The 277,721-nt window shown below is 39.5% G+C and overlaps 1 protein-coding gene and 1 non-coding gene across 4 annotated transcripts; both read left to right on the forward strand.

Moving 5' to 3' along the window:
- Nucleotides 1-3,203: 3,203 nt before the first annotated feature.
- On the forward strand, nucleotides 3,204-208,220 carry LDLRAD3 (low density lipoprotein receptor class A domain containing 3). 3 transcript variants are annotated; one of them, XM_067462730.1, is made up of 6 exons: nucleotides 3,204-3,359; nucleotides 65,941-66,087; nucleotides 98,064-98,189; nucleotides 110,714-110,845; nucleotides 202,062-202,410; nucleotides 205,542-208,220. In XM_067462730.1, exons 1-6 carry the CDS (start codon nucleotides 3,323-3,325, stop codon nucleotides 205,798-205,800), a joined length of 1,050 nt encoding a protein of 349 aa, XP_067318831.1. In that variant the 5' UTR covers nucleotides 3,204-3,322; the 3' UTR covers nucleotides 205,801-208,220. The 3 variants fall into 3 exon arrangements, with proteins under 3 accessions (XP_067318831.1, XP_060620708.2, XP_060620702.2); XM_060764725.2 differs by having other exon boundaries at nucleotides 3,205-3,359; nucleotides 110,711-110,845; XM_060764719.2 differs by having other exon boundaries at nucleotides 3,206-3,359; nucleotides 110,711-110,845; nucleotides 205,539-208,112.
- A 68,193-nt stretch (nucleotides 208,221-276,413) lies between these two features.
- Nucleotides 276,414-276,574, forward strand: LOC137095968 (U1 spliceosomal RNA). Its single transcript, XR_010909110.1, has one exon. It is a non-coding gene; the product is annotated as a U1 spliceosomal RNA (small nuclear RNA).
- Nucleotides 276,575-277,721: the final 1,147 nt, after the last annotated feature.

Genomic DNA, 277,721 nt, shown 5'->3' on the forward strand with positions numbered 1-277,721 from the left:
GCTGTCCGAGCCCAGGAAACATGGCATGGCAATGAAAACAGTTGGAGTCGTTTCCATTTCATAACTAACCCAACTATTTACATGGGCCCGAAGGGCATACTCCAACTTCTAGGCCAGAATTCAGAATATCCCCTAACTTTGGTTAACACGAGTCAAGGCCATGTTTGGGTCTCCACCACTTACTAGGAAGTCACCCTCCTGGGTCCCGTGAGCCTTATTTCCCAAGTCAGAACACATATACAGGGCATGCCTCCTCCTAATTGTATGCTTCCTTAACAATTTTTAATACTAGAGAAATTGTTTTATCATCCCCCCCCCCCAAATAAACACACACACTCATAACAAAATTTAAGATTGACTCAGCCTTCAAATAGCCACCATAGTGTCTATGTGCTTTGAAGTCACCTGTTGACAAACAGCAACCGCATGGACTTTCTAGGCTTTTCTTAGACAAGTAATACTCAGAGGTGGTTTGGTCACTGCCTTCCTCTACAGTACCATTTGTTGACTGTCTCTAATCCAGGTCCTAACCAGGGCTGACCTAACTAAGCTTCCAAGATCAGACAGCATTTGGTGTCATTGAGGTATGATGTTGTTTAAAAACTTTTTATATGTCTATCTTGATAGAATGGTCCTAGCTAGTATGATTGTGCTGACCTTTCTGTCCCCTAGAAATGCTATGTGCATGTTCACACACTTACAAGTCACCTGTCGCCTTATGGCAATCCCAATAATTTTCTATAGGGTCAACACTCAGAAGTGTTTTCATCAGTTTCTTCTCCTGAAAAAACAGCACCTGGTATTCACTCTTGGCCTCCCATCCAAGTATCAACTAGGGCTGACTCTCTTTTGCTCAAGAAACATTGGGGTTCCCCCCCCCCCCCGTAGAATCATAGAATCATAGAGTTGGAAGAGACCTCGTTGGACATCCAGTCCAACCCCTGCTAAGAAACAAGAAAACCACATTCAAAGCACCCCCCACAGATGGCCATCCAACTTCTGTTTAAAAGGCACCTCCACCACACTTCAGGGCATGAGTTCCACTGCTGAACAGCTCTCAGTTAGGAAGTTCTAACGTTCAGGTGGAATCTCCTTTCCTGTAGCTTGAAGCCATTGTTCCATGCCCCAGTCTCCAGGGCAGCAGAAAACAAGCCTGCTCTCTCCTCCCTATGTTTTCCCCTCACATATTTATACATGACCATCATGTGCTCATAACTGGACACGGTATTCTAGGTGTGGTATGACCAAGGCAGAATAGAGGGATAGCATGACTTCCCTGGATCTATGCTCCTATTTTTGCAGGCCAAAATTCCATTGGCTTTTTTAGCTGCCACATGACAGTGTTGGCTCATGTTTAACTTGTTGTCCACAAGGACTCCAATATCTTTTTCACATGTACTGCTGTTGAGTGATGCATCCCCCCATTCAGTGTCTTTGCATTTCATTTCTTCTGTCTAAGTGGAGTATCTTGCATTTGTCCTTGTTGAACTTCATTTTGTTAGTTTTGGCCCATCTCTCCGTTAGGATTGTTTTGAATTCTGCTCCTATCTTTTGAGGTATTGGCTATCCCTCTCAATTTGGTGTTGTCTGAAAACTTGATGATCATGCCTTCTAATCCTTCATCTAAGAGTAATTAATAATGACGTTGAACAGGACCGGGCCCAGGACGGAACCCTGTGGCACTCCACTTGCAGGATGTTTCAAATTTCACAATCAATAGCATTCTTGTTTTTAGAAATGACCCATGGCAGTCAGAATGGTGTCAAACTACATTAATTCTATGTATTGTCGAAGGCTTTCATGGCCGGAATCACTGGGTTGCTGTGTTTTCCGGGCTGTATAGCCATGCCACTGCGAAGACTAAGATCTTCTGGGGAAGCCCTGCTCTCCATCCCACCACTGTCACAGGGACATGTGGAGGGGACAAGAGAGAGGACCTTCTCGGTGATTTCCCCTCGGCTATGGAATTCCCTCCCTGGTGAGATTAGATGAGCCCCCTCCCTCCTGACCTTCAGAAAGATTGTAAAAACCTGGCTGTGGGACCAAGCCTTTGGGACAGTGCAATAAGGCAATAATAGGAAACCCATTTTGCTGATCGGTGCCAGCATGGTGTTTTGAGATGGTTTTGAACAATTGATTTAAAGTGCATATAACCTGATTTTAGTGTTTGTGTATATTTATGTCCCAGCATGGAATGCTTACCGTATATATGTTGTGCTCCGCCCTGAGCCCCTTTGGAATGAGAAGGGAAAAATATGTATGTTTCAAATAAATAAATGCCTCAGAAGCATTCTCTCCTGACGTTTCACCCAGCTCTATGGCAGGCACCCTCAGAGGTTGTGAGGTCTGTTGGAAACTAGGCAAGTGGAGTTTATATATCTGTGGAATGTCCAGGTGGGAGAAAGAACTGTCTGTTTAAGGCAGGTGTGAATATTGTAATTGACCACCTTGATTTGCAGCTTCAATGTAATTAATTCTATAGCATAGAGGCACCCTATGGCATTCACAAGAGGTTCTACCTTCCTTGTTGTTGTTGTTGATTTGTTTATTCGCTTCCAACTCTTCGTGACCTCATGGACCAGCCCACGCCAGAGCTCCTGTTAGCTGTCACCACCCCCAGCTCCTTCAGAGTCAATCCACTCACTTCAGGGATACCATCCATTCATCTTGGATGGTTGGTCCCTCTTCCTTTTCCCTTCCATTTTCCACAGCATCGTTGTCTTTTCTAAGCTTTCCTGTCTTCTCATGATGTGGCCAAAGTACTTCATCTTTGCCTCTAATATCCTACCTTCCTTGTAGGCCAGGCCAATGGGTGCATGTGCACTGTAGAATTGATGCAGCATGGCCCCGCTTTCACTGCCATGGCTCAATGCTCGGGAACCATGGGAAGGAACTGTGGCTTTTGCAAGCTCTTTAGCCAGAGAGAGCGGGTGCCTCACCAAACCACAACTCCAGCCGTGAGAAGCCCAGAGCAGTGAATGCTGCCCAACTGCGTGGGTGCCACAGTGGCATGAATTCCTTGCGAGGCCGTCATGGCTCCGGGTGGGTGCCGAGTTTCCAGGCCAGCCGGGCACCGGGGCAAAGCGGGGCGCCTCTGGGCAAGGCTGGGCGGGCGGGCGGGGCGTCCGGGAGCGGAGGGAGGCGGCGGAGGGCGGCGAGAGGGTCCGGCTCTCTGTCGGGCTGGGCGGGAGCTTTCCCCTGGCCCGCCCCCGCCTCCTCCTCCTCCCCTCGCGCCGCAGCCTGGGCCTGGGCCGGGCTCTGGGCGAAGAGGAGGAGGTGGCACTGGCGGCGCTGGGGAGAGCCCCCCAAGTTCCGAGGGGCCATGTGGCGGCTCCTCTGGCTGCTCCTGGGCTCGGCGGGTGAGTCGGGAGTGGGGGCGGGGGCGGGGAGGGAGGGGGAAGGGAAGAGCTCCCAGGAGGAAGCCCCTCCCACGCCAGGCCTCCCCCCCCCCCCCCCCTTTGAAGCCGAGGGCAGCCTGGAGGGAGCTTCCCCGCACGCCCCCCTTGGCTCCCCCTCAGCTGCAAGCCCTGGCCAGAAAGACTGTGTGGTGGCTTTGTGTGTGTGAGAGAGAGAGAGACCTGCCAGGCTGACTTCCAACCAAGCCCCTCCACACGAGGGACAACTTGGGAGGGCCTTTCCCTGCTACTTTTCCTATTGTTTGGACTTGTTTCTGAGCTGGAAGGACTTGTTGCCCTCATGAGGGAGGGAAGGAGGGCGGGCGGCTGGCTGGCTGGCTGGCTGGCTGGCTGACTGGCTGACTGACTTCGCGTGCTGCCCTCGCTCCGCATTAGCTTCGAGGGGCTGCGTGGCTTTCTCCTCCCTCCCTCTCTAGTTTCCTTCATAAGCAGAGGCTCCTCCTCTTCCCCGGTGGCCAATGATTCCCACGGGGAGCCTCTTTTCCCTGCGCCCTTTAGGACTCTTCGCCCTGCTCTTTTCGCAGCGTTATTATGCTTTGAATGCGACGTTCCTGCTTCTTGGCAGGGGTTGGACTGGATGGCTCACGAGGTCTCTTCCGACTCTAAGATTCTATGACTATTAGGTCTTGGAAAAGCGGTTCACAATTCGTTGTCAAAGGCTTTCATGGCCGGAATCACTGGGTTGCTGTGAGAATTCCAGACAAGAAACAATCAACTCCCAACAAAGGATTCCCCCGGGCAGGAAGCAGCCAAGCCTTAAAGCTGCAAATGCTAATCAAGGTGTCCAATTGCAACATTCACACTTGCCTCCAACAGACAAAGAGTTCTTTCTCCCACTCTGGACATTCCACAGATATATAAACCCCACTTGCCCTGTTTCCAATAGACTTCACAACCTGCCATAGATGTGGGTGAAACATCAGGAGAAAATGCTTCTGGAACATGGCCATACAGCCTGGAAAACTCACAGCAACCTGCTTCACAATCCCTGATGCTCCTCACTGCCTGACTGGAGTCCTCAGCTTGGACTAACTCTGGCTGCCTCTCCACTGTAAAATTAACGCACTTTTGACCCCACTTTAACCACCGTGGTGGCTTCATGCTATGGAATCATGGGAGCTGTAGTATTGAAAAGCACTGGCACTCTTTGCAGAGAAGGCAGAAACCTTTTGATTCAGGCAGGCTTTTACAGAAGAAAGTTTTCAAGTTCGAGAGTGCTGTGTGGTGTTTTATGCACTTTGAACCACTTTAATAGTTTTAATTATTTATTTTTAGATAGTTCGAAATTTAATTCCATTTTAATGTTTATAGTCTTTAGGGTTTAAATTGTATTGTTTTTACCACTGTTTGCCACTTTGTGTCTCTTTAAGAGAAAAAAGTGTGTAAATTGATATCGTAATAACATGGCTAGAGACCTTGTAAAGCTACAACTCCCAATATTCTATAGTGTTGAGGTTTAAGTGGTGTCAAGCCTGAATTCTGTCCTGAGCTAGAGGGATGATAGAGCCTGTGATAAACAGTGAGACAATATGAACATTGCTTTGAAACTGTCAATGTTGAACACTCTGAAAGCCTGGGTATCAGCTTCCTCCCAGGAAACTCAAATCAAGGAAAAGTTTCATGAGAACCCCCACTCTTCTTAATGTTCCCCCAACAAAAGCAAGAGTATCCCTTTGGGCTGCTAAACCAGGAAATCACAAATGGATGCCCCCCCCCCCCCCCTCCCGCCACAAGGGTCTGCCTCCAGGGACAAACCAAGAATCGGCAACTTGGAAGTCCCTGAACAGACTCAGAAGTGCAGTGGGCAGATCAAAAGACAACCTGGCAAAATTGAACTACTTAGAAGAATCCTCCACCTTATGCGACTGCGGAGCAGAATAAGCAACTCCGCATCTGTATGCTTGCTCACAATGCCCTGCCTCATGCACAGAGGAAGAATTGCTTAAAACTACAGACAATGCAGTTGCTGTTGCCCATTTTTGGTCTGGAGTTGTTTTGCCGCTTGTATACTTGTTTTATCTGTGTGATGCTTTTGACACGAAATAAATAAAACTGCAAGGTTCAATGCTGTGAATCATGGTAGTTTTCCAAAGTTAATAACCTTCTCTTCTAAAGAGTGTTACCAAATTAGAGTGCTCATAATTTCACAGCATTGAGGCATTTCAGTTACAGTGTCAAATTGCATTACATCTACAGTATAGTTGCACACTTACCAACTCATCACACTAGGTTTTTTTGGCCCCTTTTTTCTCTTCTGGACAGGGCCTCCCAAGAGCCATCAGACCGTGCTGGCTTGGTCCCACTCCATTCCTCCCGAAGTGACAAGGAAGCGTTGCAAGATGCTTCCTCAACCATGTTGGAGAAGTAAATGGGTTTTGGATAGCTCCAACAGAGCTACCTGCATTTTTGGTGCCTTTCTCCCATGTGATGGGAGAAACATAGCAATGCATGTTGCCGCCTTTTCTTCCATCTGATGTGGACAAGAACAGGGTGCCAATGTTCCTTGTCCCCATCTGATTAGTGAAAGAGGGAGGGTATGTGGAGTGCCCTATGCGCCTACCATTAGAGCAATGAGCACCACCCCCAGAGTTGGATGTGACTAGACTTAATGTCAGGGGATACCTTTACCTTATGAAAAGGTCCTTAGAAGTACTTTCAGCTATCATTTTGTGTCAGCATTTTTTATATTTTGCCTGATGTTAATCCGTTATTAAATGATATACACTTTTAGTGCTGTAGTTTTTTTTGGATGATGATGATATTTTTATGTATTACCCACCACTCCTCATAGGCCACTCTCCTCATAGGCCAAGGCAGGGTCCATCATAGTTAAAACACAGATACAATATAACATTATTAGCATGCATATATTAAAAAACACAGAACAAAGACCAACACCAATACTAATAAAATGTAATTTAGAGAATTGCAGGTGGAACTGTCAGGATTTTTAGTTATCCCACTGCTATGATATCAAATTTGGGGGTCTCTGCTTGTCCCGCTTCTGTCAACATCATTTATACGGACCTTGTGCATTTCTAGATTTCCAAGAAGTAACATTAATAATATATCCTAGAAGAACTGAGGAAAATGGTCCCCAAACTTATTTGTGAGTTGACCTGCAATTCAGTGATCCAAGTAACATCCAGTTATATCAGACTTATCATTATATCTCTTTTAAAGATCAGACAAAGTAGAGATAATGTATGGGATGTGCAAGAATTTGGAGAAGAGAAACAGCAGGAGCTAAATATGTACATGCAAAGCTATGTTTCTTAGGTAAAGGGTAAAGGTTTCCCCTGACATTAAGTCCAGTTGTGTCTCTGGTAGTTGGAGCTCATCTCCATTTCTAAGCTGAAGAGCCGGCATTGTCTGTAGACATCTCCAAGGTCATGTGGCCGGCATGAATGCATGGAGCGCCATTACCTTCCCCCTGAAGTGGTACCTGTTGATTTACTCACATTTGCATGTTTTTGAACTGCTAGGTTGGCAGTTTATTACTCTTCCCATGATCCTACTTACAAAACTTGGGACAGTAATTATTTCCCTAGGTTTCTTAGTCACTGAACCTTTCAGTTTTGTTTTTTCTTGTTGTGTGCCTTCAAGACATTTCAGACATATGGCAACCCTAAGGAGAATCTCTTGTGGGGTTTTCTTGTCAGAATTGGGCCATGGGGGTTTGCCCTTGCTTTTTTATGGGGCTGAACCTAGTGTAGTTTTAAGAAAAAATTACATGGAACCCACTCAGTTCCTAAAGTGTGTCTGTTTTTTAGTATACAGTATTCAAAGACATTATCTGTGTTAGGCTGAGTCAGTATAGCACTTTCACTAGGTCTAACTGGCAACTTCATTACAGCGTAATAACACCACACCACAATATTAGACATATTTTCTCTTGTTTGTCATCTAATCTGATATACAGTATGATTGCCATTAACCTTATCCAAGGAACCAATATATATTATTTCACTTACCAGCAGTTTCACTTATTCACTTAGGACCTGTTCTACAAGCTACGTCCTTTTTCCAATGTCGCTATCATTCATCCCATTAAAAATAATGGAATTTTCTTTTATCTGCAGTTTTACATATCCATGCGAAGTCTGGGAACGTATCCCCCATGATTGTGGGAATTATGCTGTATGCCATCCTTAGTCAATAATGCTCTCAAGGGTATTATACAATCACTTTTTATATTGTTTTTGCTTGGTGTTTGTAATAACATTGGACAGCTTTTTCTTTAGCTACAATATTCATTTCAGTACTGTTTAGTGCTCTTAAGAAACTCCAAGTCAGTTTGAGCTTAGATTTCTGAAGGATTTTGTTTTGTGTCATTCAAGCTCTTCTTTATTTCTCATTGATAAAAATGGAATATTTCCAGAATAAACCATAACTTTGTTGAAAAGAGCTTTTGTAACCAATAAAAAAAGAACCCTTATTTACTGGTTCTTTACTAATGCAAGTAAATAGAATTTGAAAGATTCCCAAGGCATGTTGAACAAATTATTAAAATCATGCCTTTTCAGTCTATTGCTTTGAGTCAAGAATGTTCATTTTTTTTAGATTCACCAAATCAGACATTTGGGGAGCACTTTCATCCAGATAATTTGGAAGACACAATATAACATTGCTTTAAAAAGTCCTTGTCAGCTGAAGATTGAAGTATATTGTGAAGCCTTTGGCCTAAATCCAATTGGTTGTCCAATTAAAATTTGACCCATTGACTTAATTGAAACTTGATAAGTCTTGTTGACTATATAGTTCTATTCAATTTGAGACTAAAAATTGGATTTAGGCATCTGAAACCAAAGAGAAATATGATTGCTGTGCTAAGAAAACCCTATGCTGTCAACAGGTGACTTGAAGGCATATTAAGGATTCAAAATATATAATCTATAGAGATAAGAATTCAACTGATAGCAAAATGTAAAGTTATGTCAACAACAAGTGCATTTCTTATTGACTATAAAAATACCAAAAACATAATTTCAAAACCCACAGAGTGGGAAGACAAACAAAAGTTCATCCTCTTTTGTACATCTTTCCACTTTTTTTTAATTGCTCGAGCATTTTACCAACTGAGAGATTTACATGTGGAATGGCAAACCCATGCAGCTATACTTCTGCTGTACAATATTTTACTAGTTTCCTTTGTGAACATGCTTAAACAAAAGTAAGGCGTAATACTAATGCCAGAGATAAAATCTCTTCATTCTCTTTGAATTTTCCATTTTTCATTGAAGCTCATTTGTCTCTTGTCTGAATTTTTTAATAATAAGCCTGTGTACTAGTGATACCTGACTAGAGTAGATTCTGGCAGAAGTTGCTATGAGTGAACAAAGAGCTTTGTTGCAGCAGCTTTGCGATTAAAAACACGATTGCGAATTCCATGAAGAGTTCTTTCATGTGCTACATCATATAAGGTGCTTTATTTCTAAACCCACAGATGTTAACTTTTGTAGGTTTGTTTTTTTTTTTTGGCAACTCTGAAATATTTGGTTTCAGCCATGCAGCCTGTTGTCATATGAGCAAAAATCAAAGTGGCACACATTCTTAATTCAAGTCGTTTTTATATTTTGAATATTTTCTTTTAGGGATGTGTTGTTCTTGGGGTTTTTTTCCTGAGTGAGTATAGCTTTCAACTCAAGAAACTTGAAAAGATCTATCATCTATCTATCTATCTATCTATCATCTATCCATCCATCCATCCATCCATCCATCCATCTATCTATCTAGAAATTTTACTCAAAACTTAACTGAAAAAACCTGGGTTAGTGTAATTACAGTACCTTAACTCTTATCAAAAATAGGAGGCATTCCCTTCTCTGAGTAGTTTAACAAAAGATGACAGCATAATCTGTCCTGAAAGAACCTAAAAGGAGCACTTTCTCCACTGCAATGCCACTTATGACCTTTTTGAATTTCTGGGTGAGAAAATGGTGGTAATGGTAATAGATGGCTGGCCCTTAAGGTGGTGCTGATGCTTACTTTACTCTGCAGAATGACCCTTGACTTATCCATGGGTCACATCAAAATCCATGATTTTGGCCCCAAAATCTGCCCTTGAGTTATACATGATGTCAACGTATTAATATATGGGTAAATTATCTTTTCCCGGTCTGGTACCTTTCACTTCCATAAATCCTATCCAGCATCTCCAGTAATCAGATAAACTTGGAATAGTTGTCTAGGCATTTGAAGACTATGTTAGGACTCTTGTCTTATTAGAGCTATTTAATATCAGAATTGTCAAACATTTAGAAGACAATGTCAGTATATTTTCACTTTCTCTTCCAAAAATATTGTGCAAACAATGTTTTCATAAACTGTATTGTGTTGCTTCTTGTTTTTGAATTGTGTTGCATCTTTAGATAATAAATATTGACAGCTCTCCTTTAGTTGGAGCTCAGAACTTCAAGCTCATCAAGGGCATACTGGAAAGTTCAGCAACTGTGATTCCTGTTGTAGAACAATGTTACAAAACTTGAAGGCAGGATACATTCATCCAGTTGTATCTGTATTGCACCAAGTATCTTAACTCAAAGAATGCATACTTTTTTCCAACATTTATTTTGCTGTATCTGTTACTACTGTACAAGCCTGAGTCTAGCAGCTTTCAAAAAGAAATCCATCAGGTGTGTCCTTGAAGTCATACTTTCTTTGCATCAGTTGTTTTCCTGCATGTCTTTATATATTCGTCATTACATTCTGAAATAGTATTTTCAGATCAAGTTAGATTTGAAAGTCCTTTTTGATGAATACTGCATTTCTGTCATGCAGGCTATTTGTAAATTCCCACATCTACTAATTGCATGGCAGCTCAGTTTAGTTTAAAGATTATTTCTTTCGACCCCCTCCCTCCATTGTAATTTGAAGTTTTTAACATAGATATTTAAATTCAGAGTTTTTTTAGACGATAGTTAATATTTACTGATTTCTCCTTTCAGCCTTCAATGACTCTGAAAATCTCATAGAATCATGGAGTTGGAATAGCCACAAGGGCCATTCAGTTCAACCTCCTGTCATACAGGAATACACAATCAAAGCATTCCCAAGAGCTTGCTACACATCCTCTTTAAAAACCTCCAGAGAAGGAGACTCTCCCACACCACTGTTGAATAGCTCGTACTGTCAAGGAAGTGCATACTAAAGTTTAGATGGAATTTCTTTTTCTGCAACTGGAGTCTATTGCTCTGAGTCCTAGTCTCCGGAGCAGCAGAAAACAAGCTTGTCTCTCCCTCAGTGTGGCATCTTTTACAATATTTAAACATGGCTTGAACAACCCTCCCAGTCTCTTTTTCTCCAAGCTAAACATACCCAGCTTCCTGAACCATTCATTATAGTTCTTGGCTTCCAAACCTTTGATCATTTTGGTCACCCTTCTCTGGACACATTCTAGCTTGTTGATATCCTTCTTGAATTGTGGTGCAGAGAAGTGGACACAGTATTCCAGGTGAGGTCTGACCAAAGCAGAATAGAAGCACTATGACTTCCCTAAGTGTCAACAGTGTCCCCCTTTTCATGTAGTCTAGAATTGCATAGATTTCTTTTAGCTGTCACATCAGTTTGTGGTTTACTAAGACTCCTAGATCCTTTTCACATGTACCATTTTCAAACCAGATATCACCCATTCTGTGTCTGTGCATTTCATTTCTTCTGACATGTTCCAGAGGAAACATAATGGCCATTTATAAATATGTGAGGGGAAATCATAGGGAGGAGGGAGCAAGTTTGTTTTCTGTTGCCATGGAGACTAGGATGTGAAACAATGGCATCAAACTACAGGAGAGGAGATTCCACCTGAACATTAGGAAGTACTTCCTAACTTGAGATCTGTTCAGCAGTGGAACGCTCTTCCCCCTTTGGAGGCTTTTAAATAGGCTGGACGGCCATCTGCTGGGGGTGCTCTGAATGCGGTTTTCATGTTTCTTGGCAAAGGGTTGGACTGGATGGCCCACAAGGTCTCTTCCAACTCAATCATTCTATGATTTTATGATATTGCTGGTATATTTAGAACAGCATGGGAAGTGTATCTGAAGGCTGCAGAGAGGAGGAAATAGAGTAATACTTCTTTTCCCTTTGAAGGAGCATCCACTGTGGGTCTCTACTACTGGGACAGATTCGCTTTCTGAATTAAAAGGGCTTTCCATTTATGTACAACAGATTTGCAGTCAAGTCACAATCAATGAAAGTCACTGCTGTGACCACAGAGAAGCCCCAAGTGCAAGACTTCATTAAAATGCATCCACTGTTAGGAAGTGTCATAAAATTATTAAGCAAGAAAAGCTTTTCAACTTTCTGAAGCAAGGAAAAACATCTCCTAAGTATCACTAAAGAATACTTTTTTTAGCTTCATTAACACTGCATGGTGTTCAGAGCCATCCCATTTCACATTAGCACCATTTGATATAATCTTATTGAAAATGCATATTAAGTCATTTTTCCCTTCCAGAGTCAAGTGACCACTAGTTATTTTTGAATCAATATCATAATGGTATTCTGAAGTTAAGCATAGAGCAGAATAATCAATAAAATTGCCTCCAGAATGCTTTTTTGAGAACGGAAATGTAAGAAGTGACTGGATTATACATTACGACTGCTAAGTATTTCTGTGCAATGACGTGCTGTGCTGTTGTGTGATGGTTAAATGCCATTTGATAGTTATTGTTTCAGAAATGGAGGGGTGGGCAGAAACTATATATTCTGTGATATTTTTATTTGCTTTACATACAACATGTTTGCCACATGGAGCTGTTGGTATGATTTGGTTTTAAAAGGTGTATACCTTAATTTTTAGGGATTTAATATCCAGCACTGGCTATTCAAACCATTAGCTTAACTCCTAATGTTTGTATTATGGTTTACAGAATATATAGAGCATCCTTAAGATTATAGGGCTGAAGTTACTTTGGAGAATGGGTGAATTCCTCACTTGCTAGTGATATGAATAAAAGTGGTACTAACATGCAATAAAAACAGAGCATAATCATCTCTACTGTAAGTGTCTGTTGATATATGGCTCTTATTTAAGAGCTCATTACTAATAAATATCTCTAGACAGTAGGAAGCACTAATTATCCTTATCTTTGAGATAAGGAGTCAAAAAAGGAAGATTCTGGGATTCAGAGCTATACCAGAGGGCATAAGTTGTGCAACTGTAAGTCGATAAGTGTTTTGCATCCACTCAGCTTATAATCTAAACATCTCACAGGGAGGCATTTAGTGAATAAGAGAATCGAGTTCTCTCATTTTGCTAATTTCAATTTTATAAAAGATTAGCAGGAGTATATTGTCGGCTACATTGTGATAATTATAATCCACTGGATTTGATGCTTGATAATTTAATGGATTAATACCGCACTCGAAAATCATGGTGTGCACAGAGGAACTGTCAAATATTTGATTTCATTAAAATACCCAGTTTTTCATAGCATGATTATAAAATTTTGAAAATCCCCACCCCCAAATATTTCAGGCTGACAAACTGGTTCTGCAAGATTTCTTTGATAATGGGCAGCACATGCTTGTCAACCCCAGCAACCTGTTCTCTTCAATATTCATGAGGAAGGAAATCCTTAGAGCTGGGAGTCTACCACATATCCAGCCTTTAGCCTCAAGGCAAGGTGGGTAACAAATATAATTTATTCTTATTTTGCAGAACCTTGCCCTAAAAAAGAATACAGTATTAGAGAATGACCAATATTGATGCAGTTTATTTAGGTTCAAGTACTTTTTTAGGACAGGTCTCACTACAACTTTTTTTCTGGGAGGATGGAACTCTGTCTTGCTGCAATGCGACATTCACTACACCAGTTTTCCATTCAGCTAGTCATCTTTTGGCCTATTTGATAAACCAGGAAGGGCTCGAATTGAGCACACACATGTTGGTTCTTACCTCTCCAAGTTTCCTGTATACATTTTCAGGCTTTAATTCCTAGGCTGGATTGTCAACCCATCAACTGAATATCTACTTACACTGCAATATTAAAATCAACTTTAGTAATTTAATGTAAAGAGCAGGTCCAACAAGCAACTGAACAAATATAACAGATTCAGCATTTACAATGGCCCCTATTAAATCAAGTTGGTGCATCTACATATCAGCTCAGGGCTGCAGGGCATGACCCAAAAATATCCTAAGACTCCTGAATCCATTTCATTTAACTCAATCTAATTTTATTTCCTGTGAATTCAGTTTTGCTAAAGTATAAATAATAATTGGCTGTTTCTTCTGTTTATTCAGTCCTCTAACAAGAGTTTAATCTTCCTTTTGACTAGATTTATTTGCTGCATTCAGGCCAGATGTACCTCTATGCCTCTCACAATTTCCACTCTGTTATTCATATCTACAGTTAAATGTCCAAGTGCAAAACAGTTGTGTCATAAGCTATTTTATTTCTTTTTCATGACTACACCTAGGAGTATTCCAGGTCAGAGCTGCTCTCTGTCTATTCATATAAATTGGACTTGATAGCAAACTTAGCATCTATCCTATTCTTAAGTAAGCCCTTTTTGGAATATAACTCATCAAAATATTAAGTTAGCATGGTCACTAGGATTTTTAGTAATGCTTTCAAGATTATTTTCTGAACCAGGAGCATACAGCTGAGTTTCCTTGCAGTCAGGGAAGAGAGGTTTCTAGTTTGTAGTCCAGAGACTGGAAATTTATTCCATTTAATCCTTGTCTCTCCTGAGGAATCTGTATAAGTACCAAGTAGCAACAGTAAGAACTGACCATGGAACTACAGACTGGTTCAAGATTGAGAAAGGCGTACAGCAAGGTTGTATACTCTCAACCAACCTATTCAACTTGCATGCAGAACACATCATGCAATGTGCGGGGCTTGACAAATGCAAGGCTGAGGTTAAAATTGCTGGAAGAAACATTAACAACCCTAGATATGCATAGAATACCACTTTGATGGCTGAAAACGAAAGGGAGCTGAGGTGCCTTCTAATCAAGGTGAAAGAAGAAAGCGCAACAGCTGGGTTGCAGCTAAACATTAAAAAAAACAAGATTATGGCAACAAGAATGATTGATAACTAGGAAATAGAGGGAGAAAACTTGGAGGCAGTGATAAACTTTGTATTTCTAGGTGCAAAGATTACTGCAGATGCAGACTGCAGCCAGGAAATAAGGAGACGCTTACTTCTTGGGAGGAGAGCAATGACAAATCTTGATAAAATAGTGAAGAGCAGAGACATCACACTGGCAACGAAGATCCACATAGTTAAAGCAATGGTATTCCCCATAGTCACCTATGGATGTGAGAGCTGGACCATAGGGAAGGCTGGCCGAAGGAAGATAGATGCTTTTGAACTGTGGTGTTGGAGGACAGTTCTGAGAGTGCCTTGGACCACCAGAAGATCCAACCAGTCCATACTGCAGGAAATAAAGCCCGACTGCTCTTTGGAGGGAAGGATAGTAGAGGCAAAGATGAAGTACTTTGGCCACATCATGAGAAGATAGGAAAGCTTAGAGAAGACAATGATGCTGGGGAAAATGGAAGGAAAAAGGAAGAGGGGCTGACCGAGGGCAAGATGGATGACTGGGTTGACCTTGAAGGAGCTGGGGGTGGTGACGGCTGACAGGGAGCTCTGGCATGGGCTGGTCCATGAGGTCACGAAGAGTCGGAAGCGACTGAACGAATGAACAACAATAACATTTAGCTGCTGTAATAATATATGTACCTCTTTCAGTAATTACTTTAGTTGTCAATAACATGTGTCCAGGAAAGACTGATCCATTGCATAAAGAAATATTAAGAAATGTTTGACACTGAAATACAGAATCATATCCTAAAAGTTTTTGAAAACTGCACAAGCTTTACCTGCAAAGACTGAGATTGAAAATTGGTTGGGGAAAGGTTTCACTGGCTCAGGTTTATCCTATACCAGCCTATTTCTTTACGAGTGAAATTCTAGATATAGTTAATTTTCTTTACAATAATTTGATGGAACTGTGTATCAGGATGTAGGGATGTAGACAGAATGGCTTCTAGGCTACTTATCTGTGGGCAATTGGCTGGTCACCCTTTTTGGATAATTATTTCTCCAATTTCTGAAATAATTGAAGGAAACATATTCCATGCCTTAATTAAATTTGCTTAAGAGCCTTTGGTCATGTATATTCCAGTTCTTTTTCAGAAACTTTCAGGATAGAATGTTATTATCTCCTCAGTGATTTGCCTTTTCATGGCCCAGTAAAATTAACTAATGTTATTATACATCCTGCCTTTTTGTAATTGGGGGCAAAGGAGATATATCCTTCTGCTCAGAAACAATGCAAACTGCAAAAGGTTCCTTCTAGGCAATTTGAAAGATTTATGAGGGAGAGCAGTATCAAAATGCTGTGGTCGAGAATAATGTCATGTGTCTTGATTTGCCTGTGAGTGGACTCCATACGGATCATCACAGAAACATGTGTCAGGTTCATGTATGCAGTAGATATCTTTCTCTCAGAGGATACGTTTAGTAGAGAAGATGTTGGCCTAGTGAAATCCCAATGAATCAGTAGTGTTGGCTTAAGTGTAGCTTAAGTGTTGGCTTAGCATTCAGCAATTGAGTCACTGGATCTTTTCCAGTTAGGATTAGCAACTACATTTAAGCCTTTGGAAGTGAACCAAAGAGGATTTTTTGAATTAATGGAAATAAAAAAGAAAGAATTCAAATGAAAAAGGTATTGCTGCCACCACCACCATCATCTAAATAATTTGTTGGGGTTTTTTTGTCCTTGAATGGTGCCTCAAAACTTGCTGCCATCTACGAGACATCCTCCTTCTTAATGGTGGAAACGATGCTCACCTAATCTTTCAGATGTCAGGTGCTAGAGCTTTGTAGAATTCGACTTCTGTTTTGGCTGATACATTTTCATTCAGGGAATAGATCTAAGTGCCAAATATTTTTCGAGGTCAGATTGATGCTTTGGGACAATAACTGAAGTATAGCTGCTGCAAATGTAAGACTTCTTTGCAACATCTATCTTCAGTTTGTTAAACAGGTAGTAGGGCATGTTACAAAGTCAGCGTATCTTTGCGTACATTTATTATACATACTAAAATGTGTGACTTGGAATATACAGCATGCTCATTTAGGAGTTAAAAGTGTCATTTTCTAACAGTTACAGACAAGGATTTTTAATGCAAAGCAGAATGAGTTTTGCAAGGTTTGTAGGTCCCTGGTTTGTCATCATTCAGTTCTTCTGTTTCATTGGTATCCTCTCTTCAGTGAACAAGTGGTTTGTTAATAGGCACTTAAAGCAATATGTTAAAGGTTGTTTAACAGTAGTTTCAGTTCAGCCTGAGAGATGTTCAGCTACTTTATATCAAAAGTTTAGTTACTAAATATTTTTTTAAAAGTAGAATGCTATTGGTCTTGGCAAAAAGTATATGAATACATATTTCTTTGATATATATTGTGTTGAAATAGGAGGGGAGATTTTACATAGTTTATGAGTGCTGTATCTCAGATTGCCTATTGACCTTTAACTTAAATAGACCATTGGAAGCTTTACAGACTAACATCATTGGTCATTAATAGAAACTGAATAGGCTATTTCTCTTACTCTTTGAAAAAACCCTGTACACTTTCTTCCATGCCTTACATACCCTTCTTGGGAAAGACCATTTATGATTGACACATGGCATGTTAAGAGAGATTCCTAAACATATTTCCATGTTAGGCTACTTAAGGTGTGAAAAAGAATATTTTTGCAATTTTAACACTTCCTGTAGGTATGTCATTTGTTTAATGAGTACTTCAGTACAAAAACTCTTGTAGGCTGCTCCACCAGAGCAAAAGTTATTAACAGAGTACTTCCTCAGATAGTCCAAATCTGTAGTATTCAAAAATGCAATTGCTTCTTCTTTTCCATTTGAAGTCAAATGGCAGTCAAACTACAGAAGAACTGTATCCAGTATGCTGATCTAAGTAATTCCTCCAGATAGTTTGGACTATTGCCTGGTCATTGAGCATGGTTGTTGGGACTGCTATCATATAGTTACTGTTACGTATTAATGGAGAATGATTCCCCACAATGTGTTGTAGAAGGCTTTCATGGCCAGAATCACTGGGTTGCTGTGAGTTTTCTAGATTGTATTAGCCATGTTCCAAAAGCATTATGTTCTCCATAATGTTCCAAACTGTTAAGTATATTCATTGTAAAGCTTATAGGAGCTTTGTAAGACACCATTGTTTTGTGGTTTCCTAGTTCACTGCTTCTTAAACTGTGGGTCTCAACTCGAAAGGAGGTCCCCTTAGCTCAATGTTGGGATTTTGAAAAATTTGGCAACAGTAGAAGGTTTCCGAATGTCACCTAGACATTTACAAGAATCTGTTACCAACAACATTCAGTGTTTACAGTGGACCTTGCAGAAAATGCTTCAGCTGTACTTCATAAAAAGGAAAATCGGCTTGTTTAGCAAGCCTTGCAAATGTTGATTCATTATCAGTAAATGTTTATTTTTATACCTGTTTTATAATGCCTCTTTTATATACTTATATATTGGCCCTCACTCAGGGTCAACCTAAGTCTGAAATGACTTGAAAGCACACAACAACAACAACAACAACAGCAATCCTATCTCATCAGCCAAAAGCAGGCCCACATTTACCATTGAAATACTAATAAGTATATATTTGTTACAATTGTTCTTTATTTTAATTATTGTATTGTTTTTAAGTGTTTTTTGCACTACAAATAACATATGTGCAGTGTGCATAGGAATTCATTCATTTTTTTCCAAATTATATTCCGGCCCTCCAATAGTGTGAGGGACTGTGACCTGGCCCTCTGTTTAAAAAGTTCAAGGACCCCTGATCTACATGGAGCATTATTTTGAAGGTGGGACAAATCAGCTTCATAGTGGCTGCATGGTGTTTCGGGTAATATGGGCCAAGGCCCCTTAACATGACTGTAAACTACATTAACATAAGCCTTGAGATATTCTGGAGCTTCCTTGAAGCTTCTGTGTTCATTCAAATTTTGGGCTGTTTCCTTTTCGGGAAATGGCTGTGGCTATTTACAATGCCATCTCACTTTTCCTGGACTAAGGCAGCCTGGGGTTTAAGGGATGTCACCTACCTTTCTCCATCATTCTGGCCTTTGTGGTACTCACTGGGCACAAAAATGGTAGTGTTCACTGCTCGGTGCGTCGAGTGACACTAGCCAGAGCAATGAGGCAATTCCCCCCCTCCCCCTTCTTCTCTCATGTAGCTTTGTTGCTCTGGCTATAATTTTTACAGGCACCAAGTCGTGATCATTGCCATTTTCATACCCGATGGGTATTGCAAAGCTCAGAATGACAGGACAAGATAAGGGTGATAGTCCAGTGCCACTGGGTCATGTGGCTGCCTTCCATCTGCCAGGTTGGCATGGGGACATACAGTGGAGACACCATCTAGGCCCTGAACTATGCTGAAGTATCCCACTCTGGTGAAGCATTCCTATTTCTGGCCCATGTCATGATTGGCAATAGAAGTTTTAAGCCGAAATAGGTTGATATAAAGCTGTTGACTTGCGCTCAGGATAAGAGGCATGAGAATGGTAATTAATCAGTACCCTAACAAGAATAAAAGCTATTTAATTATTAAAATCACTATGTGGGCACACTGATATATATATATATATATATATATATATATATATATATATATAAAGATTGGGCTAAATGTAGTCTAAACGAAATGCGGAAAACATTCAAAATTTAGTTAGGATACAAATGCACAAAACCTTTGAGCTGCAAATATTTAAAAATAAGTTGTATAATAATTTGGAATATATGAACAATGCAATTGAACCAGGCTATCATATTGTTTAAAAAGTTTCAAGTTTGTTTGGCCATTAGCAGTCTTGGTGTGGTGTGGCAGCTTGGTCACTAATAAATCATCCCAAAGCTTCTGAAACGGAGCCTAGGTATATCAGTCGACTGAACATTTCCACTGGGTCATAATTATCGCTAAGAAGTGCATAAAATACCCATAATTGCATTCATTGAGGGCTTGGTATATCTTTTTTTGTTTGTTTTTGTGAGGATCTTATTCCAAATATGTCTCCTTGGGGACATGACCACTGCATGCACTCGAGTATCAGTTGATCTGGGTATTATTTTTTTTACAACTGTGCTGACATGTGCAGCTGTACAGTCTTCTCTTGATTGAGTTTAAATACAAACTCATCAGGAAGCTGTGGAAAGCACTGGGACCTGTGTTGCATGCTATGAAAACAAATAAAGGGAAATATTTTTCTCTCAAAAATAGTTAGAGAGATAGAGTGCAGTCAGGCCCGTAGCCAGGATTTCATTTCGGGGGGGGGGGGGGGGCTAAAAAAAATTCGGGGGGGGGGGGTTCGGGTGGGGCTGAGTCTGAGTGAAAGAGGTTCTAGCCTAGCAAACCTTTTGTATCATTACCCCAATACCGCCATGCATATTGGATATATTGATTATGGTGATCAGATCATGATATGAATAAACATAACAGTTTAAATAATGCACCAGTAAGGCCTTTTCATGAACCACCATGAGAATTTCGGGGGGGGGGGGGGCTGAAGCCCCTCAAGCCCCCCCCCCCCCCCCCCCCCGGCTACATGCCTGAGTGTAGTAGTGCAAGACCTTGATGCGGAATGGATTAATGGTTTTGCTCTGCTGTAACAATAACAGATTTTCTTTCTCTTAGGGGCTAGCACTTTTTCCTTGGTACATGAGATTTAAATCCCACCACCCAAAGAAGTATGAATAGTTTGTGGAAGGATTGATATCTGCTGAGATGTGGTTCCAGGACCTACCATGGATACCAAAAGCTGTGGATACTCAAATCCTATTGTATACAGTGTTGTCGTGTATAAAATGACAAAGTCAAGGTCTGCCTCTTTTGGGTTTTTTAAAAATTCCATTTTTAAAAAATCAAGCTGTGATAGGTGTAATAATGAATTCATGATACATGAATATAGAGGACTGATTATATACATAAAACAAATTTAATCTCTTCATCCTGGAAATTTATGTAGAATGATTTGCTGTAATTACTGAATAAGAGACATTTTGTTCACTATTACAGTGAGCTTCACTTTTTTCCAGCTCTTTTCTTTTCAGAAAGGAAGAAGATTCTGTTTATCATCATTCCTGAGATTAAGTTGGTGGAAATCTTCTGTATGGTGGGAAGTTTTTGGGGGAAGTTTCAAAGGCTTAGGTGTCTTAGCTCTATTTAGTAGTCTAATACAGGGCTTCTTAAACTTTTTCCACTCACAACCCTTTTCTGACAATTAAATTTTCATGTGTATAAGGATGTAAAACAGGTATAAACATAAAAAAAATCTTATTATAAATCAGCATTTGCAAGGCTTGCTAAACTGATTGATTTTCCTTTTTGTGGAGTCCATCTGAAGCATTTTTTGCAGAGTCCACTGTAAACATTGCATGCTGTTGCTAATAGATTTGTGTAAATGGGTGGCATTCAGGAACCTTTTATTGATGCCAAATATTTTGTGACCTCAGCATTGAGCCAAGGGGACCTCATTTGTGGTCAGGACCTACAGTTTAAGAAGCAGGGTCTAATATAGATTGCTGACTGAACCGGAAGAGTTGGCTTCCTTATGTGCTGTAGTAATTAAAAATGAAATTAATGGGGAACAAGAAAAAGTATTTTAGCATTTTAGATGATCTTGCTTTATGAGCACCCTGTATTTAAAGGGGCCTTTACTGCATTAAATGTCTAGATCACCCGTCTAGCCATTTCTCCTCATTAAATTAGTTATGCATTTTACTTAAACTACAGAGCACGTTGTTTTTTCAGTGATAGGCATCCATGCAAATTATGATAGCATTCATAATCTAATCAGAACAAGTTTCCAGAAGATTCTTAATAGGACTGTTGAAAATCTGCCAAGGGAGTTTTTAAACTTTCTAGTAAATTTCTTTAATGGACACCCTGGCCTGTTAGTTCGTTAAGAGCCCTCAAGTTGGCCTCCAGGCACTTGCTTTCCAATTTCTAAACATTATTGGTGGAGAAGTATCTGCTTCATTGGATATTATTATGTAATTAGCTGAGTCAAACTATATGTGAAAATGGAAGAAGCAGCTTTGATCACTCTGACAGAACGTTAAAGTGCTAACTGAGGTTGAGCAGAGGGTTGCTTGCCCATATAATTTATTAATTGTTTTCTTGGCTGCGATCCTTAGTGTATTCTCAGGGGTGGGGTGGGGGGTGAGCCTGGCTTTCAGTCAGCATTCTGATTAGTGTAACACCTAATCTAACTTAATTTTTTTATCTGTGTAGTATTTTGGCTAGCTCCCATCATTGCCCTTTTTGTTTGCTATAAATAATAAGCCAATGCACAGCATATGGAAATATATTTCTTTGTCTCCACTTAGTATAAAATATTCTTAGAGTATTCATCAGCTATAGATGGGCTTCTTTTTTGTTCAGTAGACCTTGATGGACTCTATCATGCTGTGATGACAGCATCAAACATCCTAAAGTTATACTAAATTGGGTGTATAATGGTAAGCTTAAGAAAGTGGTGGAAGAACCAGTGCGCAATACTGGTCTAAGTGTGTTCAATTACAAGTCTGGAAACAAATGTTTGAATCCCCATCAGTCATCACATCTCCTTAGTTTTAACTGTGGCTGTCAGGTATATCATAGGAGAGCCAGCATAGTGTAGTGGTCTGTTGGATTGTAGCTTTGGAGTCCCTCCTCAGCCATGGAAACTTACTTTATTTAAGCCACACTCTCAGAACCTCTGACGGAAGGAAAGGGAAATCCCTGCCCTTGAACATTTCTTGCCAAGAAAACCTCATGATAGAATCAATTTTTGATAACTTGAAGTTACACAAAAATAGGAGAGTGGTGACATATAGACAACTCCAGCTGGTTTTAATACTGGGCCATGAAATCCTGAGGTCAGTCATGGACCAAGGTCAAGCAAGAAAGATCAGACATTTGATGCCAGATTCTGATGCTGGTTGTGGTACTTTTAAACAGATTAACATGATCTCTGTTGATACTAATTTTAGCATTGAAATGTTTGTTATTCTAACTTATACATTTGTGATTAAGGAACATATTTCCTGTTGATTTTACAAGTGCACAACAGGAATGCACATTAAAGTTAGAGCAGTTTGTATAAGGTAGATCTTCCTTATACATTTTTGTCTCCTATGCTGAGCCTCCTTCAGTTTTCAGATTACTGGCAATGACTTTTTTGAGGATGGTGTTACTTGTCTGATGGTCACATCTACCATGTATTTAACTTGTGTGAAGTTTGATTACTTAAGTGGCACATTCACTATTATTTTACTTGGCCCTGCAGGAAATAAAGTGATTTTGTGGAAGGGAGAGTCTTTTTAAGAAGCAAGCAAGATGCTTCCAACTGCGGTAGTTGCTCAGAATGACGTCTGTGTAGGTTAACTCACACACTAACTAGATGTATGAAAATATCTACACTTTGTTCTGCCAGGCTCAATCCTAACGTAATAGCATCTAACATAATGTGTGCCACTCCCTTAAGTTGTAGCAAAGATTTACTTACTTACTTACAACATTTCTACCCCGCCTTTCTCCACCTTAGAGGTGACTTGAGGCAGCTTATACTTAGGGAACTATTTGATGCTTTCAAAAGCAATATACAGTTAAAATAAACATTTAAATAGAATTATAAAATACCTTTAAACATTTAAAAATATAAAACAATGCCTTCACTGTTAACCACATTATCCAAGGTCATACTCTGAGCCATTTCAGCAGTCATTACAAATAAATCCATATTTATCTGTTGCACAAGATCTCCAAAGACTTGCTCAAAGAGCCACATTTTTACTTTCTTATGGAAGGTCAGGAGGGATGGGATGATCTAATATCCCTAGGGAGGGAATTCCACAGCTGAGGGCCACCACTGAGAAGGCCCTGTTTCTCCCCATCAGTCAGACTTGTGAAGGAGGTGGGGCCAAGAAGAGGACCTCCCCAGACTATCTTAAGCTCCAAGGTGCTTCATAGGGAGAGATCGGTCCGGACAGGTAACCTGAGCCGGAACTGTTTAGGGCTTTTGTAGGCTAAAGCCAGCACTTTGAACTGTACTCGGTAGCAGACTGGCAGCCAATGGAGCTCCTTGTACACTGCTCCAATGAGCTATCTGGCTGCCGCACATTGGACAATTTGAAGCTTCCGAACAGTCTTCAAAGGCAACCCCATGTAGAGTGTGTTGCAGTAGTCTCTAGGTAACCATAGCATGGACTACTGTGGCCAAGTCTGACTTCCCAAGAAGATCTTGAAAATGGGAATGCACCTGAACTTAATTGAAGTTACAGTCCAATATCTGGATGGTTGTAAGTTTTCCACTTCATTTTAAATGCATAGCTTCTGTATAGGAACACACAGAAGGGGAAAGGTTTACCTTAAAGGGAATAACTGCCAAGAAAATACAGTAGGAGTAAGTAGGCTCCACTTCTTTTATTTATTCATTTAATATCATCTTTTTGCCAAAAAAGATGTTCAAGGTAGATAGCATCCTAAATTAATAATAGTCCAGTTTTTTTACTTGCTTCTATTTATGGTTAGAGGCCAATTTTTACCTGTGCGGCAGGTTGCAGAATTGCACTTTCAGCTGAAAATGTGCCAGAAATGTAACCCAGAAGTTACAAGAAAGCATTTCCAGGTATTTGAGCTTCCAGCTATTATTGGCCAATTTTTTCAGCCTGTTTCTTTTATGTAAGTTTTGGAGGTGAGGGGTCTGGAGCATTTTGCTTTAACGCATAATGCTGTTCTTGGTGGCATTATGGCCATTATAGGTTATTTTTTCCCCTTTGAAGCACATTTTCAAAAGAAGAGCAGCCTGGAGGCCTTGTGCTCAGATGGGGCAGGAAAAAAAAGCTGAAGATTGTATACAAGCCTTATTTTCCCCACACTTTATTTATGGTGTTGTCTGAGGCTGAGACACATTATAGCAGCAGGAGGAGAATAGGGATAAATGGAAGCTGAGACCTCCTAATTGCAACCCACCTTTTACTATAGTTGTATCAGAATGCAGGAGCATAAATGCATACAAAATGAAATCAAGATAGATGTAATATAATGCTAAAAGGTAAAAAAAAATTACATAGCCAGAATATGATAACATTGTGTAACTTCAACAGTTTCCTTATAAATGCAGAGGGAATCTTAACAGTAAATTTGTGCACTCACACCAGTGATGATAACTGCAACTGATTTGTGAAGCTTATTACAGAATGAGATTTCATAGGCAGAGCATTTTCCTCTGCCAGCAAAATCAAGTGTAGGTTATTGTTACATGATTTTCGCATTCAATAGATAGTGTGACTTGCGTTTCTGTACTGTGTATCCCTCTCCAAAACCGTGTTCTTCAGAGGTTTTGGACTATTAATTCTCATGAACCCTAGCCAGCATGGCCAATGGTTGGGGATAATGAGAGTTGTCCCATCAGAGCTGCCTGTTTATGACTGCAGTTTTGGATAAAGCAGGAGACAAAAGTCTGATTTTTAAATGATCCAGATTATCTCGGGACAACTAAACTGTGCATTCGTTTTTCCTTAGCTGTGCTATAATACTGGAAGTCAGTTCTGCTAAAAGAAAAACATTATGGACCATTAGACATAGATACAAAAACTAATAATCTTTGTTTTATTCCATATATTCTTACTTTCTGCTTGAAAACATGCGTGGAGAAAATACAGTCAATGGGCCAAAGTTGCCAAACCAACTGTTGAAACCACCTATGAACCCCCTTCTCACATGTTTAAAAAGGGTCCCAACCTTTTTGGAGCTGAAATGCAACCCCAAATGATGATGAGAAGTGACATGACATCATTGCTGGAAAGCATCAGTATGACATGTGGATGTGAAAATTATTCCTTGGTCCCTGTGCAGTTGCCCACTTGTGCTCTAAAAATTGAGTCCCCATTTTTATTTGTTTGTGCTGATCCAGGAAATAAAAAGCTGGGCTCTCATGTCTAATGTGAGCTGTCTTAGAAGTCTGCTCAAAATAGCTTTGGATTATAACTTTAATGCATTTATTTTCATTACTTTTATATTCCGATTTTACTCAAAAAATGTAATTCAAGACTGCTATATATAATGTATAAGTTTTAAAAATTAAGGTACATAAAAAACAAGCATGAAAATTAAAACATGGGTTAGAAAAACAACGTAATAAGAACTTGGCAAAGAAATCTGGTTCGCAATGATAATCCTATTACTATGAATGCCAGTGGTTGCCACTCTACATTTGAAAGAATTGATGACAGGGCTTATCTTTTAAAACATCTGAGGAAGGTTAATTCTGAAATTTTGGCTAAGAGTGTGGATTTGCACAGTGGAAACAGATTATATCTGTTAGAACGGCCAATCAAAATCCTCCTGACCTCTTGAGAAAAAGGGCTATTTATGTACAACTATCATCATGACTGTAACTATGGCCATTTTCTATTGTGAAGGAAAATGCTTTACAAGTACATAGACTGTGCAAAGCTTTCTTCCTCCTCGTAATAAAAGAAGTAATCCGCTGGGCCAATCTTGGCAGTGCCCAAATGAAAATGGACACCCAGTATCAGCTCTGCTCTTATATTGGACTGTAGCAGGGAAGATAAAAGAAACAAACACGGATCCTCCATCATCAATGCTGTTCCCTTCCATCAAGCTGGGGCAGAGGAATACCAGAGAAGTGAGCACCAGTAAACATCTCTTCTGATGAGAATCCATCTTTTTCAGCCTTGCCCTCCATCAACTGTTACATAAAAGCTATTGTTTACTTCCATCAGGCTCTAGCAGAAGGAGATAGATAAGAAGGGCCACTCCATCAATTCACCTAATACATGAAGAGCTATTAGAAGCTGCTTTGCCTCAAATATTGGGAGAAAGGTGGAATATAAAATAAATAATAACTACGAGCTGTCCCCTGCCACGCGTTGCTGTGGCCTAGTCTCGTGAGCTGGAAAATAAAGTAATGGTTTCTAATCTATGTAATTTCTTTATGCTTGTAGGTAAACGATATTTCATCTTGGGTTGTTAGGTGTCTTGTGTCCAAATTTGGTGTCAATTCCCCCAGTGGTTTTTGAGTTCTGATGGTAGCACAAACGAACATTACATTTTTATTTATATAGATTGACCCTGATCCTTTCAGCTAGTAGAAGTACACAGCAGAGTTAAGAAGAATGGGGTAGAAATGTTGGAAATAAAAATAAATAATAAATGTAACTATTGGTGCGTGTACTGCTTTAATCCTCTCCCAATCTCCTTTTCTCTTAGATTGTATCTGTTACATTATAAACCTGAGGGAACACTTATCTTGATGATTTTTGTAAGCTGCTCTGGGAGGCTGCATTGGTTCACGAGCAGGGTAAAAGGCTTCCAGTAAATAAATGTAAATAAAATCATGACCTACAGCACCTTTGGGGATTTAAATTCTGGAAGCACTCACAGCCACATGAAAGTAAAAGATGAGTGGCTCAGGATCTTTGGCGGCTGCAACTTCCTAAACTTGATTGCATTGAGGACTAAACCACGTGAACTCATTCCAGGTCTGGGCGTGTACACGTGCAGCATATACAGACTTGTACTTGTAAAGCTCCAGAAGTAGGCTTTGAATGCACAAAGAAAACATGGGTAGAGATAAAAATCCTTGCACTTTCATATACTTTTGCAAATATATCTTGATTAGCTTAGCAGTTGCAACATAATTGACAAAACTGTTCAGCAGAAAAAAACAAACAGGTGATGGTTTTTTTAAAGGCACATGGCACCTGCACAATTACTTGAGTAGGGGTGCACATTGGCATGCAGTAATATCCGACCATCAAAGATGGGAAAAATCTGGTTTCTCTTGTTAATTTTATTCTACTGAGAAAATTGCTTCATGCACTGTGTAGAGCTGATCATTACAGCTGGCAGCATTTTAGCATCTGCTCTGTTTAAATGAAGGCAGTTTTGTTTGTGGGATTTATTTGTTGAAAAAGATGACTTACAGCCTGACTAGTTTCTAGACACTGTGCTTGTCACATACTGCATGTGCTGCTCTTTGCTATGCATTTGTGTGTGTGTTATCTTTTGATGCAGAAATTGCTGCCTCGTAACTGTATGAGCCATGGAGAGCTTATGCAATTTTTGCTGGAAGTTGTCTCAGTGAACGTTATCAGTCATACTGGGCCCACTCTATTTGGATTGGGAACTTCGCCTGCAGTGTCAGTACCAGAGTTTTTCATATTTGAACTAGGAGTCATGATTGGAATGGACAAGACCCTCTGCACCTTCATTGTTAGTAGCCATAAGCCATACACAGAGATACAAAATACCGAAGACATACAAAAACACAAATTAGCATAAAATACCATTTATATTCATCAAACAGAGTCATACCTGGGAATACTAAGCAATGTTTATAATAAAACTTCCCTTTCTAATACAAAAAGTGCATTAATTCCTCCTCCATATTAAAAAAAGATGCAAAAAGCTTGAAAGTAGAATAGATAGTCCTATTTATCTTTGTAAATGTTGTTTTTGGTGCCTAGGTGGTTTTTTTAGCAGCTAGAGTCAATTTTGCAACCTGAATGGTAATAAAAATACTGCTGCTTCCTAGCAATACACATGTCTATTCCAGGGGGCATCTTTTTGACAAAGAACAAAGGATGCAAGAAGGAAATTAGTGCCTTGGGGATTTATACATTGAGCAGCTTAATAAATAATGGAGAATATTCTCAATTTTACCAGGCTTGCAAAGCAAAACCTTTAGTGAAATGGGGTATTACTAAATCTCCTTTAAAAAAGAAAAGAAACAGGGCATATATTGGAGCTGTGAATAATTGTATTCAATGTATTGCTGTGGCAAACGTAAATTATTGTTCTAGATTCAGTGCTGTTTTGTGAGTAGAGTAAGACATTGGGCAATTGAGCATGAATATTACCATTTAGAATAAAGATGATTTCTTTCTTTAAATGACTGTTTTAGTCTAGTGCACAGCAAGTTTAAACTGCCTTAGTGTTAATTCCTTAGATATGGAAGGTAATTCAAGAGAATTTGCAAGGTTTGTGATGTGAGTTTCTATTTTATAAAATATTTATTGACAAAATAAATTTGTCGGTATATGGTGAGAGAAACATGGCCATTAATTTCTATGGAATGAAGTTATTTTTCATCCCTCAGGAGAAATGCAAGTGTACCTTATGGGACAGCTAACAATAATATAATAAAAGTATGCGGTGCCACTTATAAAGAAGAGAGGTTTTTTGAATGCCCCAGATTTCTGTAACATACATTAATTGTGGAACTATCATTTTCAAAAACATCTCCAGTGTTGGCATAAGCAGACTTTCATCTTGAAATGTAGAAAACTGCATCACAGATTGTAAGGAGAGAGGATTTCAGTCTGTCTGCAACTATATAAAAGGTGGAATTGAACCCAATATCAAAAGTTACCCCACTCTTCATTGGGTTTTTTATTCAGGGGTACCATGTGTAGATTTTCTCTTTCTAACTAAGGACCAGCAATTTGGTTTAGCATAATGATGATTTCTACAAAACTTAGTCAATTTACTTAAATAACCTTCTCAATCTCAGTGGAGATTGCAGGTGTATCATCAGTACAATTTATTTATTTATTTACTATATTTCTCTACTGCCATTCTCAGCCCGGGAGCGACTCATGGCAGTTACAGAATGGCACAATTCGATGCCCATAAAAATATAAAAATAGCTAAAACATTTAAACATAGATAAAAATTCACCACATAATAACATCAATAAAAAAAATCATAAAACATTAAATCCTCCACATTTCATTACCAAATCATTATCCAGTCACGTCATCCAGCCATTCTGAGACCAGAGTTTATCTGCTACACTGCATTTGGGAAAGCCTGCTCAAATAGCCAGGTTTTGACTCTTTTATGAAACGTTAGGAGGGTGGGGACCGATCTAATGTCCCTGGGGAGGGCATTCCACAGCCGAAGGGCCACCGCTGAGAAGGCCCTGTCTCTCGTCCCTGCCAGCCAAACCTGTGAAGATGGCAGGACTGAGAGCAGGACCTCCCCACATCTTATATTTATATTGAAACCATAAAGTTATTCCATGTTGCTGATATAGATGTAGGTAGGACCACCAGTGTTTGTGTGCATCCCATTTTGGTGTCATCTTTAGGCACAGAAATGAGTACACATGTGTAACTTTGGTCCTCTTGGTTAGCAGGCAGAAAGAAGCCTATCTCTATGTTGATCTGGGATGAATATGATGGACATTTGTTGTCACTTAATCTGGGATTCATTACATATCCTTATAGCACTTCAGATCCCAACTTCTACATTCTAGTTTCATCATGGGATATATAGATATGTCACAAGCCTGTATACAAGAAGAATAACCAATGGCTATAACTTGGGTTCAGTATCTGGTGGCACAATGGATTAAACTCTTGTGCCGACAAGACTGCTGACTGAAAGGTCAGCGGTTTGAATATGGGGAGAGCACGTTGAGCTCCCTCTCAGCTCCAGCTCCCCATGTGGGGACATGAGATAATCCTCCCACAAGGATGGTAAAACATCAAACGTCTGAGTGGCCCCTGGGCAATGTCCTTGGAGACAGCCAATTCTCTCACACCAGAAGCAACTTGCAGTTTCTCAAGTTGCTCCTGACATGAAAAAAGCATCCAGTTGAAATGAATGGAATGTGCAAAAATGCTGATGTAAATATTCTTGCTTAGTGTCCAGTTATGTCAGTGGTTTGAGCCCCCTATGTTCTATAAATGTTGAGTGAGACTTTGGGTTTTAATCATGCACTAGCATCAGAATGATAGCCAGAAGCCTGCTAATAACATTTCATGCAGTTACATCCCGAATACATTATTGCAACGCGCTCTACGTGGGGCTGCCTTTGAAGACAGTTCGGAAACTTCAGCTTGTCCAACGGGCGGCAGCCAGATTACTAACTAGGGGAACATACAGGGAGCATACCACCCTCCTGTTGTGCCAGCTCCACTGGCTGCCAGTCCATCTCTGAGCCCAATTCAAAGTGCTGGTTTTGACCTATAAAGCTCTATATGGTTCTGGCCCAGCTTACTTGTCCGAACGCATCCACCCCTACGTCCCATCTCATAATCTAAGATCATTCGGGGAGGCCCTGCTCTTGCTCCCTTCAATTGCGCAAATGCGTCTGGCGGGGACGAGAGACAGGGCCTTCTCAGCAGTGGCCCCTTGCCTAAGGAACACACTCCCAAATGAGGTAAGATCTGCTCCCTCCCTCCTGGTTTTTAGAAAGAAATTAAAATCATGGCTTTGGGATCAGGCCTTCGGACAGTAGATGTTTGTAGAGTTTAAAGGACATGGACTAGAATGACAATACGACTGGCAAGACTGTTTTTATTATTTATTGTTTTAATGATGGCTTATGTACTGTCTAATTATGATTTATGTTTAATTGTGGTTTTATTATTGTGTTTGTTATGGTTCGGCATCGCATCAGTGTCCAATGTATGGCACTGAAGTTTTGTCAGTTATGTGTAAACCGCTTTGAGTCCCCCTAGGGGTGAGAAAAGCGGTATAGAAATACTGTAAATAAATAATAATAAATAAATAAGAAGAAGGGTATTCAAAAGGGGTTTTGGGAGGGGAGGATTCTTCTAGATGAGATTTCCTAAATGGTCTTTAAAAATTAAACTCTTTTTAAAATAATGTATGACTCCCTAATCCACAGATTTGATACTCACATTTTCACTTATTTACACTCCAAAGAAATATTTTCCTATGAAGTGTTAGTGGGCTCTCTAGGTCTTCCAGTGTGATTTTATAATGTGCTTCCAGCCAATTGTAGACAAAATAGTGGGTTTGCTATTACAGTATACACAATTTCAGCTAACCGGGGTGGGTGGGCGGGTGGGCAGGGTGTTGATGGAACATGTCCTCTGTGAATACGGGGTCATATTCTACTCTTCTGATCTGACTTAGCAAGCTTTTCTGAGAACTGAATGATGTGGTCCACCACTGATGCTGAATGATGCTGAATGATGTGGTCCACCACTAAGCGGTTATTGTATTTGCTGGTAAGACCATTGACATCAGAAATTGAAAGTATAACACTTGGATAAAGCAACTGTCCATTTTTATCAGCGGATCACATTCTGAAGTCTTTATTGATGTCAAACACCCATAAAACTATGGGTTCAACCAATCCATATAATATGTTGTTTTTAGGCCATCTTCTCTGGAATTGATTCTATAAATGCTCTATAATCTAGAATTTTGCTTGGCTAACTTGGCATGATAACTTCTGGCAATTTATTTTTATTTTTATTTCCTGAAAGCTCAGGGATTAGAGGTAGGAGGATTTAATACTTCTCAGTGACAGCCTGTCAATAAGTCTTGCTTTGAGAGAACCCTTGAAAATACACCTTCCACCAATGAGAAAAGTTACACACACATTACAATATGTCTCTTGGAGTAGCATCCTCAAGTACACTTGCATAAATAGGCAACTCCAGTAGCAGTAACCCTGCTGATCATCATTGCTTCTGAAGAATTTTGAAGTCAGTGTATGAGAGAAGGACATTCAAGGAAAGAAGGGGAGAAATTACAATTAGTGATTCTTTTTAAATCCTTGCTGCTTGTAACTGTTTTGCTTCAGAGTTTGTTTGTGTAAGTGCCTGTTTTATGTATTTGGTCACACCCACAGAACTCCATTATCAACAAAGAAGTCACACCAGCATAAAATTGGTGGAACTAACAGATTCTGGTTTGAAAAAGTCCTCATATAATTGCTTGCTTAATTTCCATCCCAGTCATCAGAATTTCGGAGCTTTCATGCTGCTCTCTGTTTTCACTCTTTGTTCTGTAATGTTTATTTAGATAGGGTGTTGCTTGATTTTTATCTCCCAGTGCAGAGTTGCTTTCAGCATGTTCTTTTTTAAAGAAAGGAAAAGCATGTTTGATCCTGATTCATAACTGTTAGCAAAGGGTTTCTGCTGGCAGGGTGTCTCTTGTAAGCAGAATATATCTGCAGTAGAAGTTTGCTAGTGTCACTTCAATCCCTGTTGTCAATGTGGACCCTTACAGTTTGCTTAGTCTGTGCTTACTTGTGTAAACTTAAATCACTGCTCTCTTTTCTTAAGTTGTCCTCAAAAGAAGCAGAACAACAACAATAACAACATCAAAAAATAAAACTGAATATATTAATAACAATTTGCAAAGAAATTCAATGATGATTAAAACAATCCACCAGTAGAAAAGCTCAGAAGGCTAGGGGGATTTAATATGTGAGTTCTAGTTTGGAAAAAGCTTGTGACTCTTATAATAAGGGGATTTTCAAAGGCCATCTTTGGATAAATTACAGGACATCATAAATGAAGAAAGGGATAGGCAGATGAAAACCAATGAAGAACTTGTCCAGTGAAATTGTTCTGCTCTTCTGCCACATGGCCGTTATCTGTCAGGAGCAACTTGAGAAACTTCAAATTGCTTCTGGTGAGGAGATCTTCAGGTGTCTTATGGGAAATATCCCATAGAGCAGGGGTCCTCAAACTAAGGCCCAGGGGCCGGATACGGCCCTCCAAGGTCCTTTACCTGGCCCTCATTCAGGGTCAACCTAAGTCTGAAACGACTTGAAAGCACACAACAACAACAACAACAATCCTATCACATCAGCCAAAAGCAGGTCCACACTTCCCACTGAAATATTAATATTATTTATTTATTTATTTATTATTTATTATTTGCACTTGTTAACCGCCACTCTCAGCCCGAGGGCGACTCGTGGCGGTGTACAGAACATAGAAAAGACAACAATTTACAATAGATCAAGACATAACACAACATCTAAAAATCCGCTTCGTCTAGTTTGGGGTCGTAATCAGTCTCATAGTCATAGTCCATTCCGGTGGTCATTCCAACAAAGACATAGCACTTAGTTGAAGGCCTTTTCGAAGAGCCAGGTTTTCAGGCCCTTGCGGAAGGCCATGAGGGAAGGCGCCTGTCTGATTTCAGCAGGGAGGGAGTTCCATAGCCGGGGGGCCACCACCGAGAAGGCCCGCTCTCTCGTCTCTCAAGTTTATATTTGTTAAAATTGTTCATTTTATTGTTTTTAAGTGCTTTTTTGCATTACAAATAAGATATGTGTAGTGTGCATAGGAATTTATTCATGCTTTGTTCAAATTATAATCTTGCCTTCCAACAGTTTGCGGGATTGTGACCTGGCCCTCCGTTTAAAAAGTTTGAGGACCCCTGCCATAGAGGAAGGAGACAGATTAACTTGATTTTAGAACAGGGATTGCAACTACAGTCATTGGGATGTTTTGACATGAACTTTGTTTAACCTCCAATTCTTGCCCATGCTGGAGAGGGATAATGAGAATTGTAGGCTGGCATAGGAAAACTTCAGTTCTCCAGGTGTTTTGGATTGTTGGGTATTGTGGGAGTTGAAGTCTAAAACACCTGGAGGGCTGAAGTTTGCCTGTGCCTGGGCTAGGACTTTACCTTAAAGCATACTCTATGAAGACTTTCTCCTTCAAGTCTATCATTAGGTCTCTATCCTGAGAGAAAAGTGGGACATAACTAAATATAATAATCTTCACTACTGTCATCATATTTTCCTTCTGTCATAAGAAAAGAATCCCAGATGAGTAGGGGAAGCACAATGGTGAATATCACTTTAGACTGCCTTCACATCTGTCTTGTAGGAAGGATCCTATTGTCCTCTTTTATTGGTTTTATTGATGATTTTTGGTATTGTGAAGGGCCTCAAAATATTTTTATTCCGGAAGGCAGCATTATAATGAGGGGGCAGTGGAGAGTTGGTAATCTTGTGGTACTCAGGACCATTCTGGGCCAAGTAGGGGTTTTATACAAAAAGATTCAAACAATGAACTGTAAAACAAGCAGTATAGACATTTTAGGTCAGTATTAAGATGAACTCTGTTAAAAGTTTGTTAAAACTCTAGTTTTGTGTTTTGGATCAAATGAAGATTCTAATCTGTCATTGCTGGCATGCCTAAATACATTGGATGTTATAGTAATCCAGTATATTGAATACATAGGGCCCTTCCATACAGCCATATAACCCAGAATATTAAGGCAAAATAACCCACAATATCTGCTTTGAACTGGAATATCTGAGTCCACACTGCCATATATCCATTTTTCCCCCCAAGATGGCGACATGGAAGCAGCTATCCCGTTAACACCAGCAGGGCAGAAATTAGAATCTGCTGCAATCCTTGGCTTGCAGCCCACATTTTGCTGCAATTAAAATAGGAAACCTTCCCATTTCCTTCAAGGCATCTGAGAAACTAAAAAAGATCGGAAACCACGCTGCAAAACCTCACCATTGCTACTGCGGCCTACAATCGAGCTGCTCCTGGAAGGCCTTGACAACTGGTAGGCCTTGCTTCCCTCCGGGCCTTTCCATCGCCCGAGCTGGGTCCTTCAAGCCGTGGCTGTTTCCTGCCACCGTGCCTGCCTTGGGAGGGGGTGTGGGGACAAAGAATCCATCTGCTGCCTCTGCTGGGCCCCTTCGCCGATCGGGAAGGGGCCGAAGAGCTGCTGGGCCGAGCCACCGGGCCGCCATTGTTCCCCCTTGCTAGTCCGGGAGGGGTGAGTTTTTCCATCGGGCGGGCCCCATCGGGCTGAGATCATCCATCGGGCCCTACCATTAACCTGGGATGGTCTGCAGAGCCTGAGGGCCGCCTGGTCTGCGCAGCTGTTGTCCCCCCCGCCAGCTGGGAAGGAAGCGTGAGGAGCGCTGCCAGGCCCCATCACTCCCCCTTCCTGGGAACTTGCAGGCTGAATTGTTCCATCGGGCCCCCCTCTCTGTCATCTAAGAGGGGACCGAAGAGAGCCTGCCTGCCCCCCCCTTTGCCATCGGGAGAGGGCCGAAGAGTCGCCTGGTTGTGCTGCTGCTGTTCCCCCCCCCCCCCACGTCATTCGAGAGGGGGGCAGAAGGAACGCCAGCCATCAACTCCCCCTCGCCGGTCCGGGAGGGGTGAGCAACCGGGTCCCCCACCATCCTGGGAAACCGATCGCCTTTCCAGCGGGCCCCTCCTTGTTGGGAAGGGGTCGAAGAGCCCCGGCCTGCAGCTGCCCGCCCTTACCCCCTGCAGGGTGAGGAGGGCGGAAGAAACAGCAGCGTTCCATTATCATCGGATTGCCTTTTGGGAAGGGCTGAGGAGCCTTTTGGCCTCGCCTGCCAGGAAGCTCTGTTGTCATCTTGCCTCTTTTTCTTTTTTCCTCTTTTTTTGTTTTGACTTCTTCTTCTTTCCCTCTTTTCTGATTAGCTGTTGTAGTAGTTATAGTTGGCTGTATGTTGTGTTTGTTGTATGTGCTGGTTGTTGATTGTGACAGGAGGAGGAGAGAATAAATAGGAATACACATAGGAGATTGATAGCATAGGACAGGGTCAGATAGGCATTCAGTGTGAAGTGAGCACAAGAGTACATGAGACTGACTGTTTGAAGGCATAGGAAGGCATAGGAAGGTTTGTGGATGGTATAGGGTTGTGTATGTTGATGAGTGAGTGCGAAGGTCCGTGTGTGTTGATGAGAGAACCTGTGGAAGAATGTGGAGAGTATGTGAAGTGGAGGAGTGACTGGAGGAGTGGTTGTTGTGACACGAGTTGGTTGTGAGTTAGGGTTGGCAAGTGTAGAATGGAGTTGTAGTGTTGAGGGGTATCAGTGATAGGAATTTAACATAGAAATGGCTAAAACACAGCCTCATGTGAAAAACAATCTATCACACTTGTGCGATCTCTTGGGAGAATCTTTCAATCTTCTGTCGCTTCAATTTAAGACTCTGAATGATAAAATGGACCTCCTTTTTAGAGGACTTGCCCTTATTATCAGAACTCCAGTGCAATTCGATCTCCCAAGGGCAGACAATCTTTCATGTGCAGATTTGGCTGAGGACTTGTGTGTAAATGGAGAGGAAGGCTTGTTGGACCTTGGGTTGGAGGGAGGAAGGGAGGGAGGAAGGGACTATGGGAGGTCTGAGGGAAGGGGAGGGTTGTATGCATGGAAGTGAGAGCAATTTGGACTGGCGGAGGACATTCATGGACATTCAGAGGACAACTGTTAATTTAACAACAGACTCTATTGCTCAGCCAACCACAGCTTGTGGCCAGGAACAATATCTCCAAATGACAGACAAGTTTGCGGTTGAGGTTGCTGATTTAATGATCAATAGAGGCAGATGGACCTCTAGGAGGGCTGTTTGTGACTCTCTGGCCCAAATCCTATCAAAAAGACCATGGGATATAAGACTGAAAGCCATAACCTGGTTGCGGAGGGACTATCAGTCACTTGACCGCTCCTCTTGTCTTTTAATTACACCGGAAGACAATTTATGGCTCGGCGAGCTGCTGGCAATGCGATCCTGCCTAAAGAAATGGGGCATCTCCATCAGAAGGGTAGTTGTGGACCCTCATATCCGCCCCCTTGTTGACACAGTGGTACCTTCTCGCCTTGTTCCATCAGGTCCCTGTGAGAATTCCACAAATAGCTCCCCGGTTAGGGCCTCCCCTCCTGGTCTGTTTCAATTCGAAACCCCATCTGCTCCAATTGTCCCTACACAATCAGCCACACTTTCCCGCCCAATAACACTTCCCCTGTTCAGCCCACTCAGCTCCCTTGATGTCTCCCTTTCTAGTTTAACATCGGAAGCACCCCTACCAGAAATTCAAGGGAGACTATACTCCAGCCTTTCTTCTTCTGAAAGCTGACTAGCCACAGATTCCAACCATGTAGGGAGGGAAGGGGGACCGGAGGAGGGGGGCGCCATTCAGGTTGTGTGGGGGAGGAGATTTGCAGGTCACCAGCATCCCAGGGAGAAGCGCAACCCTGGAGAAGGTAGGAAATGGTAGGCCCCATGGCAGTCCCCTTGGTCTTAAGATCCTGCTGATTAATGCCAGATCTGTTAATGGTAAGACCGCTGCCATTCAGGACTTGATCCTGGATGGGGGGCGGATCTGGCTTGCATTACCGAGTCCTGGTTGGACGAGCTGCGGGGAGTAAATCTCACTCAGCTGTGCCCACCGGGCTTCGGAGTGCATCAGCAGGCCAGGCTGGGGGGGCAGGGAGGAGGGGTCGCAGTGGTCTATCGGCAATCCATCGCCGTGGTCAGATGCTCTGTTCCGCAAGCATCTGGGTTTGAGTGTGTCCACCTGAAGGTGGGGAACCGTGATAGCGTGGGGTTTCTGCTGGTGTACCGCCCTCCCCGTGACCCAGTATATTCCCTGACTGAGATAGCAGAGGTGGTCTCCAATTTGGCCTTGGTCTCCCAGCACCTGGTTGTGCTGGGAGACTTTAACATTCATGCTGAGACCTCCTTGACTGGTGCAGCTCAAGATTTCATGGCCGCCATGACGACCATGGGGCTATTACAAATTATATCTGGCCCTACCCATCAGGCTGGACACACACTCGACCTAGTTTTTGTGGGAGATGCCTGCTCGGCCCCCTGGCCTTTGATCTGTGGGGTCCCGCAAGGCTCTATTCTGTCTCCCATGCTCTTTAACATCTACATGAAACCGCTGGGAGAGGTCATCCGGAGTTTTGGAGCTAGGTGCCACCTCTATGCAGATGACACACAGCTCTACTACTCCTTTCCACCTAATTCCAAGGAGGCCTCTCGGGTGCTGGATGAGTGCCTGGCCGCTGTGTCTATCTGGATGAGGAGGAACAAGCTGAAGATCAATCCCGACAAGACAGAGGTCCTTCTGGTCGATCGTAAACCTGACCGGGGTATAGGGTGGCAACCTGTTCTGGACGGGGTTACACTCCCCCTGAAGTCACAGGTCCGCAGTTTGGGAGTCCTCTTGGATTCATCGTTTACGCTTGAGGCTCAGGCGTCGGCGGTGTCTGGGAGGGCTTTCGCACAACTGAGACTCGTGTGCCAACTGCGACCATATCTTGCGAAGGCGGATCTGGCCGGAGTGGTCCATGCCTTGGTCACCTCCAGATTGGATTACTGCAATGCGCTCTACGTGGGGCTGCCCTTGAAGACTATCAGCAGCCAGGATGCTAACTGGGGCCCCTTACAGAGAGAGGTCAACCCTCCTGTTCAAGGAGCTCCACTGGCTGCCATTTATTTTCCGAGCCCAATTCAAGGTGCAGGTGCTTACCTACAAAGCCCTGAACGGTTTGGGACCAGCCTACCTGCGTGACCGCATCTCCATCTACGAACCCACGCGTTCTCTTCGGTCATCTGGAGAGGCCCTGCTTGTGATCCCACCGGCGTCGCAAGCGCGCCTGGTGGGGACGCGGGACAGGGCCTTTTCCGTGGTGCCCCCCGACTCTGGAACACCCTCCCCAAAGACCTTAGACAGGCCCCTACATTGGCTGTCTTCAGAAAGAACTTGAAGACCTGGCTTTTCCGATGCGCCTTCCCAGATTAGGAAATCTCCACCACCAAGTCCCATAAGCACTTTATCAGAACCAATGATTGCTGCACATCGCACATCGCACTTGCCCTGGAAGCCCTATATACACCTCCTGTCACATCAGCACTTTTAATCTTGTACCCATTGCTCTGGCCCGGCCCAGTTTTATTGTGTTTGCTGTATTGTGCCTGTTGTTTATTTTGCTTTATTCTGTTTTTAATTGTTTGATTTGCTTAGATTGTATTGTTGTGTTGTGTGTTGAGGCCTCGGCCTGTGTAAGACGCATCGAATCCTTCAGGAGATGCTAGCGGGGTACAAATAAAGTTTAATAATAATAATAATAATAATAATAATAATATCCTAGTTCAAAGCAGATAATGCAGGATTTTATTCAACAGTGTGGAAGAGGCCCTATATTTAGAATGTATTTGTGAAGCATTAACATGATTTGGGAAAAAGCCATACCTGACTATAGCAGAAATGTGTGGATTGGACCTAAGGGGACATCCAAGCTTGCAAATCCCTTCCATTTTAGAGCAGAGTTTAACTATGGTATAACCATGGGATGCTTTTCTCAGCATCTTTTTTTGTAGAACTTCTCAACAAAAAAGTTACAATTTATCTGGAACAGTAGAAATGGAGTGAGATACAAATTGTTGCCATTGTATTTTTATTGTTGCTGGTACAGATTTATTTGGTGGAATGGTCCACATGTTCCATTCTTTACACTTTATGTTCTGTCATATACATACCGAGTGTTTGTGCACTTTATCTTAGCAGTCATCCAAACAATGTATTTGCTCAGCAGTTCTAAATTGTACTAGAGAACAGCATGATTTCTAGCTTTTGGGAGAAGATTGTTAGGAGAACCAGATAATTGTCAGTATAGTTCAACACTGCAGAGATCCATTGAGGTAATGGTGGATTTCTCAATAATATCAATGAAAGAATGCCCTGACATAGCTTCCATTCCATACTAGAAGTGCATCTACACTGTAGAATTAATCCAGTTTGAAAGCACTTTAATTGCCATGGTAAGAGCTGTTCAGCAGTGGAATATGCTGCCTCACAGTATGGTAGTCTCCTTCTCTGGAGGTTTTTGAGCAGAGGCAGAATGGCTATCTGTTAGGGGTGCTTTGATTGTATTTTCCTCCATGGATTGGATGACCTATGTGGTCTCTTCCAACTCTATGAATCAATGCTATGGAGACATGGGAGTTGTAGTTTTACAATTTCCTTTGCTTCCTTTGCCAAAGTGCTGGTGCCTGACTAAACTAAAAACCCCAGAATTCCATAACACTGAGCCATGACAGTTAAAGTGGTATCAAACTGCATTAATTCTACAGTGTAGATGCACTTTTAGTATGGAATGGAAGCTATATCAACTAGAAGTTAATTACTAAAACCCACATTGAGGTGATTTGCCACTTATAAACAAAACGTTAGCTACTAAATTGTCACATGATAGCAAAGTTACCTTTAAAATGCCACTTCCAGACTCAGACTCAGGTGTACAGAACTTTGGACCCATAATTATTAACAGTAGATTTACATTGGCTTTTCCAAAATGGTTCCCAAATTTGAATTAAACACAGCTACATTGGTAAGGTGCACTCTGATAAATATTTCCAGAGAATCACAAGAAGAATTGTAATCCTTCTGTTTGAAAACAAGGGAATAATAATAATAATAATAATAATAATAAAGTTCTGTTCCTGGTGTGAAAGTGTCAGTTCCTGTTTAATAGTGTAGTCCTGACATGGAAAGTAGTGGTCCTAGTCCACAAACTTTGTTTGTGTGTAACGAACTTCATGAAATGTGTAGAGGACAAAGTTTATCTTGCCAGGACAAAGTTTTCACCCTCTGGTCAACTGTCGTCATATTAAAACAACGAGGAATAGATATGTATGGCCCAGGAACAAAACTTGTACATATTTGCATCTGCACATTTAAAGTTTTTTTTTTTAAAAAAAGTCAAAATTTCTGGTGGCCATCTCGCGGTTTTTGACATCTCATAATGAAGCAGCAAGTCTGGACATCACAGGCAGAAATCCCAGGACCAACAGGTCTGTGTCTGGACCTGCTCTCAGGTCCTGAGTTTTTATGTCCCTGATTGAAAATCCATGATTTGGTGCTGTCTGGAAGCACCCTGGGACTTTCATGAGCTGTGCTGGAAGATAAGGCATTTATGGTGCTGCCATTCTTCTCTAGAGAAGGTACTTTTTAGTGCAGCAGGTCAAGAGTAACAAAATCCTTGTATTTAAAAAGTATTTCAGATTGTGAGTGTGTATGTATGAGTGATATGAGTAGCTTTGGTATGATTCCACTTTTCCATTATCTACACATGATGCACCTACATTTCATTGTGATGTTAAATCAGGAAAGGCATCAGCCGAAATGGTTAATGCAATGAGATGTTTTGCTTCATGTTAACTTCCTGAGTCAGGAATACCTGTGTAGATTATTCAAATCAATGAATATATAACTCTGTCTCCACTGCGTATTACAGAGTATATTGCAATGGAACAGAGGGAAATTAATTGCTTAAAAGAGGCTGGGAAGATTGTGGGAAAACCTATAATCATTTATCATTTTCTGCTGCACTTGTGATGGTTATAAATCTTAGGTTATACACAATATATTTATTTTTAAGCTGCACACATTCATCATTTCCTCCTTTAAAAACAAGTCTCTCTCAACAATGCAAGTACCCTGTAGTTTTCAGGTGATGGTATTCACTGTAGCTTTCCTGATGAATGCTGTTGCTTTAAATGGAAGGTGAAGACAGATGAAGGGTACGCTGCTAATGTAACGGACAACAGCACAGTTCAGTCCGTAGGAAAGAATGCTCCAGTTACATAGCCATTAATAGTTAAATTATTAATGCAGTGTCTCTGGTGGATGAAGATTTTTGACTGCTGGGTATCCTTTGACATTTGGCATGTTAATAGCTGGGATTATAGGAGGGGTACTGCATAAGGGAGACATGTAACATGAACAAAGGCTTAGATTCTGAGCTGGGCACGAGGCAGTCTTTGTTTCTAGAAAAATTGTTCTCTAATGCCTGATTGCAAAGAAATTGCAATTGAGATCAAAGTGGGACAGAGGTGGGTACTGAGATAGGACATCACATTTCTTTATATTGCTCACAAATCCTGTGCAGAACGTTTAATCAATCTTGAATTCGATAAGAAACACTTAGTTTAAAAAAAACTGAGAGTGCGGCTTTCTCAAAAAATGTGACATTGGTGGGCAATGATTTCTTTCTTCCTTGTGAATACTGAACAGCGTGGCATATTTTCCCTTGCTGTAACAATTAGTGCAACCATCTCGCTTAACTGATGTGACAGAGTGTCACAGAACATTAGCATTTACAGAGAGACGATCTTTGCCCATTGGGAGCTTAACTTAAGGCACAGGAAAGAGAAAGAATCAACTGCCTAGATAGATGGTTTTGTTCAAACACAAAGGCCTGGTTTGGATATCAAGATAAACAGTGATGCATTGTTACACGTTTAAGCCCTGGGCCTTTTTACCCCTTCTCCTTTCTCTGCCATGCTCGCAAGGAGGACGATTGGAAATTTTGTGTCCTATTGCAGTGCTGTGTTGTGTCTGAATTCTAAAGCATGGCTAATCTTAACAATAGCTTGCAGAAATAAACTGGCTTAATTAATTGTCCTTATAAGTTGTCATTATAGGAATTGTATGATGAGGCCTGCATTTCTGAATGTACAATTTGACTTCTGGCAGCTGTACCTACTGGAATGGTTAGACTAGATGCAAAGATTTGTAAGTCAGAAACAACACCTTGAATTAAGCTAGCAGACAAACTAGAAGCAACTGGTCTGTGAAATACACCAGACAGTAGACTGGCTTTTGTATTTTGTGTTTGATGTAGTTTTTCAATGCTTTTCAAGGGAAGTCCCAGATAGTGTCCACTGAGGTAATCTTGTTGTTGGTCACTCGTTCAGTCGCTTCCAACTCTTCGTGACCTCATGGACCAGCCCTCGCCAGAGCTCTCTGTTGGCCATCACCTCCCCCAGCTCCTTCAGGGTAAAGTCAGTTACTTCAAGGATACCATCCATCCATCTTGCCCTTGGTCAGCCCCTCCTCCTTTTTCCCTCCATTTTCCCCAGTATCAAGCTTTCCTTTCTTCTCATGATGTGGCCAAATTACTTCATCTTTGCCTCTACTATCCTTCCCTCCAATGAGCAGTTGGGCTTTATTTCCTGGAGGATGGACTGGTTGGATCTTCTCGCAGTCCAAGGCACTCTCAGAACTTTCCTCCAACACCACAGTTCAAAAGCATCTATCTTCCTTCGCTCAGCCTTCCCTAAGGTCCAGCTCTCACATCCATAGGTGACTACGGGGAAGACCATTGCTTTGACTATGCGGATCTTTGTTGGCAGTGTGATGTCTCTACTCCTCACTATTTTATTGAGATTGGACATTGCTCTCCTCCCAAGAAGTAAATGTATTCTGATTTCCTGGCTGCAGTCTGCATCTGCAGTAAACTTTGCACCTAGAAATACAAAGTCTGTCACTGCCTCCAAGTTTTCTCCCTCTATTTCCCAGTTATCAATCAGTCCGGTTGCCATAATATTGGGTTTTTTATGTTTAACTGCAACCCAGGTAATCTTATTGATGGGAAATTAAACAAAGGATCACTGGAATAATATCCCCTTTTCCTGGGAAGCACTGTAGGGGTACCTCATCTACTTGTCAAAACCAACATTTGGACTTCAACACTGGTCCTGGATCTAAGAGCCTATCCAAGCTGCAAATCTGATATTTTAGACATTTATCCAACACAAGCAATCACCTTGATTCAAAGCTGGATTTATTTTATTTATTTAAATATTTACCATATTTAAACTCCGCCCTTCTCAACCCCGAGGGGAACTCAAGGCGACTTACACATAACAACTATTCAATGTCTTAAACAACATACAATTAAAATAAACATTTAAATTAAGACTAAAAATTAATACACATTAAAACAGTTACAAACATTACATCCATTATTAAAACCACGCCACCCACAATCATAATTCGGGGCCATTCCAATAGTTATTGCACATATTCCATATCCTTCTGTTGCACTTCTCTGAAGGTCTGATCCCAAAACCACATTTTCACTCTCTTTATGAAGGCTAGGAGGGAAGGGATTGATCTAATGTAACTGGGGAGAGGGTTCCACAGCCGAGGGGCCACCACCAACAAGAACCTGTCTCTTGTCCCTACCACTTGTGACTGCATTTTCTGATAACCAACAAAATGTTTGCCTTATTTGAATTAAACCCAAATGTGTTCACCCACAGCCAATCCCTACACTAGATCCTGACTGTGATTTGGGACTTTTAAAATCATTTTGGCATCATTTGAGAAAGAGGGAAGTCGGGATAGTCAGCATAATGAAAAAAAAAACATACCCCAGATTTGGATGGCCTCTCTCAGCTCCTCCTTGCATATGTTATTTATTTCTCATGTCAGGGCAGCCAGTCAATTATATTACATTTCTAACAGAACAAAGCAAACAAACAGAGAAAATACAAAATGTGTGAGTTTGATAGTAGATTAAATGTCCTTTGACCAGTATCTGGCCACTTGGAGTGCTTCTGGTGTTGCTGCAAGGAGGTCCTCCATGGTGCATTGCAGCAGGTGGTCAGTGGTTTGCTCCTCTCCGCACTCGCATGTTGAGGATTCCACTTTGTAGCCCCATTTCTGAAGGTTGGCTCTGCATCTCGTGGTGACAGAGCGCAGTCTGTTCAGCGCCTTCCAAGTCGCCCAGTCTTCTGTGTGCCCAGGGGGGAGTTTCTCAATTGGTATCAGCCATTGGTTGAGGTTCTGGGTTTGAGCCTGCCACTTTTGGACTCTCGCTTGCTGTGGTGTTCCAGCGAGTGTCTCTGTAGATCTTAGAAAACTATTTCTAGATTTAAGTCGTTGATGTGCTGGCTGATACCCAAACAGGGGATGAGCTGGAAATGTCTCTGCCGTGGTCCTTTCACTATTGGCTGCTACTTCCCGGCGGATGTCAGGTGGTGCAATACCGGCTAATCAGTGTCATTTCTCCAGTGGTGTAGGGCGCAGACACCCCGTGATAATGCGGCATGTCTCATTAAGAGCCACATCCACTGTTTTAGCATGGTGAGATGTGTTCCACACTGGGCATGCATACTCAGCAGCAGAGTAGCACAGCGCAAGGGCAGATATTAAGCAGAAGGGAACATCACAAGCAAACAGAAATAAGCTACCAGTGCCAACTTTTGGGAACATTTAATAAAATAACTGGAATCCCATCTCAGCTAAATTCCTTATAAGAATGAAATGCAGTTGAAACTTTACCTGTGCCAATTTAATTTTTGTGTATTTGATAATTTAATAGCTTGACATCAATGGCATTTGGGGGGAGATTTTTGCAATACATAATTACTAGATAATATAAAGATACCTAAATAATGAATATTATATAAGTGAGTATCATATCTCTATTACAACCAACTACTGACCAGCCCTCTTCTTCCTATTCCTCTCCATTAAAATAGATATGGCTGAAAAATTATATTTTTTCTGGTGAACATTGATCTTAAAAATAACCATAAACTTAATAAACTGTATTTATATTCTACTCCCCTGTCCCCAAAGGCACTTGGAACGCTCCAGACAATGCCAAGCTTGGAACTATAACATTTCCAGTCTCCAAATTATTGATGTGATCAAGGTATTGTATATGAAACTTTTCCTACATTAAGGGAAAGTATGCAAATTATAAGGGCATTTTCTCAATATGAAGTTACGTTTACAGTTGGCCCTCCACATTTGCAGGTTTTGTGGATTTCATTAATATATCCTCACTAGGAATCTTTGGGTCCTCCAGGGTGATCCTGTGATCTACAAAAGTTATTCTGGAGGATTGAGATTCCTAGAGAAAATACTTCTTTAGGAACCTCTAGTCCAGATCTTCCAGTGTGATTTTATGCTCAATTTCCGAAGGAAGTTACTATCGAGTTGTGTTGGAAGATCTATAGATTACTACAGGGGTATTTTCACAGGTTAAAAAAGTGGATTTTTTATTTGCTGTTTCCCCACTTTTGCACTGGGTCCTGTGACCACAGAAGTGGAGGACTACTGTAGTTGTTTTTGTGTACAGATTATTATTGTTTGTTTCTGTTCATGCATTTTTCTGCAAGCACAGCCTTGATTCTGCAAGCACAAAGCCTAGAGTCTTCTTCTTTGAAGGCTTTAAAAAAGAGGCTGGATGGCCATCTGTCAGGGATGCTTTGAATGCAATTTTCCTGCTTCTTGGCAGGGGGTTGGACTGGATGGCCCACAAGATTTCTTCTAATTTTATAATTGTTTAAGTCATGATGGAGTATGAATGTCTTTGGTTTTGTTTCTGCCCCACTCCACTTTTTGGCTCACCTCTCCTTGTTGGTTTTATCTGAATATTTAAAATAGAGATCTTGTGCTGAATCTGTAAGTCATTTAACACAGTCTAGGAACATAGCTTATTTGATACATGTGATGGGCATTCTTGGTAAAGCAGCTGCAGTTCACTACACTGAATAGTCTTATTAGTGATTGTTGATGTACTTTGCAGTCTCAGTCTTTTGCCATCGCAAAATTGGCCTATCCCTTAAAATAATGTAATGTGAGGTTCATTTTGTATATTACACAACACCACATTACATTCTTGTTCCTTGCAAGGCTTTCTTCAATATATCTTTAACTAGTGTTTTGCTGTGGCTAGTTTGGTGGATTGGGATTTGTCACTTGTGCTGCACAATAAGATCAGCCCTTATTCTTTCCTTACTCTGCCACTGGAAAATGCTTCTGTGACAGTACACATTTATTTCCCATCTGCATTGGCTGAATATACGTCCCATTGTAATGAAGATATATATTTTCCTTCAGCATGGATTTCTGTTGTGATGAATAAGTGGAGCAGATAAGGTGAAATTAAACTCCTGCTAGAAGAATGTGGCTGACTTCAATATAATTCCTGCTGTGCATCTTCATAACAGTTTTGTTTCCCATTGACAAAATGCAAATGCCGTTCATTTTTGTTATTGATTTGCTTAGAGAAAGCCGCTGAAATCTAATCCTGGCAGGAAATAACTGAGATGCATTATAGTTTGCACATATTTCTTAAATTTATTGTTGAATAGAGAACATTAAGGAAGAAGGGAGAGTCTCCTAACGTTTTACAAAAAGTTACTATGAGAGTTATTATTTTCTGTATAACTGGTAATGATTTGCAGTGATTATGTTATTTGAGAATAAATAAAATGACTGTGTTTGTTATGCATACAGATGTGATCTAACCTCATTGTGTAGCATACATAGTGAACATATTAACAAACCAGTGGTCACAGTCCAAGGACCTGTATTAGATTAATTCACAGGTTTCTTTGCATGTGTTAGGACTTTCTGATGCACCATGGAGGAGGGAAATATTTACAGTTTTCAGTATAGTTCCCATGGTATATGCTTTATTTCTTCATTTTATTTTCAAGAATTCAAGAGAAAAATGCCTTCTTTCAAAATATAAATATTGTGGCTTGATGTTCATATACTGTTTGAAGAAGTGCTGAATGTAATAGAATGGTTTTGTTGTAGTTCAGCCTGTGATTGTGTCTGATGTCAATGGGGACGATGGTTTTCCTGGGCCTGTGTTTGACATGAGAGGCCCAAGGTTTCTCATGAACAGAGCGTTTCTCTTGTAGATTCCCAAGGCCAAATTTCTGGGAAAGGCCCACAGTAGTCTTTCTCTGAGAAACTGTCTTCTGAGGGTGATTTGTCAGGTGCAAAATTTAATGAGCTCAAAGATAGAAAACAAGATTTTTGTAAACTAAGGTAAAATTTTCAAGATTGGAGGTCAGTCCATCTGCTAGAAAAGAGAGATAAGAAATTTTTATCTGGTTGTAAGGGAAAACGAAATGCTTTCCTTTTGGTTTATGGGACAGGAAAAACTTTATGTGATATGAAAAAAGGATTCTAGCTCAGCCTCGTCAACGTTGGAGTTTCATGACAGTCTTGTTTCCAAGTGGATTTCTAGTTTCATGTTTCAAGTTTTGCCAGGTTCCTGTTCTGTGCATTGGATCTCCAAGTTGCCTTGTACCTTTGGATTTTGCATCTTTGGATCTTGTGTTTTTACCTTTGTACCCTGAAGTTCATGCACTATCTGTACTCTTTGGAAAATACTGTTTTAGCCTATACTGTTTCTCTCTTTTTTCTTGCTTTGCTCACATAATATCCTTCAATAAACTGCTTGCTGATTTTACTATACTGGTGTGGTGTTTAATGACAGAAGTGTTTCTGGTCTGGGATACAGCAGGTTTCTGGAACCCAGGAGAGTTAACAGAGAAGAATCCATACAACTGGATTTCTTCCACAGAACTTGAATTGGTTTTTTGTATAACTTCTTCAAGTGAATCTTTTGTCTACACAAAAAACAGGTTGGCTTTTTAGTTTCCTATTTTAATTCCTTGACTACTAAGCGAACTGCATGGTCCAAAGGAAAACAAGAGTGAACACTATTTTTCTTACAAAAGAAAAAGTAAAAATGTGGTTTTGATTTATTTAAAATTTTAAATTAGGTAGAGTGGTGCTCAACCTCTGGCTTTCCAGATGTTTGACACTTTAAATTCCTTGACCATTGGCTAATGCTGGCTGGGTTAAAAATATCCTGAGGACCATAGTTTGAGAAAGATTGTTATAGTGGATCAATCCAAATGATGTGTGAAACAGAAACATTGACTTCAGTGAGACCTAAGTTAACCATTTCTGAATTAAGTTTCATTGACTTTGCTTGCGGCACAACTACATCTGGAACCAACCTAGTTTCTCTCTCCTTAACCCTTGTGTAAAATTGAAGTTGACTTTAAGGCCAATATGTTAATATATACAATTAGTTCTTTAAAGAAATCATGAACACCTGTCATAACTACAGTGAGTATCTAGCTAATTACATCTGGATATAAGTAAATATAGTTCTAAAATAAAACAAATACTGTTCCCTGTTTTAGATTGTTCAGATTTGTTTTTGATAAAAAGTCTTAAACAGTGCGATGTATTAGAGAAGAAGCAATTAATATTCTATGATGGGAGTTGGTATCATTATCTTTCATAAGGACAGGGTGTTTGTGTCCTTTATTTAAAATATTATAGAGCATTTCCTATGGTTGTTTTTACTATGTAAAATAAAACCTGTGTTTTGATATTTTTAATAAACTGTAAAATAAAAATAACTTACTAGCATGGTTTTTGAAACGGAGCCTACTCTCAAGCTAAAGTTTATTTGGAATGGATAAGTCAGAATCCTAAACCATTATTTGAAATTAGTTTATTAATCCCTCTGACTGGCTATAGTCTGAATTCACAGACTATAGGCAAAACACAGTTGAGGCAATTGTTCCACTTCCCATATTGTTTACATATATGTTTGGCACATTAGATTGTATTAGGCCTGGATCTGCTCAGAATCACAAATGTGAAGAGTCTAAAATAAATACCAGGGAATTGATCTTGTGTGAGAATTACAGAGATTTGAAACATTTTCTCCATAGTCCTGAATCTGCTAGGACTGCAGTTTTGATTCATAATTTGTTGAATTTAATACTCCACTTTGTCCGTACAGGGTCCTCAAACTGGATTAGGGTCAGGGACAAGGGTTAAAGCCCCACCCCACCCCCATGTCCCAGTCCTTTACACTGTCTAAAAGAAAAGGCACATGGTTGCTTCCTACACCCAAAATTGAATTGCTGGTGATGCTGTGTGGCAGTTCCAGAGCTGTTGCCTCCACAAGTTACTGGGCCCACTGTGGCCATCCACCCAGGAAATGTGGGATATGCTGCTTCCAGAATTGGAAAAGAAGCCAGAGCAGGAACATAGGTGTTGGGCTTTGCTAGCTGAGAAGGGGGCTGATAGCACCTCCAGCAGTAGTAGCAAATGGTGGGGTGAGAAGTAGCTGGGCAAAGGGAGGGAAATGAGTGATCTTCCACTTGCTTACTTGCAAGTAAACCATCCCCCCTACTCTGAGCAGCCAGAAGGGAAGGAGCTTTGTCTGTCTTGGTAACCTAAAAAAGGCCACAACTTTTCTGCTGCGATAGAAAAACACTATTTTTTTGGCGCAGGCATTACAAAAGATGCAGAGTAGTGCTCCAGCACTGACCCATGCATAAGTTGACTCAGGTTTTGGGGATTATTTTTGTCAAAAATGTGTTGACTGATAGTGATATATTCAGTAATAAGTTACTGCCCAAAACTGGAAGCAAGAAGGAGCAATTATGTGGCCTTTAAAAACCTGCAAATTTTTTTAGGTACTTGAGCCATGGTAAACAAAAGTGCTTCTTCCATCAGAAAGCGGTTTTTCTTGTACAAGCAAGCCAATAGATTTGATCACTGTAAATAGAAACTATTTTGTGTACTCTGCTAGTTAACACCTGTCACATTATAGCTCTGGGCTTTGCTTTCCAGATTCGATTTTAAGTAATTGTTATCTCTCTCAAGTGAAATGGATGCCTCTACACTAGCCCTCGAGGGCATGCATGGAGACACTATGCTTTTACAAAATCATAGTCTCAGTTGAGTTTACATTATGTGTTCATCTTGCTTTGTTTTGTTAGGTAATTAGTACTGACTAAATTTTCATTTTCATCTTGATGCATTAAAATTATGATCAGGGTTCAATGATCTGGCCTGATATGGTGAAAGTATATCTGGTTGTTTCTGCAAGTAGTTTCTTTGGATTTTGATTTATAACAGTGTACTTTTAGTGCTCATTCTCTCATTAGGAATCTTATATAACTTTCATTTATCATGAAAATAACTTTGAAAAATATCAGTTATGCACATGTTTTTATTGGAACCATTAATCAGTAATGGACCCAATGTTCTTGAGCACTGGTGCTCACTTAGGAGTCTTTATCCATTTGTTTTCTGCATTTTATGACTTGAAATCACAACCCTGCAAAAAGGTTGGCCCAGCTGGATTTAGTGTTATATTCCTTTTTAATTTGAAAATGTATTTGCTGCCCCTAAATTATCAGTGGACAGAAGTGCATTCCACTATATGGGTGAGAGAGCAAAACATGTATCACTAACATGGAAAATTGCATATGTTTGTACTTGTGTGCATTCCTATATGCACATGTGTACATTAACTCAAATGGTAATTGCTGAAAAAACCATATTAAAAACAGGGTGCTGTAAAACAAGAGGACATTCAAGGAACTCATGTTTGCAGAAGCAAAAAAAACAACAACTCAGTTCTTGTGGGTTTTCTCAGGCTATATGGCCATGTTCTAGAGGCATTTCTCCTGACGTTTCACCTGCATCTATGGCAAGCATCCTCAAAGGTGAGGTCTGCTGGAAACTGGGAAAAAAGGGGTTTATATATCTGTGGAATGACCAGGGTGAGACAAAGGGCTTTTGTAAGTTGGGCTAGGTGTGAATCTTTCAACTGACCACCTTGATTAGCATACAATGGGCTGACTGTGCCTGGAGCAAACTCTTCTGCGTTTGGTGGTCCCTATGTAGACTTGTCCACAGCTGCATGGTATACGATAGACTCCTGCAGAGGTGAGAGGATACCTCTTGTCCTTTGCTGAACATAGCATTTGTTGGATTTTCTTGGTGGGTTTGTAGATTGTTTGTATGTTTTGTTTCCTCATCAGCTTCCCTATGTGGTCAGTGGTTCCCTTGATGTATGGCAGGAACACTTTTCCTCTGGGTGGATCTTCATCTTGACTCCCGTGGCTTGTTCTTGGTCTTGCGGCTCTTCTGATGTCTGAGGTGGGATATCCATTGGCCTGTAGAGCCCAGTTGAGGTGGTTCAGTTCATCTTGGAGGAGGTGGGGTTCACAGATTCTTTTTGCACAGTCTGCCAAGGCTTTAATGGTGCTTCTTTTTTGACTTGGGTGATGGTTGGAGTTTTTATGTAGATATCTATCTCTGTGTGTGGGTTTTCTGTAAACGGTGTGACCCAATTGTTGATCTGGTTTACGGATGACTAGGACATCTAGAAAAGGCAGTCTTCCTTCCTTTTCTTTTTCCATAGTGAACTGGATGTTTGGGTGGATGCTGTTAAGATGTTCCAAGAACCTGTTGAGTTCTTCTTCTCCATGGCTCCAAATGGTGAAAGTGTCATCCACATATCTGAACCATATAGTGGGCTTTTTGGTTGCTGTTTCAAGAGCTTGTTTTTCAACATGTTCCATGTAGAAGTCTACATAGGGTCCACCAAACGCAGCGCCCAAACTAGAATCCAGGAACATGAAAGGCACTGCAGACTACTCCAACCAGAGAAATCAGCCATAGCAGAGCACCTGATGAACCAACCTGGACACAGCATTTTATTTGAGAACACAAAAATGCTGGACCACTCTCACAACCACCATGTCAGACTACACAGAAAAGCCATTGAAATCCACAAACATGTGGACAATTTCAACAGAAAGGAAGAAACCATGAAAATGAACAAAATCTGGCTACCAGTATTAAAAAATTCTAAAATTGCAACAGCAAAAACAGCAGAGAGAAAATCAGGCAGGGACATCTAATCACCTTTCAAGAAGAGTTTGCTCCAGGCACAGTCAGCCCATTGTATGCTAATCAAGGTGATCAGTTGAAAGATTCACACCTAGCCCAACTTACAAAAGCCCTTTGTCTCACCCTAGTCATTCCATAGATATATAAACCCCCTTTTTTCCCAGTTTCCAGCAGACCTCACCTCTGAGGATGCTTGCCATAGATGCAGGTGAAACGTCAGGAGAAATGCCTCTAGAACATGGCCATATAGCCTGAAAAAACCCACAAGAACTGAGTGATTCCAGCCATGAAAGCCTTCGACAATACATAAAACAACAACTATTTATTTAAGAAAAAAATATATTAGGAGAAATAGTATTTCCCAGAAACCAAGATTGAGCCTAGCCAGTATATACAGAAAGCTAATGTCTGTTGGAGTAAAAAATTAGAAAAGTCAAAGGAAAAGAATTTTGTTGCAGACCATACCAGTATATATCTGTACTTTTCATGTTACCCACATTGTGGATGTTATTTCAATAATGTAGAAAACCAATATTATTTATTTACAGCAACATTTATATACAATTTTTCTCACCCCTAGGGGGACTCAAAGCGGATGTTAAGGTTGATGATGTTGTGTTGATACATGTTGTAGTAGAGCCTGCGGGTAACGATGCTACCAGTAGTGTGGACACTAGAAGGGGAAAACGGGTTACTTGGGAGCAGGAGTCTGATGAGGAGCAACAAAGAAAGAGGATCCAGGATATACTTAATGCTCCCACAGATGAGGAATCATTCTTGGGTTTCTCTGGGGACAATGGGTCAACAAGTGAGGAGGAGGAAGGAAACATCATGGATTGATCTAAGGGAAGGCAAAGGACTGCTCGGGAGCAGGAGTCTGATGAGGAGCAACAAAGGAAGAGGATCCAGGAAATACTTAATGCGCCCACAGATGAGGAGTCATTCTTGGGTTTCTCTGGGGGTGATGGATTAGAGAGTGATGAAAATGGAAATGACACATTGGACTGGACTAAGGTAAAAGAAGTACAAGCTGTATGTGCAGAGCTAACGTCCAGTGACACATTTGTGGGGTTCTCTGGTAATGAGGACTGGCAATCGGGGAATACGGCTGAGTCTTGGGGGCACCTAAGTCTTGACAGAAGATGGAGAAGTTGGAGGGATGGGAGCAGGAGTTCACGTGTGGAATCAAGAACAGCTGCAAGGGATAACGATGGGGCAGAGGTCAGCTCATCTTCTGATGATGATGTGTAAGATAAAAGTAGGCTCTGAAATGGGGACTCTTCGCAAAAGGCATGGTGTTGGTTCATGCATTGGGTTCTTGTTGCTGCCTATTTCGTGTTGGCATTGGTTCCTGGATCTACAGGTTGCTGCTTCCGTTTGTGTGTGCTTCTGACTTGGCTTGGATTCCCGTGAGTGCTGTCTTCTCCCTTCCTGACTTCAGACCGGTTTGACTACGACGCTGACTACGTGAACTTTGGAACTTCGTAACTTGGAATTCGGCTTGCTTCGACCTCGGACTTCGTTTGACTACGCTTTCCTCCCTGCGGCCCTTTTGTTTGTTAACTGTTTACTTGCTGTGCTATTTTGGGAAACTTTAGGAGTGCTTTGTTTAAATCCGGTTCTTTTCTCCGGATATTCCGGATTATTGCTTCAGTTATCTCTTTTGAACCAGGACTGGTTTCTGCTTTTGTGTTTGGCCAGAGGCACTGAGTTAAGTGTCTCTGAGTCCCTTTTCTTTGTTTAATAAACCTTACTTTGGAACTAATTCTGAGTCTGGCCCTTTAAGGCGCCTGTGTCCCGACAATACATCAGTTTAAACTAGAAAGAATCATCTTTAAACAAGTAAAATATTGATGTGATCTGCATGTAATTTAATAATAGCCATAATAATCAAAATAATGCTACAGGATGGCAGATCTGTGCAAGTTTTTTTATGGTGTCAAGTAGAATCACAAACTCTTGTGTATTTATCTTGCTCCCATTATGTATTGTCAGCCAGAGCTGGTTACTTTGTTTTCAGTTATTAAAATGCAATATAACCCCTTTATCTGTGGTTAACTGTAGAAACTGTAGAAACCAAATAGAGAAACTGTAGAAACCGTAGAAACCAAATATAATAGCGAAAACTGTAGAAATTAATTACTTTCCCCAGAAGTTACCATAGAGTTTCCCTGGAGGACCTAGAGAGATTCCTTGTCATTCCTTATTTTATTAATTTATTCCCTTTGGAGAACAAATTGCAGTCTAAAATTTTTCCTTATCCCATCTGTCCTGCCCAAGTACAGATGTTTACAGAAGCATGGGGCCAATTGGCCCACTTAGCCCAGCCTTGTTCCATGTTAAAATCAGGGAATGCTCCATACCTTCTGGGAAACTCTGTAGCTCAGCTACACTTTGACCTCCCACTTTCCCTGGCCTCCCATGGCCCAGGAACCAGAGATTGCACTTACCACCATCTCATGTCCTCAGTTTAGCAGTGAACATGAGACACAAAATTGTTGATGGTTATCGGTCATTGCATGTACTGAGTGCATAAGAGCAATCAGAGAAGTGAGGTGGAAAGAAGTGGGGATTCCTCTACTTCCCTCTCCAGTGGCGCTCTGGCCACCAGAGCTGCAAGCAGCAGATGTTTTGAGCCAGGTGGTCGTTGCTAAGCTGAGTACCCAAAGAAGATATTAGGTCCCCCATGACCTTCTGGCAAGGAAACTAGTCCAATGTGGGCTAGGCAAAACTACGGTGAGGTGGATCTGTAATTGGTTAAATGGACGAACCCAAAGGGTGCTCACCAATGCTTCCTCTTCATCCTGGAAAGAAGTGACGAGCGGAGTGCCGCAGGGTTCCGTCCGGGCCCGGTCCTGTTCAACATCTTTATTAATGACTTAGATGAAGGGTTAGAAGGCAGGATCATCAAGTTTGCAGATGACACCAAATTGGGAGGGATAGCCAATACTCCAGAGGACAGGAGCAGGATTCAAAACGATCTTGACAGATTAGAGAGATGGGCCAAAACTAACAAAATGAAGTTCAACAGTGACAAATGCAAGATACTCCACTTTGGCAGAAAAAATGAAATGCAAAGATACAGAATGGGGGACGCCTGGCTCGAGAGCAGTACGTGTGAAAAAGATCTTGGAGTTCTCATGGACAACAAGTTAAACATGAGCCAACAATGTGATGTGGCGGCAAGAAAAGCCAATGGGATTCTGGCCTGCTTCAATAGGAGCATAGTGTCTAGATCTAGGGAAGTAATGCTACCCCTCTATTCTGTTTTGGTTAGACCACATCTGGAATATTGTGTCCAGTTCTGGGCACCACAATTCAAGAGAGATATTGACAAGCTGGAATGTGTCCAGAGGAGAGCGACTAAAATGATAAAAGGTCTGGAGAACAAGCCCTATGAGGAGCGGCTTAAGGAGCTGGGCATGTTTAGCCTGAAGAAGAGAAGGCTGAGAGGGGATATGATAGCCATGTATAAATATGTGAGAGGAAGCCACAGGGAGGAGGGAGCAAGCTTGTTTTCTGCTTCCCTGGAGACTAGGACGCGGAACAATGGCTTCAAACTACAAGAGAGGAGATTCCATCTGAACATGAGGAAGAACTTCCTGACTGTGAGAGCCGTTCAGCAGTGGAACTCTCTGCCCCGGAGTGTGGTGGAGGCTCCTTCTTTGGAAGCTTTTAAACAGGCTGGATGGCCATCTGTCAGGGGTGATTTGAATGCAATATTCCTGCTTCTTGGCAGGGGGTTGGACTGGATGGCCCATGAGGTCTCTTCCAACTCTTTGATTCTATGATTCTAAAGTTAGTTAGTTGTGTGGCACTGAACCATGTTCAGCATTTCCAAGCCCTGTGGAAACCTGTCAGCCACTGGGCCAGTTCAGTAGCTGCTGTGCAGACTCACCCAGTGTTGCACTAGAGCCCTAAAACACTTTTCACCATAAACCACACTCTGTCCAGGTAATCCAGTAAGTAAAAATTTATTAAGAGAAGAATATATGAAAATAAGCAAATCTAAAAAGGAGAATCAGAGTTCAAAAAGTTATTTCCAAGATAGCCAAGACTCCAAGATCCTTTCAAATACAGTCTCAAGAGTCAATCCACTGATATACATGATAGCATAAATCCAAGGCAGGCAAACTTTGCCACACATGAAACTATAAACAGGAACAAACTTAGAAAACTGAATACATGAATCCAACAACATAGGACCAGGAACTGAGAGCTGTTCACCTGAGTACAACGTTGCTATCACTATGGATTGTGCCTGCAAAAAACCACTTAAAATGCCTCAATCTTTCCCATGACATCATTCCTCACCTTCTTTTCCTCTCCTTATCTCCAAGCCTATGGGAAAAACGAGTCTGTCTCTGTTGTATGTTCTGCTCCCAAAGTTCCAAGCACCTTGATCTGGACAAACATTCATCTCCCACATTTCTCTCAGCCAGCACTTCTGACAGATTCTCATGAAAACTGATATTGCTTTTTCCAATCACATGGGAACTGCCTGGAGATTCCAAAATATATCTTTCCAGGCTATGGCTTTCCTCCTCTAGACTCTCTGAATCTATCCCAACATCCCTTACCTCATTTTCTGAGCACTCAGAATCTGACCAGGTTACAACATTCAACCCCAATCTAGAGTAATGCAGTCCACATAAGCTGTCAGTCAGGTGACCTGTGTAGATGAGTCCCCAGACATGACAATTAGAAGAGGCTTTTTCTTCAGTGTGTCTTGGAAATTTGTCACTTTATTTCTGAGATTTGCACCATATCTTTCTTGGCCAGATTGTAATTGCAAAGCTACCTGAAAAAACTCAGCGGAGAGATGCAAGCGGGAAAGGACTCTCATGTTACTATTAATGCAACAGAATAGCATGACAACAGATTCTAATCTGTATTTAATTGGATTTGGCACAAGTCTTTCTTTACTTGCATTCCAGCTGTCCCCCTTCTTGCTTCATTGCCCTTGACTCAGGTGTGTAACAAGGACCTGCCCACATGTTGCATATATGGAATATTAATACGTATGTCTCCCCTTCTAGGCACTGATCAGCCTACATGTCGTGACCAAAAGTCCAAGCATGATTCTTTATAAAAGTATATGGATATAAGTTACTTTGTTGGCCTTCTTACCAAAAAGATAAACTTCTAATGTTTTTTTTATACCACTACCTGTTTATATAAACTTGTAATACTGGTCTGAAGTATTCTCTTGCCATAAAAACATTAGAGGTTTTGTTTCCTGAGAGAAAGATAAGTAGCCACAGCCAGTCATAAATACAAAAATAAACTATAAATAGAAAATGAAAAGTTTTTCCAGACCCTATGAACATTTTTGTCCTGAAGTTAAAGAGCCAAAATTCTGTGTCATGAGATTTAGTGATAGTCATTAACTTAAATGGCTTTGAAACTGAAACTCCCAGATTCAGAGGTACCTCTGTGGGTTTACCTATTCAAAACCTTCAGTATGGTACTACTACTTAGTAGTTATCTAACGGAAGAACAAAACTGAGGAGTATGAGCATTAGTGGGAAACCTTTGGTCCATGTTTTTTTAGCATCAAATATGGTTTATATTTGAAAAGTGACTTTAAAAAATGCTGACTTTTTAATGTTTTCTTTTTAAATGAAATAAATTAACACCGAGCTAAATGGGATTATCCTTGCATGCTTGCAATTAAGGTTAGTGTTTTGTTTGCTTTTTATTATGGGAATAGTACAACGAGAGAGCCTGAGCCACCCACAAGCTGATGTTTTGAAGAAGTTTAACTATTCGTGCCCTGATTCTGACAAAAACAATATGTTCACCACACTGATATTTAGCAAAATCCAGAACACTTATATTTTTATCATTGGAAACCTACCAGGAGCCCACACAGGTAGTAAGGGTGGAGGCTGTTAAAATACTTACTTTTCAGAAAAGTTAATCCCTGGAAGCTCTCACTTTAGGATTTAAGTACGCAAAGGGGCACAATTAAGGTTGTTAGTTTCCATATTTTTAGCATTTATTATCTGTTGTTATGAATTGCGGTGGATAGTAATAAATGAATTATGAGCTAGGAAGATTGCATCTCGAAATAAACTTGGATTGAAACAAATGTTAGATTGTGTTGCTTAACAAGGAAATCCTCCATGACAAAATATCCTGCAGTTGTGTAGAGTTCAAAGCCTTTTAAAAAAATTCCATGCAAATTATGAATTGCATACAACAAACTGACTTGGGAATGCAGTTGATCTGTTGTTTCTACGTGCCTTTGAATTGATTCTACTTATAGTGACCCTATGCTATATTTTTCTTGGCAAGTTTCATTCAAACGCGCAATGCCACTGCCTTCTTCTATGGGTGAGAGAGTGTGACTTGTCCAAGGTCACTCAATGGTTTTCTAAGGTTGAGTGAGGCTATGAATCCTGGTCTTCTGGAGCCATAACTGAACAATCTGTTATACCATGATGGCTCTTATAATACACCATCCTGGGCAATATGTGCACAACTGTTGTATACAGAATGCACAGTGTTGCACATGAATCAAGTGTAGTTTTCACATAAAATACATTCAGGTTCCAACAATATTATGTCCTCCCCTTTTCTCTATATAGCAACCCTCAAGACTACATGACCACTATCACACAAGGATCCTACTTTTACTCCATTTACTAGTTTTTTCTTGTTGGTAAGGATCAAGGGAGCTACGATGGCGCAATGGGTTAAACTCTTGTGCTGGCTGAACTGCTGACCTGAAGGTCAGCGGTTCAAATTCGTGAGATGGGGTGAGCTCCCGTCTGTCAGTTCCAGCTTCTCATGAGGGGACATGAGAGAAACTTCCCACCAGCATCCCCGGGCAACGTCTCTGCAAACAGCCAATTCTCTCACACCAGAAGCAACTTGAACTTCCTCAAGTAGCTTCTGACATAATTTTAAAAAGTCCAAGATATCTGATCCTCTTCTTACTTCTTTCACTTTCTATAGAATGAAATTGTTAGCAAGCCAACTGAGAATTTGTTGAATCTTACATTTTGGCAGAGTTTGGCTGTCAACAAATATCAGGGTAGTTGAAGTTTCCTGTTACTATATAAGCCCTTGAATTTGTTTTCAGAAGGCACCATCCAAATATTCAGTCTGGTTTGGGAGTCTGTGGTAGACTCTGCGGTGATATCACATTTGTTTCCCCTTTATTTTTTTACCCAGATGCTTTCAACCTCCCTCCCCCTCCAATTCTTTAAGTCATAGATCTCCTTATAGGTATGCCCATCCTTGACATAAAATGGTATTCATCCTCTGATTTTTTGTGTTTATTATTATTATTATTATTATTATTATTATTATTATTATTTACTACATTTATATGCCACCCGAAGGGGACTCAGAGTGTCTCTTACAAGATATAATTGTTTCAGATTTGTGTTTTGGAGTAGTTTTTCTTTTTTCTTTACTACATTGCATTGATGAGATTTATGTCACCAGATTTCAGTGATGCCTAATAAATGTTATTTGTCTTGCATTCACATTCATCTTATTACCCATGTTCTGTGCAGTAATGTAAATACATCTACCATGTTTTTTTCTACCAATTGGTGGCCTCTTGTACTATCACTCTTCTGTATGGTCGAGGCTACTTTCCGGTATGGGGTGTTCCTTGGCCTCTGAAATACTGTCTTTATCTCACACATAACTCAGTTTAAAAACCTCCTCATTAGGTATATGTTCTTAACAACTTTTGTGAGTTGCAACTCATCTTTTTTCAGAAGTTCTTAATGAAAGTGCAGACCACAGCCCCAAAATCATATCTCTCTTAATAGCATTGTTTGTGAATATGTCACAACCTCTGAGGATGCCTGCCGTAGATGCAGGCGAAACGTCAGGAGAGAATGTTTTTAGAATATGACCATACAGCCTGAAAAATCTACAACAACCCAATTGTGAATACAGTTCACTTTCTGCTTACTCTTCCATGTCTGATCAAGGGCTAATGGGTTTACTGGATTTTATGAACATCTCAGTTAGGCTATCAATCTTTTTCCCTAGAAGACAGTCCTAGCCCTGCTCTCTTGGAGGAAAGGTAAGGAGCCACATTAGTTAGCCACTTAGGAGGCTTTAAAGGGCCATATCTTCTATTTAAAAAAATAAAAATTGTTTTTGCTCTCAAATCACTCTAGGAAGTTTGGGGGCATTTTCATTATGAGTTTCAGACAAGGTCTCTTTGAATGTAAATTGTATGAGGAAGACTGAAGAATGTGATTAGAATGCACACCTCTAAGTAAATATTTTGGGAACCCACTGGAATTCCAAATGTGATGGAAATGGCCCCTGGACCATCTATGCATTTGGGGGCATTTCCAGTGGGAAAAAAATGAAACATATATTTTTGCCAAAATAAACATTGTTGGTTCTGAGTAGTCCTGTAGAGGGATAGAAGAACAGCCTCAGGAGGCATAATGCAGCCCATGGATTTTGTGGTGCTGCAGCATGCATTTAGGCAGAGTGCATGGCCCAAAACACACAACATACAAGATGACACTTCCAAACAGCTCCTTCAAACATTCAGCTTTACCACAACCACGCAGGTTCGCTTTATTTTATCTCTTCAGCTAATCACATGTTGAACACCTCTTGTCCTGGTCCTGTTTTCTGGCCATGATTCTAATACTATTCTTGGTCAATCATAAAGAGAAATAGCTTGTATAAACAAGAGATTACTGGCGTTCGGTACTACTGCAGTCATTTTGACCTGGGTATATTCCCTATTTTTTCTTAGCCATTTAAAGGCCTTGTGAGCTTTGCAATATTTATTTTTGTCTCTCTCCAAGCAGAAGCAACAGCTGCTGTAAAGACAGTGAAAACATCAGGCTGGGGATTTCATCAAGAACTTCCAACAGTGAAGTCTAATCATGACATGCTTAGTGGGACTAAACAAGGAAGAATCTAGTTTGGATTTATTGAATTCTATTATATATTTTGGAGTTCTTATAAAATGTGTGCGTCCATAGCCAGAATTTGAACTGAAGCAGGCTCTTAAATAAAATATGAGTCATATAACACATGCAGTAAAGAACATACAGTACAATCTAGAAGTACAGTAAAATTCTGGGAGAACAATGAGCTTGATTTGTGTTTCATGAATCTTCATCACCACCACTACCACCACCATCATCATCATCATCATCATCATGGACTATCACTCACGATTGGGAATAATTGTCTTCCAAGTGTTGGTGGTGGGTCTGTAGGTGACTGTAGAGACCTATTCTTGATCCATCTGTAAAATGTGCTATAGATTCTACATAGGGTATTTATTATTGGCGTGCTTCTGCCTAATCAAATTATTTCAACAGGTTTGCTGCAGCCAATGTATGTTCATCTTTGCATGCTTGATTATTTTAATCCTTTATATTTTTTTCTTTCAGGCTAACTTCCAAGAAGATTTATTTAAAACAGATGTGTTATTGTTTTCACAATTGATAAAAACTTTTAAAAAAGAATTAGAAATAGTTGCAAAACGCCTTTGAAATAAAATGGAGTTTGTAACTTATGCCCCATTTATTTCAAAGAAATAAAGGGCCAGTACAAATGCATAATGTCATGCCACATGATTACTCAGCACTTGTTGATTCACAGTTGAATGAATTCAGGGACTTCACTAAAATGTGTTGCATTTGAGGTGATTGTAGAGTCTTACATTTTATTCGTCACACTATGACGGCTTTTAGAGAACAGCACTCATGCTCAGAATCCTAACTGCGGTTGATCAGCTAGACAAACTAAATGTGGCATAGCGGCAATATGTGGAAAACGTAATAGAAAAATAGTGCGTGCCTGCTGAATCTCTTTTTACTGGGGAATTTTTTCTACTTCAGCCTTCTGATTAGTTCTTCTAGATGTCCATGTCACCATGATATCTGAATAACTAAAGAGACACTGACTTCACCATAGTATCTGTATAAATATAACATGACACTGACCTCTTCACAATATCTGGGTAATGTCTGGAAAGACTTGGCTGCCCACTTCCTTGAGAACTGGGGATTTTAAGAACTCAAAATGTCTTTCCAACTACTGGATCTTCTAGTATGAAAAGTTGCAAGCAGTTGTAGCCAAATTTTACTATGTCTCAAAAAGAACTACATAATGCAAACTTATCCATCGGCACAGTGGAAAAGTTTGATTTAAACAAATGTACTTCTGTTGTACCAGTATCGTTAATTGCAATGTGAAGTGAACTAGAAGTTGCCAATAAAGAGCCATGGAAAAGTTTGAAACATTTCTTGAGAACCAAGCCTTAATGTTAAGGAAGAGAAATTTTATAGGGAGTTAAAAGATTTATAATAAATGACTCTCCATTTCTTGTTTGTGGAACTCAACATTTAATTAGATATATTAAGGTATCGATTCTGAACCTTTGGTCCTTCAGATGTGTTGGACTTGGTTGTCAAAATGTTTGCCTATTAACTATGTTGGTTTGGGTTTCTGGGAGTGGATCCAAAACATCTGCAGGACTAGAGGCTGGGAACCACTATATTAAGGCAAAAATGGAGTCATCTCTCTATTGTCTGAACAAGTGTGAATTATGTTGGTTTCTGCTTACTGGTTTTACAAGCAAACATTGTTGCATTTGAAGTTCATCTAGTGTAGTCAACCCACAATTTCAATTATTATTGTCAGGAGGATTTCCATTAGTCTAAAGGATTATGGAAGTCATCAGATAAAACCCAGAAGCTATCCTTTGTTTCTAACAGATGGTCTGCATTGTAGTAAATTATTTGCAGAGGGTAAAAAAGTCCATTAAATATCTTTTTGTATCCAGATTTCTGGATGAAATCTGATAGGTTATAAGGGGTAAGCAAATTCAACAGAAGCACTAAATGATTATAGTATTTCTGGGTGTTTTATATCTAGTTCAAAGCTTCGAAGGTTGTTTTGTTGACAACAATTTAAGAATGAAGTTGATGCAATTGAAGGAAACGTCCATTGGTTGTAGTATCCTCTTTTATGATCCTGCTTGAATTCTGAGCACTTCTCTTTCTCCTACCATCTCCATTGGATATGGTGGAAATATGGCTGAAGGTGGGCTCTTCAACCACAGCAAGGCTAGGATGGCTTCTTTCTTGGTGTCCTTTCATTGACAGATAGAAACATCTCCATGTTTTGGAGAACTTATTGCTAGGGCTTTTAATAGTGCGACACTCTGCTGATCTTGTCTTTTGTCTTTTTAATTGATCTATTTTAAGTGGTTTTAATTCTATAGATGATGATAATGATAGCAACAGCATACAGTACTTGATGGTGAGTTTTGCATTACACTGAATGAGGTTTTGCAGTTGCTATGAAAAACCACAGAATGTAGTGATTTTCAAGATTTTTTTAAAGCCTAGATATTCTGATGTGAGATTTCAAAGCAATATTTCGTAAGATCTCTGAAGTGCATTCATACTAAGTTTCAGCAATGAGAATCATTGGAAAGAAGTTGTAGAACTAAATGTGACTGTTGTAAATAAAATTGGATGTTCTACTTTTATCACTAGTTAATGGAACATTGTGATGAAATAAGCATTTGTATATTGTTTGCACTAAGGTATACACTGTCTCCGTATGAGGAAAAAATGTTGTGTGTATAGCAGTCTTAAATCTGTGGAAAAGAAACAAAGGAATTGATCGAAACTTTGCAGTTACTAACTGAAAGGTATTGCAACTTGAAGACATTGAAGGGAAAAGCCCATTTTACAAATAACATTTGCTGTTACAAATGTAGTCCACTTCATCTGGTTCCAGTGTCCAAAGTGTTTTGAGTGCTGGAAACTCACTTCATCTCTTAAATAAACTTGTTGACCCTGCTATTTCTGGAATTGGTGTGTTTTTTTCTGCTAACTCAAAGCTGATTTAACAGGCATTAAACATTTATGTAACTATACAATTAGCATAAAAACTATAAATAAACTTTGGAGAACTTGTTTAGAAGTTTAACATTGAAGTCTTTTCTAATGCTTACCATCATGATCCACTTTGAAGTAGAAGGGGTTGTAACTCTTGATTCAGGAAAGGGCCTTGCAAATGATCTAAGATCATCTAGGTCAGCATTTCTCAACCTGGGTGTCAGGACCCCGGGGGGAGGGGGTTGCGAGGGGGTGTCAGAGGGGTCACCAAAGACCATCAGAAAATGTAGTATTTTCTGTTGATCATGGGGATTCTGTGTGGGAAATTTGGCCCAGTTCTATCATTGGTGGGATTCAGAATGCTCCTTGGTTGTAGGTTATAAATATAAATCACAGCAACTACACTTCCCAAATGTCAAGGTCTATTTTCCCCCAAACTCTACCAGTGTTTACATTTGTGCATATTGAGTATTCACACCAAGTTTGGTCCAGATCTATTATTGTTTGAGTCCACAGTGCTCTCAGGATGTAGGTGAAGTACAACTCCAAAACTCAAGGTCAATACCAACCAAACCCTTCCAGTATTTTCTGTTGGTCATGGGAGTTCTGTGTGCCAAGATTGGTTCAATTGCGTTGTTGGAGTTCAAAATGCTCTTTGATTGTAAGTGAAATATAAATCCCATCAACTACAACTCCCAAATGACAAAATCAACCCCCCCCCCCAACCCCACCAGTATTCAAATATGGGTATATTCGGTATTTGTGCCAAATTTGGTCCAGTGAATGAAAATACATCTTGCATATCAGATATTTACATTATGATTCATAAGAGTAGCAAAATTACAGTTATGAAGTAGCAGTGAAAATAATTTTATGGTTGGGGGTCACCACAGCATGAGGAACTATATTAAGGGGTCATGGTATTAGGAAGCTTGGGAACCACTGATCTAGGCTATTCTAGCTGGCATTATCTTTCTGGTACTTCAGCTAATAGGCTTTCCATGCTTTCTTCCTTAAGATGCTATTAACTGGAGATATAGTTGAACCTTGGGTTGTTGTTACACAAAAGAACATTTTGAGTGTTTACATCCAAATTGGATTATTCAGTTATCCTTCTACTTGAACCTAGTGAACAATTAAAACAGTGCCCTTGTAGAATATTTATTTACAGTATTTGTATACCGCTTATCTCACCCTGAAGGGTGAGATAAGCAGTTTCCACATACACAAAGCAGTTTCCACATACAAAAGAGTAAGGTTGCTAGACTTGTTTGATTTTCTCCTTTTGAAAGAAACTCCCTTGGAGGAGAGTCTGCTTTTTGCTGTCCCATTACTTTGGTTGCAGCAAGGCATGTCAAGGCAGTGGCAACTTTCCCTTTGAAAACACAGAAGTCATCAGGTATTCAGACATGCCTTCGGCTTTAATCAGAACTCCTTGGTCCCCAGTAAGGCAGAGAACAGAATTAAAGACAAACATAGTTGGCCTTATGGGCGTCTTTCTGTTTGTGCAAAAGCTTTTGATCCAACCAAGACCTCTGATAATAGAAATGGGACAATTCTGTTTTATCTGTATGTAAAAGCATCCTCTAGAACATAGAAGAAAGGAAAAATATTTCAATATTGGTTGAAACTAAGCCAAACTAATCTTTTCATAGTGTTGAGTTTGTTTGTATTGCTAACTCTTTGCACTCTGTAATGTTGTTTCATCAATGAAAACAATTTCTGCAGATGTAAACATTGTGTAATTTGTTTGTAATTGCAGAGTGCCAACTGCTGCCTTGGAATAACTTTACAAATGAATGCAATATTCCTGGAAACTTTATGTGTAGCAATGGACGTTGCATCCCAGGTGCATGGCAGTGTGATGGGCTACCAGACTGCTTTGACAAAAGTGACGAGAAGGAATGCCGTGAGTGTCCTTACTTTTTATTTCACACCCTGAAGAGAAAGCCTTAGGAGCATAAGTCAAAATCAGTTTTGGAGATGGATATTCCAATATATGTCCCTTGGCAATGGCTTATTTAATTCCATTGACTGTTTATTTCTTCATTCGTGGTAGGACATGTTGTTCTATTTATCTTTTTCCTTTCCCGCAAGTAACATAAAATGTTGTATATTCTAACAATTCAATGAGAGTTTTGTAATTTAAAAACATGTATAATTTGCTCATGTTCAGGATCAATATCATGGTTAAACTGTAGTTATAACTATGGTTTTATCTACACTGCCATATAATGAAGTTTTAGAATGCAGATGAACTGCAGCGAACTGGATTATATGAGTCTACACTGCAGTTAATCTGCATTCTGAAACTGCATTATATGGCATTATATGCATTATATGGCAGTGTAGATCCAGTCTATGTCTGGCTTATTCAGATACGAAAGCATGAGATACACCATGCTCTGGGTTATTTTCAGTAAATATGCTTTTCTTTCCACTCAACCTGTTTTCCATTTTAATTTCCAAAATTAATTTGGGAGTTGGCATTTTTTCTGGGTTACTTGATGTGCAGATACTACTTGAGCATATCTGCACATCCTTTACAGAGAGTAAAGACTTTCTGTAAATGTTTCAGAATTCAATATTAATGTCAAAAATACATAGTAGCACTGCAGATTGAATAAACTAAACATCAAAGAAGAATGTTCCATTAGTAGTTCTTCACTTATTCTTTGGCTCCATCTGCCATATAATCCAGTTTCTGATCCCAGATTATCTGATTTGAACTTGATTATATGGCAATGTAGACTCATATAATCCAGTTCATAGCAGATAATATAATATCATATACTGGTTTATATGGTAGCATAGATCCAGCCTTTGGATAACCTAGACTTTATTTGAATAAAATTTCTTGCTTGCCATTACAAAATGAGTACTGTTCTTCTATCTTAGATGTGACTCAGGTATGTTGCTGGCATAAAAGAGCCTTGGCTCAAGAGTTTTTACAATGTCTGCTGGGTAAAATTAAGATTCATCTATCTTCAAAATTCCATCCTCTTGGTTTCTGGCATGCTTCCAATGAAATGCTCAAGGCACCAGGCAAACTTTGTACTGAAACTTTCAGCTTCTGCTGCAGTCAGATAAGGGAGAAGGGAAGCTGATGGAGCTGAGGGAAGAATCAGTCAGTGTGTGTTCTAAATTTCAGAAGTGTGTTCAAAATCAAACAATTGCTCAGCAACTGGATGCATGGGAAGGGAATAACACTTGAATTTGACTCATCATTGATATAAACCTCAAACTCTAGCTGACCTGTTGTTGTTGTTGTTGTTGCTGCTGCTGCTGCTGCTGCTGTGTGTGTGTGTGTGTTTTCAAGTTTTACTTATTACAGAAAGATAAATGGATTCTGTAACTTGCATCAGTTTGGGTCTTCACATTTTTCTTCCCTTTCAGTCCTGTTCCACTGATCTAATATAGAATATACCGTCTATGTTTATATTATTAAATTACATTATATTAAGTAGGAAAGTTATAATGTAACTGTTGAATTCCCTTGCTTGGATAGCTACCTGCTGGGAATACTTTATCTGGAGATCATGCACTGAGCAAAGGGTTGGACTTCCATTATTCTACAGTTGTAAGATTCTCTGATTCAGAGACTCTATGAAGCAGAGAATTTCATCATCATCATCTCCCTCCCTCCCTCCCTCCATCCTCTGGCATCTGTTTATTCTTCTGTGACAAGGACATCATGAATCTGTTTAATGAAGAGTGAAGTCTTGATTGACAGCTTCCATATGTTGAGAGAAGTCTCTTGCTTTTTCTGCTCAGACATAATCTCCCCTTAAAAAATAATAATAAGTGTATTATAATACCACTTCATAGCAAAGGAACTGATTTTTTTTTAAATTAGAAAAATCTGTTCTGAATATTTGGTTGACATGTTCTGCCAACTGTAATTTATATGTGAGCTACCAGTATAACATCAAGTTCTTGTGAAATTGCACTGGCATAGCCAATAATATTCTGCTATTCTTAGAACTCTTGTTTGCTGGCACAGCAAACTTTACAATCAAGCCATAAAGCGTAAGCTGCCTGCAGTTCTCACTAGGAGCAAATTATCTGAACATGTGACGACTGAATTTAAGAGTTTAAAAATATTCCCATATGAAGTGCAATTTCAATTTAGAGTTTCCTACATTTAATTTTCATAAATATTGTGTGTTAACCCTTTAATTTCATTTTTGCAAGAGGCAGCCACAGACTCAACAAATGTGATATGCCTTGCAAAGATCTTTTCTTTAATGTCTGTACTGGCTACTTAGCATTTACATCAAAACAATGACATTAAAACACTCCTCTGTTCTAATTTTAATTGCCTAAAGTTGTGTAGTCTCACAGTTTGACAACAAAGAATAAACATTAGCAGCCAAGAGTGGCTTGAATTTCCTTTTCAGCTCATAATTGCATCTTGAATTAGCTGTGCTGGAATTGTCATTATGGAACCAGAGATGATCAGCTCTGTCCAAAATTAGGTGCAATTTTATTTTTCCTCGTCAACACCAAAGTCTCCTAATTGAATAAAATTATACATGTAAATAAAAATTATCACTAAAGAGACTCCTCTATTCATTTTGATATATTGTTGTTATTCTCTTTTTGATTTCAATATCTGCCATTCTCCATCTCTTACAAGTTGAAAAGGGGCGATTAATGAAGTGTTACTTGGCAGGACTTATGAATGTGATGGCAGTAGTCAGTAAATGACCACAGTCTCTGTTTAGGATTTTTTTTTGTCATGGCAAATAAAATCAATCCAGTAAGATTCGGGTGGTAATGAATGTAGTAACTGTCAATAAAATTTAAAGAGCTTCAAAGCCTGTGTTAATAAAACTTTTTTCTTCGGTTGTATTGGATTAAGTCTTGGGATTGTCAGCTGGCATTTCAGCAGAATGATGTACCCTTCCCCACTTTCTTTTCTAGTTGGACTAGATTATAAACGGTTTTAGCTAGGTCACCTTTTCTTCACCCCACAGTGATAATCATCTTTTCTTTCTGTCTTTCCCTATCTTGGTCGGCTAACTTAGCAGGTCTCATGAATAAATTTAAAACTGAGTTGAAAAAAGAACAACTTGGGAGCAGGTGATTCATTTCCTGTACTGCCTTGTAGTTGATAGGTGTGGCAAAGAAAACAGAAGAGCCTCTGCTGATATGTTTCGAGCTGCAAATATCTCTGAAAGGATGAATATTTCTTTTTGTTCCCTTTATAGAATTTCTTCCCCCAGTGTAAAACAAGAGCTTTTCTTGCGTTCCAAAAGGGAGAAAAGTGACACAAATAGTAACATCAACTAAATCAATCCAATGGAACATACTACAAAACAAAACAAAGAAACCCAGATGCCTGTAAAATTAGAAATCTTTGTGATGGGGCTCCATTGGGTAAGAATAGTCGATATTTTGGATATTACCACATGTCACACAGCCGTTATTTTGTACCATTCATGTCACTTGTTTTTCCAAAATAAGTATCAGATCCAGTAACTAGTTTTTCAAATAAAGAGACCTGTTACTAGAATCTTAAGCACAGTTCTCATGTGCCACCTATGCATTTATGAATTCAAGAGATTTGGGATATTCATTTCCTTATCAGTTCTAGCTGCAAGTTTAGGATTTTAGCCTCTGTATCATATTTTGGACAGAAATGGAGCTTAATAATTCTATGTTCCATGCCCACAGATGATTTCACTTTAGAATGCTACAGTGCCTACAGTTAACTTACTTAAGTGTGTCAGATTTAAGACTTGCTTATAATTTTAAAATATTCAAAATTAGGAAGGTGGTTAGTTTATTATAAGAAACCACAATTTTCATAGAGAGTGGTATTATCAGGTTGGTGTGAGTTTGCTGGGCAGTATGTCCATGTTCCAGAAGCATTATCTCATGATGTTTCACCCACATCTATGGCAGGCATACACAGAGGTTGTGAGGTCTGTTGGAAATCAGGCAAGAGAGGTTTATATATCTGTATCTTCTCTGTGTAGTCTGACATGGTAGTTGTTAGAGTGGTCCAGCATTTCTGTGTTTTCAAATAATATGATGTGTCCAGGTTGGTTCATCAGGTGCTCAGCTATGGCTGACTTCTCTGAATTAGCCTGCATTGCCTTTCATGTTCCTTGATTCGTGTTTGGGTGCTGTGTTTGGTGGTCCTTATGTAGACTTGTCCACAGCTGCATGGTATATGATAGGCTTCTGCAGAGGTGGCAGGAGTGGTATCATCCTTCTTATAGTTTTAAACCAATGTTTCAGCAAAAGAAAGGGTCTAATTTCCCCAGTCAGGCTTGGCAAGGGTCAAGTTGGCATGTGATAGTGTAAAGCCCAGTGGTGCTCTGTATGAATCCTAGAAGAACATTGTCCTGAACTGATCAGAGAAATAGGGATGACTGGGCTTTCCTAATCAAAGTTCAGTCAGTGTTGACATCCCTCTGTTTTGTATTTATTTACTGTATATAATCATTTATAGGTTTTTGAAATTTTCATCTAAACATTGACCCCAAAAACCTGGGTCAGCACAGGGCAGTGTAAGTACTATGCCTTAACTTTTATTTATTTATTAATTTAAAAAAGGATCAGTCTCTGAGTAGAGTGGTAGACATCCATCCTGGGAGAATTGCAATCAGGTAGCAGGCCCTCTACTCTCTCCACTGTAGCACTGCTTCTGGCAGTGTGAAGCGGCAGCTGCCCCCTGAGTCAGTGCTAGTGCCTCTAGCTAGTTCTTGTGCTTCTCCTTCCTTCCTGACTTATCCACTGGTGATACCAAAATGCATAATTTTGCCTTCAAAACCTGCTCTTTACAGATATGAGATTAATTTATACATGAGTATTTATGGTATATTACAGTTGGCTTTTTGTATCCACAGATTTTGCATCTGTGGATTTCACTATCCATGACTTCAAAATATTCCTAAAGTGCTACAAAAAGCAAACCTCAGTTTTGCCAATTTATATAAAGGACACTCTTTTATTGTATCATTGTATACGAGTATAATGGCTCTTGAGTATCCACAGATTATGGTATTTATTGGGGATCTTGGAACCAAACTACAGCAGAGATTGAGGACCCACTGTACTAAAAGGCTTATAAAGTAATGCAGTCTGGCCTTCCTGACAGAGGTTCGAAAGGGACATAGTCATCTTATTTCCCCTGGGAAGGAATTCCACTACCACCGAAAGCTCTGATATGCATATTCCCTCTTACTAGCTTCTTGTAGTGATGAGAATCTTACTTGAGGATCCAAATTATGGGAGAAAGTGGTACTTCAGATGTTCTGGTCACAATCTTTTATGTTTCATATGTCAAAGCCAAACCTTGAATTGATCTTGGAAAAAATTTGAAGGCAGTGTAGTTAGCATAGGACCAGTGATACACTCTGGTTGCTTCATTTTGCATAGCTGTAGCTTCCAAACACCTTTTAAAGGCAGATGAGTGCTTTGCAATAGTGTAATGCAGAAGTAAGGTAATGACCACAAGGGCTAAATCTGCAACATGCAACATTATGGATTTTTCACCAAAAATATTATTGTCAGTATTTTTTTTTAAAAAAAATCTGATGCTATGAGATTAATGAAGCTCACCAGTTCTAGACAAATCTGGAAGACTGTATAGTTCTTAACACGGTAATTAGGATAATTCTTCTTAATCTTGTTCCACTTTGTTTTTACATGTATCTACTTAAGGCAATGTGAAATCCAGTCAGATATTATCTTCGTATTAACTGGCTTGATCCCCTGCAGACTTTTCTCCCTTTAGGTAATTGGCTGCTGGAAATGTGCTCTATGACCTCCAAAGGAAAGCAGTTTTAACCATCATGCTGAAAAAGGAAACATAACTACAGATTCCTGGTTTGAATGCGCGGACTAATTGGTCCTTGGCTGACAATTCTGTTGAACTGAAGTGCCCAGGACACTATTTTGCAAATGAAGTAGCTTTGAGCACTATGCAAAAGCAGAAAAAATATGTTGCATATTTTCATTTTCCTCATACATGTCTCAATTGCAATGGTACATCTTCTCATTTGTAGCACACACTTCTGGTTTGTGGGAAAAGAAAAAGAAAGAAATTCCCTCTGTAGACATCAGCCTCCCTAGAATTCAAGGATAAAATCTAAATTACTCCAGATAACTGTAGCATAATTTATTTACAGTATTTATATTCCTCCCTTCTCACCCCGAAGGGGACTTAGGGCAAATCACAGAACACACATACAGTATAAGGCAAACATTCAATGTCATTTTATACACTGACAAGACAGACAATTGTACATTGATAGAAGTATATATAGGCTTTCCCCCATCTTTGGCATCTTGGAGGCTTGTGTTCGATTTTGGCCATGGGAGTGGGGTGGGAGGTGCTGTCGCTCCATCTCCCTGCTGAAAAGCTTTGTTTGTAAAATTCCTCCTTGATCGAATCACTGGCATTTTTCTGACATTTCCTTATGGATGCCTTAAATACCTCCCCACTTTTAAGCGGTACCTACTTATCTTTTTTTAAAAAATACTACTTCAGACTACTTCAACCAGAGAAGTCAGCCATAGCAGAGCACCTGATGAACCAGCCTGGACACAGCATATTATTTGAGAACACAGAAATGCTGGACCACACCAACAACCACCATGTCAGACTACACAGAGAAGCCATTGAAATCCACAAGCATGTGGACAATTTCAACAGAAAGGAAGAGACCATGAAAATGAACAAAATCTGGCTACCAGTATTAAAAAACTCTAAAATTACAACAGCAAAACAACAGAGAGGAAACAACCAGGCACAGATTAACACCTCCCAGCAAGAGAATTTCCCAGGCTCAGGCAGGCCTTTAAATGCTAATGAAGGTGATCAGCTGAAACATTCACACCTAACTGCAGCAGGGAAGAGCTCCTTGCCCCACCCCAGCCATTCCACAGATATATAAACCCATTGTCTTAATTCCAACAGACCTCACTACCTCTGAGGATGCTTGCCATAGATGCAGGCGAAACGTCAGGAGAAATGCCTCTAGAACATGGCTTTATAGCCCGAAAAAACCCACAAGAACCTAATATTTTTATTGATTCTTTTCAGAAAGGGAGAAATAGAATAAAACAAAAAGAGAGTTGAGGATGGGGGTCAGTATGTGGGGTTATATGGGGCCTGGGGGATTGGAAGGTTGGTAGGATCATGGGGGGGGGGAGGAATCCGAGGGTTTGTGCGTTGTGCTTCCAATCTTCAGTATCATGGTATTTATAGTCTATATTGTCTATTTTGCTTCTTGATTTCTATTACTTTCTCTTTTCTATTCCAAAGGGTCAATACCTTCTATTTAAAGTCATATTAGTATTTTCATTTTTTCTTGTTTCATATATTTTGTTAGTGATAACCAGTCCATATCTTTTTGGGATTTATTTTGTCGGTATGATAATTGTTGGGATAGTTGGTCCATACTCATGAAATAAGAAACTCACATCATTAAAAGAATTGTTAATAAAGATGGTAGAAAATGAGTGCGGTACATTTTGCTTTCAAACTGCTAGGTAGGCAGAAGCTGGACTAAAAATCAGAAGCTCACTCCAATCCAGGCGCGCCTGGCGGGGACGAGGGACAGGGCCTTCTCAGTGGTGGCCGCGGCTGTGGAATGCCCTACCTGTAGACATCAGACAGGCCCTTCGCTGTTGGCGTTCCGGAGGAAAGTGAAGACCTGGCTCTTTGAACAAGCGTTTGGCTAAACAGTGCAACTGATTATAGGAATATGGTGCAATCGAACATAGGAACATGGGACAAGGATTATGAGAATGGTTTCTGATTTGGTGTTGAGGCGTTATGATAATGATTGTTTATTGATATTGATTGTTATGTATAATGTGTTTTAATTGCCTATGATACTGTCTTGTGATAATTTGTACTATGTAAACCACTTTGAGTCGCCTAAGGGCTGAGAAAAGCGGTATAGAAATAAAGTAAATAAATAAAATAAATAAACTGTCAACCTTTTGATTGGCAAGATTTAGTACTGCAGCTGGTGGTTAACCTGCTGTGCCCTTAAAGCAATTTAAAGTTCCTTTGTTCTTGGGTACATCTATACTGCAGATTTAATGCAGTTTAACTACTAAGGCTCATTGTTATGGAATCCTGGGAGTTGTAATTTGGTGAGGCACTAGCACACTTTGGCAAGGAAAGCTGAAGACCTTGCAAAAACTACAACTGCCAGGATTCTGTAGCATTGGGCCATGCAAGTTAAAGTGGTATCAAAATACATTAAATCTACAGTGTAGATGTCACCTTGGTCTGTATGCAAACCCCATAATTATTCATAGTTTTTCCAAATAGATTTTTCACAAACATTTTTTTCATAGAAGAGAAAAGGAAATAAACAGGACTGAGAAAATGATCAGCCTAGAGAACAAGTCATTCTTGCTACTTAAACAATGCTTTGATTTTAGTAGTTTTTCCAATAATGTCATAGTGGGAACACACTCTGTTTTTGTATTCATTATCATACTGAACAGTCTTTCACTACCATAATTTTGGCAATTCTCTCCTTTTTAGGGTTGGTTCATTAGTATAATTAGAGTCAAGGTTTTGGCATAAAGCAGTCAAGTGGATCGTCAAATTTTGCAATGGATATACCCAGTGTTTTATCTTTGAATTGCTGGATTTGACCAAAGGCTTATCTACTCCAACTTTCCCTGCTCCCAGTGGGCAACCAGTTGTCTATTGGAATCCCACAAGCATGAGATGACTTTAGTACACCACAGCAACCAATACTGAGGTGTGTTCTGAGTTTGATTCTAGAGATAACTGATGGTCTTCTGTTCCATATTTTTTTCTAATTCCCCTTTAAAACTACCTCCTTCTTTCAGTAGTGATTTCTATTGTTTTTCATTGTATACCATTTCAAGAGGCATTTATTTTTGTGTGTGTTCGGAATCTCGCTATTCGGTTTCATTGGATTTCCCCAATTTCTTGTCACGTGAGGAAGAGATTAATAATTTTGGGGTATACATTTTTATATAATCCAGAGTAGCTAACTATCCTTAACTTAATGTAATAGAAAGCATAGGACAACAAGAAACAAACAAATCTCCCGAAGAATGATTAAAATTGATAGTATCTGTACATGTGGCTGGTTCATATGACATGGTCCTGAGTATGTCTCTTTAAATCCCTGTGGAATTATCTGCTTTTTCCTTGATCCTGTGTAAATTTGACATCTCTTGTATATATCTAGATCTCCTTTGTATCAAGCAGAGATTGAGGTTACTTCTAATAGCCAACAGAGTTGTGAAGAGTGTATAACCCTGGTGATTAGGTTTTCTTTTTAATCTTATGAAAGCTGCATGTGGGAGGAGGAAAGGCTTGACCTGAAATGCTTGCTGTTATTCTTCTACAAGCTGAGATTACTGGTAGGATAGAATGAGAAACTAAAGAGACAGTGATCTTTCTGCTGTTCTAAAGTTCTTTCTGGGCATGTTCATCCTGGGCACTGGTCTGCTCATTCATGCAGGATAAGCTTGCAGTAAGAAGGATCCAAGACAGTGGTTCTCAACCTGTTAGTCCCCAGATGTTTTGGTCTCCAACTCCCAGAAATCCCAACTACTGGTAAACTGGCTGGGATTTCTGGGAGTTGTAGGCCAAAACACCTGGGGAGCCACAGGTTGAGAACCACTGGTCTAAGATGAGGTCCAGTCTCTACAGCTAATATTGTCTCTTTTTATTGGGGGGGGGGGGGCATATATGCAATATCTAGATAACCTGAAACTGATTTTATACACAATATTTCCAATAATTTTTGTGTATGGAACAAAGTATATATACACTGAATCCTTAGAAAGCAAAGGTATGACAGTATCAACCATCCATGTGGACAGTTTCAGATTTTGGAACATTTTTGATTTCTGATTAAGGGATTATTCACCCAGCATTGTGACATACATTGCAACAATGATTTCTCAGTGCAGTAATGAACAATGATCATTGGAATAGCTTTCTGTAATATGCTTTTGCACTATGTGATTTTAAGTAATTATTTTAAGTGATATGTTTTAATTATGTGATTTTAAAGTTTATATCGTTTTATTTTTATATGTATTCAAGGCATCAAATTGTGCCTCTTCTGTGAGCCGCCCTGAGCCCCCTTCAGGATGAGAAGGAGAGATATAAATGTAGTAAATAAATAAATACATTTATTTTTCAATATTTATTAGCTATGGCTTTGAAACAGCAGAGATCATTTATTTGCTGTTTAGACCAGGGCCCCAGCCACAGATTACAACAGTTGTTTGGTAGTGAATCTCTTCATTAGCTTCACTGGGAGTTGGATCGTTATCATGCTGCCATATTTAATTTTGCTTTATTTTTTGTGTTTTTCTCCACTTTAATCCCTCTTTTCTCGTCAAATATAATATTCATCTGTCCAAAATAATCTGCTAATATGTGAGCATTGAAAGTGGCTTTTGTCAGCTAATGAGCAACAGCTACTTGGAGAATTGGTAAGTTGCTGTTTTTATCAGCTAACAAGTAGCAGATGGTGCATTTTCAAAGTATGGCACATCATGTGGACTTACTGCCTAACATGACAAGAGCCAAAATTAAAGCTGTAGCAAGTACCCAGACATTTCGGATTGTAATCCTTACCCCTCCTCCAACTTTGGAATAATAAAAAAAAACTCTTTCCCTGCTAGTTCTACATGCTTTCATAAATATTTCAGTAAATCAAGAGTGACACCCAGTGACAGGCTTCATTTATCTTTGCTCTTTGTGTCCACTGAACTTACAGGTTACTACAGCTAAACTACAAAAAATAATGTTTGGAGTACTTTCAATTATTTTAAAGTTGCTTGTTAGTACATTTTACAGTATTTGGTGTATGAGAAGGGAAGGATCTGAGCATGTCCTCACAGGAAATTGAACTTGGAATCTGAAAATCTAGTTGGCTTTATTTCTAGAAACTGAATCTTTTAATAACTGGATCTTTTAATATTTTTAAAAATGGCTAGAATCCTTCTGATATGTTCTGCTTGTGTAACTAGAATATCAGAGGTGGTGGCAGCCAGAGGAAAAAGGCTCAAAAGCCCTGCAAATAAAGTAACATTGGTCATGTTAGTTATAGTCTATCATTTATCTCCAAAGAAATTTATGTTGCTGAGAAGATTACTTACTTACTTAGGTGATCCCTCGTTGTCTGAGTAGGATAGTCTTCCAGGGTCAGTGTCCTGGCAGTGGGTCCATAGGTGACCACGGAGCCCTTTTCTTGATCTGCATCTTCTCCCGCAGTGAGGGCATTGGTTTCCAGGTGGAAGACGGTCCCAGTCAGGGTTGGCTTGATGCACCTTCCGCTTGGCACATTTCTCTCTTTCGCCCTCCATTCGTGCCTCTTCAAATTCTACAGCACTGCTGGTCGCAGCTGACCTCCAGCTGGACAACGTGGCCGGTCCAGCAGAGTTGATGGCGGAGGACCATAGCTTCAGTACTGGTGGTCTTTGCTTCTTCCCGCATGCTGACATTTGTCCGCTTGTCTACCCAAGAGATTTGCAGGATTTTCCAGATGCAGTGCTGATGGAATCATTCTAGGAGTTTCATGTGATATCTGTAGACAGTCCATGTCTCACAGGCATATAGCAGGGTTGGGAGGACAATAGCTTTGTAAACAAGCACCTTGGTATTCCTATGGATGTCCCTGTCCTCAAACACTCTCATATATGGGTTGGAAGACTCATGGTCCCTTATCATGCAGAAATATACATTTTGAAACACTAACACAATGGTTCTCAACCTGTGGGTCCCCAGATGTTTCAACTACCAGAAATCCTAACAGCTGGTAAACTGGCTGGGATTTCTGGGAGTTGTGGGCCAAAACACCTGGGGACCCACAGACTGAGAACCACTGCACTAATGGAAGTTGCCCATCCAACCTCTGCTTACTGTTGGCTTCTAGTTATGTCAGATCTGCATTGGTCTGCATCTGGCTATATCTGATCTCCTATCCCTCACTCTTCATCACCCTCTGAATGACTGAGGACATGGGATAAGCAGCCAAACATTCGGTACTGTTGAGAGAAGAGGTGTAACTTGGTTTTGCTCCCAATACTGTTACGTTGTGTTGTGCCATATAGAATTTTGGCCTATGTCTACTCTCCCTTTGCCCTGTATCTCTAGCCTGGAAAAAGTCCAGCCTCTAGGAGAGATCATCAATCAGAGTCAGACATGAGTCATTGATGTGTAAAACCTCTGATCTTTGGAATAGGGATAGAGGAATGCTTTAAGATATGGATGGGAAACACACACTTCGTGTGCTGCCTCCAGATGCCATGATTTTTGACCTGGATTATGTATTCCTGTTCTGTTTCTGTGCCTCCTCCTCTATGGTGATTTTCCTCTGGGCCCTTTATTTTGCAGGGTAGGGGAGGACGGAAAGGCCTTTACAAGCCAGATGCTGTCTCTGTGCCTTTGTGTTTTGTGGGTAGATTTTCTTGTTAATATTATTTTCTGTGCTTAGTGTTGCCTAAGAGTACACAGTGAAGAAAAACAGAAAATGATTTTATCCCCACTGATACAAATCGCTATGACTTTAAATTCCAAGGAAACAGATCACTGGAACAGATGTCACTTCAATAAACATATGAAGCCTTATATTTGGAAATTGAGTCAAACCAATGATCTATTTAGGCTTGTACTAATTCAGCAGTAGGGAAGGAGCAAGGAGAATATGCAGCCTTTCCTATCATGCCACACAAAATTAACAACTCATCTGGCCTCCCCCCTTACATTCCATGACCTTATCGTTCTTATTTGTTTAAAGCTGAAGCACTTAGAATTGCAGAAAGCAAGGTATAGTACCCATATCCCTATAGCTTCAGGGAATACATACCAAAGACTTTGTGTTGATATGTGAAGCCATGGGTAATAGCAAACCCTATTAATTTTGATTGGACAACTGATGGAGATACTAGGGATGTATCTCCACTGTATAATTAATGCAGTTTGACACCACATTAACTTCGATGGCTCAATGCTATGGAATCATTGGAAATGTAGTTTGGTGAGGCACCCACACTTCTTGGCAGAGAAGGCTAAAACCCTTGTAAAACTACAACTGTTATGCTGTGCTATGCCATAGAAGATTTTGGCCTATGTCTTAAAGTGATATAAAACTGCATTAATTCTGCAGTGTAAATGCATCCCAAGAAGAAAGTGTAGTTTGTACAGGGGACCCTCAGTGAACAGAGGAAATACAGATTGAATTCTTACTTGAAGCCAAGATAATCAAACTGAGACAATGTGATTTATTTTTAGGAGCCCCCCAGTGGCGCAATGGGTTAAACTCTTGTGCTGGCAGGACTGAAGACTGATAGGTCAGAGGTTCAAATCAGGGAAGAGCATGTTGAGCTCCCTCTGTCAGCTCCAGCTCTCCATGCAGAGACATTAGAGAAGCCTCCCACAGGGATGGTAAAGCATCAAACATCCGGTTATCCCCATGGCAACAATTCTCTCACACCAGAAGCAACTTGCAATTTCTCAAATAACTCCTGACATGAAAAAAATGTTAATATTGATACTTGATAAAATGAAAGGCAGTAAATAAAGAGGGAAACCTCACTATATGTGGATTGAGTCAATCAGCTATGCCACAAAGCATTAACAAAATAGGGATCTTGGAGAGTCTGTGGACAGGATATTATACTACAGTATTGTCTTTTTGGCGAGATATTCAGGATGATGCAACGTAATTGCTTATTTAAAATATTTACATTCTAGAATCACAGAGTTGGAAGAGATCTCATGGACCATCCAGTCCAACCCCCTGCCAAAAAGCAGGAAAATTGCATTCAAAGCACTCAAGACAGATGGCAATCCAGCCTCTATTTAAAAGCCTCCAAAGAAGGAGCCTCCGACACACTCCTCACAGTCAGGAAGTTCTTCCTAATATTCAGGTGGAATCTCCTTTCCTGTAATTTGAAACCATTGTTCCACGTCCTAGTCTCCAGGGCAGCAGAAAACGAGCTTGCTCCCTCCTCCCTATGACTTCCCCTCACATATTTCTGCATGGCTGTCATGTCTCCTCTCAGCCTTCTCTTCTTCAGGCTAAATATTCCCAACTCTTTAAGCTGCTCCTCATAGGGCTTCTTCTCCAAACCCTTGGTCATTTTAGTCACCCTCCTCTGGAAACATTCCAACTTGTCAACATCTCCCTTCAATTGTGGTGGCCAGAATTGGACATAGTGTGATTCCAGGTGTGGTCTGACCAAGATAGAATAAAGGGGTTGCATGACTTGGTTGCATGGCATTGTTGGCACATGTTTATCTTGTTGTCCATGAGGACTTCAACATCTTTTTCACATGTACTGCTGTCGAGCCAGGCATCCCCTATTCTGTATCTTTGCCCTATATCATGGGATCTTAAGGTGGCATAAAATATAATCAATGAGTCGATTGAAAATTATACAAAGTGATTTACATGTGGGTTGTAAGCATGTGAAACAATTTAACAAAGCGAAAAGATAATTTAAAGTCTTGCCTTGATATTGTATGTTTACTGAAAGGTTTGGACTGATATTCTAGACTGGATGCTAGTCAGAAAGTCGAAACAGCAGCCCTTTGACTATTATAGTGATCTAGATAGAAGGTTGTCAGAGCATGGGTCACTAAAAAACATAAAGCTGCCGTTGTCCAAAGTAGATTCAAAGATTGTATATCAACCTAAACTGATAAAAGGCACAATTTTGTCTCAAATTACAAAGTTGGATCAGTAAGTACTTCAAAGCTGATCTTTTAGAAAAATGTTCTATTCCTTATCTTGATAGAAAGCAGTGGCAACAATGCAAAACTTTGCATGATGCTTTGATGTATCCAGCATGGGATTTATGTGGCAGAACATCACATGAAAACTGACTTCACAGCATTTGCTAACTGAAATATATTTAAACTAACTGGAATTTCACTTTCACATTCCTGTCAAATTGCCTGCTTAACTCCCCATGATGTTTTCTGAAGGATATGTTTTAAAATTGCCCTTCTCAACTGGTCTGATACTTAACTTCAGCTTTTAATATGTTGTGTGTTTTTATTGCTGTGTTTTTAAATTATATTTATTGTGTTTGCTGTTGTTTTTACTGCAATGTTTCATCATGCAGATCAACCTAAGAGCTTTAGCTATAGGGAAACTCATAAAGGAAACAAACAAATTATTTTAAGGGCTGTGCGAGTATATAATCCAGAAACAGAACAATCATAACCATAAACTATTAGGATATTATACCTATATTGGCATGCTTCTCATATTTCAGTCTGATTAGACTGAAAAGGCTGAAAGCGTTGTGGTTGTCTTGCTGGGGGCACTACAGTTCTGTCCATAATTAAATGTATAATACCCAGTTTTTGATATTTTTTTTCACATGTGTGTACCCTGTTCTATTTGGTTTAGTGGTTTACAGTATGACTTCCATAACAATGGGACCAGTAGCCATGATTTCACCTATCCTCATCCATTGAAATATGTCCTCTCTGGGAATTTTCTACATTCTTCAGGGGATCCTGTAATGCAGTTCTGCCGGAAGTTGTCATAGAGCCTTGTTAGAGGACCTAGTAAATACCTGAAGGTATTCTTTCTAAGAATGTGCACCTTCTAACTTATGATGATCCCAAGGGGACACTATTGGGTAATTTTTTCAAAAGTTGTTTGGGGGGGGGGGGGTTACCCTTGCCTTTTTCTAAGGATGACATATTGCAGCATGCCCAATCACACAGTGGGTTTCAGTATCCAAGTAGGAATTTGAACCCTTATCTCTGATAATATTCCAACACTCATATTGCTATATTATGCGAGCTCTTCTAGACTGTCTTATCGATACCTAATTTCTTCGTATAGAAAGAAAATCAGAGAAATGGTAAGCACTGTCCAGATTTTTTTCATTATCATCCATCTTCCAAGGATCTCAAAACAACATCGGTATTTTTCCTTTAACAAATTTTGCCATGAAAACAAGCAGTGAGGTAGATTAAACTTTAACTGAATAATCATCCCTTGAACTTCATGAATAAGTGGAGATTTAAACCTAAAACACATAGTACAACTATCTTTAACAGTCCTCTCTCTCACTCAAGATATTTGGATCAAGATTTCATATTTTTACAATGGAATGCTAAAATATGGTACTTAAATTCCATTACTTCCTATAGAGTTTGGGCATCTAACATAAAATGATGGTCATTTGGTAAACATATTGTGTAGCTACCTAGAGCAGCGATTCCCAAACTTTGTTCTGTAGATCCCTGCAAAAGCATCATAGAGATTCCATGAAAAAATCTTTAAAAACAAATTTAAAATGTATTTTAGAATAAAACCACATTAGTCCAACTAATGTGAAGGAAGGAGAAACACTATTTCCCTCCAAGCACATATGTGCCAGTGGAAGTTATTTTGTCACAGCCTAGCATCTCACCCCCATACAATTTCTCCGAGAAAGTGAATGGATAATTTGAATGCTCTTGGCTTTTCTAGCAATATTCAGAGGGTTCTCTGTCTTTATAAATATTGGCATACCACTACACTATTTAATTCTGCTTAGGGACCTCATCCTTTCAACTGAAATTCATGCTTGTGGTTCACTGCTTGCTATAACTGTGTAACTTACAGCCAGTATGTTCTGATGCTATACAGATGATCCACTGTAACAGTCTCTGTAATATATATTTTATGCTACAAGTATTGCTCTCAGGTATGCAGTACTGGCAATGCAGTTCAGGAAGCTATTAATACCATGGATAATTAGCTCAAGACAGGATTTTAGATGCCAAAAATATAACACGTGCAACTTCTAGTTCAAGCTGTACTGAGACACTATCATCTGGATCTGATGAGACTCAAGAAGATGCTCTTCAATTGCAGTTCAGTAAGTAAAAAATCCAAGGATATTAGATTTTTTTTCTTTGCCCATATTAAGTCAGCCTGAAATCTAATCCTTCTGTTTTATTATTTTATTCGTTTTGGGTCAAAACTGTGATAGAATATGACCCTCATTCCTATGGTCAACAAGCAAACATACAAACTAGTAATGGGACTGAATGTGAAGATTTACAATCTTTGCAAGGGGGAGAAATAAGATGGATCTTATCTATTCTTAGGATTTGTTCCTGTGTGGTGCAGAACATCCAAGTGGTCAATGCTGTCATTTGCAATAAAATCTTCCTTAACAGTTCTTCAGCACTTACTCAACTGAATGACACCTGGAAACAAACAACGCACACCTAAAGAGAAAGAACATCAGTTTAAAAAAACTACAAGGAAGTCAAAGATGCTGCTGTGGCTTACTTACAGTAATATGCAAAGAATGGAAACACAACTGAAACATCATTTCTCTTTAGTTACAGAACTGCCAATGTAGGGCAGCAGTCGTCAGCTGTATCCTTGGAGGAGAGGCAATGAAAACTTTAAGCAGTCCAGTGTTCTCATAACACTGTCTGACCCCATTCATGAAATCTCAAAACTATATTGAAGATGAATTATTAAGAGAGTGAAAAACTGTATATCATTTTTAATACAATTAGATAGCAGGACAGATGTCACTGGACTTGTGATACTGTTTTCTTTCTTTCTCATGAGGTATCTGTCAAAGAAGATTTCTTTTTATGTGCACTTTTGGTGACCAATGCAACTGAGGAAGTTTTTTCTAAAGAAATTCAAATTGCATTTGTGTGGTTGGTGGTACGATGTACTGGAAGTATTTTATAAATACCACAGATTTAAAACATTGACACCCCCCTAAGATCCAAGTGGCCAGATACTGGTCAAAGGACATCCAAGTGGCCAGATACTGGTCAAAGGACATTTAACCAGCTACCAAACCCACAAGTTGTGTATTTTTCTGTTTGTTTGCTTTGTTCTGTTAGACAGGTTGTTCTGACACGACAAATAAATAACCCCCCTAAGATACCAAAATATTTCCCCTATTTTTAGATAAGCAGCACTGCAAGTAGATTTGAGTGACTTGCTGGGAAGATGAACAGAACCTCTGAAGAGTGTTTCTCACTGCTACCAGACAGGCATCGAACTGTGCAGTATTTCACATGAGTAGTAGTGCAATCTTTTAGAAGCTGATGGAGTGTTCTTCTGCATGTAGAAGAGTACATGAATAAGTCAATATAATGGAGCTGGTGCAGAATTTTTATTCCAGTAATGAATGCTGCGTTTTACAAAACATTTGTACAATGTTTTGTAAAACGCGTTTTACAAAAATTTACAAAACAAAAACAAGGCAAACTAAAGACCAGAGGCTCAAAAATTTACAGCTTCTGCTTAAAAATTCTTGCTCCCATTTAACACCTTCTGTCAGTATTGATTTACTCTTGTGCTGTGTAGAAGCTTGAACTGTTTTAATAAAGTTAAATTTTTGTCACCATAACATTTTATTTCAGTTATTTATACATTTTCTTAAATGTCTCCTTTAATATGCGTTACAACAGATATATATGTAAGTTAAACATAAAAACAACAGATACAGTAGATATGCAGTGTATCCAAATGGGACTAAAAATGGGACAACCACTTGTTTATATTGGTATAGTCTATTGTTGTTTGTGTGCCTTCAAGCTGCTTTATGGTAATCCTATCCTGGGGTTTTCATGGTAAAATTGATTTGGGGGGTGGGGGCTTTGTCATCCTTTGAGGCTGAGAGGCAGTGACTGGGAGAGAGTGAGCAGGGATTTGAAACCTCATCTCTAGAATCATAGGTCAATGCTAAAACCATTACACCATACTGGTTCTCATAGCCTATATAGATGGGAAGATATAAATTGGGCTTTTGAAATCAAATGGGTTGTTCCATAAACTCCCCTGTGGATGCCAAAATCCATGAGTGCTCAAGCCCCAATATTTACTATTCCAAATGGTAGCTCATAAAATGGTAACATCAGGATTTGCTTTTTGGATAGGAGTATGAGGGATATTTTCAAGTTGTATATTTATTTATTTATTTATTTATTTACTGCGCTTATATACCGCAATTCTCAGCCCTTCAGGGCGACTCATTGCGGTGTATGGTTCAATCTGTGGTACAGAATGTGAATATGAAGCTTTAACTAAATATAGTCAATTATGCTATGTTCATTTCATTTCTGTCTTTAGTTTGTTATTTTGTTGTACATTTATTTGTTTATTTCATGCATTTCTATCCCGCCCTTCTCCCCCCGAAGGGGGACTCAGGGCGGCCTCAAGACTTGTGAAGGTTTGTTGCCATATAACCCAGTTCTTATCCTGTGGTGTGACACACTGTACGTATTTAATGCACCATATAATAGCTTCCGGGGAAGGAGAAAAGCACTTTTCCCTTGCTTTATAAAATGATGGCATTTTGGCTTCTCCATGGAGATAACTATTATTCGCCATAAAGGATTAGTTTTTCAGTATTTGAAAATGCATACATGTAACTAGATTGAGTCATAAGATGTGAGACAAATAGATTTAAGACATAATGTCACCCTCATTTTGCTCCTACTTTCATTTTTCAAAGACTTCATCAGTAGCCTTTTTCTTTTAAGCCAGAGTATTAAGTAGCAGCATTTTAAATGTCACATTCTCATTGTTTTTGTTCCAGGATGGATCTCAAAATAATGTTTAGTTATTGTTAAATAAGTTATTGGGAGGTGCTTCTTAAACTATCTGATGAAGGGCATTGATTATAATGCAGTTGTTTTTTCCAGTGTGCCAGGACTCAGTACCATAGTGGTGCATGTTGACACATTGTCTCCCTCCAATATAAATGCACTTAATATAATGGATAATTGAAAGGGCTGAGGTTCCAATATGCTCAAAATTCTTCTTCCATTCCTGCATGGATAGCCAATGATTTCAGGACCACCATGTGGAGCAGCCTGGGTTTATAGCATGTAGCTCTCTGTTCCCCTGTGTAGACTCTGAAGACAATTTCAAGCTTGTCTGTTTTCTCCTACAGCCAATTAGCTGAGCTGCCAGGAGGGGAGGAAGCTCTCAAGATAGCTGTTTTCTTGCTACTCGTGCTGAGGTGTGTACAAAAGGAGGAAAAATATCCATGTGCATACATGCCCAGCACCTACCAGCTAATACAGTTTATGATCCTTTGGGTTGAAAACATTGTGAATTTCTGGTTTAGAGAAATTTACTGTCAGGCACACAAATACTTAAGTGCAGTTAGTATATTTCTTAGAAGAAACATGTATCTCCTCTTTAAGATATTTTTACTAGAACATTATTTTACTACTTGCATGTCCAAAAGGGGCTCCTCTAGTTATAAACATTAAAAATATTTCAAATGGCCTTCAAATATACATTTTGAAAATGCTTTTTAAAAGCCATCAGTCTTTAAAAATGATTTTTAAAACCATATCCAAAAGTCACTTTTAAAAGAAGTATTAAATAATAAAGGCCAGATACCACAAGACAGTTTTGTAGGAAGCTGAACAGGGATAAGGCTTGAATGAAGGTTCATGTGGGTGGAGTTAAACTTCAGATTTTTGGACCCAAGTTGTTTAAGGCATTGTACATATGTCAGCACCTTGAATAGAGCTTGCAAACAAGATACTGCAGTTGCTTTGTGGTTTCCTCACAACAGTCTGGTCTCTGCATTTTTACAGTTGATGTAGCTTCCAAAAAATTCTAAAGGCAGCCCCACGTAGAATGTATTACATCTAATTAGCATACAATCGTGACATAAATTACTGTAGTCAAATGTCTTTTTTTGTTCATGTACGTGGCATACCTGATGAACTTGGACAGAGGCTCTCTTAGCAACAGCAGGTACACAGAATTGTAGAATCATGGAGCTGGAAGGGGTCCTATGGGTTATAAGGTCTAATCCTCTGCTCAGTGTAGTATTTTCATCCATTCTAGACTATCACCAGCAGGTAACTGTTCAGCTCATTTTGAAAATGTCCAAAGAAGGAGATCCCACCATACCTCTAGGCAATTGGTTCAATTTTCAGATCATTCTTACACATAATAAATGGGAGATGTGCAGTTTGTATCATTCATAGAAGAGACTTGCATTTGTTTCCAGAGATCCTATTCAATACAGAACCCTCCCAGTTTACAAGACAGAATCTGAATCCCATTCAAAACCTTTCTGGTTTGCAAACTGAGGGAACATCTACTCATACCACATATGCAGGAGCTGTCCTGGGGTGGAGTATTCTGATCAGTATCATCGGAGTCTGCACAGCCAGCCTTGGGCCCAGCTCAGGAGCAGGAGAGTGTAGTCACTGCATGGCATCAAGTTGGCTTGGTGGCAGGAAGGTGCTTGCGCAGCTCAGTGGCACTGAATCCAGCCATCCTTAACTGCCATTGTTCTGTCCTGAGTGTAACTGTGATCAAAGGGCATGAAATGTTCTGATGGATGCCCCCCTCCCCCCCGCCCTTTCCTCCACGCTCTCATTGATTGCTCTGGTGGTGAAACCAGCATGAGTACATACAATGAGTAATGGCCACAGGAATTTCACGCCCCATGGTCACTAGTTTTTTGGGGACAAGATAGTAATGGTAAGTGCCATTCCCTGTGCCCAGGCCACCCCCAGGGAAAATGGGATGGCTATATAAATAGTGGCACATTGTTTATACATCTTTAAAGTGCAGGTGAGCTCTGGAGCTTCGGGGAAGCTTTGGAGCATCCCCCAACTTGCAGTATCACAGAGCAAGCCTGCGTTGTGGCCTTTCTGGGCATATAGGCCAATCAGCCTTGTGTATCATTTGTGGACACCACAAAGTCCACTCAACCCTCATCTCCCCCTAACTTGGCCCCTGTAGATGGGTCCCGAGTAACATTACAGCTGTAAGTGTGTCAGGATTTGGACAAAAATAACCCAGTTTGGTTCATATGGTATTATTGAAAATTGCACTAATACTTGGAAGTAGTGCATGACAAATTCCAACTTCCAAGGGACCTAGGAAGAGGAATAGCTGTCTGATCATCTGGCTGTAGTCTTGCCTGTGCTGTAATACTTTCATGTGAAAGAGTCCATATGAACTGCATTAGAGTTTGATATGGTGACACTGGCACAGAATGGATGAGTTTTCCGCTGATATGCAAGAACTTCCAGGCTCCTTTTTAGGTTCCACATGTCACCACATTGGAATTTTTCAGAATTCATAAGAGTTCTGTTTTAACAAAGTTGAGTAGATTGAAGGAAATGTGTTGCTTAGGGCTAAAACTAGACATGACATGCAATTGCATGCAACTTAGTAGGCTGTGAGTTGAACATAAGAATCATAAAGGCAAAAAGGGGTTGCTTAAAGCTTTCCATTCAGCAGTTGATATACTTAAAAAAGAAAGGAAGAAAACCCACAACACTGTAGTTTTCCTCAGAGGAGGTGTAACAATGATAATGAAAGCAAAGCATCAGCAGAAGAGTAATTTGATTATAAATTATCCAGAGAACATTTCTTCTTGAGTAGCACATAAAATATTGTGAATAAATACATAAAGATAAATTTCAGCTGATGAAATACTGCTCAAAATAGGAGAAAATCTGGTGGAAAGTGTTAAGTGGCTTTTTAAAAACATCAAATAACATCTTCATGGGGCTTTGAATTCTTTAAAAGTCAAATTAAAGATATATAACTGCCTGGCATATGTATCTGGTAGTTATTGTACTTCTGCTACTTGGTTCAGAATGCATAGTTCCTGCCATGTTGTATGTGAATTTAAAAGGTCCCTGTTTGTGGGAAGAGTAAGAGTTGAATAAAAGGAGTTGAATAAAAGAAGTTGCAGAATCCTGCCATTGAGTTCTAATTTTACATTGAATTAAGATTATATCAAGTAACCTGCTAGATAACTTTTTTGACTTGTGAAGTATGGGCAATGTAGCTCATACTTTAAGTTGTCTTTGCATCTTTTTATATGTCGATAGTATTCTTAGTGCATTGTTGGCTTTGCACCATGTGTAGCCTATGTAGCAATGCCAAAAAAATCATTTTGACCTTACTGGACCAGATAATCTTTTTGTTGGCTGTGCCTCCCATGTGCCTTTTTGCAGCCTCTAAGTGGTTCTCTTCAGAAATTAATTTCATCTTGCTACTTTCCCATAAATCCAAGCTTTGAGGCATGTCCAAGTCACAGTTGCCCCAAGGACAATTTATCTCATTTCAAGCTATTTCAGATTTGCCATTAGCTTCTTGGTTTCTTCTCTGACAAATGGCAGTCAATGAATTTTAATGGGTAACATATGCATTTTCCCAATTTGTATGATTTGTTCCTATGGTATTTCAAGAAATATTAATAATTTGGAATACGTATTTTTACAGCCTAACCCTGATTTGAAATTTTGTACAACTTTATTTGGGGCTAAATGTGATTGCTTCTTGCTCTTTAGATGCTGTGTATTTGGAAATGCTCATCAGCAAACTCTGAATCCTTCCAGAAACAGATTTGGCACTGGAATTGTACTCAGGTGACCATCATTCGGTTGCTTATGTGACTTCTGGATGGAATGGGTTACACTGGAGCTTCTGTAGCCATGTCAAAGATAAGGAGTGAATACCTATGATTCCAGTAAAAGGCAGTTTGCCATAAAGAATGGGCAAAAATTGTAAGATTCAGATGAGAAACGCCTATGTAGACTTAATGAAGAAGACTTGTAGTAGTAATTTCTGTGAAATATGCATCTACTACGACTGACCATGTATCAAACAGGTGCCAGTTGGCATTTGTTTACTTTTTACACCACAATAAAATATTTTGCTTTTTCTAAGTGTTGAGTATAGTGTAGATCAAGGGGTTACAGTGCCAATTAAATAAATTTCAGTTCTAGCTCAAAACTGGAGAGAATGAAGAAAAATTAAAACTGAGTGAATGCTTCTCCGTGTCCTATAGTAGATGTCACTGGAGGAAGAGAGTATCAGCAAATGCTTTACAATTTTCTGGCATTATTTATTCTGTTTTGGAAAAAACCTTGGAAAGCTTACTATTTAGATTATGACTTCCAGGATTACTGGCCTTGCTGACTGGGGGATTCTGGGAGTTGTAGTTCAAATGTTCAACATTTCTGTTTTGTGGAGGATTCTGGGAATTATAGTACAGAAAAATGCTACTCCAATATCTGATTTGAAATACCTGTTTTCAAAGAGTTGCTCTCCAGTTTTTTTCAAATACAAGAAGAATTATCTGCAATTCTCTGTGTGCTCTACCTTGCATGTTTCTACCTTGTGACATACATTTTACAAGTTGTTGGGAAAAGCCATAAAATAAGCTAAACCTGGGGAACAATAATTTCTTGTTTTAAAAAAAGGTGTTCATATGTTCCACTTCTAATCGTGTTGGCGAGTAATGTTTGTGTTTTCTGTATTGGAACAGCTATTCATTTCTAACAGACCGCTTATTGTGGAACAATTTTACCCCCAGGTAGAGGATGACTTGCACAAAAGCTCATAAAATAAACTGCAAGTGGAAAAGGTCACTTCATCATTAGATTGCATTCAGAATGGCATAGTCATTTTTGTCTTGAAGCAGAAAAAGAACTCTGAAAATAGTGGTGCTTTGTTTATGATGGTGCTTTTCAAGTGTTGCTGCTCTGGATCCTGTGGAGGCTGGTGGCTCTGATGTCAGCAGGGCAATGAATCCCCTTCAGGCTTTAACCTGAACTTTAAGGGAGCTATCCAAGGTGCTGAACATATTTTCGAGACAGAATGTGTCTTTGCACAAATGGGCCGGTTGTTAAGCTGCATGTCCTTCTGTGTTGCTTGCCTTTAATCTCCCCCTGTTCCTTGTCCCATTTTTCCTGATGCCTTTTCTCTGTTGTTACACAGTACGCTTGCATCATCAAGGAAGTCAGTGTCAGCCATTCATGTAGATGTTTCAGGCATTACAAACCAAATTTAATAGATTTAGTCCAAGAGTTAAAAGAAGCCCAAACTTGGAATGTCAGCTTCAGATTTTATACATTAGTTTTGGCACAGAAATTGGCTCAATCAGCTACACTGTGCATCTAGTCAATATGCCCGGTAGTTAATGACGGAAATTGTGTAGTCCAAACCATTTGAAGGCACTGAAATTGCAGAAGGCTGCCTTAGGGTGTTCTTAAGCATATGTGAATCCCAAGGACTCTAAATTATATTACTTTCATTATGTCTGTACACCACTAAATTGTGCCTTGTGACTACTTATTGGCTGACTGAGCTCAAAGCAGCTATTGAGAAAGGGACAACTTGTTACTTGTTTTAGGTTTTTGAATTTGCAACTTACTGCATATTAATGCTTGCATTTATGTTTGCTCTTCTAGAAAAAACTTTATTCCATGCCCTTTTCTATGGTAGACAATAGAATGGTATTTCTTCTTATCTTATTTTGTAATAGCATGTGTCTAAAATATATTTTCCAAGTTCAGCATTTCTTTGTGCACATGCATTTGCTCCTTTAAGGGGGGTAGGCAGTGCAATACGATGCAGAACATATTTTAGTGAGGTCTAGACCATTCTGGAGAGCTTACATGTTTGAATACTCTTCCATAGCAGATCTTCTTAACTATGACAAAATGAATCTATTAAGAAATGAGATTATGTATGTATGGGGACAAAGAAAATCCTACTCTGAAGGCACTAAGAGTCAGTGTCTTAAGTTCCTAAAATCAAATCTAAACACTGTATTTATATATCTACTACAGCAAGGCTGCTGAATGTGATCACAGAATGCATTGTAACCACATATTTGTACTTGTGGTGTTTGATTTTAAATTTGGAGTCTCTACAAATATTTCTCACTATGAATCACTGCTAGAGATGGAGCCACACAGCATTAACTCTTGGGCAATTTATTTTCTCTTTCATTCAGAATGATGAATCTCTATTTTTGAGTTGTCCTTGGATCCTGCCTTGAAAACTTATTGTTGCTGGTGTGGAAGTGACACTTAATTGATACATCTCATTTTCTGCTCTACAATGCCAGTAACAAACTAATGCATCTGCAAAGTCTATAACATAAAGAATTGCACTACTTTGTTTATAAAAAATACTAACTCAGTTCAAAAGTTACTGCAGCTTTATAGATTGCTTCAGACAATGGAAGCATTCAGTTCTTTGGTGGACTCGTTTAGCTCTGACAGGTTCCTTATCCATACATTTCGTTGTTTGGCATAACCACATCATAGTCCTTCCCTCAATCCTGCATTTGATCTTCTTGTAGTTCTCTGATAGGGAGTAGGGGGTAGTGAAATACAGGATCCAGTTACAAGAGGTGGACACCTGACTTTTCTAACACCCGACTCTATTACCAAAACCAGGTTCAGGGCTTGCTCTGCAGTATAATTAAAGAAGTGGTGGTGGTGGTGATGCAATTAAAAGATAGAACAGAGAAAGAAAAGTAGAAGTAGGGGCAAACCAGTCTGCTCATTTCCTAGAGCAGCTGCCCACTTCATACTGTGACTACATGTTACTTACACTGACTTTTGTTTGCATGGCAGTTTCTGGTGGAGCCATCATGGATTGAACACCAGAGAAGCAATATAATGATGGCAAAACAATAATAATCACATTCACAATGTCCCTGTTCATTTCTTCCTCCTTCTGTTCCCCGTGCATCATACAAGTTTTGACACTCTTGCATGCAATTAAATGTGGGGATTCAAAATGCCATCTGAAAGAGATGTGTGCCTTTAAATCACTTGTCAACTCATGGTTGACCTATGAATTTCAACAGGTTTTCTTAGACAAGGAATTCTTGGTGCTTTTGCTAACTCTTTCCTCCAAAATATAGCCTACAGCACTTGGTATTTGTTGATGGTCCCCCTTCCAAGTAATAACCAGGACTGACTCTGCTTAGTCTCAGAAATCAGATGGGATCTGGTGCCTTTGGGGTATGTAGGCATTGCACCTGAAAGATACTCTCCTGCAAATGCGGGTGGCTCAAATTTGCAGGTATGTACTCCGCAAAAGTGGAGGTCTGGAAGAAATTGGAAAACTACCATCTCTCTCTCCCTCCTGGATCTTTCCTATTTTACCAAATGGAAAAATAGAAATATGTGGGTGTGCACTGAAGAAAAGCAGAAGGTCTGTGGGTATTTTTATTTTTTACATGAGCAAAATTATTTTAAAGATAGTTCTTGGGTATACTATCTATTTTATACACAAAGCTAAGGCTGCAGTCATAAAAAATCATGAACTGCCCTGACAGCACATCTTGTCAGCCTTTGGGGAGGAAGCTTTCTTCTGGGGGAGAAAGTCTGGAATTGCGCAATGGGATCAATGGGATTTTCCCTGTTTGGTTGATCCAGCAGGGCTTCTGTTGCATGGAAATCTATATATGCTGAAATAACAAATAATATGGGGTAGTGGAGTAAGGAAAATAGTAGTCAGACATTGGATTGCATCAATTAAATTGTTCAGTTTTTCCTTATACAGGAATGAAAATGGCTTACAAATGGTAGTTTAAAATGATTCATACAAAAGTTTTTTAAAAAAATAAGTGACAGTTCAGCCACATAAATTATAAGCCAAAAGTTTGCGTGATTCGTAAGTGAATCAAAAGTGAATGGTGAAATCCAGCTAATTGGAACCAGATGCAAAATAGGGAAGGAAGTACAGAATTTTGGAATAAGATATTTCAGAGCATGTGGATAGCCCAGGGAGTTCATTTTAGTGCTACAACTAGACCTCACAACCCTTGCCTATTCCATCTTGGTTTTCTTGGTTTTAGCAACCAAATTTTGGATAGAAACTGTGTTTATTTTTGTTTTCTTATTGTTAATTGGAAGAAAGAAACCCTTGCAGATGTTTCACAAATAATTCTGAGATCTTCTAGTAAACCTACCTTTGACTCATCAATGTTTTTCAACATTACAAATATACAAAGGGTCTTCAAAAGTTTCCACACTTACATTTTTGTTGGATATAGTGAGGGTAGGAGGAATACTAATTGGTCGTGTTTGAGGGTGTCATGTGACTAGTCTGGTAAGCTGGCTGACTAGTTTAGTATAATAATTGTTACACTGTGGTGAAGATGGCTGCAAAACTTATAAAAAGAGCAACAGGATTCTGTCACACACTTTTTGTGGATGGAAGGTATGCTGGGAGTACAAATTCGTCTCCACATATGCACTCAGTATGAGGATAAAGTTCTCTCCCATTGAGTCATATATGAGTGGATAAATACTCTGAAGACAGTAAATATTCTTTCACTTTCTAATGAAGGTTTGTGATATAGGCTATACAATAAATATATTTTCTGTCTCTGGTTCTCTAATTATCTCTTTCTCTATACTGTTTGTTTATGAGTGCTATATGCCATAGTCAGAAAAACACAGATGTGTGTTTGATTTGAATTTGATCACAAATTTGAAGGTACTATGTACAGGAAAGGAGTAAAAACTATGATTTTGAAAGATGGGTGAGAGAAGTGATTTCTTGTTTACCACTGAACACATTTAATAATCATACTCTCTCCCACTTTAATCATCTTCTTCAATTCAGATGGGTGCTTTCAAGTTGTAACCCTGGGGTATGTGTCTGGGGTTTATATCATGAAGAAAGACTTCATGATACAAAATTATTATTTCTTAAGCTTGATATTCATTGTGAAAGGATTTACCCTGCAAGTGGGGTAGATAATCAGCAAGTGAGAAAATATAAATAAATCTACATTGAGAGTTATATTTCATTTCAACTGGCCCAATAGAGAGAAAACAATTTGCAATAGAATAAGCCAATCTGCCTGTTACTGCTAAAAGCTGAACTTTAGGTAGATGATATTGTAATTTCACAGGTTTGTTTCCATTTTACAGCTCATCACTCACAAACTAAGTATCTGAACTGTGTACTTCTGGATTAATTTCTAGCTGTGACTTTAAATTACGAAGGAAGAGAAAACTGCCAAAGACGCCAGAAGCTGTGCAGAACATATCACGCTTAGGAGATTGGAAAAGATTTATGATGAGCTTGGAAGTTGATGGAATAATAAAAAGTGAACCAATGCCACTATTTTGCCTTTTTAAAGAATACTTTTTTGAATGAAAATGTATTGTTACTGATGTTTCATTAGTGTATCTTGTCCACAAAACAATGTAGTAATGATTGGTATGTGATTTAAGAGCTCCCGCAAGTGATCCTAGCGCTTGTTATTTTTTCTCTGATTTCTAAGTCTTATTTTTCTGAATCATCTTTTGCATCAGTTAATTCAGAGATGGACAAGCTGTGTTTTCTCTGCTTTCCCCTCCAAATCTAGTGGCAAAATGGTACCAGAACCAGGTGGAGTTAGCTGTTGGGTCCTTTGGTGATTCCATAGGGTGATCTGCAGTTAATGGTTCAAGATTATCTCTGATTAACAAACCATGTAGGTCACAAATCCACACTGAAAGATTTAGTTGCACTGGTTAGCATGTGTTGTATTATTATTAGGGGCAATTTTTGTCCCATCTTGTGCAGATATCCAAAGCAGTCAAACTCCCTGTTGCCATTTTCATTCTTTCAACACCATTCTGAAGAACGTTCAGCTAAGCTAAGATTTAAAGACGACATGTAGAAGAAATGAAAAAAGGGAGAAATCACCAAAGAGGAATTCAGACAAATAGCCAACACACATGGGAAGAAAATAATAATAATAATAATAATAATAATAATAATAAGACTTTATTTGTCTTCCGTTCTATGCCAAAGCATAGAATGACCTCAGGCTAGAAAAGTTAAAAACAATAATAAGAACTTTTTGGTTCTGTTTGTAGTAAAAGAAAGATTGAGGAAATAGTAGGGCCACTTCATGGAAAAGCTCATGAAGTGCAAACAAGGAACAGAGAGAAGGCAGAACTACTTTACACCATCTTTGACTCAGTTTCCTTCTAAAAGGAAAACAATACTCAACACTGCTGGGGAAATTGATGCAGTAGGGAAAATGCAGCACGGAATAGGTAAAGAGGCAGTTCCTAAATACTCTCAATCAATTTAGGTTCAAGAGCAAGATTAATGACAGATAAGGGTAATTTAAGAACTGACAGAAGTAATCGCAGAACCACTGGCAATAATCAGAGAACTGTTCCTCTTGATACTTTCTGTGATGGGATTTCCCCCACATTTCACTGAAAAAGCAGCCTTAGTATGTGTGTGTGTGTGTGTGTGTGTGTGTTCATTTCATCAGTATGGAGTAAGAGCTTACTGCCATGTCCTATGAAACTGGTATAATATTGGTGAAAATGGGTCCCCTGGTTAGGCAGAAATGTGTATGTGCTTTCTGACATTTTTTTTTTACTAGAGTAAACCAATGGCTAAGCACAGAGCTAGAACAAGATTAAGGCTAGTTACATATTTTTCTTGAAATTCTGGTATCCTAGCAAGTACTTGCAATATAGTATCTTACTGTGATTTGTGCACAAACCTTCTGTTCATCCTATGTTGTTTACTGGTTTATGTGCAAGTTGTGATGTTCAGTAGTGTCTACAGCCAAGATTTCACTCCATAGAATGTACAAATGCAATCATGTTCAGGCTCTTCTCTCTTCTCTCTCTAATTCCCAATGAGAAGGGTGAGTCCTGTTGAACACAGGGGATTTATTTCTTAGTAAAAGAAACAAGCTCACTCTTTTCTTTTGTACTTTTTCTCTTTTTAAAAGGAAATCACACTTAATTGAGAGGTGCTCTATCACATCAGTCCATCTCCTCTCCCTGCTTTCCTTTTATATATATTCTTCCCAGAGTATCCTCTGGTGAGCCGGTAGAATAGTCAGTTCAAGGAACAACATCCCACATCCCTCTTGCTGCCTTTTTTCATGGATAATAAGACAGAAGAGCTATTGCAAGTTGGATGCTGAGACTTCAGGCAGATTTGATCACATAACCCATCTGTTGACTTGTAGAGTTGGCTGTGATCTCTGATTAATGGCCAGAAAGGTCTCTGCTCCACTATTAGCCTCAAGGTTGGGAGCTCCATCAGAAAAATACACTCTTCTGAAATGGCAGGATTTTTTTTTATTTCTCGTGTCAGGGCAGCCAGTCAATTATATTACATTTCTAACAGAACAAAGCAAGCAAACAGATGTGTGAGTTTGGTAGTTGATTAAATGTCCTTTGACCAGTATCTGGCCACTTGGAGTGCTTCTGGTGTTGCTGCAAGAAGGTCCCCCATTGTGCATGTGGCTGGGCTCAGGTTGCATTGCAGCAAGTGGTCAGTGGTTTGCTCCTCTCCGCACTCGCATGTCGAGGATTCCACTTTATAGCCCCATTTCTGAAGGTTGGTTCTGCATCTTGTGGTGCCAGAGCGCAGTCTGTTCTCTTCCAAGTCGCCCAGTCCTCTGTGTGCCCAGGGGGGAGTTTCTCATTTGGTATCAGCCATTGGTTGAGGTTCTGGGTTTGAGCCTGCCACTTTTGGACTCTCACTTGCTGAGGTGTTCCAGCGAGTGTCTCTGTAGATCTTAGAAAACTATGTCTGGATTTAAGTCGTTGACGTGCTGGCGGATACCCAGACAGGGGATGAGCTGGAGATGTCTCTGCCTTGGTCCTTTCACTATTGGCTGTCACTTCCCGGCGGATGACGGGTGGTGCGATACTGGCTAGACAATGGCAGGATGAGATATACCCATAACTGCACTTAGATGATGGGCCGTTGGTGGAGAATGGTCATCAAAGAGGATTCCAATGTTCAACAAGGCAAATGGAAATTATTGGATTTGTTTTTGAGAACCAGATTTACATTAATACCTGAGAATCATATAGATTATATTTAGAATTGTTGGAAAAACACGAAATGACTGGAGTACCAAGAAAGCAATAACCTAGTAATGTGCTATAATGGTGGCTATTTTCGAAAGTGGGTATCAGCATAGCCAGCTGAGTAAATACTGTGTGTAAACTCTTTCTGTTTTTTACTAAACATTTTAGATGGGTATCCTGATGAAAAATGTTGTGAACGTGTTGTCCTTGTGTCTGATGTAGAGTTCTTTGTTGAGCCATGCATTTTTATTTCTTTCTTCCCACAGCAAAAGCCAAATCGAAATGTGGCTCCACCTTCTTTCCCTGTGCAAGTGGAATTCACTGTATCATTGGGCGCTTCCGATGCAATGGTTTTGAAGACTGTCCAGATGGCAGTGATGAAGAAAACTGTAGTAAGTATCTCTTAGCTTGAAAACAGAGGAATATTCTTCCTTTTTCATAGACCAGGTAATGTGAGTGGTTATTACTAATTTCCCAGGCCTAAGTCCAGAGTCAAAACTCTTGTTATCTTATTTAAAAGCAAGTCAGCATTTTAATAACTTTTGTAGACTTAAACTCAAATAATTCCATAGAAAAATGAAGTTTAAGTTGTCCAAATAGTGTAAAGTCCAATAATCTTTTGGGACTTTAGTTTAATTTACCTGTTATTATTTTTATAAAGGCCACTTCTTTGTAAGTGTTAGGATCAGAATAGAACTTCTGTTAACATGTGGTTTTCAGAATGGAAATTCCATGAGCTTTAACCTATTTTCTTACAAGAAAAATGCTTTAGTACAAAAGAAATACGTTCTGTGTAGAGTGCCATTTTAAAGGGGTTATTTATTTTTGTCACAAATTCCTTAAGAATTAATTTGCTGTGATATTCGAAATTAGCATGCATCCTCTTTTCTCTCATCTACCTCTGTTTGGTTTATAATCTTCTTTACCCTTGCCTTATGCAGCTTAGTTTTCCCCGCCATTTTAGACTATACATTTCAGGATTCCTGTCCGTTGCCTACAGTGGGAGCGGCTCTGCCTTCACATTCTGCTATTTATGAATTTATTTATTTCTGCCTAAATTGGCATTCAAAGTAGCTAATAACAAAAAAATACAAATACAGGCAGTCCCCAAGGTACAAACAAGATAGATTCTGTAAGTTTGTTCTTAAGTTGAATTTGTATCTAAGTCGGAACAGGTACAATTTTTAAGTGTAACTCCAGTCAAGAATTGTTTTACGTTTTGTATATCATAGGGAAGGCTTAACACCCCTGTGGTGTTTGTTTTGCTGTCTGTGTTCCTGTTCAGAAGATTTCACCTCACTTTTTTGGCCCTGCAATAATTGGATTTTGAAAAAATTGGCTCGTTGTAGAAACAAGAATTGGTTGAGACATCTTTTCCCCATGATAACTCTTTCAGAAAATCACCTTCTGAGGGGTGATTTCTCTCACTTTCTGTTGCTTCACCACTGTTCTTAGCTATGAGTCTTTTGTAAGTCAGATGTCTCAAGGACTGCCTGTAAAAGAAAATACAGTTTGAAATGAAAACAGATTCAGAACAAAACCTTAAGAAAGAAACAGCTCACTTCAGCTATAACCAAGCTCAGATACTAAAGACATACCAGAATAAAAATATTTGCCTGATGGCAGAAGGACAATAGAATTGGACCTCCATCAGCAGGGAGTTTTAGTCCTTAGAAATTGCCAGCAAGTGAAAACTTCTCTTGTGTCTCCATCAAAGCTTGATGACACTGAAGTTGGATCTTCTCAGCCATACAATGCTGTTTGAAAGGTGCTTCTTTTAGATCTTAAAACCATGGCAAGCTTGTAAAGGAAAGTGCTTTTTTAAAAAATACTGTGGTCCCAATTGTATAAGAACTGGACTGGACTGGACTTGCCTTCCATTTTCAATCTGTTGTTATGCCTTAAAAATTGATGACAGCACCATCTAATGGATGAATATTGTCAATAACAATCTATTTAACAGAAAAAATGATTGAAATGTACCAAGAGTACAAATGAGACATCTGAAAATTAGCAAAAACACAGCATTCAGTGGTCACTAGTGCTTCTATAATAAACTCAGCACTGAACTTAGAGTACAATTTCAGAAATGAAGCGAAAAACTAAGATCAAATGTTTGGAGATCCTAAAACAAATGGAACTTACAAATTTAATGCTTACAGCAGTTGACAACAAACTGGAACAAATAAACATCAAACTAAACTGGAAAATCCCGACCTCTTAAGAACAAGAAGTGCACAGAAAAAAATAGCAAAATTGTCAGCATCCAGTCTAAACAAACAAACAAACTCCAACTTGAGAAAGGTTGAATTGGTCAAGGAAAAGGAAGAGAGGAAATATGAAAAAAGGAAGCTAGTTAAGCCCAGTAAAAAGAAGGTGGGTAGACGAAGAGGAAAAATTAGAGTTAAGAAGAAGCAGGTACAGAATGGACCCCAGGTTGGGATCCAGAAATAAGTAATGTGGATGAAACAACGAGGATGTCAAATGCTAAGAGTAAATGCAGAACTGACAGGGAACCCAAAGATGTTACCAAACTTAATCTCCAATATCATTTGGAGAAAACAGAACATTTTAAAAACAGATGCAAAAAGGAGAGAATTCCACAAGATTAGGATGAATGGAATTAATGAAGAGAAATTGGGTAGTAGAAGGATAAAGGTATATAGTAGATACAATAGATCTTTGGTTATGGAAAATAGTATTTCTATCAATTTTGTGTATATATATATAAAACTGAATTTGTTTGTGAAAGGATATTAACTAAACTGAGGGATCACAGTTAAGTCATAAGAGAATTTGGGCTCCAATATTTGAAGTATGGATCACATAATTTTTCCTTGTTGAGAAGGAAGGGTGGTTAGTTAGTCTGGGGTGAGCTAGTCTGAGGTGAGCCTCACCACCCAGAGGTTCATCCTTCTTCCTGGAGGAGGAGGGGGTATGGCTGTTCTAGGTGCACAGCCGTGGGAACATAAAATCATTATGGGGTTTCTAGTTACACTCCCCCTGAAGACACGGGTTCGCAGCTTGGGAGTGATCCTGGATTCATCACTGAGCCTGGAACCCCAGGTCTCGGCAGTGGCCAGCTGCGCCCGTACCTTGGGAAGTCTGACTTGGTCCACACTCTAGTTACATCCTGAATAGATTACTGCAATGCGCTCTACGTGGGGCTGCCTTTGAAGACAGTTGGGAAACTTCAGCTAGTTAAACGGTTGGCAGCCAGACTACTAACTGGGGTGACATACAGGAAGCATACCACCCCCCTGTTGTGCCAGCTCCACTGGCTGCCAGTCCACCTCTGAGCCCAATTCAAAGTGCTGGTTTTGACCTATAAAGCTCTATACGGTTCTGGCTCAGCTTACTTGTCTGAACGCATCCACCCCTATGTCCCACCTCGAAACCTAAGATCATCCGGGGAGGCCCTGCTCATGCTCCCATCAACAGCACAAATGCGCCTGGCGGGGATGAGAGACAGTGCCTTCTCGGCAGTGGCCTTCCACCTATGGAACACACTCCCAACTGAGGTAAGATTGGCCACCTCCCTCCTGGTTTTTCAAAAGAAACTAAAGGCATGGTTTTGGGACCAGGCTTTTGGACAATAGATGCAAGGAGCACTTTAAGGGAATGTGACTGGAATGATGATATGGCTGATGAGACTGTTTTACTGTTTTAACGATGGCTTATGTATTGTTAATTATGCTTTATATCTAATTGTGATTTTAATTTTGTAATTTGTTATGTAATGGCTTCGGAATGGGGCCCATTGTAAGCAGTCCTGAGTCCTCCTTCGGGGGTTGAGAAGGACGGGATAGAAATGTGAGAAATAAATAATTAATAAATAATAAAATAAATAGTGCTGCCTACTATCTTTGTTCCACAGCATGAATATTTTCCCAATGAGAGTTTCCAAGGAAGATCAGAAATTTGAACTCTGAACTCCAGAGTCCTAATCCACCTCTTGGACTGCTATTTCACACTAGCTCTTCTAGGCTATGCTTGATCGCAACAAGTAAATTAAACAGATTGAGGGTGGAGGAGAGAGAGCAGCCTTATTAGAGTAGAGTTGAGTGTTGTTTTTCTTGATAGCATTTAAAAGAGGGAAGAGCAGTAGACTCGCTTTGTAAACTAACAAAAGAGACAAGATTTACAGGAAGACAGTCTAATACTTTTTCTTCTTCATTGTTGACATTTCTTTGGTAGTACTCACATCTATTTGACCTTTTTATTTATTCACATATGCCATCTCTCAGTAGTCTTTGTGTTCATCTTGCTTTTGTGCTTCTTGAAACTTGGGGAACAAATCCCCACCTGAGGGAATGCAATTGGAAAAAGAGGATTTAGGGGCAGTGAAATTTACTTTAGGCTATACTTGAATAAGCAAGGCTAGAAAAAGGTTGGCAAGTGCAGCTTGAATTCTAATTCCTAGGTCTGGACGAAAGAGAGTGGACAGAAATGAGCATATTTGGTTTGAAAAACAGCCACGTTATGAATCCTAGCTTGGGAGCAACATAATTAATTTCTTGTTCATTTACTTGCTTCATAGCATTCAATGACCTGGGGTAGATATGGTAGTAGATAGTACTTTAGATGTAGTGGTATGCTTAACCTTTTTATCACCTTTTTCTCCAGTCATGTGGCAAGCCTAGACTTTTCCATCACATATAGGTTCTCTGTGTGCCATATATATGTGTGGATATAGAGAGAGTCAGGCAAAAGAGGGAGAGCAGGCAAAATTTATAACAGCATTTTTCTTTCTGGCAACCTGAAATGCATACAGCCACTATCTTAAGAAACATGAAGACTCAGAAGACGTGTCAGCCATTAAAACTCATCCCTTCATTTTGTAAAATTGAATTTGTGTCATTTCTATATACACCAGTGAAAACAAGGTTTTCTTTGAGGGATTGTTTTGGAAGGGATACTTTCAATTCTCAGGTTTTTTCCTGCAGACTCTTAGATCCAAGAAGAAAATGTGGTATTAGTGACATACTGGTTCCTAGGACACTAGAAACTAGGGTTCAAATTCCCACTTGGCCATGGAAATCCACTGGATCAAGTACTATTCTCTCAGGTCCCTTCATCACAGCTGTATAAAATCCACATTGAACTAGATTATATGGCAGTGTGGCCTCAGATAATCCAGTTCAAAGCAGATATTGTGGGATTTTATGCCTTGATATAATGGGTAAATGGCTGTGTGGAAGGGTCCTTTGTATCAGAGGAAGGTAACAGATGCTATCAAGGAAGCACTGGGATTGTTTCACCATAGGGTCGCTGTTGTTGTTGTTCATTCGTGCAGTTGTCTCCGACTCTTCGTGACCTCATGGACCAGCCCACGCCAGAGCTCCCTGTTGGCCATCACCTCCCCCAGCTCCTTCAGAGTCAAGCCAGTCACTTCAAGGATGCCATCCATCTTGCCCTTGGTCGGCTCCTCTTCCTTTTTCCTTCCATTTTCCCCAGCATCATTGTCTTCTCATTATGTGGCCAAAGTACTTCAACTTTGTCTCTAATATCCATCCCTCCAATGAGCAGTCAGGCTTTATTTCCTGAAGTATGGACTGGTTGGATCTTCTTGCAGTCCAAGGCACTCTCAGAACTTTCCTCCAACACCACAAAAGCATCTATCTTCCTTCGCTCAGCCTTCCCTATGCTCCAGCTCTCACATCGGTAGGTGACTATGGGGAATACCATTGCTTTAACTATGTGGATCTTCGTTGCCAGTGTGATGTCTCTACTCTTCACTATTTTATCGAGATTGGACATTGCTCTCCTCCCAAGAAGGAAGCATCTTCTGATTTCCTGGCTGCAGTCTGTGTCTGAGGTAATCTTTGCACCTAGAAATACAAAGTCTGTCACTGCTTCCACGTTTTCTCCCTCTATTTCCCTGTTGTCAATCATTCTGTGGCCATAATCTTGTTTTTTTTTATGTTTAACTGCAACCCAGCTTTTGCGCTTTCTTCTTTCACCTTGATTAGAAGGCTGCTCAGCTTTCGGCCATCAAAGTGGTGTCATCTGCATATCTAAGGTTGTTAATGTTTCTTCCAGAATTTGTAACTCCATCTTTGCATTTGTCAAGCCCCGCACATTGCATAATGTGTTCTGCATACAAGTTGAATAGGTTGGGTGAGAACATACAACCCTGCCATATGCCTTTCACAATCTTGAACCAGTCTGTTGTTCCATGGTCAGTTCTTACTGTTTCTGCTTGGTCCTTAAACAGATTCCTCAGGAGAGAGACAAGGTGGCTTGGTATGCCCGTACCACCAAGAACTTTCCACAATTTATTATGACCCACACAGTCAAAGACTTTAGAATAGTCAATAAAACAGAAATAGATGTTTTTCTGAAACTCCCTGCCTTTCTCTATTATCCAGCTGGTCGCTATAAGTCAGAAATGACTTGAAGGCATACAAGTGAATATAGCTTGGCTTCTTCAGTTTAATTAAATGATAAAACAAGCAACACTGAAGATTTATTGTTGGAAAAGTAGTTTTAGTTGTAGAAAAAAAACGTATCTTCATCTCTTCAATCTCTTTTTTGTTGTTTCTAAGGAACCCTCCCATCTTTTGGAATTTTACTTGGCAATTATGAAAAAGTATTTTGAAAATTGTGAGGTGTCTAGTCTACTGTGCTTTCCTGATGCCTTTTAACTGGTATTCTCTCCTATTTGTCTTTCTTCCTACAGTGTCCCATCTCCTTTGAATTTTCAATTAGAAACTTAGCTTGGATGAAAGCCAACATACACTCAAAATTTGAGGTGTCTAGTATGATGTCCCTAAGATTTATGACTACCACAGATATAGAGACTTTTGCCTTTATTATTACACAGCAAAATTAAAGTAAATGTTTTTCGTGGTGTCTTGGTCTTTAGGCCTGTTCCTGGGGTTATCTGGGGTGCTGATTCAGAAACTTGCATTGGATACACTCTAATTTCTTAGATATGGTTATCATGGTTTTCTATAGGCATGCAGATGTTGACTGGTAGCTGGCACATATGTTCTCTTTCTCAAAAACTAGAGCTGATAAGGGGAAATTGATATCATTTTTGGAATCAGCAGGTCAAATATACCCAGAATCAGATCTAACATTTCACATAGGAAAATGTATGTTGGTCAGTGTTATCAATTGTTGTTGTTTTAAATCTGTAAATATCGCAGATTGTGCTAGTACGGCTGTACCAGGAGCTCCAACCTTTTCTTTTTTTGAGTATTTGCATGTATTCCAAAGTTCCATGCATTTTGCAATAAGGTGGCTTCCCTTGGTTTGCAGCCACCTGCCTATCATCGTTGGGTTTTTTTAGCTCTGCCCCTTTCCCCAGGGTTCAGGAAAGAAAGGGAGCCATTTTAGCTCAGTCTTACAGTTAAAAGCTTAGCTACAGGACGTGAATCAGCTTCACCTGTAGAGAAGCTTCGTTTCTTACGAAATTCTGGGGAAAACAGTTCCAAAGGACTCCAGCTGGAGAATCTACAAAGCCTTGACTGGTAGGTCTACTCGGGACCCAAGAAGCAGTTTGGAGCCGGGAGTAGAGCCCACATCAGCAAAGTTTAGAAAGTAGATTGCTCGAGGAGGGGTTAAAAAGGGTTTTACTCTTAAAGAAAAGAAACAGTTCAAGAAGCCAGTTGTGGACAAGATTAAGAAAGCCACCAGTTGATTCAAAGCCTTGAAGTATTTACTTGACCTGTTAAAGATCTGAAAAGCATTTGTTTAATTTGTTGAAGACCTAAGCAATAATAAAGGACTTTGTTAAACTTTTCAAGCTTTTAAAGACTCTGTACAGGAAAATCCTTAGGGCCTCTCACTCGAGGCACCTCGGCTCCCCGCTGGGCACAAAGAGCACGTCCTGTTCAAAAGCCAATTGCTATAGGCCCAGCACGTGACAGCATACTGTCATTTCTCTTCAAATCGTATAAATCTAAATATGCATAATGGCAACAGATTTGCTTAGTAGCTCATAAATTGAGATTTGACATCAAATAAACCATCCCTCCCAAATATCTACTCGTTAGCTAGCTTTCTCCAAACAAAGTGAGGGGAAATTCATGCTCTCCAGTGTTTCTTGCAATTCTTCTACCTGAAATTATTTTAGTAGTCATATTAACTGCACTAGCTCCCAGTTGACATAGTTATGGGTCTGTACAGAAGTGTTTATAATAATATGCTTATAACTGTATTTATGTTTGAATTGGTTGCCCTAAGGCTGGAGCGGCCTAGCTGTGAGAAATGTGTTACCATGGAAACGAGGCAGAAGAGGAGGTGGGAGGAGCTTAGAGAGTGAAGGTTTAAAAAAGTGACAGTTAGAGTCAGTCAGAGAAGAAAGACTCTGAGAGAGCAGCAGAGTCAGTTTTAGACTCTGAGGAGTGAAGAGGTGAAGAGTCAGGTTTTAGTGTTCGTGAATAGTAGAGATTTCTTCAGCTAGGAAGCTGAAGGGGAAAACCTTGTTAGTTGCTTTAGTTAGAAAGAACTAACAGAGGCTTGCTAGGATCGCTAGTCGGAGGAAGACTGGAGATCTGTGATTTGATCAAGTATAGATCAAACAGAAAGACTATTCATTGCAGGGAACACTGGTTAATAAAGTGCTTCACCACAGCAAGAGTTCATAAGTTGTAACATCGAAAGTCTGAATTGTATCGCAACCAAGTTACATGTAACCATCAAGTATTTGCCAAGCTTAACATCTTCATACTGCAACCATACTCTTTGTTTAAAAATAAACTTGTTCTCTTTGGTTTTTAAAACTGCCTCATCTCCATTAATTTTACGCTCTATGCACCCACTCTACCAAAATTACCTCACAACACAAACAGAGCCTTTAATACCAGAGCCTTTTACAAATCAGTGGCTCCTCTCTCCTAAACCTAGGCGCTTCCTCACTAGTTGGTAGCGTCTCTCTACAATTGGGTGGCAGCTTCATTACCAGTGGCGGAGGTTCATTACAGGTCCAATTCCTGGGTCTCTCAAAGGAATGTGCAAATGAGCAAGCGAGCTTTGGATCCAAAGAGTTGAAACTGGTCCCTTTATCCATCTAGAATGCTGCTTTTCTGGTCCAACCATCAGAATTATCTAGTCAGTGTTACTGATGTGACCACAGGACTTTACTCAGGTGTAGGCTATGATAGGCATATGCCCCATCAGCAAAGTTCATTTCTGTTTGTACGGGAACATCCCATTGTAATCCCATTTGAAATCCATCTGAGAAGGACTTAACATTGCTTTGCCACTGTACAATACATTGCATATAGTAATAAAATTAGTTAATCTTTGAGACCAAAGCAGATCTCTTTCTGTATATTGTGATTTTCTCCTCAATTTCCTTTGTCTTTCTATTGAAAAATGTGAATCTTCCTTATATGAGTGATAACTAGGCATCATTTTCCACTCTGTATGCCAGTTTGTTCAGTAGTGGATTTCTAGCTAATGCTCTGGCCTACTGCTTACATTGCTATGCACATCAGTAAAATGCAGACTTAGCAATTTTGTAAGAGGATTGTGAAAGCAATAAATTCCAGTTTCTACGCTATGGATTATATGCATCCAGTCTTTAGCTTTTGTTTCTTTATGAAGATTCTTGACTTGTGCTCTTTGAAGAGCCTTTCTCTTTGATTGGCTTACAGACAGGAAAGCCAGAGTCTGTGAATTGTAATTTGTATTGTAATTGTAACTGAGAATTTTTTGAATTAGATTGTGAAGTTAAAGAATATTGTTATCCTGCTTTCTGAATGCTGTTTAAATTTATTTGTTGTTGTGCGCCTTTGAAGTCATTTATGAGTTATGGTAATGCTAAGGTGACCTTATTATGGGATTTTCTAGGTCTGAGAGCCCAAGGTCACCCAGCGGGTTTCCATGGCTGAGTCAGGAATTGAACCCTGGTCTCCAGAGTCTTAGTCTGATGCCCAAACAACTACTTGAAATATTATATTTCATTTCATGTTCAGAGATGAGTGGCACAGGATTAAGATTCATTAGGAGATACCTAAGCAGCCAGACTACATTCACTTGTGACCTAGACTATCTGAAGCAAGTAGGCACGGATGAGAGTTTCATTTTGAATAAATGCTTCATGCCTCAGGACATTTCTGCTGTTTCTTGCTTCATGCATCTAAGAATATTTGCAGCATTGGGGGAAGTTAAGTAGCCACGTGATCCATGTGGCAAGCTACTGCACATCAATCTTTGGTTGAAATCACTGCTGTGCCTCCAATTGTGAGTTTTGGGTCTTAGTATTTTTTTCCTGGCTTACCTGTTCATGCAAGTATCATATTTTGGTTTTCTTCCATCATCCAATAGAGCATTGGTTCTCAACCTGGGGTCCCCAGATGTTTTTGGCCTTCAACTCCCAGAAATCCTAACAGCTGGTGAACTGGCTGGGATTTCTGGGAGTTGTAGGCAAAAAACATCTGGGGACCCCAGGTTGAGAACCATTGCAATAGAGGGTTACCCGTTTGGGTTTCTCCCATTGGTCTTCTATATACCTACCACTGCTTAGTGTCACCGATATAGTCTTTTCAACTACTATACCTTCAAATTTAGGCAAAGAGCAGATTTCCAAGTTGCACCATTTTTTCCAGTCCCCTTTTTTGTATAAAGCCCTGGTCACAGTGGCCAGACATACCTTCCAGGTATTTGGATTCCAAGAGGATGAATTTGAGAGGGTGCTGCTAAGATTTGGTGTGTGTGTGTGTGTTTTAGGGGGGGGGGGTGTGAGTCTACCATTCTGGATTATACAAGGTATGTTTTTTGGATGATACCTGTGTTGGTCTATTGTAGCAAAACTAGCAGTGTCTAATAGCACCTTAAAGTTTAACAAGTTTTATTTAACACTTTCTTTTGTGAACTACATCATCAGAGGTATTGAGCGTGGTCTCATTTACCAGACCAGAGTGTACACAGTTAGGTTGGAGCAGTGTTTCTCAAACTACTCCTCCAGGTGTTTTGGACTTCAGCTCCCAGAAATCCCAGTCATCTTACCAGCTGTTAGGAATTGTGGGAACTGAAGTCCAAAACATCTGGAGGATCACTATTTGAAAACTCTGGATTGGAGCATGTAGCAGGTAAGGAGAAAGATACAGTCGACATAGCACAAATGTTTATTACCTTAACAAGTTACTGCTGTTTGTCTATATTTTCAGATGGCATACACTGACAGTAGTTTCCTGTGCTATTTTCATGGTTCTTTCATTCTTTAAAAAACTGATGAACAAAAATATTATAATGTTCTGATGAGAATAGCAGTGCCTCTCAAATCATTGTTGTTGTTTATTTGTATTGCCCCAGAAATGTATATAGTTATATAGCCTCAATCCTTATTTATTTATTTATTTATTTGCAGTATTTATATTCTGCCTTTCTCACCCCACAGGGGACTCAGGGTGGATTACAATGCACATATACATGGCAAGCATCCAATGCCAATTAGACATACAACATATATAGGCAGACACACAGAGGCTATTTAACATTCCAGCTTTTTCTGCTTCATGAGGGTATGCTTATAAGAGTCCTGTAAAATAGGTTTGTTAAGATGTCATGATGGCCTATGGTCACAAAGTAAGTTTCATAAGCCAGTTAGGTTTTGAGCTTGAGTATCCTGTTTCCAAGTCTCATACTTTGAATTAAGTCCGTACTGATTCTCTCAGATCATCAGTTCCTATTAAAATAGTTCCAAGGTTGAAGCATAATAGTGGGAGAAATGTTTCCATTAGTGTTTTGAATTTGCATAATTAAAATCCAAATTAGAATAGCAGACATAATTATAATAATTTGCATAATATGCAAAATAGGTCCCCAGATTTGAGACACTGCATTATGGCAACCCTAGATGTCCCCGCCCCAGTAATGAAGTTGCTTTGTCTCTAAGTTTAGGTATCTACAATAGCATCTTCACTAGCTTCTTCCATTTATCATGAAATGCATTCCTTCAAGTCAAACAATGGCATAGTAGTCCATGTTTTTATCCACCCTTCCCACATTAGAAATTCAGCATTAGTAAGTATATTAGAGTGGGAACTGTGTGACACACAGGCTAATGTTCTCCGGGTTCCCCCAGTCTTTCTTGTACTCCTCTTGTTGCTGAATATGCTCTGCAGAATTACAGCAGTTTGACACCACATTAGCTGTCATGTCTCAGTGCTATGGTTTCCTGGGATTTCTCTTTTTGTTATATATTTACCTTTCTCTATCAGAGAGTTCTGGTGTTACAACAAAGTACATGCCCAATGATTTGATAGGATAGAGCCATGGCAATTAAAGTGGTGTCAAACTGCTATAGCTCTGCAGGGTAGATAGTCTGTATGCTAGGCTCAACATAGTGTTTCCTACCACAAAACTGGTACGTTATCTTGTTTTGAAACAAGGAAGTGGGTGCCACTTGCCATTGTATGAAAATTGGGCCTTTGTCTCTCCCTGTCATTTAGTGGTTGCCCAACAGCATTGGAAAGACTTACTATATACCAGTCACTTGGCATCTTTAAAATTACTGTAGTAAGCCAGATAGGTGCCATATCACAATGTTTCACTATTATGAAGAGTGAGAAAGTAACTTTTTTTTCGATTTAGCAGGCATCTGGTTTAAGCAATTTCCTCAGCAACACAGGGATTTAAAAAACATTTAATTGATACCACTCTTTCTATTCCAAATAGTACTCAAGATAGCCAAATATAAATGACAGATAAAGTCATACTTAAAATTAAAATTCATTGAACCAAAACACACATTATGATAAAGACACACTGATGCGAAACACAGTGCCCACAGATGCCTCATCTTCAGTCTCTATACCAACTGTATCAAAATGCTGTCAAATTGAAATAGCATTAGATTGAAATTTGAATCACTGACTGTATTCGACTAACCCTGGAAATTGTGTCTCTGGCTGTAAGTCTCAAGTTTGAGCTAACTCTCATGTTTCTGTTTTCACAGCAGCAAATCCCTTGTTATGCTCTACTGACCGGTTTCACTGTAGGAATGGCCTGTGCATTGATAAGAGCTTTATGTGTGACAATCAAAATAACTGCCGGGACAACAGTGATGAAGAAAGTTGTGGAAACTCTCAAGGTAGGTGGAAAGCACAAAACACATTTCTTCCAAGCAGATACGCAATTACATTGTGTTAATTCTTAATTAACAACTCAGTGCTTCTTAATCAAAACCTCATTGTCTGAGCCCAGCACTCATTCAGCAATATTTAGCATTTTGCTTAAGAGAGGGGCAGGTTATATGTGTAAGACTGGGAGACCTGGGAGGGAGTGAAGTGCACTGACAAAATAGTCACTAGTCAAAAAAGTGTTTTCCTTTTGAACATGACTGTAGCACTTTTCCTGTGAATGTCATTAAGTCATAAAGAACTGCACATCATTTAGTTGGATACATTCATAAATTGAAATTGAAAAGACAGCAAGCGTCCACGTTTGTAAGGATTGCTTAACACAGTTTTCATTACGTAGTTAGGCAAGTTGTACACCTCATTGAACTGTCAGATTTTCCTCCAAATGCAAAGCCTTTATTTTCTGTGGAACTTAATACTTACCCTCAGGCTAAGGCCCTGAGTGTTTTGATACAGATTTGCAACTGATAAGCAAACTTTGGCTTCTCTGTCTCTCTGTGTGTATCTACATACATATGTATGTGTGTGTGTGTTTGTATGTGTGTATATACACACACATATACATACACACATATCTACACACACACACAAGTACACATAGACACAAACAGACACACACAGATACACACATATATATTGGTAGAGGAATTTCTTATTTGGTCCTATCTTGCATGAAACCTGATGTAAAAAAAAAAAACCCTGATAGGATTATTGATACTTCCAATCAAGCTGTTGTTGTAATGAAATCAACAATGAAACCATCAACATCAACTTAGGGGAGACTTTGCAGATTTCCTCCTTTGGAACAAAAATGTAATATTATGAACATCCCTGGTTAATGCATGAAGAAACTTGCAGAGATAATCGAGTCATTAAAAAACTAGGGCAAGTCTATAATGCACAGACACAGCCCTGGTGGTGAGAGTGATCAGAAATGGGTGCTTTTTGTTTCAATAGAACCAAAATGAATGAATCCATTCCCATCTCTGCTGTCTTCTGTCAAGTCTTTGCTGTTTTTCTCTGTAGACACACATTAATGGCAATTACTTGTTCCAGTGCCATGTCAGTGTCATCTCCAACTGCCACCCTTGCCCTTTCTGCAATTCTGGGCTAGTGTTCACATCGTTAAATAAGAGACCCCTTTCTCCCTTTCTTCGTCAACTCTGCCAAGAACAAAACAGCATGCACAAAGGGCACAGATCAATGTTCTTTTCGATGTTTTCAAAAGAACATGCCACAGCTCCAAGCCGCAGTGGGAGTCGATAACAGTTTGATCCATGTTTATTGCTGGGGCCTTCCGTCTTCTTCTTTGCCATTGACCATATTTTGAGAATTTGTTCCTTCATATTTAAAAAGCTTATAGAGGAAAGAAAAAAACCTGGTGTTGATAACTCCTAGAAACTAATCTTTAGATAGAGTTCATACAGTTGGAAATACATTTTTGAAGATATACTCTTTTGTAGTTTTGCCTCTTCCTCTTCCTTTTTCAACAATGCCTATAAAAGCACATTCCTCACAGTCTTCAGGGGATGTTCATTATTTCTTTAGAATGCATCACTGTATTTTTAAAGGAACCCAGTATTTCTTAAATTTTATCAAAAATTGTATGACTACATTCTGTCAAATCATTGCAACAGATTGGTTCTAAACACAGGGTTCATGTAATGTAGTTGCAAATCTGAACTGTCAGTCTTTTTTTCCTGTTGGATTTTCTCTCATGTTCTTGTTAAAAGCTTTGCTTCTCTTTAACCTGGTTGCCTATTGTGAACTCATTTTCCTCTTATTACTACATTTATCTGTTCCTTAACTGACTCTGAATGATGCTCGCAAAGTGCCAAAACACAGTAATATCCCCTCAATGCTGTTATTAGTTTAATGATAGCGTTGTTGCCCAATTACAAGCTGGGTGGTCTGCAAGCCTCATTAATCGTCAGTTTGCATATTCTATTACCAGACATTGCAGATAGTCTCTTTCTGATTAGCTTTTTTGTCTTGTCTCAAACATTTTGTAGTGTGTAGAGAGGCAGGGAGGAGAAACTATTAACCCCCACCAGGTTCTGCTGAGATTGCAGTCTGGTCTTCTGAATCGACCTTCCGTTTTTAGCTATTTTCAAGTTCCTTAAGGTGGAAGGGATAAGTGATCCATTAAAAGATGCAAGTTAGTATTTGTGATTGCATTTGAGTCAGCGGTTCTTTGGACTTATAGAATCATGCTAGAAGAAAGATTGAAGAACCTGATAATGGTTATTGCACAGCTTTCAGCTGATGTGCATGTTATCCACTCAGGCAAGTCTCTTGAGCATTTGATTTTCAACCCAATTTCACGAATATGGTGAATGTGCTATATCTGATATTTCCATTGTATGTTTGTGGAGGGAGTGGGGGTACTTGAACTAATCTTACCCTGTGTCATTGCCAACTTCTGGCACAAGCACCAGAATACTAATCCTTTCCAGAACATGTTCATTGTTATCAATCACTTGCTGTGAGTTTTCTGGGCTGTATGGCCATGCTCCAGAAGCATTTTCTCCTGATGTTTCACCCACATTTATTGTGGGCATCCTCAGAGGTTGAGGGATCTGTTGGAAACAAGGCAAGTGAGGTTTATATATCTGTGGAATGTCCAGGGTGGAAGAAAGAACTCTTGTCTGCTTGAGGCAAGTGTGAATGTTTCTCCCACCCTGGACATTCCACAGATACATAAACTTCACTTGCCTAGTTTCCAACAGATCCCTCAACCTCTGAGGATTCCTGCCATAGATGTGGGTGAAACTTCAGGAGATAATACTTCTGGAACATGGCCACACAACCAGGAAAACTCACATCAACCCAGTGATTCTAACCATGAAAGCCTTCAACAACACACATCTCATTCTGTTTTTATTCAACATTCATCAGATTTCAATTGAAACCAGATCCTAACCACGACCACCATGATGTTGTTAGTGTTTTCTTCCAGCCCCTCACCAAAGACCTGTGATCCAAACTTAACAAGCAAATATAGACCCCTTCTATGGATCAAGAAAAGAAATCACTCACTAGAAAAGACAATAATGTTTAGTAAGGTAGAAGGCAGCAAGAAAAGAGGAAATCCACATTGTGGATAGATAGACTCAATCAGCCTCACGTCGATACCGGGCAAGATTCTGGAAAAGATTATTAAGGAAGCGGTCTGCAAACACTTAGAAACAAATGCAGTCATCGCTAATAGTCAACATGGATTTATCAAAAACAAGTCATGCCAGACTAATCTGATCTCTTTCTTCGATAGAGCTACAAGCTGGGTAGATGCGGGGAATGCTGTGGATGTAGCGTACCTGGATTTCAGGAAGGCCTTCGACAAGGTCCCCCATGACCTTCTGGCAAGGAAACTAGTCCAATGTGGGCTAGGCAAAACTACGGTGAGGTGGATCTGTAATTGGTTAAGTGGACGAACACAGAGAGTGCTCACTAATGCTTCCTCTTCATCTTGGAAAGAAGTGACGAGCGGAGTGCCGCAGGGTTCCGTCCTGGGCCCGGTCCTGTTCAACATCTTTATTAATGACTTAGATGAAGGGCTAGAAGGCATGATCATCAAGTTTGCAGACGACACCAAATTGGGAGGGATAGCCAATAGTCCAGAGGACAGGAGCAGAATTCAAAACGATCTTGACAGATTAGAGAGATGGGCCAAAACTAACAAAATGAAGGTTCTTGTGGGTTTTTTCGGGCTATATGGCCATGTTCTAGAGGCATTTCTCCTGACGTTTCGCCTGCATCTATGGCAGGCATCCTCAGAGGGTGAGGATGCCTGCCATAGATGCAGGCGAAACGTCAGGAGAAATGCCTCTAGAACATGGCCATATAGCCCGAAAAAACCCACAAGAACTGAGTGATTCCGGCCATGAAAGCCTTCGACAATAACAAAATGAAGTTCAACAGTGACAAATGCAAGATACTCCACTTTGGCAGAAAAAATGAAATGCAAAGATACAGAATGGGGGACGCCTGGCTCGAGAGCAGTACGTGGGAAAAAGATCTTGGAGTCCTCGTGGACAACAAGTTAAACATGAGCCAACAATGTGATGTGGCGGCAAAAAAAGCCAATGGGATTTTGGCCTGCATCAATAGGAGCATAGTGTCTAGATCTAAGGAAGTAATGCTACCCCTCTATTCTGCTTTGGTTAGACCACATCTGGAATATTGTGTCCAATTCTGGGCACCACAATTCAAGAGAGATATTGACAAGCTGGAATGTGTCCAGAGGAGGGCGACTAAAATGATCAAGGGTCTGGAGAACAAGCCCTATGAGGAGCGGCTTAGGGAACTGGGCATGTTTAGCCTGAAGAAGAGAAGGCTGAGAGGAGATATGATAGCCATGTATAAATATGTGAGAGGAAGCCACAGGGAGGAGGGAGCAAGCTTGTTTTCTGCTTCCTTGGAGACTAGGACGCGGAACAATGGCTTCAAACTACAAGAGAGGAGATTCCATCTGAACATTAGGAAGAACTTCCTGACTGTGAGAGCCGTTCAGCAGTGGAACTCTCTGCCCCGGAGTGTGGTGGAGGCTCCTTCTTTGGAAGCTTTTAAGCAGAGGCTGGATGGCCATCTGTCAGGGGTGATTTGAATGCAATATTCCTGCTTCTTGGCAGGGGTTTGGACTGGATGGCCCATGAGGTCTCTTCCAACTCTTTGATTCTATGATTCTATGATTCTAAGATATCCACAGCCCTGAGCCTGATGAATGACTTGAGCATGGGAACTGAAGGTGCCTCATTCATCAGGTCACCATAAGTCAAAGTTGACTTAACAGCAGCAACAGCAGCAAATGGATCAAAATGGAAGTAGGAGCAGCAAGTTTGTTCACAGTACTCAAAACAGCAGGAAATAAAAAGTAGGGGCTGTAAAGATCTCTTTTGAGATTGGTGCTTCTCAAGTTGATCAGAAATGCTAACTAAGCTAGAGGCGAGGTGAAGAAATTCATAGGTGTTGCCAAGCACTTCAGGATGTGGGCATTAAAATGGAGAATGCAGTTCAGTGTAAGTAAGTGGATTTTTATTCTGTGATATTAAATGTTTTTAATTGATATGTATGAATGCATGTTTATGGCATCTAATTGTTGCCAATCTGTACACCGCCCTGGGTCGCTTTCGGGCTGAAAAGGGCAGGAATAAATAAATACTTTTTTAAAAAAAAAAACTGTAAAATGTGGTCACAGACACACACAACTTCCAACTTCTCATGTAACCTGAAAGTGACTGACTAGATAGAAATTATGGGTTTTGTTGCATAGTTTAATGAAAGGATGGTAGTTCTTGGTGTTTGTTTATATAATATACTTTTACATGTAAAAAAATTGCAAGTAAAAAATCAACAGATATACAATCTTATTAAGACATGACACAGAAGGAAAAGTGGATGGCAGTGTGGAAGGGGACTAAGTACATCAGGTACTATATCTTCTTCATTTCTACTGTGACTAGGGCAGTGGCAGATGTGATGGGGGTGGGGACTTTCATTGGCCTCTGCTCTAGGCATGATGGAGCTGTGCCTACTTCTTCTATCCCTCTGAGGCCAGGGAGATGAATCCTTAGGAGAGGGATTAAAAATTACCAGTGTGGTAGAAATGAACTTTGAGAAGAATAGTATAGAAATGGGGAAAAGACAGGAAATGGCAATGAACATGATCTGTAAGCTCATCTATTCTGTGAGAACACTTTTGGAGCTTTCTTAGCTTAGATAGAAGGACAAGTAAGTGGAGGACATGATAAAGAAGTGTATGGTACAGAATCATTGTAAAGGAACAGCCTTTTTCACAATCTCAAAACAGAAGAACTGGGTTTATGCACATAGGAAGAATGGTGGAAGATTCAAGACAGACAAAAGGAAATACTTTTTCAAGGACACATCATAAAACTGTGGGATTTATTTTCATGGATGTTTGATGATCCCCACATAGATGGATTACAAAGGAATAAAAACAAAGAGGAGGCATGAGATCATATATGTGTATAGAAATTTTAGTTTTAAAAAATCAACCCAAAGTTCTTGAGGCAATGTAACTCTTATAAAAAAGGATCAGTACCCTTCTCTGAGTAGAGTAGCAAAAGGTATATCTGCGGAAAATCTAAAAGATGCCCCAACCCCTCTTATCTCTCCACTACAGCACCACTTCTAGCCTTTTTGTATGCCTGGGTGGGAAATTGCCAGTGACAGCCTGGCGCAGTGGGCCCCTAAAGCAACAATGACATTTCTCTCTCTTTGTGAAATAAACCTTGATTTATTCACGGTCATATCAAGATCCATAATTTTGGCCCCAAAACCTTATACATTAATCTGTATGTTTCACCCGGTGATGCAATGGGATAAACTCTTGTGCTGACAGGACTGAATACTGACAGGTCAGAGGTTCATATCCGGGGAGAGCATGGATGAGCTCCCTCTGTCAGCTTCAGCTCCCCATGTGGGGACATGAGAAAAGATTTCCACCAGGATGGTAAAACATCAAACATTTTGGCTTCCCCTGGGTAACTTCCTTGGAGACAGCCAATTCTCTCACACCAGAAGCAACCTGCAGTTTCTCAAGTCGCTCCTGACACACACACACACACACACACACACACACACACACGAAAACAACAACAGTTAAGTCATGTAATTAATTCATAGGTTCCAGGAAAGTAAGCCATTTCTGTAGGACAAGTTATATGTTTTCATTTTACTCAAAGCAATGCCAGATTTGTCCTTCAATTTGAGAGAATATTTCACCCCAAAGGCTTGACAAGTTAGCTAGAACAAAAGGAATCAGGCTCAAATTCCTGCTGTGTGGTGGGTTTTAGAAATTGCTGCCAAATTGTGCAGGTACATCCTAATTTGTAACAAGATACCCGATATCCCATTTCTGAAATTAGCGTCGCTTCCACCATATTTTGCCTCCCATCATATTTTGCCTCCCATTGAGTCCATAACCAGTCTTTTAAACATGGATGATTGATGAGATGTCCTTAAGCTCAAAAGGCTACAATATTGCTTAGACATCCTGACTCTTATTGCCCAATTCTGGATCTGTAAGTTTCCTTTTATTGAGTCTGTATTTGTCTTGTTATTTATATAGGCTGTAAACTGAAGCTTAACTTGTAATTACTATACCTTAGCTTAGTCTAAATGCAGCCTACATCTGGAACTTAATAGTTAAAGACAGATTGAAAAGCAAGAGAAATCATAAGAACAGATACAAATGAAATGATTACAAATGCTTAATTAAAGCAGGTCTATGGTTTTGCATATTTTAGTTGCTGAAAATAGCTTGGTTATAGCATCTGGTACTGAAAAATAGCTCCCAGAAAGTTTTATCAGCTGGAAAAAATGTTTTTGAGAACTCATTTTCTAGCCTGCTCCACTCTACTTTTCTAAAGTAAAATGTACTTTAGAGGTTTTAAAAACAAAATCCATCATTTTAAAGGATACCTTTAAAAGATGCAAAGCAGATACAGAATTTGCTGAAGACTCTAAAGTGGCATCTATGATGAGCTAAATCATTGAATTTCATTAAATGTGCCAGTGTGCAATTCTTTGACAGTCAAAAAATGGACAGTTTTGAGAATTTATGTGGACAACAAAGATTTTTTTCGATTCTTGATTGATTAGAAGGTAGAAAGTTTTAATCATATGGATCAAGAATAGAGCTATTTGTTTAGAGGGAGGAATATTTGATTGATGGTAAAGAGGAGTACCAATCTCCTTTATGACCTCACTTGTCTTAGGTAATCTTTGTGGGTCTTAGCATGATTAATCCATTGTTTTGTTGCTTTGCAAGCTCTTGTTCTCTTAAAAGGATTCTTCTTCTGTCTTTATAATTATCTGCACCATCAAAAATGTAAAGGTAAGAGTAGTTTGCTCTTGCGCAGTAAGGCAAATTGTGCTACACTCGCTGAAGAATCTGTTGTCTCACAATGAGCCATGAAACCCTAATTCAGATTGTCTGTTAACCTCAGCAAGAAGATGACTGGCTTCTTCTAGATTGGAATCAGCTTTATTTCATGAGTGAAAAGCTTTTTCACTCTCCATTACGTTTTCAGAATCTTCAACAGTTCTATTTCCTGCCAGTTTATGTTCAAATCAAGTTATTCTCTTTTATTATTATATGGTAATACTTTTGAGGCCTTCCTTCCAACAGATTGATTGATTGATTGATCACTTCCTCATATAGATTAAGGGAAGGAATAGAATGGATTAAACATAACATGAATTAAAAGAGGACCTAAAATCAATACATATTTTAAAATAGTCAAATATTCTTTAAAGATGATAGTGATGATTTTATATGGTGAGAATCACAAGTACCCAATGTTTCTCTAAATTTCTAGCATGGATGTTAAACCTGAAATGGAATTGCAGAACTTGTTTATTTTTAGGTTTTTAGCTGTTAAACTATTGGATTCTGAATAGTCTATAAATGGTTTATGATGGAAACACAAAATTGTCCTTTCCTTCCATGAATATGTAACATTTTGCTTTATGTAATTTTATGCATAAAGGGAAGATTTTTTGCTTTCATTGATGTGTGCAATGTGTACATGGTGTTAGAATTTAACTGATTCCCCTAATATACCGCTGTTTTCACAATGTTTTTAAATAAAACTACTTTTTCAAATGCAGCCACATTGCAAAAAAATTAAGGCACTTTCCTATGAAGATAAATATGTTTTGTGGGATGCAACAAGGTGGATTTGGCAGAGATTCATACCACAAAATTGCCCAATAAATCTAACATGATATATTTGATAGAGGACAACATTGGGTGAGCTACTGTTTTTTTATAAGCAAACCCTGTCGAATAGCAGCCTAGGAAAACAAAGCTTCCAGAATTGCTGCCAGTAAGATGCTCATAGTATCATATGAGAATGTTACTTCAAAGTTTTCATTGTGCTAGATTTTACATGAGATAAAAACCTAAATGAATTTTCATATCTGCAATATATTATGCAGATTTGTGCTAATGTAATTTTGGTCATTGTGTCCTGATATTGGCAATGAGTAATTGCTGGTACTCAGCATGATATATTACTACTCCCCCAACTTTACCTTCCTTGTTTCTGAAAACAATTATACAAATATATTAGTTATATATTATAATCCTCTTCTTTGCCTGTAATTATCAGTATATTACTTTGATTAAAAATAAGAATCCAGATATGTCCACTTTTATCATCTAGTTTCCCCTCTTCAATTAATTGCTGGATCAGGTAAACATTTTTAATACATTAAAATATTCCTAATTAATCATCAAGTAGAACTTAATCATACAGCTGTTTAGAAAAATTGCAAATAGTCATATTTCTCTCCTAAGAATGTATGTATTTAGTTTTTAAATGAATACTGTTTTAATCAAAAGCAGTCATGAAAAAGGAGCAATGGGAGGAAATCACACAGGCAGAGGGTTGGACTAGATGTCCCAGATGGTCTCTTCCAACTTTATTAGTCTATGATTCTAGGAGACACATGAAAGAGTAGAAAGGGCACATGTAAGAAGGAAATTACAAAGCATAGTGTTGCACAGAAAGAATTGTAAAGAAGGAAGAAATCAAGAACCTAAGATGGAGAGAAAATTGAGAGGGCACCCACAAGACATCAGAAGGACAATGATAAGGACAGTGATAAGGAAACATGGAAAGTAGATGATTCAGTGGATATGAAGAATTTGATGAGAGTGTTGTTGGCCTCTCTCTCTTTCTTAAAAATAATTCAGAGAAATATCTTTTCCTTCATAGACAGCAGTTGCTTAGTTCCTCTGGGGTATGTTGACATAGATGTTAAGCATCTTAATAACTTCTATTAATATTAAATTATTAATGAAGACTTCTTAAAATATGTTAGAAAGTCTGGCATTACTAAAAGGCTCTTATTTTTTATTTTGTCCAAGATATTGCTCAACTTGTTTCAGAAAGAACTTGTTTTTTTTTCTTCCTTAAAAGAAGGAGGAAGGGGAATTAATGGCTATAGGGGCCTTTGTTGGAATTGGCTAGGTATTGGGGTTTATTTTATGGCCTCCCACAGGGATAGAGGTCTTTAACAGTGCTGTCTCTGAGCTAACAAAAGCACATTGCTCCACAGGCTTCCTTCTCAATGAAAGGTAGCTCTCGGTAGGGGAGAAGCCAGTAAGAGACACTGTAAGGCCATTACGTTTCTCCACTTACTCCCAGTCATTTATCAAATCACCAGTGGTGTTAAAGCAATGCGAGAAAGGGTAGAGGAGGGAGCTCCTTGTTTTATTGCTTGCTCCCCCCCCCTTTTTTTTGTCTTTTTATGTTAGTGAAGATAAAAGCGTGATGCATGATGATTACTCTTCAGTCACTTGCCTATTTGGTGACCTGAGTAAAGTGTTTTCTGCTGAAGGCTAATAGCATGTAGAAGGCTGAAATAGTCTTCCGATTTTGCAGGCACCTCTTGGTGAATGAAATAATTTCAGGGCAAGCTTATCAACTATCTGCAGTGAGGCAACTGCCTCAGGTGGTGGAATGGTGAGGGCCCTACCACTGATGCTCTAGAGCAGAATGGTAATGATGGAAGGGAGTGAGAGTAGCATTGAAATGGATAGCCAGACAGAAAACTGGATAGGGTTCTTGTACCTTTCATGGCTGGGCAGAAAGGTAACTTCAGAATTCATTTCTTGTCACATAATCACCTGCTGAAATTTTCTCTTCTACATAACCATAAACATTACAGAAGCCATCTCTGATTTTCACTCTGGAAACTCTAGGTGGCAGAAAGGGAGGCCAGCTGAAATTTTTTTTCTCCCACCTCCTCTAAACCAGGGTTTCTTAAACCTTTTCCACTTATGACCCTTTTCTGCCCAAGAAAAAAAAGTGAAACTCCTTTCTTCCCAAGAAAATTTTAGGTGACTGCAGGTATATAGGTACAGTAGAGTCTTGCTTATCCAACCTTCGCTCATCCAATGTTCTATATTATCCAACGCAGTCTGCCTCCTGCCCGGAATAATGTCCAGGGTGGGAGAAAGAAAGAACCCTTGTCTGTTTTGGTGATAAATTCATAAATATAGTAATTACTAGGCCTGGGTAACAACGCAAAAATTTGTTTCTAAAATCGATTTGTATTTGGGGTTTTTTTTTGTTTCGATATTTAAAATAATTACAAAATTTTCCTTTTAAAAACTTTGATATTTACGAAATTTCGTAAATGGCAAAAAATTAACGAATCGATTTCCGAAACAATAACGAATCGATTCGTTAATGGCGGACGCGACCGCGAAATATGCTAAAAAACCTCCAAAAACTTCTGAAGCTTCCCTCTCCCTCTGTTCTTGACTGTTGGTGTGATATTATAATTTTTTTTCACTAATTAAACCATAAAACTGGCCCAGACATGCGGAAATAATAATGAAACGACCTCAGAACAATAACGAAACGAATACAATAACGAAATACGAAGCATTTACAAAACGTGTTTAAAAATTCGTTTTTTTTAAATGATTGCTCCAGAATGGTTCGTTATCGTTTTGTAATTGGAAAAATTAACGAATTATTAACGAATTACGAATTAATGAAACGAAACCGCCCAGGCCTAGTAATTACTACATAATGTTATTGTGTATTGAACTGCTTTTTCTATCGACTTGTTGTAAAACGTGATGTTTTGGTGCTTAATTTGTAAAATCATAACATAATTTGATGTTTAATAGGTTTTTCCTTAATCCTTCCTTATTATCAACCATTTTCACATATCCAATGGTCTACCAGCCTGTTTATGTTGGATAAGCGTGACTCTGCTGTATACAAAATAGATTTTAAAATCAGACATTTACTGATAAATCAACATTTATCAAGGCTTGCTAAATAGGCTGATTTTCTTTTTTATGAAGTGCAGCTGATGCATCTTCTGTAGGGTCCTCTGTAAATACTGCAAGTTGTTGCTAACAGATTCATGTAAATATCTTGGTGGCCTTCAGAAACCTTTTACTCTTGCCAGTTATTCATCACCTCTACATTGAGCTAAGGGACCCCATATGGGGTCGTGAGCCACGGTTTAAGAAGCAATGATCTAGACCAGGCATCCTCAAACTGCGGCCCTCCAGCTGTTTGGGCCTCCAACTCCCAGAAGCCCTAATGAGCTTGTTGAAGTGTCAGGAATTCTGGGAGTTGAAGGCCCAAACAGCTGGAGGGCCAAAGTTTGAGGATGCCTGATCTAGACAATCAAATTTATTATTTTCCAGTGACTGGCAAAACCCATTCAGATGTGGTTGTCTGAAGGATTCTAATGCACAGCAAATCTTTTGAGATTGCCATTCCAACAAATTGACTGCTGCTAGATTGTCTGAAAGAATAGTTGTCATGTAGTTCACTGCATCTCCAAGTTGGCCCTCTCCATTTCATGTTTTTTTAAAAAATCCTGAAGAAGTTGAGTTGCTTTCCACCAAAAAGCAAATGAATCAATTTCTAATTGAGACACAAAACATTTTAATCGTTTAGTGCATTCATTTCCACCCAAAGCTCACAGTCTCTCTTTGAAAAAAAACAGAGAGATTAAAATTGTTTCCTGTAGGTGGTATGTTTATATACCTGAAGCATGTGTTACTGGAGAAAGTTATATAGTCTAGTGCCATAATCACCATTGCTATGAAAGCATAAACACATGCACACACAATACTTCCAGAAGTACACAATTTCTTCTCTCTTTCTCTCTCTCACACACAAATGTGCATACACCCCTGCATATTTGTGACTGTGTGTGGCTACATAATGATGCTCATATCATTAACAGAACTTTGGATATGCTTGATGATATACCAATATGAGTATACATTTTTGTTAAATAATATTTTACCTTTTTGACTAATACATTGGGGCTGAAAGACAGCTGTTTCAATTTCTTTGTGAGATATTGTGAGAATGAAGAGGTCTGGCTTTTTAAAAAGCAAACAATGGAATGAAATAGATGTATGCTATGGAGTCCTGTCATTTTGCTTAGACATGTCTAAGGAGCCATAACCATAGTCTAGTGTGATGTGTAAATAGAGAAACCATTTGTGTTTAGCTTTTAAACCAGAATCAGAAACTAAGATTTTAAATGAGTTTGTGTCAATCATAGCTCACTGGCTATGGTATGATGTTTGAGTTAGCAAACTTTAGTTAAAGACATAGGAGCAGTGTAGCTACTGATCAAATCCTTATCATCTGTCTATGCATCCTGGTCAGATGAGGCTTAGAACCAATAATTTAACTCAGCTATAACTTTGCTTTTCCTTTTCTCTCTACCAGTATTTTCTTCAAAAGGTTTTTTGGCTTGCCATATGATTGTACGTATTGCTACTTTGATTTACTGAGAATGTCATGGGTAATTCTGTTGAAACTTTTGGTATGTGTTTACAGAAGGAACTCATTCCCAAACTGTCTTGGCATACAAATGTGTTTGGCAGCAACGTTTTCCTGTATGGCATGCTCTTTGGACAAAATATTGTGGAGTGGAAACCTGGGAAAAGATTTAGCACATTTATCCTTGTGTTTAACCAGATAATTTTCATAGTTTATTGAATTCAACAGTTGGTGTTTCTGGAGTCTTTTTCCATTTCCCACCCCCTTTCTCTTCTTCCTACATCTGTATCACCTCATTCCAATGGCTCAACTTTTAGTCTAGAAAGTGGAGATTTGGAGAATCTAGCTGCAAGCATGTACTTGATTGCAGGTCTCATTAGACCTCTGTGAATATTCACTAACAGCAAAAGTAACCAACATTGCAAGAGTTATAAATCCTTCAGTTCTTCTCAGTGTGTTTTCTCTTTGACTAACCTATATGGAATTTGGAAACTCCAACTGGTTCAAAATATAGCAGCCAGATTGGTTATGGGAACATCTAGGAGTGAGCATATTACACCTATCCTAAAGTCACCCCACTGGCTGGCAGTTAGTTTCCGGAAGATTCCCACCGGAGTGGAAATCATCTATCAGACAAATTGTAAACTATTTAACCTCAGCAGACTAAAAGCTAAAACCAAAGTAACAACAACATCTGTTTTAGAACTCCAACATGCTGATGATAATGTGGTCTATGCTTATTCAGAAGAATACCTATAAGCCACTCTAAATGCCATTGCAGAAGCATACTAAAAGCTTGGCCTCTCACTGAACATCAAGAAAACCAAAGTACTATTTCAACTGGCACCAGCCAATCCCTCAGCATTGTCAGAAATACAGCTTAATGGTGTAATGTTAGAAAATGTTGACCATTTCAGCTACCTTGGAAGCCACCTCTCCACAAAAATAACATTGACACTGAAATACAACACCATCTGAGCTCTGTGAGTGCAGCATTCTTCCGAATCAAGCAGAGAGTGTTTAAAGATCAAGACATTCGTAGGGAGATCAAGATGCTTGTTTATAAAGCTATTGTCCTCCCAACCCTGTTATATGCCTGCCAAATGTTGACCATCTACAGGTGTCACACTCAGCTCCCAGAACAATTCCATCAGTGTTGCCTCTGAAAAAATCTTGCAAGTCTCTTGGGAAGACAGGTGGACAAATCTCACAGGGTTGTAATAAGGATAAAGGAAGGAGATCCATGCATGGCAGCCTGGCATTCATATATGCCTTCCTTATCTTGAATATGATTAATGTACACCCTACACATAATATACTCGTATAGTTTAAAACAGGATGCATAGATCAAATTATTTAAGTCTGTGCATGTTCATTTTTCTCCATTGGTCCCAGTGCAAATGGGATTTGAAACATATGGCTGTTGAGGAGCCAGCTGAGCCAGCAATATTCCCTCCTCATTTTTTATACTTTGTGAAATTTTGCATAAAGCTGTTTAATTGTCTTTGATATGTCTGGCTGCTAATGGAGGGTGGATACCACCTAGTAGTCTCTACAGGAGTATTTTTCCTTTGTCCTTTAGTCACAATTGTTTGCTAAAGTACTTTTTCACCTGATTTTTGGGAAAGGTGCAACCTGATCCTTTCTATGAGACCAGAAGCTTGTAATTCTATAAGTATATTGCCTGTTCTCTTTGTTTGAAAAGCACAAGGAAATAAGTGTGAGCCTGAAACTTCACTGATGTTATTTCTGTATGCGGATGCAGATACATACTCCCTTCCAGTTTGGAAGTACATGTCCCCAGGAACTCTTAGTAACATAGATGAGGAAATTGGGCAACTGTAGTCCCCCCAAAAAGCAGTATTTCCAATCTCCTGCATCCTGTATCTTGTGTATGGCAATAGTTACAGAAAGCTTCCTGGCTGGATTTTTCTAAGTAAGATTAGGTTGATGTATAAGAGGATCTACATTGTGAAGCAGATAAGCACTGGTCCCCAGTGTTTCTTAAAACAGCAATATGTCACTCAATAGGAAATCTTTTCCTCTTTCATGGTAGCAAAAATAGCTGCAGCAAAAAGACCAGTTTCAGTGCTATTGAAAGTTAAGCTGAAAGCCACCTGACTATATGCAACCCTATGCCATACTTTAACAAAAGAATACACAGCAATAGCATAATCATAACCACCATCTTTCTCAACACTTAGATATTATACACTTGAACCATAGTACTAGTTCCTGCTCTAAGGGCTTGTAGTACTTGGTATTTAACTATTGAGTGCTTAGAGTTATGAAATACAATTTTAAACAAAAAATCTAATCATGTTCTCTTAAAATGGATTAGGTATTTGCTTTCAGAGACTTAAAAAGAAGAATTCTGTAGGTGTCTGGGGATGATGGGCACCATAGGCCAAACATATCTGGCAGACACCAGGTGGAGGAATGTTATTTTATATTGTTATCAGTTGTGGTTGTTATCATAAAGATTAAAAAATAGTGTTGCTTTGTGTTAAACCTCTGCAATGAGCCATTGAAGTGTTTTTGTATTGAACATTACAAAAAATCACCTCTACATTAATGGTGGCTGGAGGGTGTATTGATCTGCTGTATATACTGATCTATAAGTCTATAAATTTTCATTAAATCAACCCAAGAAAACCTCTGGATTGACTAATAAGTACTACACCCTAACTTCTATCAGTGTATGACTCTACCTTAACACCCATAAAAAAGTAGAGTGGTGAGAGGCAAGTGAACCTAAAAGAAGTAGTGACACTATCCACTTTTTCCACCGCAGTAGAGTGGCACTTTTGGCAGTTTTGAATGTCTGGGTGAGAAATAATGATATTGGTTGCACCATGTGCCAACTTGTCAAAAAAAGTTGTCTGAAACTGAGAGAAAATGGCCAGTTTGGGAGAAAGAGACATTTGCCATGAAAGGGGTGCTGTTTGCTTAGCGAAATTTGCTGGAAGGGGCCCAACACCCTTTTGAGGTGTGGACTGACCATAAGAATCTGAAGGCCCTGACTTGTTTTGGACTGAGATCAAAATCAGTCAGATGGGCTGAAGTCTTCAGTTGATTCAATTGTACCTTAAATTACTTCCTACGCAAGAGTAATTCTATGGCAGACACTTTATCAAGAATGCCACAGCATGACAACAAGGCCCAAGAAGTGGTTGGAACAGTGCTCACTTCTGAACAGTTGGTGTTGGTGGTGTGGACTCATTCTCAGTCAGAACCAAGGACCCAGACAAGACCGGCAGTAAGACTTAGGAACATGGGTGGCAAAATGAGTTTCAAGGTGGATATAATATTGGTCTGTAGCTAGCAGGTCACAAATATGAACTGGAGGAAAAAATGGGCCATGGTACCACGGAGAAAATAGATATGTTCCGGAATCACTACACCAGAAGATGTTGGAGCAGTCACATGATCATAAAACAGCGAGCCACTTTGGATATGTGAAAACATTACAATTAGTGTCTCGGCCGAGAATCAGCGGGGATGTGAAAAGCTATATACAAGAGTGTGCATGCAAGGGCTAAACAGCTGATTGGGAAGCCAATGAGATTATTGCAGCCAGTGGCCAATCCTTCTAGACCTTGGAAACAGATTGCAATGGATTTTATTGTGGGTTTACCTGATAGCAAAGGGTTCACCAACCATCTGGACTATCATACATTTGTTTTCTAAACAAGCTCACTTTGTGCCTCTGAAAAAGATTCAATTGATGAAGCTGTTAATACAACATGTATCACCTTCATGGGTGCCCCAAAAGGATATTCTGAGACAGTTTACAGCAAGGTACTGGTAGGTGTTTCTATGCATGATGGAACTGAGCAGGCATTGAGCTCTGCCTTCTATCCCATGATGGTTGGAGGCACTGAATAAGTTCAGAAGTCTTTGGAATAATTATTGAGGTGCTACATCAATTACCAACAAGATGACTGATTCCGTTTGCTTAGGTGGACTATAATAACATGATTCACTCGTCTACATGCAGCATACCATTCAAGGTGGTGTATGAACAGGTCTTTGTGCCAATCCCTGAATTAAAAACGGAGCAAGAGAAGGGGGAACATCCCTTGGATTGGGGCAAAAAGATAGTAGAATTGGCCAGATATATTGTGCTAGCATAATTGTGAATAACATCAAACAAATGAACAAATGACTTTCAGTGGAAACATGTTACAGTGTTGCACTGGAGAATCCAGGATCACTAAGTCCTTCATCACAAGTCTGTGGTCAACATCATCTGGCAAAAGCATACCGTAGACCAGTGCCGAAGGACCTAAGAAATGTCTCGAGAGGACATACTTTGTCAGATGTGAGTACATGAAACTGTGGATACTTGTCCTGTGACTACTGGGGGGGGGGGGGGGAGGAGGTTCATTCTACATTTGTAAATTCTGCCTGTGTCTAGAGTGAGATTAAAATGAGAGTCAGAGGAACTGATAATAATCGGTCTTGTGGGAAATGTAAGGGCTAGGTGTCTTTCCAGACTCTGTAATGTTGACATGATCCCCTTTCCTCCAGAATGTATAGTGCCTGAAAAAAAACATTAAGTATTATTTCCTTCCAGATTATTAATTTGTAGCGATTTAAAATTTGGCTGAATGGGAAATAAGCTTCTAAAAGGGTTGAGACAGAGGGGTTTTGTTGAGTCTTAAAGCTTTGCTTCATTAACTTTTTCAATACCCTTGAAATTACTTCTTGATTTATCAAATGAAGATAACAAGATGTATAATTTCAGTTGTGTATGAGAGAGTTTTAATTGTTCATATTCTCCCTCTCCTGTTTTGGTACAAGGGTGCTTTCTTTGGGATACATTTTATTTGTGCAATGTCTTCCTTTGAGTGGCACAGCTGGAAGTGAAAGGGCTGCCAATCACATTCCTAAGTGATTAATTTTTTTAACACAACAGCCTACTTACTGAATCTACACACATTTGATACTGTGGCTGCACCTGAAATCTGACTGGCATATTCATTACTTGAATGTGGTAGATTGTGTTGGCAGTTAATCCACCCGCAAACGATGACAAAAGATAAATTATTTTTAAACGTGCATGCAATGTTTCTGAGTTCTCTAAATACTACTTTAGATTGGAACCATGTAACTTAAAACTAAAGTTCTGTACTCAGGTAAAAGCATGAACAGGACTGCCTTTCACAGTTAGTTGCAAATATCTTCCCTCTGAGAAATCCCTAGAGTCTTAAACAAGCATGGTTGCCTTACAGTCAGAGAGCACATCATCCAGGTGTTCCTGAATTTTCTTGCCATAGTTTCATTGCTGGTGCTAGCTTATTTTCCATGGAGATTTGCCACACATTTCTTGTCCCACAAAAAGTCACTCAAAGACTGGTTGGAGGAAAACCAGCCAAATTATTTCTTGCAGTCTTTAAGGCTCCCCAGGGCCACTTAGTCTGTGGAAAAGTGAACTCTGCCTAAAAGCAAAATGGCATAAAATGCTTTTAAACTGAATTCCCTCAGAGGTGTACTGATACTTCTGTGCTTGTCGTCGCTCATTTCCCTGCACATTTTGACTTTTATGCATATGCTAGCACCTCGTTTTCCTGGTGCCCTTTCCTCCCTTTTTGGAGGGTGGGGGCAAGTCTAGAACTACACTCATAAAACTGTGTGTGATTGGAAATACGCAAACACAAAAAGCTTGGATTATAATTATCTTTACCTGTATCCTTGTGGCCAGGATTAATGGGTGAACAGCTGTAGGGACAGGACAGATTAATGCTATTTGGACTTAGAGGGGCAAATGTGGAGGGGTGGGGGAATAAACAAATGGAAGATCTCCCCACAGATGTGCTTTGAATTCTGTGTTCTTTTTGAAGAAATTGCCAAGAGCTTACTCTATTCCCATGGAAAAAAACTTTCTGCCATTTGAATTCTCATGAATCTTTGTTGAATTCTAATCTCTGATGATCCTAGTAAATGAAAACAAAATGATTAAAGAAGAAAAGTTCAAAGATAACAACCTGCATATAAAATGGTGTAATGAACAGAGAGGAACACTTGCTTAACATGTTTTTTTAGTGCAGGCATTTACATTGTAGAATTAATGCAGTCTGATGCCAATTTAACTACCATGGCCCAATGCAATGTAATCATGTGAGCTGCAATTTTACAAGGTCTTTAGTCTTCTCTGCCAAACACAAATCTCAGGATTCCATAGCCCTTAGATATGGCAGTTAAAGTACTCTCAAACTGCATTGATATTACAGAGTAGATGAAATGCACACATAGTTAGCTAAACTGTTGCATATCTAGAACATCTTTATTTCAATGCATGTGGTGTTCTCATTACAGCCTAAATCAAGCAGCACCCATTCTTCAAAGAAATTTTACTTTTTCACCAATTTATTCACCTCTTTATCTCCCATTCATTCACAAGGAGGTCTAACTTATTTCAAAGAACTCCTCTCCTTTTCACTGGAAATCTATTCATTTGCCCTCTTCAGTAAAGTGCCTTGAAGTAGCTCAGCCTTGTTAGGTGGCCTTCATTTACTCAATGAGGGAGTTTTCAAGTGAATTGAAGGAATATTCTATGTCTGAATAGTTCACAGAGGGCAGATTAATGAATAGGTTGATTTACTCTTAATACTATTCAACTCTTTCCTTCTGTTTCCCTTTAATTGGGAGTGTACTCTTGGTTACTTGCAGTGATCCAATAGTCTGAGAATAATTTCTGATGACCAAAACAAACTCTATTTGTGCAAATTGACTGCATGAGGAGTTCCTTTCCATGTTAAGCTGACCCTAGCATATGTCAGAGTGAAATAGACATCCATATCAACTAGCAGAATTGTGGTGCGATTAAAAGATCATGAATTTTTACTTATTTTAATGTATTGGAGTTGTATTCTTATTTCCAGGCAGTCGGAGAGATGCTTGTGAGATTTTCAACTTCATGTGCCACAAGAACCCAATTGGTCTAATATAATAATCCCCTTTGTTTTGGCAAGTATGTGTGTGCCAACCCCCCCCCCCCCCCCCCCACACACACACACACACCATTTGCTGCCAACTGCAAAATATCTTGGGCTTTGCTGTTACACAGAGTTACAATTTCAAGTAAAATGATACCTCCTGTTTCTTCAGCTGGAAACTCACACTGAAAACAACATACCTGTGCTTTGTAGAATGCAAGATAATTGTAGTAATGCTACTGTATTACTGCATGGTTGAGAAAGCTAGACAGTAAAGAAAGCTGACAAGAGGAAAATAACCTCAATTGAAACGTGGAGCTAGAGGATTGTTCTGCAGATACCATACAAGAAGAAAAAAATAAATATATTGGAGACCAAACTAAGTCTTAAATCTCACTAGACACCACAATAATTAAACTGAAACTATCATACTTTTGACATATCATGAGATGGCATGACTCCTGAGAAAAAATGATAAGTCTGCATGAAACAGAAGGCAGTAAGAAATGAGAAACTTTTCAACATCTGAGGAGGGCTTTCAATAACAAGGTATTTTGAAGATCTCTAATTCATTGGGTTATGATAAATTGCTGCTGTTATTTTAGTTGTACTAATAATTTAAAACTATTAATGTTGATATATGAAACAATGTTTCCTCCAGTTTTTAATATCAACTTCAGTTCTTCAAGTGTTCTTTCATCTTTGTCCCACAGAGACTTTGACAGAATCTTCTTTTTTAAGTAAACTTTTTGAATACCTATCGTACTTGTGTCTGTAAGTAGCAAAGCTATCCAGATCATGTCATCAGATATGAAGGACTTCAAATTAAAACATACATAGGATTACTGGACATATCTGAATCTTAATAGAAGGTAGATTGGGATTTGGTTATCCATGAGTGCCAGCTCTATAGACAAGGACATATGGGAGGTGGTGTTGCTCTGGTTTTTTTTTTAATAAACCATAATAACCATAAGCTAGAGTGGATTAATAAAGTTCTTCGCCATGGATTGAAATACAGAAAGTATGACCAGAGACAGGAAAATAAGATAAGATTGGTGCATTTTTAAAGCTGTAATGATGGGGCATTTCTATTGTTTTCACATTGACTGAATAAAAAGAGCATTAGTAAATGTGATAAATAAAGGCACATTGCACTCAATTAGTTGTGGAACTAACTAAAGGGATAGCAACCTTTGATTTATTCCATGTAGTACCTAGAATTTAATGTGTGATGTGTTGAAAGATGACCAGAGTGCTGAAAATTAACCATAAATGTGAAAAGCACTGCAAAATGAAAAAGTCTTAAAAGATGATAGGATTCATTTTTAAAAGTCATGGAAAGGAGAGCAAGAGGGTGAGATTTTCCAAAACTAAGAGTGTACTTCAAAACATAATGCAAGCAGCTCAAATTAAATATATATGTATCAGAGTAATTAATGAACATAATTTGAGATACTATAGAAGTTCAGAGTGATTCCAGACATCATGGTAGAATTGATCGTCTATGGGAGTGCGCCACAAAACAGGCAATGTAGGCCTACTGGGCTACCTCTTTCAGGGCCCTAGTCAGAGGCCTCATAACTTAACTAGCACAGGGCCTCACTTGCCTTACATCTGGCACTGCACAGATTTTATTTTTCTTGGGGTTGTGTCCCCTCGAGAGAGACACAGGGCCAGGGTGAGCCCTCCACACCATTTCTTCCATCCCACCAGCTGCCACAGACCAGGGTTTTTTTTTTTTTTTTTGCAAGCACTACTTGTCAGGTTTGGTGTAGTTTGGTTTTTTCTCCTTTCACTGTGGCTTTCCCCACACCCTGGTGTTGTGCCTGGTTTTAGAGCCAAGACATGTCCTCAAGAGAGATCCCTGAAGTAGACTGGTGGCTTTGGCCTTCCTCACCTTGGCTTCCTCCTACACTGGTGGATGTCCTATCTGTTAACTGCTCTTGCCATAGCTCTTTAAGGTTCAGTTAAGGCAGAAGCAGTACCAGGGTGTGCAAGAAGCCCACCATTCCACTTGTTGGCCCAATCTGCCTGAAAATACTTTGTATGATATTGACACCTCCTCTGAGTTAAAAACTTGTGCTCAGATCAAGTAGCAGGCATTCCAGTGCCATAATTTATTCTGTTCAGAACCCACCATTTTAGTCAGTTTCTCATAAAACAAAACCAAGAAAGTTTTCAACTTTAGTTTTAATGCAGAGCTCAATATCTAGGTATCTTTTTCTCCCAGTACCTTACTTCTGAAGTTAAAGATTCATTTCAACTTCAGTTCACACATTCCATTTTATCCTAGTTGGCACAATATGAGTGTCTTTGTAAAAGCCATGTGCTTTTATAAAGACTAAGAAGATTGAAGGAGAGAAATGGCACACCAGGTCAAATTTTAAAATGGCAGTGATTGAAGTAAGCCATAATGATTCCTGAATTGGTCTCTAGGAGGTTATCTGAATTTATTCCAACATTGTGCGATGTAGAGCCGGGAGGCTAAGGAAGACAGAAATATTTTATGCAGTTTTCTGTATTACTGTCTAATTTGCTTATTTCTACCTTGAATTTTTATATTTTGAACATTTATTTTAAAGCTACATATTAAGGGGGTAATTAATGAAACTATAAGGTACAGAAAAATTCCACAGGTAAAATAAATTCTTCTAAGTTCTGAACCATCTCTCCAGCAAAAGATTGCTGGATTTTTCTCCCTGCATGTCAAGATCAGAAATTGCATTACATAAGTAATGCCACTTGGTAATACACACACACACAGAGAGAGAGAGAGAGAGAGAGAGAGAGAGAGAGAGAGAGAGAATAGAAGGATAAACGTAATGAGTTGAGAAGAGTGGAAAATGGCAAGTGTTTAGAGAATGTACATGTAACAGATATAGAAATAAAAGTTGATGTGTGTGGGAACAACTAGATTGAAATTGATCCATGCTTTTAGACAAGTTGTTTGAACAGAATAGATTCTGGATCTCAAGAATCATGTCAATTCAACCCACTTGCCTCAAATTATGCAAATAGATTTGAGGAAAGATGCTTAATTACCCCAAAGGCACCAAAAGATCCCATCATATCTTGAAAGCTAAGCACGGTCAGCCATGATTAGTACTTGGATGGAGACTACCAATGACTACCAGGTGCTGTAGGCTACATTTCAGAGGAAGGAACTGACAAAACCACTTTTGAGTATGCCTTGCCTATGAACTCTGTGATATTCATAGAGCCCCCATAAGTTGACATGCAACTTTAAGACAGAAGAGCAAGACCAAAAGATTTTAATGCTTGGGGCAGAGTTGTAAAAAATGGCATTCCCCCACAAAAAAAGGGCTGTGGAATTCATATGCCAAAGCTCTGACTCCAACTGCTATATTTTTCTATTTTCTTACTACTTCATAACTGGCATATATATATATATATATATATATATATATATATATATATATAACATTGTAATGTAATAAAATAGTAACATAAGGCATTTCATTGCCACGGTGAACCGTTAGGCTATTTAGATTGATAGAATGTGAAATATGTTTGATCAGAATTTAGGAACATGAAAGTGTTCGTAAATTCCTATAAAACTAGATATACAACAAATTCAGCATTTAATATTAGAAGTTTTTATTTTGAAGCCAGAATTGGAGTCAGTATATTGCTACTGAATCTGGCTGCAACGCCACCCAAAATTGCATCTGACTCCAATGGCCTTCCCTATCTATAGTCATGGATATCAGACCCAGAACTAACCAAGTTGCTTTAGTCTGTGAGACTGAAAATCTCAGAAGTATTTCTCTTCATCTCCTGACAGTAAAATTAAATGTTAATAATTAATAATTAAAAATCAGCTATCTTTTTATGATATATCAGTTCTGCTGACAGAGCCTGTCCCTCATTGTGCCTAATGTTAGGGCTGGTCATGAGGACAGGAAATTGGGCTTCTCAGCTTTTCTTGGAAAGGCGGGGATGTATGCATGGAAGGGAGGAAACTATGACACCACAAAAGATAAATGTAATTCAAGTGAAGATGCCTGAGGTATCCTCCACCCCTTTTAGTTGGGGAGCTTCTCTATAGTGGACAATTGACAAGCAGATTGATTATGATATCATAGCCATACTTTGCTGCATACTGTCATCTTCCAACAATTTGAAGTATTAGGATATAATGTATTATGTAATATTAGATGTATATTTGTCTAAACCAAGACTGAGATACTGTTTGGGGGCAAGGGATTTACAATTCCAATGTGAGGGGGCAAGTTGTCATAAATCCATATTGTGTTTTGAAAAATGAGGGTGACAAAAGCTGTTTAGGAGGGTAGATAGCCCATAAGGAAAATCTAAGTAACATAATGAATTCCATGGTCCAGCATGGAACAGACCATGACACAGCTAACATGATAGGAATGTGGGTTTACACAGGTAGGGAAGAGAACGATTTTGTAGCTCTACTGTTCCCTTTTCCCAGGCCTCAGAAAGAAAGGAGCTTTTGGCTTCAATTAAAGCTCCTGCAAGGAGATGTGGCAAAGAGGCCTATAAAGGAGCACTAGCAAACTCTAAAGAAAAGTGAGAAAGCAGAAGAGAATGGGCTGCAGGTATCCCCTCAGGATGTGAAGAGTCTCCAGGAAAGGTATGACTCCCAGGTCGGCTGAGGCTTTTCTGGGTTGCCGTACAGGGGAGGTTCTTCAAGAGAGCCCAGGGAGAGCCTTGGAGGAAACTGAGGACAAGCTCTGCTCCCAAGGAGCCAGGGAAATAGTAAGTTGGGAGTAGCTGAAATGAAGTACACTTTGTCCATATATATGATTGGAACTGACTTGCTGATAATTTTGCTAGCTCCTAGGAGCTCTACTAATACTGCAATTCTTGCTTGGGCCTTTCCTTCTGTAACCATGTAGCAGAAGCTTTCCAAGGTCCTTACTGGGCTATGTGCTGTGATCCTTTCACTTGTCTGAGGAATTAAAATAAGCCCTTTCTTTCTGTGCGAGATGCTCTGGGTCTATTTGAGAGGTCATGCAAACATGTCTTCTTACATCGAGAATGAACCCTGCGACAATATCAAATCAACTTTGGTTTTCAAAGACTGCATGCTGATATACTTAAAAGCCTGCATTTTGGAAATTTTGGAAATCCCCTATGTTTATTATTGTGTATTTTGAGCTTCCAAAAGTGAGAAGCACATTTTCACATGCACACAATTTTTTTTGGAATTTAGCCAACTTTTATATGAAAATGAAATGCTTGTAAGATACTTCCCAATATAAGAGTTATCGTCATTTGAAATATCAGACTTAACTTTTCTTACCATAACATTTCAGAGTTTTGCAAGATTTGTAGTTCCCTTCTGGACAACCTGTATGTATCAAAATCTATGTCAAATAAAAAATTGGTGACCCATATGGGCTTGCATTTTGAACCTGCTAATATTTACCATATTCCCGAATGTATACATTTACTAAGTATATTGTGCTTTTTCAAATATCAAAGATTGTGTGCATCTCCTGTATACATTTGGGAAGTGTGTATGAAATGAAAAATGGATTTGTTTTTAAAATAGAAGTTGCTGCATCTTGATTTGAGTAGTGGTTGTTTTGTTAATGAATAGAAAGCAACATTATGTATTGGATGAACTATTTTCCTCAGTATGTAACTTAGGTTCAATTTTCATTGAAGACAAAAATGCAGAATATGCCCGTTATTTATTGCCATTCCTCAGTGCTTTCATACAGTTACTCCCCCCTCCCCCCCTTTTTTTTTACAAAATGTAACATATGGTTGTCTTGATAAATACAAAATTGATTTAATGTTGACTAAAAGATGTTATTTCTCTCTTCCCAGTCCCATTTTATCCATTACGCTTCTATGCAGAGTAGAAAGGTGCTACATTATAAAAAAAATTGAACAAGTGTAGTAATGTAATGATAGCTTTCAGCTGAGCTTTGCAGACTCTTAGTTTAATGACAGGGTTTCTCTTGAACAAAATGACTGTAGCTTTTTGTGTTCTATATGTATTATATGGAATCTTTCTGTCTTTCCCTGTTTTTGAAACTAGAATCATACAAGATCACTGCAGGGTACCAATTTATGGGAACTCAATTGTTGTGTTGGAATCTAGCCAAAGTAGAAAAATGAGAAGTCAATCTGTATTGATAGGAAATAAGAAATGTATTGATCAATTCAAACTATCATGCAGTAGAACCCACACAGATTAAATGTAAATTTAAAACCCAGATGAATTACATGCATGTGTAATAAATTTCAATACAGAAATCTAACGTAAATTGCATTAAACTATCTCCATATCAATCAGAAAAATTAGCTGCAGATTTCTTTTTGATAATAATATTAATATTCCAGGTATAAGAAATCTTTTTTTGCCCAAGGGTAGATGATATGTCAGGCCATAATCATTCAACTTTTTGGCAGTTTTTGATTTACTAGAAGCTGTCCATTATGAGCAAGCTACTATGTGTGAAATAGTCACTCTAACAAGTGATATCCGTGTATTCACATTTTGTGTGATGTGGGCTCTGGGAGTAGATGTGTGAACTGGAATGGAGACAATGCTAAACACACATTATTTCAAGACACTGCATTTCCCCAGAATGCAATTAGAGCCTTATTATTGATACATCTTATCTTAACAGTTTATAAATAATGTAATATATGGGTTGTTGTAGGTTGTTCGGGCTGTATGACCATGTTCTAGAAGCATTCTCTCCTGCTGTTTCGCCTGCATCTATGGCAGGTATCCTCAGAGGTTGTGATACATGTTTGTGTTAACTAAATTTCCAATAACTCTGAGAGCATATGTGCAAGTTTTGACTTCTATTAAATGTGTGCACAAGTCAAATTCCCAGATATGCATTATCTTCCATTATTTCACTTTTCTGTGCACAAACATGTGCACAGGAAGAAGAATGGAAGCTTTGGTGTATAAAAACAAAAAAAAAGAGGCTAGGCTATAGAACTAGATGGGCAAAGCTGAACATGAGTTTTACTACTAGTCTCAGGACCTTATCACACTGGGATATACTCTGTTCATATCAGTATGCATCCTGTATATTTTTAGGACTGGGTGCATACTGTATTCAGATGGGATGCATACTGATCCCATCACACTCAGTTATTAGGATTTTTAAAGTAGTGTGCTTTGACTTATCACACAGTGGAAGACTGGCTCCTCCTAATCCATTCAAATGCCCCCCCCCCCCATATTACTTTTTTTTTCTAATATTGCACAGTGACATAACCCAGAAGTCTTGAACTACCGTTCTTGTGAGATTCTAGCTGATGGGATGCATACAGATTTTACAATCACATGTAAAAACAGTGCCTCGGGACTATATTAAATCAAAAAACACAAATAGAATCCTGTGTGCAATTTACTTTGTTTCAGCAACATTTTGCAGACAGATTCCAACAGATTACTGATGGAATAGGAGAAACATCATGTGATAGGAACCATTTGGAACCACGTTCAAAGAGTCTCAGAAACAAAGTGTATCCCAATGTGATAATGTTCTCATATGGAGTACAGCCGTTGAATCAATGCCACTTTCCTAAGTGTTGATAATATGTCAGGTTCCACTGTTTCTACAGGCCTGTTCTAATTGGTATTTACAATTGGATTTAGATCTAAGTGCCTAGATATCTTAAAGGGGCAAGGCAAAAGAGATCTAGTGAATGTAGGGTGTTAAAATGCTTAATGCTAATCATTTGTTATCCAACATATTGGTCCCTGCCATAATGTTAGCATCCATGCTCTTTGTGTATGTGTGTGGTGTGTGTGTGTGTATGAGAGAGAGAGAGAGAGAATGAGATCATCTGTTCTGAATTATCTAGTCCTTCAGTAATTTGTTACATCTTTAATAATTGCCTCATTTCATATGTTGGCTTTTATTAAGAATCAATTGTAGATGTTTAGTCAGCAGCTTGTGTATTGAAGGCAAAGGGTTTCTGGAGCACATAGGTTTTAATTGATTGGGAATCAGTAAATGCCTGGCTTATTCAGTGCTTCAAGGAAATTTGCTGACCAAGAATGATTTTTCAATATTATTAATAAACAAAAGATTGTCTTTCCAAATATCTGTGTTTCTTTAAGGCTTGCTTTTGGCAATGTAGCAAATTGTGTATTGATTTAGACCACATAGGTAAGCTATTAATTTATATGTTCTGTAGGATGAGATTCAGTGGCTCTAGAAGATTGGCAACTGGCAGCTACAAGTCTGTATCTAGTAGGGCTGTGGATGCAGGTTGTAAGTTGTAAGTGTTTCAGTAAATCCATACTAATGAGCCGCATTACAAAGACAGTGACGTGTGCCCCCCCCCCCCCACACACACACACACAAACAAATGAAAACAGAGTTTTATGGAGTTTCGAAAGAAGTTTGTTGCTATTTGTAAGTTGCAGTGAATCAGCTTCTTGTTCAGCACAAGCAAACTACTGAGTGGTGCAGGCAAACTTGGTATGTCACACATGCTCTCTTCAGTCTATCAGGGCTGAGGAAGAGGGAGAAGATGGTTCTAGCATTTCCATTAAATCCAGGAGCCATGCTACCTCTGTCACCATTGCGAGTGAGCTGGTAGAGAGCTGGGAAGGAGATTGAGGGTAGCAACTAAGTAGGAGCTGAATTTGTTCATTCTCAAAGGCTTTCCCATGTGCCCATGCAAGCTCAGTTTGCCTCAGCTTAGGATTCCTTTTAGGATTGCCACAGCTGAGATTAGGATCCTTTTAGGATCGTTTTCTTTGCATTTGTGTGCGTGTGCATGTGCATGTGAGGGGTGTTCTGTTTAGGATTCATTGGGGTCTGTCCCCCCCCCCCCTTTGGATTTCTTTAATTTTAAAATTCTACAAACTGCCTTCTTTATTTTTTTGGTCTATTTTGATTCTATTTAATTGTAGCCTTCTTGCTTTTCTTTCTATTGGTTTTTTAAAAATATAATTCAATTCTACAAAGTGCAATGTGTGTGTGTGCTTTAGTATTTTCTGAAATCCCAAGTTTCCAGAGGGCTGCTGCTGTTTCTGTTGCTGTTTCTGCAGAGCTGATATAAATACAAACAACAAACAAACATACAATTTGGGGGTCAAGTGAGAAGAAGAGTTCTAGTCTAGTACCAGTCACCAACCAGTCAATACTCAGTGCTGCCTTTAACCAGTCAGCCTCCAGTCTCTCCAGCCAGCCCTATCAGCTTTGATATGCCGCACAGGAGAAAAATTATGCAAGAATTTAAGCACTTTCCCTGCAGTGTCTGTGTTTTATGGATTAGGAGAGATAGAGAACAAAATCCCTTAAAATCAGGGAATGGACGAAATGTTTTGAAACTTGGGGAGCTTATAGTAGTAATTGTGTGCTACAATTGTAGCATGATTCATCATGATAACCTTAGAAATGAGAGAGATAGGAATCCTGGAAGTCTCCCCATTGGTGTGAATGCAAGAATAACAAAACAAAAAACTAATTTCAGAACTTCATATTAGATATGATACAGGGACCCCTCATGAATTTTTCAAAACACTTTAGAATCAAAACAGGGGTTGCCCAAATTTTGTAAATACAAACTAAGTGGATTTTTGGCATTGCACACACCTCTAGTACAGTGGTTCTCAACCTGTGGGTCCCCACGTGTTTTGGCCTACAACTCCCAGAAATCCCAGCCAGTTTACCAGGGGATCCACAGGTTGAGAACCACTGCTCTAGTATCTAGTTTGCTTGGGACTGATGTTTCCACCCTACCCATCTCTGCTTTTCCTCAAGCAATTTCCCACCACACACACAAGTTGAAGGACCAGAAAAGAAAGTCCATGTTTGATGAGTGTGCAAGAGAAACATTAAACAAGTAGATAGTCTTTCCTCCCTGTCTTCTTCTATTTGCATCCATTCACATATTCCTGTCTTTGATGGCTAGTGGCTCCACATGGCCTGTTCTGCCCCCACAACCTGTTTGCATGGAGGTGTCCTGATCTTACTGGGAACAGAGTTGATATGCTCAGAGGAACAGTTGATAAAGACTTTAATAAAACAATAGTAAGTTTCAAATCCCAACTCCTCCTGGCAAAAGTCTTTTAAAAGGTTGGGGATTTGCTCTGACAGTGATCTTTGCCTACTTGCCAGTTCTCTTTTCTTCTTTGTTCTCTGCATCTTCAGCAAAGCCACTTTGCTTATGGAACCAACTATTCAACTGTTTAATTGTTTAAGTTCTGTTGATCAACCATTGCCTATCAAACCTTGACAAGGAATATTTTTAGCATTTTTACTCATCTGAGACCTCAGCATCTAATAGCTGACTTCCAGAGATACAGTTGAGTCTAGCTGAGAAGCTCTATTCCTGGGGAAGATTTTGAAAGGGAATGAGAAGCGGATATCTTAAAAGGAGGGGGCTAACTCTAGTGTCGCCCCCCCCCCCCCAATAATGGCTATTTACAATATGCAGCCTAACCTCTCCTAACTATGGAGGAAAACAGAGGAGGTTTCTGTGGGGGCACGACAGGGCCAGTATAGCAGTTTGAATAGTAGTTCCACCACAGTCATTCTCGGCTGTAGAAGAATGGACCACATGTTAAATCCTCTTATAGTTAGCAGTCCATATTTCTTGAGGTTAAGGGAACAGGATCCTTATAAAAATAAGGGGGGATACTATTATTTCTTTACCTGAGAGAATACCTCACTGGGAATTTCTGAATCCGAAAATGTGATTTTATGGCCAACGTTCAGTGGAATTTGATGATAGAGTCATATTGGAGAGCCTAGAAATTCCTAGAGAGAACATTTAAAATCAAATCAAATCTGCAAAAATGAAGCCCACAAATGTGGAGGTTGACTTGAAGATTTCTGCTGGGGAGAAATGTGTGGATATATGTTATGCCATTTGGATGTTTTTAGTGATAAATAATAAATAAATGAGAATGAATTCCAGTCATATATTCCTGCAGCAAAACTGGCATACATCCTATTGGTGCATTTTGAGCATATGTGGGTAAGAGAAAGAAATCTCTGCATCTCCTATTAGACCATTTGCTCTTCAGTGCAAACTGTGGCACGTCATTCCATTCACTTCTCCATCTCCGCTAAGCTCCTAATACCCCCAAGCATGTTATTACTTTGGAAGTACCCTACTTTAAGGAAGGTGTGAATTCACAGTCTGTTTCTGTCAGCATTCTGCGTTGCTGTGAAAACAGATTCCAAAGTAGACTGCTCTTGATAAAGAATGGCACTTTAAGCTGTTAAATTCCATTGATATTTTAATGCCAACATCTCCAGAGCAAATCCTTTTGTGAAAGGAGTGAGCCATACTATTAAGGCAACACAGATCTAGCTGTAGAACAAGGTGGAAAACCTGTCTGATTTCTAAAGTGCTTTTAGATAGAGTGCCTACTAAAGATTATCAGAATTATTTATCTGGCAAGATTCAGATATGAATATCTTAATAAATTCCAGGGGGAATGTGGAGAGCTGCAATATGGAGTGGCTGTCACCTATTTCTATTTTGATTTTAGACCAGAAAATCTATTTCTTCTTTTCTGTGTAGGTAGGAAATGTATACAAGACTGCTGGTAAAGGCACGCAATCCTCTAGTCTTTTTGCCAGAAAGACCTGCAAAATTCTTCACAATTATTCTTGCCATACTGTATGTAATGATTCCCGGTTTCTTGCCCACTTAGTTTTCAGGCCAACTCTGATTTGAGGGTCTGTCAAAATGAAATGTAGGCACAGGTATACCAAAACAATGTTGTTGTTGTTTTCTTTACATGAAGATATTAATTGAGGTGTAGCAGTAAACGCTAAGGAAAATGAAAAGTGAGCTTATGTCTGTAATTGGATTAAAGCAGTCTTTTGTCACGGCTGCTGCCCCCTGAGGTCCCAACAGTGAATGAGACACTATCATCCACATACTGGTTTCATAGGCAAAATGGCAGTGCATCCCCTCAAGCCAACATTGGATTATCTGATATTTCTTGATATATAAAAATTGTCTCTCCCTTATATAGTGTTTAATAGCATGCTGTTTAAATACAGTCTAGAACAAAGGTGAGCAAAATGTACCCCAAGGACCCCATGTGGCTCCTACAGCCATTTTGGTTGCCCTCGGGCCCCAAAGTTTTTTCCCCTAAGATGCCCCCAAATGCACTATTGGAGGTGTGGAGGCCATTTACACCATGTTCAGAGACTCTAATGGACACACACTCCTGAGTCAAAACAACTTTTGCAAAAAATCAAAACACATTGCCTAAAATGTTCCAAAATGTCCACTGTGGGGCAAGGTATACATTTCAATTTCATCCTGTAGGCCCCTTGAAGCCCAGGAGACATTTTTGAAACCTCGGGTGTGGTGAAAATGCCCTTATGTTTCGAGATTTTGTAAAAGAAGATATAGATATGTTTGTTTATTTGCAGGAGCATCTGCAGCCTTACAAGATCTCCAGAGGGATAATGTGGCTCCCTGACCTCCCATAGTTGCTCATCTTTATATTAGAAGGTGCTAACACTTTCCCCAACTAGTAAAGGAAGAATTTTCTAGGTTCAGTTCCTATGTTAATTATCCATTAAGCATGCAAAAATTAGAACTACATCTATTCATTGCCAATTCTTCCAGAAATTCAAAACCCCTACTTTACATGTACCCCAGAACCCTAAAATCGTCAGGGGAAGGCTTTCCTCCCAAATTCTCAAACTTACTTGCTCAGAAGCCTAAGCTGGCCCCTTCCCTGCTTTGCTTAAGCAAGCAGGCAACGATATGCTCATTTAAGAAGACTTTTCATGGATAAATAGGAGCAGCATTTTTATTTTATTTTATTGGGATGTTTATTTATCTTTTTAAATTTGTGCATGTTTTAAATTTGATTTCAAAAGGTTTATGAATTGATTTTAATTAAGTTTAAATGTGATTGTAATTGTTTTTAATTGATTGTGTTTAGGGTCCAGGAGACTGCTGGAGAAAGGCGGTATAAATTACATAAAATAAATTTGCAAAAATGCCTAAACTTCCAGGAAAAAATAAGACTGTTAGAACAGACTTACTCCTCAACTACCTCTCAAAGGCACAAAGCCCCATCAAACAAGCAATTCTAGGCTGAAACCAGGACTGGCAGTGACATCATGTACCTGCAGCCAGCGGGATGGACACAGAAGCAAAGCATTGCCTTCCTGTGAAGTTACCCACCCCTGCTGTAGCTTAAAGGCCACACAGAAAGAATATGGGCATATGTGGAATTTAAAATTATTAATATAAAAGGTCATGGAAATGCTTGATAAGGGTCAAGTATTTAAATGAAGAATATTTTATAGCTACAAGATTAGCAACAATGACCAAGATCAAAGGAGAAAGAAGTGAAGAAGAAAAGCAAGTCTTTACTTGATCCATTTCTTGAGCAGTCCTCATAGGAATATAAATGATCTTGGTTACATTTCTTGATTATATTATTGGGCTTCCATAAAGAAAGTAGCCAATGGAGAGCATTGAAAATCACAATTGAGTCCTCTGACCAAGAGGTTTTAAAGAAACCCGTTTGTTCTGTCATTTTTTAAAGTTAAGTAACAAGTCATACTTTCCCCTTTAAAAAATTAAGATATGATTCTTTAATGCAATTCCACCTTTCTCCAGGAGCACTTTGTAACTCTTAAATATAACTTTATTCTGTAATCTATTTTTCTTAATGTCTAATACTTCTGTGGGTTTTGTTGTTGACAATATGGTTTTATAGATGGCTTCCTTTCATACCACAGGGGTGTGGTGAGCTTTAAGAAATGGTGTGGGTATTGTTCCAGTAATTTCAAGCTTGAAAGAAAAACTGTAATTATGGGAAACAGAGAGGAAAGGGTGAGAAATGACTACTGGGAGTAGAAGTAATAATCTGATGCTATTCGTGTGAAAGAAATATGAACAATGCCACTGGCAAGCATTATTTGTTACACTACAGATATTAACAGTGTTTGAATAGCAGAAGTTATTAAAAGTTGGAGAGGCAGGAAATAAACTTGAAGGACACAAAGAAGCAGAACATGAAGATCTTACACCTAGCAGTAGATATAAAAGGCACATGAAAAGAGCTCTAGTAGGTCTTCACTAAAAATGGGACACCTCAAGGGAGGGAGAATGGAAGACACAAAACATGTCCTTGGGCATTCTAGAGCCCAGTCTTCTTTGGACTTATATTTTATGGTAGATAAAATTTTCTTTTTATCTGTTTTCTTTCTCTTTTCAAATGGTCTTTGGCCATTTGCCAGCCATGATATAATGGCAGAAATGCACAGTAGCAAATAGTGTACCAGCAAATGCCTGATGTGTCATCTCCTGTTAGTGAGATATTTTGTATATTATTATTTAGTGGTTCATCGTGCTGGTTGTAGGACTAGCTCCAGCTTTGAAGGTGTCCTGTATAAAGTCTCCTGTCCTGCATAGACTTTGCAAGTATTACTGGAAGGTAATGCCCACAAGACAGTAAGATGAGTCACTATCTGTTCAAATGCAGGTGTTGGCCAATAACAGAGGAGCAACATCTCTACCTACATGGTTTGGGACCTATAGTACTTTTATTTTCCTCCTTGACATTAAAAAATAAAGGCTGAGTGATGTCACTTTTAAAAGAAAGCAGATAATCCAGAATATTGCAGATACTGGGCCTTTTTCACCATGATTGACCAGTGCTGCCATCTCCTCTTTTTGTTCCTACTCAGAACAGCAGAGGTCCTGAAGAAACAACTGCACCATTGTTGGCAGGAGAGAATAGTAGAAATTGGAGTTGCAGCAGTTTGCATTTGAAAGTCCATAGTACCACAGTAGACAATTTTAACACTCTTTCTACAGGTGCCAGTCACACAAAACAGCAGTGTGCCAGTAGTCCAATAGGGGGAGGAGACATGGCAGAAGTGGCAACAGCATGGCTACCCATAATAGGAAACCAACATTACATTGCTACCTTGAATGCCAAACAAAAATTAAGTCATGGAGTGCATAGTACAGATGGAACTGCTTTGTTTGTTGACTACCTCTGCCTGCTCTGTCATTTTAAATACCCTTGCTGTATAAGCTGTGATACTTTCTATAGACACATTTCTGATTTTCATTGTATTTAAATAATAATAGCAGACACTCTGGGGACTGCTCCTCCAAACAGTACTAGAAGCTGCGATAGGCACCTATCACTGAGAATGACTCTTTCCTACACTGTGCAAGTGGGCTCCAGGTACCACATGTGGCAGTGCTTCCCTCTTGCAATCTGGCATCATCCTTGCTGCTGCCCCCTGAGTAGTTAGTGACTTAAAGTTATGTCTCCTTGTGCTGCTCTAGGGAAGGCTATAGACGAAACAGCAGTAGCAGACAATATTAGTTTTTGCTATGTAAGTAAAAAGGAGGTTGTTCAAACAATGGGACACTGTTTCTCCAGTGTGAAGAAACAGATCCTTCACTCTTGAGTAGGATAACCATATTCTGTAAAGCAAAATAGTGGATAGATTTGCTAACTGACTAATTCAAACCACGCAACACTATGATGACTGACATTTTAAATACCTTTGCTGTATAAGCTGTGATAGTCGCTATAGAAACATTCCTGATTTTCAGTGTATTTCAGTTACAACAATTTTGCATTCTACTTCACTCCTCCCACCATGCAATTCCTTTTTATTTTCCTCGAGTGGCTGGATGTTTCCTCAGCCACCTTACTTGGTTTTTTCACCTGGATGCATCCCCTTTTGTCCTCCATCACCTACTCACTGTATCATGCTGCACACTGTATCATGCTGCCAGACACTGTCCCTTCCCTTATTGGAACTCTTGATGGAGCCAGGAGAACTGCAGTGAGGAGGAGGCATTGGCAGGTAGGAAGTGGAGCTTCTTCAGACATTTTAAAATCTATAGAAATTTGTCTCAGAACACAAGATTTAGCCCTGAAAAAGATATGTCTAGGAAAAAGAGGACTCACAATAACTCTACTTTTGGGACTTATCTACAAAATTTGCCAGTTTTTTAATTCAGAAAAAAACTTTTCTGCTAAGGAAACTCATTTTTTTATGCAGAAAATGAGGATTCCCTTCTTTTCTTTTATAACTTTTTATTAGAGTTTTATGCATAGTGTAGAAAAAATAAGGGGGAGAGGAATGCGAAAAGAGAAAATATAATAATAATAATAATAATAATAATAATGCAAAAAGGAATATAAAAAATAAAAAGGTGTTTCTGTTTTTCCAATCTTCTTCTTTGTTGGACTGTTTCTTCGAAGTCTTTGATTTTATTTCCTCCTCCGCCTCTCCCTTTTTAGTCATAGTCCAAACAGATAAGTGTCCTTGTCTGGTTGGCTTCTCATTCTTCATATAATCTTCAAAAAGCTACCAAACTGTCAATTTCTTTGGTCTTCCTTGATATTTCGTTAATAGTTGCATTAATTTATCCATATTCATTATCTCCGTAATGTTAACTAGCCATTGATCTTTTGTGAGTATTTCTTTTTGCCTCCAATGTCTGGTGTATGTTATTCTTGCCACCATAGTCAAGTAGTTAAAAAGCACTTCTTTATCAGTTTCCATCTTCATATCCATAATTCCCTATAGGAAGTATTCCAGCTTCATTCATAATCTAATTTCTAATACTTTGAGCTTCTTTATGTTTTTGTTTCCAAAATTTCTTAGCCCTATCACACGACCACCACATGTGGAAGAACAATCCTTTTTGCTTGTCATATTTCCAGCAGTTGTTCTGTAAGTTCTTATAACATTTTTCTAGTTTTAGTGGCATAATGTACCATCAATGCATCATTTTCAACCAGTTCTTCTTTAGGTCATACGAATATGCTTGCTTCAGTTTGTTGTTCCATATGTATTCCCACTTTTCCATTCTAATTGGTTGACCTATGTTAGCTGCCCACTTTATCATATGTTCTTTGATCTGTTCGGTTTCCGTAGACCACTGTAGTAATTTCTTATAAATTTTTGTAATTACCTTTTCCTCTGTTTTCATTATTCTTTCCCAAAATGTATCTTCTTCTGAGAAACCAATTCTTTTATCCATATTATAATATTCTTATAATTGCCTGTATTGAAACCTGGAGATGTTTTTGTATTTTAATCTAACTTCTTCCTGCGCTCTTATCTCAAAATTACCATTTGTCTTCTTCAAAATGTCTTTGTATCTGGTCCACTTATTCTATCCCAAGTAGTCTTCTCTGGCCTACTTCTAGTGGCGAAATCCATACGGGCATTTGGTATAAAGTCGCATCTTGTTATCTGTTCCAGATTTTAATTAGTGCTGCGCTTATAAAATGATTCGCAAAGTTCTTCTCTATTTTCGTTTTTTCATACCAAATGTAAACATGCCAACCGCTTCTTAAATCATGCCCTTCTAAAGTTAAAAAACATTCTCTCTTCAGTGTCATCCAGTCTGTTATCCATGCTGTAGTCCATTATTCGGACTACCGTTTTAAATCTGGTAGTCTGAAACTGCCTCTCTTCTTCTCAGGGTTCCCTTTTTAAGAAGTTTGGTCCATGTGCAGAAATTGCAGTGGAGAAGAGCTGCCCCCCTCTGTTTTTGTTTTGTTTTATTTTCGGGGGGGGGGGGGGTTGGAACAAAATATTTTGGGGTTTTTGTTTTGTTTTTTGCTTAGAGCTGCTTTGAACCTGTGAATACTCGTTGAAAACTGCACAAATCTGAAATAACTTCTTGCAGTGAGAAAAAAATGTGTTATTTGTTCTCACAGGTAAGAAAAGGTAATTATATAGATTAGGTGCAAACACTATTACCTGGTTGGTTTCAAAGAGAGCCTGGAGAACCCCAAGAGCTTATCATTTTCTGTCTCCCTCTTCCATTGCTGGCTGGCATTTCTTCGACCTTCCAGCTGCTTCTTTTTGCAAACAATGTAATAGCCAAAGCAATGTAAGAGTATAGAAAACGTTTTCTGTATTTCTGCACATGTTTGTGGATCAGTTACAGCCTCAGATGTGCAGGAGGATTAAATAACTCGTGCAGAAGAAACAGGTGTCTGGAAAGAGTTGGTTTCTTCTCATTTATTTATTTATTTTCTTTCCGAAATGACCTAGCCTTTCTGTTTTACGACAGCTGGGAAGTGGAAAATTCTGTTCTTTTGCTTTCTTTTTGCCTCCTGGCATTAGATACAGGTAATTGGTAATGCTGGCTCTGCTGCCTGTGCATTATTGGAAGACTTTTTTTAAAAAAAAAATATCCTAGTGGTGAAGATTCCCTAGTGGCCAGCCTTCTGTCTGACAGGTCTGTTCTCAAGTCCCTCTGGCACAGGCAAAGCAAGAAAATGAGAGTGGAAATCTAGCTCCAGATTTCTGTGGCTTTTTCTTTCTGTTCAAACAAATGGATTTAGCCCAAGCAACACATCTGTCAGAATTAAAAGCGTGTATCAGTAAGCATGCGGCTATTATCCACTGGGATTTGAAGGAATGCGCCTTTTTGAATCTGAATGAAAGTTTACATAATCCTCAGAGTATGCATTGTACCAGAAGGCTCCTTGTCTTTGTGAGTTGGAGGGGGAGAGACATTAATGAAAATACTATTTCTGGTACTCCTATTTCAGTCCTAATCAGCAAGCATTTCTGCATATCATCAGTTCTTCTTTTTCCATCTGCTTAAGTCAGAATCATTCTTCTTCCCACTTCTGGCAGAACTAAACTATAAGAAACTGTATTCCTGTTCATGAGCCAAATTGCTGGTATTGACTCTGATTGTAACCAGCCCAAGCAAAAAAGATTCCAAAACTTGAAGCACCCATTTTTTCCCATTTCCCCTTCCTACTGCAGTCTCTCTGACATTGTTTCATTCTGTTTGAGCAAAAACTTCAAACCTAAAAAATAGGTACCTGATTAAAAACCATGACTTGCTTGTAATTCTTTTGTCACTAGTACACATATAAACAGGCCACAGTACCATTATAATATACGGTAATGAGGAATAATGTCATTACTTTTGCAGCGTAACTCTCTATCATGTTAATCTTATTGACATACTCCTAGGTAAGTATGTGTACAATTGCATTTTTAATCACCAGCAGTAGTGGGGCAAGAGAGAGCTGCTCTACTGCCCTTCCAATCTTCAGAATTCAGCAAATCTAATCGCTTATGAAAATAAATCACCATGCTTGTTTTACATCATGCACCAGTTTAGGTTTACTTAAGATAATCAGCAGAATATTGTTGTCTTGTTTTACAGGCATACACTTTTAAAAACCAAATTAGAATGCTGTATACTGCCAGCACCATTAATTTATGCTAGTAATTGTGAGCAATAATTGTAACTAAAGAACTAAATCTTGGGACCTTTCCCTTCTCCATGTTTTAACTTTTCTATTTTGAAACTAATATACCAAGCTGGAAAGCATCCTTCTGACAAAAAGTGTTCAGATACTGTATCTGGTTATAAACTATTTAATTTTTCAACTGTGTGTGACAGTTTTATCTTGTGTGCACACCTAGTGAGTAACGATGGGGGGTTGTTTCCCATCCTAGAGGATGCTTATTAAGAGGGTTTGGTGACATCTATAGTTTAGTTTTATCTTTCAGTTATTGTGTTAGGTCATTGATATGCAATCAGTACTTCTTGAAAAAAAAGGAAAAAAATAATAAAAAGATGTTTCTAGCTAATAATTAAATGTGGTGTTTTAGAATGGCAGAGCAGATGACATACTAATAATGTTGGTCATTTTCTATAGTCTGAGTAGAACATTGAACCACAGGGGAAAAGCTATTCGTCCTTGAACAGTTCCCGATTTGGACACCTTTATGCCATTTTAATGTTTATCTTATATCTATTTCTATTTATATAGTAGCAAAATATTATTCCTGTGAGGCTAAATTTATGAATATAGCTTTGTGAGATTTTATGGATAATTACCTCCATTAAAATTATTAACCCAGTTAGAATTAATTTCAATAACACTTTTAAATGAGAAAAGTGTTTCCAGTTGCTCAGTCTCTGAAACATCTCAGTAAAACTCACTGTAACATAATGTCACTTTTGTTTCAGATTAGAAGCTTAAATTTTCAGCTATTGATTTGCTTGAGATCTTCATAGAATGCCAGAAGTGAACATGTTTCTATACTTGCATATCTCGCAGATATAAACTGGCTGTGGCCCTTTGATCATAATATTGGTATCTTTGCTTAGCGGTTCATCATTCCAGGGAGCACAAGTTCTCATTATAAGCTAGCAATAAGAGGACATAATGCTTATTCTGTAGTACTTGGACTGAATTGGAACCACATTGACTATCACCCCACGTGCTAAGCTAAAGAGACTGATAGAGAGTAGCCGGTTGAGCAGAGCTTGTTGCAAATTACAGATAAAGCAAATACAGAAAGAAGGAAGGGGAGAGGAAGCCAAAGAAGATCAGGTGCAACCCATAGTGGCATCAGGGGATGCAACCACTGATCCAACCTGTCAGTTGGAGAAAAAGCCTCATGGAAGAGTTGCCAAGTGAGTGAAGCAAACTGGAAATCCAGCCAAGGAGTATCCCAGCCAGTTGCAGAAGATTGTCTGCTTAGTCTCTATGGAGTCTGTCCACCAGACCATTTCTTTCCTTGGCTTAGAGTTACACGTGCAGGAAGTAGACTTTAATCTTGGAACTTGGCCACATGGTAGCTCTCCCTTGAAAGCAGGAAAATGAAACTTTTGAAGCAAAGATGCCATGAAATAAGAAAGGTTGCACCAAGTGTCCCTGGTGTAATTCCTGAATTTTCCATTTTATTAGGCTAGGACCCAGCTGCCTTTAGGACTGCTCTTAAGCAGGGCATCATTTCCACTCCTTTCCAGCCTAGCAGTGCAACTACCCAGGGCAGCTAGTCCCAAAGAAGATTTTGACTTGAGCCTATGATGCAGAGTTCTGTGATTTTGGAAATGATGTTGTACAATCTTTCTCCATATGCATGATCACCACATTGGCTCCTGTCTCAGCAGAAAGGCCAGATATTAAAAAGTGCAAGTGGGGGTGGAAGAAGATCCTACCTTTCTTTTAATTATCTGGCTAGTGTAGTTACTAGGTGCAATTAAAGTGATAACCTGATACTGGAATCTCTATGGTGGTTTTAAGTTTCCTCCCCAAGATTTACCCCATCATGCATCTTGAGTTACATTTTCTCGATAGGTCTAAAAATAATACAGATGCCTGATTTAATCAATGGAAATTTTTTCATGTCAGGAGCGACTTGAGAAACTGCAAGTCATTTCTGGTGTGAGAGAATTGGCCGTCTGCAAGGATGTTGCCCAGGGGATGCCAGGATATTTTGATGTTTTCACCATCCCTGTGGGAGGCTTCTCTCATGTCCCCGCATGGGGAGCCAGAGCTGACAGAGGGAGCTCCTCCGGTCTATCCCCAGATTTGAACCTGTGATCTGTTGGTCTTCAGTTCTGCTGGCACAAGGGTTTAACCCCCTGCGCCACCAGAGGCTGAGTGGAAATATGCCAGGATGTTTAATTTCTGAAACAGCCTTAATAAATCAATGCATGAGGACATTTATGATGCTCCCTATTATCAGCAGGTAAAACTTGTGCAAATATTTCTTTAGGGTAGGAAACAAACATTCTCAAACACAAATACAATAAGAAAGTATGTTGGCCATATTTGAACAATTTAATCATTGCTTTAAAAGCTGAACTAGAAGAAAGTATGACACAGGTTCTATGTTCCTTCTTCAGAATATAAAAACTATACAAAGCCATAGATTCCTGTTACATCCAAATAAGAACAATGGTTAATGGCTTCCAAATAATAAATAAAAGAGTGTTAGTAATTGCAACTTCCTGGCCCACTTCTTTGATTGAAGGAAGAGAGCTGTTAAAATTCTGTTTCTTTCTCATCTTAGCAAACTTAGATTTGATTATCTATCTGTGCCTGTGTGTCCTTTTCTTTTTTTTGGCCAAAAACAGATTTGACAGTTGAGCTGTATGTCTTAGAGGAGGTGTGTGGGGTATAGATAGAATAGAGAAATAAAGGGGAAAGATGGTGAAAGGTCTGTGAAAACAGATTATTTCAGTAAACTTCATTAAACTAAATTATGTATTATTTTTGTTAAAAAAAAAAGAAGACAGTGAAAGATATGTTAGGCTAGCATATTATCCCCATATTTCAACATTGAAAACATTGTTGAAAACAATCTGATCCTGCATATGGGGAAAGACTGTACAACACCCTTTCCAGCACCCAGTCATGTAGCTGAATCTCTCATTAAAATATGCTCTTGGAAACTAACTTTGTTTCTTCCATAAAACTGATCTTTAAAATCCTTGGAATTAAAAACAGCTTTGTTTTTCCAAAGCCCTCACTGGTAGGCAATTTGGAATGGAATGTAAAATCCATTTAGTGTGCAGCATTCTTCAAAAAATAGTTTGCATTTGTGATATAGTTGCTTTTCATTCATTTCCTGCAAAATATGTAAAGAAGCATTTCCCTCTTGCCTTTTTGTATTTGCATGTTTTCAGTTGTCAGGAATATAAATAGTGAATGTGGCTGAATGTTAATGTACACACACAAAGAAAATAAACTATTCATTCTTGTATTCTTATCTGTAAGTAAATGAAAATGAAGAAAATTCAACTGTATCTCCTCCTGTTGCCTTGTGTTTTACTTTCCCTGAACTCTTCACAAAAAACACTTGAAAAATCAGATTTCAGAAATAGTATTTCCAAAAACCAAAGGTAGTTCTTGACACGTAGTTCCTGTTGCTAACTAATAAAGGCATTGGGTAATGATTCTTGTTAACTGACTTTCAAGACAAGAAAACTCTGAGAAAACACATTGGAGTTACAAATTAGTGAGAACACCATCTTACCCAGCCCTGTAAAATTCCATCAATTGAGTCAGGACTCGAGCTTCTTCTGGAGTTATAAAACGTTTTCTATAGACTTAACTTTATTGGCTTGCCAATCTTAACCATGGTATCAACAATAAAAGTTTACCATAGAAACTCATGTATAAATTGCCCTTATCTGAAAATTTAAAAAAGGGTTTTGGGGCCAGAGTTTATGGATAAGTTGAGGGCAAAATTTTGGATCCAAAAATAGAGCTTCTTGGATCCATTCTGCGGAGAGGCAGAAGTGCTAATGTGACCTGAAGGGGCCAGCTGTCCTGGTCACCAACATTCCCCATCCAGGCATTCAGAAAGGCGCTTGCCACTCTACTCATAGAAGAGAATTTTTCAGTGTTAACTCTTATCAAAAAAAAAGGAACCACCCACTTCTCTGAGTAGAGTAGCTAAAGGCAAGTGCTTACACTGATTCCCTCTGCTCTCTCTGCTGAACTGCCACTTCTGGCCTTTTCAAATACCTAGGCAGGAAAATCTTTTAATTTTAAAAGATTAATTTGATGTGGATAACTGTTTTGTCTTTTAAAAAAGCCCAAATAGAACAACAGGATAGTTATTAAATTTTCTAGTACTCTATATGAACAATAAATCACTCACCCATTTGTACATTTTGTGCAATGAATGTGCTTTTAAAGTAATGATGGTTTGCTACCGGAAAGTTTGTACTCTCTTAAACTCAGCCAATGTTGAAGTAGCAACACAAATTCTATCAAGTCGATTCAACCTAGCATGTGCAATTTATTATTATTACAATTCTTATTATTCATTTTTTTTCTGTTTGAGAAAAGACACACTGCTAGATATGCCATTCTTCATTTCTGTCTGCCTGCATTTTAAAGATATCTAAACATATGAATAATCAACCAGTCCCAGAGTTACAAACATTCAAACATCCAACTCCTAGTTACAAATGGGGGTGAGATAAAGGGAAGTGAGTAGTGGTCTACACCTGGGAAGGGAAATTCATTCTTAGGAAGAGTTATCATGGGAAAAAGGTGTCTCAACTGAAGCTTTATCCCTATTCCTTGTTTCCATAGCAAGCCAAATTTTTCAGAATCCAACCATCAGAGAGATAGAAAGTGAAGTAAAGCATTCTGGACAGGGGCATGGTTAGCAAAACAATGTTACAGGAGTGTTGCTTGTAAGTCTCATTGCTTATGAGACTTATACGCGATAAGCATAATTGTAAAGTGAAGTGCTGGTCCTATCTGAGGAAACAGGCAGGTAAGTAGGATTTTACAGGTGTGGGGTCAGAAGGCTCAGTGGCTTGTCAGAGTTGAGAGCTAGTTTAGGTGGTACAGAGAAAGGTTATAGGCCTGATATGAAGGGACAGAAACTAACAGAATTATCAAAAAGCTAAGTTTAAGTTTTAGAAAACACCAGAACGAGCAGCACATGCATTTCTCTGTCTTGCTACTCCACAAAGCATTAGAAACACAGGTCCTGAGAGGAGGAGACCACTAGCTTTGCAGAAAGCCTTGTGATTGGCTTTTTTCTTGGCTCTTCTTCTGTTTGGCTAACAATGGGGGTGCATCAAGCTGTTGTTGTCAATCACATCACCTCCTCCCACTCCAGACAATTACAGAGATTGTTACATTGAAAAAAAATCCTTCAAAATAACAAATCTTTACTAATCTCTCCAAAAAATTTTTTAGAGGCTTCTGTTTTGATTCTTAATGCTTTGGAGGGGTTACTTTCCAATTAGTAATTTGGAAATTTGTATTAATGAATCATACCAGGCTATAGCACAGCTGGTTAATTACTAACGGCAATAAATCACTGCCTACCAGAAGGTGGCAAGTTTGAACCTCGATTTGGGTTTGAGTTACCAACTGTTAATAGCCCAGCTTACTGTTCACCTAAGCAGTTTGAAAACAGCTGAGCCGTGAGTAGAGAAATTAGAGACTGCTTAAAGTAGGGAGGGTAATTTATGACAAAATAAAAATGCTAGAGATAAGAGAACAAGGAGGAAAGTCTATGATCAAAGGCTTGGCATCGTAGTGGATGAAGCGACAGCTCCACCCTGTGGCTGGAATTGAGCAACCTCCAGGAGCTGAAGTTGGAAAAAATGCTGCCTTACCTCTATCTGTATGTCTTGTATATCTAAAAAGGGTGTTGAGTGTTTGCCGTGTATGTGTGCATTGTGATTCGTCCTGAGTCCCCTTCAGGGTAAGAAGGACGGAATATAAATACCGTAAATAAATAAATAAATAATCTCCAAATTATGAAATGGGGCTCCAGAGTTTTGCACAGCCTTACTTCCTGTGCACCTTTGTTATTATGCATGACGAACCATAGAAAACCTATTCACGTCATCCTTTTAAATGATTCCTGGAATTCAGTTTTGTTATTGGATGTAATCCAAAATGTTGGCCTTGACTCACAGACTGGTGAGTATGACATGCGTCTGTTGTTCATAAAAGAAAAGATATTTTCATATGAGAACTAATCATAAATACAATTTTAAAATGCATAATGAATACAGTAAAATAATACTGTTGTTCCAGAATATAATTTATCACCATATGTTGTCAAGTGACTTGAGGACACATAGACACATTACCAGGCAGAATGTTCTCATTCACAAAGGATGGGAATGCAATGTGGCACATTTGGGAACTCCTCTGAGTATAGACTTCCTTTTCCATCACAGCAGCTTGTCTTCAAGTGTCAAACTTTTCCCTGCCCGAAAATAAAGAACCACTTCTGAAATTTGAGGTACCTTTGGGAACATCCTTTGTGCAGCATTAGGAGTTGTGATTAGAACAGGAAATCTGTATGTTTTGCTTCAGACGCCTACACATAACTTCACAAGTTTTTGATCTTGCCTTATGATTCCTGTCATGCCAGAGCTGCTGCTACTATGCAGAATTAAAATCGCTGTCATTTGAATCCAAGTGTTCAAAGGTGAATATGATGAAAAGAGAGCTTTTAAAAAAATAACGGTAATTACTAAATGCCTTTTTAATCTAGAAATTCCTTGCTTGAGCTGATTGTCAAATGCAATCACGTATCTGATGAAACATGTACTCTACTCCTTATCTTAATGATCCATCTGTTTGGTTGGAATTGACAAGTTTTGCAAGGCATAAGAAGCAACAGTTGAAAAATGTTATAAGCATGTTAAGGATTGTTTCAAAGGAAGTACTGTCCATCTGATAATGGAAAACTTGTGGAAGTTGGCTAGGGCTGAAAATTAGCATCCAAAATGTGTTTTGCTCTTAGATATTGACTCTTGACCAATGGGAAAAAGAGATTTTGGCTACGAAAAATTCCCCATTGTTGTTGGTTTCTGTTGAGAAATTTCGTTTATAAAAATATTAGGGTTTTTTTCCTAATATTTTTTGTGGTAGAAGCACATCAGTGTCACACTACTAACATAAGCTGGTAAGGAGTAGCTGAAAGTTACTATGAAGACAAACCTCATCTCAAGCATTCACACCTTTGCAAGGATCACAGGGACTTTGTGGGGAAGGAAGTACACACAAAGCATATCACATGTCTTAAAAAGGGAATTACTGAAGATCCTTAGTTATTTTGTTGGAAGAATAGTAAATATCAAATCGAGTAGAAATTTACAAAAGTAGGTTTAGGAGGCAAATAGTCAGCTGTGGGAGTTGGAAATAATGCCAATCCCCCCCCCCCCCTTTTCCCCTTTGTTATTCTTTTATTGATTTTATATAGTATAGGTTAAGGCGGTTTATTTGTTAGTATTTTTATATGTGTCTTTTACTGTAAAGAAAAAATAAAAAATCTGAATGACTAAAATGCCTATAATGGGGGAGAGAAATTATTATTATTATTATTATTATTATTATTATTATTATATGCCACTTTATCACCCCAAAGAGGACTCAAAGCAGCTTGCAATCCTTGCAGTTAATTAAGAACAGAAAGAGGACTATTGGGGAAGTTTGTTCACCTAATGGTCAACATTTTTTTCATTGTTGGATCAGAATGCAGTCATTGTGTTCTAAAGATTTTTGTATAGAGAACAGAATTGGAGCTGAGTGAGCCTTTAGAATATCTCAAGAGAGAAGCAGTAAGGGATATATATAGGTCTGTTCTTTTTTCTTTGAACCGCAGCTCATATTTTAATAAATTGGGAGTTTTTCTTAGACTTATATGCTCATGTCAAGTTTGCTCTTGTCACCTTCCCTCTTAACCACTGTTGCGGAGCCAGACAGTCAACTTGTGTCCATTGAGATAGATCTGCCTTGACATGCTCAAACAGCTCCTGCAGGCATTTCTTTTGGACTAAGGGGGGGGGGGGGTTTGCCCCATATCATTCATTTGATTGAAAATGATTTTATGGAAGGTAGACTATATGCTCAGAATCTGGTGGGGTTTTTTTAACTTTCATCTGGACTTGAAATGAAATCCATTGGTGCATCAGTGTCTACTGTAAGAAATGCCTGATATTCAACTGTGTCACTAGAATAGAAACTTCTTTACTGAATAGTGATCAAATACAATAGAACTTCTGGATGATGGGAAGTGGATGATTGGATATTGTTACAATGAACAGAAATACTTAATGCATATTTTAAATATGTAGAAGACTGTGATCCGGATAGTGGGAATTAAATTGTCAAAGGTTTATTTTTTGATCTGGGAAAGAGAAAAGAGTGCACTAGAAACCACACACATAGCATAAATGGATTTTTATTGATTGATTGGTTAAACCATGCCTGGCATCAAAGGCACCTAACAAAAGTTTAAATCAAGAATAAATTAAAATCTCATTTTACAAAAGTTTTAAAAGATTTTACAATACATCCCAATACATGATTAAAAACACAGTTACAAATAAGAGATAAGATCAAATACAGCATGCTACTTTACACATGCTACTGCTAAACTATATGGTGTACATCTCAAAGGCCTGTCCACATAAAAATGTTGTCACCTGGCAAGGAAAAGAGAGCAGCCAGGGGTCCAGCTAGATTTTTCATGGAAGGGAGTTCCACATCCTGGGAGCAATCATGAAGAGACCATTCTCCCATGGCTCTGCATTTCATTAGTAGATGAAATAACATTGTATTTTAACTCTGTGTATCTTGTTGTGTTGGAGTCCCAATGGCACAGGAGGTTAAATCTCTGAGCTGCTGAACTTGGTGACCAGAAGGTCGGCAGTTCAAATCTGGGGAGCAGGGTGAGCTCCCGCTGTTAGCCCCAGTTTCTGCCAACCTAGCAGTTCGAAAACATGCAAATGTGAGTAGATCAATAGGTACTGCTTTGGTGGGAAAGTAATGGCGCTCCATGTAGTCATGCTGGCCACATGACCTTGGAGGTGTCTACGGACAGCATCAACTCTTTGACTTAGAAATGGAGATGAGCACTACCTCCCAGAGTTGGACACGACTACACTTAATGTCAAGGGAAAACCTTCACTATATATTTTGTGTGTATTTTAATGTAATTTTTATATCTTGTTTTACTAATGTTATGCCCCGCCTCAAGCCACAGGGAGAGACAGTAATACAATAATAATAATAATAATAATTATTATTATTATTATTATTTCACCAAATGTGCCTGTGAAGGTGATGGGACAGGGAGAATGCCTTCCCCAGCCAATCTTAAACTTTGCATAGAGAGATACAGTTTTTCAGATAATCTGGATCGTTAGACAGAAACTCCTTTCTATACAAGACATTGCATGGTCAAAAAGTCAAATGGTATTTTTCATAGAATCATAGAATTATAGAGTTGGAAGAGACCTCATGGGCCATCTGGTCCAACCCCCTACCAAGAAACAAGAACATTGCATTCAAAGCACTCCTGGCAGATGGCCACCCAGCCTCTGTTTAAAAGCCTCCAAAGAAGGAGCTTCCATCACACCTTCTAGTGGAAATAAACAAGATTCATGCTTACAGGCATAAACCTGCTTATGTGCATACTGTGCAAATTAACATCATGGTCATCTTCCTCCTCTGCTTCATGATTATTGTCATTGTTATTTACTCAGTTTATATATCAAGTCTCAGAGTGGCATAGAAATGACAGCAAATGCGACACTACCAAATCATGTAAAAGCTTAACATAAAAATTCAATTAAACTGTTGATAACTTTAAAATTCATTTGAAAATGTACAATAAAAAGCTGGTTTAAAGCCATAATTGATAACAATATTACTCTCTATTAAAAGCCCTTTACTTAAAGACATTACAATTTCAAGCATCTGTTGGAAATTTTAAAAAACTTAAACTGTGTATAAGATATGACATTGGGTCACAGTCATAAAACATATGCCAGTTTAATCAATGATTGACAACACTACCTACATTCTGACATACTTATTCTGAGAAGACATTTCCTATTTTTGCATGCCTCTTCATTTTCCTTTATTTTGATTGCAGTACACCTGCTTGACAGATCAGAGGAAATGGCATTTGTTTTTTTATTTGAACAAGCTGTTATTAATGAAAACGCCATCTGGTAGTAGTGCCAATTCCTTGAACATTTTCTTTTTTAAAAGTGCTAGTATCATAAAATGGTTTTTGCTTAAGTACTTTCACAATTTAATAGGCACAGCATAACCCAGCGGCAGAACAATAAACTTGGGTGCACAACTTTATAATGCTTCTAAAAGGTCTCCCTGTGTATTTTTTAATGAAGGAAATGTGATAATAGATACTATGTATATCCCAAGCCCCAGTGGCACAATTGGTTAAAGCACTGAGCTGCTGAACTTGGTGACCAGAAGGTCGGCGGTTCAAATCTGGGGAGCAGGGTGAGCTCCCGCTGTTAGGCCCAGCTTCTGCCAACTTAGCAGTTCAAAAACATGAAAATGTGAGTAGATCAATAGGTACCGCTTTGGTGGGAAGGTAACTGTGCTCCATGCAGTCATTCTGACCACATGACCTTGGAGACGTCTACGGACAACGCTGGCTCTTCAGCTTAGAAATGGAGACAAACATCACCCCCCAGAGTCAGACACAATCAGACTTAATGTTATGGGGAAACCTTTGCCTTTACCTGTCTCAAGCAACACACTGTCTGGTGGGCCCAGACAAAGAAAACCTAAGCCATAAATCACATTCATTGTTGTGTGTATTGAGATTTGTACTGTTTTGGATTTGTACTGTTTCTGACAAGTAGTAGCTAAGTGAATTTCTTCCTATTTTAGTCCAAAGTTCCCAGCTGTCAGTCAGCAGGATAAGAAATAGAATATGTAGAAACATCAAGCTAAGATCTGAAGCATCTGGTGTATTTTTAACTTCAGATTTTCCCCTTGTGGGCTTACTGTCAAGTTTGCTTTCTTGAGGAATAATTTTGGAATCTTTACAGTAACAGGTGGTTTTTTGATATGGCAATTTTTTTCACATTGCGCTTTCCATTGAATTGTGTCCAGAGGCTGAGCAATCAATCAATATTTTTGTTTTTCGAAAAAAGAACCAAGCAGCAGTGACCTCGATGCTGCTTCTTTTCTCTATGCACATGATAATAAAGTGTACCTTATTATCATGTGATGAAAAAAGCTTTTCAGTAACTCGTGAAACTTTAGCAAAAGGTAACACAGGCAAACTGTTCTTTGTTAGTTTAGCTCAGGTATTTTCACAGTCTCATCCTAAATATTCTCCTCAATACAGATAAAATTATATACTTGAATTTTAGAACTTTAGCTTTAAAAATCCTGAAATACCAAAAATATTTCATGAAAAAGCAAGGTTCTGTTTTTTCTTACAGCTCCTCAACCTATTCATTTTGCAATGGGCATTGTGTTCAGCATCTCTCAAATCTTAACTATGCTTCAGTTTTTTTAAAAAAAAAATTAATTGGCCTTTTTGACCCTGCTGCATGCAAATTATAGCAAGTTACACTGTCTTGTACAGAACCAGCTGTGAAACAAAACAGCAAATGTTTATGATAAATGAGATCCTCAGAATGCCAATGAAATTATGAGTGGTTATGGTAAAGCGTTGTTTGAGCTTAAAGCATTTAATGCCTTTGGCCTGAGGATGGTACAAGGAATGTCTTCCACTTATTACTTTCTAAAGCAGTGCCAAGTTTTGTTTGATTTTGCATTATGATTAAGAGAAATGGAATTCCATTTAACTTGATTTTGTTTGATGAGAGTCAAGACCTGTGGTCCTTGGCTGTACAGTGTGTTGCTTACTTAACCTTCATGTTAAAGTGATTCATAATGTTAACTGCCTATTTTATTATGTATTTCATGACAATGTAAATCCCTTTAATGAATGGGTGGGGTAAAATAAATTTAAAGTATGATGAGAAGCTATCAGATTTCAGATGAGCTTATTAACTTCCAAAAGGGACTTTCTCATCTTGTGGCCCATGTTAAGACTTGTCTGTTGGGGGAAATCCAGCTACCAGGACCATAGCCAGGATTTTGATTTGGGGGGGGGGGGGTTGATTTGGGGGGGGCTGAGTTTGATTCGGGGGGGGGCTGAGGATTTTTGACATAATGACACCCTTGCTTTCTTATTGTTCAATGTACACAAACGTTGTTTCATGTACAACATTATTTAAAAATATTATTTATAAAACTACCTTCAGGTTCTGAATATAAGATATATATGAAACATCAAAAAATTGGTTTTAGATACATTATTGTTATATAGGTCATTCCTAAATATAAAAAAATCCAAAAACACTTCTGGTCCCAATCATTTATGAGAAGGGATAATAATAATAAGACTTTATTTGCATTCTGCCCTATCTCCCCAAGGAAACTTAACCTATAGTGGCAACTGCAGTTGGTTCAAAGTCAGGTTAATAACAGGAGCTGGTTACAGGGAGAGGTCAAACCCCCCCCCCCCCCCCCGTTTAAACAGCTCCACTGGCTCCCAATACGTTTCTGGTCCCAATTCAAGGTGCAGGTGATCACCTACAAATGGTTCAGGACCTACCTCTTTGAGATAGCATCTTCCCCTACGAACCAGCACATACTTTAAGGTCATCTGGGGAGACTCTGCTCTCACTTCCACCACCATCTCAAGCACGGCTGGAGGGAACAAGAAAGAGGGCCTTCTCGGTGATGGCCTCTTGGCTCGGAAACTCGCTACCCAAAGAGATTAGATTGGCATCTACTCTTTCCATTTTCCACATGTGCATTTGATGTTCCACTGTGCATTTGATTAAGCAATTCAACAGAGAATTGGCTTGATCTTACGATAGGTCTTCACACTTTCATTGGCCCTCTCATCTGTAATCCTGTTACTGTAAAGGACATTACCTAAGGATGTTACCCTTCCAGCTGTGACCTTAATTGAATTGAAGCACATCTTGCACTTTCCCTGGGCTCTATCTAGGAATGATTGCACATTCCCTGATCCTTCCGCACTCATTACTTAATCTTTCAGCCATGATACTGTTTTTAAAATGTGTACTGTGATTGTAATGTTTTTCTAATGTTGCAGTCAATTTTATTTTGTCTTCTGTATTTTTTAATCTGTATTTTTTTGGCTTGTCCTCTTGTCAGCCACCCCGAGTCCCTTCGGGGAGATGGTGGTGGCGGGGTATAAAAATAAAGTCATCATCATCATCATCATCAAAACAGCTAATAAAAAGAGCAGCAATTTCCTCCCTCAATATGCCAAAGACTGGTACTACATTTGTGCCCACTGTGTGCACTTGTTTCTTTTTTTTTCTTGGATATTTTCCAGGAACAAACAGGTAATGGTTCAGAGAGCTGTACTATTACTTTGAGTAGCACTTTGAGTAGCACTGCTATCATCTACCTGAATCAACAATAAAGCAGAGATGTTCACATTTTTTTTCTGTCACCCCATTTTCTGAATGAGACAAATAAAGCAATAGAGGAAAATCTGTGATCTTTCAGAGTCTTAGTCCCATGAGTCCCAACTTGTCTCTCAGCAGTAGTGTGTGTTCCTCCCACCTGAAGCAGGATTGTCAAAACAGTAATAAGAGACAGATGAAATTAATGATAGCCATGGTACAGCTTCAGCATTTCGGAAGCAGTTACTAACAAAGGTGTGTTAATACCAAGAATTCAAATATTCTACATTATTTGCCTTTCCTCATTGAATCTTGCATGTATCTAGAATCTGTGAGGCACCTACCTGTGCATATAAATCTACATAATAAAAATGATCAGTTTTAAAATCGCACTAATAAAAGACTGGTCTGTTGTTGATATAGCTTAAAATGTTGTTGCCTGTTTGTTCTGGTGTAAGCTGCTAAAACATAAAAGTATATATTCAAAACAGCCAGAATACAATAATAATAATAATAATAATAATAATAATAATAATAATAATAATACTAATAATAATAATAATTTATTTGTACCCCGCTACCATCTCCCCAAGGGACTCGGTGCGGCTTACATGAGGCCGAGCCCACAATACAACAATAAACAATAGCAACAGCAACAATAGCAACAACAATATAAAACAATAAATAAACTCATAAACAGAAAATAAGCAACAAACACTCCATTGTTTTAAGTCAATCTCAATTGAGTTTTCCTTCTAAGTGTTTCCTGCCACTTAGCATCAAGTGGCCTCTCAGTACTTTGTTTACTTTAAACAAACATATCTGTTGAAATTGATGAGTTTTGAATTTGGTACCTTGATTACACACACACACACACACACACACACACACTTCCATATTTTGAACCTTGCTTGCAATTGAAGTCTATGTTTCATCCCCAAATAAATATAAATCTGCCTTGAAATGCATGTGGCTAATGAAATTGATTCTCTTTAAACAGAGCCATGATTTTTCTTACATTTATAAAAATATATTATTTTCAGTTCATACTAACTGAACCCATATTTGCAATGCACAGTGCACCCCTAATAAATATAAATATTCTGAAAAATAAATACGCCTAACAGAATTGATTCATTTTGAAGTGGTGCATTGATTGAACTTGAATATATGAAAATATATCATTGCCACCAGGTTGTTTAACCTGTATTTCCAATACATGATCTACCACCCCTAAATAAATATAAATCCACTGAATATAAAGCTTTCTGACAAAATCAATTAGTGTAAGGAGTGATACCTTGATTACTCTTAAATAAAATTATAAAATATTTTATTTTCTCCCAGTCCTAATTGGGTTTTTTATATATGCATTAATCTGTCTTGTCTGTTGGGCTGCTGCCCAAAAGACTGAGGGTGTATCTACACTGTAGAAAGACTGGTTTGATATCACTTGAACTGCTGTGACTCCATGTTATGGAATGATGGACGTTGGAGTTTTACAAGGTCTTTAGGTTTCTCTACCAAAGAATGCTGGTGCCTCTCTAAACTACAACTTCCATGATGCCATAACAGTTAAAGTGTGGTGTCAAAATGCATTAATTCTACAGTGTAGCTCTGCCCCTACTAATCCAACAAATTATAACCTTATTGCCTTTGTCAATCAGTGCAAGGCTATTTAAGACTTGTCTTGTGTGAGGAGGGCCTCTTGCAAATGTTCAGGCTTCCACAATGTTCCAAAGATGTTGGAACACTTAAATCCCTTAAACTCCTGCAATTTGGCATATGATGTGAGAGCCTTGATGCCTACCAAATGCTGGGTTATCTATCTGTTGGGCATGGCCATTGCTGCTCTTCATTCATACCATAGTTTGATTTAAATATGCAATTGGGGCATCCTGTATGACTCTTGACGAGGTAACTTTTTGACCCTCTAAATATGGGACTTTCCAGATAGAACAGATTTCCTGAATTAAAGAAGGTCAATCTTTAAACCATGTCTATTTTATTTTAAATTTGTAAAAAGTGAGTTCAGTAATGTATTTCATCTTATTTGATGAATTATCCAGGGACAAAAAGATCCAAACTTGTACCATCAAGTTCTACTTGAGCAATTAATCAACACAAGTGTACATTACTTATTGACCTTCTAGTAAACAGCCAAGACTGCACTGTTTTGTATGGTTTTTTGTCCATAAAACCAAGAGGTAGTCTTTGATACCACCTTAATTTTGTGTTGATTTTTTTCTTTTAAAAATGATTTTAAAGAAATTTGTTTGTGTTGATCTTTAAAGAATGTTATTTGCTGTGGTTGTCTTACACTATAAAAATAGAAATCGTTGCCCAGATACTGTGTGTAACAAAGTTGGAGAAAGATGAATGGTTCATTCAGGTTGTCGGTTTTCTGATGCCTTTTCCTTATGGATCAAGCTGGGATGTTCCAATGGTAAAAACACAGAAGGCTTCTATAGCTTCAAATTGAGAAAACCTACCCCCATTGGTTCAGCTGGGCATGGTTTTCAATATGTGCAATCTGATTTATTGAGCAAGTCCCCATAGGAGCAACTAGATAAAAGCTGTTGACAATGAAAAACTATTACGCATTCTGTTCTTTGTGCTTTTTTGTCTAGACAGTGTAGACACCTCAGGATATTTCTAAAAATACAGTGGCAGGTGGTTATTCTTTCTGAGGGCAGGAACGGTTGAGGCATAAAACGTGCTCTTTCATATACTTTCTCATATTTTTTTCTATTTTTCTATAGCAGCTTGTGACTGTAAAAAGCTAACAACTATATTTGAATAAATGAACAACCAGAGATTGCATTGCTAGATGTCCATGGCATTTGTGTAGTTACGCTCAAAGCCTAGGTGTAATGTCCAAAGCCTATGATTTGTGCTTCAGGTGAAGATGGGAAAAAGAGTGAAAGTGAAAACAATTGGAACTACTTGTATAAAATATAGGTTATAATAAAATCCTTGTGCTAGCATTTGGGAGATACCACTGTATTTCTTTGTGTCTACTGAGCAAAACATAATATCTCAAGCACCATGAGCAAGGAAACAGTTGTATTTTAATTAACAAGTGTTATCCAGGATTGGAGACTGAGTTTCAAAGTGGTCCACACACTGAGAGCAGACAATCTACCTCCTTCATCCTTGTGTTACAATTGGGTTCCAAGGCAATTCGTTTTGAATCAGATGAAAGTAGGCATTCTTTTATTCTACATGTTAAAGACAATGTGTTGTGTCCTTAATTTTCCCAGAATGCTTCTGGGCCCCACACCTCTAGACTAAGAACATTTTGGGAAATCATAGACTTGGAATGAACTTCCAAGACAATCTAGTCCAGCTCCCTAGTGTGTGGAAATATGCAACTTTGAGATATCATTATTATTATTATTATTAAACTTTATTTATACCCCACCTTTCTCCCAACTGGAACTCAAGGCAGCTAACAATCCCACATTGGACAAGTTTAAAAATTGCAGTACAAAAGTTTAAAAAATGAAATTGTAACAGTGTGGTTAATAGTGAGATTGAGCTGTTGTAACATCACCCAACACTTTGTAGTAGCTACTGCCAAGCGCTCCTGGTACAAATGGCACTTCTAAAAAAGAAAAAAAAATCCAAGGAACCAATCCAATAGATCCCAATATTTGCTTTGCAATATTGAATGAGTATGTAAATGTATATTTAATTATTATTTTCTTCTGACTTTCCACTGATAGCACTCGTAAACACACATTTTGGTGCCTCTAATGCTAGACCTGTTTCCAAGTATATTTGACCTGTTGTTTTTGACATACAGATCATATGCCATATACCAGTAACCATGTGCTTGTGCATAAAAAATCATGATAACCATATCTAAGAAACTAGAACTGAAGCAGTCTATCCAATGCAGTTTTCTGAATCACTGCCCCCAGATAATCCCAGAAATAGTCCTAAAAACCAAGACACCAAGATGTTTTTTGTTTTTTGTTTGTTTGTTTTTTTTGGTTGGCCTGCATTGTTAGTATGGATATTGTGAAGTAGGGAGTCTGACCTCAACCATGTGGTCTCCCTGAATAGCCAGGCTCCTAAATCCTACAGAGAGACTGTTCATAGACTGTTTTCCTCATTCATAGGTTTGGCCTGATATGTAGACAGTGGTGCGTATGATCAGGGAGTGTGATGGGTGGACAGAGATGGGGCCATTGAATATGCCATCTCCATCCTTGTGTGTAGTTCTGTGCAGATTGCATATTCAGTGCCTTCATCCATGTTCACACTCACCGGTCATAACCCACCGCTGTCTAAGTATTAGAGCCAAACCTACAATGCCATGTAATCCAATTCAAAGCAGATAATCTGGATTTTATATGGCGGTGTAGAAGGGGCCTTAATATGAACATGTGCTTAGAAACATAAATCTACATCCCAGCTTTCTACTTTTTAAATATACAGAATCCCTTCCTCTTCCCCATTTTACTAAACCCAATGAAATGTATTTTCTTGAATGTGGTAGAAGCCATGGGAACAGTGTATGATACCCTGCTGCAGATGTTGACAGATTTCCACACATTCCCCACAGAAGTGAACAGAAAGCAACTTATGATTCAATTTGTAATCTTGAGCAATCTAATACAGAAGTATTTTGTGGATAGTTCTGTGCAATAAACAGTCACCTCATTTTATACTGTTATTTATAACTCTCTCCAAACCATTTAACTAATGTATCTATTTGCATTGGATTTAGGAGTTTTAGTTAAGATGAGGAATGAGTGTTTACTTTGCCCATTAAAAACCTATTTTTGTTGTGTCATAGCAATCAGTTTTGGTGGCCACTGCTGTTAATAATGGCACTGAATCATGGTCCTAGCTGGTCCTGTTTACTTGGCTTAAGGTTTCTAATGGTACTGAAGTTGTTTTTCCGGATGCACAATTTTACTGCTTATGTGACTTACCAGCTCAAGTTACTATCTATACGTGTGGCTTAAATAAATGAAAAGGGGGTTTGAAAAAACCCTCAGTCTTTCATTGCAAGTGAAGGAATCCACGGGATTCGGATGTCATGCACTGTGGATGGGATGCATTTGTGTTTTAAAAGTCGATTAACAGTGATTTCAGCCGTGAAAGCCTTCGACAATACTGTAGTATAATATTTCTCCATCTTAGATATGGATTAATGGTAATTGACCAGGTTCTAGGTTCAAATCATTCTTTTTCTTTATGTGAAGTCCAACAGTGAAAGGAAGCCAGTGTTCACTGGGGATAGTGCAAGAGACATGAATGCACTTAACAGTAGGCAGAGCCTAGAACAGTGGTTCTCAACCTGTGGGTCCCCAGATGTTTTGGCCTTCAACTTCCAGAAATCTTAACAGCTGGTTAACTGGCTGGGGTTTCTGGGAGTTGTAGGCCAAAACACCTAGGGACCCACAGGTTGAGAACCACTGGCCTAGAGTATGGACAGTTAGACATGACTGCATGTTAAACAGTGTGCAGACCAAACATCACAGGGAGTCAGAGAAAAGGGTGTTGGATTATGTCCCATGCCCTCCTGGGGCATTACTAATAAAGAGTCCTGAGAGAGAGGGGTATCTAGGCCAAAGTGATAGCAGAATACAACAGGGGTTTTGGCTATTGTGGACACAAAATTAACTGCACAGGCTTTCAAAACGTGTTTCTGCATCAGGACAAGGTGGTTTTAAAAAATATGCATAGGAAAAGAAAGAGAAGATTGGCAATGTTAGGGTTACAGTCTCCTACAAACATCATACTGGAAGGGAACACAAAGCCCATCCAGTTTAATGCTTATGCCATGCACAAAAGCACAACTGGAGCATCTGTGAAAATGCCCATACAGACTCTGTTAAAAGATCTCCGAAGCAGGCAGTCCGCCATCCCCTGACACATTTTATTCCACTATTGTTCAGCTCTTCATTCTGATCTCTGGAGCACTAGAAAACAAGGTTGCCCTGTCTTCTACATGAAACCCTTAAAATATTTAAAGGTGGGTTCTCCTCATTTCTCAGGAAAACGTACCAAGGATTGCCTATTGTTTTGAGAAAGCACTGAAGAAGAACCTGCTGACAATCAAGGATAGTTCCTCACATCACTCCACTACTGGGAACAACGTATGCAATAAAAGAACAGCAATATTTATTTCACTGTCTGAAAATACAAAAAGCCACATTTAAAAGCTCTTCAAATTGTCTCTGTCCAAGTAGGGTTATAGACCATTTTGTAGGACGAGATAAGTGCGCTCCTCAGTAGGTCAGGGTGGAAACAACATAGATGGTGAACCGTAAAAGCCAAATTGTGTATCTTTTCCTTGGGTTCAGCAAAACAAAGCTCATCATTGGGATCCTATAGTGAAAGAAGACATGTTCAAGCTAGAACCTACTTTCCAAGGATTTGTTCCCTCCAACCAGCTCTCAACTTGTAGATCTTCCCAACACATGAAATGGAATTCCAAAGGAAAAAGGTGCCCTGGGACTATGTAAATGAAGGAGCAGAACACCACTGGAAATGAAAATTGAAGGGAAGGATGTGTAACAACATGACTTACCAATGCTTTATTTGGTATGGCAAATGCTATGTGAGTTTACAAACCAGCATGTGTCTTGCTATTGCAAATAATTAGAAAGCATTTTAGTGTTCACTGTTTTTCTGGAGAAAAGCATCTTTTCTGATTTGGAGTGGAAGACGACACCAAATTTCAAATCAGCATGAAAGGACAAAGTGCAAAAATTAACTAACTTGCAATTAATTTCAGTAGTAATTGTGTTGAGAAAAATCCAGGCATGTGTAAAAGACGAGGAGTGTGGCATAATTAGTTGAGGGATTTTTTTTCCTGCCGTAATTACAGTGATGAATATGCATGAGGCAGCTTGGGAAGACAGGCACAGCAAGCAATTGTATTTAATTAAACTTTTAGCTGGCTTAGCTGTGGAAGCTGCTTTTTGTTTTAATCCCCTCAAAACTATTATAAAATTTCCAGAAAAATAAGCTGTATGCCAGGATATGAAAATGACATTTCATGTTCCATTTTTCACTAGCAGAGTTCTCGGGGGCTATATTTCCTGGGCCCTGGGTAGTTATTACACTTTAATACACCCACTTCTTGATGTTACTGTGAAGTATGCTCTCAGAATAAAATAAGCTTCATAACATTTCAGGTGTTTCTTTAAAGTATCTGCTGTTTGCTTCCAAAAGAAATGTTTTCCCCCCTTGAAATGTTTAGAATACCACTAAAAAAACACTGCATTGTGGATAGCCATTTGCCCAAAATTAGAATTGTTAGTGGTACATGAAGAGAAATGAAACTTGTCTAGTGAGTTTTTTGCCGGAATAATGTAACCTTCCCTATCCATGGGTTCTGCATTAACATATTCAACCAATTGCAGTTTGAAAATATTTTTTTGGAAAAAAAAAACAAATTCCAAAAATCAAACCTTGATTTTGCAGTGTACTGAGCATTGTTCTAATATGTAGTCATACCCTTCTGAAGATTTCCATCATTTCACAGTTCCTCAGGGTCTCTCCAACACTCATTTGAGTTGTTCATCATTTTATATAAATGATGCTATTTCACTATGCCTTTGGATGTAATGAAACCCGAGTATCCATAAATGTTAGTATCAATGAGGGGTCCTGGTGGATACCAAGGGGCCATTGTATTATACTAGTCCATATTGAGGCTGACATCTGTCTATCCCACCTCCCCCCCCCCCCAAAGCTTAGCTGAGGTACAGTACGCCCCACTGCAGAGATTAAGATATTCCGGGGAGACCCTGCTCTCGGTCCTGCCACCATCACAGCTGCGATTGGCAGGGACAAGAGAGACACCCCTTGGCTATAGAAGTCCCTCCCTGGCAAAATTAGATCAGCCCCCTCCCTCCTGTCCTTCAGAAAGATCGTAAAAATTTGACTGTGGGACCAAGCCTTTGGGACAGTGCAATAAGGCAACAATAGGAAACTTTACCCTGCTGACCAGATTCTGTATGGATGATCTGAGATGGTTTTAAACAATTGATTTTAAAGCATAGATACAATTTTAGTGTTTATGTATATTTACAGTTTATTTTATGTTCCAGCATTGAGTATTTGCTGTATATATCTTGTGCTATATAAATGCAACAAACAAACAAACAAACAAACAAAATAGTCAAAGAACCAAGATCTACTCTATGCCACTAATTGGTGCTAGGAATCCTTTCAAGTATGAACTATGTAACTATAATAGCATACTGTTAGTAAATTCATAAAACAGAATTTTGGGGAACAGGGAACTGCTAACATCCCTAGCTCCATCATTAATGGTATTCCGCAAAAACTAATGGTATTAATAGTATTCCGCAAAAGACTAGCTCCATCATTAATGGTATTCCGCAAAAAAGTGAAGACCTGGTTGTTTGAGCACTGAATAGTCAGTGCAATGAGTGTAATGAACATAGGAATTGAACAATGGATGACGGACCTGGATCATGTTTTTAGTGATGAGACGCTAGTGAATGGCTATTGTTGTTAATTGTATATTATTGTATAATGTGTTAGGATGTTAACTGTTGTATACCGTGTTATTGTAGCATTGGATTTTTGCTGTTCTGTTGTTAACCGCTGTGAGTCGCCTACGGGCTGAGAATAGCGGTATACAAGTAAAGTAAATAAATAAATAATAAATAAATCCCCCCCTCCCCCCCCCCCAAAAAAAAGATTCTCCTAATCCGGGAACACCATACAGTACAACTCTAGGGGATTTCACTGATGACTATTACAGACACAAAGTTTATTCAGTGAATATGGATGAATAGGAAGTGGGGCAGATGAAGGGCAAGATGGATGGATGGTATCCTTGAAGTGACTGGCTTGACTTTGAAGGAGCTGGGGTTGGCCATGGCCAACAGGGAGCTCTGGCATGGGCTGGTCCGTGAGGTCACAAAGAGTTGGAAGTGACTGAATGAATAAACAACAACAATGGATGCTAGAACAAGCACAAGATGCAGTGTAATGACATATCAGGACTGAATACTTTTTGGTAAAAGATGACTGGGATTAACCCTTGTATTGACTATCTTGGCTGGTTTTAGAGACAACCAGTTTTTGAAATTGTTAACAAATGAGGAAGGAAACAACACTTATAGAATCATAGAATCAAAGAGTTGGAAGAGACCTCATGGGCCATCCAGTCCAACCCCCTGCCAAGAAGCAGGAATATTGCATTCAAAGCACCCCTGACAGGTGGCCATCCAGCCTCTGTTTAAAAGCTTCCAAAGAAGGAGCCTCCACCACACTCCGGGGCAGAGAGTTCCACTGCTGAACAGCTCTCATATTTCAATGACTAAAGAAATACAGGGTGAGGCAGCATAACTTCCTTTTTTAAAATGCGCGCCATTCAGCTGGTTGAAGACGTAGCGGAGCGCTAGTGGCCTCATTCGAGAGGCAGGAGTATAACGTTTTGTCCTGACACAGTTCAGTCGCCATCATGCATTGGAACAGTGAGGAGCGTGCTTTTGCCGTTGAGACCTACTTTTCAAGCGGATTTGGAGTGGCCAGCCCGCTCTCCAGATTTGGCCCCTTGTGATTTTTTGATGGGATTTTTTGAAATCCCATGTTTATGTGAACCATCCAAGGGCCCTACAGATTTGAAGAACAACATCCAGGAAGAAATTGCCAACATAACGTCTGCTATGCTGGCAGGAGTCATGACAAACACCAGAAATCGGTTTACTCATTGTATGGAAAATGGGGGACGTCACCTACCTAATTTGATCTTCAAAACTACGTAAAACAAAATTTTAGGTATGCACCTACATTATAAAAAAATTCTGATTCATACAATGGATTTTATTAAGTTTTGAAAAAACTGAATTTTATCAAGATAGCAATGAGCAACAGAATATGTTCTCTCTTTGCATTTTAATTGATTTTCTATATGAACACTCAATGCAGGTGCTGAAATTATAAACAGACAAATATAACTAAACAAAAAACAGGTATGCAAAAATGCAAACACGAGAACAATGTAAATTGCCAAATTAAAATGGTATCGTTTAGTGCTTTTTCAAAAAAGCAGCAAGAGTGGGTAATGGTCCTAATTCCCAAGGGAGTGTGTAATTAACTCATGCCTTTGCTTCGTAGGCCGCAGCCTGGGAGTCAGTGAGCAGGCCTCCATGTTGGGAGGGGAGCTCAGGATAGCTGACATATTGGTGAAGGCAGAGAGGCAAGGGGAGGAGTCAGCTAACTCCTGATTGGCTCAGACCCCTAGGGGAGGAGTTGAAGGAGTGTGTAAAAAGGCTGTACTTTCTGTCAGAGAGAGAGAAGAATGATTTGATCTTAGAGAGAGATGGTTCTGATCTAAAAGAGAGAAGAAGGATTTGATCTAGGAAAGAGATAGGATTAGGATTTTCAGGCAGGGAGAAGAGAGTTGCTAAGTGAGTTAATAAGATTTATAGGGGATAATAGAGGGCAAGTGCTTCGGGGTACTTTGGCTTGGGTAGTCAAAGTGAAGGCTTGTTGACTTGTATTGAGAGAGAATACAAGTGGGATTATTTCCCTACAGTGCAAAGTAGTCTAGAAGGAACCTAGTTACTCTCGCAGGCAGCCAGGGCGGCTGGTCTAAGAAACACAGTTACTTGTTATAGGGATAGTATGAGGAAAGTAATGCACATCAAAGAAAACTTACTCCTTCTTAAGCAACCATTTGTTTTATTAGTCTGTGCGTCAGAAACCAACTACGCATATGTACCACTCAGTAATGAGTTGTCTGTTTCAAATATTTCAATAAACCTGTTCTCTACTTTACTTTTAATCTGCCTCAGCCTTGTTTTGTTATATAAAGCTAGATTCAGTCAGCCGCTACATCTCTGCAGTCCAGTCACAAGAAAGGGAGCCAAAAAGAAGAACCGGTGTATAGGGACATTTTACCTCAAGTATATCATCTAGTTAATTCCTCAAACGGTGATTTGGGGTGGTGGCAGCATACCTACACACACCTTTCTCTCTCATCACCTTCGCATATTCCTGCCATACAGGAGCAATAAGAGACCCTGATCTCTTAACCCTCTTTACAGTGGTGGCAGCGGTGGGATGGAAAAGGAAGGTTCCCCCCTGTCACACATGCGTTAAGGGACTCCTCGTTCCCTAGACCCCTTTACAGAGTGCATTATAGTGAGTGATATCTGGATCGCTGTGTCCAGGCAGCATTCAGAAGAGTGGATTTCTTTAAAACATATAAATAAAAATCTATGTAGGAATAGCAATGGAAGGCATTACCATCTGCTTGTCAAGCAAACTAACCCATAGGTAGCAATACTCTCAGGCGTTTGTAGGTGAAAAAAGCACCTTGAATTGAACTTGGAAAACGTTTGATAATCCAGTGCTTTTTCTTTCAGTATGAGAACATGATCCCTATGTTATGTTCTAGTTAGCAGTCAAGGTGTTTCACTTCTCTGTAGTCTGAAGCTTTTGACTAGTCTTCAAGTGTATCCCTATGTAGAATGCATTGTGTTCTGTTCATTAAGGTGTGATAGGATCCCCCAGTGGCGCAATGGGTTTAACTGACCAAAAGGTTGGTGGTTCAAATCCAGGCAGCAGAGTGAGCTCCCATATATCAGCTCCAACTTCTCATGTGGGGACATGAGAGAAGTCTTGCACAGGATGGTAAAACATCTGAGCGTCTCCTGGGCAATGTCCAGGGACCACTTTGACCAGGGACCACTCTTCAACATCAGTACCAAAAGGATTACGAATCAGTTTTTGGTCAACTTTAGATTCAGTTTGATTATTTGGGGTGCTGATTCAGATAATTGCATTGGCACTTAACCACATCAGGTCTAGGTTCTGATACAGAACATATGCCATTCAGTAGTCGCTATCTGTTTGCCCACAGAAAACCATATTTAATAATTTAGAGCTGATGTGGTAGTAGTATTCTTTTTTGAGTGGTTAGTCTCTCCCCTCCCGACATCCCCATTGTATCGGCACTATAAGAGGCTTTTGTGAGACAAGTTGCTCTAGTTGCTGTGCAGTTTCAAGGCAACGGTGTAGTAATGATGAGGCCACAGACCATATTTTCATTCTTGCAGACCACTGGTGATCCATGGACCACAGGTTGGGAACAACTGCTTTAGGCTACTATTCAGGTTGATGGTTTAGTTATGTGTTTTCAAGGAAGAGGGAGCTATTCCTGGGACATTGTGTTTGAGAGTCTCCAGGGTAACTCTAACTCTAGACTACATAGGCCTTCAGTATGATCCTACATGGTCATATGTTCTTAATAAGTCATGTTTTGGATAGTCTCTGGTTAGATCTCGTGTTGAGCTAGAGTGGATCTGTACAGGTCTGTTGTAGATATATGTGTTTTTCCCATTAAAATCATAAGAGAAGTCATGCTGAGGTGAATAAAAAACTCCACCCAGTTGAGTAGTTGTTCTCAATGGCATTCATTTAATTTTGGACTTACAAAAAAAGCTAGTTCCCTAGAGACCAACTTTTATAAGTTTACTTCAATCAGACTTTTATGGTGAGCAATGAAAAAGAAAAGGAAATAACTTCCTGCCAAGTGAAGCAGTTTCCGTCAGTCTGTAATTAAAGCAATCCTTTGCTTAATTTCTTTCTGTAAAAGCTCACTGAACTGAGACTGAATCTTCATGCAATGTGTACATCAAATGAAATACGGAGACTGGAAAGAGTCCCTGGTATTGTTGTATCTTGATTTACTATAGACATGCTTTGCTGACCATTTACAAAAGAAATGCAAGTTATTTTTCCACATGATTTCAAAAGGCGACTATTTTTATGCTGCTTTGCTCTGCTTGTTACATCTTAGAATTTATGGAATTGCCAATTGCGTGATAGTGCCCTGATGAAACTGGCAATGGGGTGAGATTATATTTAGATCAAGGACTTGATACCATCCTTTAAAGTCTAAATACAATTCATTCTGAACTTGAACCAGCATAGGGTGCTCTTGTTTCTGTGAAGCAAGGAAACAGATGGCAGTGGTGTGGCATTTTTCTAATGTGCCATTTATGTATTTAACTAGCAGAATGAGACTCTATTAGAGGAAATAGTCTTTGCTATCAGTGTATAATTAATTATACTTGAACACACACATACTGGTGATAAGTTAATGGCACTTCCACTCTACCACTAGCCAGAAATTCATAAAGCACTCATGCTGATCTAGTAATATTAGGAGAGTGCCTCACTTTGCATAACTCAGTTGGATGTGACAGCATTGCAGGTGCCTGAGTACAGCTAATCTGTATTGTGCTATGCATTGCTATAAGTGTTAGAAGTGAAAATGCTATTTTAAAATAAAGAATGAAGTGTCTATATCCTTGAAACATAGACTGGGAATGCTGGGGAGGGTTAGCCCCACCTCTGCTACTTTTCATAACAAACAAGCAACTGCCAAATTTTCCTTGTAAATATGCTGCAGTCTACTGGCAGGGTTCAAATGTGATGGATTTATTATAGCTGCTATTAAGTGTGAAGCTGGGTTTCCACAGAACGTGTTTGTAAGGTAATAACTATAGCAACTAGTCCATGTCAGTTAACCCACTCCGGGTGTTAGTCCAAAGTTTAAGAAAACTATCTAAGGTACAGAACATTTTGGGGATTAGGTTCTGCATCTTGGGTAGCTGTTTTGAAATTCCAGAGTGAAATTCAAAGGTAGATTCACTCTACTGCCATTACAGCTATGAACAATCACTATAAAAGTTTCCCAAGTCTAGTCATATCCAACTCTCGGGGGTGGTCCTCATCTCCATTTCTAAGCTGAAGAACCAGCATTGTCCCTGGACACCTCCTAGGTCATGTAGCTGGCATGACTGCATGGAATGTCATTATCTTCTTGCCAGAGCAGTACATATTGATCTACTCACATTTGCATGTTTTCAAACTGCTAGGTTGGTAGAATCTGGGCTAACAGTGAGAGCTCACCCCACTTCCCGGATTCGAACCACCAACCTTCCGGTCAGCAAGATCAGCAGCTCAGTGTTTTAGCTTGCTGTGCCACTGGAGGCTCCTGAACAATCACTATATAACAAAGTGGAGTCCACAGCATGCAAGTGTGGAGAAGAACAAACCACAGACCACCTATTACAATGCAGCCTGAGCCCTGCCACATGCGCGATGGAGGAAATTCTTATAGCAACACCAGAGGCACTCTAAGTGGCCAGCTACTGGTCAAAGGACATTTAATATAATGCCAAGTTTCAAAACTTTGTGTTTTCTCAAATACATCACAACTGTACCCTTGGTTCGCTCCTGATACGATAAATAAATAAAATCAGAATTATGATCTATACATTGTATTACAGTTTTTGTAGTATAACTATATGAGTTAAGGTACAGAACTCATATTGACCTGTGCATAAGTTGAACCAGGTTTTTTGTGGTTGAATTTTTGACTAAAATTTCTAGATGTATACATAAATATATAGAGTATTTTAGAAGAATCTACTTCATTACCTTTAAAATAGGAACTAACAAGATCATTTATGTCAACAGTAACCAACTACTAGGGATGGATTATAATTATTACCTTCTTTAAGGGGCCTTTCACAACTTTGGATTACAGCTAATGTGTGTGGTGGTGATGTTTAGAAGCATTATAAACTAGAAGTATCTTGTCAATTGATTAAACTAATGTAGCTCCTTAAAATTCATATCAACACTCCTGAACTAGAAGGTTATGATAACAGTACTAATTCTGCTGGTATTAAGAGCAGGTCATTAAAATTTTATTTCTCCCTTTATCCAAAGGGAGAAATAAAACAACTCAAAGGGTCACTAGTTCCCACAGCTTGCTGTTTTTCTCTATGACTAGCTGGTTGTTGTTAAACTCATCGCTGGAAGGAATACATTTGAAATACAATCACCAATGTGGCTTGAGTTGCTGTTGTTGCAGTTGTGTGTCTTCATGTTGTTTCTGATTTATGGTGACTCTGAGGCAAACCTATCATGGGGTTATCTGTAGAAGATTTGTTTAGAGAAAATTTGCATCTTGCTTTCTTCTGAGTCTGAGAGAATGTAACTTGCCCAAGGTGACTCAGTGAGTTTCCATGTTTGAGTGGCGATTTGAACTCTGGTCTCCAGAGCTGTAGTTCACTGTGCAAACGACCACACTTTGCTGACTTTCTGTGGCTTGGGCATCAGACCTGAAATGCGCACATGCACAGATCTCCTGCATAAAACTGTTGTCTATTAATTTCAGTGGAAGGAGCAAAACAGTTTGTACATTACTAATCATTGGAATCAGTAACAATTGCTGAGCATTTCAGAATCACATCCAAAGTCACTGATCAAGCTGACATAGACTCCCCAGTTGGCCTTGTAGGTTGCATCCAGGAATCCAAAATGACTGAGATTGATTCTGTCTCACAACTAATTTCTGTAGCAAAGAATTACTTTTTCTTCACAGAACATATACAGAAAGACTTTAAGCTTGAGTGGTCTCTTCTGGTTTTTATTTAAGACTCTGAGTTCCAAGGAGCCAGATAAAAAACAATGTCTCAGAAAGTGAATGCAGAATTGCTTAACCCAAGAAAGTTTTGGTATGACAACGGAAGTACACACACATCTTTTTGTGCACAAATCTGGGCCTGTTTTTTCTCACCCGTGCATTCCTGATTTCAGCAGCCTAGTTTAGATATAAAGAAGGTTTTTATGCTGCCTGCTATTGTTAAACCATGGAGAGTCAGAGCCCCTTGATGATCTATTGCAAATCACCTTGAAATCTACCATCACTTCCTGACCTAATTTCTCCCTATCCACTCTCAACAAAAAAAAAAAAAAGTTCCACATAGAGAGCCTTGTTACAATCTAAATATAAAAACAAAGTCAGAGTGGTTACTTCATTCAAATTCATGGAACAGTGGCCATTTTAATAACTCTTATTTTGGGTTCTAAATCACTTTGGTTATTTGACATTCAATTGTGATTGCATTAACAAAATATGAAAAAAAACCTTTAAACAAAAATAACATTTTTACAGTGACTGAGACCCTGCATTGGAAGATATCACTATTCACTGCATCTCCTGATGCTACCCTCCAAAAATGTATTTTTTTAGCTGCACAGCCAACACAACTGGCAATCACAATGCACCCAGCTAGACAAAGATATCTGGAGCTCTTACTGCTCCCCTTTTCTCTGGCAACTTGAAACATGTTATATTAGAATATTATGCAGCTTAAAAAGTAGATTGTGGGGGAAATGTTGATAATTACAATTATTCAATTACTGTAAAAGCAAATTGTGATGTTGTTGTTCATTCGTTCAGTGGTCTCCAACTCTTGGTGACCTCATGGACCAGCCCACGCCAGAGCTCCCTGTCGGCCGTTACCACCCCCAGCTCCTTCAATTGTGATATGTCAGATTTAACAGCATAAATGTTGAACAGGAGGCCAGCCAGTATACTTTGCTTTACTTAGGTGATCCCTCATTCTCCGAGTAGAATTGTCTTTCAAGATCGGTGTACTGGCGGTGGGTACATAGGTGATTGTGGAGCCGTATTCTTGACCTGCATGTTCTTCCGCAATGAGGGCATCGGTTTCCAGGTGGAAGGTGGTCCCAGTCGGAGTTGGCTTGATGCACCTTTCTCTTAGCACAGTTCTCTCTTTCACCCTTTGTTCATGCCTTTTCAAATTCTACAGCACTGCTGGTCACAGCTTACCTCCAGCTGTAGCACTCAAGGGCCAGGGCTTCCTAGTTCTCGGTGTCTATGCCAGAGTTTTTAAGGTTGGCTTTGAGCCCATCTTTACATCTCTTTTCCTGTCCTCCAACATTCTGTTTTCTGTTCTTGAGTGTGGAGTAGAGCAACTGCTTTGGGAGAAGGTGGTCGGGCATTCGGACAATGTGGCTGGCCAATGGAGTTGATGGCGGAGGACCATCGCTTCAATGCTGGTGGTCTTTGCTTCTTCCAGCACACTGAAATTTGTCCACCTGTCTCCCCAAGAGATTTGCAGGATTTTTTGCTGATGGAAGCCAGTATATATCAATATGTTAGAATTACTCGGAGAAGTAGTATTTAAAAGCAGGAATTAGCACCTAATCAATCAATAAAATTCTTTTATCACAAAACATTCTGAGATCCTGGGCAAAATAACCATGGTTTTTCTCTACTATCAGAAAGTTATCAGGGCAGGTACCAGGTGGATATCTTTGTGATGACCATGTCACACAACTATCAGAAATATTTTTTTATCTAGGTGTTTCCTGTCCTACTTCTGGTGGCAAGGAACTGACAGAGGTCACTATTAGGAGACTATTATAGAATCATAAATTTGGAAGAGATCACGACATCTGTCCAGAAAAACTATCCCTACATTCAAATGGGAAAGATATTCTGCATCACTAAGGGGAGTACAGCTTCAGTGATTAGGCAGGATCTGGGAAAATCCCAGAAGGGGAAATTGGACCTTTCAAGCTGAATCTAAATGCACTTGAGACATGCACTTCAAAATAGATGAATGACCTGCAGTTTTAATGGTAAAGAAAATCAGAACCTTGACTACATTTCATATTTTTCATAATGTAACAACACAAGCATAGCAGATCCAGTACGGTGGAAAGCAGAACCAGGTACATTTTTTTAAAATCCAGATTTTTTGAAGTTAGTATTTAAAATAAAGTAAGATTATATTCTGATTGCTTAGTGGTTGGTTTTTTATGTTAGATCTGGTTTATATTTGAAATCCCAAAAATAGTCTGAAAGTGTAGTCAAAATAGTGAATATCTGCAGCCTCCTAACAGAATTCAATATCATGTTTGAGTATGAGTCATACAGCTGCAAAGATAATACAAAGCATAGTTAGTCAAAGTTTTCTTCCTCCCACCATTGCATCTTCAATTAATTCAATTGAGCATGGCATTCTTCATCAACATCCAGGAGGGAAGAGTTGGCTAGGTAAATATGATCTTTCGCCCAGGTTTATTCAGTTCAGATACATAAAGTTGACTTCAATTATTCAGGCTACATTAGGAACGTTGATGAGCAATCTCCCCTCCTTCTCCTCCCCTCCCAACTCACATCAAATTGGCTTGGCAATAAGCCAAACAATTTACGGATTTAGGCGAAGAAATGATTTGGCTTATTTCCAAGAGAGTCTGAATATTGTACTTCCACCCAGACCTCCTAAGTGGCTGGTACTCCTTTTTGCTCACCAGCATCCCTCATTCCTTCCAACTCAGTGGCACTCTAGTACTACCGCTGGTTCTTCATACTGTGGCAGGCCAGAAAGAACTCCCGAGAAAGGCAATTTTTAAAATGTTAAAATGCCATAATCATTGCTATAACCCTTGAAAAACAACATTGAGTAACACTGGGCCCTTCCACACAACCCTATATCTCAGAATATCAAGGCAGAAAATCCCACAATATTTGTTTTGAACTGGATTATCTCAGTCCACACTCAGAGAATGTGGGATTTTCTGCCTTGATATTCTGGGATATAGGGCTATGTGGAAAGGCCCACTAAAGAAAGAAAATGGAAGCAAGAGCTTGCAAATATAGGTGTGTGCCAGCCAGATAAATCAACAAAGATGAATGGCATGTGTGGATGGGTACATGGGAGGAGTAGGTTAAGTGGGAAGCAAGTAAAGGGAGTTACTTACTGGTAAGAATAAAATTTTGACTTCGACTAGCATTTACCCAAATCTGCTCCTCTTCATACTTCAAGCTGACTTTCCTCTTTTTTCACACTTAAACACACTTAAATATCATGATTCAGCAATTTATCTAAAAGTACATGCTTTTAGATAAAAGCATGTAGGAAAACTGACAAGGGTTTCTCTCAATATACACATGTAATATTGATATCTCCCTTACTGTTACACGATCTTTCAAAATCTGTTCTGAGAGTCTGTGATCTTGGGCAAATTTTGTTTACCTAGATATTCATCTCTTATCTATATATATAAAAATGCTCATGTTGTAATGAGTGGCTTAAAAACAAAAGAACTGCTGGGCCAATATCCACCAAATTTGGCAACAAAACTCCTCACCATACAAAGTGTGACCATCAATAATAAAAAATGAAATAAAACTGAAAACAACTTTGAAATCCTTAATAAAAGGAGAAGCCATTACAGCGCATGCGTGCAGCTTTGGGGGGAGCGCACATGCATGTAAGAGAGCTCCTCCATCGTCTTGCGGTGGAACTTGTGGTGGCAACGGCTGCTGGGCCTCCCGGAGCCAGCCACAGCTCCACCAAAATTTAAAATCTGAAACACCAGCCTGGCTGACGGAGACAGAGGGGCCTCTTCGAGCGAGGGAGCAGAAGCAGGAGGCGCCTTCTCCACTCCGTTGCCGTGCTGCTGGTGCTGAGCCTGCAATAGCAACTGCGCCTGGGAGAGGCCTGCCCGCCTTTCCCAGGAGGAGTTGCAGGCAGAGAGGACTCCTGCTTCTGACCCCTCCGTCGCCAGAGATTTGGCCCTCACCACACAGCCGTTTTGGGCCTGGGCATCCTCCCTCCCTCCGTTCCCCCCAAGAGGTCTCCCAGAGGCCCTGCACCAAGCCCCGCCCGGCCTTCCAATGCAGCACACCTCTCTTCCCGAGCCCCACTGCCTTCCTGGCCAGGCGCGGCTCTTTCACACACACACACCGCTTCCCCATAGCTCATGGGGTAGCCACAGTGCTCTGATCCTTCCTTCCCTTATCTTCTGTTCTTTCTCCCTCCCCTCCCCTCCCCTCCTCTTTCTTTCCTTCCTTCCTTCCTTCCTTTCCTTCTTCCTCTTATCCTCTGTCTTTCCTTCCTTCCTTTACTTTATCTTCTGTTCTTTGTTTCCTTCCTCCCTCCCTCCCTTCCCTTCCCTTCTTTCCCCTTCTGTCCTACCTTTCCCTTCCCTTCTTCCCTTCTTCACCTTATCTTCTGTCCTTCCTTTCCTTCTTTGTTATCTTCTGCCCGTTCTTTCCTTCCTTCGTTTCTTCCCCTTCTGTTTCTCCTCACTCCTACCCTTCCCCTTCCTTCCTTCCTTCCTTCCTTCCTTCAATTTCCTTCTTCCCCTTATCTTCTGTCTTTCCCTCCCTTCTTTCCCCTTCTGTCCTACATGGGGTGAAAGAGCGAAGGGCCCGTCGCCCCCCCCCCCACAAGCAACTCCCAAATGTCAAGGTCTTCCCCAAACTCCACCGTGTTCAAATTTTGCCATCTTTCTGTTGGTTCACAGTGTTGTCCAGATGTAAGTGGACGGCTATTGTTGTTGTTGTTGTTGTCATTGTTGTTCTTATTCTTATTATTAACCTGAAGCTGGCTGTCTCTCAGGAATGGTTAGATTGTGCTTCTCCCATTTCTCAAAAGGGGCTGGTCTGGATGGCCCCTTCAGGTCTCTTCTATACTAGGATTCTTCTATTATTATTATTATTAATAATAATAATAATAATAATAATAATACTAGTAGTAGTAATAGTAGTAGTATGCTGAGGCTGAATGGCCATCTCTCAGGAGTGGTTTGATTGTGCTTTTCCCTTATGCCAGAAGGGGCTGGACTAGATGGCCCTTGGAGGTGTCTTCCATAAAAATGCTCTGTGCATAATGACTGCCTTAAAAACAAAAGAACCAATGAACGAAATCACACCAAATTTGGCAAAAAATGTCTCACAACACAAGGAGTGACCATCACTCAAAAAATTATGATTTTGTCATTTGGGAGTTGTAACTGCTGGGATTTATAGGTCACCTATATTCAAAGAGCATTCTGGACTCCACCAACAATGGAATTGAACCACACTTGGCATACAGGAATCCCCTGACAAACAGAAAATATTGGAAGGGTTTGGTGGGCCATTGACCTTCAGTTTTGGAGTTGTAGTTCACCTACATCCAGAGACCACTACAGACTCAAACAATGATGGATCTAGACCACACTTGGCACAAGCACTCAATACACCCAAATATGAACACAGATGGAGTTTGGGGGAAATAGGCCTTGACATTTGGGAGTTTTAGTTACTGGGATTTATGGTTCACCTGCAATCAAAGAGCATTCTGAACCCCACGAACGACAGAATCAGGGCAAACTTCCAACACAGAACCCCCATGACCAACAGAAAATACTTGAGGCCATCCAATCCAGCTCCCTTCATCGGGGCAAGAAAATGTAATCAAAGTCCTCCTCACAAAGACCCATCCAGCCATAGACATAGATAGATAGATAGATAGATAGATAGATAGATAGATAGATAGATAGATATGATTCACACACAGAGATATAGTATCATAGATTTGAAAGTGAACCTTAAAGAAGGACAACTATATGTTCCATGTTCCAGGGTGGGCAAACCAGGCACTCTCCACATCAACACTGACAAAGAAACAGCAAGAAATACTGTTTACCCACAAGCAGAAAGAAATTACATATATTAGAAACCAACACTTTCTCATTATGTTATTTGCCAGATCAACAGACTGGGCCACAGCAACACGTGGCAGGGGACAGCTAGTATCTAAATAAATGTATTGAATTGTAAATAAACAGGAGTAAAATCTATGGAAACACTTTCTGAATATTTACATTTTAAATTATTACTCTCCCTCGTGTATTTTAATGATATTTTCCTTTTTTTCCTTTCTCAATCTATATGCAAATTATTTTCTTTGGGAGTGTTTTCAGGTTGTCACATCTATTGGAGAAAGATTTGCTCTCCTCTTCTCATATTATATAACATGAAGGCATAATATTGTTTTCCTTTAGGAGTTTAGAAATACACTTTTAAGACTTGTTCACTTCTGTAATGCCTGTCTTCCCTTTTTAAATAATGTGGCAAGTTTACAAGTTTGTGTGATGATTACTCTTGCATCGAAATAAAGTACATTTTCAGATGTCTTGCTGAATGGCCACTTAGAGTAATGTGCCTGTGGGGATAGATGACATTTTCAGATTTTTACATCAGGACATATAAATGTGACCTGAAATAAACTATTACCTTATGTGGTCATATATATACAAGGTTTGTGGCGATTTTAATGTCTTCATGGTTTAACTTACTCTTAGTATAATTCTGTAAACAGCTGTGCCTCCCCTAACTTTTTCTTCTCCCAGTCTGAGAACTGCAGGCTTTTTTAAACTGAAACTCAATATACACAAACATTGTTCTACCAATTGTTGGTAGAAATTAAGTTTTTCTGTTTTACTAGTAATGTGAGATTGCTAGCAACATATATCTGATGCTTGCCTATATAAAACAAACTATACATCAGTAGATATTATATATATTTAAGTGTAAGCTGACTCGAATATAAGCCAAGTTACCTAATTTTACCACAAAAAACTGGGGAAACTTATTGACCCGAGAATAAGCCTAGGGTAGGAAATGCAGCAGCTGCTGGTAAATTTCAAAATAAAAATACATACCAGTAAAATTACATTAATTGAGGCATCAGTAGATTAAATATTTTTAAAAATATTTTTGAATATTTACATAAAAATGTAATTTAAGATAAGACTGTCCAACTCTGATTAAGCCATTATTCTAACCTTCTTCAATGTAAATGTATATCCTTCCAAAAATAATACAGTAAAATAATAAATGTAATAATAAAAGTAATAATAGAGTAAAACAATAAATGTAATTAAAAATAATCGAGTTAAATAATGTAAATGCAATAATAATAAATAGAGTGAAATAATAAATGTAATCTATATAAATACAAATGTAATGTTTGTTTGTGGGATTAACATAATTCAAAAACCACTGGACAAATTGACACCAAATTTGCACACAATACACCTATCATGACAATGAGTGACCATCACTCATAAAAACAGGAGCCCCTGGTGGCGCAGTGGGTTAAAGCCCTGTGCTGGCAGGACTGAAGACCGACAGGTCGCAGGTTCGAATCCGGGGAGAAGCGGATGAGCTCCCTCTATCAGCTCCAGCTCCTCATGTGGGGACATGAGAGAAGCCTCCCACAAGGATGATAAAACATCAAAAAAAATCATCCGGGCGTCCACTGGGCAACGTCCTTGCAGACGGCCAATTCTCTCACAACAGGATGCTCCTGACACGACAAAAAACAAATTCATAAAAACACTGAAAAACACTTAAAAGGCCAAAAAAGCAAAAAGATGCTACAGTGCATGTGCAAAAACAACTCCCCCTGGCAAACAAAACACACAATAACATATCCACACTCTCTTCTGGACTACAGCTCCCAGCATCCCCTAGTCTAGTCCCTTTAGAAAAGGAGGATGATCCAAATGCACTGTTTCCAAGCTGCAATCTTTCTTCTCCTTGGATTTCTTTGAGAGCAAGGAAGGAAGGAGAAAGAAAGAAAGAAAGAAAGAAAGAAAGAAGGAAGGAAGGAAAGGAAGGAAGGAAGGAAGGAAGGAAGGAAGGAAGGAAGGAAGGAAGGAAGGAAGGAGAGAAAGAAAGAAGAGAAAGAGAGGGAAGGTTGGCCACAGTAATTCGTGGCAGGTAAAGCCAATAATAATAATAGAGTAAAATAATAAATAACTTTGATTCGCGTATAAGCTAAGGAGGGGTTTTTCAGCCTTAAAACGGGGCTGAAAAACTTGGCTTATACTCGAGTATATACTGTCATTTTATTGGTAATTTGGGTGCATTATTGAAAGTACAAACACAATAGCCAAAGTAAAGAAGTTTCTGCTTTCTAATACTGCAGATTCCCTCATTGTGGGCATTGTCTTATGTAATGTGAGAAGAGGAAGGCATCAGCAAAGTAATACTTGAAAATTAGGTTATTACTTAGATAGCTCCTACAAATTAAAATGAAAGCTCATTTGTAGAAGCTATCTAAATAATAAATGAAATGATTGTGGCATAAGTGCTGGGAGAAAGGGAGGATGATAGATTGATGTATAGACAGATAGCATTGTTCTTAGAGAAACAGATATAACCTATCACAAAAAATAAAGACAAAATGTACACTCTAAGAATGTGATTCAATAAGTATACAATATCCACAAAGAAAGAGTATACAGTATACCAGTTGAGCCTTATTCAGAAATCCAAAATCCAGAATATTCCAAAATCCAAAATTATTTATATGGGAGAAAGTGACACCTTTGCTTTCTGATGATTCAGTGTATACAAACTATTTCATGCACACAATTATTTTAAAATGTTTATATAAAGCTATTTTCAGATTTTGTGTATAGGGAGTATATGAAATATACATGAATATTGTGTATAAACTTAGTCCCATCACCAAGATATCATCATCATATCATAGGTGATTCTTCGTAGCCAAGCATAATAGTCTTCCAAGGGTAGAATCTTGATGGTGGGTCTGTAAGTGATAGTAGAGACCTATTCTGGATCTACATGGTCTTTCGCAGTGAGGATATCCATTTCTAGTGGAAGGCAGTCCTGGCAGGGCTTTGCTTGGCGCAGCTTCCTCTTGGCACATTATATCACATTTGTAATATAATGTATCTGCAAATATTCAAAAATCTGACAAAATCTGAAACACTTAAGGTCCCAAGCATTTCTGATAAGGGAGATTCCACCTAAAAATATAAAACCAAGGCAAAAAACTGTTTAAAAACACAGGTTACATATAAATGTAAATTAAAACCATTTTGGAGGCTATAAAACATTTCTTCATTGTTAGTTTAAGATTAATCAATTTAGGGACCAAATGGCTGGAGTGAGATGTGAAATCCAGAAACATGGCTCAATCACCAAAAAAGTCTTGTTTTTTTCTGGTTTCTCAGCTGATTTTTCAACATTAGTTAAATGATGTCTAAATCTGGACAAATTTCCTTTTGGAGAATGAAACCATGTTGACTCCTTACCTGCTGGGATCAGTTTCCTTGAGTATTTCTTTAAAAGAATAGTATTCATAAAAGTAATATACCAGCTCATATGGATACGCTCACAGTTTTTCAGAGCAGCACTTCCTAAAAATAGTCTTTGAATGACTGCACTGCATTTAAAATTGGATTAAAATACACTTTACAGTATATCTAAATCACGCTTAAGCTAGCAGTATTTCTTGCTAACTGCAGCTGACTCCGCAGGCTCATTAAATCCTTGGATCGTAAGTGAACCATATTATCATCCTGCCTTCCCTCCCATACAAACCAATAGCTTGTAGCACTTAGGAAATATCTTGCTATTAGTTAAGCTGCTGTTTCCATATAGTACCAAGTACACTGTATTTGTGTCCACTCAGCATGCTAAATAAATACAGAATATAAAATGGCATGCTTCCTTTGCAGAAAATTTGAAGTCCAGACTGCATACATATTCCCACAACCCTCTTGGTCAAAGTTGTGAGCAGAACATTTGTAGCAGACATACAGGAATCAGAAAGTGCTTAATCCCTTTTCCCACCATGCATTCTGATACACTTCATGAATCTTCTTTCCAGCTCATCTTATTTCCAACCTTAAAGTCTAACCAGGGATGATGCAGAAAAGGCAAGGAATAATTGATGGGCGATAAAAGATTCATCCCTCACTTGCCAACAAAGCTCCCTTGCAGATGTTCTCCTCAACCCTATATTTGTTCTTCCACACTAGCTTTGTGAAGTGTTCATAGAATCATAGAGTTGGAAGAGTTGGAAAAGGGACTACGGAGCCATCTAGTCCAACCCCATGCCATGCAGGAACATAGAATCATAGCACTCCTGACAGATGACCATCCAGCCTCTGTTTAAAAGCCTACAGAGAAGGAGACTCCATCACACTCCGAGGTAGCTGCAAATGTTTATGCTGATGCTTTTATGTTAAGCCACTTTGAGTCCCCTTCAGGGGAGAAAAAGTGGGGTATAAATAAATATAATAATGATATTCCACTGCCAAACAGCTCTTACTATCAGGAAGTGGAATCCTGAAGTTTATGAGGTTAGGAATTTTGTATTGCTCCTCTAAAGTGTACTTGCTAATGCTAATTCTGAGATAGATAGATAGATAGATAGATAGATAGATAGATGATAGACAGATTCAAGCTGGAAAAGTGCACAGAGCAGCCAAAATGAAGGGGGAAAGGCTATGTGTTCAGTTGAGGTGAAACATGACAGAGGTGTATAGGAGGTACATGGTATGTAGAAAGTTGATTGGAAGACATCCTTCTCCCACATAATACAAGATCCCTGGGTCATCCATGAAAACCAAATGGTGGGGGGTTCAGGACAATTAAAAAGAAGTACTGTACTTGTTTAGACACATCACATAGTCAGCTGTGGAACTCACTGGCACAAGATATAGTGAGGGTTACCATTTGAATGAGTTTAAAGGAACATTGGATAATTGCACAGAAGATAAGGCCTGTGGTTGTTGCTAGATGGGGTGGCTATATATTCACTCCAGTATTGGAGACAGGATCCCTCTGCATGTCAGTTGTTGAGGGCTGTGAAGTTAGGGGTATTATTACAGTCCTGTCCTTGTCATGGTTCTTCATCAAGAACTTACTGGCCAGTATGTGAACAGAGTGCTTGATTAGATAGGACTTGGGCCTGACCCAGTAGGGCTCTTATGTTCTCATAATATAGTTTTGCCCTTGACACAATCCATAACATTCCTACTTATAAATAAACGAGTGTTTTTTCATTAAGGAGTGGTGTCATTTGTAAAACAATTGCAATGTTCTGGACTACCTGAATTGATGGCTTTTTAGATCTGAAAGAAAGCAATCCAAATGTACAGTTGGGTGCGTTATTTTCTAGTTGGATCTTTACCCTGAGAGGCTGGCTTGCACTGTGGTGAATATCCTGTATGGCACAATAATGCCATACGTATTAGCAACAACTGTCTTTTCTTCAGATTCACTGTTGAGGTACTTTTATTGCAGTCCCCCAATAGCCATTCCATGACTGGAGGAGTGCATGGCAGAGATAGAAGAAGCAAACAACTCTGTCTTTGTAGCTGAACACCAAAGGTCTCAGTGACAGAATTCATCGGTATGCATCTAGCTAGGGGGACATAACCAAATGTTTCTTTCATCCCATATAATAATAATAATAATAATAATAATAATAATACTTTACTTGTACCCCGATACCATCTCCCTAAGGGACTCAGTGCAGCTTACATGAGGCCAAGTACACAGCACATCAATAAACAAAGGCGATAACAAATAATCAATACAAACAGTTAAAATCAAGGATAAAATAAAACTCAAAAACAAAAAATACACAATAAGCAATAAACAATAACAATAACATACAGCATCTAAAAACCTATGGACGGGCCAAATGTAATAATTAAAATTTAAAATTTAAAAAATGCTGGGCATGAACAAAGTAGGGTAAACTAGGATAGGGTTTTCAAAGAAGGAAGAGGGCAAGCAGACAATCCTAATCTATATTAAAGTGCATTTGAGGACATATCGCTAAGAGTTTTCCTTATTCTGGGAAGGCACACTGGAACAACCATGTTTTCAAGCTCCTCCTAAAGACTGCCAGCGTTGGGGCATGTCTGATATCCTTAGGGAGTAAATTCCAGAGTCGAAGGGCCACCACCAAGAAGGCCCTCTCTCTCGTCCCCACCAATCGTGCCTGCAAAGGAGGTGGGAGCGTGAGCAGGGTCTCTCCATATGATCGAAGAGATTGTGCGGGTTCGTACACAGAAATGCGGTCACGCAGGTAGGCGGGCCCCAAACCGTTCAGGGCTTTGTAGGTAAGAACCTGCACCTTGAATTGGGACTAGAAAATGAACGGCAGCCAGTGGAGCTCCTTAAACAGGAGGGTTGACCACTCCCTGTAAGAAGCACCAGTTAGTAACCTGGCTGCCGTCCGTTGTACCAATTGAAATTTCCGAGGCGTTTTCAAGGGCAGCCGCACATAAAGTGCGTTACAGTAATCCAATCTGGAGGTGACTAAGGCATGGACCACCCTGGCCAGATCCGACTTCATGAGGTATGGTCGCAGTTGGTGCACGAGTCTTAATTGTGCGATGGCCGACGCCTGAGCTTCAAGCATAAGTGATGACTACAGGAGGACACCCAGACTGTGGACCTGTGACTTCAGGGGTAGTGTAACCCCATCCAGCACAGGTTGCCACCCTATACCCCAATACGGTTTACGATTGACCAAGAGGACCTCTGTCTTGTTGGGATTGATCCTCAGCTTGTTACTCCTCATCCAGACAGCCACAGCGGCCAGGCACCCGTCCAGCACCCGAGGGGCTTCCTTGGGGTTAGGTGGAAAAGAGTAGTAGAGTTGCATGTCATCTGCGTAGAGATGGTACCGAACTCCAAAACTCCGGATGACCTCTCCCAGTGGTTTCATGTAGATGTGGAAAAGCATGGGGGACAGAATGGAACCTTGCGGGACCCTACAGGTCAAAGGCCAGGGATCCAAGCCGGTGTCACCCAGCTTCACCATCTGGGAACAACCCTCCAGGAAGGACCCGAGCCACGACAAAGCTGTGCCCCCAAGACCCATCCCAGAGAGTTGTCCCAGAAGGATACCATGATTGATGGTATCGAAAGCCGCTGAGATGTCCAAGATCCTATCCTCTGTTCTCCATTAACTATGGAATAGTTATAGGAGAGAGTGCAGCAGCAAAACAGTAGATTGTGGGTGATACATTTGTCATTGTAGAGAGTGGAACCCACCTTAACAACAATAAAAGAAGATATATAAAGGTCTAAACTGGAGTTAAGGTGGTCTAAATATCCCAAATGCACCAGGACACATGTAATCTTGGAAACTAAGCAGGATTGTATCTGATTAGTGTTTGGGCACAGCCAGGATTGAAGTTAGCATAGACTTCCTTTTTCTGAAACAACTACCTGGAGTTGGTGACAGTTTTTGCAAGATTTGTCCCAAAGTAATGATGCCCTAGCCTTCTTTGTGGTGATAAATCAAACAAACATTGACAAGTGTTTTTCAGTTCATGATCCACCCTTAGAGTTATTAACACTCTTCCTTTTATAGCACTTAAGATTAATTTTCACCTGCAACTTAATATTCATGTGTTCTCAGTTCATTTTCTCACTTTAATTATTCGCCTTGCCCCCCTCCCCACTTCTTTTCCACACTGCAAATGGGACAGAAGAGGTGTTCAAAATAATTATACAGCATTATAAGAAATATAAAAGGAAGAGGATAAAAGGCAATGTCCTGGGTCTTTTAGCCTAATGAGCCAGTGTGCAGTTATCCTTCAATATCCTGCAGTATTAATTGGTGAAATGAACTGTAATGCAACTGGTATTGCTCTTCTAAAGTGCAGCCAGTATGTGAGAAACATTTTACATGGTAAGGATTACATCAGCAGTTGACAATACATTGGACAATGTTTTTCTTTCTGACTCAGTGGCTATATACTTCTGGAACTGGAACTAGAATCAGAATGCTGGACTAGGTGGTTCTTTGTATATATAACATTTTGTGTACTACAGATAATAATAATAATAATAATAATAATAATAATAATAATCTTGATTTATATCCTGCCACCATCTCCCCCAACGGGGACTCAGGGCGGCTTACATGAGGCCAAGCCCAAACAGCAAATTACAGTACAATAAAATACAATAACATAAAAACTGAAACACAAGCAACAACACAGTAAAATGAAAAAACATGATGAATACAATAAGCAATGAAAACCAAATATAGGAATGCAATGAATGATTACAATAACAGTGAGAGGGCCGCATGTACAATAAAATGATTAAAAAACTCAGGGTGAGATAAAAGGAGCAAATTATTTGCAAGGGAAAGCTCATAGGGAAACGGGGTAGAAAACAAGCCTTTGTGCAAGGGGGAGGTGTACTCCAAGGACAAAAGCGTTGAGGGAAGCAGTAGCATAAGATTGTATGGCTATTTTCCAAAAGCGCAGCAGCAGAGCCAGGCCTCGAGATTCTTTTTAAAGCTTTCTAAGGTAGGGCTTTTCTAATCTCTCCGGGCAATGTGTTCCAAAGTCAGGGGGCCACAGAGAAGAAGGCTCTCTCCCTTGTACCTACAAGACGAGCCTGTGAAACTGGCAGGGGCAAAAGGAGGGCCTCCCCCGAAGATCAAAGATCTTGGGCTGGAGAGAGATATGGTCACGAAGGTAGGCAGGTCCCAAACTATTTAGGGCTTTAATTGGGACCGGAAAATGAACGGCTGCCAATAAAGTTCCTTAAACAGTGCTTCATCATAGCTAGCTCCTTGGTGAACCAAGGAGTCAGAGTGATTCTGTGCAAGGAGAGGGGTCGTTTGGGAGCGATTGTGTCAATCGCCTTGGCCATCTCGCTATTATAGCGATCAACAAGGGCATCAACAGGAATGCCAGTCTCCAGGGCAGGATGATCCCCAAAAGACCTTAGGAATCCTTCTGGATCCATAAGCCTCCTGGGTTGGACCATCTTAATGGGTCCACCAACCCTGTGGAGGTTAGAGGACACGGTTAATCTTAAGCAGATCAGATGATGGTCAGACCCTGACAATGGATAAAGGCTAGGATTGAATTGGTGACATAACACAAATACCCTTTCCTTTTGTTGCTCATTGTAGGCTAGTATGCAGTGGTGGAAACTGTAAAAAATAAATTTGAGGGTTCCATCCCCATCAAAGGCAAATTTGAAGGGAATATGTCAGAGCAACCTTGGCTCAGCTTGGCTCATGTTGGTTAGCTCTAATTAGAGCAGACCAATTTAATCAGTTGTTGACTGGTGAGTTAGCATTTAGGTAAACCCTGATCTAAAATAGCCTAAAATATTACCAGAGAGTCTGTTCATACTCCTATATAAATAGTTTGATAAATATTATGAGAGTCCAGTACTTGAAAAAGTCTAAATGGATTGTTGATGTTAACTCTGCCTTTCCGAAATCCAAGTCAGTAGCCTGATGAAGTAACTCCAAACAGAAACTTACTAGTTGAAAAGGGATGATCAATCCTTCAGTCTAAAGAAGGTGGGTGTTCACATTTCATAGATTTTCAAGTTCACAGAACTAAGTAATAAAAGACACCAAACCAAAGAACTCTTACTGGATTCTCATTCAGTTCTCTAGACATATTGTTTATCTGGACATATTGTCTATCTCAGGGGTCCTCAAACTAAGGCCCGGGGGCCGAATGTGGCCCCCCAAGGTCATTTACCTGGCCCTCACTTAGGATCAACCTAAGTCTGTTACGACTTGAAAGCACACAACAACAACAACAACAACAACAACAATCCTATCTCATCAGCCAAAAGCAGGCCCACACTTCCCATTGAAATACTAATAAATTTATATTTGTTAAAATTGTTCTTCATTTTAATTATTGTATTGTTTATAAGTGGTTTTTGCACTACAAATAAGATATGGGCAATGTGCATAGGAATTCATTCATGCTTTTTTCAAATTATAACCTGGCCCTCCAACAGTTTGAGGGACTGTGACCTGGCCCTCTGTTTAAAAAGTTTGAGGACCCCTGGTCTATCTGGATGAGGAGGAACAAGCTGAAGATCAGTCCCGACAAGACAGAGGTCCTCCTGGTCGATCGTAAACCTGACCGGGGTATAGGGTGGCAACCTGTGCTGGACGGGGTTACACTCCCCCTGAAACCACAGGTCCGCAGGTTGGGAGTCCTCTTGGATTCATCACTTATGCTTGAGGTTCAGGCGTCGGCGGTGTCTGGGAAGGCTTTCGCACAATTAAGACTCGTGCACCAACTGCGACCGTACCTCGCGAAGGCTGATCTGGCCGGGATGGTCCATGCCTTGGTCACCTCTAGATTGGATTACTGTAATGCGCTCTACGTGGGGCTGCCCTTGAAAACGGCTCGGAAATTTCAACTGGTCCAATGGGCAGCGGCCAGGATGTTAACTGCCACTCCTTACAGAGAGAGGTCAACCCTCCTGTTCAAGGAGCTCCACTGGCTGCCGTTTATTTTCCGAGCCCAATTTAAGGTGCAGGTGCTTACCTACAAAGCCCTGAACGGTTTGGGACCAGCCTACCTGCGTGACCGCATCTCCGTCTACGAACCCACGCGTTCACTTCGTTCATCTGGAGAGGCCCTGCTCGTGATCCCGCCTGCGTCGCAAGCACGTTTGGTGGGGACACGAGACAGGGCCTTTTCTGTGGTGGCCCCCTGACTCTGGAACACCCTCCCCAAAGATCTTAGACAGGCCCCTACATTGGCAGTCTTCAGAAAGAACATGAAGACCTGGCTGTTCTGATGTGCCTTCCCAGAATAGGAAATCTTCAATACCAAGTCCCAGAAGCACTTTATTAAAAACTAAGATTGCCGCACACTGCACACTGCACTTACCCTATAATCCTTACATACCACCTGTCACATCAGCACTTTTAATTCTGTACCCTTTACTCTGGCCTGGCCAGTTTTACTGTGTTTTGGTGTATTGTTTATTGCTTGTTGTTTTGTTGTTTAATATTGCTTTAATTGTTTTTAATTTGCTTTAGGTTTGTATTGTTATGTTGTGTATTGAGGCCTTGGCCTTTGTAAGCCGCATCGAGTCCTTCGGGAGATGCTAGTGGGGTACAAATAAAGTTTAATAATAATAATAGTAATAATAATAATAATAATAATTGTCTTGGCTTTCATCGGCCATAACCTTGTAAGAAGTAGTTTTTGAATCAATCTTATCTGAAGGACTTTGTCTTGCCATGCAAGCCTGTCTAGGTTTTGGCATCTTTGCGAATGATCACATATCTGAAAGGGATATGACATAGAGCTTTTGTGACGTCCACTCCCAGATTCAAAACTCCCAGTTCTCGCCTTTTCTCCTTCCAGCAGTAGCAAAAATATTGCTCAAATCCTGTTGGGGCCTTATGTCCTCACAAGTAGACTTATGAACTCATTACATGGGGCTTTTGTCCCATCCTACAATGCTTCCAGGATGGAGCTCCGTCCTGCAAGTGTTTGTTGCACTCCAGGACAGGAAAAGCCCTCTGACTTTGAACACCACACCATTGGATAGGGAAACAATCCTTTTATTGAAGATAATTTAAAAAGCAGTAAAGTAAAAAAGCACTTTAAAGAAATAGGTAAATCCTATTAGATAGGAAGATAAGCAGGAACAAAGTAGTCCAGGGTAATAGTCCAGCAAAGTCCATAAAAATAAAGTCAAAACTTCCCAAATAAAATGCAAGAAATCAGGAAAGACGAATCCAAGGCATGGGTATAAAAGCATAGAATCCAAAAATCAAAGCCATGGAACATAGGTACTTAAAACATGATTTTTTTCAAGCAAAGCTTCTATGAAACAAGGACGTGATCTTGACTTGATTCCAAATGATGCTTCATCTGACTGCATATTTGACCAGGGCGGGTCAGCACTGCTTGTGTTATTAGATCTCACAGCAGCATTTGACACAGTCGACCACAATCCTTTGACCCACCGCCTTGCTGTTGCTGGAGTCAGGGGGACAGCTTTAAACTGGCTGTCCTCCTTTCTTCACAAGTGTGGACAGCGAGTGGAGAGGGGAGGCCTGGTCTCTGAGAAGTCCCCTCTGTCTTGTGGGGTTCCTCGGGGGGGCATTCTCTTCCCTCTGTTGTTTAACATCTATATGCGACCACTTGCTCAGCTGGTTCAAGGTTTTGGGCTTGAGTGTTACCAGTACGCTGATGACACTCAGCTTGTGCTGAAGATGGAAGGCCGACCTGACTCTATACCCGATTGTTTCCATCAGTGCCTCGAGGCCGTTACTGGATGGCTGCGTGCCAGCAGGTTGAGGGTGAATCCAGCAAAGACGGAGATCCTATGGCTGGGTCAATCAGGCAGTGGGGATATCCAGCTGCCTACCCTGGATGGCAAGGCGCTACGCCCGTCATCATTGGTAAAGAGTCTGGGAACCCTTTTGGACCTTCTGCTGACAATGGAGGCCTAGGTCTCTGCCGCTAGCAGAACCGCCTTTTTTCATCTACGGCAGGCTAGACGGCTGGCCCCCTACCTGTCCAGGGACGACCTAGCTACGGTGATCCAGGCTACTGTCATCTCAAGACTGGACTACTGTAACGCCCTCTATATTGGCCTTCCTCTGTCGGTGATCCGGAAGCTCAAGCTGGTACAAAACGCAGCTGCTCGGCTTCTTGCGGGAATTCCGATGAGATGTGCCACATAACACCAATCTTACTGCAGCTGCATTGGTTACCAATTGAGCACCGGATCACTTTCAAAGTGATGGTACTCACCTTTAAGGCCTTGCATGGTCTGGGGCTGATGTACCTGAGGGACCGCCTCACCCCCTACCAACCCCAGAGATCCCTCCGTTCTGAGGACCAAGATCTATTGGAAATTCCAAATGTCAAGACCTTCCGTCTAACAGCAACCAGATGCAGAGCCTTTACAGCAGTGGCACCATCACTCTGGAATACTCTGCCACCTGAAGTCCGTGCCTTGCGGGATTTGTCAGCTTTCTACAGGGCATGTAAGACATATCTATTTTGACGGGCCTTTGATCTCTGATTGTTTTAAAATTGTTTTTAATTGTTTTTAAATTGTGTTCGATTTTAGCCTGTTCTTGTAAGCCGCTCCGAGCCCCAGGGGAGTGGCGGCATATAAGTTCAAATAATAAATAAATAAATAAATATCCTTTACTTGGGACTTTTATCTCCTTTTTAGCTATGTCTCTAGCACTCAGAAATTGGTTTCGCTTTAGCTGAGAATTTTTTATCTTTTTCTCTCAGAGCCTGGCAGAATGCCGAAGCCATTGTTCGGCTCTCCTGTTTTCACTGATCTTCTCCCATCTATGTATTTGCTCATTAATTTCTGCAGCTGGGCCAGGTGCTGAGCTGTTTTCATGTTCCCTATCATGGGAACTCTCTGGTAACAATTCACAAAGCACACCATCATCCCCACACCCCTCAGAGACATTCTCATGGGAAACTACACTTTGAACAGGGATCTCCTGGTCATTCTCTGCATCGATATCCTTGACCAAACCATTGCCAAATTGAAATTCATCCTGCAACTCATTAACATCACTCCCCACATCCAAAGCAGCCTGATCCTGAAACACAATTACAGGCTGAGCTCCAACAGCATTGTAGAATGGAGCCCTGAAAACATGGGTAGCTGGCAGCCCGTGTTCTCATTACCTAAGCCAGGGACAGTGCAGGAGGAAGCTGGACAGTGATGGTTTTCCCCGTGTGATGGGGAAAGGAGCAATGCAGGCAATGAGGGGAGCTTAAAACTGGTTTTTCCCTGCTGCCCAATGGATTTGCCCTGCTGCCGGATGGATTCCCCTGTTGTCCTCCAGCTTGAGGATCTCCATGTGATTAAGTTCTTAGGCCTCTAAGAGTTAGAATTGCACAGTTGTGTAACATCTGTATCCCAGAGAGTTGCTGTTATGTTTCGATGTAGCAGAGCTGGCAAAGCACCTGGTGAACATTGACAACCAAGGTGTGTAATGCAGTGTTCCTTATGCAAACCAGTGTGTGATGTTCAATAGTAAGAAATGAACATTGGTGTGCAATGCTACCATGTGCACCATACCAATGAGCATCTGGTTCTCATTTCAGCCTCCTGCTACACATCTTTACAATTCTGTAAAGAGGTGTCCTACAGCCTCTGCCACATATCTAAGTATACACAGTTACATAATGTGATAGGACATATAGGATTCTGGCTTACAATTTTATTTAGTGGAACTTTCAGCACCTGAATGAAGGCTAACTGTTTGGATACTGGCTATATTGCTTAATTTAAAAGTGTGTGTGTTACATTTACATTAAGACTTGGTTTTTGATGTGCCTTTCATTATTGTTAGTAGGTTCAAACACATCTTGGGGGAGAAAGGTGTAAATAAGTGATAAATAAATTAGGTGTTTTAAAAAAACTTTTGTTCAAGACTGGCGGTTTCTTGTGTTCAGTAAATCTGCAGATGCCTGCTCTGATTATGTCTTTCAAAAGCTTTTAGTCTTGATGAAGTGTGAAGCAGCTGGGCTGGTACAGACTCAAGAGAGACCAACTAATGGGCTCTCCAATTCCATCGTCTAAGAGGCTTAATACAATTGGTCCTAGACCTTCTCAATGATTTTAAGATGGTGTAATTTGTTCATGGTTAATAAAACAATCTTAGAAGAGCACACTATAATGTTTTCCATTACCAAGTTTCTATTCAATTTTAACTATTCACAGACCTCTTATACATATTTTTATCCTCAAAGCTTCCAGTCTGCACGGTCAGCATATTTTCAGGTAATGAGGTTTAATAGGCAGTAGTGACTTTGATGAACTGTTTCTACTTGGTGCCATTACAATACTGAGATACTGCAAAGAGAACCCTGAAAAAATGGGAGCAGCATAAATTTGAGTTAATTCAGTTTCTCCCCACTTTCAGTTGTCAGAAAAGAGAACAAACAGTATTCTACATCTTTCATCATGTTATACCTAGGTTGAAACAGATAAATGTTACACCTGCATTATCAGGGAACTTAATTCAGTAGCTTCAGCTGTGTAAACATTTACTGAAAATTATTGGAGCAGAACTAAAAAGTCACACTTTTCCCATAAAAATGTAATTTTAGTATCAAGAGGCTGCCAAAGACCTTGTTACCATCTCCTGCCATGGTATATTGAATCCATAGTTTGAAATTCTGGAAGTCAGTCCAAAAACTTAACTTTTTCCATCTTTGCTTTTCCTCCCTCTTCCCAATGTCTCATCTACTGAGGGCAATCTGTAGCCTGTAAACAGTTCCTTCATGTAGCTCTATTTTTCCTAGGTGTGTAGGTAACTCCTGGAATGAGACAAAATATACCATCCCAATGGTGCATTTCTATATACCAGGCAAGAGTTAGTTCTTTTTAACTACAGTGCCCACAAGCCTCAGCCAAGATTGGCAGTGGACCAGAATACCAGAATTGTAGTCCAAACAAATAGAAGACACCAGGTTTCCTGACTTTGCCATGCACCCAGTTTTTAGGTAGAGACTGGATGTCTACCTGTCAGGAGTGCTTTGGTTCAAAAGTTTTCATAATGGAACATAGGCTGCCTTTCATTGACTCAGGCCCTTGATCCAGCTAACATAGGATAGTCAACTGTGGCTGTGCCATTCCAAGGTTTCAGGCAGGCTTCTTTCTTAGCTGAATACAGGACCTTCTGCATGAAAAGCATGTGCTTGTGGCTTTCAGCTACAGCAATCTAAATCCTTGCTCCATTTCTTTTTCTTTTTTGCCTTCCTTAATTATGTCGTGGTTGGGACTATAAGCAATAAGTCCGGGGGGGGGGGGGGGGGTGGGGGGTGGCAACAGTCAAGTTCTGCAGAGATGAGTGGTTGTCTCACATTGATATATCGTTACTTAAAATTATCTCTCATCAAAGGGAGAAATGTCAAGATCAGGTAATGCAGACTTGTTTAGGAAGGCTTCAATGTGGTGTGTAGCAGGAAAGACATTTTCCAGTAATAATACCATAAGACATTATTAATGGCTTTCATTCACTATTTCTTTAAAAGAACACAATAGAGGAAGGTATGACTTATGTTTGCTAATCATATTCTTTCCTTTTTTTTTCCTTATGTAGCAAGGCAAGCATTATTTCAATAGAGACATTTCATCTTAAATGTTTAAAATATTCTGTCTGGGACTTTTATTTTTAAGTTTCTATGGAGTTTGCAGCTTGGATTTTGCCAAGTACAGAGTCATTGTTTTGAAATGTTAAAACTGAGCAGGAGACCAGATTTTGGCTTTAGGATATTTGGGCAATGTACTTTTTGTGAAATCCCAGGAAACCATTTTCAGTCTTTACAAAGCCACAGAAGTTGTCTGAATTCCTTTTGTGTTACCAGATGACATCCTAATGATCTGTACATGCAGCCTGTTGCTTACCAACAAAGGACTGCAACAAAAGAAGTGCGTAGGCACATGCAGAAGCGATCTTGATACAATATTGTTCCGAGAAATAAATAAAATGAATTCTTTGCAATTATTTCCCTTTTCTTTTGTAACATCTCAGCTACCTTTTTTTGTATTCAGCTTTTTTCCAGTGGGGAAGGAAGATGAAACTGCTAATACTATTTGGTCAAAGCCAGTAACTAACATAGAATTGAAAAGTCTTTCACTCCATTGCCCGCAGCAAGGAAGAATTACCTGCAGGCAACTATGCTGCCAAGGCATAAGAAAGATAGGTAGCATCGGGCTGTTAGAAAATGTTCGAACCTCTTTGTTATATAGTACTGGGATTCAATTGATCTGAATTTTGCTGTAAGTATTGCCACACCGAAATTGGATGTGACTTTGCCTTTTCAGCTATTTACTAAAAGCTAATCTGTCAATGCTGATAAAGGGCTGAATAAATCTTTGTGTCTTTTCTGTTGCATCTTCTTTGCAGTCTTTGAGCACATCTGTTCAAAGCAGAAACATCTGAAGCAAGTGGGAGGAAATAGGCTATTTCAGTCAGCTGGTCTCTATTTTGTATGCATATGTTCCTGATAAGCTCATTTTCTACACTTCCTTTAAAAAAAGTGTGAATTCTGTGGGAAACCAGCCAACTAGGGGCATATGAGCATTGTAGGGAAGGAAGTGCAACTTCTCTTCCACATAGATTAATCGTTTTCTCTTTTTCTCTGTTTTGCAGATGCTGACAGCAACCAGAATTATGTGACCACAGAGCCTGCGCTGATCTTCTATCCCAGCATCACCTATGCAATCATTGGCAGTTCAGCAGTTTTTGTGCTGGTAGTGGCCCTCCTTGCTCTGGTTCTGCACCATCAGCGGAAGCGCAACAATCTCATGACACTTCCAGTGCATCGGTTGCAGCACCCTGTCCTCCTGTCCCGGCTGGTTGTCCTCGATCATCCACATCAATGCAGTGTCACCTACAATGTCAACAACGGGGTCCAGTACATGTCCAACCAGGCCTATCACAGACCACCACCAGACATTGACTCCCCACCCTCTTATTCAGAAGCTGTACTAGACCAAAGGTATGTGCAACCAGTGTACAACTCAGGGATAAATCAATATAAAACAGCTGATGCTCAAACTATAGCAACTTTGTTTCTGTGTGGATTTCTATTTCCCTGCAACAGTACTTATCTTGTTCTGATTGAGTATCGAAAAATCTTGAGATCCAAAGTTTTTTGGATTTTGGAATACCTGTATTTGCATATACATATATAATGAAATATCTTAGAGATGGGGCTCAAGTCTAAACATGAAATTCATTTATGCTTCAAATACACCTTATATACATAACCAGAAGATAATTTTATACAATATTTGCAATAATTTTGCACATGAAACAAAGTTTGTGTGTGCTAAACCATCAGAAAACAAAGGTGTCGCCATTTCAGTCACCCACGTGAATGATTTTGGGAGTATTTGGGCATTTCAGATAAAGATTGCTCAGCCTTTACTTACCATTATTATTCCATCTGTCCCCTTTTTTGCATGTAAGAACCTTGGCATGTAGCTGTAGAATTTTATTATTGACACCATATAATTAGCTAATCATCTTGTTAGATTTGAATCAAATAATATATTGGCATTAAGGCTGCCTTTAAATTGGGATTCCCCTTACAATCTCTTTTGTGGTGATTTGAAATTTAATTCGAAAACCTTTTCAGTATTGAATATGCAATATTTGTGTATGTTCATGCAAACACACATTTGTCTAGCCCAGTAGTTCTCACCTGTGGGTCCCCAGGTGTGTTGGCCTACAACTCCCAGAAATCCTAGCAAGTTTACTAGCTGTTAGGATTTCTGGGAGTTGAAGGCCAAAAACATTGAGGGACCCACAGGTTGAGAACCACTGGTCTGGCCCATTAAAGTTTGTTCTCTTCTTGAATAAAGTGTAGATCAGAGTTTTGAATTGTCCAGCTCTCCAAATGTTGGGTTATGACTCCCCGCATTCTTCACAAGCTGAGCTGGCTAAGGATGCTGGAACTTCCAATCCAGGATCTGGACAGCCACATAATTCCTATTCCTAAACTAGATCAATGTGTTCCTGGCACTGTGCCCCAAATGGCCTTAATCCAACACCAAGAGTGTGCTATTTTATTCCCGCACAATTAAGAAGAAAACATTATGCTTGCTGTTCTGTTTAAAAATGATATACGCACACTGCTGCTATAACAGATCTTTCAAGAACTGAAAAAATATTTAAAATTGTACAAAATGACAGAGTTTTGCTGCCTGAGGATGGAAGGAATTTTATTACGTTTTGTTTGACACCAGTTTCCCTTCAAAGGCTATGCAGTTGATCCTGCATGGAACATTCAACCTCAGAAGAATAAATAATTTAAGGAAAAAAATCAATTTTTCAAGGGATGGCATTCAAGCAAAGGGGCAGGGAATTGTCATTTGTCATTAATGGCATCACAAAGTGCCCATGAGATTCTTGCAGTCATGTTTTGCAGGGCACTCACAGACACAATAGCCATTTGCAGGAAGGGAAATTGTATTTCCCAGTAATAGAGTATTGAGCTTTGTGCATTTGCAAAAATGTAATTTCCCTACAGTGAGATTGTTACTTTGAGAAAGCTGGATCACTTGCAACAATTAAGTAAACAAAGCTCATTTACTCTGCAAAAATATCAAAACTCCTTTTGGAAAAGATACAGCCTATAGGATTTGTTTTGTTTATTCTAAATTGTGAGAGCTAATGTCTAAAGACTCCATGTGTTTAGTTTGAAAATTGGCTTAGCTTCAGAGTCTGTTTAAATGCAGCTCCTGGAAACCGATGGAATATCTGCCATCAGTTAGCTGATACCAGTCCAATAAAAAGTATAGTCTGATGTGGGAACTATATACCTACAGGTGTGTGTTTTTTTTTTAGGAACAGGAGGTGAGTCCATTTCTTGTCACTGCTACTAAGGCCAATATTGGTTTCAATAGTGATAGTGGCAACTGCTTTGTCATTTTGATAACCCCCCCCCCCCCCCCCAGGGCAGGCTTTACACTTGATCCTGCAATCCATGTATTCATTGTTGCTGCTTTCCAAGGTGCAGTAAGCAATGATGCACCCAGTGCTCTCCTAAAAGCATTGCAACAGGCAGTGGTGACATGACCACACATGACCATCTTCATTTTCACATTGTGGCCTGCTACCAGGAGAGGACCGGGCATACCATTGCTCACTACCCTGCCCTCCAGTGCCTCCGAAATTTCCTTGCTGATGGACTGCCTAGCTTAAAATGAAAGCAAAAAACATAGCTGGATCTCCTGATGCATTATCTCAATTCCTTATTTAAAGTAGGGTACCTACAAATATAGCTCTAAATGGGATTCAAATGTTTTCTTCTTTCTCATAGTAGTTTCAGCTTCATTCACTTCCACACATTTACTGTGCATTTCCCAAGTGATTTGCTATTTGCACTACCCCTGCCTAGCCCTTATATAGCTTGACCAGGTCCATCTTAGAAATCCAGTTATTGGGTTAAGTTGAATGTGGTTTGATATCAGCTCTGTTTCTTTTGCCATGTATAATGGTTCTCATTTTAGTAGTTATATTTTATGATGTTCCTGTTTTGATTGGTTTTATTTTATGGATTTCTTTGCTTTTATGTTTCTATGGACAATTGTCCCACATGTAAGCCACCCCAAACCCCTTCAGGGAGATAGTGATGGGGTATAAAATTGTTGTTGTTGTTGTTAATAATAATAATAATAATAATTCAGGAATTTATTTATTTATCCTGCTTATACTTCTCACCATACTTCAGGCAGAGCACACTTTTTAAAATCATTATATTAAGTGCTCTATGAAATACATTTATTTAAACATTATTTTGTAAATTATTTTTAAAGTCAAAGATTTGCAAAATCACTCCCAGGTAAGAGGAATTAGGTTTGCTGAGATAGGTTGTCACCAAATCAATGCATTCAAAGTCAGTCTTTCTGAAATTCTGGATCAGCCCTCTACCCCAAAAGCTTTTGCATCTGTACAACATAGTAAAAGTTCTTCCACAGAAACTTGTTCAATCAGATCATGTACATTTTCCATGAAGCTTTACTTAAATACAGTGATTTCATAAACTGGTGGAATAAGTTCTGATGCTCCACTTTTCTTCACATATAACCAGTGACATGGCATTTTGTTTATATCTTTCAGCAGACCCCCATGGTTTGATCTTCCTCCACCTCCTTATTCCTCAGATACAGACTCCCAAAGTCATATAGACCTACCTCCTTATCGATCTCGAACTGGGAGTATGGCAAGCACAGGTGATGCAGTGGCAAGGAGTCCAGGGACTTTGAATGGTACTCCTATAAGAAGCACTGTCACAAGTTTGGACTATCACAGTACACTATGTGGTTCTACAGTTGAGCAAAGTGACTCTCTGATCAACTCAGTTTGTGTCAGGGAACTGTAAGCATTAATTTATCAGATTCTCCTGGATGTCGGCTTGGACTTGGAGAGGCGCTAAGAAGTCAAGAGTCACGTGGACCCTTGGACAACCAGTGCAGCTCTTGGGGAAGCTTTGAAATCAACTAGAGATGTGCAGATCTAGCCATTTCTCCATTTGGTTTAAAGACATACAAATGGAAGAAAAATATGCTGGTGGTTTTAGTCAGGCTAGACACAAATGTTGTATGCTGAGTTCATGGGAACAGTACAGACATTTCAATTTAGATTCATGCTGCCTGTTTGCCTTTAAGGTCTTTCAGGGGTATTTACTGTGAACATGTGTCAGGATATAATATATACACATGTACCTCAGTATACTTATATAATTGAAAACATCTCTTGCGGTATTTTTAAACTGTATTTATGTCTGTAAGTATGTACATAATGTGTGAGTAAATGAAGCTTGCATTGTGCAATCATTGGACGGTGTTGCTGGTAGCAACTGGAAGTCTCTGGCTCTTCAAATACATCCAGAGATGAAAAGGAACTCATATAGTCAACCATAAATTAAATCCAAATATTATCTTCTACTGGATCAATGGATTTGATATAAATGTTGACTAGTTGGGATTAGCAATTGGATTTAGGCCTCTTTTGTACATAAAGTTTTATTTTCTGTTATCAGATAAACTTTATGTGCTGTTTTGACCACAAGGTGTAAAAATGTCTTGTTTTAATGCTCATGGGGTTATTACAGCCACCTGATAGAACTTTTTCAAATTAGGATTTCTAAGATTCTATCATTCTGACTTTTGTAATAATTTGTTTCACTGAACCAAGTTTCAGCTTCTGTGTATTTTGGAGTATAGCTCAATCCCCTGTTTTGGTAGAGAGAGATAGCGATCTCTCGCTTACTCACTCCCCCCCCCCCCCCCAAATCCATGTCTTTTGGGTTATTTCCGGCTCCATGTGTGCCAAAATCCAGCTTTTGAGGTGCCTGAACTATTTGGAGCTTCCTTGTTTCTCTGGTTTTAACGGAGATAAATATAAATGTTCTATGTTCATCTTTTCCTTGTCATCTGAAGTGCCTTGAGTTATGCAGATACCAAATTTCAGAGCTGTAACTCATCAGGAAGTTACTTCTATGATCTATGCATCAGATCCAAACTTTGTTATTATTATTTTTTACTCTTTGTGAAGTGTGGTTTACTACCAACCTATAGTCTGCTGGATGAAATGATGACTGATTCACACTTTGCACCCAAAACTTGTTACACAGCGCGTGTTTTAATTCCAGCAACCTAACGCCCAAAATACCAGACACAAAATAGTCTCAGACCAATAGTCAAAGTGAAAAGAAAATCTTTACTCTCTTTACTTTGCAGAGATAAAACAAAACCGGCAATGCTTGCACACAGCAGTGCAGCAGTGCAGCATATTTACACAGTCCTTATGCATAAAATAAAGCATCTTCTAAGCAGCAAATGGAAAGTCAAAACAACCTGATGTAAATAGCCATTTCACCATCAGCATCTCCTGCTGTAACTCCAGTGGTGAAACAGAACTCCAGCAGCAGCCCACCAGCAATCCAACACCCACCACACTGTATTAAAAAACACACAAACAGTTATAGCCACTTGGGCGTGGCACAAGATTGCTGCTTGACCTACTTAGGCAGCTGAACAAGATAATTACAAACCATAAGGTTTTTCTTCACACATAGACTCGTGTCCTGCAAGGACTTACCGTAACAAAACTCATTACATTTGCTGCATAACTGGAATGGAGATCAATTCACACCAGCATTCGGGCCAGGATTCACCTGTACTTTAACTGTACACTTTGAAACATCTGCTATAGCAAAGCTTTATCTGCTCTTTGGTGTGAATCAGTCTTTAGAATGCCAATACTTTGGCATTCAAACTATCAGCTACTTTAAAGACATAACTAAGAATGACTTTTTTCTTTACAATTTGACCCACAGTGTCAAAATAGTTCTGAAAATTGGATCCTTTTTTGACCATTCAAATTGTAGGCACTAGGAGCTAGATCTCAATCAGAATTACTGCAGGAGGGGGTCATCCTTCCTCAACTCAAACACAGTCTAAACATAGTCTAGTTTCCCCATCTTAAAAGAAGGGAAGATATGGCTTGCTAACAATGTCTTTGAAGTAGTATTCAGCTTGACCTTATGCTTTAATAGGTTCTATTTGAATACAGTGTCTGCTTTTAAAATAACTGGCCTCCCCCGCCCTCCAACAATGTGGAATGTACATATCTACATTTGTGCTGAGATACTTAGATCTGGACTTCTAAAATAAATGCATTTTAATGGTTTGTTTGCATTTCCTCCCTTTTCAAGCTAACCTTTCATTTGGTTACTGGAGAATATGTTTTTGGAGAAATTTGAATGAGGTATAAATAAAGCAATATAAATGAACTGTACTTCTCCAGCTCAGTCTAGAAAATTGCTTGGTAACATGACATATTCGCCCTGCATATTTCTGAAGTATGTACATTTGGTGGATGTTAAAATATCCTTCAAAGGCAGTTATATTTTCATATTCATATATCTTAATACTGGGAGCACTCTAATGTGGAAACACTAAACCCCTGAAGGGGCCATATATTTTGAGGAATGTTCAGAATTTGAGCATTTCATAACAGGATTTAAAGTAAACATTGGATTAAAAAGAGTTTTAAAACCTTATTTTAAACAGCAAGGAATAAATGGAGCAGTTTCTCTTTACTTACTTTTTATTTCGGCGATCCCTCATAGCTTGAGGATGACAGTTTTCCAGATGTGGTGTCTTGGTGGTGGGTCCATAGGTGGCTGTGGAGCCCTATTCTTGTTCCAGATGTTCTCCTGCAGTGAGGACTTCAGTTTCCAGATGGAAGGTGGTCCCAGTCAGGGTTGGCTTAACACACGCCTCCCTCTTGGCATGTTTCTCCCTTTGGCGCTCCATTCGTGTCTCTTTGAATTCTACAGCACTGCTGGTCACAGCTGACCTCCAGTTAGAGTGCTCAAAGGCCAGGGCTTTCCAGTTCTCGGTGTCTATGACACAGTTTTTAAGGTTGGCTTTAAGCCCATACTTAAATCTCTTTTCCGCTTCCAGTTCTTGAGTTTGAAGTAGAGTAACTGCTTTGGGAGACAGTGATTGGGCATTCGGACAATGTGGCCAGACCAGTGGAATTGATGGCGGAGGAGCAGCACTTCAATGCTGGTGGTCTTAGCTTCTTCCAGCACACTGACATTTGTCCACCTGTCTTCCCAAGCTTTTATTTGTCCTGCAATGCATTAACTAAGTTTTGTTTCTCTAAAGTATTTTAGTTGTTTATGTAGGTAGGTCCAGTTCCAAAGATCTGCTTTAGGAACACCTCGGGGCTTGAACCTTTATAGTATGATTTTAAAAAATAAATAATGAAGAGCACATAATGTGCTATATGGCACATTTGTCACTCCTGCACAATTCTCCATACTTTACTTACAAGAGAAAGCATTTACAGTGCTCTCAGTGCATGTCCCTAACACACTTATTAAAAACATCTGGAAAGTTCAATACAAAGAAAAAAGGAAGTAGATTGCTGATCAACTTTTAGGAAATAGTTTGGGGTATACAAACCACCACAGCTTTCTGCACTGTTTAAGTAGCAACTAATCAGCTTATCACACTGAGAAATTTCCTAGTTGTAGGACTCTTCAGGCACTGAGCTCATCTCATGAGTTGAACTACTTCTGGCAGTAATGCATATCCCTCCGTGGTTGAAAAGAGGCAGAAGTATCCTGAAAGGAGGGAACTCCAGGAATCCGACCTCATCACATTGAGAAATTTCCCCCTCATAGGACACTGCAGCCTCTTTTCTAGCATGGAGAGGCATGGAGCTCATACATGTTCCAGGTTTGAAAAGAGGCTGAAATGTCCTGAAAGGAGGGAGCTCTGAACATGGGCCAGCAATCCTACCTCTTATCACGCTTTACTCACATCTTTACAGGTATGATGGGAACCATCAAAGTTTCCAGTCCTGTTTTATTGCCCAATCATCAGCAGTCTCTTGTGTCATGTGGGGTTTGTGCAGATCAATAGGATCCTGCGGAAAGCAATGCTTTTAACCTGGATCAATGTGTCTTGTATTCTATGGGCTTTGATACAGAACCATAAGATCCCACGGAAACAACAGTCTCCTTTAATGTAAGGAGGGGCAAGGGATCTCTTGGTTTTTGTATATTGTTGATTCTCCTGATTAAAAACAAAAAAGTAATACTGACTTTGTGATGAATGTAAGATGAATGTATTGCCAGCTCTTAAGTTTCCATGTGTGAGTGTGATGGGAAGGCAGAACGCGAAAGGGACTGTTGACTATGTAAGGGGCGATTCTATACTCTTAAGGGGACAGTCACCCATGCTTTCCCCTCTCAATGTGATGAGGTCATAATACATAATCAATAATCAATATAATTAAGGAACCTCTGCAAAATATTTAACCCCCAGTGGAGGAAATGTGATAATACCAAATCCTGGATATGTGGCTATCTGGTCTTTGCTTTAGGATGAAGGTAAATCTACTACAGTCAACCTTCCACATTGACTGGGGTTAGGGGTGCAAACCCATGTGAAAGTGAAAAACATGAATAAATAATTTTCTATTTTTCCCTAGGTCTCCAGCATGTCTCTGTAGTCAATTTCTGCTGGAAATTGACTGTAAAATCACAGTGGAGGACATTAGACTTTATCACATTGGGATATAATCTGTTTACATCAGTATGCATCCCATTTTTTTAGGACTGGATGCATACTGTATTGAGACAGGAGACATACTCGCCTCATCACACCTGATTATTATGATTTTTATGATTTGAAAATACTGTGCTTTGACTCATCCCACCACAGAAGGTTGACACCCCCCACCATCACACTATGACTTTTTGAAAAGTATTGTTGCTGATGGGAAGCATACAAATTTTCCTATCACACACAAACACAGCGCTTCAGCAACAGAAGAATCCATAGCATTTCAAAAAACATGATTACAATTCTGTCTACAAATAATCCATTTCTGCGATGCTTTGCAGATGGATTCCAACAGAATACTGGTGGGTTGGGGCAAACATCATATGATGGGACCAGTTTGAACACATTCTCAAACAGTCTCAGAAAGAGAGTATTTCCTCATGTGATAAGGCCCCTAGAGATTCCCAAAGAGATATTATCTCTAGAAATCTCTTAAGTCTTACTACATAACTGGAGAAAGTTGTCCATAGACTCATATTGTAGTACTTAAAGAGGGAATATTTTTAATCAGATCTTTGACTAATCAAATATTCAAATGACAAAACCACAAATGCAGAGGGCAAGGCATTCTACCATAACACATGACATCGGAATATTTTTCCTCGTGTTTAATAGAATACATTTCATTGAAGGACATTGGTTGTATTAAATTTGTATTTATAGCTTTTAATATTGCATTAAGCATATGATATTAAGCATATAGTATTGAGAGGGTATAGTTTTATACTTTTTAATATACCATTTTTCAAAAGGCTTTTGTAAACCTCGTAAGAAATAACAGCTGGTGGAGATATGTCTGAAGGCAAGCAAGTCACCACCATTAACCTGTGCATCTGCTATACACCTTCAGTTCCTTTTTGAGAATGTACCTCCCTCCACTACTTCCTCCTCCATTACTAATTAAAACACTTTGCAATCACGATCTCAAGAAAGATATTGGCTGTGTTCCAACCAGTCTATTTACACACTTGCCAGGATGTTAAGTATTCTCTGCTTTCCTCCCCCAACTTCATTTTTTTTGTTAAGAGTAGGTCTGAGACATGTCAAAAGTAGTCTGGAAAATGTCCTTATTTTGGATTTTTTTTAAAAAAAATCTTGTTTCAGGGGAAAGGAGGTGAATATATTCAAAAGACATAAGATGGATTAACTTATATATGCTGTACTCCAAAATGTACATTTGAAGCCCTGCCGAATTTAGTTTAGTTTGGTAGCTTCTTGGCAGCCAGTTCAATAATGTCAATTCATCCACTAAATCTGCATGCAGCTGTCTCCTTGTCCCTTTGTAGTCTAATAACAATCTTTGGTGCTATGCATCTTGCTTGGGGTGGCAGTGACAGTTGCAAGACGAAGTACCATTCCACTTAGAATGAGGGATGTGCGTGTCTTTCCCTGAGTGGTACACTGTAGCTTGCATTGTCGTGGGACATCTCCAAATTCTTAGGTCTCAGATCTGTATCTCAGTAGTTTAAAGATTTTGGATCACAGCAGAGTATAATTTAACCACAGCAACCAACTGCAGCTGACCACAGTTATGGGAGAGGTCCATAAATTGTACTTCCTGGCTATTTTTTTCTATGTGTGAGATATATTCTGTTTATATCAATATGTATCCTATATATATATATATATATATATATATATATATATATATATATTGGAACGGATGCATACTGTATTCAGGTGGGATGCATACTGGTCCCATCACAGGCGATTCTTACATTTTAAAAATACTTTGCTTTGACTCATCACACCACGGAAGGCTGTCTCCTCCCAGTCTGTTCAAATGCCTCCCTATATCCCTTTTAAAAAGAAAAACATATAATTGCACAATAACGTAGCCTGAAAATCTCAAACTACAATTCTCATGAGATTTTAGCTGATAGATTTTACTGATTTTATGATCACATGTAAAAATAGCATCTCAGAACTGTACTAAATAAAAAAAGTTTGAATCCCATGTGCAATTACTCAGTTTCTGCAACATTTTGTAGACAGATTCTGATGAATTATTGACTAGGACAAGAATGTGATGGGTCCCATTTGGAATCACATTCAAAAAGTCTCAGAAACTGAATACATCCCAATGTGATAGTCCTCTGTCTGATTTCTTGATAAGTGAGTTTCAGAGCCTATGGGCAACCACTGAGAAGCTTTTTCACCTTCAAATAGCCAGTGAAGATGTTGCAACACAGGAGTTGTATGTTTCTTGAAGTCTGCTCAAAATCCAAGTTCCAAAACACTCTCTTTAAAGGCATCTCCACATGGAGTAATCCAACTAGGCTGTAACAAAGGTGTGTGCCACCAAGGTAAAATCTCAAACATCTCTAACATCTCAAAGAATGGACACAGCTTGCACACAAACTCTAATTGTGCAGATGTACTCCTAGTCACTTCTGACACCTCAGCTTTCAGGCCCAGGATTGATTCCAGGAATACAACTATGAACATGCATATTCAGGGGCAATGGACCCCATCCAGCACAGACTGAATATCTCTTCCCTAATTTCCTTCCAAATGACAAAGAACACTTTCATCTTGTCTGGATTGCATTTCAACTTTTTTGCACTCATCTAGTCCAGTGTTGATAAAAAGTATCTGTTTAAGAACCAAAACAGCTTCCTTGGCTTATGGTGGAAAGGAGTAATGGAGTTGAATGTCATCTTCATACTGATGGCATCAAACCTCATAACTTCAGCAACCTCTCATTTAGATGTTGAAGAGCATGTGGGAAATGACCAATCACTATGGATCTCTGCAAGCCAATAGCTAAGAGACTAAGCAGACATCCCCCAGCACAACCTTCTGGCTGGATGTCTCTAGGAAGGGATGGAGCCATTGTAAAACAGTGCCCTCATGTTTCATCCCTGTAAGGCAACTTAGAAGGCTATTAATGGTCAATGTATTGAAAGCTGCTTAAAATTCCAACAGAATCAAAGAGACATATTCTTTGCGACTAGCTGCCAGTGTAGGTCATCCACCAAGGTTACTAAAGCTATATCTGCCCCACAACCAGGTCTGAAACTAGATTGAAATCGATCTTGGTTCATAGTTTAGAAATAATCGATTTGTTTGCCTCCAGAACATAAGTTATTACAAACTCATGACTAAATGAGTTCGTGATCCTAGAAGAAAGCAGCAATAGAAAGGCAAGGCTGACCTTATCTAAACTGTATTTAATAAAGACTGAGAGAAAGTTCACGATCAATTAACCTTAGCAATCTTATCAAAAGCTTACTTTTCAGCCTGAAATGACAGATTAAAAATGGTATTAGCAAACAAAAAAATAGAAACACATGGAACATAAAACAAGAAGAAGGCAACACCCCCAGGTATCACACTGTTGTTTTTTAAAATGTCTGACATTTTAATATTTTTGAAGCTTAGAATATACTTTCACAAATGATTTTGTTTATGAGTAATATCCAGAGTGATGAAAAATCTGTATGTATCAACTTCACACTATTTTCCCCATAGTACTGCATGTAGCTTGTTATAGGATCTTCATTTACAACTTCTAATTATATTCTTGGTTCAGAAAAAAAAGGCCTCTACTGCGTCTGATATTTTCTGGGAGAAGGAACATGGCAGAATTGCTCCCCCTGGCTGTAGAAGAGGCAGGAAAAAATCAGTACAAGAAAATGGGGGGCAAGTCTTCCAAGGCCCAATGAGGAATGTGTGAATCCAGGACCTCAGGATAGTTTTCCATCTCTGTTCTAGCTTCCTGTGCTTCATATTTATTAGTAGCTTAACTGAGAAAACTGAGAATTTTATCAAAGGAAGTACCTATTTTTATAGCCAACATCCAAAGAAACAGCTTTAGCCTTTTAAAAATCTATCTGGGAAGACATGTAGAATCAATGCAGTTTGATACCACTTTAAAGCTAAAGACCTTGTAAAACTACAATTCATATAATTTGATAGCAGTGAACCATGTCAGATAGAGTGGTGTCAAACTACATTCTACAGTTGCCATTCACTTTATTTTCACTGTTTTTACACCAGTTTTTATCTTAAATAAGGTAGATCACTAGAGATTTAAAATCTGTGCCCAGTAATATAGTTGACATGCAAAAATCTGGAAATTTTCAAATTATGTTCTGGTTTATCAGTTCTTTGTAGTTACCCCCAGAAAATATTTTGTCATCCTTGGTTGAATTATGACATTTGCATTGTACTTTTTATATGTCCTCTCACTTTATTGTTCAGAAGCATTACATATTTTTGAAAATGTTGAACTTCGTAAAGCTGCTTATAAAGAAAAGGGGGAGGGGGGAAATATTAATCCTATTTTTAAAATGCATGGAGGATTTCTTCATGTTCTTTTCACATTTCTTGCTATATTTTAAAATTGGTGTATATGAGATTGCCAGTACTTGTGTTTTGTTAGGATTTCAGCATTGCCCTCTGACAGCCCCTGTCAGGACCAGGGCTTCATTACGTCTGCAGAAATCCTCCTTTAATTTCCTCTTGCATCGTATGCTGAACCATAAGGGCAAGAAATGTTTTTAAGCAAGATTTCCAGAGTTAAGTGATTTGGGGGGAAGGCATCTTGACAGAAAGTAAAGCTAGGAAATCACGGGAGTTTTGTTCTTTGCTCGATTGCACAGTAATAGAACAGCATTCCACAGAATTCATTTTGCTGTTTTGTTTGTGGTGGTTCTTCGAATTTCTCCTGCCGAGTTATAATTTAATGGCATTTGTGAGACATTTGAACCTGGACCGATAATGCCCTCTTGTAGCTCACCTTTCTGTTTGTAAACTAGAGATGAGAGGGTAAGTTGAACACTTTTCACAAATCAGATCCAGTGTTTTCTCACCTCTGTAATGATGCTATTCTTTGACATCAAGGACTTCTTGAACAATTTTGCGGGAAATGACGACCTGCTCGATTGCTGATTTGGAGCTCTATTCTGGCAGGAGAGCAATTAAACAGAAAAAGCATAAACACAGAATATTGCATGCTGTTCTCCCACTCATCAAGGTAAGGCTTCTCCAGAGGCTGAAAATTTTGAGAGCTTTTCATGCCTCCTGAGAAAAATCAACAGAAAATGCTGCTCCACTTTTGCAGCCTACAAATGGGGCCATAAAAGTGGGATGGCCTTTTTGGCATATTTTTTACTGACTCTGATTGGCTCAGGTAACTCTCAAAAGACCTGGAGTTCCCTTAGAGAGATAGGGAAATGATTTTTATTCTTCTAGCTGTGATATAGCTCACATTTATTCACTCTACTCCCAAGCTATCTCTGCCTCAGACCTCCAGGTTCGGAAAGCGTTCCTTCCACTTTCTGGTGCCTTTTCGTGCTTGAGCCTTGCACATTGCCTAGTAGTGGTCTTCATTTGTTGACCAAATTTCTGCAGGTGAAAACAGGGCAAAAGGTTGCTTTCCTGCTGATCTCCCTAAATGGCATAATGAAATATGGCTAATGTATTGTTGAACCCTTTCATGGCTGGAATCACTGGGTTGTTGTGAGTTTTCCAGTCAGTATGGCCATATTATAGCTATTTAGCAGGCCCTGGGAATGAATAGCTCCAGGCACTACCCTGACCATGAGTCAGGGCCCTGTTTTGAACTTTATCCACTTCCCTGGCCCTATGTGTCCCCGTTGGTCCAGCCCTCTTGTAGCTGTGCAGCAGGCCTTGGAAATAAATAGCTCCAAGTCCCACCCTGGCCATCTGGCAGGACCTTGCTTGCACTTGACCCACTCCCTGGTCCTTAATCTACTTTGTTATACTAGCCCAGCCCTCTCGCAGTTGGAATTCTGGCCATTGGAAGATGAATTTGTTCGATGGAAATTAGTAATGAATTGGCTTTTAATTTTAAATATGTATGACTGTTATATCGTATTATGTCTATGTTTTATAATAATTATTTTGTGTGTTTTGTGTAGATAATTACAATGCTTCACCTATTCTGGACACCACCCTGAGTCCAGTCCAGTCCCGTCCCGTCCCGTCCCATCCCATTCCCCCCGGGAGATAGAGTGGTATACAAATAAATTATTATTATTATGTTCCAGAAGCATTTTCTCCTGACGTTTCACCTGCATCTATGGCAGGCATCCTCAGAGGTTGCCAAGTCACAACCTCACAACCTTGCAACCTCTGAGGATGCCTGCCATAAATGCAGGCAAAAGGTCAGGAGAGAATGCTTCTGGAACATGGTCATACAGCCTGGAAAATCCACAGCAACCCAAATATGGCAAAGGTAGATGAAGCCGAGACTCTCCAGCTTGTGCAGGGATTTTGAAAAGAAAAAAAAAAGGTATGTACAATAACATGTCTGGTTTTGGTTCCTGAACTCACTGACAAATCCATTTTTACAAGCCCAGTTTTGTATTTACTTCTTTAGTTTTAATGTTTACATCCTCAATGATAAAGTCGTGGCTGCATACTAATAAGCTGTGCAAGTTTGTATCTGGAAAGCTGCTTACAATCGATATCATCTTTCAGGCTAGATTACTTGTCAGTCAAAAGGGCCAAAGGCCCCACAAACTTTGATGTGCTGGATTCTCTGGAAAGATGGTTTATTGATTGCCAGTAAATCAAGTGAGCGCTTTTGTAAGGGAAATTTACAACCCTTTATTAAGTATCCCCTTTCAAATCAAAGGCCAAAATTCTTTTATTTTTAAATTGCGCCCAGTGATACATCAGTGCCGGGGGAAGTAATCACCCATTTAACCACAGAGCTGGAGCGGTGGTTGTGTAGCATAACCAACATGTCTTAATAGTCTCAAACAGACTGCTTTCTCAAGAAAGAAAACTGTAACACAACAATTGTGACACTCGTGATGCCTTGAGTGTTTTTCTGCCCTCTTGTCAAAGACCTGGCAATGTCCTTTAGGTTTCAGTGGTATCATCCAATAGGTTTAAAGAACTGAGATTTTCTTTTACTATCTGGTTGCATTGTCCACTTTATAGAACTAGGAGCCTTTCTCCTATATTGGAGTACATCTAGCAACCAGCAGGGATGAGAAGGATGCTTATGAAATATTCTCCCTTGAAACTCATTTATTAAAAGTAGAAAATGAGCATGTCAAACTAATACAGTCAATCCAGACTTCTCTGACATACTGCTTTAATACATCGTTTTACTATGAGAGACATTTAAATATACAATATTCCCAACCAATACACAGCAACCTAGAAAAAGCTTTATCATTTGTGATGATTACTTATTTATGTGATTGATTAACATTCCACCTTTCTTCCAAGAATGAGACTCAAAGCAGTCCTATTATGTAAATGAGCCATAAATAGTGGTCTCTTGTGGTAGACAAAGCTTGTGATATTATTTGCCTACCTAGAACATTTATTCATCTTCAAGATTCCCAGTGAAGTACAACACATTAAAAATATCAAATTTTCACAGCTAATACAGATATGGATCTTATTTCAGAATAAGCTAAACAATTTATTTTAAAAGTAATTTTAGCATACAGTTAGAACAACCAGAACATCTAGCCTCAATTTTAAGGACCGATGGTCATGAGAAACAGTTCAGCCCTAGATGTCCACCACAATTTCAAGAAGACTATAACCAGCCTGCCTTCCCTCAAGAAAGTGTTCCACAGCCAGGATGTCATTGTAAAAAAAAAAAACCCTGTGAAGCTCTCGATGTTTTGGGACATACAACATACTCCACTTACTGTTGAGGCGCTAATGATTGTTATATGGATGTTTGAGGATTTATGTTACAATTGTTTTTAATTGCCCTATACTTGTCTCGTGATGTTTTGTATTGATGTTGTTCACCGTTTTGAGTCGCCTGAGGGCTGAGAAAAGCGGTATATAAATAAAGTAAATAATAAATAAATAAATAAATAAATAGAAGCATATGGTGACACAGAGTAGATTCATTTGCTGGGAAGGACAAGACAGAATGGCCTGAGATCAAAACAAGAGGAGAATTTTGGGATGGTAGGTGCTGGCAACTTGCTCACAACATAAAGAACTACTACACAAATCTTCAGCTTCTAATTCATTTTTTAGGATTAGCTTTTTAGTGCAACTGTGAGTTGTTGTTGTTGTTGTTCCTTGGGAGAAAAACACAGGAGGAGGGGAACCAATGACAAATAGGTAGCCAGTGTAGGTGCATCACTCACCATTTTTGGAAACAGATGCCACTTAAGTTTCCTTTCTATTTTAGCCTGTGCATAAAAATATGAATAGAAGTACAACATAAAATACTGCACAGGGCGTTTTCTTTGGATTAGTCCACTTACTTTATAATTATTCATAATCAGAGGTGGAAGGGCCATTCAGAGCACCCTCCTGTCATGCAGGAACTCACCATCAAAGCACTCCCAACAGATGGTCAATCATTCTCTGCTTAAAAACCTTCAGAGAAGACACCTCCAGTACACTCCAAGGCAGCATATTCTCCCGTTGCTAGAAAGATCCTATGCTCTCTAGTAAGATTTGCATTGAAGATGGATATATAATATGAAGTAATCTAGTATAGGTGTCATCTTTTAATGGGACAACCCATGGCAGTGGAATCCATGTTTTGATCATAACAAGTTTGATCTAATATTTATTTATTTATTTATTTAGTACACTTGTATACCGCTAATATCTCAGCCTAAAACGGCGACTCATCGCGGTTTACAACATTTAAAAACAACAATATTCCAATTAAAAATATAAAACACATACATATACAATGCACAGTATTGGGCCACCAATACAGACCAATGCATCTCTTAAATTAAAATCATAATCCAATTTCGTTGTCTGTGATTGCCAGTCCTTGATCAGAGATTTCATCGCATCGGATTAGCCGAATGCTTGCTCAAACATCCATGTCTTGAGTTTTTTTCGAAATACTATCATCGAGGAGGCTGATCTTATCTCTATAGGGAGGGCATTCCAAAGCCGCGGGGCCACCACAGAAAAGGCCCTGTCTCTCGTTCCCGCCAGCCGCACCTGTGAAGCAGGCGGGATGGAGAGAAGGGCCTCTCCCGAAGATCTTAGGGTCCTGGTGGGCTGATAGGCCGAGATAGAATCAAGATGAGAAGGAGGAATCATAGAATCATAGAACCAAAGAGTTGGAAGAGACCTCATGGGCCATCCAGTCCAACCCCCTGCCAAGAAGCAGGAATATTGCATTCAAATCACCCCTGACAAATGGCCATCCAGCCTCTGCTTAAAAGCTTCCAAAGAAGGAGCCTCCACCTCACTCAAAGACAGTCATTACCATTACTGATATCAATCAGGATGGTATGTCTCAGTCCTGACTTTTGGTCAATGGAATCAATGGAACCATTGCTTTTTGTCAATTCTGGAAACAAGCACAGCAGCGAAAAACACTGTTGGACATCAAAGGGAAAGGCTAGAAAGGAGAACCAGTGAAATTCAATTATAGTTCTACGATCTGAAAACCAATTCAACAAGGATAACTGGCTCAATGGCTTTGAAAAAGTGACTGCTTTACCTGGTGGCCTTAAGACACAAAGCCCCCAATCCCATTTGCTGGCCATAGTGGTTCACAATGTGATCCTCAAATCCTTTCAATTTAAGTGTGACTGATCCTTCAGTCGCCAAGTTTTGGGTATCGGTTATTCAGCACAATAGCAGAGTGTCAGGATTACATGTTGTTTTTACAAACACAGGAAAAAGCCCCCAGTTTCATTACAAATGCCAACCATCTGTTTCATGAACAATCTTTAGGGGAAGACTGAAAGAAATCCATCAACACTAAAGTTACTTACATGCAATGTAGTATGTGGAAATGACACTGATGCCTTATAAACCCAACATGGCTTTCCTTTTTTCCCCCATCTAATATCTGGACATAGCCCTCACATTTTGAACCTCATCTACTCCAGTTCTTTTCTAAGAAGCAATTTCAGATCAGACTAAAATTTTACTATCACTCTGAAAATTGTTCTCAAACCCTAAAGCTGAAATTCATACAGTGGTTCAGTGGCTTCTCACAGATCCAGGCCCAACATTATTAAAGTAGAAGATTTGCCTCAAGATCGTATGACCATCAAAGCATTATTGAATAAGTAGGTAGGGAAAACTGCCTTGACAAATGGTCGCTCCAAGTGCCTCTTTCACTTGGGTGAAAGACATATTGTGAACACCTGCCCAATCTGTCAAGGGTTTACAGAGCAAAGCCAAAGAAATTGAGTACTTTGTCTCCGTTTGTCTTTAGTGGAGACATTCCTCAAAGGCTCCTGATCAAGCTGTCTTAAATCAATCCCTTTGGTTGCTATCTACAAGTCAGCCTCAGAGGAAGGCAAAGGCAAATCCCTTCTGAACATAACTTGCCAAGAAAACCTCTTTATAGGGTTGCCTTTGGGTCACCATATGTCTGAAACAACTTGAAGGCACACATCAACAACGTCCACCTCCTGCTTGGCACTTTTAGAGGTCTCTAGCACAGCTCTGACAGTGTCTGGTTTAGAGATATGGAGACCAAGGTGGGGAAAAACAAAAAGGTTTTATAAAAGTTTTTCTCAGTGTGTTTCTGCAACATTTTCCCTGTAAAACAGAGTGGAGAAGTTATAATATTTTCTTGAATAAAATGTTTAAGACAATGTGTTCATATATTTATTGCCCCAAAATCATTTCTGAAAACTATGCATGATGAAGACATCTATGTAAGACTGAGTACAGTATGAAACCATTGCAGTTCCTGGTCTTGATTTCCGTTTCTCAGTTCTTTTTATAGTAATTAGGCCACTATGCCTGCTTGACTATACAAAACTAGTGCAGACAACATAATTTTCTCTCTTTTAATGTTGATGTGTTCTTCTCTCTTAATTGGGTTTGCATATTCCTCAAACTGACAAAAAGCAGTGTACTGTATTGCAAGTGTGTCGAACCTTGTAACACCATTTGTAGGGGAACATAATTGTCTGTCAAATAAACAGGTTTACGTTCTGTAAGTAACAAGGTAGCTTTCAATCTACCCATCTTCTCCTTACAATCTAACCATTCCACCCTTCTTCACTTTACATGGATTTCAAATTTCTGAAATATTATAGCTCTAGTCTGATTGTATCATGTTAAAGAACCCAAACCTACTCTAGCTAGGATATATTTCTGAAACAGGATCATGGAAAGGCAACAATATGGCTCTCTACCCATTCCAAGCTACCTCTCCCCTTCAGTCTCACTTTGGAACTCAGCATTATGAAAAACAAGTACATGCAGCAATCCCTTAAGATGCCTAGGTTACATAAGTATATCATCCCAGGGCATTGATGGTCTATTTACATTTATCTACTTGGGAGCTACAGAAATACATTCCCTTGTGAATGGCATTTTCCTTTGTCTTTAGCCGATTTGCCTGATGTCAAGACAAAATTAAATTATGCATTCTATCATTTGACTGCTTTTGCTACTTCGCTCCTCACTATTCATGCCACCTTCTTCTTAGATTTCAATTTCTTGAGCAAAATACTGTAATTATGTGACTCAAAATGTCTAATTCCTATTCAAATTAGCTTGTTTACTACAAATATTGCATTTTATACACTTTCTTTCTTGTTTTAATATGTTTAGCTCCCGGTGATTCATGGTTTTAAAATTCCTTATTCCTATCACATGAGTTGTTCAGATTTTTCTTTTGCCACTGAGCTTGTCAACAAGTGGGCATTCTTTTGGCTTGAGTCTACTTGCATCATTAGTCACAGCACTATTTCTGTATTCCAGTAGCTAATTGGGTGCATTCTGACCTGGGAGTGTCATCTTCTTGTACTATCTTATTTCATTTTGGATTGTAGGGGGGTTTTTTTAGGGTAAAATAAATTCATAGAATATTTATGGTAAAAGATATTTAAAAAGAGTTTCCCATGCCTTCTTCTGTGAAATATTAAGAAGGATTAGTCGTGGTACCTGCTATTGTCTCAACTATCCTCCAATATTGTTATGTAATTCCATATGCTACTGCTGATGTCCAGCAGCTATTTGACATGTTTATTGTTTGGGCCCTCAGTAAATACACAGCAGACCCTACCAGCAGCATAGCCTCTTACTTCGTAGGATCCTGAAGTCCTACCATCATGACATGATAATATCATGGTGGATTAAGAGATATACTATAATACAAAGTAGATTTACTGGGTTGTTGTAGGTTTTTCAGGCTGTGACCTCACAACCTCTGAGGATGTCTGCCACAGATGCAGGCAAAACATCAGAAGAGAATGCTTCTAGAACATGGCCATTCAGCCCAAAAAACCTACAACAACCCAGAGATTCCAGCCATGAAAGCCTTCAACAATACAAAGTAGATTTGGTTCTTTTGGCCAGTCTCAAGGCGGGCCTCATTATTGTATTCGTTTAGTAGGCCAGTCCTACTTTGTTGAATCAGAGGATCAAATATATTGGTTTCACATCCATTGTGGGGATGACAATAGATTGTCACCCCCACAATGTTATCTGTGTATAGGAATTGTATATAAAATACAATCTCCAGTTATGGAGCAATGAGGGGATACCGTTTAGCAGCTTTACTGCCTGATAAGGTGTTTCTGTGAATTAGGCCACATCAGTGCAATAAACCATTAGGAAAAACACATTAAGGAATGGAGACATGCTTTTAAAACAGTGATAAATGATCCATAGAATTTCCTACTTCTTGATCATTTCTACTTTCCTTTAAGTAACACAAGGTAGTAACCTGCAAATCCTGAGACAAGCAGATAAAACTTAAAGTTAACAATTAATATCCACAGCTCTACAAGGATCATTTGCATCGATATGAAAGATGAGACTCCCATCTCAAAGGCATTGATAACTGCAAAAATTCTGAAAACTTCTCTGGGATCTAACTACCGTGCAATGATAATTGTTCTCTAAGGGGGAAAATCCCAAAATTGATGAAGGTGGAGCAAAACACTAAGTTTGCTTAACTGATTTTTAATAGGACTAACCGCAGACAGATGCTTGTGAAAGGTATAGGAATTTGACATACCGGAGGCTACTTATGTGTCTACTGTTATTGCCAAATAGTTAATATACAGTCTAGTGTATGTATAGTAGATTCATAAGGGAGTTTGCTCTTCTTCTGGGAGACTGATGAACTCATTATTATTAATTATGCTTGTTATAATTAATTCCTATGTTTTTCCTTGGAACGTGTAGAGTCTGTTCTGGAAATAGCAACCTAGGCAATAGAGAATCAGTATAATAAAGTGAACACAAGGTGACAAATAAACCAGAGAGACCTTAATTCAAGTACCCATTCAGTCATGGAGCTTAATGGAAAGGCTAGTTCAATGGCTATAAATTCTGTCTGATTTAACATTGCTTCCAAACAAGCTGATGTATGGGAGGAATTTCTTCCAAATTGTTTTCAGAGGCCACTGGGCTGGCATAAGACTATGTGATACATCAAAGCAGAGTTGCACTTGTACACATGCTTAACTAGGAGAAAGGCATATAGAACACAAGGGAATTAATTTCCAAGAAGCATAGATCCAAATGATAATGCTGAAAATCCACGTCACCTGCTGCACTAATAGTTAATATTACTACTTGACTATTTATAAACATGTTAAAGGTCCACCATTAGACAATGGGAAATTAATGACATATACAAGCATGACTTATACCCACACATGTGTTTTTCAAAATAAAGACACTTGTTATGGCTATAGGGACAACTACCACATCAGAGGGTGAAAAGCTTACCAAATTCATTAACTAACAGATGAAAATCCCTAAATGTTACAAAAAGCATTCCCTTTACCAAGCACTTCCAATTGAGGAAACCAAAATTTCTGTCCAGCTTTTGGGTGTTCTAGAGAAACAATTACAATAATCCTCTCTGGCCAACATAAAGCACTTTGCCATCTCTTCTGGTCTGCACCAAGCTTCCTCTAAATTGTTATCCCAGAGGGCTTTATATAGAACAGGGCCTCTTTGATCCAACACACCTGCACTCAGTTGGATGTGTGCCTCCAATTACTCACATCTGTTTTTATTTGATAAATTCTAGCAAACTAATTAAGAATATCTGCTTTAATCACCAAACCCCTATGTTTACATTTAACTGGCCCAGGATTAATAACTAATAATGGGTATTGATGCCCCCCCCCCCCATTCTTTCAAGGCTGTAGAGGAGGTGCACCAAAAACAAACATAAGTAAGAGTCAAGATGACATAAGCTTTCTATTAGTCAAGGTGAAACTTCATGAGCTTCTGAGAGAAAATAATCAAAGTGGTCAGCATGATGAAACAGTGGGCAAAGTTCTTCTGGTGTATTTTGCCTACAGATGTAGCATAGGGTCTATTTACTATTTGACAGAGAAAGATCTGTCCCATGATTACATAGCTTTGAACCATGGCAGTTAAGGTGATGTCAAATTGCATAAACTCTGCAGCGTAGATGCAGCCTGGGACTTGACAGCTGCAGCAGCATGGGAAGGACATCAAACTGTTTGATATTTGGTCTTGGGCTACATGTCCAACCTTAAAATGTCCTCTATTTTGAAGTAAGAACCTAGACAACTGGTAAGAACTATGTTCTTCTGCCATGTCTTCTACAGCTAATTTCACACGTAAGCAATGCACTTCAGGAGATAAGCACTACTTTTATTGCTCTGTCTTCTGCAACAGATGCAGAAGATCCAAAAAGATAGAAAGAGCACATCTCCTGTATAGTACCACCTGCACTAAAATAAAGGGAGTGAGGCATAAACACTGATTTCTCTTTTCCTAAAAAGTCCTCTGCAGTTAGTAGCCTTTGGGATGCCACAAAGTTCTTCAATCTTTTTACTGCATAATGCTTAACAGAGTTATTATCCTGTCCAGCACTGGCAGTGTTACTCCCTTCCTCTCTGTCCATTCTTCTCGGCAGCCCAACCTAAAATCCAAGATTCCAGTTCTTTCCTGCCTCACACACTCCCTTCAAGGTAAGCAAATGAAACTCTTGCCTTCTGGCAATACTGCGAGTGTGGTTACTTTCCCCCATGCCTCCAGCCTAGGCAATTAATACAAATTGAATCTAGTCAGCTTTTCTTACAGCAAAACCCCCAATTCACTTCGTCTTCCTCACTCTCTCCCCTTGCTTAACTGCACAGACATGCTGGGAAACACTATGTATTGTGGATGAAACATATGCATTTATTTATTCTGGAGAAATGTTGCAAATACGGGAAATCAGATGTGCCTCTATTTATAGCTAAATTATAGCATTTTGTCCATACTTGCATTTATATATGTGAATTACCAAATGCAAACTCTACACAAGCCTGGGTCTTCTTTGGCATTTTTTTGCTTCTTTTTTCATTTATTCTGATGCCTTATTGCCTTTCTACTATTTGGAGGCCTTGCTCTTTCATTTGGAGGTCTTGCTGCCCTGAAGACTAGGATACGGAACAATGGCTTCAAATTACAGAAAAGAAGATTCCACCTGAACATTAGGAAGAACTTCCTGTGAGAGTGGTTCAGCAGTGGCTGGATGACCATCTGTTGGAGATGTTTTGAATGCGATTTTCCTGCTTCTTGGCAGGACATTGGACTGGATGGCCCATGAGGTCTCTTCCAGCCCAATTATTCTATTATTCTATGATATCTCATATACACATCAATGGATTAAAATACAGCAAGACCCCTATATCTGTGGATCCCATATCTGCAGTTTCACTTATCCGCTGTTCACACAATAGCCTTAAGCTGAGCGGGGGCAGGAAGAATAGTTCCTACCAACTCCCATCTGAAGCAGGAGGCTGTTTGTTGAATGTGCATAGTCTTGGTGTTTTGAATAGATGGAAGCAGAATGAATAGCTGCTGCTGCTGCTTCATCACTGGAGAAAATGAGAAACCGCCCCTCCTTCTCCAAGTCAAAAAGTGACTTTCCCTTCCACAGCTCAGGAAGCTCTGAGCATAAAAATTGAACTCAGAGAGAAGTCCTTACCTGGCTGAAGAGATGGTGGACATTCTTAGCTGACTGCTTCATAATTAAAGCAGTGCAACTTGGATGTCAAGTTGGTTCCTGCAAAGCCATTAAATATAGAATCTAAAATTGCCAAAATGCTCCACTTACTTCAACAGTGCTTAATTACACCAACCCCAAAAGTACATGATAGGTTGCAATCCTCTGGCTCTCTAAGAATTGGTTTCCTTTGCTGCTAGCCAAAGGAGGAGAAGGAAAATCAAGTATGACATTGTTGGGAAATCAGTCAGGAGATGGGATCATAGAAGCGGTTATAGGACCCTCATGAGTCCTTAAGGGAGACCAGTCTATGCACCCGCATTTTAAAGACTCCTGAAACAATTCCCTTTGTAATTTAGAGTGGAATTTTCACTCAAAGAAGGTATTGGGGGCTGCTAATTTACATAGGTCTGGGCAATCTGAATTGCTGTACCGCTGACAGAGGAGGAAGGCATAGACATTTAATTGACAGAAATATGGGTTCCAGTCTTGCTAAACTAAACAGTATATTTGCCCTTTGGGGGGAGCATTACAAGGCCATGTCTTTAAAATGTCCCTTTCTTCAAAGGTCAATTTATACAACCATTAATGGTGTGAATTATTTATTATTTAGTAACTCTGCTCTGCTATTTTCTTCTGGTGAAACTATCTTGCAATTGTGTCTGCAATCATATTAAAGTAAACCACTGTGTGAAAAGAAATTATTGTTTGCTTTATATCATTCTTCAAGATAAAGTTAAACATAAATCTGGTCCATATTCGCAAGGAACGCACACTGGCAGAAAATGGCAGGAAAAGGGTAACATTTTCCACCTATCATAAATGATCATATAAATTCACTCTGACACCTAAACACGCTTACTTGAAAGCAAAGATTGTGCTGAAATGAAGTTTGATAGCATTTGACTCACACTGTGAATTTACCCAGCTTGCAATCTGTAAATTTATTTCAAGGTGAGCTCTTTGCCCCTGAAAATGGTCTTCTGCTCACAATATGAACTTCAGAATATTGTAAACTTCTATGGCTATTTTGTGCCACTGTGAGTTATTTTTCTTTCAGACTAAAAGCATTAGAAGAGAGTTGCTGTGTTTGTGGTTGATGTATGTTTGTCTGTTGCTGACACTGACTTGAACTGTCATAAATAGGTAATTTATTAAAAAGAGCCTGCGATCCAGCATCAAAGGCATAGCTATGATATTGTAGCTACACGACATCTTCTGTTCTAGGCTCTGAACCCCAACTTAAAACCCAATCAGCTGCCCTGAGACTGAGTTCTGCAGCACTAGTGTGTGGGGCAATGAAAGATCTGATCAGCCCCCCTTCTGCCAGTTAGTTAAGAGTATAACAAAGAGTTGCAACAAAGAGTTGCAACCACACCGATTCCTGCTTTGTCTCCTCTAGCTATGGTGTGATAAAGGGTTGCAACAAGAACCCATGGGGTCCCAGTTTAGGCTTGTAGCATCACCATTTGCTTGTATGAATAGGAGGTCACATCATTCTATAGCACTCACTCGGGACTGACTTTTGGAACATGCCACTCTAAACACCTTTGCATAAGCACACGAGAAGCTTGGCCTCTCATTGAACATTGAGAAAACTGAAGTACTCTTCCAGCAGGCACCACCCAATCCCTCTGCAATGCCAGAAATACAGCTAAATGGTGTAACATTAGAAAATGTTGAACATTTCTGTTACCTCGGCAACCATCTCTCCACAAAAGTCAACATTTACACTGAAATACAACACCCCCTGAGCTCTGCAAGTGCAGCATTTTTCCGAATGAAGCAGAAAATTTTTGAGTATTGGGACATCCAAAGTGCTTGTTTATAAAGCTATTGTCCTCCCAAGCCTGCAAAATGTGGACCGTCTACAGATATCACACTCAACTCCTGGAACGATTCCATCAGCATTGCCCCTGAAAAATCCTGCAAATCTCTTGGGAAGACAGGTGGACAACTGTCAGCTGGAAGAAGCAAAAACCACCAGCATTGAAGCAATGCTCCTATGCCATCAACTCCGCTGGACTGGTCACATTGTCCAAATGCCCGATCACTGTATCCCAAATCAGTTACTATACTCTCAACTCTAGAATGGAAAACGGAATGTTGGTGGACAGAAAAAGATATTTAAAGATGGGCTTAAAGCTAATCTTAAAAACTGTGACATAGACACTGAGAACTGGGACGCCCTGGCCCTCGAGTGCTCTAACTGGAGGTCACCTGTGACTAGCAGTGCTGCGGAATTTGAAGAGGCACGGATGGAGGGGGAAAGGGAGAACATGCCAAAAGGAAGGCGCGTCAAGCCAACCCTGACCAGGGCCACCTTCTACCTGGAAACTGATGCTCTCACTGTGGAAGAACATGCGAATCAAGAATAGGGCTCCATAGTGATCTACGGACCCTCTGCCAAGCCATAACATTTGGAGGGCCATCATACTCGGACAACAAGGGATCGCCTATGTAAGTAAAATTATGACAATGGTACCACAATTGTAAATGTGAAGAGGGAATGGTTATATGGTTGCAAGCCTAACTTATAGAATAATTGAATAACAGCATACCTGCCACAATATTAGCTAATCAAAGAAGTTTGTGTGTCACGTAATTCGGTCTTGGAGAAGGTTTTGGGGACCATATTCCAGCAAAGCCACAAGAGTTGGATCAAAAATAAAAGTGGAGTTTAACCTAAACCTTGAAGCTTGAATTGACCCCAAGACAAGTAGTTCCACATGCTGTTGTAAAGTAATATATTATTTATAAAAGCAAGTGACTACAATCTGACTGCTGTAAATTGCCATTATTGTTGTTGTTGCTATTAATTTTAAATGTTAATTACCCAGGAATAACAACATGCATTCTAAGCAATGAACTAAGAAGTACAGCAACACATGATTTGTAAAAATGTCTGGGCAACTTTAGACTTCCTTGCCAAACCCTCATATTGCAATTTTTACCATGAGAAGAAGCTTGGGCAAGAAATCTATATAGAACTCTGTATATTTACTGTCTCTCTGAGCAATTGCAAATAATGATCACAATTGATGATCCCATTATACTTCATGCCTCAGGGTGGGGATTTAACTATCAGTATCTAAAAATAAATTACAGTTCACTCATGCATATTCATCACCTAACTGACTGAATATCAGTTTACAACCTGCATGAATGAAGCTGTCACTGTACTAACCATGAATCAATCATTTCATCACTTTTTCCATCTCCATCATCCTACAACATTTCAGTTGAGTCTGTTCATAAATTTGTTTCATCAGGTTTAGAGCAATCAGTTGACCACATATGTGTGTGAACTAACCCAATATCCTTCTGGTAAAATGGCAAAAATACGGAAAGTACCATACTGGGATCAGGCGGACATGGAGAACCATTCATATTAAATGGGGAATTCACTTTAATGATATGTTTGGGCTGCAGAATTTAAGGAATTGTTCCTGCTATGTCAATATTAACAATGCATTAAAGGTCAACAAAATCAAAGTGTCATAGGGAAGGTAAGTGGGTTATAATTATTTTAAAGGAAATATTGGTTTTAAAAAATCAAAACATCTTCCAGTGGTGTACTTTAGATATTAGAAGGGAAATGAATTTTACCCTTCAGGCTAGAATGACAGCAAAAAGTATGGGGAGATTGAGAGAAAAAGAGATTGCTGCCACCCTCTGATTGCCGTGTTCTTATGAAGTTATGTTGCGGTTGTACAGCTGACGGCAAACTGTGCCATGGTAACAGTGAGGATTTCTTGCATGTATTTTTAAAGGAAGTGAACAATTAGTTGCGCTACAGTCCTAGAAAAACTTAATATCTGTTGTATGTGTGTGAATAAAAGAGAGGAAATAGCAACTTGGATATATGTCATGTATTGTCTAAAAATGAGTTCAGGGATGCTCTTTGATGATATATTTGGGCTGCAGAATTGAAAGAATTGTTCCTGCTATCTCCGTATTAATAGTGCATCAAAAGCAAGATGACTAAAAGTAGAGGGAAAGGAAGTGAACCGAAATTATTTTCAGAACTTTTTTCTGCTCCTTCCTTTGAAAATTCAGGTGAACTTAATTAGATGGAATAGTTGCAGTGTCTGATCTGTAGCAAGCTCGCTTTCATCTTACCTCTCCATTAAAAATAAATGTATTCACATTTCGAGTTTGGAAAAAGAAAAATGAAGGAGAAAGAAAGACGTGTGGTCTGACCTTTGCACCCAAGTCCTGCAGGTCTTCAAGATAAATGAAACTTTTTTTCCAAAAATGTGAAAACCAAAGACAGCTGAGACTGTAAGTGATGAGTTAATGAAAATTTAAGGACTAGCAGCTCATTGTGGAGAGGACCAAGGGAAAGAATCGTGTGCAGTCTCAAAGACATCGTAAAATATTAATAAGCTCAATTATTTTATTAGCATCTCAAATATGTTCTGCTTAAATGTTCAGATTGACAAGGATGTGGAGATGTGATGGGTGTCTCCCTTAATCTTGTCTGACGGCCCCAGTCAGTCAAGAACCCACATTAACCCTGCAGTTCATTAATCACATTTAAAGCATAACCATTCATCATTACTAGGAACAGCCTTCTGCTATCCTAATGGGCATTAAAATATTAATAAAGCAGAAATGAGATAGATAATATGTTCTATTTTATTTTGTAAACCTCATGGGGTAGGTCCCACAATGCTGCAAAGCACAGAACACATAAAGTTACTTAGAAAGTAGATTTTTATTCCTATTACATATTAAGTTTGGGGAGTTACTCTTGTTTTCACTCTTTATGTTACCTGTTCTTCATGTTACTTCAACATTTCAGACCATTGTGTGACCAGAAAGAAGGAAGGGGCTGATCTACCCATCTTCTTCCTGGTCACATAGGCACTTCTGTTGGTCCACAATGGCCAAGATCTCAGACAGACTCTGTGTCCACCTGGAAGTGGCACAGTGACACAGACCCAATCCATCCCCTCATCAGAGTAAGAAAGGGGTATTGCTGCTTGTCCAAAATGGACTCAATCCATCAACACTACCCCAAGCCTTTTGATACTCCATAGTTCCCTGCAAACTCTGGACCATCCCTTTGACTTTGGCTGAGACAGCCAAAACCGGTTTAACCCAGGAAAACCCATGATACTCAGCCCCTTTCCACACAGCTGAACAAAATCCCACATTTTCTGCTTTGAACTGGAATATATGTCAGTGAGCTCCAGCTTCTGCCAATGTAACAGTTCAAAAACATGCAAATGTGAGTAGATGAATAGGTACTGTTTCAGCAGAACACAACTAGACTTATTGCCAAGGAAAACCTTTACCTTTACCTTATTTTCCAGAAACAGGGATTGCTAAATATTATGTCACTCTTGATATGTCATAAATATCAAGATTAATTTAAACGTAGCATTCATTGTGTTTCTTTTGTTTCTGATTCAACAGTATCCTAGAGCTCCATATATATGTATATGTATATATGTTGTCCCAAATGTATAATCCAGTCCTAGTTTTGATTTCCTCTTTTCCTTGATTACTCCATAACAATAAGTAGACTATGGGTTGGATGACGATGATAGTGTGGCAATTTACCCTGATCAGCAACCATAAGGACCTGTCTACTTCAGTCCCAGAGTGTATCATTAGCCTTTGCCCAACCCTCACAAAAAAATCTAATATTTAAATGTCCTTGGAAGTGGTAATTATAGGGCTCCAATATCACACATGTTCCCTAAGCCCCCTGAGTGGCCCTCTGTATCAAGGATGGGTTTTCAAAAATTATCCCATTTTATTTATTTATTTAGTCATTCATGAATGAATGAATGAAAGATTACGTGTTTTTACATTCATTTTGCATCCCAGAGGTATTCCATTCCAAGCAGGCGAAACCTGGGTGCCAACATGATAGTGATCCCATTTCAGCATCCCATTATATCAATACCCCTCAATATTACTGAGGGTATGCCTGGGAGTGAGAGTAATCAGTTCACTCTATCGCTCTGTCAAGTTGAGCTTTTGTTTTCGCACTGAGGCAATTTCTACACAATCCAATTCCTAAATAATCTTATTTCAGTCTGTCATCTCTTGCCTCATGCAATTTGATTTAGATTCTCCCGGCACATCATTGGGCGACATATCCAGATCTGCAGGTGAATACTTATAGAAAGTGCTCTCTTCTCTACCCTTCTATTTTACTTTTTCAAGGTGAATTGCATACCTCGACTGCTGAGAAGAGGCTGTCAGAAGCAGACCCTCATGGCAGGCTTTTCTTTCCCCAGATCAGTCAAAAAGAGCTCTCCTTAGATCTTCTGAGATGTTGTCGTGTCCCATGGATATCTGGCATTGGCTGGCAAAGGCATGATAAAGATCTCCCTGCTCAGCGGTGGCACTGTGGGTGAAAAATGTGCACTTTTCATGCCTGCTTACCCGCTGCCTTTGTGTGTCCTCAAGATAAGCTGCATCTGCCAGAGGCTGCTGGTTAATCACATCCATAGCTGCCTGTAGCCTGTATCTTCCAGAAGGTCTGCTGTGGATTCTCCACTAACCAGGAGCTGCCAAGGGTGAGGTGGGGAGAATGTGGCTGGCAGATGGGCAACAAGGGGAAGAATAATGTGGCTAGTTTACAGCCTGTTTTATAGGCAGAGAATACAGATAAATAAACCTAAGTTACTTTAATGACAAGCTCTTTAAAATGCACCAAGTGTCCACCCCTCCCACACATCACTCTTTATCCCACAAATTACAAACAACCAGTGTTTTGCATGTAAAGCAAGAGGCAAAGGGGAGAGAAAATGGAGAATTGCATGAGAGGCAATTTAATTTGTGACAGGAAACAAAGAATGGTGTCTCTCTCCTTCCCACTACCAATGTCTTGAGTGGAAATATTTCATTGCAAAACATTTATCTGTATTTGTAATTTTTGAATGCTCTTTTGCACATTGACGCAGTCAGCCTGCCAGATAAGCAAGCAAAGGAGGCAGGGACAAGGGATGGAGTAGGTAAGGGGTGGATTTTTAAAGAAAGGGGAGCGGGGAATAGAGAGGAGGGAAGGCTGGCCATGTTTCCAATTAATGGGCCCTGACTCTTTAAAATTCAGAACTGATTTCTAGAGTTGAGAGTTTGCTCATGGCACAGACTGTGGATCTAGGAAGTGATCAAAGAGCAGCACAAGGCAACTGCTGCTTAGCATGTCAGCTTTGTTTTCTAGCTCAAGAACTCTAGAGATAAAGAATCATTACTCTTCCCCTGTACAACACATGAGCACACACACCACTCTTTCCTTGAAATCAATGTCTTCCAAGTGAGCAGGGTCTGCTACAGGAGCTTTACTCTTACACTCAGAGGGAATTCAAAGTGTTATGCAAACATTTCGGGTAGAATTAAGACTCCAAATCCCTGTGAAATAGAGATGGTTGACTTTGCCACTTTAGATAAAAAATAGTGTTTGCACAGCCTGTTGGAGAGTTGGGATGTTTTATCCCGGGCGGTGTTGGCTTTGAACTTACACGATTAACTTCAGATAATTGGGTACTACAACAAATTCAAGCAGAGATAGCAGAAATGGATGAAAGAGTGATGTGGTCCTGTGAGTTGCAGTCACATGGTTAAGGCTGAAAATCTCTTGAGATCCATTTAATTCTATTAGCTAATACTTCAAATGTGGAGCAGCTGATTAAACAACAAATCTAAAATGTTAAAGGGAAATGAAAAAGGAGAGGACACTCTTGAAATAGACAGGAGTCTTGTGTCACCTTAAAGACAAACAAATTTACATTTTATGAGTTATCAAGGTGGCAGAAGACTTGAAAATGCTCACAACAATAGTGTTGAAACACTAGACCAGTTCTTCCATGATATTCATGCAGGCTAGCTGATAAACTGTGGGCTATGCAATATTACAGTTAAGTGGCATTGTAATTGATTGACAGATGAAATCCAGAGGGTTCTCCTGAATGGTTGCTCTTTATCCCAAGTGACTAGTAGGGTGCCTTAGAGTTCTGTCATGAGCCCAGCATTAAGACCTGTATAATAACTTAGATGATGGAATAGAAGACATGCTTATCAAAATTAAAGATGACACCAAAATGATGTTGGTAACTAATATCCCAGAGGGCAAGAACAAAATTCAAATGGACATTGAGGGATTGGAAAACTTGTCCATAATTAACTTTTTTTTTATAGGGAATGTAAGATAATACATCTTCTAGACAGAAAAAAATGAAACTCACAGCAAGGCAATTGGGAATACCTAGCTTTAAAGAAGTGAAGGTGAAATGGATCTAGGGGTCTTCGTTGATCACAGCAAGGAATCAACAGTCTCATTCAATAGCCAAAGAAGACAACGCAGTTCTGGACTGCATCTGCTAAAGTATAGTGTCCTAATAGAGTAAAGTAATGGTACTATTCTATTCTTCTTTGGCCAGGTATCACCTGGAATACTGTGGCCACTTCTGGGAAACACAATACAAAAAGGATGTTGACAAGCTAGAACATGTCTAGAGAAGAAAAACAAAGATTAATTGACTGGAAAACAAGCCTTATGATGAGCAACTTAGGGAGCTGGACATGTCTAATTTGGAGGCAAGAAGGCAGAGATCCCTTCCAGCTCTAAGACTGTATGATTCACTTCTGAAGAACCAATGTATAAAATGGGTAAAAGGGGGAAATAATAGAAAATGAGTGGGACTTGAGGAATGGGGACAAAGGAAATAGAACAAAAGAAGAAAGTAGGCACTAGATTTCTATCCTTGCTTGAAATATTTAAAACACTTCTTCCCCTATCACAGTGATCCACTACATCAATATCTAGAATCATAGAACTGGAAGAGACTAGCTAGGGTAATTCCTCTTTCCACTTCCAAGCATCCCTCAATCTAAACAGCTGTGTAAGGGAAGAGCTCATTTTTTGGGGTGTAGTTCCATAGCCATTCACATTGAACAAGCGCCAGTGAATGGGTTACTTCACATACAAACTATCTGTCTATATTGGAGTCTGTTTCTTGGCCTCTGTGTTTAGTACAGTGAATTGATTGTGCAGCTTTAAATTTACCAACATTTTTCTGCTGTTAATGTAGGAAAACCTTTGCTGCACAAATTGGATCTAACTATGTATAAACACATAAATGAAATCGCTAGCACCTACCTACAACTTTATTCCAGTCATCCAGGTTGCTCAGCATTGTTTAAATACAGAATATTGGTTTTAATTACTAAATTAACAGTAACTGATTAAATATGCTAAAGGAACAGGCTCTGAATCACCTCTAAGTATTTCTTCCCTAAGCAAACCCAGTTAAATTAATGGGGTTACCATAAGTCAGTAGTTCCCAACCCATGGGCTGCAGCCTAAAATAAGGTCTGCAAGACATGAGGGAGAAAATTGTAGCTGCGGATGTGCCGGGGGTGTACATGCCATTGGAGGAGAGCAGGAGGGAGGGAAGGAGAGAGGGAGGGAGGGAAGGAGGGAGAGAGGAAGTCCGTTGGGCTCGCAAGCACTTTCTCGGCCTTGGGAGGCTTTCCAGGCCAGCACTTTTCTTGCTTGCCAGTATGAGGGAGGGAATAAGAGTCCTCCAAAGTTGTTGTTGTTGTTATCACCTATTGCCACACAAGAGTTGCAATGGGAAAGCGGTGCTTTGTAAGACCCTTTTTAGTCCCCCAAAGTAGTAGTAGTAGTAGTAGTAGTTATTATTATTATTATTATTATTAAATTCATTAGGGACAATTTCTTGGGTCTAGTGCTTTGCTTTTTGTATTTTTGTTCAGCCTCAGCCCCCTCCCCTTCTTCTTTTTTTCTTAACACAAGCGTTAACAAAATCCATGGATAATAACACAGCCCAACCAAAAATGTTTTTTTCTTGGTGTCTTTTTAGGTCTGTTCCTGGGGTTATTTGGGGTTCTAATTCAGAGAATTGCATTGGATAGAGCACATCAGCTCTAGATTATTAAATCTGGTTTTCTGTAGAAAAGCAAATGGCAACTACTGGGTGGCATATGTTCTGTATCAGAAACTAGAGCTAATGTGGTCTATCCAATGCAGTTTTCAGAATCAGCACCTCAAATAACCAAACCGAAGCTAAAGTTGATCAGAGACAGATGTGTAACCCTTTTGGTACTAATGTTGGAGAGTGGTCCCTGGTCAAAGTGGTCCCTGGTCAAAATGGTCGCTAGTCAAAAAAGGTTGGGAACCACTGCCATAAATTGACCTCTGATTAAAGGCATGTGTACTTCAATCTTGCACCTGTTATACAGATTCAGTAGAGTGAAATCTGAAATTGTCATATTAATTGAGCTTTTTAAAGCACTGTAATGTAAAGAAGAAGAATTAAATCCTTTGCCTCTTAGCAATAAGCAAATTCTGCACAGAGAATGTGTGATACTTGTATTCATATTCATATATCTATCTGGCAATAAAAATGGAAGAGCAAAATATTGTTCCTGGAAACAAAGACTGCAAAGTAGAGCAGAGGATGAAGCACCTGCAGTATCCCCAATCAAGTTTGAATGGAAAACAACCCCTTGGCTTGCATCGGTTGGTTGCAAAAAAAAATTCTTCCATTTTCAAATGCAGCTCCTCAGATCTCCATTTCTAACCTAACTCCCTTTAATGCAGGAAATGTGGGTTAGTGGGTTTAAAGTGACATCTTTGGAAAGAAATGGGTAGAGAAGCAAAGTCTTCACTGATGAACAACAGCACTCCACATTCAAATTTATGTTTTTTAAACCAAGGTTCTTTCTTTAAATATGGGGAGTGCAGGAGGGTTTGTAGTCTTCATTTTTATAAGCAGTTGGAAACATCTGCTCTGTATCTTCTAAAGACTTAGCTATCAGATTTCCAAGGCTTTTCTGCTGTGCCTCTTCAGTAGTTAGCAGCCCCCTCCTCCTCAGTACATTCCAAATTCTTTTTAGCCTCTGGGATTTTCTTCTGGAATAAACAAGAGGAAATGAACACTGGAGTACAATTTCTGGGTGTATTCTGATTACAGAACATATGACAATTACCATATATACCTATGTATAGGTTGATGTCATGAATAAGTCGAGGGCGGTTTGAGGGATAAAATTATTTCATTTGATATGACCCATGTGAAGGGTCTGTCTCCTGAGGAATATGTATAACAACCAAGTAGCAACATAAGAACAGACCACAAAACAACAGACTGGGCTGCAGTTAAACATCCAAAAAACCAAGATTATGGCAACCAGACTGATTGATAACTGGCAAGTAGAGGGAGAAAACATGGAGGCAGTGACAGACTTTGTATTTCTAGGAGCTGCAGCCAGGAAATCAGAAGACGTTTACTTCTTGGGAGGAGAGCAATCATTGATCTCAATAATATGGTATTAACAATATTAATTTGTGGATGTGAGAGCTGGACCATAAGGCAGGCTGAGCGAAGGAAGATAGACACTTTTGAACTGTGGTGCTGGAGGAAAATTCTGAGATTGTACTGGACCACAAGAAGATCCAACCAGTCAATTCTCCAGGAAATAAAGCCCGACTGCTCACTGGAGGGAAGGATATTAGAAGCAAAGATGAAGTACTTTGGCCACATAATGAGAAGAGAGAAAAGCTTGGAGAAGACAATGATGCTGGAGAAAATGGAAGAAAAAAGGAAGAGGGGGCAACGAAGGGCAGATCACAGAATCACAGAATCACAGAATCAAAGAGTTGGAAGAGACCTCATGGGCCATCCAGTCCAACCCCCTGCCAAAGCAGGAATGTTGCATTCAAATCACCCCTGACAGATGGCCATCCAGCCTCTGTTTAAAAGCTTCCAAAGAAGGAGCCTCCACCACACTCCGGGGCAGAGAGTTCCACTGCTGAATGGCTCTTACAGTCAGGAAGTTCTTCCTCATGTTCAGATGGAATCTGGGTGATATCCTTGAAGTGACTGGCTTGACCTTGAAGGAGCTTGGGGTGGCCACGGCTGACAGGGAGCTCCAGTGTGGGCTGGTCCATGAGGTCATGAAGACTCGGAAATGACTGAACGAATGTGAAGGGGACAAGGGACCTGATTTCATTTGATTAATAGTATAGAAAAATAGGTTTAGATTAAATAAATAGCCTTAGAAGAAAACAAATGAAAACATTCATGAGAAAGCACAGGTAATAAAACACAAGCAAGGAAACATTCCACAAAAAGGGGAAAACACCAATGTCAACTCAGAGGGTCAGTTGTCCCTGGCCACCACCATTTCCCCACCCATGCAATCAACAGGTCCAGAAGTGGCTCTAAGGTAGAGGCAGCAGAGAAGTATAGTGCTTCTTTTAGGTCTTCCCAGGAGAAACTAGGTTCTTGCATTTTGCCACTCTATTCAGAGAAGGAAAGGTGTCTTTTTCAATAATATAAGACACAGTATTCACACTGACCCATGGACAAGTTGAGACAGGGGTTTTTTTGGTTGATTTTTTTTGTTAACACTTTGAGACTCATACATAATCTACTTTTAAATAACTGCTTCACTGGGGAGCTGTGCTTCCACTCCCAGGGCACTTGTGCCTCGCTTTGTGCTGGTCAGTGATTGTGATAAAGTTTTGTTGTTGTATAGATATAGTTCTACGATCCCTTGAAATCCTGGGATTTGGCTTTGGGAGGGCATTTAGAATTCTAAACTAGGGAGCTCCTTTTTTTGCCTCATCAAACTACAAATCCTAGGATTCAACAAGATGCAGCCATGGCAGTAAAATCATACAAATATTGCTATTTCATCTTGTATTCTCCTTAGTAAGTTTTCACCCTTCTGTCAATAAAAAAGAGGCAGAATTGGTGGCCAAAACACAGGAGAACTATAAATTAAATAGCTGCCTCTACAAATTCTATAAAAATTTTATTAACGGAGCAGTCTAACTGCAAATTAAAAATTTCATCTGAAAGAATTCTGAGTAAGTGCAAACCAGAATACATTTTGTACTGAATTTTGTGGTATCTTGATTTGGGAGGAGGTGGGAGGAAAATGACCCCAATCTGCATTTTGAAAATGATTTTCAACACATGTATATGTAAGTTATGAGAAAATACAGATACCCAAATATAGGGCAGATGGCACCTAGCTTGAGAGCAATATGTGTGTTTTTTCACACATATCGCTCTTGAGCTAAGTGTCATCTGCCCTATATTTGGGTATCTTGGGGTCTTAGCAGTTTGCAAGCTAAACATGATTGAAGCATGTGATACTGTGGCAAAAAAGTCAATGAACTTCTCAACTGCGTCAACAAAAGTATAATGTCCAAATAAAAAATAAAATAATTGTAGCTCACACTCTTCTGCTTTGGTCAAACCTGAACTGGAATGCAATGTCCAGTTCTGAGCGTGACTGTTTTAGGAGGATGTTGCAAAACTGGAAAGCATGATGAAAATTGTGAGCATCATGATAAAACATTTGGCAGACAAACCCTTTGAGAAATGGTCAATGCGGCTGGATAGGTTTGGACTGCTCAAAAGAAACCTGAAAGTCACTTAGATTGGCATATAGAAGATGGATTGAACTTGTTTTCTACTGTCATAGAAGACAGGATTCAAATTAAGAGATCTGAATTTCTTGAAAGGAGATTTGGACTAAATATTAGACAGTAGAAGAGCCTGTCTTGGAAGCTAGTGTGCTTTGCCTTGCCAGCCTTGGATGGCTGCCTGTCAAGACTGCTTTTTTTGCATGTCCCTTCACTGAGAAGTGGCTAGGTGAGATGGCCCTTTGGGATACATCCCTTCCAACTTTATTCATTAAAATCTCACTCTTGAGGATCAATTTCAGGTACCCTCTGTTTCCTAGAAAGTGATCGTTGGTGATGGTCAGTGTGAGTAAAGGCAAACATTTTCTTTCTTCAATGAGGACAAACTGTGGAAACATTCTGGCTACCTCACAAGATAGACCCACAAAGACTTGTAAAAATCATTTAAAGGGGTTGATGCTTTGAAAATCTCTGTGTGCTCGCATATCTGCAATATGGTGATACTATTGCTTAGTTATTGTGCTGATTAATGAAAAAGAAATAAAAGTTGCAAAAAAGCAAACTTGCTGGGGACAGCAAATTATCTTGTGCCCTGTGGAGTGTAGGTATAATAGCATTATATCTTTTAATGCTCTTATCGCCACTGCCTGCATTACCCTTTCCTGTACAAATTAGCACTACATTTTGGTCAGCCAATTTTTATCCAGTCTTTTTCACCGAGACTAAAGCTGACTTTGACAAAGAAGAGATCTTCTGACCCAGTGTAATAATAGAAAAACTGGATATCATCCTATTGCAAAATTAGATCTTTGCCCTCAATCCCCTTCAGGTTTGAGGCTGTCGCTGTCAGCAGAAGTTATATGAAATGTTATTACTCTTTTCTCTCCACAGAATAGAGGCCCCCCACTATGTTTCCTAAGCAACAGAAATGGCATAGATTCAAACTCAGAAACCAATGAGGAACTCGGTCCACTTGGTGAGACTTAAGCGATTGTTGTGCCTGATCTTAAGCCAATGTGCAAGTTAAAGAAGAGATAATTTGGTACCAAAATCAGCATCCCATTCTGGTTATTAAGAACATGGCACATCGGTTAATGCACCAACTGTCCTGAAAACTGGTGCAGCCCCAATTTGTTTTCCTTTTGACGGGTTTCTCATATTGCTGCTGCAGCAGAAGGAGATCGGAATCAATGGGAACTGCTGTTTTCTGATTGGGGATACAAAGCTTGCTCAAAGCTTCAGGCAAGAAATACAAAAGTGTCCACCTAAATAGTTGAAGGTGGAGGCTTGAAAATCTGCCAATAAGAAAGTTGGAGAAAACCCAGTTTTCCTCAGGAGTGATTTCACTGCTCAGCCAGGATTAGAAGTAGGTCTTAAATGGCAGAGGTGTCAGAAGACATCTACCCCTTTACTTTTTAGTCAGAGTTTTCAGTTACTGTTTTTACTGCTTTTTGAAGGCTACAAAAGGCCATGGTTCAGCTACACACAGATGTGTGTCAGGAAGCAGGCTTTAATCCATCCTTACATCTCTTTCTCCCTAAATCTAGCACTGATTTGAAATTTTGCACTTTCTCTTGTGGCATTTTCAACAGCTGAAGTTTGCAGTTGCAAAAAACATCAAAAGAGCTTTTCTTTAATACAGCTCCTCACTATCAGGGTTCCATTTGGAGCCATTTTCTAGTACAAAACTTCTTGCTGGGAAGAATTTCAATGTACAAGCTGGAATCTACAGATCTATTTATATGAGAACACCCTGGGGAAGTGGAGCTCCCAGTATGAGGAAAGAAGAAAGCCTTTCCCAGTTGACAGGAGGCAATACATCTCAATGTCCATCTCAGATTTGAAATCATGTATCATAAGTTTAATGAAGAAGTGTTTTATTGCAGCAACGAGTGGTGTAGAACTGTATCCGGTAACTCATCTCAAGATCTAATTAGGACCTAGGACCTATTCCAGGAAAATATCCAGCAAAACCACATTTACTGCTTGAAATGTTCTCTTATTTTTAGAAAATAATAGGGCAAATGGTCCTAATAGTAGGCAAAATAAAGACTTTATCATACAAACCCACTATTCACTACAGTTGCATTATCATTAATAGTGGATACTAGGCTTGGGTAACAACGGAAAAATTTGTTTCTAAACTAGTTTCGTTTTTGGGGGTCCATCGCGTTTCGTTTTTTTTAAGAATTCCGAAATTTTCCTTTTAAAAATTTTGAAATTTACGAAATTTCGTATAATTACGAATCGATTCGTTAATGGTGGACGCGATTGCGCAATATGCTAAAAAAACCTCCAAATGGGACAGGGGAACTTCTGAAGCTTCCCTCTCCCTCTGTTGTTGACTGTTGGTGTGATAAAACAAACAACAACTATAAAACTTGCACCAGACATGCGAAAATAATTACGAAATAATTACGAAATAATTTTGAAATAATTACGAAATAATAATTACGAAATAAATTGAAAAAATTGTTTCGAATCTAATTTACTCCTCACACTATTCCTGCATGGCTCAATGTTGGATCGTAAGCTAATTTAAATACGAATTAATAATGAATTACGAAATTAACGAACGAAACCGCCCAAGCCTAGTGGATACATATTTTCTGATGAGCACATGATAAACCAACCTGGACGCAGAATATTATTTAAGAACACAGAAATGCTCGACCACTCTAACAACTACCATGTGAGACTATACAGAGAAGCCACTGGAATCCACAAGCATGTGGACAATTTCAACAGAAAGGAGGAAACTATGAAAATGAACAAAATCCGGTTACCAGTATTTAAAAAAACACCAGAATCAAGACAGCAAATAATGAACGCCATTCAGACACAGAAGAATTCCAGACAACAAGCAATCAATGGCCAGTTAAAACCTCCTAAACAGAAGATGCCTCCAGGCAACAAAGACCAAGCAACTTCTATGCAGATACCCTCACAGATTGACTTTACAAACTTCATGGCTACTTAAATGTTAATTCAAGCTTGCTAATTGCAACATTCACACTTTCTTTCCGCAGACAAGGGTTCTCTCTCCCACTCTGGACATTCCACAGGTATATATAACCTACACTTGCCTCACTGCCAATAGAACCTCTGAAGATGCCAGTCACACATACAGGCAAAATGTTAAGAGAGAATGCTGCTGGATTATGGCCATACAGCCCAAAAAACTCACAGCAACTTTTGATTCTGCATCTCCATTTAGTAGCACAATTGCACTGATTCCCCACTCCATGGACCACCAATTGAACTTGCATACCCTTGTAACCCTGCCTTCCCACACTGTTACTATGCCATAATTTGTAATCATTATATTCACTTTAGTATAATGGCACAATTTCAGAATTTAAAAAAACAAAACGACAAATGTAAATGTAAAATAAAAAGAAAATAACCAGGATGGGTATAGAGAACAGAGAACAGATGGGGGAGAGAGGAGAATCCCGCCCACTGATGTCGCCTTATTGCCAGCATGGTGTCACAGAAGTTGAAAGGATCCATTACACCAAGGTAAGTGATGGGAAAATTGTAGGATTGGGTTTTACACATTAATAGGTTGGGACGAGAAAATCTGGGCTGGGGGACTGGCAGCAGGATGCATACAGTGTCATGTGATAAGGACTATCACCAAAGTTGATGGTCCAACTGCAATGCTAGTTTGCCTGCCTCATGATATTATTATTATTATTATTATTATTATTATTATTATTATTTTGTGTCAAAGGCATTGCATAAATGTTGTAAAGCAATGTTTTTGGAGTAGAAAGATTAGCCGTTTACAAGAAACGTTGCCCAGGGGATGCCTGACTGTATTCACTCAGTCTCCGAGGAGGCTCTTTCCGTGTCCCCCGCCTCATGAGATAAAGTCTTAAGATAATTGTCACAGGCATCAGACTCGCAGGGCAGAATGGCAGCTTCTATACCCTTCCTGAATCCTTCCCATCCAAATTGGTTCCAGTTGTTAGAGGACACATCATATAGGCTGCCCAGACTAGTTTGTCACTCAAGTGATGTTTGTCACTTAACATCAGCAGAAGATGTTATTCCATTACTAGTGTTGCAGTTTTGTCACTTCATATCCAACCATCTACTGTAGATGAAATGAATGGCCATGTCACCATCTTGTCCTTCACTTCAAGCTTCAAAGTGACTGCCTCCTGATTAAATTGGAAAATGCACTTTGACTACATGACTGCATGTCACTTTGCCCTAAGTTTCTGTGGGAGCTTAGAAAGTTACTTTTCAATCAGGCCAACAATGATCAGCAAAATGAGCAAGATAGTTGGCTCTTGGGAGTTTTGTAAAAGAGCAAATCTCCCTGTGCTCCAATGTCAGGTCCAATTGCAGCTACAGCAGGTGTGAAAGTTTAAATTACCCTCTTGAACAGCAGCAGAGCTCTCCAGGGCAGAGCGAGAGAGACTTTTTGGACATGTTCTTCTTAACTGCCACAAGTAAAGACTTTTCCATTTATGTAGTCTGACAGTCAGAAGATGGACTACACGATTTTGCTGAGGTCAAACAGTAAGAAAAAATCCAACCTCTGAAAGGTTCGAGAAAGACAAAAACCAGGTGTGTATTATAGAAGTGATGGTGTAAGGTAATGGTATGTAAACTCTCGGTGTCTCCTTAGTCCAGTTGTGTCTCTTTTACCTCTTTCTCTTTGCCTCAGATGACATGCTTTTCTATTCTCAGCAACTGGTGGGCTTTTCGTCCTCTTGCCTCTTTGAGTCTCACTCTCTCCAAATAAGCACTTGTCCTGAAAACATAGCCACAATTAAATGGGAAGCATCAGATACTTTACCACAGTTGATATGATGCTAAAACAGAAACAATTATTGTAAAAAGCCTATTCCATTACACATATGACAAAATGTGATCCTATATTCATTTAGGTAGGACCTGAATGAATGTGTAGATGAAAGTAGATATTCCACCTAGGAGAAGAGAATTAACAGAGCTCGCGTCAGTTGAGTACAGTTATCTCTGATGTATTCATCTAAACGGCTCTTCTTACCTATATATACCAGATTTGTACAGAATGTGGCCATGGGCTTCATATCAGTGGGTAGTGAGTGTACTCCAGCTTTTAGTCTGAACTTTAAATAGCTCTTTTAAAATTCTTGAATGGTTATTTTAAAGTTCAGATGAAAAACTAGAGTAAAACCATCATCCACTGACATGGGAGCCACCAGCAACCACTGTTTGCAACAGTCAGACTTTAAAGGTGATCAACTTTCTTCTTTTAAACATTGTTATTGTTGTCATCCCTACCAATCCCCAGCTTTTAGGGGCCCCTATTAGATGAATGAGAAATCTATACCCCTCCCTTTTTTTTCTCTGCCAGGTAGCAGAAAGAAGTTTATCAGATTTTCCATTTTACAGTTGACATTCTATAGCTACAATTTCTGCATCCTCAGATTTTAGTATCCACAGCTTGAAAATATTCCACTTGGTGGTGTGCAAGTTCTGTTTTCCTGCCCTAAGTAGAGTCTGGGTTGTTGTGCATCTGCCTCAGTGAAGGCTTCTATGTTTTAATAGCTCAATGCTAGGAAGAGTTGAAGCAGTATCCTGTAATGGTCCAAATGCTGGACTGGGACTCCAGGAGATTAGAGTTCAAATTCCAGCTCAGTCATTGACACCCACAGGGTGATCTTGGGCAAGTCATACTTTTTCAGTCTCAAAAGGCAGCAATCACAAATCTCTGCATAAATCTTGCCAAGAAAATCCTATGAGAGTGTTTTCATAGGTTAGAGCTGAGTAGAACAACATCATCATCATCAACAACAACAACAACAACAACAACAACTTTACTTAGAATCTCCTTTGGTGAGCTAGTATGGTATAACAGTTTGAGTGTTGCACTTACTTTCAAATCCCTATTCAGCCAAAAAAAACTCACCAAGTGGCCTTGGACAAGTCACACACTCTCAGCCTCACAAGATGGCAATGACACCCCACCCCCTCTCAAGAAAACTTGATGAAACAGGTTTGCCTTAGGATTGTCAACAGCTGGAAAGGTCTTGAAGGCACACCACCACCATCACTATGCTAGAAAGTTGTTCTGCATTATTTCCCTTGCATCCCCTCCCTGAAGCAATTTTTAAAGGCCCGAGCAGTTAGGATCTTATGGACATTCGCATCAACCAGGAAGAATAGGCTACAAGCTCATAAGATATGATTAAAGAAATTGGTTCACAGTTCTTCTATAAAGTTGTTAAAAGTACTAAGTAGATCTGCCCTGCTATTAGGCAGCATGTGGCAGGTGCTTCCATGACATGGATATGAACCACAGGTTGAATATCTCTTATTTGAAATACTTGGGCCAGAAGAAGAATCACAGAATCCTGGAGCTGGAAGAGACCACAAAGGTCATAGTCCAACCGCCTAACATGCAAGAACACCAACAAAAGCACTCCAGACAGATGGCCATCCAGCCCCTGCTTCAAAATCTCAAGTGTTTTGGATTTATTTATGTTTTGAAAACCCGTATTTGCACATATAGGCATACAATGAAATATCTTGTGATGGGACCCAAGTGTAGACATGAAATTCATTGATGTTTCATATGCACTTTATACATTTAGACTGAATGTAATTTTTACACAATATTTTTAACAATGTTGTACATGAAGCAATGGTTGTGTACATAGAACCACCAGAAAGCAAAAGTATTACTATCTTGGTCACCAGGTAAACAATTTCAGATTTTGGAGCATAGCAGAATTTCACACAAGGATTCTCTGTCTGTATTAATTATTAATTTTATTATATCATATTTGTACTACTTTGTGGGATTTACTGCCTGTGATGCCAAACTAAATTGGCTTTAGTTGGCATTGAGATTGAGAATTACATATCATTTACTGTTCTGTCTCAAGCAGTAAAATGTTTTGGACCAGCCACCCCATCTAAGAAGGCCAGCAACAAGACTGAACTTGAATCTCGGGCCAGTCAGAGAGATTAAATAAAGGTCTGGTAGACATAAATGCAAATAGAACAGTTTTTCCACAGATAGAATAGATGTAACTGGATGGATTTCTGCCCATTGAGCAAGTATGCAGCACACTTGAACTGTGCCAGAAATATTAACAGTCAACTTTCGAAGTTTTGATGTAGAAAAGACTTAGGCAAACATGAATAAAAAGACTGGGCAAAAGAGTGAAAGCTGCATATAATCCATTAAAATTGGGACAGGACAGTGAAAATAAGACTAAAATAAAATTTTCAGGTCTAATATTCACATCTAATATACCTTGGAGCATAGCAATGAGGAGATAATGCACAGTTTAAAAAATTAAAACTGCGCAGCACACAAATTTGCATTGCTGTATCTGGAAATCTCCTCAAGAAATAAGCAGTTTTTGTTGGCACTGACTTTTGTTAAAGTGCCTAATGCCACAGCTTTATTGCCTATGAGCAATCTGGATGGATCTTCAGTGGATTATGTTGCCTGGCACAGTTTAGACTGCGAGTGAAGCTGGAGTGATTAGCTAGAAGTTGGGCCAAGAGCCAAGAACTTAGAAAGCCTAAACTGTGCAAAGCCTCCAGACAGGCTTCTGTAGGTGAGGAAAACCCTCCTGTCTTAGATCTTTCCAGAGCACTCAACATGCCTAAGACAAGGCAACCCAGAGTTTTCCTTTTTTTTTTCCCAAAAGTAACTTTGCACATATGTGCTCAGTTTGAAAAAGTTAGTCTACTTCAAAGGAAAGAGTTCTTGAATTGCCCCCGCCCCCCAGAAATGAAGTAAAAGAGTTTGAGAGAATGAAAGTATATTGAAATATTTGAGAAAGGAAATTGTAGTAGTAATCACCTTATGGCAGAAGATAGGCTTGGTGTCCCTGGCATGCTACTTCTCTAATTGCAATGAGGAGGGGGGTTGTATAGGCATGTGTATATGAATATACACAAAGCCACATACAAAAACACAATTTTACCACTTCTTTATTCTGCTCAGAGACCAAGGCTGGGGAACCTCTTTCAAGTATATTGTTGTTGTGTGCCTTCAAGCTGTTTCCAACTCATAGAAACAACTTCTTCACATGGGGCTAAAATTGGTGGCATGTGCCGGTTTAGCCCAGGTCACCTACAAAGCCTTCCATCAGATAACACCAGCATGGCTCTGTGATAAAGGAGAGCAGAGCTAGCACATGCTGGCACCACAGTAATATGGGAGGACTCCTGTGTTGCCTTTGGAATCCATAGGAGGAATCCATGGGCACTGCTCATGCTCCCCCCCCCCCCCACATCTATTTGCCCTCAGCTCAAGCCAAGTGATGTGAGGCATGGTGCACCGGGTTCCCTATGCCCCTCTATGAAGCGGAGCATGTGACAAGGTCGTAAGGCTACACACTCACCAGTCACATGCTGAAAGCATGTGACTTATCCAAAGTACCCAGTGAGTTTCCATGGCTAAGTGAGGGATTGAATGCCAAACTCATAGTCAAATGCTCACACCACTACTCCACACTGGCTCTTCCCTTCAGTATGAGGGATCAATTAAACTATTGAGAAGTTCTTAGTGGATGGGAACAAAGGCAAAAACCGGGACCAAAGATACCAAACAGTTTAGCTTAAAGCTGTTCCAGCTAGAAACTAGGACAGTGGTTCTCAACCTGTGGGTCCACCTGGGGACCCTGGGCTTTGGGCTACAACTCCCAGAAATCCCAGCCAGTTTGCCAGCTGTTATGATTTCTGGGAGTTGAAGGCCAAAACATCTGGGGACCCACAGGTTGAGAACCACTGAACTTGGGCAATAGTAGAGATGTTACCATTTTTTAAGAAAGTGAGCAACCTGATACCATCCAACATTTTACATCAGAAAACCAGGACATGTGTGGCCAAGAAACATCAGAGTGCGGTCAAGTTAGGAAATATTATTAATGCAGAAGAAAACAAGCAAAGAGAGGTCGTAGCAGTTTGTTTTTGGTTTTGTTTCAGCTTATTGGAAAGGGCAAGATTTCTCCTTCATCTTCTCTTACCATTCTTGATTTAACTAATTGCAAATTACTTTTGCACTTTGAACTCAGCAGAAAATGACAAAAAGGGAAAGGGAAAAGGCTGAGACATTTTTAAAAAGAGCTGAAAGAGTGGGGTGACACCTAATTAACTGGCACTGTTCCTGCCATGTCAGGACAGTTGGAGATCAGTTATATCATGGATAAAGGAGCATGTCCATCTGTGGAAATCCTTGGGGTCAAAACAAGGTCTCAGAAAGATTAGGTTCTGCCTGGTGCTTCACATCCCTACCTAACCAAATGCTGTCTTATCACCTTTTCCCAAAGCATCTTTACTAACCTCATTTTTTCCATGAGAAAACTGCACAAGAGAGGTCCCGTCCCCCTTAAAGCACCAGGAGTAATGGCAGCATTATTAATGGTGTCACTCGCTCAGCAGTAGTGCCTGCCGGGTGACGAGAGAACACCAGCCTGTCCGCAGTAATGTCATGTAGACACATAAAGCCGGGATTAACATCAAAGCGTTCCGGCGCAAGGCCCTAGTGGCAGGCCCGCCTTTCAAAGCATTCTTCAAAACGGCTGAAAATGTGCTAACAAGGCATGAAAAAGGCCCTAGTGAGACAAAAAGAAAATACCAAAGCAGGGAAGATGATCTGGATTATTTTCAAAGGCAGAGAGGCACTGATGCAAGGCCTGAGTGATAAAGCAGCCGTACCACCGCAGGCTGTGAACTTGTCAGGTTTTTATGTCTGAGTACGACTGGCACTGGATTGAATGCAGGGAGATGCATTCAAGGTGCTGGCATGGATGACTCAGGCAGCGGTATGTTGCCCTGGGATATACACAGACAAAAGGAAACAATTTTCCACTCCAGTGACCCACTGCCAATTTCCCAGTGCCATTGGCAATGCTACTTCCCTGTCATGTTATGATGTGGGCAAATTCATCCATTCATTCAGATAGGATCAATGCTTCACAGGTCTTTCAGCTGAGAATGGACTCTAACCTATTGTTTAAAACTAGGGATGGAAATCTTTTCTTAATTTGTTCTCACATAGAAGAACAAATATTTTTAATGATTTTCTACCAACTGGAAAGGATTACAAGAGTTTGAGCACATTGTTCAATTACTACGCAGAATGCGGCATTTCTTTGCAAAAAAAACCCTATCTGTGCAAAAACAATCTATTGTGCAGAAAGACGGTCTTTTCCAGACAATGCATTGTTTTCTGTGTTTAGGGGCAAATAAATTATTGTTTGTAAACAAGGTCTGAAATGAAAACACTTACAGCAATTTAACATTTTCTTAATGGATGCTTCAAATGTGTTAATGTATTTGTTCATATAAAGGTGAGAAAACCTGTATCTTTACATCCTTATAGGTGATTTAATGTAACTAATATCACCAGTGGTGGGAAAGTAGAATCAGGTGTGGAGCCAGATTCTCCCATTTCAACTTCTCTTCACTGGTTTGAGGATGACAAAAAGAAAGCAAGAATTTTCTTCCTGAACAGGGGGTGGTAAAGAAAGGCCATGCTACTTGGGAGATTCTGAATATTGTTCTGTCACACATTTTTTTCCCTAAGTTTTCTTTCACATCTCTTTTCATTTTGACTCAGGTTCTTGTCTAACATACACCTGATTGGTGTTTTGATATGATTTCAATTTCTTGACTCTGGCTTTATTTTTCATTCTCCTGTTTTGACCTGTGTCTAGCCACTGACCTGAACTGGGAGAAGATCTCAGCCTCTAATTTCTCAAACCTTTCATCTGAAACCTTTCCATTGCCCTCAACAACCTCTGTCTGATACCCATGACAAATTGCTTCTTCCCATATATATTTAGCCGCTGCATATCCCAACATTAGTATTTCAGGGTTTTGTTGCTGAGTGCCTTCAAATCGTGTCTGACACATGGTGACTCTAAGGTGAACCTATCACAGGGTTTTCTTAGCAAAATGTATTCAGAAGAATTTCTCCATTGCCTTAAGCCTAAGACCACACAGGGGGTCACATGCCTGACCGAGGATTTGAACCCTGGTCTCCAGACTCACAAACCATCATTCAAACCATGCTGGCTATTACATCATGACATTGACTTGACTGGTATTTCCTCCTAAAATTTACTGAGATTTCATAGCACTTGGGTCAAGAGAAACCCTTTCATGAGGCAGCAGTATTTTTTACAGGAACCAGGAGCTTCATGGACCTCTTACTTTATCAGCATAGATCTAGGGTTCACATTAAAAATAGAGCACTATGATTCAATTGTAATCACCATGGTACCATCCAATGGAATCCTGGAATTTATTTGGGGGGGGGGGGGGGGGTACTTAAAGTTGTCTGCCAGAAAGTCCTAATATCAAACTTCAAATCCCAGAACTCCATAGGATGCATATAGCAGTTAAAATGAAATACTTCTATAACTTTTTGTAGGAACTTAGGATACAGAGTGTATGCTAAACAAAAGAAGGCAATAAAGAAAGTAGAATAGGCCAGCTGTGAAAATAAATGATTTCTATTAGTTAATTCAACTCCAGATGGGGTACTTGTAGAATTCCTTTTTGTTCATATAGAACAGGCATGGGCAAACTTCACCCCCCTGGATGTTTTGGACTTCAATTTCCACAATGGTTTGCCCATGCCTGTTCAACAAATAAAAACTACTCAGAGGAATCGGTACCATTTAGGATTCCCAAATCTCCTGGTCTAGTTTTGAGTCTCGGGCCCTGTGCTCTCCTCTCATGACCTAGGATGGGGTGGGAAGAATGTCTGTATGAAAGTATTGCCTCAATAGTATGTGAGTGTTTATGTATGCTTCTTTTTTAGATTTTTTAAAAAATCAAATGCAATTCACCAAGCAACTATGCTTAATGTTAGTGGTTACGTTTTGTAGCATCATCAGCATCATCACAAGACCATCCTAAGTTTCAGGTTTAATCCCTGAAATCTCAAGGTCTAGGGTGGCACTAACCTGGAAGCCCTATTATGGGCCCTTTCAATATTCATTTTGCCCACTTTGCAGATCTATGAACATTCATTTAGAAGCACAGACTTTCTAACAGGCACCAGCCAATCCATTTGCAATGCCAGAAATACAGTTTAATGGTGTAACGTTAGAAAATGTCGACCATTTCCGCTACCTTGGCAGCCACCTCTCTACAAAAATCAACATAGGCATTGAAATACAACATTGTCTGAGCTCTGGGAATGAAGCAGAGTGTTTGAGGATTGGGACATTTGTAATGAGACCAAGATTCTTGTTTATGAAGCGATTGTCCTCCCAACCCTGTAATATACCCTGTTATACCCTGTTATATTGTTATATTGTGTGTTGAAGCCTTGGCCTTTGTAAGCTGCATCGAGTCCTTCAGGAGATGCTAGCGGGGTACAAATAAAGTTTAATAATAATAATAATAATAATAATAATAATAATAATATACCTGCAAAGCATAAAGCATCTACAGACATCACACCCATCTCCTGGAATGATTCCATTAGCATTGCCTCTGAAAAATCCTGCAAATCTCTTGGAAAGACAGGTGGACAAATGTCAGCGTGCTGGAAGCAGCAAAGACCACCAGCACTGAAGCAATGATCCTCCACCATCAATTCTGCTGGACTGGCCATGTTGTCCGAATGCCCGATTACAGTCTCCCAAAGCAGTTACTCTACTCCTAACTGAAGAACGGGAAAAAAGGTTGGTGGACAGGAAAAGAGATTTAAAGATTCGCTTAAGGTAAAGGTGAAGGTTTCCTCTGATATTAACTCTAGTCATGTCCAATTCTGGGAGGTTGTGCTCCCAGAGTCGAACACGATCAGTAAATATGTATATTTTATGTAGCACACTCTTTTTCTTTGGCATTCTATGAATTGATCGAAATAGCTCCTTTGATTTGTATGGGTCTAGAAAGCTAAAAAAAACAAACAAGATCATGGTAACCAGACTGATTGATAACTGGCAAATAGAGGGAGAAAACATGGAGGCAGTGACAGACTTTGTATTTCTAGGTGCAAAGATTACTGCAGATGAAGACTGCAGCCAGGAAATCAGAATACTCTTACTTCTTGGGAAGAGAACAATGTCCAATCTTGATAAAATAGTGAAGAGTAGAGACATCACACTGGCAATGAAGATCCGCATAGTAAAAGTAATGGTATTCCCCATAGTCACCTATGGATGTGAGCGCTGGACGATAGGGAAGGCTAAGCAAAGGAAGATAGATGCTTTTGAACTGTGGTGTTGGAGGAAAGTTTGGAGAGGGCCTTGGACTGCAAGAAGATCCAACCAGTCCATACTTCAGGAAATAAAGTACGTCTGCTCACTGGGGGAAAGGATATTTGAGGCAAAGATGAAGTATTTTGGCCACATAATGAGAAGACAAGAAAGCTTAGAGAAGACAATGATGCTGGGGAAAATGGAAGGAAAAAGGAAGAGGGGCCGACCAAGGACAAGATGGATGGATGGTATCCTTGAAGTGACTGGCTTGACCTTGAAGGAGCTGGGGCTGGTGATGGCCAACAGGGAGCTCTGGTGTGGCTGGTCCATGAGGTCATGAAGAGTTGGAAGCGACTGAACAAATGAACAACAACAAGAAAACTGCTGAAGTTAGAAGTCTCTTTTTGCTCACATACCATGTGGATAGTTGCCAAGCTATTGGTGCAGCAGTGAAGGCAGGGGGTGACAGGATGGATCTGTCCCAAGGCCAACTTGAAGCCCTACTGGTCCTTCTAATTCCAAAAATAAATTTGGATTCTTTGAAATTCATTTAAATTAAGAATGTAGTCCATCCACTTATAGGACGTGGTGACCATTTTGTACCCTTCAACTCTCCCAATGTGGCAAGGACAGTAATTATTCCTCAATCCTTCTTTTCAACTGGTTTTTAAATGTTTCATTTCTCTCCTTTGTTCAAATAGAGATCAAAGTTAAAAAATAGATAATGTGTTCAACTCAGCAAGAGGGAGAAAAGAAAAGTAAGTGAGCTATTTCATTTCCCAGGGGGCTCAGACAAAGGCAAACTGCTGCAGCCTCTCCAATCTCTGGTTTTCATCTCTGAAATTTTGGGGAGGATATGCCACTGACTATTTTAAGGCTATGCTGACTTCCTGTTGACTTCTTTGTTTTAAACAAAGCCTTTCCAAGGAGGCCTCAAAACAATGGCTAAATTGTCACTGTGCCTTCTAGGAGACATAATAAAGTTTTATATACCACTTTTCCCAGCACAGGATTCAAGGCAATTTGCAGCTTCTTAAAAACACATTACAACTAAAAAAAAAACAAAAAACAAAAAACAAAAAACCTTATGAATCTAAAAGTTAAAACACAAATCAGAGTTCTATTTCAAAAACCATTAAAAATCTAAGAAGTAATTTTAAACACTCACATAAAACATAATGAAATAGAAACACGACACCCTCTATTAAAAGCTCCATCTGCTTTAACATATTAAAAACCTAATGTCTCCCTAAATAAAAAGGTGGAAAGGAGTGAGGAAGTCATGATCCCACATGAAACATGCCTGGGTTCATGGTGGGTCTAAAAGGAAGCTCTCCTCTGTGGACCTTAAAGTTTGGGAAGGTCCATATATGGAGATACTGCCTTTCATTAAGTCTGGACCCATACCATATAGGACTTTAATTGCTTTTTAAGATTTAAAAAAAACCCAGTCTAGTGCTTTTTAATTTCCCCTGCAATTAATGTTACATTGTAACTTTGTGCAAATGGGGAAAAAACATTCTGGGGTTCAATTTAGGGAAGGGAGGCTTTGTGGGGTCCACAGGCTGCAAAATCAGCATTTTGTCTAACTTTGCTCAAAACTAATTAAGAGAAAACATCAAATTTTATTTCTCTACATTTAATAAAAAGTTTACTATGAGGTTTGTTTTTGCACGATTTAAACAATCAAATGGCAACATATAAAAACAATAGGAACAACAGGAAAGGCAATCACCAATCACAGCAGATTTGAGAATAAGCAAAATACTGGGATCGGGCAGTAAAATTCCACTAAAGATAATTTAAGAATTGTCTGGGGAAAAGAAGTGAGGATCTTAACTCGACAGTGAAAGAGAGTCGGAAAAGAGAGCAAATGAGCCCCCAGAAAATGGGTTTCATAGATGAGTGTGAGATTTGTCTTATGTATCCTAACAAAATTAAATTTGCCACCAAAACTTAAGAGATTTGGCATGGGTACAACATAATGTTTATGAGGAAATGACCTTTGTGGTAAGTTATACCTAAGTCACTTAGGGTTTTCTGAACAATGTGTAACCAACTGACCCAGAAATGAGTTGGTAACCTGTGCAACTTTTGTACAATGGATATAACATGTTCCAACAAACAAGTAGCAATTAACACTCCTATCAGTGAGTATTGGACATCTACAAATACATTTTAAAGGCAGCTTAATGTAGAATGTAATGCAGTCCAGATGTAAGTAAGTCCTGCCTCACCAAGTCAAAGATCTCAAGGATCAAGGTGTCACCAAACTAATAAATTGTGAAATCCAGCTGCCTCATGACAAAATTGGTAATTGTATGCTGGTGTTATAACAGGTTCACTTAGGGTTTGTCTTACTTAGACTAAACTCATATTTATCCTATAGGTGTTCAGATCGTGACACACAATGTTCATGGCGATTCATTTGCAATGCATTTTTAAAGCTTTAATTCAGTTCAAAAAACATTGCCTTTTATCCCACAGAGCTTTTTGGTGTTTAAACACATAGACAGGTTTGGCTTTTGTGGATTTCATTATTCACAGATTTTATTCAGATGGGAGAAAGTGATGGGTGGAACTAGTTAGATTAGTTAGATGAATATTCTCACCAGGTGAACATTCCCACCAGGAAGTGGTTCTTTCTCAAATAAATAAATGAATAAATAAATAAAATTAAAGAAGGTTTGTGTTTGCAGATATTATATATCACCTTTGCTTAACATAAAATACATGTATTTGCATGCAAGATGCAAAAAAAATAGCATTGTAGAAGTTTTTTCCTCCTCCATGGAAGTGGGACAGCATAAGTTTTTGCATGATTGATTTACCACTGTTCAGCTGCTGGGGTGGGTAAGTCAAACTTTGGGAAACAATCCTGAAGCAAAATCAGATAAGTTGTCGAGGCACTGCTCACTACAGTCTCTTTATTTGGCGTTGGAGTTTTCACCATTTATATAAGGGACACAATTTTCTATGTCATTTTATATAATGGGACTTCAGCATCCACAAATTTTGGTATGCATGGGGGTCCTGGAGCCAAACAGCAGTAGATACCAAGTTATACTCAAAGATGGATTAAGGTGCTGGAGTTCTGGAGCGGTTTCAGAAACAAGTCTCTTCAACCTTATCACAAATGTCCATGGATTCGCCATGCATCATGGTGAATCCATGGGGTCCCCGTGGGGGGCATGGAGAACCTGTTGATCCATGTTCTGCATTGCGTGACTTATCAGGGACGAAGCATTGCTGCCCAGCTTCCCCCCATGTTCTGAAGGCAACACAGGAAGCCTCTTGTGTTGCTGCGGTGGCATACGCCACTTCCTCTCCACTTTCCCGATGGAGTCTGGCATTGAAAATATATTAACATAACATAGTGTAGCCCAAATTACTGGCACTAAAATCTTTATTCTTGAATCATTATCAGCCCCCCCCCCCAACATGGATGACTTTAACCGTGAACCCCCTACATTTGTTACTCAGTTGCTCAAGTAATAAACAAAATATGTATAGTAAAAGAAACACTGGGTACTTAGAAACACAATTGGGAGAGAAGAGGAAGCAAGGAATGCTTTTTTCTCCAGCATCGGCCTGCTAAGAAGGCTGCCAGATTTCAGGCCCTGTGGGCCATCTCCAAGTAGAAGACAGTGCTATAAATTTTCCAGTTTTCATGGACTGAGCGCCATACAAGTTGTGTGCAAATTTTCAACTCACTCTGTAGAGAAGCTTCTTGTTATAATTTGAAAGACTTAATAGATTTATTATTGCAACTCGCAAAAACTCTCCAGCGGGTTTCTGTGTTTACTTAGCTTTTTCCTTCCCTTCCAGTTCTTGTGGTGCTAGATCTCAACCTCCCACCGTCTTGACAAGCAAGTGGGCTGGGCTAAATGCTCCTTATCATGTCTCTCTAAGTAAGCGAGAAGGAATAATCCCCTTATTTCACTTTGATCTAAGATTCCAAACAAGAAAATGTGTTGTGTGGTAGGGTGATAGTAGTGGGGAAGTGTTGTTTTTTTTTAATGAAAAGTTATGAGCAATTATGGTAGTACTTAATGCATAATGATCAATATCACTGAGGGTCACAAACCTCAAGGCCTGGGACAATATTGAACTGGCAACCATTGTCACTAGCCAGTGAAGGGTCTGAGGCAATCTCCCCAGATGAACCACAGCTTGTGGTTATGATACCATAATATACATACACACACCAGTAGCATAAATCATTAAAAAGCTTCTGGCCTGTGATTCTTAGACACCCCCAGGGGAGACGCGATTTTTCTTGTTTTCACAACCATTTTCCTCCTGACAATCGGAGTCCAGGACTACAATAGGCAGGGAGTCACATGCAAGCCACAGTTTGAGTGTTGTCTACCTCATCTTAAAGTGGAAAATACGTTATCTCTAATGATTTTGCATTATTGCATTACTGTGTATTACTTACACAGGAAAGGCTTGTAGTCAATATCCTGTTTCATTGACAAACAGATCCAAAATAGTCTGGTTGATACTATAGTTGGGGAGTGGAGGAGTGAAATACACCAAAATTGCCACCTTTTTGCTAAGTAGCAGTTGGCACATGTAACAGGATCTTCTAATCATCCACTGCAGAATGCTTTTACATCCAACACCATTGTCTTTTTCCCTGCTACGGGCAAATAATTTGTCAAGGCTTTGGGCAGATTTAGAAAAGATGCTTATACAAGTATAAAGCATAACTTGTCCTAGTTCCCCAGTGAGGTATGTAAGGCTTAATGTTGCATTCATAAGACAAAATAGGAAGTTGATGGCCGACTTTGATAATCACATCGCTGGGAGCAATGTTGAAAAATCAAGCTTGGGCTGCAGTAGAAAGCCAATATCTGTGGTCAGATGAGCCGTTTTCCACCCCACGGCAACCACATGCTCATCACAATGCAGCCGCATTTTGCAGGCTCAGTTGTTTTAAACAGCTAGAGGTTTTGATCTGAACTCCTAGCCTCCCCCCAAAGCTTCCTTGCCCAAGAAGTGTGACTGATCGGATTTCTTTACCTGAAAGTCAAATTGTCTTTCAGGCACTGCTAAACTTAGTGGCTCTTTAGACGTATTCAGCATAGAAGGGCATAATGAGCTTATGGAACTGTTCCCACCATTTGCTAGTCTGATACAGCTAGGTTCTTTGTCTCTCTAGTAAAATTAATTAATTAAGGCGTCCTTTAGTTAGGGATGAAAAAATAAAGCAGTATCTCATTACCAGCAAAGTGCAGCCATCCTTGTAGTCAAGCATGTCATATGATTATTTGACTTGCATCTCCAATTGCTTTCCCTGCCCCTCAATTCCAGTGGTTTGGATGGAAGCCATTACTTCTAGAATAGAATGAAAGCCCTAATGATCAAGAAAAGGATACTATTTGTATCAAAAAAGACTGAAGAAGATGCTGATCTTCCATGATATTTTCTGCAACTAGATAATGGATCTAAATGCTCTAAGACTAGAATATAAAGTTTTCCAATTCCATCTCTTGTTTTATTGTTTGAGAATTGCAGGTAGGCTGTTTCTACAAAAAAATGATCTTTATGCTACATTCCTGAAAGCAGTTCCCATAAGGGAAAATACATAAATATGTGCAAGTAGCAACAAAACTGTATCAACGGAAATATACTACCCAAATCAAAGGAAGTAATGCTACTATTCTATTCTGCCTTGTTCAGACTTCAGCTGGCTTATTATTTCCAGTTAATGTTTTAGCTATTGTTATTATATTTATTGTAACCCACTTTTCTCTCTTAATCAGGACTCAAACCAGGTCACAACCTTAAAAATGATGCAACTGAAAACATACAAAATGTGAATATTGGAATAGAATTAAACTATCATAATAATGATACTTTATTTATAACCCGCCCTGTCTCCCTGAGGGAACTCAGGGAGGTTTCCAGCAATGTAACAAATGGGCAAACATTCAGTGTCAAAACAAGCAAGTATTAAATAAACCAAATACAATAAGACAACCTAAAACTATATAAGACTGACCAACGAATAACAAAATTAAACATAAACATAATATAACATATCAACATATTTAACCACATAATAAAATCTTATAAGTTATACAAAAAGGCATTAAAATATGAGAACTAGCATAATTATTAAAACTATAAGACTGACAAGTGATATGACAACAACCTTTAAATGTCTGAAGGTTTGTCATTTGGAAGATGCAGTCGACTAAGATACAAACCTATTGCTTCCTGTTACATGAAAAGAGATTCTTGCTAAATGTTAAGAAGCACATCCTGATGGCATGACCTGTCCAAAATAGAACAGACTACTTCAGAAAAAGGTGATAGACTCTCCTTTGGGATGATGTGAAATCCATCTTTAAATATCTGAAGAGATGCTGTGTGTAAAATGGAGCAAGCTATTTTTCTGCGCTTTCAGATAAGAGGATCCAAATTGAAGAGATCAAACTGCTAGAAAGGAGAGTCTGACTAAATGTTAGGAAGAACTGTTAGGAAGACATTGGCTGGAATCCAAAATGACTCACAGTAGCATTGATAGTTCTACTGGCAGAACTATGCTAGAGATGGTTATCTGTCTAGGTTTACTGCAGAGCTGCTACAGTCCCCTGGCCAACCCACCAATGCCCATTCCCTGCCTGGAGGGAGGGAGGAAATCCGAGAAGCTTCTGGCTCTGCTCCTGTAGCCAGACACAAAATAATTTCATCATCCACTGGAGTCCTTTGGAGGCCTCACTCTCCACCAGACTTAGACTCAGCAATACAGGAAGTCCAGTAGAGAGTGGTTTTCTCTGGTGTGGAGGGAAGGAGGGAATACCAACCTAGACACCACACTACCCCATTTCCAGATATAACAGATAGATTGACTTGTGACTACGTATTTCCCTAACAGGATGCCAGTCATTGTGTGACAGTGGTACAAAATGGGTTGTTGTAGGTTTTTTTGGGCTATATGGCCATGTTCTAGAGGCATTCAGACCTAACTCCAACAGGCAAGAGTTCTTTCTCCCACCCTGGACATTCCACAGATATATAAACCCAATTTTCCTAGTTCCAAAAGACTTCACAGCCTCTGAGGATGCTTGCCATAGATGCAGGTGAAACATCAGGAAAGAATGCCTCTAAAACATGGCCATACCTACAACAACCCTACAAAATGCCTAGGAAGGTTGTCTACTTTTCAGTAGAGGATTTTGAAACACAGGCTGATGGAAACTTTAGCTGTGGGTTCCTGCACCTGCAGGGCTTGGGTTTTACCCAACAACAGCATTTTGTGATTCTAGGTGTGCAGACATCCATAGTATAGGCTTCATACATAGAATCACAAAGTTGGGAAAGACCACAAAGACCATCCAGTTTAACCCCCAGACATGCAAGAATGTACCATCAAAGCAGTCTTGATCAATGACCATACAGCTTTTGTTCAAAAAACCTCCAAAGAAGAAGACTCCACCACACTCCAAGGCAACATGCTGTCTAACAGCTCTTATTATCAGGAAATTCCTCCTAATATTCAGGTGGAATCTTTTCTCTCATTGTCTGAATCTATTGTTCCATGTCCTACATTTAAAGCAGCAGAAAATAAGTATGCTCCATCTTCAATATGACATCCCTTTAAACATGGCTATTGTGGCACCTCTCAACGTTCTCTTCTCCAGGCCAAACATCCCCAGCCCCTTAAGCTGCTCCTCATAGGGCATGGCTTCCAGACCTTTGGTAATGTTGGTAAACCCTCATAATATGACCATTTTCCTTCTCATGACCACGTGACAACTTTGCCTTGTAACAGAAGCACTTCATCATAATTTTCTTCATTAACCATTTGCCAATCAAACACTGCCTGTTCCACTGCTGTAGGTGCAATTGATCAGTACCAGAATACACATTTTGCTTTCAGAAGATCTCAACTAACATCTCAGGTATCTCTAGGAATGACTGGGGAAAACTCTAGCTGAAACTCTGGACTATACAGGTCTAATATTTGTCATGTAAAGATATGTAGAAGATGGAACAAGATTATTTTCAGCTGCTCCAGAGAATAAAGTATTCTCTGGAGCAGCTGAGATTCAAATTACAAAAGATTCCACCAAAACATTAGGAAGAACCTCTTGATAACAGGAGCTGCTTGACAGTGGAATAGGCTAAAATATACTAACAATATGGAACAAATATAAGAAAAACTTAATCAAAGGGAATTCTAAAATAATGCCAGTTATAATGGAGGGAAATTTCATACAAATTTGAAAAATGTGATGGATAAGGAGTTGAAAAAGAAGACAAAATTGGAAGTTGGATGGAACAAATAAAGGAGAAGAGCACCATTAAGGAAATCCTAGGTGAATTGAATTTATTATGGCTCCATTGGGTCCAACTGGACCAATGGTTTAAAAATTGGAAAGGAAAGAGCTCAAGGGAAAGAGAACCAATGAAATTTGAAAATATAATATTAAAAGAACTGGCTAAAGAAGGAAATGAGCATCAAAAAGGGATATCAAGTATTATATACAAAATATTAATAGAGATTAAAGGGGAGAGAAAATATAAATAAGGGAACTATGGGAAGAAGAACTGGGAACAAAAATAGGAGAAAGGAATTGAGAAAAATTATGGAGAGCAAGACACCTCAAGAATTTATCAATTAAAGAAAACTACTACAAGATTGTATGGAAATGGTACCTGACCCCGACAAAGATACACAATATGGATAAGAGTTGTTCAGAAAAATGTTGGAGGGGTTGCCAAGAAAGGGGCACGTATATCCACATGTGGTGGCAATGCAAATATGTACAGAGTTTCTGGGGAAAAGTTATAGTAGAAATAGGAAGTATTATGAAGAAGAAAATTAATATAAATCCAGTGACTATACTGTTATCTATTTACAATACAGATGAATGGAAGGAAAATGAAAATAATCCAATAACAATGTTGTTAATGGCTGCAAGGCAACTAATAGCAAAATATTGGAAAGGAGAGGTGGAAATTAAGATAGAAGAATGGTACAAGGAAATTTGGAAATCAGCAATAAATGATAAATTAGCATGCAATCTAGAGGTTAAAAAAGGCCTAAGGAAGGATAATGATTTTGAAAATATATGGAAAATATTTATTGAGGAAACATTAAGGAAAGAAGATGGGAACCAACCCCCACCAGAAGAAATGAGATTCTGGTGGGAGTATAAAGAAAAGAAGAACTCGGGAGACGGGGAGAACAAGGGGTAGCACAACTGGGGAAAGGAAAAGAAGTAATTATATGAATTATAGAGATTGTTTTTGTAATGAAATGAATATAAATGCAATAAAAATTATTAGGGGTTTTTTTTAGAAAAAAAAAGAGGAGAGCAAGTTGAATCGCTGTAAAGAATCTGGCTTAAAGAAAAGAATGAAGTAGTTTTTGTTAAGATTTATACATCTTTATTTCCTACTTTTCTTTCACTATATTGCTCCACCTCTTTTTATGTATATAGCATTTCTTTTGTGGTTAAGAAAAAATTCTTTAAAAAAAAGACAGTGGAATAGGCTGCCAAGGGAGTGGGGTAAGGATTTGATTTTCCATATTTACAGGTCTTTAAACAGAAGTAGGATGGCTATCTGTCTGGAATGGTTTCATTGTGTATTACTGTATGGTGAATTGTTGCAGTAGATGGCTTTTTCAGTCCTTTCCAGTTCTATGATTCCAAGTCTTTAACTCAGTATAAAGCCACTTTGGGTGTTTCCAATTTCTCCTAAAGAAAAATGACTTGTTACCTCAATCGGAATTGGACAATACTTTTATTCAAAACACTAAGATGTACCAAAATGATGGGCTGCAATAAAATTAAGGGGTGGCATACAAATAAAAAAGCTGGTGCATTGATCACGCTGTTTCCATAGCTGCAAGATGGAAACTTCAGGACCTGTAAAGTGAAGGTGCATTAATGTATCATTTTACACTCCAATGTTGTTTGCTGGGGTGCACAATTAGTGCTTTGTTCTTCACTAATGGTAGTGTTCTCCCTCCCTCTGCAATGTAAAAGGCTGGCCCTGTAACCCTGAAAATTGCCTTTTTCAAAGCAACTGATTCCTAACTTGGCATAGAAGGGGCACAGAGTGACACAGCAATCTTTTTTCCCATCACCTAATCATTTTTTTGCTTTACACACTGGTGACATTTAACAATCCTAGAAAGGGGCAATTAAGCTGCTTATTATTTTTACTTGAGGAGCACATATTGCTCTTGTTGTTACTTCAATGTCCCAGTTCTCGGATATCACCATCTGCACTTTATGTCCCTGGATTGTAGAAGTGAAGGATCAGTGTGTATGAAGAAAGGGGAACCATTTCTATCTGTTTAGTAAATACCTTCCAGTATCATTTGTAACTATATTTTAGCTTATTGCAAGCCGTTGAAATCCTTTCTTCTTATTTAGTTGCTTTAGACAATCTGGCATGCTTTTCCATTAAATTCAGCCCAAGCCTACAAATCTAGCATGCTGACCTACTGTGAAAAACAAGGTCATGGGAAACCCATGGGTAAAAACCAGTGTCTAGGAATGCTCATATTGCTGTTGTTCTACATGGGAGCACTTTCACTGTTTGATGTGTGCCATCTGTGCCCAGGAGGAGGGGGGGGGGGGGGACACAAGCTCTCCTTAGAAACAGATGGCTCTGCACATCCCAGCCTCTTCTACGTCCAACTGCAACAAATTAAAAGATATGTGTTGATTTAAATGCAGTCATCAATTTTAACATCCTTACCTCCGTGGATTTCAGCAGGGGACCCTTGGTTACTGATTTTTTTTTTTACTGTATCCACATTTGATGGAAAGCACACTTTCCCCTTGGTGACTTCCAAGTGACATTTTAATGCCTGTCCATGCAAGTCCATGATAGGAGAACAAAGTGGAACAGTGATCTGTCTTGCTAATGCTTCTAAATACAACAGTTGTATTTTTGTTTCTATTAAGCAGGGGGGAAATCAGATAAGCATATCACTGGCATGCACAACACATATTTGCTAATACTATTTGCTAGTAGATCCTAAAGATTGTGGGGAAGGCCACCTTTGGTAGTGCAGGAATCTCATTGTGAACTATACCCAAACATGCATTGACTGAAATTTGGTGGGTCAATGGATGTTTCTGGTTGCAGGAGAAAATCACATGTAATTCTAAAACAAGGTTTGCAGGAAGATTGGCAGGTGTCTTCTCTAAAATAAAGTCCACATTCTGCAGATTCCTTGATTAGCATTAAATATGTGTTTGTTTGTTTGTTTGTTTGAAGCAGTAGAAATAGGGATACAATTTTGACATGGACCAGAACTGTTGTATTCATGGGTTTTTTTTATTTTGAAAGATGTTGCAAAAGGAAGTATTCTGCACCTCTTTACAGAACACCTTTGTACTAGATGTGAAAGGGTTACATACAGCCACAAACTACATGCCTAAGAGCCTTACAACTGTCCCTGGGAACTAAGAAACATCTCCCACCCTTCTCTTACAGGCAATGGCTGCTTTTGGATAGCATTTGTGTAAATCCTTAGGCCAATGGAGGGAGGTATGGAAATGTGCTTGGGAGTTACTAGGTGACCTTCCGCATGCTTGTATTATAGCTATTACACTTTGGCTTTCCATATAAGTACCTTAGTATGATTTTCTAATTCACTAGCATCAAACTCAACTAACACAGTTGTTAAAGGCTATTCATTATGATGGTTAGATATCCCACCAGCATTAAGAAGCAGTATGCTTCTAACACTAGAGAAACTAGATGGTGCAGTGCTGATCCATTCATGTCCTGCTTCTGGGGATTCCCATATCTACTTGCCCACAGTGGAAATGCTGGCCTAGGTCACTGCTTCTTAAACTGAGAGTCCTAATCCCAAATGGGGTACCCTTGGCTCAATGTTGGGGTTAGAAAAAATTTGCAGCAGTAAAAGGTTTCTAAATGCCACCCATTTGCACAATTCCGTTGGCAAAAACACACAGTGTTTTCAGTGGATTCTGCACAAAATGTTTCATCTGTACTCCAGAAGAAGAAAATCAGCCTATTTAGCAAGCCTTGCAAATGCTGATATCTTTCCAGTAAATGTTTGATTTTTATGCCTATTTATATATCTACTAGCTGTGCCCTGCCACGCGTTGCTGTGGCCTATAGTAAAACTTATCAAAGTTGAGGTAGATATCTGGACTATTATGAAAGAGAGGTCCCTACCTATTCCTTCCCCCTTTCCCTCCCCCTTTCTCTCCTTTCTTCCTTCTCTACCTCTTTCTTTCTTTCCTTCTTTCACTACTTGGTTTCATCCTTCTCTCTTTCCTTCATTCCCTCCCCCTTTCTTCCTTTGCCTTTCTTCCCTCCCTGTTTGCTTCCTTCTTTCTCTTTTTATTTCCTTTTATTTCACCACCATCATAACAATAACTATAATGCAATGCATTGCCTCCGGGACCTGACACCTCTCCCATTCCCCCTAAAAGGGTCTCAGAGGAACAATAGCATAATAATAATAATAGAAATAACAACCTTTACCCGCCACGTGTTGCTGTGGCCAATCTTCCCTCTTTCTCTCCTTCTTTCCTTCCCTCCCTCCCTCCTTCCTTCCTTCCTTCCTTCCTTCCTTCCTTCCTTCCTTCCTTCCCATCTTTCCTTCTCCTCTTCTTTCTCTATCTCTTTCCTTCCTTCCCCCTTTTTCTTTCTCTTCTGCTGTCTCTCTTTTCTTTCCTTCCATCTTTCCTTTTCTTCTTCCTCTAACTTTCCTTCCTTCCCCCTTTTTCTTTACCTCCCTTTCTCTTTCTTCCTTCTTTCCTTCCTTCCTGTCTTTCCTAGATTTTGACAGGGCGGGAAGGGGCGGGGTGGGGTTTGGAGGTGGCGTGAAGTAAAAGGAGGTAAGATTGGGGCAGGGGAGTGATGGAGCGTGGGGTTGCGTGTGTGTGTGCGGCAGCGGGGGGAGTGATGGAGCGTGGGGTTGCGTGTGTGTGTGCGGCGGTGGGGGGAGTGGGGTTGCGTGTGTGTGCGGCGGTGGGGGGAGTGATGGAGCGTGGGGTTGCGTGTGTGTGTGTGGCGGCGGGTGGAGTGGGGTTGCGTGTGTGTATGCGGCGGCGGGGGGAGTGATGGAGCGTGGGGTTGCGTGTGTGTGTGCGGCAGGGGGTGTGTGTGTGTGGGAAGCGGCGGGGCGGGGCTTGGAGTGGGCATGGTTTCCGCAGAGGGAACGTTGGCCGGAAGGCCATGTGCGCGCGCCAGGGAACTTGCGGCTGGGCGCCAATGCGCATGCTCAGTTGTTTTGCCGTTTTGTGAGTGTGTTGTTGTGTTGTTTTTCATTTTGAGTAGATATGTTTGTACCTTGTGGGTTGTGTTATGGGCACGGGGATTTTAGTTAAGTTTCGTTGGGGGATTTTTGAGTTTTGTTCTTTTGCCGTTTTGTGAGTGTGTTGCTGTGTTGTTTTTCATTTTGAGTAGATATGTTTGTACCTTGTGGGTTGTGTTATGGGCACGGGGATTTTAGTTAAGTTTCGTTGGGGGATTTCTGAGTTTTGTTGTTTTGCCGTTTTGTGAGTGTGTTGTTGTGTTGTTTTTCATTTTGAGTAGGTATGTTTGTACCTTGTGGGTTGTGTTATGGGCACGGGGATTTTGGTTAAGTTTCGTTGGGGGATTTTTGAGTTTTGTTGTTTTGCCGTTTTGTGAGTGTGTTGTTGTGTTGTTTTTCATTTTGAGTAGATATGTTTGTACCTTGTGGGTTGTGTTATGGGCATGGGAATTTTGGTTAAGTTTCGTTGGGGGGTTTTTGAGTTTTGTTTCCTCGTTGGATGCCCCTAACAAATTTATATATATAGATATATTTAAAAAATCAGGAAAAAAAATATTGAGTACAAAGGGGTCTTGAGTGGAAATGTTTAGGAAGCCCTGGACTAGATAAGCCAAGGCTGTGCCGTCGCACCTGGGGGCTATAACTCTTAGTGAAAGAGACATAGATGTGACATCTTTCCCCCAAGGAATTGCTTCTTGCCTTCCTTTAGAGAACTGGAACTCCCAAGGACCAAAACACAGTAGATAACCCAAAATAGGTTTTGTTTACAAAGAGTTATCCCTTTAAGGCAATAAGCTGGAAGTTTCAAAGGGGGTAAAGGAAATATACATTACAGTCTCTGGTTGTCTTGGGCCCAAGGAGATTTCACAGCTGAGAAGCTTTTCCTGTTCCCTCTTTTCTCAATGGCTGTGAAAGTCGGAACAAACACAAACCCCAGTCCAGTGGCCTATGCTGAAGGCATAGAGTCTTCCTTTTGATGCCAAAGGACCAGTTTGAAGGTGCTTGGGTCTCCTCAACGTTGTCCAGGGCGATCTGGACATGAAGCATGAGTCTCAAGGGTAAAAACATTAGAATTGGTAATGAGAGGTGTAAGGAAGATACTGGCTGCCAATGCTATAAAGCTATTAACGACCGATGTTTCTGCCACCACCTCAGCTTTTATTGGTCTGAGGAACCAAAAGTGTGAATGTGTTGTAGGTAAGGTGTGTTTGCCCTTAGTTCTTCTATTGCTTCTTCGCTGGCTGACTGGACTTTAAAGAGATTTCTATTATTGACTTGACTTAGTTCTGAGGAGATTGACAGACTGAGGCGTACACCAGTTAAAGGTGAACTAGAAAAGGTTTATTGAACTTTAAACAAATATCTACTCATAGAATGAGTGGTACAGAGACTTGATTCAGTTGTAGAGACTTAGTTGGGTTAAACAGTTAGTTCTTCTGACAATAAAGCCTTTTAAAACTGTGAGTTGCCTTAAACACACTGCTCTATCCTTAGAAACAGTATCACTTGGAGAACAGACTCCTATCTGTCTCACACACAGGGCAATAAGCTCTCTTTTACTTCTCCTAAGTATAAGAAGACAAGTCTTTCTGTTACTGATCCACTCAATACAGTAACCCTAGCCTTTGTCTGCTACTTATTCCCTATCCTTAAGGCTCACTTTAAAGCTTTATTTCCCTGTCAGACTCCTATTTAGCTTCCTCTCCTAAAAATCCCTTCCTTCTGTGTCTGATGTCAAGACACTTCTCTCTCTTGTCAAGAGCTGACAGCCTCTTTCCCTCTCTCAACCGACTCCTCCCCTAATTGCTCTGACCAATCAGGAGTCGGCTTGACTCCTCCTCCTGCTTCTGCCTGTCTTTCAAGATGACAGCTACTGATACTCAGGCTTCGGCCTGGTCGCCTAAAAGGTAGATTTCACTACAAGAGGTAACTTAATTAAGGGCTTTAGAGCCAAGTCTCTTTTTCACGTCTATCTGATAGAAAGTTTGATGGTAGAATGGAAAAGGAAAAGCTCTGCCCTCCTCCAGGAAAAGGTGGAGCCAAGCAATTGAGCTGAGGAAGCAATATAACTGGTGCAAACAACATTGATTGACAGCTATAAATAACCAATCAATCCAGCTATACATTTACAAAGTAAGCAAGTATGGGCATGTTATACAGTTTAAACCTTTGCACTTTAAAGTTCTACACACAGGTGGCGCCACTCACGCTGTCACAAAGGCTCTTTTTCTGCTGCTTATTCTTCATTAATGTGGAGGATAGAGAACTGATGGTCTGTAGCTATGAGTGACTCCCTCCGCTCATCTATCCAGGGTAACAGTTGATTTTGATGCTAGTGAATTATGAAAATGGGCTCCTGCGTAATTTCCATGGCATTTACACAATATTCCAATTGATGCTTTTGGTTGGGTGGGGGGAGGTATATATACCATCTTGTTATACATCTAAGACTTTTAATGTAGTTGTTTCCTGAATCTGATTAGCATAGCTGAGTTATTACTCTTAAATTATAAACAGAATCACTGGCAGATCCTGCTTAACAACCCTAATGGATGTGATTATAATTCTCCTTCTAGTAGCTGGCACTGAACTTCCACTGCCTCATCAGTATAAAGGGACACTGTCAACCTGAAAAACAAATTGCATAGAAAATGAACTTGCCACTGTTGCCTTTACAACCCTTCTTTAAAAGTGATGAGGAATAGAAGGAAAACGATTCTTCTTATTCCTATGAATAAGAGCAAGCAAAACTGAAAATAGTACTTTCCAAGTTAGCAAAACAATTCAAGGACAGAAATGGGTAAAGAGGTAAGGTTTCGCTGCTTTTTAGGAAAGATGCAACAGGAAGATTACCCTTAATACAACTGCTTTGAAGGACACCATCTTCCTTTAGCTTGAACCTCAGGGACTATAGACAGTAGATCAAGATATTTTAAACCTCATGTCCTGGACCAATGAGTCTCTCAGATGAGACCTGGCAAAGATTTTGCTCACTTCCAGAATGAGAGATTTCATTGTCAAAAATGATTAATACTCGAAGGTCTTACATTTTATGAAAGAATTGGAAATCATATCATTCATGAGCTATGTGCACATTTTAAGGCTGGTTGGCTGCTCCCTAGACCTCTCCTATATGCCGTACAGACCAGGAAAAGTTATGAAAAAAGAGAATTGCAAGCCCTGAAGGAATATTAGTGTGTAGTCAAAGGCTTTCATGGCTGGAATCACTCAGTTATTGTGAGTTTTCCGGGCTGTATGGCCATGTTCCAGAAGCATTCCTTGATTCATGTTTGGGAAATGCTGCGTTTGGCAGTCTCTATCTAGACTTGTCCACAACTGCATGGTATACGGGAGACCCCTGCAGAAGTGAGCAGATCCCTCTGTCCTTTGCTGAACATAGCATTTGTTGGATTTTCTTAGTGGGTCTGTGGATCTATTAGTATGGTTTTTCTTTCACAGAAGATACAATGTGCCCTTTGTAGCCACAGGGGTTTACTTGCAGGACCCCCTGTGGATATCAAAACCCATTCATGTTTAAGTCCCATTATATACAGTGCCATAGTAAAATTATGTCCTATATGACATAATCAAAGTTTGTTTTTAGAACTTAAAACAAATGGGCATGGGTGGTTGAATCTATGGATATGGTGGGCCAGCAGTACAGACAAGCACTTGTTGGACCTCCTGTCTCTTAAGGCAAATGGAATCAATGAAATATACACTGGACTGACAGTATACCACCTCTTTACCCCCACTTTCACAGGACATTTCTTGGGTCACCAGGCTTTGTAGTTGAGAACCATTAATATTAGGCTGGAAGCCATGGATTGAGTTGGGAAGACCAAATAAGGCTGTTAATAAATGGGTGTGTGTGTGTGGGGGGGGGGGGGCTCTCATAAAAGGATTGCCATATGTCAAAGCACATTTGATGGCAATTAACAACACAATCTAGACCTATGGTTCTCAACCTTTGAGTCCCCAGGTGTTTTGGCCTTCAACTCCTAGAAATCCCAGCCAGTTTACCAGCTGTTACGATTTATGTGAGTTGAAGGTCAAAACATCTGGGGACCCACAGGTTGAGAACCACTGATCCAGACACTACAGATCCCTGTAATATAAAAGTTGTCATCCTTATTTAACAAGAGCCACTATTTTCCAGGAATTGCAGCAAGGTAATGGTGATGTTACCAAGCACACATCTCGTGGTCTTAACATTGAGAGTGGGATACAATTTAGCCTGTCTTCTTTTCCCAAACAGCACTAAGGAACCATTTAAACATGTGAATAGGATTAGCTTTCCTGAAGACTTTACTTGCTTCTCTCCATGGGCAAAGAGCTTTTTCGTAACCAGTAAATCACTTTTGTTCCTTCTTTCACAGTTTCAAATGTGATTTGGAATGGGAAAGGTACAACAGGAAGCTGATACAGCCTGACTTCATTTTCTCACATACACTCTCCATCCAACTGCCACCTCTCTGCTGCCTCGGGAGAGTCTGCAGTAAAATGTGGAGTCCAAGCCTGCCATCTTCTGGGGGAAAACAACAAAGCCCAGGCAGGTCTGACAAAAATGGCTTTTGTCTCCTCCGTTCATTCCCGCCTCCCACCATCTGGTTCCTCTATTCTGTCTTAGAATATTTACGAGTAAGATGCCATCAAAATGCACCAATAGTCTGGGCATAGATTTGTAGCTCTGCTCCAGCACTCACCTATCTTTTAAAAAAACAAATAAATAAAATTACTGACATGTAAATAGAGGCTTGGGGCAGATTCATCTAAGCACCTAGCAAATATATGACAGATGTCTTTGCCCAAAATCACAGGGCAGAGGGTAAGATCAGTAATATGGAAAGAGCCTATAATAACCAATTCATATGTCAGAGCCGATGATTGATGGGTCTCAAGTTTGAATTTTTATCTTGATTTTAACCTAAAGTGGATACAACTAGAGAAGATAGTGATGAGAACAACATTTAAAAGCCTTCTGGATTAGATCAAACATCTGTCTTATGGAATATCCTGCTTGCCATTGTAGCCAACAGCTGTTGACCTACATCCAGCAGTTGGTACCTCAGGCCCTTTCTCTAGGGTTCCCCAAGTAGTCAAGCCATGATCTGGCTGGGCCATTTCCTAGTTTCTGCTGAGGTTTTTTCCCTTTTTCAAAATGGCTCTCCTAATGATTAGTTACTGGCAGCATACACTTTACACTGAAATATGCTGGCATTTTGGTCCCCATTTCTCTGTGTTTGGCATCAGCAACCACTGGAACTCAGCCTACTAGTGCTCAGCTGACATCAAATTCAGCTTTTATGTTGAAATGCCCCAATCTCAACATGTGTGTTTCCATACTGTAGGTCACAGAGCGGCTGTGGAGATCAAATGGTAAAAACAGTCCCAGCATACTTCCAGAAAGATCCAGCCACTTGTCCTATAGCAACTGTCATTAACACTGGGGGGGATGCAAATCTAAGCTTGCACACACTGCATCTACTTTCATCCCTTGCTATTATTTCTATTTGATACTCATGGAGCCTTACCACTTTCTGGGAGAAGTTCTTTGGGAACATAAAAAATGGCTTTGTAGTTAGGCAATCCATGAATCCATCATGCTCAGTATTGTCTGCAGCAGTTTGAGGAACTGGCAGCAGCTAGGCTGGGGGTAACTGTGCAGCCTTATAGCAATTGGTACACTACAACTCCTGGCTACCTTAGCTTGGATAGGACAATTGGGAATTGCAGATCATGAGCATCTAGAAGACTGCAAAATCTCCCTTTGGTTTAGGTGGAACATACTAGATGAGATGCTAGTAAGATACAGTATTTTATGTGAGATAATGTAAGAATAATCCCGTGAGTTTGTGAGATGAGATAGGAGTGGAATTTTGGAAGAAAAGGTAAAATGAATGCATCCAAGATCATTTTAGTTTAGTTGGGACAAATTGTTTGAATTTCTAAATCTGTTAGGTAGTCAGCAACTATTTTATATTATGCTACAGTCGGCCTTCCATATCCACACATTCTGCATCCACCAAGCACAGGGAAAAATCCAAAAAGTGAATGTTGTTTTTCCTCTAATATTAGGGACACCACTTTACTACACCATTGTATATTGTATATTATGGGACTTGAGCATCCATAGATTTTGGTATCTACATGGGGTCTTGGAACCACTCTCCAGTGGATACTGAGGGCCCACTGTATATATTATAGTATATATCAATAGAAACTTGCCTCTCTTACACATAAGAGGTTTATGTACTTATGGAAAGGACAAATCGCTTTTGCAGAGCTTCCTTAAAAACTAGGTCAGTGTGCTTGCCCAAGGGCGCAGTGCATGGAGAAGTAAAAAAAAAAAAAAAAAGCAAATCAAGCCTACTTCACAATTTAGTCTATTTATTAGGAGAAAGGAGAAACAAGCAAAGTTCAGATATAGAATCAAGCATGGAATTAACTCAACTGAAACATGGCATTAGCAAAACAATAATGTAGCAGGAAATGGAGGATAATTGATCAAACCAGGATGATTTGATAAAGATAGATTCACCAGAGGGAAGACCCTGAGAGTCATATATAGAAGAATTTGAAATTAACCCTTTGCTAGACAACTATCATCCCCATTCCTCCCAAGAAAAAGGTATATCTCTGGAAAATAGGAATTACCAAAGGGTGAAATTCAAGACGACCAGTCAGTGTTTGGGATAACCTGGTAATATTCCCTTCAAAAAATTCCTTCCATGTTACGTTAATAAGCAGATGAGCTGCAGTGGGACAGGAGTTGAAGGAAAAGAACCAGCTTGATATGAGTGCCTACAGGTCATGGCCCCAAATATATGTTTTAGTAGATGGACATGGGAATGGGCCTGTGACAGACGTTTAAAAAGCTCCACACTACCAATTGGCTTTCAGACAAAAATACTACAAAGCCCAACACGTAGTTATCATGGGAAAGCTTCAAGGCATTTTCAGATATGCTTTACAACTGAAATATGGTTGTTTCACATTTGGTGACACGTTTAAGAATTTTTATTTCCACTGATATGGGAGAGATTTAAGCACATGGCCATTTTTTTCCACCCATATGCCCCCTAAGTTTGTATGGATTTATACTTGCATACATTTTTTATATCTGCAGAAGGAATTGCTTCTAGGTAAGACCACAACATTACACTTGTACACAACTCACTTCTTCCTGAATTCAACTGAGCAGTTCATGAAGTCTTTAAGGCTTCATAAATTCTAAGGCTAGTTTAAGGATTTCAGAATTATAAGATGAGGAGAGACGCACATGGCCCAACACAGTGACTCACTCTCTACCCATACATCTGTACAAAGAAAAAGCTCCTTGTAAGACAGGAATATTTCACTCAGTTCCCCATGCCAAGCACCACTGCAACTCGCTGTAGTCGCAAGCAAGAAGAAAGCCACCTTTAAAAAGCAAGTAAATGTAGACACAAACTCCTGCAACCATGATGCAAGAGCAAGTGAGAGAAGATAAACAATTTCTGCTTCAAAAGATGCCCTTCAATTATGTTTTCCCCAACAGGGAAAATAGCAGTGACACCATGGAATTTGAGGGAGGAACTAAATAAATCAATACCGAAAGGCAAAGGAATAAGTATCCCTTCTCCCAAAGCATACATCCAAACCCAGGGCAGAAACTTCCCTAGATGACATTATTATATGCATCAACATATAATTTGTAGCTTGTTCCTTGTAGTAACACAGCTTGTGGGTGCTTGTACGTATCTCTAGTCTCTTTAATGAAATGCTGTTTTACAACAAGTCCAGGAACAATGTTTCCTCACACTCTTTTCCAAATTCTAAATATTATCTTGTAAGAAAAATAGGAAACCTCAAGTCCTCATGCTGGATGTAGTCCAAAGGACTCCCTTACTGGCCTGCAAAGATTCATGGTGTTCAGGGGGTTCTAGGAGTTGTGGTCCAGAACTTTCCCAAGCTCTGTCCTTTAAAGCACCCTACTCATCGTTACTGTGATATCTACTGGCTTGTCTTTTGTCAGAAAAAAGGCAATTTCCCAGGTAACGTTCATGGATAAGAGCAGCTAGTATTTCTTCGAAGCATGTAGTGCACCCATTTTCCCCTACTGTGGATGTACTCCCCTACGCTGTAATTGCCTCCTTGGAACGAAACCTCTGACAAATCACTTCACAGAATCTGAGGTTCAGCTTTCCCATTTGTATAGCTGGCATAATAGTCTTTGAATAGATGCCATATAAACACAACATATTAGCACTATTAACCACCTCTCAAATTGCCTTCAGATACAGATAGCAAGCAAAGCAAGAGTGCCGTTTCAGAAGGAGTGGAGCTCTGCCAGGCTGGTGGTTGGTATCTGCAATGTGGTTACTGGAAAGCAGCAAGCCTATCGGCAGCTGAATTATTAAACCTTAATCAAGTTACATTGAGTGGGCGACGGTTATTCAATAAAGCTTGAGCGATTCCAGCTTTACAGAAAATAAATCAGCCAGCCATTTTATGCACAAAACTGCCCTCAAAGAGGAAAGGATGCAGGAAAAAATAGTGTAATTAATAGCATAGAATTAACATTATCAAATGCCAAAAAGGGGAATTTGGGGAAAATGCATGAATAATCATTTTAAAAAGACTGAGGGCAGACATATGCTTACTTTAGACAGTTTAAGATTTAGCAACTGCGGAAGGCAGAATTCTGCAAACTTTCCCCCTCAGATTAAGAAGGCTGTGACTAAAGAAGAGTCAGAAGGAGCAGGCATGTAGCCAGGGGGGGGGGCTCGGGGGGCTTCAGCCCCCCCCGAAATTTTCATGGTGATTCGCGAAAAGGCCTTACTGGTGCATTATTTAAACTGTTATGTTTATTAATATCATGATTTGATCACCATTCTCAATATATCCCATATGTATGGGGGTATTGGGGTAATGATACAAAAGGTTTGCTAGGCTAGACCCTCTTTCACTCAGACTCAGCCCCCCCCCCGAAACTCAGCCCCCCCCGAAACCCCCCCTGAAAATTTTTTAGCCCCCCCCGAAACGAAATCCTGGCTACGGGCCTGAGAAGGAGGATGGGCAGACAATCCTAGCAGGTGGACCATTTCCAGTTGATCAGACAGAGACTTGGTGATGGAGTATATTTTGGAGGCAAGACATTCCATGTTCGGTTCCCTGAACCTCTGAAATCTTGAAAGGCCATGGCTGGCCAGTATAGATAAGGATTATAGTCCAAATATCTGGATGGCAGTAAATTGGGTAAGGCTGCCATAAACCATGGCCAACAACAATTTTAGTTAATCCCAAATACTAGGAGACCCCTAGGAGCAATGTGTTAAACCTTTGTGCCAGCAGGACTGCTGAGCAAAAATTCGGCAGTTCAAATCCGGGGAGAAGGGTGAGCTCCTATCTGTCCGCTCCAGCTTCTCATTTTTTTATTTTTTTTGGTCGTGTCAGGAGCAACCGCTTCTGTTGTGAGAGAATTGGTCGTCTGCAAGGACGTTGCCCAGGGGACGCCCGGATGATTTTTGATGTTTTATCATCCTTGTGGGAGGCTTCTCTCATGTCCCCGCATGAGGAGCTGGAGCTGATTGAGGGAGCTCATCCGCCTCTCCCCGGATTCGAACCTGCGACCTGTCGGTCTTCAGTCCTGCCGGCACAGTGCTTTAACCCACTGCGCCACCGGGGGCTCTCTCATGCAGGGACATGAGAGAAGTCTCCCACAGGATGGTAAAGCATCTGGGCGTCCCCTGGGCCATGTCCTTGCAAATGGCCAATTATCCCACACCAAAAGCAACTTGCAGTTTCTCAAGTCGCTCCTGACACAAAAAAAATCCCAGATCCTTGATTTTGGTTTCACAGTAGCATAATGAATATGCTACTGTCTCTCAAAGTCCATGATTCTGCCCCAAAAACACAGGGCTAATAAGAGAGGATTATTTTAAAAAATGTACAGTGTATGCGATGTGATTTGAACACTCTTAAGAGAGTAGTATGTTTGCATTATCATCCTCACTATGGTACACGATATGCCAAATTAAAATATTTTAATTCATTTTGGGCTTCATTCATTTACTTTTCTGTACTTCCATTCTGTACTTACTTGCAGGAGAGACACCTTGATCACGAAGGAGGTTTTCCCAGGGCGAGGCTCATACATTGCACTCCGGGTGTGCTGACCCCTGCGATTTCCCCAAATGCGGGAAACTTGACTGCATAATTTGTGGCCTGTATAAGATGCTAGCTCTGACCTTTAAAACTCTTTACGGCCAAGGTCCATCATACCTTAGGGACCGCCTCTCCTTCTCCCAGCATCGGAGGTCACAACGACCAGCCCAACATGACTTACTCCATATACTGGGTCCTAGAGAAGTGCACTTGGAAAGGACCAGATGCAAGGCTTTTTCTATTTCTGCCCCTGCCTTGTGGAATTCCTTGCCGCCCTACATGAGAGCCATGCGTGACTTAGGGCCTTTTACTCTCGCACTTAAGACCTGGCTTTTTACTAGAGCATTCAATCTCTGTTAATTTTTAAATTTTGTATGTATGTATTTTATCTTTTATAATTTAGCTGTAAATCGCCTAGAGCATTCTCAGATGGAGGGCGATTAATAAGTTATTAAATGATGATGATTTAATGAAACTGTATAAATACTTTTAAACAAACAAAAATCAATTTCACAATACTCAAAAGGGAAGCTTTGTTAGGGCAATGCAGGGGAAAAGAATCAGAGGTGAAAGAGACTGCAAGGGTCATCTAGTCTAACCATCTGTGCCAAGGAGGAATACACAAGTAAAGCAAATTCTGAGAGATGATTATTTAGCTTCTGTTTACAAAACTCCACAAAGAGAGAGTCCATAGTACCCCAAGAAAGTCTATTACGACAACTTTTACAGCTAAAAGGTTAAGTTCTAGCATTTAGGCATAATCTTTTTTCTTGGAATTTAAATTCATCACTTTATGGTCTAATCTCTGTAGTAACAAAAAAACTACCTTGCACCATCTTCTAATTTAAATGGAGCTTCCTATGTTCCTAAAATACACTGCAAATACTGTTTGTTTTCCATTCCTTTGTAAGATGTGATGTGACTGGAGGGTTTCTTTTGGAAGGAGAGACAACATGCCCATTGTAGTTACAGGAAATATACTGACTCCACATGGTTAAAAGAAATACAGTGGGGCCTTGGTATTCGTTGTAATTTGATTCCAGGACTCCCATGTGGATACCAAAATCTGTGTAGGTTCAAATCCAATTACATACAACGGCACAGTAAAGCAATGTCCCTTACAGGAAAGTAGGAAAATCAACATGTGCTTTTTGGATTTTTTAAAATAAATATTCTATGTAGATACCGTGGGTCAAATGTTCTGCTTGTATGTCTTGTGGCCATTTTGACCCATA

This window comes from Anolis sagrei, chromosome 1 (genome assembly GCF_037176765.1).
Source record: "Anolis sagrei isolate rAnoSag1 chromosome 1, rAnoSag1.mat, whole genome shotgun sequence".
In the NCBI taxonomy this organism is placed as follows: Eukaryota; Metazoa; Chordata; class Lepidosauria; order Squamata; family Dactyloidae; genus Anolis; species Anolis sagrei.

Excerpts from the sequence above, each read along its gene's own strand:
- LDLRAD3 (XM_060764719.2), top strand. The coding sequence starts at position 3,323 with ATGTGGCGGCTCCTCTGGCTGCTCCTGGGCTCGGCGG. Across the intron at positions 3,360-65,940 it reads GCTGCTCCTGGGCTCGGCGG|AGTGCCAACTGCTGCCTTGG; the intron begins GTGAGTCGGGAG and ends TTGTAATTGCAG. Across the intron at positions 66,088-98,063 it reads AAGTGACGAGAAGGAATGCC|CAAAAGCCAAATCGAAATGT; the intron begins GTGAGTGTCCTT and ends TTCTTCCCACAG.